A 288,358-nucleotide genomic window follows, 5' to 3' on the forward strand; every position below is an offset into this window, starting at 1 on the left:
GACCAAATACTTATTTTCCACCATAATATGCAAATAAAATGTTAAAAAAACAGACAATGTGATTTTCTGGATTTTTTTTTCTCAGTTTGTCTCCCATAGTTGAGGTCTACCTATGATGAAAATTACAGACGCCTCTCATCTTTTTAAGTGGTGGAACTTGCACTATTGCTGACTGACTAAATACTTTTTTGCCCCACTGTATAATGCTCTGCACCGTTCTTTATGGCCCCATAGATGTGCCATATAAAGCTGTGCCCCATATATAATGCTCTGCACCGTTCTTTTTGGCCCCATAGATGCTCCTTATATAATGCTGTGCCATATATAATGCTCTGCACCGTTCTTTATGGCCCCATAGATGCTCCTTATATAATGCTGTGCCATATAGAATGCTGCTGGTGCTGCCATAAAAAAAAAATCACATACTCACCTCTCTTGCTCAGGACGCCGGCGCTTTCAATATTTACCTGCTCCTCGTGCGGCTCCGTCTCCAGCACTGACGCTCAGCAGAGGGCGCGCACTGACTACGTCACAGCGCCCTCTAACCTGAGCGTCACTGCCAAGAGACGCTGCAGACAGAGCCGCACCGGAGCGAGGAGCAGGTAAATATAGCGCAGCGCTGCGCTCCCCTTACCTGCTCCTGGCGCGGTCCCTGCAGTCCCTGGCTTCCCCGGCGCTGCAGCTTCTTCCTATAATTCAGCGGTCACAGTTACCGATCATTTACAGTAATGAATATGCGGCTCCTCCCCTATGGGGGTGGAGCTGCCTATTCATTTCTGTAATGAGCGGTGCCATGTGACCGCTCAGTACAGGAAGAATCTGCAGCGCCGGGGAAGCCAGGGACTGCAGGGACCGCAACAGGAGCAGGTAAATATAACTACACAGCCCCCGCTCCCCCTCACCTACCGACCCCCGGGTGTATGACTCGAGTATAAGCCGAGAGGGGGACTTTCAGCCCAAAAAAGTGGGCTGAAAATCTCGGCTTATACTCGAGTATATACGGTAATAAAAAAAAATTGCGGCATTTTCCGAGCCTCATAGTGTTTCCATTTTACGGGACCTGGGGCTGGGTGAGGGCTTATTTTTGTGTGCCGTGTTTAACCCCTTAGCGACCGCCGATACGCCTTTTAACGGCGGCCGCTAAGGGTACTTAAACCACAGCGCCGTTAATTAACGGCGCTGTGGAAAAAGTGTATAGCGCCCCCCACAGGCCGATTTTCTCCGGGGTCTCGGCTGCCGAGGGTAGCCGAGACCCCAGAGAACATGATTCGGGGGGTTTTTAACCCTCCCCGCATTTGCGATCGCCGGTAATTAACCGTTTACCGGCGATCGCAAAAAAAAAAAAAAAAAAAAAGCGATCTCTTTTTAATTTCTCTGTCCTCCGATGTGATCGCACATCGGAGGACAGAGAAAAGGGGTCCCAGGTGGCCCCCCAATACTCACCTAGCTCCCCCGATGCTCCTCGTGTCTCCCGGTGGGCGCCGCCATCTTCAAAATGGCGGGCGCATGCGCAGTGCGCCCGCCGGCCGGCACCGGGAGAATCTTTGGGGTCTCGGCTGCCTGGGGTAGCCGAGACCCCAAAGAGCATGATCGGGGGTCGGTTTTAGCGACCCCTGTTTTGCGATCGCCGGTAATTAACTGTTTACCGGCGACCGCAAAAAAAAAAAAAAAAGTAAAGTGTAATTCTCTGTCCTCTGATGTGATCGCACATCAGAGGACAGAGAAATAGGGGGATTCGGGGACCCTAGCATACTCACCTAGGTCCCTGGATCCTCTTGCTGCTCCTCCTGGCCGCCGGCAGAAGAACATGGCGGACGCATGCCCAGTGCGCCCGCCATCTGTCTCCATCTGCCGGCCGGCAGGAGAACAGCGGTTAGGGCTAAAATTAGGGTTAGGGTTAGGGGTAGGGTTAGGGGTAGGGTAGGGGTAGGGTTAGGGTTAGGGGTAGGGTTAGGGGTAGGGTTAGGGGTAGGGTTAGGGGTAGGGGTAGGGTTAGGGGTAGGGTTAGGGTTAGGGTAGGGGTAGGGTTAGGGCTAGGGTTAGGTTAGGGGTAGGGTTACGGCTAGGGTTAGGTTAGGGGTAGGGTTAGGTTAGGGGTAGGGTTACGGCTAGGGTTAGGTTAGGGGTAGGGTTAGGTTAGGGGTAGGGTTAGGGTTAGGGGTAGGGTTAGGTTAGGGGTAGGGTTAGGTTAGGGTTAGGGGTAGGGTTGGGGCTAAATTTAGGGTTAGGGTTGGGGCTAAATTTAGGGTTAGGGTTGGGGCTAAATTTAGGGTTAGGCTTCTTTCACACTTACGTCGGTACGGGGCCGTCGCAATGCGTCGGCCCGACATACCGACGCACGTTGTGAAAATTGTGCACAACGTGGGCAGCAGCTGTAGTTTTTCAACGCATCCGCTGCCCAATCTATGTCCTGGGGAGGAGGGGGCGGAGTTACGGCCACGCATGCGCGGTCAGAAATGGCGGATGCGACGTACAAAAAAACGTTTCATTGAACGTTTTTTTGTGCCGACGCTCCGCCAAAACACAACTGATCCAGTGCACGACGGACGCGACGTGTGGCCATCCGTCACGATCCGTCGGCAATACTATGGGCAAAAAACGCATCTTGCGGGCACATTTGCAGGATCCGTTTCTTGTCCAAAACGACGGATTGCGACGGAATGCCAAACAACGCAAGTGTGAAAGTAGCCTTAGGGCTAGGGTTAGGGTTTGGGCTAAAGTTAGGGCTAGGGTTGGGGCTAAAGTTAGGGTTAGAGCTGGGATTAGGTTTAGGGTTTGGATTAGGGTTGGTATTAGGGTTAGGGTTGGCATTAGGGTTACGCTTGGGATTAGGGTTAGGTTTGGGATTAGGGTTAAGGTTAGGGTTGTGATTAGGGGTGTATTGGGATTAGGGTTAGGTTTGAGGTTAGGGTTGAGATTAGGATTAGGGGTGTGTTGGATTTAGGGTTTTGATTAGGGTTATGGTTAGGGTTGACATTAGGGTTGTTTTGGGGTAAGGGTTGTGATTATGGTTAGGGTTAGTGATTAGGATTATGGATCAGGTTGGGATTAGGGTTAGGGGTTGGAGCTAGAATTGGGGGGTTTCCACTGTTTAGGTACATCAGGGGGTCTCCAAACACGACAGCCAATTTTGCGCTCAAAAAGTCAAATGGTGCTCCCTCCCTTCTGAGCTCTGCCGTGCGCCCAAACAGTGGGTTACCCCCACATATGGGGCATCAGCGTACTCGGGATAAATTGGACAACAACTTCTGGGGTCCAATTTCTCTTGTTACCCTTGTGAAAATAAAAACTTGGGGGCTACAAAATCTTTTTTGTGAAAAAAAAAATATTTTTTATTTTCACGACTCTGCATTCTAAACTTCTGTGAAGCACTTGGGCATTCAAAGTTCTCACCACACATCTAGATAAGTTCCTTGGGGGGTCTAGTTTCCAAAATGGGGTCACTTGTGGGGGGTTACTACAGTTTAGGTATATCAGGGGCTCTGCAATCGCAACATAATGCCCACAGACCATTCTATCAAAGTCTGCATTCCAAAAAGGCGCTCCTTCCCTTCCGAGCTCTGCCGTGCGCCCAAACAGTGGTTTACCCCCACATATGGCACATCAGCGTACTCGGGATAAATTGGACAACAACTATTGCAGTCCAATTTCTCCTGTTACCCTTGTGAAAATAAAAACTTGGGGGCTACAAAATCTTTTTTGTGAAAAAAAAAATATTTTTTATTTTCACGACTCTGCATTCTAAACTTCTGTGAAGCACTTGGGCATTCAAAGTTCTCACCACACATCTAGATAAGTTCCTTGGGGGGTCTAGTTTCCAAAATGGGGTCACTTGTGGAGGGTTTCTACTGGTTAGGTACATCAGGGGCTCTGCAAATGCAACATAATACCCGCAGACCATTCTATCAAAGTCTGCATTCCAAAACGGCGCTCCTTCCTTCCGAGCTCTGCCGTGCGCCCAAATAGTGGTTTACCCCCACATATGGGGTACCAGCATACTCAAGACAAATTGGACAACAACTTTTGGGTTCCAATTTCTCTTGTTACCCTTGTAAAAATAAAAACTTGGGGGCTACAATATCTTTTTTGCGGAAAAAAAAAATATTTTTTATTTTCACGGCTCTGCATTATAAACTTCTGTGAAGCACTTGGGCATTCAAGGTTCTCACCACACATCTAGATAAGTTCCATGGGGGGTCTAGTTTCCAAAATGGGGTCACTTGTGGGGGATTTCTACTGTTTAGGCACATCAGGGGCTCTCCAAACGCGACATGGCGTCCGATCTCAATTCCAGCCAATTCTACATTGAAAAAGTAAAACGGCACTCCTTCTCTTCCAAGCTCTGCGGTGCGCCCTAACAGTGGTTTACCCCCACATATTGGGTATCAGCGTACTCAGGAGAAATTGCACAACAACTTTTGTGGTCTAATTTCTCCTGTTACCCTTGTGAAAATAAAAATTTGTGGGCAAAAAGATCATTTTTGTAGAAAAAATGCGATTTTTTTTTTTTCACGGCTCTACGTTATAAACTTCTGTGAAGCACATGGGGGTTCAAAGTGCTCGCCACACATCTAGATAAGTTCCTTAAGGGGTCTAGTTTCCAAAATGGTGTCACTTGTGGGGGGTTTCCACTGTTTAGGCACATCAGGGGCTCTCCAAACGCGACATGGCGTCCAATCTCAATTCCAGCCAATTCTACATTGAAAAAGTAAAACGGCGCTCCTTCACTTCCAAGCTCTGCGGTGCGCCCAAACAGTGGTTTACCCTCACATATGGGGTATCGACGTATTCAGGAGAAATCGCACAACAACTTTTGTGGTCTAATTTCTCCTGTTACCCTTGTGAAAATAAGAATTTGTGGGCAAAAAGATCATTTTTGTGTAAACAAAAGCGATTTTTTTATTTTCACGGCTCTACGTTATAAACTTCTGTGAAGCACTTGGGGGTTCAAAGTGCTCACCACACATCTAGATAAGTTCCTTAAGGGGTCTAGTTTCCAAAATGGTGTCACTTGTGGGGGGTTTCCACTGTTTAGGCACATCAGGGGCTCTCCAAACGCGACATGGCATCCAATCTCAATTCCAGCCAATTCAACATTGAAAAAGTAAAACGGCGCTCCTTCACTTCTAAGTTCTGCGGTGCGCCCTAACAGTGGTTTACCCCCACATATGGGGTATTGGAGTATTCAGGAGAAATTGCATAACAAAATTTATGGTTACATTTCTGTTTTTACACTTGTGAAAATAAAAAAAATGGTTCTGAATTAAGATGTTTGCAAAAAAAAGTTAAATGTTCATTTTTTCCTTCCACATTGTTTCAGTTCCTGTGAAGCACGTAAAGGGTTAATAAACTTCTTGAATGTGGTTTTGAGAACCTTGAGGGGTGTAGTTTTTAGAATGGTGTCACACTTCATTATTTTCTATCATATAGACCCCTCAAAATGACTTCAAATGTGATGTGGTCCCTAATAAAAAATGGTGTTGTAAAAATGAGAAATTGCTGGTCAACTTTTAACCCTTATAACTCCCTAACAAAAAAAAATTTTGTTTCCAAAATTGTGCTGATGTAAAGTAGACATGTGGGAAATGTTATTTATTAACTATTTTTCGTGACATATCTCTCTGATTTAAGGGCATAAAAATACAAAGTTTGAAAATTGCAAAATTTTAAAAATTTTCGCCATATTTCCGTTTTTTTCATAAATAATCGCAAGTAATATCGAAGAAATGTTACCACTAACATGAAGTACAATATGTCACGAAAAAACAATCTCAGAATCAGCGGGATCCGTTGAAGCGTTCCAGAGTTATAACCTCATAAAGTGACAGTGGTCAGAATTGCAAAAATTGGCTCGGTCATTAAGTACCAAATTGGCTCTGTCACTAAGGGGTTAATTATTCCATTTTGGTGCAGATACGATGTTTTGATTGCCCGTTATTGCATATTAATGCAATGTTGCGACAACCAACTTGAGAGGAACATAGTGATTGAAAAGGGTTGTTGTCCAAGTAAAGGACAAGCCCTTTAAATTATGCAATTTGATTAATAAAATATAATTAAACAGCGATATTTCTTATATTTTGCACTTTTGAGAGAGACAAGACCAGTGTTTGTTTTACATTTTTGCTAACTCATCCTAAGAGCTGGTTTTGCAAGTAAATCTGGGAGAGTCCTGTTCATCTGAGCATTACAGAAAACATACAGGCACTTTACACAAGGTATTGTTTCAAGTGGTAGTACTAGCTATGAATCCACACTCAGAATTAATCTGGCAACATTAATTTTATGAAAACTGTCGCCGAGCCGCTGGCTATTAAATAACAAAGTGTTATGGAGTTTAATATCTAAATATCTAAACTCAATTCCACAATTATAAAATATTACGCTTTCTCATGGCAGATATTTGTATTGCAAGAATAGGTTTGTGAATCCTAATTTTGACAACAAACCCTTAACCCCTTCATGACCCCAGCTTTTTTCGGTTTTGCGTTTTCGTTTTTCGCTCCCCTCCTTCCCAGAGCCATAACTGTTTTATTTTTCTGTCAATATAGCCATGTGAGGGCTTATTTTTTGCGGGACAAGTTGTACTTTTGAACAAAATCATTGGTTTTAGCATGTCATGTACTAAAAAACGGGGAAAAACTCCAAGTGCGGTGAAATTGCAAAAAAAAGTGAAATCCTACACTGGTTTTTTGTATGGGTTTTTTGCTAGGTTCACTAAATACTTAAACTGACCTGCCATTATGATTCTCCAGGTCATGACAATTTCATAGACACCAAATATGTTTAGGTTATTTTTTATCTAAGTGGTAAAAAAAAAAAAAAACTTAGCTAAAAAAAAAAAGCGCCATTTTCCGATAATCGTAGCGTCTCCATTTTTCGTGATCTGGGGTTGGGTGAGGGCTTATTTTTTGTGTGCCGAGCTGATGTTTTTAATGTTACCATTTTGGTGCAGATACGTTCTTTTGATCGCCCGTTATTGCATTTTAATGCAATGTCGTGGCAACCAAAAAAACGTAAATCTGGCTTTTTAATTTTTTCCCTCGCTACACCGTTTAGCGATCAGGTTAATCCTTTTTTTATTGATAGATCGGACGATTCTGAATGTGGTGATACCAAATATGTGTAGGTTTGAGGTTTTTTTAATTGTTTTATTTTGCATGGGGCAAAAGGAGGGTGATTTAAACTTTTATATTTTTTTCATATTTTTTAAAATATTTTTATTTTTACTTTTGCCATGCTTCAATAGCCTCCATGGGAGGCTAGAAGCTGGCACAACTCGATCGTCTCAGCTACATAGGAGTGATGCACAGATCGCTCCTATGTAGCTGAATTACAGCATTGCTATGAGTGCCGACCACAGGGTGGCGCTCACAGCAATCTGGCATCAACAGCCATAGAGGTCTTCAATAGACCTCTTGTTGTCATACCGATGCATCGCTGACCCCCGATCACGTGACCGCTCCATCGCGCGGTGACCGGGTGAGGATGGCTGCTGTTCTTGATAGCAGACCAACCTAGCACGTCACAATGTGGGGCTAATCCGCCCCCCGCATCGGCGATCGCTGTGATTGGCTGGTGAACTCTCACCAGCCAATCACAGCAAACCTGACAATAAAGTTGCAGAGAAAAAAAAAAGCATGTGACAGGCTGTGTTTATTGCTGTGTGATGTAGCACCAATCACAGACGTCACAGTAGGTGGGGTGACCACCACGTCACCTCACCTGATTAACCCCTATGGCGCTGATTGGCTGAACAATAGCTTCTAGCCAATCAACGCCAAAGAGGTTACCGTATATACTCGAGTATAAGCCGACCCGAGTATAAGCCGACCCCCCTAATTTTGCCACAAAAAACTGGGAAAACTTATTGACTCGAGTATAAGCCTAGGGTGGAAATGCAGCATTTACCGGTGAATTTCAAAAATAAAAATAGATCATTATTTCCCCATAGCTGTGCCATATAGTGCTCTGCACCGTTCATATTTCCCCATAGGTGTGAACCATATAGTGCTCTGCACCGTTCATTGTGCCCCCTAGCTGTGCCATATACGGTGCTCTGCACCGTTCACTGTGCCCCATAGCTGTGCCATATACGGTGCTCTGCACCGTTCACTGTGCCGCATAGCTGTGCTGTGCCATATACGGTGCTCTGCACCGTTCACTGTGCCCCATAGCTGTGCCATATACGGTGCTCTGCACCGTTCACTGTGCCCCATAGCTGTGCTGTGCCATATACGGTGCTCTGCACCGTTCACTGTGCCCCATAGCTGTGCTGTGCCATATACGGTGCTCTGCACCGTTCACTGTGCCCCATAGCTGTGCTGTGCCATATACGGTGCTCTGCACCGTTCACTGTGCCCCATAGCTGTGCTGTGCCATATACGGTGCTCTGCACCGTTCACTGTGCCCCATAGCTGTGCTGTGCCATATACGGTGCTCTGCACCGTTCACTGTGCCCCATAGCTGTGCCATATACGGTGCTCTGCACCGTTCACTGTGCCCCATAGCTGTGCTGTGCCATATACGGTGCTCTGCACCGTTCACTGTGCCCCATAGCTGTGCTGTGCCATATACGGTGCTCTGCACCGTTCACTGTGCCCCATAGCTGTGCTGTGCCATATACGGTGCTCTGCACCGTTCACTGTGCCCCATAGCTGTGCTGTGCCATATACGGTGCTCTGCACCGTTCACTGTGCCCCATAGCTGTGCTGTGCCATATACGGTGCTCTGCACCGTTCACTGTGCCCCATAGATGTTCCACATAAATTTGTGCTGCCGCTGCCGCAATAAAGAAAAAAAAACACATACTCACCTCCCTTGATTGCAGCTCCCGGCGTCTCGTTCCGGCGCCTCCATCTTCCCGGCGTCTCTGCTCTGACTGATCAGGCAGAGGGCGCCGCGCACACTGTATGCGTCATCGCGCCCTCTGCCTGAACAATCAGAGCGCAGACGCCGGGAAGATGGAGGCGCCGGCCGGGAAGATGGATCGGCGCCCGGCGGCTGGAACGAGGACAGGTGAATATAACATACTCACCTAGTCCTGGCGATCCTCGCGCTGTCCCCTCCTGTCTTCGGTGCCGCAGCTTCTTTCTCTATCAGCGGTCACCGGCACCGCTGATTAGAGAAATGAATAAGCGGCTCCGCCCCTATGGGAGGTGGAGCCGCTTATTCATTTCTGTAATGAGCGGTCCCACGTGACCGCTGAAGAGAGGAAGAAACTGCAGCGCCGAAGCCCGTGGGACGGCAGGGACAGCGCGAGGATCGCTGGGACTAGGTAAGTATACCTCAGCGCCCTCAGCCCCTCACCCGCCGACCCCACCGCTACCGTGACTCGAGTATAAGCCGAGGGGGGCACTTTCAGCCCAAAAATTTGGGCTGAAAATCTCGGCTTATACTCGAGTATATACGGTAATTTAAAATAGCGATCACCGCCCTGCACGCCATCTTTACCTCAGATTTGGCGTGCAGAGCGGTGGTCTAAGCCCCCTGAGCAAAGGATTCCATTGGTGGCCAGTGCGATCGTCCCTGCAATCTCCTGCCCTCCTGCCTCCTGTGCTGATCTCCTGCAATCTGTGCTGTGCTGCCATCTGCCTGCTGTGTGACTCCTGTGATCACAGCAGCAGCAGCACCAGCACCTCCCCCACCCCTTTCCCATCCCCATGCCTGTTCCAGTACCCCCCTCCCCCTCCCTCTTCAATTGATTTTTTGCGCACTTTTTGCGCTTTTTTTCCTGTGCGCGGCGTCCCGCGCAGAGCATTCATGCTCTTCCTGTGTCCGCAGCGTTTTGATCAATATCGCTGCTGCTCAGAGACTGTGCCACAGGACTTTTTCTTTTTTTAGCTAGTTAGCGTAGCGGACTTAAGTCTAAGCGAAGTCCGATTTTTTTTTTTAGAAAAAATATTAATCGTAGTTAGTAAAGTGAAGTTTCAGGCTCAGCAAAGTACCGTAGCCAGCGTCAGTGTTTGACGTCCCCTTTCCTATACCCCCTGCCTGTTCCAGTACTCCCCCTCCCTCTCCTCCCTCCAATTGATTTTTTTTGCGCACTTTTTTTCCTGTGCGCGGCGTCCCGCGCAGAGCATTCATGCTCTTTCTGTGTCCGCAGCACTTTGACCAGTATCACTGCTGATCAGAGACTGCGCCACGGGAATTTTTCTTTTTAGCTAGTTGGTGTAGCGGACTTCGCAGTCTAAGTGACGTCCGATTTTTTTAGGAAAAAAATAATAATCGTAGTTAGTATAGTGTAGTTTTAGACGTAGCAAAGTAGCGCATCCAGCGTCAGTGTTTGGTGACGTCCCCCCGTCCAATTGAATTTTTAGTGCACTTTTTTTGCGCTTTTTTTCCTGTGCGCGTCGTCCGAATTTTTCATTTTTAGCTAGTTAGTGTAGCGGACTTCGCAGTCTAAGCGACCGCCAAGTTTTTTTAGAAAAAATAATAGTAGTTAGTACAGAATAGTTTTAGACGTAGCAAGGTAGCGTAGCCAGCGTCACATCGTTAGTGATGACTGATCTTATTTTAGAGGAAAAAAAATTGTACAGCGTAGTTTTAGTGGTAGCGTGTTAGTACAGCCGGCGTCACAGCGTTAGTGACGACCGATCTTGTTTAAGAAAAAAAAAGTACAGAGTAGTTTTATAGGTAGGGAGGTAGCTTTTTTTTCTCTTGCATAAGAAGTGCATTAGGGGAGTAATCCATCTTTTTACTAGCACTTGCTGTTCACTGGGACCACAACACAAGTCCGAAAGCCAGATTGTATCTTGGATTACAATCGGTACATGGGGGTGTTGATCTCTCAGATCAGGTCCTCCAACCATACAGTGCCATGCGAAAAGCCAAAGTATGGTACAAAAAATTGGCCGTGCACAGGGCCGGACTGGGATTAAAATTCAGCCCTGGCATTTGAAATTACACAGGCCCACATGTCACATGGTGACTGTATAATATCTTTGTACACTTGTAGACAGGGCCGGTTTTATGCAAAGTGGGGCCCTACGCCTAGGCAAAGTTTAAAATGGGGCCCCAAATGCTAACATATTGCACATCACACAAAAGCATTTCAATGAGTTTGATCGACAATACTGAAGTTGTTCAATGCTTGTTTCCCGGATTCTTTCCATCAGCTGAGGAATAATGATGGGACAGAACGATCGCTAACAGATTACCATACAGTATCATGTTATCAGCAGCACATCTACAGTTTACGCTGGCGATGTGCTGCTGAGAACAATGATTTTTGTTCCAGCAAAAACAATCTGAATATGCAGCATTTTACCTGTTTAGTAAAATACACCCCATATATTAAAATACACTGCCCAGTTCTCCATATAGTATAATACACTCTTCATAGTGCTCCATATAGCATAATACACTCCTCATAGTGCTCCATATAGTATAATGCACCGCCATAGTTATCCATGTAGTACAATTCACTTCCCATAGTATAATGCACCCCATAGTTCTTCATATAGTATAACGTATTCCCCATAATCCTCGATATAGTATAATGCAGCCCACATATAGTATAATGCAGCTACCACCCTACAAAATATACTGCAGCCACCCCAGAGTATAACACAGCCTCCCCCATAGAATATAATATACCCCACAATAGTATATAACAGCCACATAGTATATAACACGACCTCCCCATAGAATATAATATATCCCCCATAGTATACAGCACAACCCGCATAGCAGATAACACAGCCCACGTAGCAGTATACAGCACAGCCCATGTGGCAGTATACAGCACAGCCCACATAATAGTATATAGCACTGCCCACATAGTAGTATACAGCACTGCCCACATAGTAGTATACAGCAGAGCCCACATAGTAGTATATAGCACAGCCCACATAGTAGTATACAGCAAAGCCCACACAGTAGTATACAGCACTGCCCACATAGTAGTATATAGCACAGCCCACGTAGTAGTATACAGCAGAGCCCACGTAGCAGTATACAGCACTGCCAACATAGTAGTATACAGCACTGCCCACATGGTAGTATATAGCACGGCCAACATAGTAGTATACAGCACAGCCCACATAGTAGTATACAGCAGAGCCCACAAAGTAGTGTATAGGACAGCCCATATAGTAGTATACAGCACTGCCCACATAGTAGTGTATAGCACTGCCACATAGTAGTATACAGCACTGCCCACATAGTAGTATACAGCAGAGCCCACATAGTAGTATATAGCACAGCCCACATAGTAGTATACAGCAGAGCCCACACAGAAGTATACAGCACTGCCCACATAGTAGTATATAGCACAGCCCACATAGTAGTAAACAGCAGAGCCCACATATCAGTATACAGCACTGCCAACATAGTAGTATACAGCACTGCCCACATGGTAGTATATTGTTGTGAATTCTACTCTTGAGCTCTTGGTGGTTGTTGATGGTAATGCAGTTATTCCTGAGCAGCAGTCTTGGACAGGTGTTTCGGCTAATTGCAATTCTGACTGGGGTATTTAGCTGTACAGGACTCATTGTCCTTGCCAGTAGTCAATGTTCCTTTGGAAGTGTTGGTCCTCTGCCTGGCCTCTCCTGCTTGCTGCCATTTCAGCAAATATAAGTGTTTGCTTTATTTTTTTAGACACACGGCTGTGTGTTTATTTTCTGTGCTTATCTTGTTTCTATTTTGTTCCTGCTAGACTGTGCCTGATGTTTTTCTCAGTTTAGTTGGATTTGCTGGAGTCGCAGATATACTCTCCACATCTTTAGTTAGGTGGTGGAGTTTTTGTATTTTTCTGCTGTGGATATTTTGTAGTGTTTTATGCTGACCGCATAGTATCCTGTACTATTCTTTCCTATCTAGGTAGAAGTGGCCTCCTTTGCTTATCCCTGTTTTCTGTCTGCGTGTGTCTTTTCCTCTCCTACTCACAGTCATTATTTGTGGGGGGCTACCTATCCTTTGGGGATCTACTCTGAGGCAAGAGAGTTTTCCTATTTCCATCTTTAGGGATATTTAGTCCTTAGGCTGTGTCGAGGTGTCTAGGTCTGGTTAGGCACACCCCACGGCTACTTCTAGTTGCGGTGATAGGATCAGGGTTTGCGGTCAGTAAAGTTACCACTGCTCCAGCGAAGGTCATTTCATGCTGCTCCAAGGCCACCTGATCATAACAGTATATAGCACGGCCAACATAGTAGTATACAGCACAGCCCACATAGTAGTATACAGCAGAGCCCACATAGTAGTGTATAGGACAGCCCACATAGTAGTATACAGCACTGCCCACATAGTAGTGTATAGCACAGCCCACATAGTAGTATACAGCACTGCCCACATAGTAGTATACAGCAGAGCCCACATAGTAGTGTATAGCACAGCCCACATAGTAGTATACAGCAGAGCCCACATAGTAGTGTATAGCACAACCCACATAGTAGTATACAACACAGCCCACACAGTAGTATACAGCACTGCCCACATAGTAGTATATAGCACAGCCCACATAGTAGTATACAGCAGAGCCCACACAGTAGTATACAGCACTGCCCCCATAGTAGTATATAGCACAGCCCACATAGTAGTATACAGCAGAGCCCACATAGCAGTATACAGCACTGCCAACATGGTAGTATACAGCACTGCCCACATGGTAGTATATACAGCACTGCCCACATAGTAGTATACAGCAGAACCCACATAGTATACAGCACTGCCCACATAGTAGTACACAGCACTGCCCGTATAGTAGTATACAGCAGAGCCCACATAGTAGTATATAGCACAGCCCACATAGTAGTATACAGCAGAGCCCACACAGAAGTATACAGCACTGCCCACATAGTAGTATATAGCACAGCTCACATAGTAGTAAACAGCAGAGCCCACATAGCAGTATACAGCACTGCCAACATAGTAGTATACAGCACTGCCCACATGGTAGTATATTGTTGTGAATTCTACTCTTGGGCTCTTGGTGGTTGTTGATGGTAATGCAGTTATTCCTGAGCAGCAGTCTTGGACAGGTGTTTCGGCTAATTGCAATTCTGACTGGGGTATTTAGCTGTGCAGGACTCATTGTCGTTGCCAGTAGTCAATGTTCCTTTGGAAGTGTTGGTCCTCTGCCTGGCCTCTCCTGCTTGCTGCCATTTCAGCAAAGATAAGTGTTTGCTTCATTTTTTAGACACACGGCTGTGTGTTTATTTTCTGTGCTTATCTTGTTTCTATTTTGTTCCTGCTAGACTGTGCCTGATGTTTTTCTCAGTTTAGTTGGATTTGCTGGAGTCGCAGATATACTCTCCCCATCTTTAGTTAGGTGGTGGAGTTTTTGTATTTTTCTGCTGTGGATATTTTGTAGTGTTTTATGCTGACCGCATAGTATTCTGTACTATTCTTTCCTATCTAGGTAGAAGTGGCCTCCTTTGCTTATCCCTGTTTTCTGTCTGCGTGTGTCTTTTCCTCTCCTACTCACAGTCATTATTTGTGGGGGGCTACCTATCCTTTGGGGATCTACTCTGAGGCAAGAGAGTTTTCCTATTTCCATCTTTAGGGATATTTAGTCCTTAGGCTGTGTCGAGGTGTCTAGGTCTGGTTAGTCATACCCCATGGCTATTTCTAGTTGCGGTGATAGGATCAGGGTTTGCGGTCGGTGAAGTTACCACTGCTCCAGCGAAGGTCATTTCATGCTGCTCCAAAGCCACCTGATCATAACAGTATATAGCACGGCCAACATAGTAGTATACAGCACAGCTCACATAGTAGTATACAGCAGAGCCCACATAGTGTATAGGACAGCCCACATAGTAGTATACAGCACTGCCCACATAGTAGTGTACAGCACAGCCCACATAGTAGTATACAGCACTGCCCACATAGTAGTATACAGCAGAGCCCACATAGTAGTGTATAGCACAGCCCACATAGTAGTATACAGCAGAGCCCACATAGTAGTGTATAGCACAACCCACATACTAGTATACAACACAGCCCACACAGTAGTATACAGCACTGCCCACATAGTAGTATATAGCACAGCCCACATAGTAGTATACAGCAGAGCCCACACAGTAGTATACAGCACTGCCCACATAGTAGTATATAGCACAGCCCACATAGTAGTATACAGCAGAGCCCACATAGCAGTATACAGCACTGCCAACATGGTAGTATACAGCACTGCCCACATGGTAGTATATAGCACGGCCAACATAGTAGTATACAGCACAGCCCACATAGTAGTATACAGCAGAGCCCACATAGTAGTGTATAGGACAGCCCACATAGTAGTATACAGCACTGCCCACATAGTAGTGTATAGCACAGCCCACATAGTAGTATACAGCACTGCCCACATAGTAGTATACAGCAGAGCCCACATAGTAGTGTATAGCACAGCCCACATAGTAGTATACAGCAGAGCCCACATAGTAGTGTATAGCACAACCCACATAGTAGTATACAACACAGCCCACACAGTAGTATACAGCACAGCCCACACAGTAGTGTATAGCACAGCCCACATAGTAGTATACAGCACAGCCCACATAGTAGTATACAGCACAGCCCACATAGTAGTATACAGCACAGCCCACATAGTAGTATACAACACAGCCCACACAGTAGTATACAGCACAGCTCACACAATAGTGTATAGCACTGCCCACATAGTACTATACAGAACTACCCACATAGTAGTATACAGCACAGCCCACACAGTAGTGTAAAGCACAGCCCACATAGTAGTATACAGCACTGCCCACATAGTAGTATACAGCACTGCCCACACAGTAGTATACAGCACAGCCCACACAGTAGTGTATAGCAGAGCCCACATAGTAGTATGTACAGCACAGCCCACATAGTAGTATACAGCACAGCCCACATAGTAGTATACAGCACAGCCCACATAGTAGTGTACAGCACAGCCCACATAGTAGTATACAGCAGAGCCCACATAGTAGTATATACAGCACAGCCCACATAGTAGTATATACAGCACAACCCACATAGTAGTATATACAGCACTGCCCACATAGTAGTATACAGCAGAACCCACATAGTATACAGCACTGCCCACATAGTAGTACACAGCACTGCCCGTATAGTAGTATACAGCAGAGCCCACATAGTAGTGTATAGCACAGCCCACATAGTAGTATACAGCACAGCCCACATCTCTCCTCCCCCACAGAATGGCCCCACAGTCCAGTAAAAAAAAAAAACACTCCTCACCCCCCCCTCGTGCCTGTGGTGCTCCCTGCTCCTGTCTCGGCGGCTGCCGCTGCATTGCCTGGGACACAGTGAGTGCGCGCGCATCCGCAGTGTCAGAGGCAGAGCGGGGAATGATGGGAGAGGGAGCGACAGGTGACGCCCTCTCCTTCATCATTGTATTCAACCGTCTATGATGCCGGTATAGTTGAATGTGGCAGCTTCAGAGGCGACGCTGGGGGGGAGGGTGAGTCGGCGCGCAGCGGCCCACAACTGGCACCGGCCCTTCTTGCATTTGCCAGAACTGCCCGATGGCCAGTCCGGCCATGGCCGTGCACATTGTACAGTGCTGTACAATGCTTTTGTGCTGCCCCAATCTGCAGGCAATACGGGGACCTTCCTTCAGTTTCAGGAGGAAGTCATCAAGGCCCTAATATTTGGCACTCGGGGAGGTGAGGGCCCCAGTACTTCTGAATCTGATAGTGCCCGTATTGTTCCAGGTCAACCTTTCCCAGGACAGGTTCCCCAAGCAGCGAGGATAGGCCGATCACAAAAATGGTGCAGAGTATGCTCCAAGAGAGGAATCCGAAAGGCCACAACTTACCATTGTGAAACCTGCCCTGAGAAACCTGGCCTTTGCATTAAGGATTGTTTCAAAGCGTACCACACGTCCACAAATTAATAAAATTAGTTTATACCCTTTTGACACAACACATCTATAATCTGATGTACCGAGCACATCTTACATATACGGCCACATTATAAATTCATACACTAAAACCAAAAGCATTATAGTTATTACTATAAAACTATGCCTCTAGATAAATTCCTTCAGAGGTGTAGTTTCCAAAATGAGGTCACTTGTGGGGGGGTTCCACTGTTTAGGCACATCAGGAGCTCTGCAAATGCAACATGATGTCCGCAGACCATTCCATCAAAGTCTGCAATCCAAAACATCACTCCTTCCATTCTGAGCCCTGCCGTGCGCACAAACAGTGGTTTTCCCCCACATATGGGGTATCGGCGTATTCAGTAGAAAATGTGCAACAACTTTAGTGATCTATTTTCTCCCGTTACCTTTGTGAAAATAAAAAAATTGGGGCTAAAAGATCATATTTGTGGAAAAAATGTGATTTTTTTTTCACGGCTCTACGTTATAAACTTCTGTGAAGCACCTGGGGGTTCAAAGTGCTCACCACACAGCTACATGGTGTCCACTCTCAATTCCAGCCAATTCTGCATTGAAAAAGTCAAAAGGCACTCCTTCCCTTCCGGGCCCTGCTGTGCGCCCAAACAGTGGTTTTTCCCCACATATGGGCTATTGGCGTATTCAGGAGAAATTGCTCAACAATTTTAGTGGACCATTTTCTCCTTTTACACTTGTGAAAATAAAAAAATCATTTTTTTCACGGCTCTACATTATAAACTTCTGTGAAGCACCTGGGGGTTCAAAGTGCTCACCACACAGCTACATACAGCAAGTTCGTTAAAGGGTCTAGTTTCCAAAATCGGGTCACTTGTGGGGGTTTTCCAATGTTTAGGCACATCAGGGGCTCTTTAACCGCAACATGGCGTCCACTCTCAATTCCAGCCAATTTTGCGTTCAAAAAGTCAAAAGGCGCTCCTTCCCTTCCGAGCCCTGCTGTGCGCCCAAACAGTGGTTTTCTCCCACATATGGGGTATCGGCGTATTCAGGAGAAATTGCTCAACAATTTTAGTGAACCATTTTCTCCCCTGCTGTGCGCCCAAACAGAGGTTTTCCCCCACATATGGGGTATCGGCATATTCAGGAGAAATTGCTCAACAATTTTAGTGGACCATTTTCTCCTTTTAAACTTGTGAAAAAAAAAGAAAAAAATTGCTGCGAAAAATCATTTTTGTGGAGAAAATGTGATTTTGTTTTCACGGCTCTCCGTTATAAACTTCTGTGAAGCACCTGGGGTGTCAAAGTGCTCACCACACAGCTACATACAGTAAATTCGTTAAAGGGTCTAGTTTCCAAAATCGGGTCACTTGTGGAGGTTTTCAAATGTTTAGACACATCAGGGGCTCTTGAAACGCAACATGGCGTCCACTCTCAATTCCAGCCAATTTTGCGTTCAAAAAGTCAAAAGGCGCTCCTTCCCTTCCGAGCCCTGCTGTGCACACAAACAGTGGTTTTCCCCCATATTTGGGGTATCGGCGTATTCAGGAGAAATTGCTCACCAACTTTAGTGGATCATTTTCTCTTTTTACCCTTGTGAAAATAAACAAATTGTTGCCGAATGATCATTTTTGTGACTAAAAAGTTGAATGTTCATTTTTTCCTTCCGCATTGCTTCAGCCCCTGTGAAGCACCCGAAGGGTTAATTAACTTCTTGAATATGGTTTTGAGTACCTTGAGGGGTGCAGTTTTTGGAATGGTGCCACTTTTGGGTATTTTCTGTTATATAGACCTCTCAAAGTGACTTCAATTGTGAGGTGGTCCCTAAAAAAATGGTTTCCTAAATTATATTGAAAAAATGAAAAATCACAGGTCAACTTATAACCCTTATAACTTCCTGACCAAAAAATATTTTGGTTCCAAAATTGTGCTGATGTATAGTACACATGTGGGAAATGTTATTTATGAACTAATTTTTGTGACATATCTCTTTGATTTAAGGGCATAAATATTCAAATTTCAAAAATTGTTAAATTTTCGAAATTTTCACCAAATTTCCATTTTTTTCACAAATAACCATAAGTCATATCGAAAGAAATTTTATCACTATCATAAAGTACAATAAGTCACGAGAAAACATTCTCAGAATCACTAGGATCCATTGAAGCGTTTCAGAGTCATGACCTCAAAGTGACAGTGGTCAGAATTGAAAAAAATGGCCTGGTCAGGAAGTTGAATACAGGCTTCGGGGTGAAGGGGGTTAATGAGTGGTGCCACGTGATCGCTCAGCACAGGAAGAGCAACTGGAAGCCAGCACCAACGAGATACTGCGAGAGCATGCTGGAGGGTGAGTAGGATGGGTTTTTTGTAATAGGAAGCATGTATACAAGGACAGGAGGGGGGGGAGCCCTGCATACCAGGACAGGATGGGTGAGCCACGTATACCAGAACAGGACAGGGGAGCTACGCATACCAGGACAGTGACATGGGGAGTCATGCATACCAGGACAGTGACAGGGGGAGCCACGCATACCAGGACAGTGACAGGGGGAGTCATGCATGCCAGGACAGTGACAGGGGGAGCCACGCATACCAGGACAGTGACATGGGGAGTCATGCATACCAGGACAGTGACAGGGGGAGCCACGCACAGCAGGACAGTGACAGGGGGAGCTACGCATACCAGGACAGTGACAGGAGGAGTCATGGATACCAGGACAGTGACAGGGGGAGCCACGCATACCAGGACAGTGACATGGAGAGCCACGCATACCAGGACAGTGACAGGGGGAGCAACGCACAGCAGGACAGTGACAGGGGGAGCTACGCATACCAGGACAGCGACGGGGGGAGCCACGCATATCAGGACAGCGACGGGGGAGCCACGCATACCAGGACAGTGACATGGGGAGTCATGCATACCAGGACAGTGACAGGGGGAGCCACGCATACCAGGACAGTGACAGGGGGAGTCATGCATACCAGGACAGTGACAGGGGGAGCCACGCATACCAGGACAGTGACATGGGGAGTCATGCATACCAGGACAGTGACAGGGGGAGCCACGCACAGCAGGACAGTGACAGGGGGAGCTACGCATACCAGGACAGTGACAGGAGGAGTCATGGATACCAGGACAGTGACAGGGGGAGCCACGCATACCAGGACAGTGACAGGGGGAGCCACGCATACCAGGACAGTGACAGGGGGAGCCACGCACAGCAGGACAGTGACAGGGGGAGCTACGCATACCAGGACAGCGACGGGGGGAGCCACGCATATCAGGACAGCGACGGGGGAGCCACGCATACCAGGACAGTGACATGGGGAGCCACACATACCAAGACAGCGAAGGGGGGAGCCACACATACCAGGACAGGGAGAATGAGGGGACAATGTATACCCGGCTTATAGTCGAGTCATTACGCTTACCCAGTTTTCTGTGGCAAAATTAGGTGCCTCGGCTTATACTCAGGTGTCATACTGGCCTCCTCTGATGCTGCGGCCGCTTCTCCTATCAGTCCCGCTCTCTCCATTTCTCCTCGCCGCTCTCAGTGTCGCGCCGGTTCCCCGCGTCCTCTTCCTGCTGCTCGGGGATTTCGGCGTGGGGTGCGCGCTCCTCTTCCCTCCCGTCCTGTACCTGCTCCACACATGCGCCTTAGGACGCGGGCGTGCACTTCTTCCTCCAGTTAACCATTTCGGACCCTCCCTGCTCCTGTCTCCTCCAATCAGGTACTTCTTTGGGCTATATCAGGCCTCGCCTCCATAATGGAGGTGCCTGATTGTTGTGTGCAGTTTGTACCTTCGTTTGGCCCTGTCTAGTTCAGATCCTTTTCTGCTCCGGTCTGGTCCATTTTCTCAGGCTCATTCTCCTCCACTTCCGTCCTTCCCTTCTGTCCTTTCCAGAGCCGTCCCTCTTGGTGCCAGCTGTTGCGGTATTGTTCCCCTCGGGCCTGCTCCCCAACTATCCCTGTATAGGTGTTGTCATCGCGGGTTCCGTTGCCCCTGGGTGTATCAGTACCGTGACCCAGAGGGTCCACTCTCTGTCCGGTTCTTCCGTCCTCACGGTCACTATTGGACTGCGCTCAGATTTCAACAGAGTGCAGTCAGATTGTCACAGTCTTCCGTCCTCACGGTCACTATAGGACTGCGCTCAGATTTCATCAGAGTGCAGTCAGATTGTCTCAGTCTTCCGTTCTCACGGTCACTATAGGACTGCGCTCAGATTACATCAGAGTGCAGTCAGATCGTCACAGTACAATCAGGCCATGGACCCCGCTGGTGCCTCTGCAGCAACCCAGAAGTAGTTGTTGTTCTTACGGGAGAATCAGACCCGTATTATGTCTGTTATGAAGTCTATGGACTCTCGTTTAACCTCCCTACAGACTTCGGATCCTGGTAACGCCCCTCTGCTGGTGGGACTCCAGCAGGAGCTCGCACAGCAGCGAGATACCCAGTCCCATATTCTTACTTACATGGCGTCGGTTGACGACCGCCTTCACTCTCTTTAGTCTGCCGCCGCTGCTTCTGCCTCTCATCAAGATCCTGTACCCCTTCCTCCTCCTCGTTTGGGAAAGCCCCCTCGATACAGCGGCGATCCCAAATTGTGTCGGGGTTTTTTGAACCAGTGCCGTCTACACTTCGAGCTCCTACCCCAGCAATATCCCTCTGATCGTGCTAAGGTGGCCTTTATTGTGTCCCATCTCGAGGGAGAAGCTCTGTCCTGGGTTAACCCCTTATGGGAGCGGGATGACCCGGTAGTTGCCAGTATACAGATTTTTCTGGACACATTTCGTAAGGTCTTTGATGAGCCAGGTCGGGTGGCATCTACCACTGAATCCCTCTTTAATCTTCAACAGGGGAACCTTACTGTTGGACAATACGCCATCCGTTTCCGGACACTTTCTTCTGAGCTTGGATGGAATAACGAGGCACTGGTAGGGGCTTTTTGGAGAGGGCTCTCGTCCAAGATTAAGGATGAGCTCGCAGGTCGGGATACCCCTACTATCCTGGAGGACCTTATATCCCTGGCCACACGTATTGATTTACGTTTCCAGGAGCGCTCTCGAGAATTAGTCAGGGTGAGGAGATCCTTTAGGACTAATTGGGTGCCTGGTTCCTCCTCGGTCAAGTCCTCTGCTTCTTCGGCTCCTGAACCTATGCAGGTGGATCGAGTTAGGTTGTCGGAGCAGCGTCGCAGGGAGAGGTTGGCGCAGGGCTTGTGTCTTTATTGCGGAGGGGTAAATCATTTCTTGCGTTCCTGTCCAGAGAGGCCGGGAAACTCCTTCACCTAGGCCAGGTAAGAGAGGCCTTCCTAGGTGATTCAAATTCCTCTCTACCCCTAACTATTTCAGCTTTGATTTCTGTAGGTCTTGAGCGTAGGTCTGTGGAGGCGTATGTGGACTCGGGTGCCGCTGGTAATTTCATTCGGCAGGAGGAAGTGAACAAATTTCGGATACCTGTGGTTACTCTTGAGACTCCGCGTTTTATTTCTGCAGTGGATGGCAGACCCCTACCTGTTTCCATCAAGATGGTCACTCTCGAGTTGGACATGCAGATTGGAGCTCTACACCAGGAGAAGATAGCATTTTATGTTCTGCCTAATCTTTCTCACGCTCTGCTCTTGGGTCTACCCTGGCTTAGGTCGCACGAGCCAGTTCTTGATTGGCGCTCTGGAGAGATACTCCACTGGGGTCATGGTTGTCATGAACATTGTCTGCTGTCCGTCTCCCGTCCAGGTCTTCCCCAAGCACCCGTCAATCTTCCTAGTCTTCCCTCTGCCTATCTCTCATTTGCCGATGTCTTTGATAAAAAGGAGGCGGAGTCTCTTCCTCCACACCGAGCCTATGACTGCCCTATCAAGTTAATTCCTGGATCTACCCTTCCCAAGGGAAGAACCTATCCGTTATCTCTGGCAGAGACCTTAGCCATGTCAGAATACATCCGAGAGAATTTAGCCAAGGGTTTCATCCGGAAGTCCTCTTCTCCAGCTGGAGCCGGTTTTTTCTTCGTTCGAAAGAAAGATGGATCCCTTCGGCCATGTATAGACTACCGAGGTCTGAATGCCATCACAGTCAAGAATAGGTATCCCCTACCGCTGATTCCTGAACTCTTCGACCGACTGAGAGGAGCCCGAATTTTCTCCAAACTAGATTTACGCGGAGCCTATAATTTGATCCGAATTCGCGCTGGAGACGAGTGGAAGACTGCCTTCAACACCCGGGATGGCCACTATGAATACCTGGTCATGCCCTTTGGTCTCTGTAACGCTCCAGCGGTCTTCCAGGAATTTGTAAATGAGATCTTCCGTGATCTACTGTATTCTTGTGTGGTGGTGTATCTTGACGACATCCTTATTTTTTCACCCGACTTGTCCTCTCACAGAAGAAGTGTTCGTCTGGTTCTACAGCGTCTTCGGGAGAATCGCCTCTACGCAAAGATCGAGAAGTGTTTGTTTGAACAGACTTCTTTGCCTTTCTTGGGATATATTATTTCTGACATGGGGTTGGAGATGGATCCTGAGAAACTATCTGCTGTACTTAAGTGGCCTCGTCCTATTGGAGTGAAGGCCATCCAACGATTTTTGGGCTTCGCTAACTACTATAGACAATTCATTCCGCATTTCTCTTCTGTGACCAAGCCTCTCGCCGCTCTTACCCGGAAAGGAGCGGTTCACAATGTTTGGCCTCCGGAGGCAGAAGACGCCTTTCTCTCCCTAAAAAGGGCCTTCACATCTGCTCCTGTTCTTCATCGGCCTGTGGCCAGCAGGCCTTTCATCCTTGAAGTGGATGCCTCCTCTTCGGGTGCTGGGGCAACTCTCTCCCAAAGATCTCTCTCCGGTCGTCTGGTTCCTTGTGGGTTCTTCTCGAAGTCATTTTCGCCCGCGGAATGCAATTATTCAATTGGAGATCGAGAATTACTTGCTATAAAGATGGCTCTACAGGAGTGGCGTTATCTCTTGGAAGGGGCCATTCATCCCTTTAAAATTTTCACAGACCACAAAAACCTGGCTTACATTCAATCCGCCCAAAGACTTAATTCCAGACAGGCCAGATGGTCTTTGTTCTTTTCTCGTTTTGATTTTAAGCTTCATTTTCGACCCGGAGATAAGAATTCTAAAGCGGATGCACTTTCCCGATCCTTGCAATCTCCCGAGACAGAAGAAGGTCCTTCACATATTATTGATCCTGCCAAAATCATCATGGTGGCTCCCTCTAACCTCCTCTCTGTTCCCCCTGGCAGAACTTTTGTCCCGTGTGACAAGAGAACAGAGGTATTGCATTGGGGACATTCTTCCAAAGTTGCTGGACATGTCGGCACCAAGAAGACTCTCGCTCTTCTCTCCCGGTACTATTGGTGGCCGTCTCTCCGACAAGATACTTCGGATTTTGTGGCCTCCTGCACGACTTGTGCTAAAAACAAAGTACCTAGAGGGCTACCTTCCGGTCTCCTGCATCCGTTACCCCTTCCCGAGGCCCCTTGGCAACAAATAGCTATGGATTTTGTTACAGATTTGCCTCGTTCCTCTGGATGCACAACCATCCTGGTGGTGGTGGATCGGTTCTCCAAGATGGCCCATTTCGTTCCATTGCCTGGATTACCCTCGGCTCCAGAATTGGCAAGAATTTTCATCCATCAGATCTTCAGATTACATGGACTTCCTCAGCGAATTGTGTCGGATCGAGGGGTCCAATTTACCTCCAAATTCTGGAGAGCACTTTGTAAGCTCTTGGGCATTTCGCTGGATTTCTCCTCCGCCTATCATCCTCAGACCAACGGGCAAGTGGAACGGATAAATCAAATCTTGACCTCCTACCTCCGCAATTTTACCAACACTCATCATGATGACTGGGTAACTCTTCTTCCTTGGGCTGAGTTTGCCCATAATAATCATCCTAGTGGGGCAACTTCTAAATCTCCATTCTTTGTGGTTTCTGGTCTGAACCCGGGAATACCTCTTCCTATGTCTTCCCCTTCTGGAGTGCCTGCAGCAGATGCCTTTTCTTCTGAATTTTCCCAAATTTGGAGAGAGACCAAGGAGGCTCTCGTTCGGACTGCAGCCCAGATGAAGAGACACGCCGATAAAAGGAGGAGGGATCTTCCACCATATCATCCTGGTGACAAGGTCTGGCTTTCGACTAAACACATTCGCTTGAAGATTCCATCCTACAAGTTGGGTCCTCGATACATCGGTCTCTTCGAGATTTTGGGACGTATTAACAACGTGGCCTATAGATTGAGATTGCCGGCTTCTCTCCGAGTCCCTAACGTCTTCCATGTCTCGCTCTTGAAACCTCTCATTCTTAATCGATTCTCTCCTGCACCCATGGACTCCCCTCAGCCCTTTAGCATTGACAATGATTTTGAAGTAAAGGATATTCTGGCCATGAAGAGGGTTAGAGGAAGGGTCTTCTATCTTATTGATTGGAAGGGGTTTGGTCCTGAGGAGAGGTCGTGGGAGCCTAGGGAGAACGTTAATGCTCCACGGATTCTGAGAAGATTCACAGCCAGTCTCGGAGGGGGGAGTCTTAGGAGGGGGGGTACTGTCATACCGGCCTCCTCTGATGCTGTGGCCGCTTCTCCTATCAGTCCCGCTCTCTCCATTTCTCCTCGCCGCTCTCAGTGTCGCACCGGTTCCCCGCGTCCTCTTCCTGCTGCTCGGGGATTTCGGCGTGGGGTGCGCGCTCCTCTTCCCTCCCGTCCTGTACCTGCTCCACACATGCGCCTTAGGACGCGGGCGTGCACTTCTTCCTCCAGTTAACCATTTCGGACCCTCCCTGCTCCTGTCTCCTCCAATCAGGTACTTCTTTGGGCTATATCAGGCCTCGCCTCCATAATGGAGGTGCCTGATTGTTGTGTGCAGTTTGTACCTTCGTTTGGCCCTGTCTAGTTCAGATCCTTTTCTGCTCCGGTCTGGTCCGTTTTCTCAGGCTCATTCTCCTCCACTTCCGTCCTTCCCTTCTGTCCTTTCCAGAGCCGTCCCTCTTGGTGCCAGCTGTTGCTGTATTGTTCCCCTCGGGCCTGCTCCCCAACTATCCCTGTATAGGGGTTGTCATCGCGGGTTCGCTTGCCCCTGGGTGTATCAGTACCGTGACCCAGAGGGTCCACTCTCTGTCCGGTTCTTCCGTCCTCACGGTCACTATTGGACTGCGCTCAGATTTCATCAGAGTGCAGTCAGATTGTCACAGTCTTCCGTCCTCACGGTCACTATAGGACTGCGCTCAGATTTCATCAGAGTGCAGTCAGATTGTCTCAGTCTTCCGTTCTCACGGTCACTATAGGACTGCGCTCAGATTACATCAGAGTGCAGTCAGATCGTCACATCAGGTCGGCTTATACTCGAGCATTTATGGTACATTTTTAATAGCCATCATCTTACTAAACTAAATTCCATTTGTTTGGGTAGTAAAATTCCTTTTCCCTTTTAATTCCATTCCACATATGGATTTTCTGGGATCCCAAATATTTGTCAAGACTTTCTTAATCCCTCAAATCCCTGATACCACAGGCCGGGAAGGTCATGAGTACTAGCCGCTGTGATCTTTGGAGTGAACAGCTCTTTGCTGCCTCCTATCATCCAGACAATTACACGGTTGGCAGACGATCAACAGAAAAGGCCACAGCCTGTTGACGGCTGGCTATCGGAAAGTTAGCGCTGAGCGTACGGCATGTGCACCTATGTATTCCAACACATGGAATATGTGTACACAACCCGGTATGATCACAGCTAACTCTGACAACCCCAAACTACTCGCTGATACCACTAATCTGTTTCGGTCGATTAGATACCGTTTAAACGCTAGCTTATGGCTCCGAGGTGTAGTTTACAGAACAGAAGGAACATAGTAACATAGTAACATAGTTAGTAAGGCCGAAAAAAGACATTTGTCCATCCAGTTCAGCCTATATTCCATCATAATAAATCCCCAGATCTACGTCCTTCTACAGAACCTAATAATTGTATGATACAATATTGTTCTGCTCCAGGAAGACATCCAGGCCTCTCTTGAACCCCTCGACTGAGTTCGCCATCACCACCTCCTCAGGCAAGCAATTCCAGATTCTCACTGCCCTAACAGTAAAGAATCCTCTTCTATGTTGGTGGAAAAACCTTCTCTCCTCCAGACGCAAAGAATGCCCCCTTGTGCCCGTCACCTTCCTTGGTATAAACAGATCCTCAGCGAGATATTTGTATTGTCCCCTTATATACTTATACATGGTTATTAGATCGCCCCTCAGTCTTATTAGATCGCCCCTCAGTCATCGCCCCTAGAACAGAAGGAACAGAACTATTACATTTTAGATTTAATCCAAAGGGAGGCAGTGTTTGTGAAAAATATACAAAAGATTTTACAAGGGGGACAAAACAATACAGCACAAACAGCTACATAAAAAAAGGGATTGACAGGAGAACTTACCACACCGATTGCAGAGACGATTCAGTTTAGCCGAAGGAGAGCGCTTCGATTGGTCTGTTGATAAACAGGGTCCCTACATACATGAAAATGTAACTCTCTTGTACGAACACTGATCATAATTGGGATCGATCTTTTATCAGATGCTGAGTCCCACCCACACACCCCTTTACCATAACCCCGGTTGTGGGCCGGACTCAGCCCTTCATAATTTTAGGAAATCCCAATTTATGTAATAACTCCTCCGCAGAAGTTTGAGACCGATGTCATCTGTTCTATCGGGATTTTAACTATGCTTAGAGACCAAACATGGCTTATCTGCTGGTGGTTATATGGCCCCTATGGCTAGTGGCCATAAAAGAGCATTACCGCTAAGTAATCCGGCCTTTGGTGGGGGTTATGATTATGAGAAAATACAGCTCTGGCAAAAATTAAGAGACCACCACATCAAAACCCTGTCATGGGCAGCCCAATCTCCAGAGCTGAATCCCATTGAAAACCTCTGGAATGTAATCAAGAGGATGATGGATAGTCGCAAGCCATGAAATAAAGAAGAACTGCTTACATTTCTGCACCTGGACCAGTGTGAAAGACTGGTGGAAAGCATGCCAAGATGCATGAAAGCTGTGATTAAAAATTATGATTATTGCACAAAAAGCCAGATTACTTAGCGGTAATGCTGTTTTAGAGAGTCAACAACAGCACCCACATGAGAGAGGGGATCCACCCATAGGAACAGGAAACCTACAGAATAAAAGGAGGCCGTCCCCCTCAATTTGGTTTTCAGAGTACGAGAGGAACCGCAAAGTGTTAGTTCAATTCATATCAGACATTGCTAATAACTTAAAATACTTTATACACGAAGCCATTAGCGGGTGACCTTTGGAAAATGTATATGACTAGGTAGGGTAGTGAGTGGGTGCTCACTCTCTAAAAGAGAGTGGACTCTCTAAAAGAGAATTACCGGTAAGCAATAAGGCTTTTTACCCTTCGCGACGACAGCACCCACATTAGACTTACAGAGAACCGTACCTGGGTGGGATTGCCATGCTAAAGACAGCTCTACCAAAAGCTAAGTCAGAAGATGTGGATAGATCAAGTCTATAGTGGTTGTAGAATGTGGAAGGCGTTGACCAAGTTGCAGCCTTACATATCAAGTCAATTGGCATGTCTGCTTTTTCAGCCCAAGAGGATGCCATAGCCCGTGCAGAATGTGCTTTTATTCCCTCCGGAGGACTCTCACATTTTGACGAATAGGCCAGACAGATAACTTCTCTGATCCAACGGGACAATGTAGCTTTTGTGCCTCCGTGTCCTTTCCTGTGGCCCTGACAGAGCCGAGTTCTCTCTATATACAGTACAGACCAAAAGTTTGGACACACCTTCTGATTTAAAGACTTTCTGTATTTTCATGACTCTGAAAATTGTAAATTCACACTGAAGGCATCAAAACTATGAATTAACACATGTGGAATTATATACTTAACAAAAAAGTGTGAAACAACTGAAATTATGTCTTATATTCTAGGTTCTTCAAAGTAGCCACCTTTTGCTTTGATGACTGCTTTGCACATTCTTGGCATTCTCTTGATGAGCTTCCAGAGGTAGTTACCGGAAATGGTTTTCACTTCACAGGTTTGCCCTGTCAGGTTTAATAAGTGGGATTTCTTGCCTTATAAATGGGGTTGGGACCATCAGTTGTGTTGAGCAGAAGTCTGGTGGATACACAGCTGATAGTCCACTGAATAGACTGTTAGAATTTGTATTATGGCAAGAAAAAAGCAGCTAAGTAAAGAAAAACGAGTGGCCATGATTACTTTAAGAAATGAAGGTCAGTCAGTCCGAAAAATTGGGAAAACTTTGAAAGTGTTCCCAAGTACAGTTGAAAAAAACATCAAGCACTACAAAGAAACTGCCTCACATGAGGACCGCCCCAGGAAAGAAAGACCAACAGTCATCTCTGCTTCTGAGGATAAGTTTATCCGAGTCACCAGCTTCAGAAATTGCAGGTTAACAGCAGCTCAGGTCAATGCCATAAAGAGTTCTAGCAGCAGACACATCTCTACAACCACTGTTAAGAGAAGCCTTTGTGCAGCAGGCCTTCATGGTAAAATAGCTGCTAGGAAACCACTGCTAAGGACAGGCAATAAGCAGAATAGACTTGTTTGGGCTAAAGAACACACGGAATGGACATTAGACCAGTGGAAATCCATGGTTTGGTCTGATGAGTCCAAATTTGAGATCTTTGGTTCCAACCACCGTGTCTTTGTGTGACGCAGAAAAGGTGAACGGATGGACTCTACATGCCTGGTTCCCACCGTGAAGCATGGAGAAGGAGGTGTGATGGTGTGAGTGTGCTTTGCTGGTGACACTGTTGGGGATTTATTCAAAATTGAAGGCATACTGAACCAGCATGGCTACCACAGCATCTTGCAGCGGCATGCTATTCCATCCGGTTTGCGTTTAGTTGGACCATCATTTATTTTTCAACAGGACAATGACCCCAAACACACCTCCAGGCTGTGTAAGGGCTATTTGACCAAGACGGAGAGTGATAGGGTGCTACGCCAGATGACCTGGTCTCCACAGTGGTTTGGGGTGAGCTGGACCGCAGAGTGAAGGCAAAAGGGCCAACAAGTGCTAAGTATCTCTGGGAACTCCTTCAAGATTGTTGGAAGACCATTTCCGGGGACTACCTCTTGAAGCTCATCAAGAGAATGCCAAGTGTGTGCAAAGCAGTCATCAAAGCAAAAGGTGGCTACTTTGAAGAACCTAGACTATAAGACATATTTTCAGTTGTTTCACACTTTTTTTGTTAAGTATATAATTCCACATGTGTTAATTCATAGTTTTGATGCCTTAAATGAGAATTATAATTTTCATAGTCATGAAAATACAGAAAAATCTTTAAATGATAAGGTGTGTCCAAACTTTTGGTCTGTACTGTAGGTCAGGACGGCTCTTTTTACATCTAAAGTATGAAATCTTTCTTCCTCCAGGCCTGAGGGAGTATCAAAAAAGGAAGGAAGAAATATCTCTTGTGACCTATGGTAACTGGATGCGCCCTTAGCAAGGTATGATGGGTCTGGCTTGAGTACTATCCGGTCTTGGAATACTAACAAGAAAGGGGGTCTATGGAGAGGGCCTGGATGTCACTGACCCTTCTGGCTGATGTCAAAGCTACTAGTACAGCTACCTTATATGACATGTTGTTTAAGGGGATAGATTCTAATGGCTCAAACGGGGAACTAGTTAAGGCCTCAAGAACTAGATGCAAATCCCATGGTGGTAGACGTGGAATGTGGACCGGGTCGGGTTACTTCGCTCACATGCTTTAATGAATCTTGCGACCAATCTATCTCCTGCTATATTACACCCATAAGGAGCCCCCAAAGCTGAAATCTGGACCTTTAAAGTGCTAACTGATAAACCCAGCTCTCAACCTTTTTGTAAAAATTCAAAGATGGCTACAATTGGAACTTCTCTAGCAAAAGCTTCCGCATGGAAGTTTATAAACTTTCTCCTCACTCTGCTACATATTAATGTTGTAGATTCTTTCCTACTTAGGAAAAGTGTGTTGACAAGATCACTAGAGAACCATCTAGAAATTAATAGCTGCCTCTCAAGTTCCATGCTATCAAGTGCAGGCCCTTCACTTGAGGGTGGAAGAATGGACCTTGAGAGAGCAGCTTCGGGTCTGATGGAAGAATCCAGGGGTCGCATACTGACATGGCTCAGAGACAAGAGAACCAAGGTCTCTTCGTCCAGAACGGTGCAATAAGGATCACCCTTGCTTTTTCCCTCCGGATTTTCCTGAGCACCAGCGGAATTAGTCATCGGAGGAAAAGCATATGCTAGATTGAACTTCCAGGGAAACTGAAGAGAGTCCACCATGTCCGGTCGATCTATTTTGTTTAAGGAGGCAAATCTTTGTACCTGTCTGTTTTCCCTGGTGGCAAACAGATCTATTTTTGGGAGACCCCATAAGTCCACTATCTTTTTGAATATGTGGCCACTGAGAGTCCATTCCCCCTGGCGCAGCATGCTTCCACTGAGAAAGTCGGCTTTTGTATTTTCCACTCCTCTGATATGAAGGGTCGTCAGAAATAGTAGATGGGCTTCCGCCAACTGAAAAATATCCTCTGCTATTGACATTAGTTTTTTGTGAAAGAAAATGATTCAAAGCATGACTAATCATTTTTAATTCCTTCCAATTAGAAGAGTAACTTGACTCTTCAGAATTCCAGCGATCCTGTCCTAGGCAATCCCCCATATGGGCGCCCCATCCTTGAAGGACTGGCGTCAGTGTTAATTATTTTGTAAGGCTCTATTATCCACTGGACTCCTCTGGAAAGATGGTCTCTATCTAGCCACCAGATCAGAGAATATAATACACTGTGAGAAAGAGTTATCTTCCCCTCCAGACGTCCTGGTGAATGTTCCTGTGCACATAAAATTTCATGCTGTAAGGTCCTGGTATGGTATTGGGCCCATAGGACTGCTGGAATACATGAGGTAGGGGATCCCAGTAAAGACATGGCCTCCCTCAGTGACATCTTAGGGTTCTTCCTTGCTAACCTAACTTTTTATATTATAGTCAATTTCTTGGATTCTGGGAGGAGACACCTCTGACTTACGGAGTCCAGATGTAGTCCTAGGAAGGACTGTAAGGTTTCTGGAACCAGTCTGGATTTTTTGAAATTGACGATCCATCCTAACTCATAACGATCCTTACACTGAGAGACATAACTTCCTACCACTAGAAAATCATCTAGGAAGGGCACAATTAGCATATCCTGTTGACATAGGTAAGCAATCACCTACACGAGGAGACATCGAAAGACCAAAGGGCATTGCTGTATATTGGAAATGACGGATCTGGCCTGCCAGGTTGATTGCCACTCTCAGGTACTGTTGGTGCTTGGTGTGTATAGGAAGATGTTAGTAGGCATCTTTCAAGTCTATTCCTGCCATCACACATCTGGGAAATAAAAGTTTGATAGTAGACCTAATGGATTCCATTTTAAAGGTACAATTATATAAAAAGTTACTTAATTTCTTTATATTTATAATGGTTCGGAATGAGCCATCGGGTTTGGTGACCAGGAATAAAGGGGAATAAAATCCCCTTCCTTCCTGATCCCTTGGAACTTCTATCAAAACTTTTTTGGACAGTAGGGTCAAAACCTCCAATTCAAAAAGCCTTCTGTTGTTCCGGCCCTCTAAGAGATGTTACTATAAATTAATCCTGGGGAATGTGTACAAATTCCAGTTTTAACTCAAAGCTTATTAGGTCAAGGAGCCACTGGCTTGATGTTATGTGTTTCCATTTTTTAAATACATTTTTTAGCCTACCACCAACTGGAGGATTAATGGTACTTATTACGCTTTGCTGCAAAGGGTCCACCAAACAAGGCACCTTTCTGCTTTGTCTCTCTTGTCTCCCAACGATCTTTCTGGGTTTCATATGTTTTACTCCTAATAAACGGTCGTCTTCTAAACGCTCTCCTGCAGGAAGAAAGAGACTGATTAGGGAATCCTTTCTTCCTTTCTCCAACTTTGGTCAGTAGATCATCTAGTGTCTTTCCAAACAGGAACTCACCCTGGCACGGGATTGCACAAACTTTTGCTTTTGACTGTGCGTCCCCCTTCCAGCTCTTTAACCAGAGTGCTCGTTGGGCTGTGATCACTAAGCCGGCTGATCTAGCTGCTAAACGCAGGGAATCTGCAGATGCATCTGCCAGAAATGCCGCAGCCTCTTTAATTTATGGGATTGTAGGTAGAATTTTTTGCCTGGCTACTTTCCCCTTGATTTGTTCTTCCAATTGATCTACCCAGACTAGTAATGACTTTGCCATACATGTACTAGAAATGGCTGGTCTGAATGCCCCCGTATTGGCCTCCCATGATCTTTTAAGTATGTTTTCCGCTTTACGGTCCAGAGGATCCAGCAAAACTCCCGCATCCTCCACTGGCAGCACCAATTGTTTTGATGTAGGATGCTACAGCGGCATCTACTTTGGGGACCTTAGACCAGGTAGTTCTTTCTTCATCACTATAGGGATAACGCCTCTTGGAGGATGATGGTAAAAACCCCAGCAGGTTCTGTCTATCCCACTCCTTTTTGATTAGCTCTTTTATGGCAGAAATTACCGGGAAGGTTCTACGTTTTTTCTGCGCCAGTCCAGCGAACATTATGTCCTGTGCAGATTTAGATTCCTTTGCGTCAGGGCATCCCATTGTATTCCTGATAGATTTGATTAAATTATCTATACTGTTAACAGGGAGGCACAGACGACCTTCATATTCTGACGAACTTGACTGTGACCTTGGGGAATCAGAGGATCGGCCCTGAACTACATCAGAATCTGAACTGGTAGCTGGGGAAAATGATTTACCCGGTTTTAGCCTTCTTGTACCGCTCGCTGGACTGACCCAAAGCCTGAATCTCTTCCCTAATTATGGCTCTGACATCCATGGGCGTCATTACCTTTTCCTCCTGTAAAGTCTGATTTATACAATCTGGGCGTAGTTTTTTAATATATAAGTCTGGAAGGGGCTGCATGCATAATGCACATTCTTTATGTTTGGATTTATGTGTCCTTTTCTTAGCTAGGAAAGAGGGGAATATAGAAGGAATAGATCAGCTTAATAGGCGGAGAATATTTACACTCACGTAGTGAAGCTCAAAGGTACCGGTTCTGGAGGCGGGGGCACCACTCAGGATCTAGGTAGTTCGTCCTCTCTACCCTGCTGTCCCCTGCTTGTGGATCGCTGCTCTCTAGGGCGACCACTGCTGCTTTTGCTGGTGCATTGCTTTGTGCTGCTACTCTTAGTGCTACCATCTTTGCTGGCAGGACGTACCGCTACTGCGGATGGGTGCGCTTCATAAGCCGGTGAAGACATGTTGCACACGCCGGTTCCATTGCACGCACCCATGTTTAAAAACTAGCACCACTTTTCCTGCCTCCCCCAAAAGCGTTCTGATCACTTCCGGGTAAGACGCGCCGGGTCATATCCCCGTGCAGTAAGACAGACGCCGGAAGTTTCAAAGGAGCCGGCCGGCGTCCCACCGCTGCTGGGCTCCTGCGCGCATCCTCGTGAAACCGGGCGGCCCACCCTGGACCCGGTTGCACGGACTGGCACATAGACGAGGGGGAGGCTGCAAGCAGGAGCTCCCCCATCGCTGCATCTGGTACCGCAGCCCCTGCTGTTCTCTCGGATACCACACAGGCGGATGCTTTGGCCCAGGAATCCTCTTCTCACTGCAGGTATTCTGTGGGATTCCTATGGGAACAGGAAACCAAAACTGAGGAGGAGAGGGGGACCGCCTCCTTTCATTCTGTATGTTTCCTGTTCCTATGGGCGGATCCCCTCTCTCATGTGGGTGCTGTAGTAGCGAAGGGTAAAATATTGATTTCTGAACTTTTCCTGAGTTAAAACATTAGTATTGTTGTTTCTATATGATTATGAACTTTTTTCTTTGCATTACTTGAGGCCTGAAAGCACTTTTTTTTTTCATTTTTACCATTTTTCTTTGTCAGAAAAAAATACAAAATTTATTACTTGTAAATTCGGGGACATGTTCTCAGAAGTTTATAGACTAAAAGAATAATTTACATTTTACTTAAAAATATACCTTTTAAAGAGAAAAATCAGACAAACTGAACATTTTGCAGTGGTCTCTTAATTTTTGCCAGAGCTGTATGTGTATGATTGCCTAGTTATCCCGGTGCCAACCAAAAATCCAATATTCCATATTTTCTCCCGGAGTCATACTGTCTGCCCTATAAATTGTACTGTCACAGTGGCTAGTTGTAAAGGGTGTGAGATCTTCTTTGAGCCACTTGGATCCTAATTACCTTTTCCTGTGTCTCTCTCTGTGGGGGCAATATACTTCCCTTGAAGTTAGCTAGACATAAAGAGAAATCCTTGCATTTTGAGTAATCTGCTTCACATAGCTGTGTCACTGACATTTTTCATAAAGACAGGTATGATTGCTAGCTCACAACTCCTCGTGACAAATGGTTGATGAAAGAAAAAAGGAGGGGGGACATGAGGGACATGAAGGATTTTTAATATTTTCTATGACATAGATGCAGAGATATGTTCTAATGATGAGTTAGTTCCCAAATAAGGATGTATATCTATTTGTCCCAAACATGGTGCAGGCACATTTGTTGTGTCCATAGTATGGCTGTAATATACATTTGAGCTCCCACTGTAACTGCAACGACCTGAACTAGCTCAGATCCCACATATGCTAAGATAAAGAGAGACTGCAACATTTGGGGAGATCAACATAAAGAGAACCCTTTCTATGTGCGCTCATTGGTACCACCACAGTGTGATCTCGTGGTTCTGATGGGTGGCTAATGCAACTGAAAGCCTCACAATGGCTTCTAAGTCTGCCATAGACCAAGGCCCATCAGATCTCACCGCAGACACCAAAGTCTAATAGGGTGCCTTTCGGTATGACACTGAGGGTATGTGTTCCACTTAGAAAATGCCTAAATAAGTGCTGCATAAAAATGACCATAAGGCCATGTTCACATGTTTAGTATTTTACATAAGTATTTTAAGCCAAAACCATGAATCTTACAATCAGAGGAAAACAGAAACACGTCACCATTTCTGTATTTTTCACCCTTTGCTAATTTCAGTTTACAAATAATGATGTAAAATACTAAACGTGTGAACGTGACCTAATGCACAGTAATGTAATAATGACTGCTGTTCACACGTTCAGTCTTGTATTACCACTTTAGAGTAGTTGTCCAAGTAGTGGACTTCTCAATCCCTATGTATCCCCCTTGTAAAATAATAACACTTATATTCACCTCCCTGTGGCCAGTCAGTGCAGGCTTCACTCGCCCCTGCTGTGAGTATAGGTGCTATTATTTTACAAGAGGGAAACTTAGGGATTGAGAAGGGGTTATCCGAGTAGTGGAAACCCCTTTAACCACATCAGGGTTCAGAAATCACGTAATGGTTAAAACAAGTAGCATGTTCATTTTTCTGAAGGTTTCTGCTAGGTACCCATTCACTATTTATATGTTAAATTGAATAAAAAAGACTTTGCAAAGATGATGGCAAAACTGTCGGTAAAGCTGCGTCATGAAAAAGTCAGCCATCTGTTTCCTGTAGTGGCTTCACCTATGAAAACATCAGCGAAGGTTACAGTCTCCGATCACTATACTGTGAGTAGCAGCTGTAAGCACGCCTTAGCACTTAGACACTTGAGCGAGCTGTCAATCAAAGTGGCGGGGCATGCTTCCAGCTGCTGCTCACAGTATAGTGACAAGTGTTGTGAGCGGTGACGGCGGCTACACTCCCCATGACTGAAAGCCGGCGGCTCCTGAGAAAGAAGAAGTTAATTTTCTCCTGGTAGCTGCATTTTAAGTAAGGCAGCAGAGCAGCATTGTAAGGCTGGAGTCACACTAGCGTACAATATGGCTGAGTGCTATGTGAATAGGTATGCGAATTATGCTGCGATTGGCACCGAGACTCGGCCGGGTCTTGGCTTACTCGCACCCATGTAAGTCTATGGGTTCAGGTGACAGCGCACATCACTCGGATACCACCTGAGTGCGGTGCGATATACGCTGAGGCGAAATTACTTTCTCCGCCTCCTCTGCAGCTGTGCTCCGATCCTCCATGTGCGAGAGGCTCGGAGTACAGACGCAGGACCCTCGGCTCCTGCTCGCAGCCGAGCAGGAGTCGAGGGTCATTAGCATATTGCATCCAATTGCTCTACCCCAAGAGCGGCCTATCACATTCAGTAATCAAAGTCATGTTATGTCTGTGTGTGTGTAGCCCATTTACTACTTCCATCTATCCCCCACCCCTGAAGATGGCTGGACCATCACTGTAAATACATCATTGTAAATACACACCTGTACTTGTATCTCCCCCACCTCACTGTAGATTGTAAGCTCTCAGGAGCAGGGTCTTCTGATTTCGCTTTAATTATTGTATTGTTAACGTTGTTACTGTTTGTGTTTGAAACTGTTAAACTGTAAAGCGCTGCAGAATATGTTGGCGCTATATAAATAAAGATTATTATTATTATTATCCAATGCTCTCATATTGGATGCCATATGCTAGTGTGACTCCAGCCTAACATTATTTACCTGCGGATTAATCCTATATGTACAGGTAAATAGCATTTTCCGAGATAACAGTTTCTCTTTAAATAGATTTTTTGGATCAATTATTTGATACTTTGGCTTTACACAAAAAGCTCCTGTAATGTTTCCAGGAACACTGTGTCTCGACGGTCAAAGGGCATTACGCAACAAATATTAAACAAAATTCTGGATTATTTAGCAGTTTGACTCTGCCACAGATGTACAAATGTTGAAATTGTGCCAGGACTTCAGGATTACCGTTGTGAAATATTTCTTTCCTCTTGTGGAGTCACAAATTCTAAAAATAAAAAAAATGTAAAAACTGTTAGTTCTGAATAACCTACGCTAGGTACTGGTTAGTGATGAGCAAGCATGTACGCTCGTTACTCGATCGATTGTCGTGGGTGCTCGAGTGCCATTCTTGAGTTCCCGCCCAACATGTTTCACACCCATTAGACACCCAATAAACATGCAGAGATTGCATGACATATAAGGTAAAGCCGTAGCCATGTTGGCTACTGGCATTAGTGTGATTGGCCAGCCATATCGCGTGATCATGTCTTATATAAGACCCGGTGATGCGATGCTCGGTTCACTGTCCTCAGGAAGCAGTTTAGGGAGAGTTGGTATAGGAGGGAGAGCGTATTTTAGAGCAGGTATATAGGCAGGGTTTGTTGCCTTACAGTTCTTCTATACATGGGCAGACATACTGCCTGTTCAACCGATGCGGCTGCACCGGGGCCCGGAGGCTCTGGGGGGGCCCCTGCAGGGCGGCTAATGATGAGGGCAATCTGGCCAGTTTATCTGGCCCCGAGGCTCCGGGGGGCCCCTGGCCAGATTGCCATCATGTGTTGGGGCATGGAGCAATCCCTGCAGCTCCACTGCCTGCAAGAGAAAATGGCAGAGGAGCGGAGCTGCAGGGATCCGTCCTGTTTCCTGCCCGTGCTTCCTGTCTCACACAGCAGTGGCTGAATGACATCATCATTCAGCACCGCGTCTGTGCGAGATAGCAAGCTGTGATGGTGCAGCTTCAGGATACCGTGCACAGAGGTGAGGTGTGTGCGTGTGTGTATGCATGCAGAGAGGTGAATGGTGCTGTTTGTCTGTATGTGTGTAGGTGGAGGAGAGGGCAATGATGGCGTTATGGGGCAGAAGGCATTGATTGGGTTGGCAGAGAAGGCAATGATAGGGGTGGTGGGGGAGAAAGTAATGATGAGGGTGGTGGATAGGGCAATGATGGGTAAGTGGGGAGGAGGAAATGATGGAGGTGGTGAATGGGCAATAATGGGGTTGGTGGGGAAGGAGGAAATGATGGAGGTGGTGAATGGGCAATAATGGGGGTGGTGGGGAGGAGGAAATGATGGAAGCAGTGTAATGGGCAATGATGGGGGTGGTGGGGGAAAAGACAATGATGGTGATGGTGGAGAGGGCACTGATGGGGAAGGTGGGGGAGGAGGAAATAATGGAGGTCGTGGAATGGGTAATGATAGGGGTGGTTGTGGAGAAGACAATGATGGTGGTGTGATGGTGGTGGAAAGGGCAATGATGGGGTGGTGGGGGAGAAGGCAATGATGGTGGCAGTGAAAAGGACAATAATCGGGGTGATGGGGAGGAGGCAATGATGGAAGTGGAGGAATGGGCAATAATGGGGTGGTGGGGAGAAAGCAATGATGGAGGTGGTGAAGAGGGCAATCATGGGCGTGGGGGAGAGGGCAATAATGGGATGCGAGGAGATGAGGACAATGAGGGGTGTGGGGGGCTGGGATGGGAGGAAGGGGGATTTATAATGGATTTGGGAACAGGGGGAGGTGGAGGAAGACGTTGTTATCGATTATGTCTAACACTGTCCCTTAGTATAAAGTGTACTCACTTATTATGTATAGCACAGTCCCTTAGTATATAGTGTACTCACTTATGTATAGCACAGTCCCTTAGTGTATAGTGTACTTGTAACAGCCCAGGAAGCTGGCTGTTACAGTGGTGTTGCTTTCCTTTCGGGAGGGTGATGCCTGGAAGCAAGGAGGATCCCTTTAACAGGTGGTATATACATGCAACATGTTCTGACTCCAGGCCAGAAGGGGGAGCTCTAGACCCGGTTTCAGGGGAGCTTCCCTAGATATATATATATATATGTATATATTCTGGCTTAGAGGAGGAGTTAGTTAGTTCAGTTTGGAGTTTGTGTCAGACAGACAGAGTGTTGGAAGAGAGAGGAGCTGGGGTCGTGCAGCCACGTGGTGCTGCAACTCCAGGCCAGAGAGGAGAAGCAGACAGCGTTGTATCTGTAACGTACTAGAGGGAAGAAGCACAGGAGAATTAAGGAGCTGGAAGGGAGCTGTGGCTGAGCTCCTTCCATGCTGGAGCGCATGAATCGGGCAACGGGAGCCAGAGGCTGTGTGAAACTGTATGTCCCATAGCATAACCGGAGGGCAGAAGATTCTAGGTCATTTTTCTGCACCCACACCCGAAGGTACAGCAACATAGAGAGCCTGGAGTCATCTGAGAAACACCTGTAAAAAGGCTTGTGTTACCTACCATGTGGGTACTGTCTTAGGACGGGGAAAGAGAGAACCTTGTGTGGAGCCTTAGGCAGCAAGGGACTCGCCTTACAGAAAGGAAGGCTTACAACCTCACCTGGAAAGGGGGATCCATAATCGCTTCGAGGCCGACCGGACCTCACCAACACCTGTTACTGGTACCCTGGACTGTGGCCGTGAATCACCAGTAAACAGGAACCTTGTGTTATCTGATTATTTCTGGCACCACACTATCTCTGTCAAATACATCGGGAGCCCTGGGGACCCAGCTTCACCTGTGGGAAGCCATACCATCCCTGCTGCCATATCATCACCCCCTTTAAGCAGCATCGGTCAGCCCTGACCGAAGACCAGAGGTGGCGTCACAAACATTCTTATTTCTAATAACCCCTTTAAAGTCCTTTCCTTTTACTTGGACATCCAGGACCACAGACCGAGTCACTGCCACCGTGACCACGCCTTTAATGACGACCGGACCTGGTACCGAGTACCTCTAGGCCCTAGCGGGGCGCTCCATACTCACTTATTATGTATAACACCATCCTTAGTTGCATAGTTATCTCTTTTGTTATGTATAACACCGTCCCTTATTGCGTACGATCCTCTCTAGTTATATATGATACCCTCCCTTATTATATAGCTTCCTCTGCTGTTATGTACAGTGCTGTCTCTTACATAGTGTGTTCTTGTTATTTTTGTCATTCACAGCGCCCTCTTTTATGACATAGTCCCCTCTCTTGTTAAATATAAAATGACTACTGAAGGAGGAGCCAGTCACCAGACTACGAGTCCATCAGCTCCTCCTTTAGAAAATATTTCCCATGCTCCATCAGCCAAGACAGGATGGTATGTAATCAAAAACAGGGCTCTATAAAATCCAGTATGTAAGGGATGGTGCTATACAGAACAAGAGAGGGTACTGTATAATAAGGGATGGCAATATACATAATAAAGGAGACTATGTAATATATACATGTATGTGTGTGGCTATATATATATGTACTGTATATACTCATTTTAATAATAGTTCAAAAGACAAGGATCATAGAATACATACAGAAAATGATGACAAGGCTAATGACACCTAGATACCATGCTTGGCGAGGTAGATATGTAATTACTGCAAAAATAACAAAAATGTCCCTCTAATATTATTCAAAATATTCATGTACAAAACAATATAGGGGCAGTACAGGTTGATTAGAAGGGCTCACAGACATATGCAAGTGCAATTTAGAATAAACAGATTCTTAAAGTCAATGCAATGTGACATAAGGAGCCAGAGATAACTCAGTCAGATCCTATACAGGATCCACCACCTCAAATTTACACCCCTCAACATGAAGGTATGTATATAACATGAAAAGTCAGAAAAAGAGGGCATTAAGTGGGTAGAAAGAATGTTATAAACCTACCAGCCAAACGCGGAGAAGAGGCCTCCTTTTTGTTTTGGGTAATATTCCAGTTTTGGTGTGATAGAGCTTTTTCATTTATTTAGCCATTTTTTCTGGTTTAATATATATGTAGCTTTGTCCCCTTAAAAGGAGGGGGGCCCAGACACATTTCCTGCACGGGGGCCCCAAGCTGTCTGTGTCCGCCCCTGCTTCTATAGGTATTTTGCAGCTGCAACCTAAAAATAACTGTCCTTTTCAGGGCTACATACTGTCCTTTCCCTAGTAAAACTGCCATTACCTGCATTAAGTGTAGGGAAAGCTGGTGGAGGAGGGATAGTTTGGATTTAATATTGCTGTTGCAATACCTGTATAATGCTGTGGCATTTAAAAAAAAAAAGTATTTTTCCGGGCTAAATATTTTCCTTTCTCTAGTAAAACTGTTTTTACCTGCATTCAGTGGAGGGATAGTTTTGGATTACAGTCAAGTAGGCTATGTTTAATATTGCTATTGCAGAATTTATATAGGTAAACTGCTGCTGGAACCTAAAAACAATCATCCGTTTAAGGGCTACATATTTTCTTTTCGCTATTAATACCAGAAAGTTTTCCGGCAAATAAATATATACCTAATTTAAATTGTGAAAGACATGCGATAAAGGGACAGGAAAGTGGACGTGCTGCTCATGGTGCACGTAGAGGCCAAAGCTATTGGCCAGGTGAAACTGTGGCTGCTGCAGGAGCACAGCAAACACGCTCATCCACGACACGTAGCTTTCTGTCCTAATTTGCATAGGGGAGCAGGACACCACTCTAGAAGCCAGAACAGTGCGAACAGGTGGTCAGTTGGATGGCAGATAATGCTTACAGTATGCTTCCCAGCACCATCCTGTCTTCCACATGGTCCAGTCTCTCCAGCCAAGAGTCTGGACCACATAATCGTGACCCTAATCCTCCTTCCTCCCACCATAGCAAGTCCCAAGAAACAAGTGATACGACACTCGGACACTCTGAGGAACTCTTTACATTTACATTTATTAATTCTGGCCTCACGCCCTGCATATTTCAAGAGGAACCTGAGGAGAGTGATCGGGAGTAGTGATGGCCAAATATTTCAGCAGCCACGGTCAGAAGAAGACAATGGAGGGGAATGGCAATTAGAAGAATCTCAAGTAGTAGATGATGAGACACAGTTGCCAACAAGCGAGGTTGTTAAGTCAACAAGTCAGGAAGACCAGAGTACGGAATTGTAAGAAGAGGTGGTGGACAATGAAGTCACTGACCCAACCTGGGACAGTGCCATGCATAGTGAGGCCAGCAGCGCTGAGGGGGAGGGATCCACAGCACCACAACAGGAAGGAAGAGGCAGTGGGGTGGCCAGAGGGAGAAGGCGGTGTGATAGTCTGGCTCATTTGGCTGCTCTCAGAGGTATGAAGCGAAGCAAGAAAGACCAAACACATAGAATGGTGTGCACACACCTAATTCAATAATATAAACAGATAGTATAAAATGTATGATTTTATTGGAACACTAGAACGTACAAAACCACAAACACATAAAAACAATTAAAACACATATACAACATGATGATCAGCCAACACCCCTAACGATCAAGACATGGCATCCCTTATCGAAATACACATATGAAGCTTGAGCCAGCAGTAAATAATTAACAATCAGTAATAAATGCAAACAGAGTCAGGGACTGATATGTGAGGTTAGTCCCAGAGTATGCAAAATAACCTTGCTACAAAAAATAGCCCACAAAATATATCTATAAGGTACATATAGTGCCCGACAAATCTGGGAAAAGATAGGACCACATAAATCCCTGTATACAGGTTATATATAAGATTGCATGGTATGGAGGTCACAGAGCAATAAAGAGATTATACTCAAAAATTGTGATCACAAGAATTTGTGTGTATGCATCAAGAGGGAGGTAAAACACCTTGGTAGGAAAAAAAAACAGTGAGCTAGGCAGAAGAATCAGCAGGCATATCTACCTTGGAGCATGTGGAGGACGCCGAGACACTGCCATAATGGGCAGTCAAAATTAAAAGAAGGGGTGCGGGGAGAGCCCACGCGTATCGCTATACAAGATAGCTTCATCAGGGAAATTACTGATACTACCAAGGTCTTTTACCTCCATCTTGATTCATACACAAGAGGGAGCGATCCAGGAAGCCGCTTTTCCTCTGCAGCTTATATGGCAAGTGCTATAACTTGCCGAATAAGAGGGAACCCGAGCAAATTCACTCATCTCTAGTTTCCACCTCCCTCGCTGGTGGAAGACAGCACTGACTTGTCTAGAGTGAGTACTGTCTGCAGAGAAAGTTCAGGCAAGCAGTGCTGTCAATGATCAGCGAGGGAGGCAGACATGTAAAACCACCAGTGAGTGGAGCAGTGCACTGAGCCTCTTGGCCACACCAAGGGAGCACTGAGCATCTTAAATTGCATATACTATTGAACATCAATTTCTTCAGAACAGAGGTGAATTAGAGCACTAAAAGTGGGGTTTCTATAAAGGCTATATCCCCTACAAGGAGATGTGCTTAGCTTATATTGTCAGTTTGAGCTGACAGATTCCTTCTTAGGCCACGTCCCCACCTTCAGTATTTGATTAGTATTTCACATCAGTATTTGTAAGCCAAAACCAGGAGTGGGACATAAATGGTGACGTGTTTATATTAGGGTATGTGTCCATGGTCCGGAATCTCAGCACTTTGGATGCAGCACATGTCCGCTCTGCCCAAAGCGCTGCCGGCTTTTGTACGAGCGGTGATTCCGCATGTGTTCACTTGATCCATGTGGAATCATTGTATCCTATACATAGGACGGTGATAATTATCTTGCGGAGACGGAGCGTCCCCTCAAGATAGACATGCTGCGGTCTATAATGACGTGCCGCATGTGCGTATATGCAGGTTTGCCACCTACGTCTTTGTACACATAGTGGAGATGGGATTTCATAACTTCCCCTCCACTATGCTGTAACATCTGGACGCTGTGGATTGGACTCTGTGGATGTGCGTAGTGTCCAGTCCACAGAAAATACTGACCATGGAAACATACCCTTATACTTTCTTCTGATTGTTCCACTCCTGGTTTTGGCTTACAAATACTGATGTAAAAAGCAGACCAAATACTGAAGGTTGGGACGTGGCCTTCATGTAGTTTTCTGCTTTATTAACCCCTTTCTGCCATTGGACGTACTATTCCGTCCATGTGGGGTGGGCCTTACTTCCCAAGGATGGAATAGTACGTCCAGAGCGATCGGCCGCGCTCACGGGGGGAGCGCGGCCGATCGCGGCCGGGTGTCAGCTGACTATCGCAGCTGACATCCGGCACTATGTGCCAGGAGTGGTCACGGACCGCTCCCGGCACATTAACCCCCGGCACACCGCGATCAAACATGATCGCAGTGTGCCAGCGGTATAGGGAAGCATCGCGCAGGGAGGGGGCTCCCTGCGGGCTTCCCTGAGACGATCGGTACAAGGCGATGTGCTCACCTTGTACCGAGCATCTCCTCCCTGCAGGCCCCGGATCCAAAATGGCCACGGGGCTACTTCCGGGTCCTGCAGGGAGTACTTCCGGGTCCAGAGCAGGCTCCTGTAAGCCTGCAGCAGGGCACGCCAGATCTCCGATCTGACACAGTGCTCTGCAAAGTTTCAGATCAGCGATCTGTCACTATACAGTGATGTCCCACCTGGGACAAAGTAAAAAAGTTTAAAAAAATTTTTTTTAGATGTGTAAAAAAAAAATTCTAAATACAGAAAAAAAATTAAAAAATATTGTTCCCATGAATACATTTCTTCATCTAAATAAAAAAAACCAAACAATAAAAGTACACATATTTAGTATCGCCACGTCTGTAACGACCCGACCTATAACACTGTCCCACTAGTTAACCCCTTTACTGAACACCGTAAACAAAAAAAAAAAAAACAAGGCAAAAAACAACGCTTTATTATCATACCGATGAACAAAAAGTGGAATAACACGCAATCAAAAAGACAGATATAAATAACCATGGTACTGCTGAAAACGTCATCTTGTCCCGCAAAAAACGAGCCACCATACAGCATCATCAGAAAAAAAAGTAAAAAAGTGACAGTGCTCAGAATAAAGTGATGCAAAAATAATGATTTTTTCTATAAAATAGTTTTTATCGTATAAAAAGCACCAAAACATAAAAAATGATGTAAATGAGGTATCGCTGTAATCGTACTGACCCGAAGAATAAAACTGCTTTATCCATTTTACCGAAGGCGGAACAGTATTAACGCCCCCCCCAAAAGAAATTCATGAATAGCTGGTTTTTGGTGATTCTGCCTCACAAAAATTGGAATAAAAGGCAATCAAAAAATGTCACGTGCCCGAACATATTACCAATAAAAACGTCAACTCGTTCCGCAAAAAACAAGACCTCACATGACTCTGTGGACCAAAATATGGAAAAATTATAGCTCTCAAAATGTGGTAACGCAAAAAATATTTTTTGCAATAAAAAGCGTCTTTTAGTGTGTGAAGGCTGCCAATCATAAAAATCCGCTAGAAAACCCGCTATAAAAGTAAATCAAACCCCCCCTTCATTACCCCCTTAGTTAGGGAAACATAAAAAAATAAAAAAAATGTATTTATTTCCATTTTCCTATTAGTGTTGGGGCTAGGGTTAGGGTTGGGGCTAAAGTTAGGGTTGGGGCTAAAGTTAGAGTTAGGGTTGGGGCTAAAGTTAGGGTTGGGGCTAAAGTAAGGGTTAGGGTTGGGGCTAAAGTTAGGGTTGGGGCTAAAGTTAGTTAGGATCGGGGCTAAAGTTAGGGTTAGGGTTGGGGCTAAAGTTAGGGTTGGGGCTAAAGTTAGGGTTAGGGTTTCGATTACATTTACGGTTGGGATTAGGGTTAGGGGTGTGTCAGGGGTAGGGGTGTGGTTAGGGCTATGGTTGGGATTAGGGTTAGGGGAGTGTTTGGATTAGGGTTTCAGTTATAATTGGGGGGTTTCCACTGTTTAGGCACATCAGGCTCTCCAAACGTGGCATGGCGTCCGATCTCAATACCAGCCAATTCTGCGTTGAAAAAGTAAAACAGTGGTCCTTCCCTTCCGAGCTCTCCGGTGCGCCCAAACAGGGGTTTACCCCAACATAAGGGGTATCAGCATACTCAGGACAAATTGGACAACAACTATTGGGGTCCAATTTCTCTTGTTACCCTTGGGAAAATAAAAATTTGGGGGGCTAAAAAAACATTTTTGTGGGAAAAATTTTTTTTTTATTTTCACGACTCTGCGTTATAAACTGTAGTGAAACACTTGGGGGTTCAAAGCTGTCAAAACACATCTAGATAAGTTCCTTGGGGGATTTAGTTCCCAAAATGGTGTCATTTGTGGGGAGTTTCTACTGTTTAGGTGCATCAGGGGCTCTGCAAATGCAACGTGACGCCTGCAGACCAATCCATCTAAGTCTGCATTCCAAATGGCGCTCCTTCCCTTCTGAGCTCTGCCATGTGCCCAAACGGAGGTTCCCCCCCACATATAGGGTATCAGCGTACTCAGGACAAATTGGACAACAACTTTTCGGGTCCAATTTCTCTTTTTACCCTTGGGAAAATAAAAACTTGGGGGGCTAAAAAACATTTTTGTGAGAAAAAAATTAATTTTTATTTTCATGACTCTGCATTATAAACTGTAGTGAAACACTTGGGGGTTCAAAGCTGTCAAAACACATCTAGATAAGTTCCATGGGGGTCTAGTTTCCAAAATGGTGTCACTTGTGGGGGGTTTCTACTGTTTAGGTGCATCAGGGGCTCTGCAAATGCATCGTGATGCCAGCAGACCAATCCATCTTAGTCTGCATTCCAAATGGCGCTCCTTCCCTTCCGAGCTCTGCCATGCGCCCAAAAAGTGGTTTACCCCCATATATGGGGTATCAGCGTACTCAGGACAAATTGGACAACAACGTTTGCGGTCCAATGTCTCCTGTTACCCTTGGAAAAATACAAAACTAGGGGCTAAAAAATAATTTTTGTGGAAAAAAAATGATTTTTTATTTTCACGGCTCTGCGTTAAAACTGTAGTGAAACACTTGGGGGTTCAAAGTTCTCACAACACATCTAGATAAGTTCCTTGGGGGGTCTAGTTTCCAAAATGGTGTCAATTGTGGGGGGTTTCAATGTTTAGGCCCATCAGGGGCTCTCCAAGCGGGACATGGTGTCCCATCTCAATTCCAGTGAATTTTGCATTGAAAAGTCAAACAGCGCTCCTACCCTTCCGAGCTCTGCCATGCGCCCGTACATTGGTTTACCCCCACATGTGGGGTATCGGCGTACTCAGAACAAATGGCACAACAACGTTTGGGGTCCAATTTCTTCTCTTACCCTTGGGAAAATAAAAAATTGGGGGCAAAAAGATCATATTTGTGAAAAAATATGATTTTTTATTTTTACGGCTCTGCATTATAAACTTCTGTGAAGCACTTGGTGGGTTAAAGTGCTCCCCACACATCTAGATAAGTTTCTTAGGGGGTCTACTTTCCAAAATGGTGTCACTTGTGGAGGGTTTCAATGTTTAGGCACATCAGGGGCTCTCCAAACGCAACATGGCGTCCCATCTCAATTCCAGTCAATTTTGCATTGAAAAGTCAAACGGCGCTCCTTCCCTTCCGAGCTGTGCCGTGTGCCCAAACAGTGGTTTACCCCCACAGGTGGGGTATCGGCATACTCAGTACAAATGGCACAACAACTTTTGGTGTCCAATTTCTTCTCTTACCCTTGGGAAAATAAAAAATTTGGGGCGAAAAGATCATATTTGTGAAAAAATATGATTTTTTATTTTTCGGCTTTGCATTATAAACTTCTGTGAAGCACTTGGTGGGTTAAAGTGCTCACCACACATCTAGATAAGTTCCTTAGGGGGTCTACTTTCCAAAATGGTGTCACTTGTGGGGGGTTTCATTGTTTAGGCACATCAGGGGCTCTCCAAACGCAACATGGCGTCCCATCTCAATTCCAGTCAATTTTGCATTGAAAAGTCAAACGGCACTCCTTCCCTTCCGAGCTGTGCCGTGCGCCCAAACAGTGGTTTACCCCCACATATGGGGTATCGGCGTACTCAGAACTTTTGGGGTCCAACTTCTTCTCTTACCCTTGGGAAAATAAAACAAATTGGAGCTGAAGTAAATTTTTTGTGAAAAAAAGTTAAATGTTAATTTTTTTTTAAACATTCCAAAAATTCCTGTAAAACACCTGAAGGGTTAATAAACTTCTTGAATGTGGTTTTGAGCACCTTGAGGGGTGCAGTTTTTAGAATGGTGTCACACTTGGTTATTTTCTATCATATAGACCCCTCAAAATGACTTCAAGTGTGATGTGGTCCCTAAAAAATATTGGTGTTGTAAAAATGAGAAATTGCTGGTCAACTTTTAACCCTTATAACTCCCTAACAAAAAAAAATTTTGTTTCCAAAATTGTGCTGATGTAAAGTAGACATGTGGGAAATGTTACTTATTAATTATTTTACATGACATATCTCTGTGATTTAAGGGCATAAAAATTCATCAAAGTTGGAAAATGGCAAAATTTTCAACATTTTCGCCAAGTTATAGCGAAGAAATTTTACCACTATCATGAAGTACAATATGTCACGAAAAAACAGTGTCAGAATCGCCAAGATCCGTTGAAGCGTTCCAGAGTTATAATCTCAAAAAGGGACAGTGGTCAGAATTGTAAAAGTTGGCCTGGTCATTAACGTGCAAACCACCCTTGGGGGTAAAGGGGTTAAAGAAGTGGTCTCATTAAAACTTTTTTTTATTATCCATCCTAATTATTTATGAAAATGATGTGTAATTGCATTAGAATACTTACCTGTTGCTGTCATTTCTGGTTGCCAGTGCCACTCCTGTCCCACATGCAGGCTCGGACTGGCCCACAGGGTAACAGGGGAATCCCCTGGTGGGCCCCTGTGTAGATCTGGGCCCCCAACCTCATTGTATGGGCAGTACTTGGCATAATTCGCTTGATTCACTCTGTACAGAAAAAAGCAGCATCTCATCATTCATTAACCACGCTACCTAGTTTATTATTCTATAGAGATATAGGAAAATTTGTGAACGAAGGTAGTATAATATTTGCATGCAGGTGAAAAGTGCCCTCCCAAAGTCATTGTTATTGGTGGGCCCTTGTCACCCCAGTCAGATACTGTCCACATGGCTGCTCCTCTTCTTTGCGGGCTCACAGAGACACTGCAGTGTGGGGTGATGCTACTTCCATCAGTGTAAGGGGAGAGTCGGTTTGTAACGCAATGCCTGGACGGCTCTCCCGACCCGAGTGTGACAGCAAGAATTCAATGCAGCAGCCACGCTAGGTTAGTCTGAGCATTGCATTCTTCATCCTAGTTATACGGCCGTCTTTCTTTCCCCTTAGACTATAGGGCCTCACAAAAATGCTCCATAGACTTACGTTAAGAAAGCAAATTGTGGTTCACACATAAAACCCTGTATGAGCTGATTTACCTGTTTTCAGGTTACACGAGCCAGAAGAGAACAAGAACGGTTCTGGATAACGGAGGAGACAGTGATCGTGAAGTATTTTAATACATTTACACATTATTATATAGGTAATTAAGAGGGATTATGAAATAGAAGTTTTGATGAGACATCTTTAAACTGGACCAGTCACCGTGTTAAAAATGGGCAGCTTTGTCTAATTTTATTTCCGCTGCTATTCTGAGTAGTGTTTGTTTTGTAAATCCCCCACAAGGCTCCGGAGAGACGGTGCTTTTTATTTAGTGTGGATTTTTCTGGTCTCACCGCATTCTCGGAGAGCGTCTTTGGGCTGCTGTGCCTTATTACCCCGTGAGATGAGCGGATCGGAGTGTGCAGCACACGTGCATGGTCCAGGTCCGTGGCCAGGAGCTGTGTAAATTTCCTTCCCCTCTGATATACCAGGCTGAGCGCATAATTACACGGGCTGGTGAGACGTCACCTGGCGCCACACCAGGCCAGGGTATAAAATGCTGCACCAGGCAACCCGGAAGCTCAGGAAATTCATGTACCTCCTGTCCATTGCCAGAGAGCGCGTACCTGGACCGTGGTTGTGCAAAGCTATCGCGCATCTCTAGTAAAGCCATATAAAGACCAGATCTCTGGAACAATATGGCAGATATAAAATAACAAAAAGGATACTGGGGAGGAGCAGGAACAAAATAAGAACAATTGGCCATGTTTGTTACTATTATTATTTATTATTATAGTGCCATTTATTCCATGGCGCTTTACATGTGAGGAGGGGTATACATAATAAAAACACGTACAATAATCTTGAACAATACAAGTCACAACTGGTACAGGAGGAGAGAGGACCCTGCCCACGAGGGCTCGCAATCTACAAGGGATGGGTGAGGATACAGTAGGTGAGGATAGAGCTGGTCATGCAGTGGTTTGGTCGATCGGTGGTTACTGCAGGTTGTAGGCTTGCCGGAAGAGGTAGGTCTTCGGGTTCTTTTTGAAGGTTTCGATGGTAGGTGAGAGTCTGATATGTTGTGGTAGAGAGTTCCAGAGTAGGGGTGATGCGCGAGAGAAATCTTGTATGCGATTGTGGGAAGAGGAGATAAGAGGGGAGTAGAGTAGGAGATCTTGTGAAGATCGGAGGTTTCGTGCAGGAAAGTACTGGGAGACGAGGTCACAGATGTATGGAGGAGACAGGTTGTGGATGGCTTTGTATGTCATGGTTAGGCTTTTGTACTGGAGTCTCTGGGTAATGGGGAGCCAGTGAAGGGATTGACAGAGGGGAGAGGCCGGGGAATAGCGGGGGGACAGATGGATTAGTTGGGCAGCTGAGTTTAGAATAGATTGGAGGGGTGCAAGAGTGTTCGAGGGGAGGCCACAGAGCAGGAGGTTACAGTAGTCGAGGTGAGAGATGATGAGGGCATGGACTAGGGTTTTTGCAGATTCTTGGTTTAGGAATGTACGGATCCGTGAAATATTTTTGTTTTGAAGGCGGCAGGAAGTGGAAAGGGCTTGGATATGTGGTTTGAAGGAGAGATCAGTGTCAAGGATTACCCCGAGACAGCAAGCTTGTGGGACTGGGGAGAGTGGGCAGCTGTTTACTGTAATGGATAGGTTCATTGGGGGGGGGGGAGGGGGGAGGGTCACGTGAGATGGGGGAAAGACAATGAATTCTGTTTTGTCCATGTTAAGTTTTAGAAATCTAGCGGAGGATGAAATAGCGGATAGACATTGAGGGATTCTGGTTAGCAGGGTGGTGATATCTGGTCCAGAGATGTTGTGTCATCAGCATAGAGATGATACTGAAAACCGTGAGATTCTATGAGCTGTCCCAGGCCAAAAGTGTAAGTGGAGAAGAGCAGGGGCCCTAGAACTGAACCTTGCGGGACTCCTACAGATAGTGGGCTAGGTGAGGAGGTGATGTGTGAATGGGAGACACTGAATGTTCGGTCAGTTAGGTATGACGAGATCCAGGATAGGGCCAAGTCTGTAATGCCAAGGGATGAGAGGGTCTGTAGTAATAGGGAATGGTCCACTGTGTCAAAGGCAGATTGTAAATACATCATTGTAAATACACACCTGTACTTTGTATCTCCCCCACCTCATTGTAGATTGTAAGCTCTCACGAGCAGGGTCGTCTTATTTTGCTTTATTGTATTGTTAACGTTGTTACTTATGACTTTTGTGTTTGAAACTGTAAAGCGCTGCGGAATATGTTGGCGCTATATAAATAAAGATTATTATTATTATTATTAAAGGCAGAGGACAGGTCCAGGAGGAGTAGAATAGTGTCGCTTGCTCTTGGCGGTTAATAGGTCATTGGTGACCTTAGTTAGGGCAGTTTCAGTGGAGTGGTGTGACCGGAAGCCTGATTATAAGCGGTCGAAAAGGGAGCAGGAAGATAGATGGGAGGACAGTTCAAGATGGATGTGTTGTTCCAGTAGTTTTGAGGCATAGGGGAGAAGTGATATATGGTGAAAGCTAGATACAGAGGATGGGTCAAGAGAGGGCTTTTTGAGGATAGGTGTGATTGAGGCATGTTTAAAGCTTGAGGGGAAAACACCAGTTGTTAGTGATAGGTTGAAGAGATGGGTTAGAGTTGGGATGAAGACTGTGGCAAGGTTTGGGATGAAGTGGGAAGGGATCGGGTCAAGTGCACAGGTGGTGAGATGCGATCTTGAGAGTAGAGTCGATCTTCTGTAATGGTGGAGGGCTGGGTAGTTGGGAGGAAAGGCTCTGGGGGTTGTCGACTAAAACTGTCTCTGATGTTCTCAATCTTCTGCTTGAAAAATGAGGCAAAGTCTTCAGCTGAGATGAGTGGGGAGGGAGGAGGTGCTGGGGGACAGAGGAGAGAGTTGAAGGTGTTGAATAACTGTTTAGGGTTGTGAGACAGGGAGGATATGAGAGATGAGAAGTAGGTTTGTTTAGCTGTGGCGAGTGTGGTCTTGAAAGTAGTGAGGGACTGTTTGAATGCGATAAAGTGCTCATTGGAGTGGGATCTTTTCTATCTCCGCTCTGCAGCCCTGGAAGCTCGCCTCAGTTCTTTGGTCAGGCTGGTGTGCCAGGGCTGTCTGTTGATTTTGTGAGCTTTGGTGTGTGTGAGAGGGGCAAGAGATCCCAAAGCTGCAGCTATTGTGGTGTTATATTACAGCCAAATGAGGACCCTATTGGGGTCTGCCAATAATGCTGCACTAAGCTATGTGCCAGAATATTGGACCCCTGACAATCAGCCGGTAACAGCACTGTGCGGAGGACTGGCAGCTTCATCCTTGTACAGGTCCAGGCTTCTGCCATTGGAGCTAACCCTACAGCTGCCAGACACCTTCTATGTCACCCTGCCCTGAATTCCGACAGGGCAAACAACTGCCAGCAGACGGTGACAGCACAGACCGCGCACCCCGGGGTCACCGCCACCATTGCCTGGTCACTATGACACAGCTACACACGCACTCCTGTACATTACACACTGGATGCGAGGGCGGGGCCAGAATATTGCTCCCATGCTAACCTTTACCTCCACAGCGGTGCATGATGGGGATTGATGTTTTTATGCCGGCGCTGCACTGTAATTTATTGTGGCACAGGACTACATTACCCGTCAGCCCCCAGGAGAAGCCTGCCAGTTACACAGGCGTACTGGTGTCCTATCATCGGCGTCTCACATTTCAAGGAGCTGATAGTTGTCCAAGTCACAAGTGAGACTGCTGCTCATAGCGCTGCTGTTAAATTGTAACTAGTGGAAGACAGTAGCGGCTCCTGGGCGACAATTACACGGGGAAACACCGCATCCTGCCACTGAGGTAAGTGAACTGACAAGAACCTGAGGTGCTGCTGTGCCAGCTCTGCCATTCCTGCACAGGGAAGTCAGGTGTGACACCTAGGCATTACTACAGCCATTACTGCTACTCCATGTGAGTCTCATCCATATAGCCTGTGTGTGGGCATGTCTCACATGGCACCACCAGTGGCAGCCATCACTGTGACACCTGCCACTCGTGGGGCTGTGCTGTGACATTGTGTGAATGTGTAGTGTGGTGACTGACATGTCACAAGACCATGGAAAATGGCTCAGACTGTATGTGTGTGCGCCATTTCTATAGGTGACATCGCCATACACAGCCCCCGATGTTTTATTATAGGGGGCCCCAACCTGTGGCTCCCAACTGCCTGCTTGCTACGAAGAGCAGGGCTCCAGGTGGCGATGAGGTGAGAGGGTGGGGACTGCCATTTAAAGGGCTGCTTGGAGCTGGATGAACAGTGTGGTGGAAGCGCCTGATTCCAGAATGCCAAATGGGGGAAGGTGGGGACCCCTGGATCTGGGTATAACACGTCAGTGTGATTTCTATGGGGACATTTTGGCTGTTACTATACCGGTATTGGGGCCTCTAGGTTATTATTATTATTATTATTTATTTATATAGCACCATTGATTCCATGGTGCTGTACATGAGAAGGGGTTACATACAAGTTACAAATATCACATACAGTAAACAAACTAACAATGACGGACTGATACAGAGGGGCGAGGACCCTGCCCTTGCGGGCTTACATTCTACAGGATTATGGGGAAGGAGACAGTAGGTTGAGGGTTGCAGGAGCTCCGGTGTTGGTGAGGTGGTAGCTCCGGTATTGGTGAGGCGGTAGCTTCGATAGTGATGAGGCAGCAGCGGTGTCAGTGCAGGCTGTAGGCTTTCCTGAAGAGATGAGTTTTCAGGTTCCGTCTGAAGGATCCGACTGTGGTTGATAGTCGGACTTGTTGGGGCAGAGAGTTCCAAAGGATGGGGGATATTCTGGAGAAGTCTTGGAGGCGATTGGATGAGGAGCGAATAAGTGTGGAGGAGAGAAGGAGGTCTTGGGAGGACCGGAGATCACGTGAGGGAAGATATCGAGAGATTAGTTCAGAGATATATGGAGGAGACAGGTTGTGGATGGCTTTGTAGGTCAGTATTAGCAATTTGAACTGGATACGCTGAGGGAATGGGAGCCAGTGAAGAGATTTGCAGAGGGGGAAGCGGAGGAGTAGCGAGGAGAGAGATGGATTAGTCGGGCAGCAGAGTTAAGGATGGACTGGAGAGGTGCAAGGGTGTTAGCAGGGAGGCCACAGAAAAGGATGTTGCAGTAGTCAAGGCGGGAAATGATGAGGGCGTGCACAAGCATTTTAGTAGATTGGGGGTTGAGGAAAGGACGGATCCTGGAGATATTTTCCATACATAATTCATTGATGCTTCCTCCCATTCTGTTATTCTCCCAACTTTGGACTCCAAAGGGAACGAATGGTTAGACGGTTGAGTATGTGTACTACTGCCCAACTCTAGGTCACGGTGTCACTACTGTGGAGGGGGGAGCAGGATCTTGATGTCACGTCTTGGAGGGGTTCTGGATGTGTCTCGTAACCCTCTCACAGCTCAGTGTGGCACTTAAGGTAAGAAAGGGTGTGGACCACTGTCTTACAGAATATGATAGAAGACAGTGTCATGATAGAATTGTTCTAAATATTTACTTCCCATATAATACCAATGGGCGGAAGAGATGTTTAGCCTGGTGGTGCAGAGGAGCTGACTCTGGTAACACCATATGGTGTGATCCATTGCCGACAGGGCACTTTATAATCTTCACAGATAACTCTGGTCACAGATTTTTGGGGATGTCTGCCACAGTGCAATGGGCCACACATGTTTGCGGTGTCCAAAATAGGTATTTCAGGGTCAGACACACTGGGACTTTTAGGAATTCAGAGAAGACGACTCTGAAATGCCCATTAAAGTAGAATGGTGGCAACAGAAGCCATATCTGGGGGACAGCTAAGATACATTTTCCATACATAATTCATTGATGCTTCCTCCCATTCTGTTATTCTCCCAACTTTGGACTCCAAAGGGAACGAATGGTTAGACGGTTGAGTATGTGTACTACTGCCCAACTCTAGGTTCAGAGTGATGATGAGATGTGTACAATGTCACAGCTTGCAGTGCCGATTCTGTTAGTTGGTGCTGCTCACTGCATTACGCACTGGGTTTAGATACGCGGAGTGTACCGCGCGCCCTGGGGTCAGATACGCGGAGCATACCGTGCGCTCTGGGGTCAGATACGCGGAGTGTACTTTGCCCTCTGGGGTCAGATGTGCGGATCATACCATGCTCTCTTGGGTCAGATACGCGGAGTGTACCGTGCCCTCTGGGGTCAGATACGTGGAGCGTACCGCACTCTCTGGGGTCAGATACGCGGAGCTTATCGCGCCTCTTTGTGTGTCACACATTATTGGATTAGGTGTGCCGCTCTGCCATGTCAGCCGTTGGTTAGTCTGGGCTTCTCCTTTGCCTGTTTAGCCGTTGGCTAGTCTGGGCTTCTCCTTTGCCTGTTTAGCCGTTGGCTAGTCTGGGCTTCTCCTTTGCCTGTTTAGCTGTTGGCTAGTCTGGGCTTCACCTCTGCCTGTTTAGCCGTTGGTTAGTCTGGGCTTCTCCTTTGCCTGTTTAGCCGTTGGCTAGTCTGGGTTTCTCCTTTGCCTGTTTAGCCGTTGGCTAGTCTGGGCTTCTCCTTTGCCTGTTTAGCCGTTGGTTAGTCTGGGTTTCTCCTTTGCCTGTTTAGCTGTTGGCTAGTCTGGGTTTCTCCTTTGCCTGTTTAGCTGTTGGCTAGTCTGGGCTTCTCCTCTGCCTGTTTAGCCGTTGGCTAGTCTGGGCTTCTCCTTTGTCTGTTTAGCCGTTGGCTAGTCTGGGCTTCTCCTCTGCCTGTTTAGCCGTTGGCTAGTCTGGGCTTCTCCTTTGCCTGTTTAGCTTTTGGCTAGTCTTGGCTTCTCCTTTGCCTGTTTAGCTGTTGGCTAGTCTGGGCTTCTCCTTTGCCTGTTTAGTCGTTGGTTAGTCTGGGCTTCTACTCTGCCTGTTTAGCCGTTGGCTAGTCTGGGCTTCTCCTTTGCCTGTTTAGCCGTTGGCTAGTCTGGGCTTCTACTCTGCCTGTTTAGCTGTTGGCTAGTCTGGGCTTCTCCTTTGCCTGTTTAGCTGTTGGTTAGTCTGGGCTTCTCCTTTGCCTGTTTAGCCGTTGGCTAGTCTGGGCTTCTCCTTTGCCTGTTTAGCCGTTGGCTAGTCTGGGCTTCTACTCTGCCTGTTTAGCCGTTGGCTAGTCTGGGCTTCTCCTTTGCCTGTTTAGCCGTTGGCTAGTCTGGGCTTCTACTCTGCCTGTTTAGCCGTTGGCTAGTCTGGGCTTCTCCTTTGCCTGTTTAGCCGTTGGCTAGTCTGGGCTTCTACTCTGCCTGTTTAGCCGTTGGCTAGTCTGGGCTTCTCCTTTGCCTGTTTAGCTGTTGGTTAGTCTGGGCTTCTCCTTTGCCTGTTTAGCCGTTGGCTAGTCTGGGCTTCTCCTTTGCCTGTTTAGCCGTTGGATATTCTGGGCTTCTACTCTGCCTGTTTAGCCGTTGGCTAGTCTGGGCTTCTCCTTTGCCTGTTTAGCTGTTGGTTAGTCTGGGCTTCTCCTTTGCCTGTTTAGCCGTTGGCTAGTCTGGGCTTCTCCTCTGCCTGTTTAGCCGTTGGCTAGTCTGGGCTTCTCCTTTGCCTGTTTAGCCGTTGGCTAGTCTGGGCTTCTCCTTTGCCTGTTTAGCCGTTGGCTAGTCTGGGCTTCTCCTCTGCCTGTTTAGCCGTTGGTTAGTCTGGGCTTCTCCTTTGCCTGTTTAGCCGTTGGCTAGTCTGTTTACATTGGGTTTTCAGCCGCTGAGACAACGCACACCTCATCACAGCTGTATTAAACAACACTTGATAACTAGAAATGCACCTCTGTATTATTACATAGTACACTGCGCCTGCTTAATTCTTGTATCCACAGTGCATAGATACAGTGTTGGGCTATGGCTACATTATCTATGTTTGTTCCTCACCTGGGTTGTGGCTTATAAATACTGATGTAAGATACTGACCAATCACCAGGTATAATAGAAACATAGAAACATGTGCACCTATTCTGCATTTTTACCCCACACCTTGTTGTGTCTTAAAAATACTGATGTGAAATACTGATAGTGTGACTGTAGCCTTAGGGTTCGCTCACATGAACGCATACATCAAACGAGTGCTGTGTGATATTATATCGGATAGCACTCAGCCCAATGTTATACCATGTGGCAGTGCGGACGTTCTATTTTATTTCTCATGTAGACTTGCATGAGATACCGTAATTATCGATTGTGTGACCCCCGACCCTAGACTATACAACAGTGTCCAATGTGCAGGCTCTAAGGTATTACAGTAGATTTCATTTTCTTGGGGCAATAACGCACTGGTCATGTGCATTTCTGGCATTCCATTGCCACAGGAAAGTTATCAGACTGGTAGACCAGTAGTAAACAGGCCCTCAGTGGCTGCCAGAGGATCAGTTTTGGAGCATAGGACATTAAACAGCTAGTAATTTCCGACAGCTTGATTAAAGACATATATTTAGTAGAGTTTGACTACTGTAACGTAATGAAATATAAATACCGTACGTCCCTTCTGATCTGTTTCCTGATCCCAGTTTTGTCACACTGGTTGACGGAGCAGGCTAATGACTTGTAGCGTGCATTGCACTGACTGGGCCCTGTGACTAACAATAACTTCATTTAGGGCACTGTGCTTCATATATCCAGCCATCCCCCTCATCTCTGAAAGATTGTTTCATTCAGGAAGAATATTTCATAATGAAGTTCCTGGAGAGAGTTGAAGGAATAAGTTTGTGTACATTTGTTGGCAATAACTCTTTTATGAGCGGATACAAGTCATCCTGAGCACTCGTGTAGTGTGTGACCAGGCTTCCTGTTCTGATGTGTGTGACAGCAGTTCTAACAACCTCTTTGGGTACTTGGGATTTCCCTCCTGATAATGCCACTTTTATGTGTGTACCGTTTGTTATTTATGGTAGTCTTGATTTGATTCTGATTAGTAGTCCACATCTTCAAGCTTGTATCATAATGAGCCAAAACATTTAGGCTATGTGCACACGTTCAGGGTATGTGCATACGTTGCAGATTTCCTGCAGATCTGCAGCTTTTTTTTTCCGCGCAGAAACGCTGCAGATCTGCAAGTGATTTACAGCACAATGTAAATCAATGGCAAAAAAAATGCTGTGCTAATGGTGCAGAAAAATCTGCACGGAAAACGCAGCAGATTAAAAAAAGGACCATGTCACTTTTGTGCAGATCTGCGTTTCTGCACCCATTCCATAAAAGAAATCTACATGGGTTAAAAAAAGGAAAAAATCTGCACAAAAAATCGGCACCGTGTGCACATACCAAAAAAAGGTGCAGATTCTGACCTGCGTTTTCTGCCAAGAAATGCAGAATTTGCACGTAAATTCCAGTGTGAAATCTGCAACGTGTGCACATAGCCTTAGGAATGTCTGCAGAATTTTCCTGAGCAAAACCGGACTCCCTGCTCAGGAAATCCGCTTGCTTTTTTTCCTCTTTTTTTTTTTTTTAGCATTTTTCTCGCTTTTTTTGCTTGTTTTTTTGCATTTTTTTCCAGAGCTTCCTAATGCAATAATAAATATAGCGGCAAAACCGAGACAAATCCGCAAAATTAATGAACATGCTGCGTTTTTTTCTGCGATGCATTTTTTTTTTTGCGGAAAAAAAACACAGCATGTGCACAAAAATTGCAGAATGCATTAACTTGATGGGATGCTTAATGTAAACGTTTTTAAAGCGTTTTTCCAGCAGAAAACTGTCGAAAAAAAGTGCAAAAAATCCTGAATGTGTGCACATAGCCTTAACCCCTTAATCCCATATGACGTACTGTCCCGTCAAGGTGCCCAGGGACTTAATTCCCAGTGATGGGATAGTACGTCATATGCGATCGGCCGCACTCACGGGTGGAGCGCTGCCGATCGCGGCCGGGTGTCAGCTGCCTATCGCAGCTGACATCCGGCACTATGTGCAAGGAGCAGTCACGGACCGCTCCCGGCACATTAACCCCCGGCAAACCGCGATCAAACATGATTGCAGTGTGCCAGCGGTGCAGGGAAGCATCGCGCAGGGAGGGGGCTCCCTGCAGGCTTCCCTGAGACCTCGCAGCAACGCGAAAATGGCCGCAGCAACCGGGTCCTGCAGGGAGGGAGGTGGCTTACCAAGTGCCTGCTCAGAGCAGGCGCTTGGTAAGCCTGCAGCACTGTAAATCAGATCGCTGATCTGACAGAGTGCTGTGCAAACTGTCAGATCAGCGATCTGTGATGTCCTCCCCTGGGACAAAGTAAAAAAGTAAAAAAAAAAATTTTCCACATGTGTAAAAAAAAAAAAATAAAAAAAAAATTCCTGAATAAAGCAAAAAAAAAATAATTATTCCCATAAATACATTTCTATATCTAAATAAAAAAAACAAACAATAAAAGTACACATATTTAGTATCGCCGCGTCCGTAACGACCCCACCTATAAAACTGTCCCACTAGTTAACCCCTTCAGTAAACACGGTAAGAAAAAAAAGAGGCAAAAAACAACACTTTATTATCATACCGCCAAACAAAAAGTGGAATAACACGCGATCAAAAAGACAGATATAAATAACCATGGTACCGCTGAAAACGTAATCTTTTCCCGCAAAAAAAGAGCCACCATACAGCATCCATCAGCAAAAAAATAAAAAAGTTATAGTCCTGAGAATAAAGCGATGCCAAAATAATTATTTTTTCTATAAAATAGTTTTTATCGTATAAAAGCGCCAAAACATAAAAAAATGATATAAATGAGATATCGCTGTAATCGTACGGACCCGAGGAATAAAACTGCTTTATCCATTTTACCAAATGCGGAACGGTATAAACGCCTCCCCCAAAAGAAATTCATGAATAGCTGGTTTTTGGTCATTCTGCCTCACAAAAATCGGAATAAAAAGCGATCAAAAACTGTCACGTGTCAGAAAATGTTACCAATAAAAACGTCAACTCGTCCCGCAAAAAACAAGACCTCACATGACTCTGTGGACCAAAATATGGAAAAATTATAGGTCTCAAAATGTGGAGACGCAAAAACTTTTTTGCTATAAAAAGCGTCTTTTAGTGTGTGACAGCTGCCAATCATAAAAACCCGCTAAAAAACTCGCTATAAAAGTAAATCAAACCCCCCTTCATCACCCCCTTAGTTAGGGAAAAATAATAAAATTAAAAAAAATGTATTTATTTCCATTTTCCCGTTAGGGTTAGGGCTAGGGTTAGGGCTAGGGTTAGGGTTGGGGCTAGGGTTGGAGCTAAAGTCAGGGTTAGGGTTGGAGCTAAAGTTAGGGTTGGGGCTAAAGTTAGGGTTTGGATTACATTTACGGTTGGGATTAGGGTTTGGATTAGAGTTAGGGGTGTGTCAGGGTTAGGGGTGTGGTTAGGGTTACTGTTGGGATTAGGGTTAGGGGTGTGTTTGGATTAGGGTTTCAGTTAGAATTGGGGGTTTCCATTGTTTAGGCACATCAGGGGCTCTCTAAACGCGACATGGCGTCCGATCTCAATTCCAGCCAATTCTCCGTTGAAAAAGTAAAACAGTGCTACTTCCCTTCCGAGCTCTCCCGTGCGCCCAAACAGGGGTTTACCCCAACATATGGGGTATCGGCATACTCGGGACAAATTGGACAACAACTTTTGGGGTCCAAGTTCTCTTGTTACCCTTGGGAAAATAAAAATTTGGGGGGCTGAAAATCATTTTTGTGGAAAAAAAAGGATTTTTTATTTTCACGGCTCTGCGTTGTAAACTGTAGTGAAACACTTGGGGGTTCAAAGTTCTCACAACACATCTGGATAAGTTCCTTGGGAGGTCTAGTTTCCAATATGGGGTCACTTGTGGGGTGTTTCTACTGTTTGGGTACATCAGGGGCTCTGCAAATGCAACGTGACGCCTGCAGACCAATCCATCTAAGTCTGCATTCCAAATGGCGCTCTTTCCCTTCCGAGCTCTGCCATGCGCCCAAACAGTGGTTTACCCCCACATATGGGGTATCAGTGTACTCAGGACAAATTGTACAACAACTTTTGGCGTCCATTTTCTCCTGTTACCCTTGGTAAAATAAAACAAATTTGAGCTGAAGTAAATTTTTTGTGAAAAAAGTTAAATGTTCATTTTTATTTAAACATTCCAAAAATTCCTGTAAAACACCTGAAGGGTTAATAAACTTCTTGAATGTGGTTTTGAGCACCTTGAGGGGTGCAGTTTTTAGAATGGTGTCACACTTGGTTATTTTCTATCATATAGACCCCTCAAAATGACTTCAAATGTGATGTGGTCCCTAAAAAATATTGGTGTTGTAAAAATGAGAAATTGCTGGTCAAATTTTAACCCTTATAACTCCCTAATAAAAAAAATTTTGTTTCCAAAATTGTGCTGATGTAAAGTAGACATGTGGGAAATGTTACTTATTAATTATTTTGTGTGACATATCTCTGTGATTTGAGGGCATAAAAATTCAAAGTTGGAAAATTGCAAAATTTTCGCCAAATTTCCGTTTTTTCACAAATAAACGCACGTTATATCGAATACATTTTACCACTATCATGAAGTACAATATATCACGAGAAAACAATGTCAGAATCACCAAGATCCGTTGAAGCGTTCCAGAGTTATAACCTCATAAAGGGACAGTGGTCAGAATTGTAAAAATTGGCCCGTTCATTAACGTGCAAACCACCCTCGGGGCTTAAGGGGTTAAACAACCTGTCTTCTATTGTGTAGGTTGCCCACTGACAGCACTGTAATCAAACAACGCATGTACTTCCCAAAATCTCTGGTGTCTAGTGTTTTCTGGCACCCATATTTCAGCAGTAGATTCTGTAAAGTGTGAGACGGTCCTCCATTGATTGGCCAGATACTTGATAAATTTGTGATTTCTAGGCTCAGATACTCTCTCTCCTGGTCTTAGGCTTACAAAAAAAACTTGGAATAGTTAATAACACTGGTCTACAAAAAAATACAAATTCTGGCATGGACTTTAAAGGGAACCTGTCACCCCGTTTTTTCAAGAAGAGCTAAAAATAGCGTTAAATAGGGGCAGAGCTGGGCTTTACATTAGTGTATTTTGCAGCCTTTATTCCCCATCTATGCTGCCGAAATACCTTTGTAAAGTCACCGTTTTGGGCTGTCGCTCACGCTGGTCAGGTCATATGGGCGTGGTGACAGCGCTGTTTCTCCCCCAGATCTCCGTTGGTGGCGTAGTGGTGTGCGCATGTCCAAGTGGCGAATCCACTGCGTAGCTTCAAGAAAAATAGCGCGATCTGCGCTATTCAGCCGTTTATCGGTGGGCGCGGCCATCTTTGTGAGGCCGCGCGTGCGCAGATGGTTCTCAGCTTCCCGGGGCTTCAGGAAAATGGCCACGGAATGCCGCGCGTGCGCAGATGGAGATCGCGGTGGCCATTTTCCTGCAGCCGAGATGCGAAGATGGCTGCGCCCACGATAAACGGCTGAATAGCGCAGATCGCGCTATTTTCCTTGAAGCTGCGCAGTGGATTCGCCACTTGGACATGCGCACACCACTACGCCACCAACAGAGATCTGGGGGAGAAACAGCGCTGTCACCACACCCATATGACCAGACCAGCGTGAGTGACAGCCCAAAACGGCGACTTTACAAAGGTATTTCGGCAGCATAGGTGGGGAATAAAGGCTCCAAAATACACTAATGTAAAGCCCAGCTCTGCCCCTATTTAACGCTATTTTTAGCTCTTGAAAAACCGGGGTGACAGGTTCCCTTTAAGAACAGTTTTTGACTAATTTGAGGGTGCTGAATTCAAATCTGATCTTATAATTTCTCTATCACATCACTTTTTTGCGCTATAGGTATATAGCCCATTTTCATGAATTCCATGATAAATATAAGTAGTGTATGAAAAGTGCCGGTTTATACGGTTCACTAAGGTAAATTTAGTTTTCATTTAGTCTCCCAATAAATGTGAGAATATCTTTGTTTTCTTTGAACATGCATAATTCCCATTAGTTACGATAACACCCTTGTTTTCTGTGCTACTGGGACAGTAGAGCTACAGCAGAGCATTGGGTGAAAACTGAATGGCCTCAGCGACAGAGTTTGACATCTGGCGAAAAGAATGTCACCCATGCTCCTCTAGTGGATAGGAAGGACATTGTCTTTCCTCCCTTACACATAAAACTTGGATTGATGAAGCAGTTCATCAAAGCTCTCAATCACAGTGGAGAATGTTTTAACTATATATGTTCAACTTTTCCTGGTCTTAGTGAAGAGAAGAAAAAGGCTGGAATATTTGATGGACCTCAAATAAGAACACTTATGAGAGACCCAGATTTTATCACATCAATGAATAAGACAGAAGAAAGAGCTTGGAATGCATTTTGTAATGTGGTGCAGAATTTTCTAGGGAATAAAGAAAGCAGACAACTATGAAGAGATTGTGGAAGAGCTACTAATGAATCTGCGAAATCTTGGATGTAGAATGAGTATCAAGATTCACTATTTACACAGCCATTTGGACTTTTTTACAGAGAACATTGGGGATGTGAGCGAGGAACAAGGGGAGCATTTTCATCAGGACATTAAAACAATGGAAGAACGGTATCGAGGCCAGTGGGACTCACATATGATGGCTGACTATTGCTGGAGCTTGATGAGAGACAACCCAGAAGCTGTATATCACAGATCAGCCAAGAAAAGAAAGTTCAAATAACTGCCATTTGTCATTCATCTGTGTGCCATATACTGTATATGTGTTTTTATATTTTGTAGTTTAATTCTGTAAGTGTATTTGATTTGCTGTACATAGACTTTGTAATCTTTGTTACTCATTGATTAAAAATATACAAAATGTAGTACCGAAAATCATGTGTTTTTATCATAAAACATTAGGAGTAATTTTCATCAAAAATTGAAAATATCTCAAAATCCTGATGTGATAGCCAAAAACGGAGATCATATTCTTAATCAGCAGCCAAAGTTGACTTAAAATATGTTTTAAAACCTTTTTCCAGAAAAATTGCGTTGACCAGTGTAATAAGCTGCTTTTAATCACTACTGCTATATTCTTTGACTATCATACTACGACTATATATTTTGAGGTCGTAGGTTATGTGAGCTGCTGTCCTCCTGCTTGACAACACAAAAGATCCCTGTGCCTGCGCTGTTACTGTTTGTCCACCTGTAAGATCCCTGTGCCTGCTCTGTTACTGTTTGTCCACCTGTACGATCCCCGTTCCTGCTCTGTTACTGTTTGTCCACCTGTAAGATCCCTGTGCCTGCTCTGTTACTGTTTGTCCACCTGTAAGATCCCCGTTCCTGCTCTGTTACTGTTTGTCCACCTGTAAGATCCCCGTTCCTGCGCTGTTTCTGTTTGTCCACCTGTAAGATACCTGTGCCTGCGCTGTTACTTTTGGTCCACCTGTAAGATCCCTGTGCCTGCGCTGTTACTGTTTGTGAACCTGTAAGATCCCCGTTCCTGCACTGTTACTGTTTGTCCAGCTGTAAGATCCCTGTGCCTGCGCTGTTACTGTTGGTCCACCTGTAAGATCCCTGTGCCTGCGCTGTTACTGTTTGTCCACCTGTAAGATCTGTGCCTGCGCTATTATTGTTTGTCCACCTGTAAGATCCCTGTGCCTGCGCTGTTACTGTTTGCCTACCTGTAAGATCCCTCTGCTGTTACTGTTTGATGCAGACGATCCCTGTGCCTGCGCTGTTACTATTTGTCCACCTGTAAGATCCCTGTGCCTGCGCTGTTACTGTTTGTCCACCTGTAAGATCCCTGTGCCTGCGCTGTTACTGTTTGCCTACCTGTAAGTTCCCTGTGCCTGCGCTGTTACTGTTTGCCTACCTGTAAGATCCCTCTGCTGTTTGATGCAGACGATCCCTGTGCCTGTGCTGTCACTGTTTGCCTACCTGTGGAAGCAAAAGATTGAAAACTATGTACGCTATTTGGAATTGCTCTATGCTTAGTGACGCAATAATAAAGATATCTTTATATACACGCGTTCCTGTGAATAAATGGCGGAAATGTACAAGGTGATGTTGTTTTTTTTGTCCGTCCAAAAAAGGGAATCAGGTAATGTGGTGAATAATTAGTTTAAATTTGGCACCTACTTTATCGTGTGTTTCGGCAGTGGAGTAAAATTGACTGTGTAATCTTGTGTAGATTGGAGACCTTTCTGAGTGTGGTCTCCTTGTCTTGGCAGGGGAAGTAGTACTCAGTAGCAGCAATAATGCAGTTTTAAACAGTGATATGTTACAATCTCTCACACTCCTTGTTACCCTCCATAGTGCTTTTGCTGCCACCAGAGGTAATTAATTTCTTGTTTCGGATATGTTTGATAACTTTGTTTACTTATGTAACAAACTAAATGTGATATCTCTTTACAGTGACCTTCAGATACTGAACAAGGACGTGAAATGTGCTATGGAACTAGCTTCAGGGGAAGATGAGTGTCTGTGCCAGAGACAAAAATACTGCGTTGATCGGCCCATATACACCCAGGAATATTTGCAAGAACATTTACATTTGCGAAAGAAAGAGCCAACATCCCTACTTCATAACGTAGCACAATCGTGCCGGTAATAATCTTTTACTATTACTCTTTGCTGATACTCAGGCTGCTGTTTTTCAAGGTGTTTACCAAAATTATGGCATAAAAACACCTTGAAGAGTTGCAACATTTTTGACGTTTTCATGTCCGTTTTTGCCAGCTCTGCCAAAGTGGGCTGAGGTTGGACAAGGTATAGCAGCGCCCACCCAACAAATTTGTTCAAAGTGGCCGCACTCTTTAAGCCAGAAATGTTACACTAGTCCATAACTGGAGTAACACTTCTGGCAAGCCACACAGTCACATGACCGTGATAATACGCACTAAATTCATTAAGTAGCATGTGCCTTTTAATGAATTAGGTACATCTTATTCCTGCAAGCCCATCATTAAGGATGGTGTATGGAACAAGCAGGAACTAAAAGCATTTTTAACTGTGATTTATTACCTTTCTTATGGCGTTTGATTATATATCCAAAATTTAAAGCAGTTTTCTGGTCATATGATATTGATGATCTAACCAAAGATTAGGCCATCAACATCAAATTGGTGGGGGTCTTACAGCTAGCAATGATAAGTGGGCTGAAGAGCTATTATAGATCTGAAACCTCTGCCACTCCCACCCAGTGCTTCCTCCTGCTTGACTGAAAGCCTCTATGTTGTGACTTCAGGCAAATGAGCCGACAGACAGGAGGCAGCAGTGCTGGGTCTAGAGCTGGAGTGACAGAGGCTTCAGATCTTCAGACTCGTTTGAATCAATTCAATTGCTGATTTCTGTGTAACTGAGGAATAGACTGGCGAGATAAAGGTGTTGCTGGACTTGTCTGTGAAAGATCTACATGTGCATATAAAAAGTTTGAGGTATGAAATCCTGCTGACTAATGTCCTTTAACCCCTTCACGACATTTGACATAAGTTTGCGTCATGGTCGGAAAGCAGTTCCCACAAAATGACGTAAACTTATGTCACGGCAGTCATGCGAACACAGGAGCCTCAGCTGTCATTGACAGGAGCAGTGCCCACATCGCCCCAGGCTGTTTAACACCCTAAATGCCGCGATCGATAGCAGGTTAACTAGATACGGCAAGCTTGCTAGACTATGCTCAGAGCATGGTGTAAGAAGCTTCTGTCATTCAGGTAGGGCAGCACTGACAGATATAATGCATTGCAATCCTGTTGCATTGCAATGCATGATACCAGCAATCAAACTAACAAAAGTTAACCCCTTCACGACCCATGACATATAGGCACATTATAGGTTGTGTCCTTGTATTTGATGCGAGCTCCGGCGCTGAGCCTGCATCTTTCCTGGCACATGACCGTTGATTTGATCAGCTGTCATGTGCCTCTAATAACCACGATCCACCCACGTCTGTTAATATGTTAAATGCCGCTGTCAATCTTTAATAGCGGTATTTAACTTGGTAAAATCAAACTGGATGTGCGTCATGAGGCCTGCCCATCAGCTCCCCTGTCACGTGATCGGGGGGTGCCGATGGGTTGTCATGAGAGCAGGAGTCTGCAGAAGATCTCTGTGCTTGTTATTGCAGATCACTTATTTGTGATAATGAGCTAATGGCTGGCATTCTATGTAGGTGATGATTTCTGCTATATATAGCAGGGAACCTAAGGGGATTATTAAATACAGTAAAAAGCAGAAAAAAAAGTTCTAAAAAATATTTTTAAAATGTACACGTTCAAATCACCCTCCTTTTGCCACATTCCAAATAAAACCATAAAAAAATGCATTCATAAACGCCCAATCTATCAAAATATAAACTAAATTAATCTGATCGGTAAGTGGCGTAACGAGAAAAAAAATCTCATCTCCCGAGATCTTGGTGCCAAGATCTCCATCTGTGCATGCGCCGCCCCCGGCAGCCATTTTCCCGGAGTCAACCGCATAGTAAACCATGTAAGTGCGGGGGCTCTGGGCTTTCACAAAATGTTGGCAGAGCCCCCACACCACCGAACACCGGCAGCCACACATCCAAACACCCCCTCATCCCAGCCTGCGGCCTGCAGCAATTCTCCACTCTTGACTCCTCCAGCAGCGACCCTGGGACCCGGTAAGGTATATCCGCATTATAAGATGCACCCACATTTTACCCCCAAATTTGAGGGGGAAAAAGTGCGTCTTATAATCTGAAAAATACGGTAAACAGAAAAATACACATTTGGTATCGCCAGGTCCAGAATGACCCGACCTATAAAATGGTCTCGTTGTTTAACCCCTTCAGTGTACTCCAGAAATTTTTGTTATTAAAAACTATGCTTTTTATCAGACCGCCGAAAAAGTGGGCTACGGCACGATCAAAAAGTTGAATATAAATATACTATCCCTGAAAACATCATCTTGTCCCTCAAAAAAGCAAGCCACCACACAGACATAATGTATGGGCACTACAACTTACTGGGTACTACACTGGCAGATTTGTAATTTTCACTCCACAACATCCGCTGTTGCTGGTTTCTGGAAAACGAAAAATGGAGTCAAAATTGTCTCTACACCGGTAGATAAACTCCTAGAGCGGTAAATTCCAAAATGCGGTCACTTGATGGGGGATTCTGTGCTTCTGGCACTTAGGGGCTCTTAATATAGAGTTTGCAAAGTATTCTACGATAATTTGTTCTCCAAGATTCAAATAGCGTGCCATCCCCCCCCGAGCAGTACTGTACAACCACATATGCCACATTTAACAGAAATTGTGTGCCAAATTTCGCTGAAATTTTCACCCATTTCCCAGTGTGTAAATGCAAAATTTGTGGTAAAAATGTAATTAGTTTTTCTTCACTGCCCAATGGCGTAAAATTCTGTGACCCACTCGTGGTTTCAATATGATCACTGAACCATTAGAAGAATTCATTAAGAGGTGTCGTTTGAAAAATGGGGTCACTTATGGGGGATTCTGCGGTTCTGGCACCTCAGGGGCTCAGCCAATGTGACATGGTACCCTCAGATCATTTCAAAATCTGAACTCCAATGCGGGCCTTCTTCCCTTCTCAGCTTTGCATTGTGCCTCAAAAGTAGTTTTTGACTATGGGGTATTGATGCACTCAGAAGAAATTGCTTAACAATTTGTAGCTTTCATTTTCTCATATTATTCCTTTTGAAAATTAAAAGCTTGGTGCCAAAGTAACATTTTAGTTGAAAAAAATTTAATTTTTCCATTAACTCTGCCTAATGTTATACAATTCTGTGACTCGCCTGAAGGATAAAAATGCTCACTATGCCCCTAGATGAATTCCTCGAGAGGTGTAGTTTCCAAAATCGGGTAACTTGTGGGGGTTTCTGCTGTTATTGGCATGTCATGGGCTCTTGAAGTGTAACATGAAGTCTGCAATCTGTTCCACGCACAATTGAGCTGTAGAATTCAATTGGCGCTCTTTCCCACCTGAGCCCTGCTGTGTGCGAAAGAGTAATTTTCCGCTGACACATTTTCTCCTGTTACCTTGTGAAAGTTAACAATTTGGGGCAAAACCATAATTTTTTGCCGGAAAATTGTATTTTTTCATTTTCATGGCTCAACGTTGTAAAAAGTAGACATGTGGTAAATGTTATTTATTAACTATTTGGTGTGATATAACAATTCGGTTTAAGGGCATAAAAGTTAGAAAACGGCAACATTTTCAAAATGTTCTCCAAAATTCAGATATTTAAACAAGCGCAAAAAAATATCGGCCTAGATTTTAACATTGTCACGAAGTACAGCGTGTCGTGAAAAAACAATCTCAGAATCATTGGGATGCATTGAAGCGTTCCGGAGTTGCCTCATAAAGTGATACTGGTCAGAATTGTAAAATTTGGCCTGGTCATGGAGGTGAAAAGAGGCTTGGGGGGTGGGGGGTGTGTGTGTGGGGGTAAAGGTGAAATCAAAACCCGCAGATAACATGTTAGCAAGGCTGGGTAGCAGGGTGTAAAGAGGCTAGAGTACTAGAGACCGCTTTGGTAAATGTGAAGCACTTTACACCCTGTAATCCGATGTCTGTGCTTCTCCCTTCTGTGTACACACTATAATGGATATACATGTGTAAAGGTGCACAGATTGAATCACTGCAAAGCAGAGTATTTTTAACGTGCTAAGAAATATTTCTCGGGACCTCTGGTGTGTGTCCTAAATGCACGACATTAATGTCTTATTTTATAGGAAATGTTTGGTTTCTTCAGTTAATCCCTGTTAGATGAGCTATGCTAAGTATATGCCGATAATCTTGTGTAATTGCTTATTGCTCGTTTAATCAGCCACTCCTAGAAGGTACACAGGAAGCAGCTTTATCTGTATCCAGTAATAGTCATTATGGATTGGGGATTTTTCATACTTGTCAGATTTGTAGATTCCCTTGTGCACACAGCGAGGTTGATAAAGATTTTGGGGTGGAGTAGATATAGTGTCCTACAAAAAGTCCTTTACCGCAAACCCAATCAAACATTATAATATGTAAAGTATTTATAAAAATATGTCCTGAGGGAGCTCAAGCTGAACATACAACCATATAATAGTGCCATACAGTGCATCCTGGTCATGACTCGTTGATGCCATCATACATGAGCCAGACACAGGTGCCTTCCATAGTTCCTCCAGGGGCCTTCTAAAGGATCACCTACCGGAAGTCTGTATGCTGACCACATCATGTCATCCCTGTTACCTATGTATCCTGTGTTACAGATGTACTGTGAAAAAAGCAAAAACTCAGCTATACAGCTTTCTTCCAATCTTGAAATGGCTACCACGTTATCCAGTAAAGGAGTACCTTTTAGGAGACCTAATATCTGGACTGAGTACAGGAGTCATGCAGTTACCTCAAGGTTAGTACTTCAGTGTTCATGGACAGTAAAGCTCAGCCTAAAGTTCACTTCTTTCCCTTCACTCTGCAGTTACATTTCGTGCTATCTGCAGAAAACCACATTGTGTGGGTGAGAGGCTGTCTGTATGGTATAATGCCAGGAAAATGTCTGCATCACGATCACTGCTTTATCTAATTTCTATAGGTCTGGAAATCTCCAGTCAAATGTACTAGAAGTTCTGTTCTAAGCGCTTGTGCATTTTCTATTTTATGTAATAAAGTGTTCATTGTATAAAGAAACAAAGACACAATTTTCACATAAACTTTGGGTAGAATTTAACATACTTAAAATCAGACACGCGATCACCAGATTGTGGATCCCTTTATTAAAGCTGTTTTCCGTGGCCCTATTTTTGAGCTCCCTTTTGTATCTCTGCTTCTTACAGCTTAATCTCCATTCTTCTTGCGTCACTTGGACACGATCACGAAAGGTTTTTAATTTTTAAACATGTTACTGACTAAAAGCAAAGACCAAGAAAATTGATAAATTGGTGAAGCATATATTAACAAGTTATATAATAGTTATATAATTTTAAGCACGAGGACGTCATGAAGACTTTTTTCTAGCTTGGCCAGCTCTCATCATTGAGTTCTTGCTGCTCATTGGGATGAGCTTTATGTAACACCACTCATAGCCTGTGGTGTTGCAGTAGTTGTGTAGTGGCCGAAGGCTTTCGTTTTTAGCTGATTGCCAGCAGTGTCTTTTAACGCCTTGGCAACATTCATTACCCAGCGTGGATGGCGACTGCATTATACAGCTGTCACCCAAGAGTAACTGCTAGCAGATTAAACTGTTAGATGTCGGCATTTAGGACGTTAGGAACGGGGAATAGGACCTCTTTCGACCCCCTTAGCCCTCCGTTCTGCGCAATAGGATTGCTTGTTGCCAATGGGTTGTCAAGGCAGCTGAGGGTCTACCGGAGGCCCTTGTGTCGGCCTTATTGTAGCCAGTTACATAGCAGAACGCTAATAACTTATTGCCTGCAGTACTGCAGGATTGCAGTGGATTGTATAGGCGAAAAAGCAATCTCAGGTTCAGGTCTTTAGGGGCCTATTTAACAAATGTAAGAAATATTTGAAAATCATATAAAACATAATTATATATTTGATATTAATGCTTGCAGAATTGTGTGAACTAATAGAACATAAAAATATTTATCCCACATTTCCAATGGTGAACCCTGAAATGGCGAAAAATTGTATTTTGATCATGTCCTGCCCCATATGGACACCAAATTGATCAAAATAAAAATTGCAGCTCGCAATGCTAAAAGCAAGCTCCATTCAATGTGTGTCAACTGAGAGATAAAAAAAGTAAAAAAAACAAACAACAAAACACTGTGCGATTTTACCACAAAGTGAAAATCGTAAAAACAAAATGTGAGAAAAATGCTGTTTTGTTTTCAACTCCATCTCATTTGGAATGTTTTCCACATTCAAAATGACAACCCTTCTCGCAATAAAAAATAAACTAAATTATGGATGTTAGAAAAAGGAGAGAGAAAAAATCTAAAGCCCAAAAAGCGGTCTTTTCTCCAAAGGGTTGAAAACATTAAGCAAAATAGCCACTTACCACAATACCTTAATTAATTGGAATAGGCAGCTTTTACTAAGGCCAGTCTCACACGTTCAGATAACTCCGGTACCGGAAAAATCGGTACCGGAATTATCCGTGTCTGTGTGTCGGTGCGTTTATGTGGCACATCATTGTGGCACACGTGCCGACTGGGTACCACACAGAGCGTGCAGGAGACAGCGCTAGAGATAAGCGCTGTCCCCTGCATCTGGTGCTGAAGCCGCCATTCATATCTGCTGTCCAGCAGCGTTCGCTGGAGAGAAGATATGAAAAATCCTTTTTTTTTTGTTTATGCGGCTCCACCTATGGGAGGTGGAGCTGCATATTCATGACTGTAATCGGCGGCCCCGACGTGACCGCATACAGGAGAAGCTGCGGCGAGGACAGGACACTGTGAGGGAGCCAGGTGAATATTTTATTAACAGCGGGCGGGCGCACAGGGGGTGGGAGGGGGGTTTGGAGACAGGGATCTTTATTTTAAACACAAGAAAAAAAAAAAAAAAAAAAAGGATTATTCATATCTTCTCTCCAGCAAACGCTGCTGGAAAGAAGATATGAATCGTGGCTTCAGCACCAGATGCAGGGGACAGCGCTTATCTCTAGCGCTGTCTCCTGCACGCTCCGTGTGGTACCCAGTCGGCACACGGGCGGCACACGTGTGCCACACTGATGTGCCACATAAACGCACGGGCACACGGACACAGATAATTCCGGTACCGATTTTTCCGGTACCGGAATTATCTGGACGTGTGAGACTGCCCTAAGACATAGGAGTGAACACCTATAGTTTCCCTGCCAAAATCAGCTGGTCACTAGGGCTTCAGCAGCCAAGTACAAATTACCAGAACAGATTTTTTATTTGCGATCTCCACCTTCGAGCAACCCGTGTAATTCATCATTTAGAAGTGATTGTGTTTTTACAGAAGTAAAACCTGTGTTTTGTTGTTTCAGGTTTAGCCTATGCCCTGCTGGCATCAGTACCCCCTGTATTTGGATTGTATTCTTCATTTTATCCAGTGTTCCTATACACTTTCTTTGGTTCGTCAAGACATGTATCAATAGGTAACTTGTAGCATTTGTAGTAATCTGATGCATATGTGTGTATCTCTTCCATGTTTTTCATATTCTTTTTAGTACTATATTAAACTATTGTTTTGTCTTGCTTTCCTCTCTTGTGTTTGCTGCACATGGTGAATGGCATTTGGTGAGAATGACCTAGATGGCATATTCTTTTCAGAGCCAATATAGACAGACATCAGAACAAATTGAGCAATGTAAAGATAAAAAAGATTGCAAAATGTGTTGTTTTTCTAAGGTCAAATAATTCTAACTTGCTAGATAACATCCAAACAAATGGATCAGTAACCTATAATTATATGGACATTGTGATAGCTAATCATCAAACTCACTTGGATATGACACACAACAGCTGCAGGGCAAGAAATCCTGCTGCTGCTCACTGGGTTGTAAAATATATGATATCTTGAATTTGCTTGAATATTCTACACTACTTAGCTTGGTGTTTTTTTTTCTCCTAACGTATGCACAACAACTTCCTTTTTTTTACCATTTCCCTCTAAAATGAAGAAACATACAAGTTCCTGAATTTTCTTCTTGTGCAATCTACCAACCTCTTTAGTAGAATAAAATAACATCAGTGTGTAATAAACAAACAGTGCTCTTTTATCCTCTCCGACTAGTAAGGGGGCTATTAGCATTATGTTTCTGTTACCATTGGTGTCGCTGGAACAATTGAGGGATCACATGTAGTGCTCCTCCTCTCTCTTGCGCTCCTTCTCTCTCTCTTGCAACACTCCTCTCTCTTTTGCAGCGTTACTTGTCTATCTTGCAGCGCTCCTTTTCTCTCTCTTGCAGCGCTTCTCTCTAGCTGCGCTCCTCCACTTAGAGCACTACTTTTCTATATCTCTCGCAGTGCTCTTTTTCTCTCTTGTAGCGCTCCTTTTCTCTCTTGCAGTGCTCCTTTTCTCTCTTGCAGCGCTCCTTTTCTCTCTCTTGCAGCGCTCCTTCTCTCTTGCAGCGTTACTTCTCTCTTGCAGCTCTCCTTTTCTTTCTCTCGCTCTCTTTCTCGCAGCGCTCCTCTTTCAGCACTCCTTCTCTTTCAGCACTCCTTCTCTTTCGGCACTCTTTCTCTTTCAGCACTCTCCTTTTCTCTTGCAGCGCTCCTCTCTTGCAGCGTTACTTCTCTCTTGCAGCGCTCCTTTTCTTTCTCTCTCTCTCTCGCAGCGCTCCTCTCTTTCAGCACTCCTTCTCTCTTGCAGCGTTCATTCTCTCTCTCTCTCGAGCACTCCTTTTCTCTCTTGCAGCGCTCCTCCTCTCTGTTGCAGCGTTACTTGTCTCTCTTGCAGTGCTCCTTTTCTTCATCTAAAATGGAAGAGAGTTGGAGGGCACCACTGTTGTGAATTCCGCTCTTGGGCTCCCTCCGGTGGTTGTAAGTGGCACTTTTGTGAGTTCTGCTCTTGGGCTCCCTCTTGTGGTTTCTAGTGGTATGGCTGCTCCTTGGAGTTAGCTGTCATCAGCTGCCTCCACTTATCGTCTCTTCTGCTCCGCTATTTAAGTCTGGCTCTTTCTTCAGCCTGTGCCACTTGTCAATGTTTCCTGGCTGGATTCACATCTCTGCTTGGAGTCTCCTGGTTTCCTGACCAGTTCTGCAAAGATAAGTTCTGGCTTTGCTCATTTCAGTCCACATGTTGTGGAGTTATTGTTCTGTGCATTCTATATTTGTCCAGCTTGTCAGTATGGATTATTTCTGTTAGCTGGAAGCTCTGGGAAGCAGATTTACCCTCCACACCTTTAGTCAGGTGTGGAGATTTTGTAAACTCTGTGTGGATTGTTTTGTAGTTTTTATACTGACCGCACAGTATCCTTTCCTGTCCTATCTATCAAGCTAGACTGGCCTCCTATGCTAAAATCCGATTTCATTTCTGCGTATGTTATTTTCCCCTCCTCTCACCGTCAATATTTGTGGGGGGCTATCTTTCCTTTGGGGATTTTCTCTGAGGCAAGATAGGTTTCCTGTTTCCATCTTTAGGGGAAGTTAGATCTTAGGCTGTGCCAAGGGGTCTAGGGAGCGTCAGGTACCCCCCACGGCTATTTTTAGTTGCGCTGCTAGGTTCAGGGTTTGCGGTCAGTACAGATACCACCTCCTTCAGAGCTTGTCTCATGTTGTTCCTAGTCCAAAGGAAGATGAACAGCGCTCCAGCCGGGTGTCGTGGTATCAAAAAAGGAAACTTTATTGGTCCATGTAAAAGCAACGTTTCGACCAGTATCCTGGTCTTTTTCAAGCATGTAGCACAGTACAAAGTGTCGGCTTAAATGGTGTGGATACCACACAGGGCACCAATCACCAACCAGCCACTAATTACATATACAAATACAAAAAGTAACATCAATCAAACTATATATAATACATTAAAATAGATACATACAATATCTGCAGCGTTAGAAACAAAGAAAATCAAATCTCAAAAGCATATAACATAATATTGCTGCAATGTTTATATTCCGTCCAGCCAATTAGGTTCCGGCATATCCGTAGTCACGGCTACAAATTTCCAATGAAACAGTCCTTGCAGCGATCCTCCTGTCCAATCCGGATCAATTCTGCGGTGGGCGCCAAAATTCAACCAGCCTATCAAACCCCATCATGCTTCCAAGCCAGTCCCAGGTAACCAATCAGGCAAACACTTACCGTATTTTTCGCTTTGTAAGACGCTCCGGATTATAAGACGCACCCCAAATTTTGAGGAGAAAAATAGGAAAAAACTATTTTTTAATAAATTGGTGGGGCGTCTTATAATCCATGCGTCTTATTACTTACCAGGGGTTGTGGTTGTGGTGGATCAGGGTCCCAGGCTCGTTGCCGGAGGCAGGAGTGGAGCATTGCTGCAGGCTGGGATGAGGGGGTCTGCAGGGGGCTCCTGTGCTGCAGGGGGGCTCCTGTGCTGCAGCCTGGGATGAGGGGTCTGCAGGGGGCTCCTTTGCTGCAGGCTGGGATGAGGGGTCTGCAGGGGGCTCCTGTGCTGTAGGGCTGTCTCCGGTGCTGCGGGGGGCTCTGGCGACATTTTGTGAAAGACCAGAGCCCCCCGGCAGTTCTTCCATGCGTTCCAGTATGACTAATTCCGGGAAAATGGCCGCCGGAATCTCGAGAGATGAGATCTCAGCGCTGAAATCTCATCTCCCGAGATTCCGGCGGCCATTTTCCCGGAGTCAGTCATACTGGAACTAACTCCGGGAAAATGGCCGCCGGAATCTCGAGAGATGAGATCTCAGCGCTGAAATCTCATCTCCCGAGATTCCGGCGGCCATTTTCCCGGAATTAGTCATACTGGAACGCATGGAAGAACTGCCGGGGGGCTCTGGTCTTTCACAAAATGTCGCCAGAGCCCCCCGCAGCACCGGAGCCTTCAGCATCACCCGGGGCAGCAGCGGACAACCCCGGCAGTGGCGGCGGACGACAGCGGCGGCAGGCGGTAGCGGCGGCGGACACCCCCTCCTCCCAGCCTGTAATGGTAAGCGGTATATCCGCTTTGTTAGACGCACCCACATTTCCCCCCCAAATTTGGGGGAAATAAAGTGCGTCTTACAAAGCGGAAAATACGGTATATCATATACCATGACTACATCACAACCCTGCGACTCACTACGGCAAGCCACCTGGCCGCAGAGGACTCAGAAGCACCCTGATAGGTGTAGCTGTGCGTCATGACAACAGCCCGCCCACCTCACGTGATCACACAACCGGGTCCGCCCCACAGTGACGCAACCATCCATCCCCCATGCACAGGGGAAGCCGCGGATGCGCGCAGACTCAGTACCGCCGGAAACCGCCGCATCGTAAGCCACGATACAGGCAGATCCAGCGGCACAGTGAGATGCCACGCCCCCCGCCAACCCACATGCAAAGAGGACGCCGGCGCGTCACAAACAGGACGTCCCAGATGCGACGTCACAGAGTCAGCTAGCCAGATGCCAATACACAGGCGCCTATAACCATTTGATCTGTGCAGCCACGGCCACAACGGGTTGCCAAGGGAACCTAAATAAATATAAATAGATATAATTAGCCATCTATAAGGTGTAACTCAAGATAAAACATGGAAAAAGCCATTTTGATCAGATAGATCAATAGAGTGACACTACCTAGGGACGGAAAAGGACATTGTATAATCAATCGCTAAAAACAATAAAAAACGACAAAAACACTATAAAAACAATATACCGATGAATAATGCCATAACCAAGGGGAGAGAGAACAATAAACCAGGGGAGAGAAAATATTACCTAGGAATGCAGACCTGTAGATTAAAGTCTAAATTAAGGCCTCCAGGTTGTAAGGTCCCTAATGAGTAAATCCATCTCATTTCTTTCTTCCTAAGCAACGATAATCTATCCCCACCTCTCCTCAAAACCGGAACACTATCTATTACCCTAAAGCGTAATTGGTTGACAGAATGTTTATTGTCCAGAAAATGTTTGGGGATCGGCAAATCTGTAAGTCCTGTACGTATCGTGCTTTTATGCTTACTGATTCGCGCCCGCACCTCCATCGTGGTCTCCCCCACATAAGCTAACCCGCACGGGCACGTAATCATGTAAACAACAAAGCTCGAAGAACAAGTGTAACGTTCCTTCAGATAAATCTTCTTCCCCGTATGAGGGTGATAGAAAAATTCCCCTTTAAGCATGTTGTTACAGCTCGCACACCCCAGACATGGAAAGTTTCCAAGTCTGGGTGTGCTTAGAGTCGATTGGACTAGGGAGCTCTTAGATGATCCAATATCCGATCTCACCAAACTATCACCCAGATTGCGACCCCTTCTGTATGACATCATTGGATAGTTTTTAAACGCTGGTATAGATGGTAAACCGCGCTGCAAACCCATCCAATGTTTTTTCAAAATCCTGTCAATTTGACCACTAGCTGAAGTGTATGTAGATACAAAAGGGATTCGTTCCCCAGGCTGCTTCAAGGACCCTGATTTACGAGTGGACTCCCGTGATATATTCCGAGCCTTATGACTAAATCTGCAAAGCTCCTTCTTGGGATAACCCCTGTTGGAGAACTTCAGACACATTTCATCCAGCCTCCGATCAACCACAGTGTCATCCGACACTATTCTCCGCACCCTCAAGAGTTGGCTCCATGGTAAGGAGTTAACCTTTCTCCGAGGATGGTTGCTATCAAATAGCAACAGGCCATTTCTATCGGTCTCCTTCACAAAAATGTCTGTCTTCAATTTATCTCCTTCTTTATAAACAAGGGTATCCAAAAACTGGAGCTGAGAAGTAGAAGAGGTCAAAGTAAACTGTAATTCCACGTATACTCCATTAAGATAATGGTGAAACTCATTAAGTTCTGTCACATTACCATCCCAAATCAAAAAAAATGTTGTTCCTAAACCACCAGATCATAACACACCACTAAGCAATATTTTCGGGGTTCTCCATAGGCATATGAAAAATGCTATGAGAAAAAAAGAAAAAGAACATGCCCACAGAATGGGAACATTCGCAACAAGTGAAAGACATTAAACTAAATTATCAAATCCTTTTCTCTCTTGTAGTGCTCCTTTTCTCTTGCAGCGCTCCTATCTCTTGCAGCCCTCCTTTTCTCTTGCAGCGCTCCTCTCTCTTGCAGCGTTACTTCTCTCTTGCAGAGCTCCTTTTCTTTCTCTCGCAGCGCTCCTCTCTTTCAGCACTCCTTCTCTCTCTTGCAGCGCTCCTTCTCTCTTGCAGCGCGCCTTCTCTCTTGCAGCATTCCTCCTCTCTGTTGCAGCGGTACTTGTCTCTCTTGCAGTGCTCCTTTTCTTCATCTAAAATGGAAGAGAGTTGGAGGGCACCACTAAGCAATATTTTTGGGGTTCTCCATAGGCATATGAAAAATGCTATGAGAAAAAAAATAAAAAGAACATGCCCACAGAAGGGGAACATTCGCAACAAGTGAAAGACATTAAACTAAATTATCAAATCCAGAAAATAAATAATTTAACAAAACACAGCAACAACAGAGTTAAAAACATTTAAAAACCACCAAGGGTACATATACTAGTGATGCCTTAGTATAGAGGCAATGACAACCCACAAAACATCCCCTCAAAGCATAAAGGTAGATATGAAATGGCTCACAGAGAAAATATATTCGATAACAACAATATAGACATGCTTATTCACAGTACCATGTTAGAAATAAACAGAAAAGTTATCATACTTTTTCTGGTAATAAGAAACAGACAGACCCAAATACTTAGACCAAAAGATGTGTGAATCCTCAAGTCCTGAACAGATCCATGGTAGCTGAGACGAGAGGAAGTGTGGGATGAACGCCCACGCATATCGCCTCACTGAATGTGGCTTCTTCAGGGAAAGTAGCATGCTGTGTCCCAAAATAGTGAAGTATATATACAGCAATATCAATAGGTTAATTGATTAGTCACTTGTAAAGAGAGCCGGCCGGGAATGGAACACCGAGAAAGCACATGGTGGCTGCCATCTTGTCAGTGTCCGTCTATCATCAATAATCAATAAAGTCAGTTGACAGTCTAACCGCGTGTGCGCAGAGAGTGCCGCGTCGCACATGCGCAATAGTTCTGCGGTGTAAGTAACCCTCACAGCGCAGGCCCGAAGAAAAACAGCAGATGCGCTTGCGCCGTGGCTTAGCAACGCTGAGATCAAACAAAATGCAAGCCCGTAAGGTATTTAGTCGCGCATGCCTAGTTTTTCTGTAGAACCAGCAACGTTGGAAAAGTGAGTCCAAGAGATTAAATTGGGATTGCATATATATTTGAGTAGCCCGCATGACACATGGATTGTAAATTGAGAGCGAGACGCACAAAGAAAGTGCGCATGTGTGCAAGATATCAGACGTGAGAGTAGTATGCATCGGAAGTAATTCCAATACATACAATCACAACATGGCAAAAATTGAAAAAAGAATAAAAGAAAAATTAAATGAAAAAAATTATAAAAATTATAAAAATTAAAATAAGAATTGAAGGGGAAGAAAAACATATAGAAAAAGGTATGATAACTTTTCTGTTTATTTCTAACATGGTACTGTGAATAAGCATGTTTATATTGTTGTTATCGAATATATTTTCTCTGTGAGCCATTTCATATCTACCTTTATGCTTTGAGGGGATGTTTTGTGGGTTGTCATTGCCTCTATACTAAAGCATGACTAGCATATGTACCCTTGGTGGTTTATAAATGTTTTTAACACTGTTGTTGCTGTGTCTTGTTAAATTGTTTATGTTTTGGATTTGATAATAAAGTTTGTCTTTCACTTGTTGCCGGTGTTACTATTCTGTGGTATTTTTATTTTTTTTGCCTTTTCTATATCTCTCGCAGTGTTCTTTTTCTCTCTTTGAGCGCTCCTTTTCTCTCTCTTGCAGTGCTCCTTTTCTCTCTTGCAGCGCTCCTTTTCTCTCTTGCAGCGCTCCTTTTCTCTCTCTTGCAGTGCTCCTTTTCTCTCTCTTGCAGCGCTCCTCTCTCTTTCAGTGCTCCTTCTCTCTTGCAGCCCTCCTTTTCTCTCTTGCAGCGCTCCTTTTCTCTCTTGCAGCGCTCCTTTTCTCTCTTGCGGCGCTCCTTTTCTCTCTTGCGGCGCTCCTTTTCTCTCTTGCGGCGCTCCTTTTCTCTTTCAGTGCTCCTTCTCTCTTTCAGTGCTCCTTTTCTCTCTTCCAGTGCTCCTTTTCTCTCTTCCAGCGCTCCTTTTCTCTATTCCAGCGCTCCTTTTCTCTCTTGCAGCGCTCCTTCTCTCTCTTGCAGCGCTCCTTTTCGCTCTTGCAGCGCTCCTTTTCGCTCTTGCAGCGCTCCTTTTCGCTCTTGCAGCGCTCCTTTTCTCTCTTGCAGCGCTCCTGTTCTTTCTTGCATCGCTCCTTTTCTCTCTTGCGGCGCTCCTTTTCTCTCTTGCGGCGCTCCTTTTCTCTCTTGCGGCGCTCCTTTTCTCTTTCAGTGCGCCTTCTCTCTTTCAGTGCTCCTTTTCTCTCTTCCAGCGCTCCTTTTCTCTCTTCCAGCGCTCCTTTTCTCTCTTGCAGCGCTCCTTTTCTCTCTTGCAGCGCTCCTTTTCTCTCTTGCAGCGCTCCTTTTCTCTCTTGCAGCGCTCCTTTTCTCTCTTGCAGCGCTCCTTTTCTCTCTCTTGCAGCGCTCCTTTTCTCTCTCTTGCAGCGCTCCTTTTCTCTCTCTTGCAGCGCTCCTTTTCTCTCTTGCAGCGCTCCTTTTCTCTTTCTTGCAGTTCTCCTTTTCTCTTTCTTGCAGCTCTCCTTTTCTCTCTTTCTGCGCTCCTCTCTTGCTGCGCTCCTTCTCTCTTGCAGCTCTCCTTTTCTCTTTCTTGCAGCGCTCCTTTTCTCTTTCTTGCAGCGCTCCTTTTCTCTCTTGCTGCGCTCCTTTTCGCTCTTGCTGCGCTCCTTTTCACTCTTGCTGCGCTCCTTTTCGCTCTTGCAGCGCTCCTTTTCGCTCTTGCAGCGCTCCTTTTCGCTCTTGCAGTACTCCTTTTCGCTCTTGCAGCGCTCCTTTTCTCTCTTGCAGCGCTCCTTTTCGCTCTTGCAGTGCTCCTTTTCGCTCTTGCAGCGCTCCTTTTCGCTCTTGCAGTGCTCCTTTTCGCTCTTGCAGCACTCCTTTTCGCTCTTGCAGAGCTCCTGCTCTTTCCTACAGTGTTCAGTCTCTGCACAGACACATATGGTAATCAGGAAATTAAAAATGCCCGCCTGCTCCTCTACTTTTAACAGGTGCTGCTCACTAATACCTCCACTAGAGCATTGAGCTTGATGCCATTTAAAAACAATTTTTTTTTTAATGATACCAGGATCAAAGCTCTGGCTCTGATGTGATCTAGCTGCAATGCTTGTTTTAGGGTATGTGCACACGTCAGGATTTTTTCCTGACAAAATCCTGAGAATTCTGCCAGAAATTCGCGTTTGTTTTTCGCGCGGATTTCTCGCGGATTTTGCCCGTTTTTTGCGCGGAATTTTTGCGTTTTTTTTTTTTCCCCTGAATGTCATTTTTTCTATGGAATCCGCAAAAAATCCGCAAAAAGAATGAGCATGTCCGTTCTTTTTGCGGAATGCGTTTTTTTTGCGGAAAAAAAACGCTAACATCTGCACAAAAAATGCGGAATGCATTCTAAAAGATAGGATGCATAATGTTAGCGTTTTTTTACCGGATTTATAGCGTTTTTATTGCGAAATTCCGCAAAAAAAACGCTAAAAATCCGGACATGTGCACATACCCTTAATGTCAAAATCTTGTAATCGCCGTGCTGTCTGGTTGATTGTCTTCTTTGGAACTTTTTCGTTAAATGTAATATTTTTTTGTTACTTCTTGAAAAATCAATAAAGGTTTATGAAAATGTTGTGCTGCATTACAGGTACATTTGCTGTTATCAGCCTGATGATTGGCGGAGTTGCAATTCGATTAGCCCCAGATGACAAGTTTGATATTGTGGCAGAAAATGTCACGAACGCCACAGAGTTCTTTAACAAGATTGAAGCAAGAGATGCAATGCGGGTGAAAGTAGCTGTAGCCATCACTTTGCTTTCTGGTCTAATTCAGGTACCCTTCTGCTGCTCAGGTGTTTGAGCTGTACAATAATCAGCCACATTTTTAGCACTCATATAACCTCTTTAAAGGGGTTGTCCCACAAACAAAAGTGCTTAATCAATAGATAATGGAAAATTAATAGTTTTGCAATTCTAATGTTTTGGGAAAAAAAATATTGCTGTGTGGAGATGAACTTTTCATGGTGTCCATCATGTATCCTGTGTACCTGCCAGTACCCGACCATTTAGAGATGCCAAGGGAGGATAAGTAAATGTATTCTCCTGTGGCCACTGCCAGGGGCCCTACTAGCTTCAAATCCATCTGATATTACTTCTCTCTGGAACTTTGAGCTCTTCTCTATAAATCACTCTAGCTTAATGCAACCAGATTAGTGGCCAGACATATAACCTGGCAAAATGACTGATATTCCTTCCCACTGAGATCATTGAACTACACTGAGGGCCTTTCCTCATACTTAATGTATATGGTGTGATGACAAACTTTTTTTTTTGGTCAGGGAAGTTAAAAAAAAAAAAAAAAAAACCCCACTGGAATCGTGGAAATATTTTTTCCTCACTGTCCATGCAGTAAAATTCACATATTACCTATTACTCTATAGATGAGTACAATTATAGGCGTAACAATGGTGCATATTTGGTTTCTCTCAAGGTTTTCTTGCAATAAAATTCATTTTTTATTTAAAACAATTTGTTTTTGTCTTGCCATACATACTCTGAGTGCTATTACCTTTTATGTTTTCGTCTGCTGAGCTCTGTGTGAGGTTTTTGTTTTTTCTTCAGAACTAATTGATATGTTTTATTGATCTACAGTTAGGTCCATATATATTTGGACAGAGACAACATTTTTCTAATTTTGGTTATAGATATTACCACAATGAATTTTAAACAAAACAATTCAGATGCAGTTGAAGTTCAAACTTTCAGCTTTCATTTGAGGGTATCCACATTAAAATTGGATGAAGGGTTTAGGAGTTTTAGCTCCTTAACATGTGCCACCCTGTTTTTAAAGGGACCAAAAGTAATTGGACAAATTCAATAATTTTAAATAAAATGTTCATTTCTAGTACTTGGTTGAAAACCCTTTGTTGGCAATGACTGCCTGAAGTCTTGAACTCATGGACATCACCAGACGCTGTGTTTCCTCCTTTTTGATGCTCTGCCAGGCCTTCACTGCGGTTGTTTTCAGTTGCTGTTTGTTTGTGGGCCTTTCTGTCTGAAGTTTAGTCTTTAACAAGTGAAACGCATGCTCAATTGGGTTGAGATCAGGTGATTGACTTGGCCATTCAAGAATATTCCACTTCTTGGCTTTAATAAACTCCTGGTTTGCTTTAGCTTTGTTTTGGGTCATTGTCCATCTGTAGTATGAAACGACGACCAATCAGTTTGGCTGCATTTGGCTGGATCTGAGCACACAGTATGGCTCTGAATACCTCAGAATTCATTTGGCTGCTTCTGTCCTGTGTCACATCATCAATAAACACTAGTGACCCAGTGCCACTGGCAGCCATGCATGCCCAAGCCATCACACTGCCTCCGCCGTGTTTTACAGATGATGTGGTATGCTTTGGATCATGAGCTGTACCACGCCTTCGCCATACTTTTCTCTTTCCATCATTTTGGTAGAGGTTGATCTTGGTTTCATCTGTCCAAAGAATGTTCTTCCAGAACTTTGCTGGCTTTTTTAGATGTTTTTTAGCAAAGTCCAGTCTAGCCTTTTTATTCTTGATGCTTATGAGTGGCTTGCACCGTGCAGTGAACCCTTTGTATTTATTTTCATGCAGTCTTCTCTTTATGGTAGATTTGGATATTGATACGCCGACCTCCTGGAGAGTGTTGTCCACTTGGTTGGCTGATGTGAAGGGGTTTCTCTTCACCATGGAGATTATTCTGCGATCATCCACCACTGTTGTCTTCCGTGGGCGCTCAGGTCTTTTTGCATTAATGAGTTCACCAGTGCTTTCTTTCTTTCTCAGGATGTACCAAACTGTAGATGTTGCCACTCCTAATATTGTAGCAATTTCTCAGATGGGTTTTTTCTGTTTTCACAGCTTAAGGATAGCTTGTTTCACCTGCATGGAGAGCTCCTTTGACCGCATGTTTACTTCACAGCAAAACCTTCCAAATGCAAGCACCACACCTCAGATCAACTCCAGGCCTTTTATCTGCTTAATTGAGAATGACATAACGAAGGGATTGCTCACACCTGTCCATGAAATAGCCTTGGAGTCAATTGTCCAATTACTTTTGGTCCCTTTAAAAACAGGGTGGCACATGCTAAGGAGCGGAAACTCCTAAACCTGTCACCCAATTTTAATGTGAATACCCTCAAATGAAAGCTGAAAGTCTGAACTTTAACTGCATCTGAATTGTTTTGTTTAAAATTCATTGTGGTAATGTCTATAACCAAAATTAGAAAAATGTTGTCTCTGTCCAAATATATATGGACCTAACTGTATTTTATTAGTTTTGAGAGTCATGTGAATTTTTTTTTATTATTATTTGGATATTCGGTGTTGGATGATTTAAAAAAAAAAATCAATAATTCTGCCATTTGTATTTCTTTTATTCGCATTCCTAGTATGGTTGAAATAGTGCTTGATTCTTAGTGTTATTACATATGTGGTACCAGTTATGTATAATGCATGCTAGATGTTCCTTTAGATTGAGTGCATGAGAAGCGTGGTGAGCAAGCTGCTGACAGCAGGAGCCATACTTTGTATAGCAGTAGCCACCCGGTCAGCATGGCATTTGTTTCTGCCATGGACCGTTATAAGATGTGTAGATTTTCCTTACTGTTGCCTAAGGCCGGCGTCACACACAGCGTATGAAAATACGGTCCGTATATTACGGCCGTAATACGCTGAAAAGTCCCGAAAATAGTGGTCCGTAGCTCCTCCATAGGCAGGGTGTGTCACCGTTTTTTGCGCATGGCATCCTCCGTATGTAATCCGTATGGCAGCCGTACTGCGTGTTTTTATCGCAGGCTTGCCAAACCGACATACGCCTATACAAGGGATCCATGTGTTAAAAAAAAAATAAAAACATATATACTGTCTATATATATATATATATATATATATATATATATATATATATATATATATATATATATATATATATATATATATGTCAGTAGACACACACACATATATATATATATATATATATATATATATATATATATATATATATATATATATATATACAGTGGGGCAAAAAAGTATTTAGTCAGTCAGCAATAGTGCAAGTTCCACCACTTAAAAAGATGAGAGGCGTCTGTAATTTACATCATAGGTAGACCTCAACTATGGGAGACAAACTGAGAAAAAAAAAATCCAGAAAATCACATTGTCTGTTTTTTTAGCATTTTATTTGCATATTATGGTGGAAAATAAGTATTTGGTCAGAAACAAACAATCAAGATTTCTGGCTCTCACAGACCTGTAACGTCTTCTTTAAGAGTCTCCTCTTTCCTCCACTCATTACCTGTAGTAATGGCACCTGTTTAAACTTGTTATCAGTATAAAAAGACACCTGTGCACACCCTCAAACAGTCTGACTCCAAACTCCACTATGGTGAAGACCAAAGAGCTGTCAAAGGACACCAGAAACAAAATTGTAGCCCTGCACCAGGCTGGGAAGACTGAATCTGCAATAGCCAACCAGCTTGGAGTGAAGAAATCAACAGTGGGAGCAATAATTAGAAAATGGAAGACATACAAGACCACTGATAATCTCCCTCGATCTGGGGCTCCACGCAAAATCCCACCCCGTGGGGTCAGAATGATCACAAGAACGGTGAGCAAAAATCCCAGAACCACGCGGGGGGACCTAGTGAATGAACTGCAGAGAGCTGGGACCAATGTAACAAGGCCTACCATAAGTAACACACTACGCCACCATGGACTCAGATCCTGCAGTACCAGATGTGTCCCACTGCTTAAGCCAGTACATGTCCGGGCCCGTCTGAAGTTTGCTAGAGAGCATTTTGATGATCCAGAGGAGTTTTGGGAGAATGTCCTATGGTCTGATGAAACCAAACTGGAACTGTTTGGTAGAAACACAACTTGTCGTGTTTGGAGGAAAAAGAATACTGAGTTGCATCCATCAAACACCATACCTACTGTAAAGCATGGTGGTGGAAACATCATGCTTTGGGGCTGTTTCTCTGCAAAGGGGCCAGGACGACTGATCCGGGTACATGAAAGAATGAATGGGGCCATGTATCGTGAGATTTTGAGTGCAAACCTCCTTCCATCAGCAAGGGCATTGAAGATGAAACGTGGCTGGGTCTTTCAACATGACAATGATCCAAAGCACACCGCCAGGGCAACGAAGGAGTGGCTTCGTAAGAAGCATTTCAAGGTCCTGGTGTGGCCTAGCCAGTCTCCAGATCTCAACCCTATAGAAAACCTTTGGAGGGAGTTGAAAGTCCGTGTTGCCAAGCGAAAAGCCAAAAACATCACTGCTCTAGAAGAGATCTGCATGGAGGAATGGGCCAACATACCAACAACAGTGTGTGGCAACCTTGTGAAGACTTACAGAAAACGTTTGACCTCTGTCATTGCCAACAAAGGATATATTACAAAGTATCGAGATGAAATTTTGTTTCTGACCAAATACTTATTTTCCACCATAATATGCAAATAAAATGATAAAAAAACAGACAATGTGATTTTCTGGATTTTTTTTTCTCAGTTTGTCTCCCATAGTTGAGGTCTACCTATGATGTAAATTACAGACGCCTCTCATCTTTTTAAGTGGTGGAACTTGCACTATTGCTGACTGACTAAATACTTTTTTGCCCCACTGTATATATATATATATTATTCCTTCATACAGCGCGAGATAGCAAAAAGCCGGTAATTCAATTACCGGCTTTTGCTTTCTCCTTCCTAAACCCGACATGATATGAGACATGGTTTACATACAGTAAACCATCTCATATCACCATTTTTTTTGCATAATCCACACTACTAATGTTAGTAGTGTGTATCTGCAAAATTTGGCCGTTCTAGCTCTTAAAATAAAGGGTTAAATGGCGGAAAAAATTGGCGTGGGCTCCCGCGCAATTTTCTCCGCCAGAGTAGTAAAGCCAGTGACTGAGGGCAGATATTAATAGCCTGGAGAGGGTCCATGGTTATTGGCCCCCCCCTGGCTAAAAACACCTGCCCCCAGCCACCCCAGAAAAGGCACATCTGGAAGATGCGCCTATTCTGGCACTTGGCCACTCTCTTCCCATTCCCGTGTAGCGGTGGGATATGGGGTAATGAAGGGATAATGCCACCTTGCTATTGTAAGGTGACATTAAGCCTAATTAATAATGGAGAGGCGTCAATTATGACACCTATCCATTATTAATCCAATTGAATGAAAGGGTTAAAAAAAAACACACACACATTATTAAAAATTATTTTAATGAAATAAAAACAAAGGTTGTTGTAATATTTTATTTAACGCCCAATCCAATCACTGAAGACCCTCGTTCTGTAAAAGAAAAAACATAATAAACCAACAATATACTTACCTTCCGCAGATCTGTAAAGTCCAACGATGTAAATCCTTCTGAAGGGGTTAAAACATTTTGCAGCAAGGAGTTCCGCTAATGCAGGCTGCTCCTTGCTGCAAAACCCCGGGGAATGAAGCTAAATATAGGTCAATGATCTATATTTAGCTTCATTTGCGGTGAGGCGCCCTCTGCTGGCTGTTCATAGATCGTGGGAACTTTCCTACTTTACTGATCAGTAAAATACGGCAGATAGGAGCAGGGGCATAGAGAATAATTGTGCCGTATTTTTTGCGAGTTTTACGGACGTAGTTTCTGCGCTCTTACGTCCGTAAAACTTGCAAGTGTGACGCCGGCCTTACTGTTCTGACCCATTGAGGCATAGAATCCACAAGACCTCTGCAGGTGGCCTGTGGTACCTTTCACCAAGATATTGGCAACAGATAATTATCAGTTGTGAGGTGGGGCCTCATTAGAGCGCAATTATTTTTCCAGCACATCTTACAGATGCTCGATTTATATTGATATCTGGAGAATTTGGTGGTCAGGACACCACCGTGAACTCTTTATGTTTGTCAAACCATTCTTGAACATTTTTTGCAGTATGGCAGAACTCATTATCTCAGTGAAAGAGGTTACTGTCATCAGGTAATAATACCATTTACATGAAATGGTATTAATGGGATGCAATAATGTTCGTGACATCTATAGTGGAGGCAATAATTTTTTGATCCCTTGCTGATTTTGTAAGTTTGCCCTCTGACTAAGACATGAACAGTCTATAATTTTAAGGGTAGGTTAATTTGAACATTGAGAGATAGAATATCAAGAATAAAATCCAAAAAAATCACATTGTATAAATTCTATAAAATTTATTTGCATTTTGCAGTGAGAAATAAGTATTTGATCCCTCTGACAAACAAGACTTAATACTTGGTGGCAAAATCCTTGTTGACAAGCAAGTCAGACTTTTTTTGTAGTTGATGATGAGGTTTGCACACGTCAGGAGGAATTTTGGCCCACTCCTCTTTGCAGATCATCTCTAAATCATTAAGATTTTGAGGCTGTCGCTTGGCAACTTGGATCTTCTACTCTCTATATAAGTTTTCTATGGTATTAAGGTCCGGAGACTGGCTAAGCCACTCCATGACCATAATGTGCTTATTTTTGAGACACTCCTTTGTTGCCTTGGCTGTATGTTTTGGGTCATTGTCTTTCTGGAAGATCCAGCCACGACCCATTTTTAATGTCCTGGCGGAGGGAAGGAGGTTGTCACTCAGGATTTTACTGTACATGGCTCCATCCATTCTCCCATTGATGCGGTGAAGTAGTCCTGTGCCTTTAGCAGAGCAAAATCCCCAAACATAATGTTTCCACCTCCATGCTTGACAGTGGGGATGGTGTTCTTTGGGTCATTGGCAGGATTTCTCTTTCTCCAAAAACGATGAGTTCAGTTGATGCCAAAGACCTAAATTTATGTCTCATTTGACCATGGCACCTTCTCCCAATCACTTACTGAATCATCCAGGTGTTCATTGGCAAACTTCAGACAGGCCTGCAAATGTGCCTTCTTGAGCAGGGCGACCTTACGGGCACTGCAGGATTTTAAACCTGTACGTGTAATGTATTAGCAATGGTTTTCTTTGTTACTGTGGTCCTAGCTGCTTTGAGATCATTAACAAGTTCCCCCCATGTAGTTTTAGGCTGATCTTTCACCTTCTGTTATACAAGGCAATTCAGTATCACAATGGACATGGAGGTCAGAGCACATACAGTGATCTGACAATAACCCAAAATAATAGAACGAGCTCTGAGACGTGGGAACTCTGCAGACCGCAATCCCTGATCCTCTCCAAACACAACTAGAGGCAGCCGTGGATTGCGCCTAACGCTACCTATGCAACTCGGCACAGCCTGAGAAACTAACTAGCCTGAAGATAGAAAAAATAAGCCTACCTTGCCTCAGAGAAATACCCCAAAGGAAAAGGCAGCCCCCCACATATAATGACAGTGAGTAAGATGAAAAGACAAACGTAGGGATGAAATAGATTCAGCAAAGTGAGGCCCGATATTCTAGACAGAACGAGGATAGGAAAGATAACTTTGCGGTCTACACAAAACCCTAAAGAAAACCACGCAAAGGGGCAAAAAGACCCTCCGTACCGAACTAACGGCACGGAGGTACACCCTTTGCGTCCCAGAGCTTCCAGCAAAACAAATAGACAAGCTGGACAGAAAAAATAGCAACAAATAGCAAAGAAGCACTTAGCTATGCAGAGCAGCAGGCCACAGGAATGATCCAGAGAAACACAAGTCCAACACTGGAACATTGACAGGAAGCATGAATCAAAGCATTAGGTGGGGTTAAGTAGAGAAGCACCTAACGACCTCACCAGATCACCTGAGGAAGGAAACTCAGAAGCAGCAGTACCAGTTTCCTCCACAAACGGAAGCTCCCAGAGAGAATCAGCCGAAGTACCACTTGTGACCACAGGAGGGAGCTCCGCCACAGAATTCACAACAGTACCCCCCCCTTGAGGAGGGGTCACCGAACCCTCACCAGAGCCCCCAGGCCGACCAGGATGAGCCACATGAAAGGCACGAACAAGATCGGGAGCATGGACATCAGAGGCAAAAACCCAGGAATTATCCTCCTGAGCATAACCTTTCCATTTAACCAGATACTGGTGTTTCCGTCTTGAAACACGAGAATCCAAAATCTTCTCCACAATATACTCCAATTCCCCCTCCACCAAAACCGGAGCAGGAGGGTCAACAGATGGAACCATAGGTGCCACGTATCTCCGCAATAATGACCTATGGAAGACGTTATGTATGAAAAAAGAATCTGGGAGGGTCAGATGAAAAGACACAGGATTAATAACCTCAGAAATCCTATAAGGACCAATGAAACGAGGTTTAAACTTCGGAGAGGAAACCTTCATAGGAATATGACGAGAAGATAACCAAACCAGATCCCCAACACGAAGTCGGGGACCCACACGGCGTCTGCGATTAGCGAAACGTTGAGCCTTCTCCTGGGACAAGGTCAAATTGTTCACTACATGAGTCCAAATCTGCTGCAACCTGTCCACCACAGTATCCACACCAGGACAGTCCGAAGACTCAACCTGTCCTGAAGAGAAACGAGGATGGAACCCAGAATTGCAGAAAAATGGCGAAACCAAGGTAGCCGAGCTAGCCCGATTATTAAGGGCGAACTTAGCGAAAGGCAAAAAGGACACCCAGTCATCCTGATCGGCAGAAACAAAGCATCTCAGATAGGTTTCCAAGGTCTGATTGGTTCGTTCGGTCTGGCCATTAGTCTGAGGATGAAAAGCCGAGGAAAAAGACAAGTCAATGCCCATCCTACCACAAAAGGCTCGCCAAAACCTCGAAACAAACTGGGAACCTCTGTCAGAAACGATATTCTCTGGAATGCCATGCAAAGGAACCACATGCTGGAAGAACAATGGCACCAAATCAGAGGAGGAAGGCAACTTGGACAAGGGTACCAGATGGACCATCTTAGAAAAGCGATCACAGACCACCCAAATGACTGACATCTTTTGAGAGACGGGAAGATCTGAAATAAAATCCATAGAGATATGTGTCCAAGGTCTCTTCGGGACCGGCAAGGGCAAAAGCAACCCACTTGCACGAGAACAGCAGGGCTTAGCCCGAGCACAAATCCCACAGGACTGCACAAAAGAACGCACATCCTGCGACAGAGACGGCCACCAAAAGGATCTAGCCACTAACTCTCTGGTACCAAAGATTCCAGGATGACCAGCCAACACCGAACAATGAACCTCAGAGATCACTTTATTTGTCCACCTATCCGGGACAAACAGTTTCTCCGCTGGACAACGATCAGGTTTATTAGCCTGAAATTTTTGCAGCACCCGCCGCAAATCAGGGGAGATGGCAGACACAATTACTCCTTCCTTGAGGATACCCGCCGGCTCAGATAAACCCGGAGAGTCGGGCACAAAACTCCTAGACAGAGCATCCGCCTTCACATTTTTAGAGCCCGGAAGGTACGAAATCACAAAGTCAAAACGGGCGAAAAACAGCGACCAACGAGCCTGTCTAGGATTCAAACGCTTAGCAGACTCGAGATAAGTCAGGTTCTTATGATCAGTCAATACCACCACGCGATGCTTAGCTCCTTCAAGCCAATGACGCCACTCCTCGAATGCCCACTTCATGGCCAGCAACTCTCGGTTGCCCACATCATAATTCCGCTCAGCAGGCGAAAACTTCCTGGAAAGAAAAGCGCATGGTTTCATCACTGAGCAATCAGAACCTCTCTGCGACAAAACAGCCCCTGCTCCAATCTCAGAAGCATCAACCTCGACCTGGAACGGAAGAGAAACATCAGGTTGACACAACACAGGGGCAGAAGAAAAACGACGCTTCAACTCTTGAAAAGCTTCCACAGCAGCAGAAGACCAATTGACCAAATCAGCACCCTTCTTGGTCAAATCGGTCAATGGTTTGGCAATACTAGAAAAATTGCAGATGAAGCGACGATAAAAATTAGCAAAGCCCAGGAACTTTTGCAGACTTTTCAGAGATGTCGGCTGAGTCCAATCATGGATGGCTTGGACCTTAACAGGATCCATCTCGATAGTAGAAGGGGAAAAGATGAACCCCAAAAATGAAACCTTCTGCACACCAAAGAGACACTTTGATCCCTTCACAAACAAAGAGTTAGCACGTAGGACCTGAAAAACCGTTCTGACCTGTTTCACATGAGACTCCCAATCATCCGAGAAGATCAAAATGTCATCCAAGTACACAATCAGGAATTTATCCAGGTACTCTCGGAAGATGTCATGCATAAAGGACTGAAACACTGATGGAGCATTGGCAAGTCCGAATGGCATCACTAGATACTCAAAATGACCCTCGGGCGTATTAAATGCAGTTTTCCATTCATCGCCTCGCCTGATTCGCACCAGATTATACGCACCACGAAGATCAATCTTGGTGAACCAACTAGCCCCCTTAATCCGAGCAAACAAATCAGATAACAAAGGCAAGGGGTACTGAAATTTAACAGTGATCTTATTAAGAAGGCGATAATCTATACAAGGTCTCAGCGAACCATCCTTTTTGGCTACAAAAAAGAACCCTGCTCCTAATGGCGACGATGACGGGCGAATATGCCCCTTCTGCAGGGATTCCTTCACATAACTGCGCATAGCGGTGTGCTCAGGCACGGATAAATTAAACAGTCGACCTTTTGGGAATTTACCACCAGGAATCAAATTGATAGCACAATCACAATCCCTATGCGGAGGTAGGGCATCGGACTTGGGCTCATCAAATACATCCCGGTAATCAGGCAAGAACTCTGGAACCTCAGAAGGGGTGGATGACGAAATTGACAAAAATGGAACATCACCATGTACCCCCTGACAACCCCAGCTGGACACCGACATGGATTTCCAATCCAATACTGGATTATGGGCTTGTAGCCATGGCAACCCCAACACGACCACATCATGCAGATTATGCAACACCAGAAAGCGAATATCCTCCTGATGTGCAGGAGCCATGCACATGGTCAGCTGGGTCCAGTATTGAGGCTTATTCTTGGCCAAAGGCGTAGCATCAATACCTCTCAATGGAATAGGACACTGCAAGGGCTCCAAGAAAAACCCACAACGCTTAGCATATTCCAAGTCCATCAAAATCAGAGCAGCGCCTGAATCCACAAACGCCATGACAGAATATGATGACAAAGAGCAGATCAAGGTAACAGACAGAAGAAATTTTGACTGTACCGTACCAATGGTGGCAGACCTAGCGAACCGCTTAGTGCGCTTAGGACAATCAGAGATGGCATGAGTGGAATCACCACAGTAGAAACACAGCCCATTCAGACGTCTGTGTTCTTGCCGTTCAACTCTGGTCAAAGTCCTATCGCACTGCATAGGCTCAGGTTTAAGCTCAGGTAATACCGCCAAATGGTGCACAGATTTACGCTCACGCAAGCGTCGACCGATCTGAATAGCCAAAGACATAGACTCATTCAAACAAGCAGGCATAGGAAATCCCACCATGACATCCTTAAGGGCTTCAGAGAGACCCTTTCTGAACATAGCTGCCAGCGCAGATTCATTCCATTGAGTGAGCACTGACCATTTTCTAAATTTCTGGCAATATACCTCTATCTCATCCTGACCCTGACAAAGAGCCAGCAAATTCTTTTCTGCCTGATCCACTGAATTAGGCTCATCGTACAGCAATCCGAGCGCCAGGAAAAACGCATTGATATTACTCAATGCAGGATCTCCTGGCGCAAGAGAAAATGCCCAGTCCTGAGGGTCGCCGCGCAAAAAAGAAATGATAATCAAAACCTGTTGAACTGGATCACCAGAGGAACGAGGTTTCAAGGCCAGAAATAACTTACAATTATTTTTGAAACTCAGAAACTTAGTTCTATCTCCAAAAAACAAATCAGGAATAGGAATTCTTGGTTCTAACATAGATTTCTGATCAATAGTGTCTTGAATCTTTTGTACTCTTGCCGAGAGCTGATCCACAAATGAAGACAGACTTCTAATGTCCATCGCTACACCTGTGTACTGAACCACCCAAATGTCTAGGGGAAAAAAAAAGACAAAACACAAAGCCAAGAAAAAAAAATGGTCTCAGAACTTCTTTTTCCCTCTATTGAGAATCATTAGTACTTTTGGCTTCCTGTACTGTTATACGAGGCAATTCAGTATCACAATGGACATGGAGGTCAGAGCACATACAGTGATCTGACAATAACCCAAAATAATAGAACGAGCTCTGAGACGTGGGAACTCTGCAGACCGCAATCCCTGATCCTCTCCAAGCACAACTAGAGGCAGCTGTGGATTGCGCCTAAAGCTCCCTATGCAACTCGGCACAGCCTGAGAAACTAACTAGCCTGAAGATAGAAAAAATAAGCCTACCTTGCCTCAGAGAAATACCCCAAAGGAAAAGGCAGCCCCCCACATATAATGACAGTGAGTAAGATGAAAAGACAAACGTAGGGATGAAATAGATTCAGCAAAGTGAGGCCCGATATTCTAGACAGAACGAGGATAGGAAAGATAACTTTGCGGTCTACACAAAACCCTAAAGAAAACCACGCAAAGGGGCAAAAAGACCCTCCGTACCGAACTAACGGCACGGAGGTACACCCTTTGCGTCCCAGAGCTTCCAGCAAAACAAATAGACAAGCTGGACAGAAAAAATAGCAACAAATAGCAAAGAAGCACTTAGCTATGCAGAGCAGCAGGCCACAGGAATGATCCAGAGAAACACAAGTCCAACACTGGAACATTGACAGGAAGCATGAATCAAAGCATTAGGTGGGGTTAAGTAGAGAAGCACCTAACGACCTCACCAGATCACCTGAGGAAGGAAACTCAGAAGCAGCAGTACCAGTTTCCTCCACAAACGGAAGCTCCCAGAGAGAATCAGCCGAAGTACCACTTGTGACCACAGGAGGGAGCTCCGCCACAGAATTCACAACAACCTTCCTCATGAACAACAATTCCCCACGAGGTGAGATTTTGCATCGTGTCTCAGATCAATGTCGATTGACAGTCATTTTGTATTTCTTCCTTTGTTTTACTATTGCCCCAACAGTTGTCTCCTTCTCACCCATTGTCTCACGTATGGGTTTTGAAGCCTATTACAGCTTTGTGCAAGTCTATTATCTTGTCCTTGACATCCTTATACAGTTCTTTGGACTTGCCCATGTTGTAGAGGTTACAGTCTGACTGGTTAGTTGAGTCTGTGTACAGGAGTCTTTTATAAAGGTGATAAAGGTGGTATGTAAGACAGCTGTCTTTAATGCAGGTAACGAGTTGATTAGGATCGTCTAACCGGTCTGTAGGAGCCAGAACTCTTAATGGTTGGTAGGGGATCAAATACTTATTTCTCACTGCAAAATGTAAATACATTTATATGATTTATACAATGTGATTTTGCCAGTGGGCAAACGTACAAAATCAACAAGGGATCAAATAAGTATTTCCTTCACTGTACATGGATAATGGACCCAAGGTTTCCTAGCAGAGCATTGCCTCTGTGAATTTGCTGTCTTCACATAGTGCATCCTTGTGTCATCTCTTCCCCAGATTTGCAATACACAGACACTGATTTCCACATGATGTAAAAGAAAGCCTAACTCGTCACACTAGAACACCTTTTTCCATTATTGCAAGTTCATTTCTCATACTGAATGACCAATATAACTGGTTTGAGAAGTTAACAGGAGCAGCATGGGCTCTCAAGCTCAACAGGGCACACTCATCTGCTGAAGGGTGCAATGCCCTGTATTTTCTGACACTTTTCTAATATAACCAGCATTAACTTTTTCAGCAATTTGTGGTACGGTAGTTGTTGTATGGGATCTGACAAAAGTGGCTAATTGCTCACATAATGGTATTCACTGCATTGGTCCGTGGCTTTAAAGGGAATCTGTCAGCAGGCTTTTGCTACCTCATCTTAGAGCAGCCTGGTGTAAGCAAAGAGAATATGAATCCAATGATGTATCACTTACTGGGTGCAGCTGTTCTGACACAATCAGGGTTTTTAGATTTAGCAAAGAAGCAGAGCTGAAAAGCTAACCCCGCCCACACCAGGCTCTCTATGTACAGTTTCTATAGACAGTGAGCTGCCTATCACAGGAGGGGGCGTGTCAGACCAGGTCTCACAATTGCATAGCAAAAACATGCGTACAGTTTCCATTTAATGTTACAGCTGGTCCGCGTACATTACAATATCCATTGTATGGTTTATGTTTAAATATTGTTTAAATCAATTTATATTTTAAAATCAGCACTGTTCTTTCTATCCTCTGATGGTAATTTTGTCTTTTAGGAGTTTTGCATTTTTAGAAAAGTGGACCCCAGCCGATCAAATAGTTGTAGAAAACAAAAATATCTTACTCCCCCTCCCTTGGTCCAGCACCGACTCCTTGAATCACTAGCTCCCGCCAATCACTAAACGCTAATGACTGCACAAGCTCAGTGATTGGCTACATAGGTGATGCGCGCTTTAGTCATAACGTCACTGCTGCAGCAAAAACAGACACCGGAAGCAACAGTTGGGAAGTCAGCGCTGACTGAGGGAGTTTGAGTATTTTCCCTACTTGAGTGTGTTTTTTTTTTATTTTTTTTTTTATACTAATAACTGGCTGCTTCTAAAAGTGGAACACCCCTTAAAGGTATAGATATACAATGATTGACTGTTGCCCATTTATATGTACAGTGGGTATGGAAAGTATTCAGACCCCTTAAAATTTCTCACTCTTTGTTTCATTGCAGCCATTTTGGTAAATTCGAAAAAGTTCATTTTTGACTGAAAAAAAAACAGAAATGTCGACATATTTGCAAAATTAATAAAAAAGAACTGAAATATCACATGGTCATAAGTATTCAGATTTAAGTCACATGTTGTTCATTTCCTTGTGATCCTCCTTGAGATGGTTCTACTCCTTCATTAGAGGCCAGCTGAGTTTAATTAAACTTTTTGGACTTGATTTGGAAAGGCACACACCTGTCTATATAAGAACTCACAGCTCATAGTGCATGTCAGACCAAATGAGGATCATAAGGTAAAAGGAACTGGCCAAGGAGCTCATACACAGAATTGTGGCAAGGCACAGATCTGGCCAAGGTTACAACAGAATTTCTGCAGTGCTCAAGGTTCCTAAGAGCAGAGTGGCCTCCATAATACTTAAATGGAAGAAGTTTGGGATTACCAGAAGTCTTCCTAGACCTGGTCGTCCAGCCAAATTGAGCAATCATGGGAGAAGAGCCTTGGTGAGAGAGGAAAAGAAGAAACCCAAGATCACTGTGGCTGAGCTCCAGAGATGCAGTAGGGAGATGGGAGAAAGTCAACTATCACTGCAGCCCTCCACCAGTCGGGCCTTTATAGCAGAGTGGCCCGACGGAAGCTTCTCCTCAGTGCAAGACATATGAAAGCCCACATAGAGTTTGCTAAAAACACACAAATGACTCCCAGACCATGAGAAATAAGATTCTATGGTCTCATGAGATGAAGATAGACCTTTTTGGTGATAATTCTAAGCGGTATGTATGGAGAAAAACGGGCACTGCTCATCACTTGCCCAATACAATCCCAACAGTGAAACATGGTGGTGGCAGCAGCATGCTATGGGGGTGTTTTTCAGCTGAAGGGCAGGATGGCTGGTTGTCATTGAAAGAAAACATCAATGCGGCAAAGTACAGAGATACCCTGGATGAAAACCTCTTCCAGAGTGCTCTGGACCTAAGAATTGGCCGAAGGTTCACCTTCCAACAAGACAATGACCCTAAGCACACAGCTAAAATAACAAAGGAGTGGCTTCAGAACAACTCTATGACCATTCTTGACTGGCCCAGCCAGAGCCCTGACCTAAACCCAATTGAGCATCTCTGCAGACACTGAAAATGGTTGTCCACCAACGTTCACCATCCAACCTGACGGAACTGGAGAGGATCTGCAAGGAAGAATGGCAGAGGATCCCCCAAATCCAGGTGTGAAAAACTTGCTGCATCATTCCCAAGAAGACTCATGGCTGTACTAGCTCAAAAGGATGCTTCTACTCAATACTGAGCAAAGGGTCTCAATACATATGACATTTGATATTTCAGTTTTCCATTTTTATTAAATTTGTGAAAATTTCTAGTGCAGAGTGTATATTAGGCTAAGTACACACGTTGCAGAATTGCCGCGGAAATTTCCGCGGCAATTCTGCGCCTCCTGCCGCGGGTATATCGCATGCGGAAATGGCATGCATATTCCTGCAGAAAACTAGCGTTTTGCAAGCATAATTAGCTTGCAGAATGCTAGCGTTTTCCAAGCGATCTGTAGCATCGCTTGGAAAACTGATTGACAGGTTGGTCACACTTGTCAAACAGCGTTTGACAAGTGTGACCAACTTTTTACTATTGATGCAGCCTATGCCGTATCAATAGTAAAAGATAGAACATTAAAAATAATTAATAAAATTAAAAAATGGTTATACTCACCTACCGCATACAGCCTATCTCCTCAGCGGCTTCCGTTCCTATAGATGGTGTGTGTGCAGGACCTTCGATGACGTCGCGGTCATATGACCGCGACGTCATCGCTGTCATGTGACCGCGACGTCATCGCAGGTCCTTCACACACACCATCTACAGGAACGAAAGCGGCCGCGTGCAGCGCTTAGGGGCAGGAAGACTCCTGGGCCATCAGAGGGTGAGTATATCACGATTTTTTTATTTTAATTCTTTTTTTTTAACAATTATATGGTGCCCAGTCCGTGGAGGAGTCTCCTCTCCTCCACCCTGGGTACCAACCGCACGTGATCTGCTTACTTCCCGCATGGTGGACATAGCCACATGCGGGAAATAAGCAGATCAATGCATTCCTAGGTGTGCGGAATCCCCGCGATCTTTTCTTTTCCGCTGCGGAAAAATACTCAGTATGTGCACAACATTTGCGGAATGCATTCTAATTAATAGGATGCTTAATGTTAGCGTTTTTTTCGCGGTTTTATAGCGTTTTTATAGCGGAAAAACTGCAAAAAAAAAACCGCAAAAAATCTGCTGCGTGTGCACATAGCCTTAATGAGAAAAAAATGAACTTTTTTTTAATTTACCAAATGGCTGCAATGAAACAGAGTGAAAAATGTAAAGGGATCTGAATACTTTCCGTTCCCACTGTATGTGTTAAAAAAAAACTCTTAACAAAAAGTAAAAATAAAACCATAGATCTCCTCAAGGTTACTAAACAGCAGCCTGTATCGCCTTCGGTCCCGCAATATTGCAGTGAGCATTGTAGGACACATAGATTGGAATTTCTGCACCATCCACGTCAGGCCTGATGCACCCCCAGCAGACTGCCTGGAATACCTCTCAGAGCAAGGCACCATGGCTCTGCCTAGCATCGTAAGTCATGAAAGTAGCACAAGGTCCATCTTATTAAGCATTTATTGAAGCCAATATTCCAATCCAAATGTACATTAAAAACTATAGTCACCATTACATTTTGAATACACTTTCTGTTTTTAGTTTTGGTGAAATCATAGTCTAAGACTAGAAACAAAAAGTGTTTCCAACATTTTGCCTTCAATAAACGTGGAGCTGGACCAGAACGGCCCTCCATTCTTTCTGAAAGATGGAGTCCTGGTGAGTGACCTCTGTAATATTCATATGGTCCAGTAGGATATGTGACAACAGCTGCTGTCTTTCAGGTATTTAAGGGTATGTTTCCACGTTCAGTATTTGCTGCGGATTGGATGCTACGTACAGCCGCAGCGTCCAATCCGCAGCGTCCAGATGTTACAGCATAGTGGATGCGCACATGCGGCGCGTCTTTATAGACTGCAGCATGTCAATTTATCTTGCGGAGACTCTCAGTCTCCGCAAGATAAATATCACAATTTATGTATAGGACACGGTGATTTCACATGTGTTCAATGAACACATGCGGAATCACCACACGTACAAAAGCCGGCAGCGCTTTGGACGGAACGGGTATCTGCTATGTCCAAAGCACTGCCTTTAGGGAACATGGAAACATACCCATATAGTATTCTGTAACTTGTAATAACACAAGGAAATTCAATAGTAGAATCACTGCATCATAAATGAACTATTAAAATTGTTTCACCATAGAAAATGTGACTATATAGGCCATGTACTGATATGCCTTATGTTTTCTGCAAGCTGATCTTAGGCATACTTAGATTTGGCTTCGTAGCCATCTATCTGACTGAACCTTTGGTACGAGGATTCACAACAGCAGCAGCAGTTCATGTCTTCATATCTCAGCTGAAATACCTCTTGGGAATAAAAATTTCACGTTACAACGGACCTCTAGCAGTCATATATGTAAGTTGTGTTTCATCTTATTCTGTACTGTGATATGGTGTTATTGTATTCTGCCATTTATAGTTCATGATGCAGAATTACTGTGAGGAAACACAGTGTGTGCAGTGCATACACACTAGAGAGGGAGAAGACTGTGTACCTAAGAAGACTGTGCTTACCGTGCGCTCACTCCAGAGGGGGAGGGAAGGAGAGAGTAGCATGCTGAAGGGGTGGTTTGAAGATACACATACAAGGACCTGAGGGGCACGTGACAAGAGCGGGAAGGTCCTAAAGACCAGAACTAGCAACCGGGCGTACTGGGGGGGCACAAGGCTGAGAATAAGAGCCTGCAAAGCCGGGAGCGGGGTCAGACAAGCCAAGGTCATTAATAGAAGGACAACGCAGGACAAAAGGAATAAGACAAAAACGTAGTTAGGTGTTAAGCCGGAGTCAATTAATCATAGAACCAAACAACGAAGTACAGAATCAACAAGCAATAGCAAAGTGGGGGGTAGACTGGATCAGCAACAGGAAATATTCACGCAGAGCAGACACAAGTCAGAAACCTACAAATCACCAGGGTAAACTTAACTCAGCCGACAAGGACTCGAGCTAACCAAGGCTATAAAAAGCCCTCCCAGAACCAGAAAGAGGCCACAAATAATTAACCCCTGGCACGTCAGTCCGAAAACTACCATAGGATCATGACAATCACATTGTATTTTGTTGGGTATAGATTACAGCTTGGGGAATACCTTTTAGTATTGTGACTTTGTGTGTTGTTTTCCTACAATTTTATAGTATTGGAATTTTAGTATTAGGATTTTGGTCTCCTTTTATCTGATACTTAAAATATTTAGCTAAACAGTAATATCAAAATGCAACTAAAAAGTTACAGTTTAACGCATAAGGCTACTTTCACACTAGCGTCGGTACGGGGCCGTCACCATTCAACTTTGCAGGATGCGTTTTTACTCCAAAACGACGCATTGCGACGTACGTCAAAAAACGCTAGTGTGAAAGTAGCCTCAGCTATCCATTTCCGGCAGGCCTCAAGAAACACTCCAGATGGTGTAGAACCCCATTCCTTCTGCATTGCAGCCACCCAAAGCTCTTTAAATCTCTGCTGGAGATGCAATTTGAAAAGGAGCACAGTGCCCCATATTGGGTGTGGATGCTGGACCTCTATCATTTATTTGCTCTGCCTCCAAAACAAATACTCCAGCACTTTTATCTATGATCTCAAGGTTCATCCCACGGTCCATCTCACGGTCCATAATGAACATCAAGAAAGACCTTTTGCTCCATTTTATTATGGTTGTGAGAATCTCGATCCCAAGCAAATGGAAAATTTCTTCATAGTATGCAGTGGAGGAGGTTTTGCACGAAATATAGAGAGCCAGGGAGCTTATAGCAACTGATAAGATACTCAGCATTTTTTAAGACATTTCATCTTTGGACGGAAGGGCTTTGCATCCTGGCTTAATTTGGGCAGTAGAGCAGTATCTATTCTGCATTGCAGGCACCGCATTAATCTTTTCCTTACGCACTCTTCCACTCCCTCATTTTCCCTTTTAGGCCGGTGTCACAGTCTGTGCCTGCATCGGAAGACCTGGCCCTACCGCCAAGTCTCCTGACCTAACATGACATGCCTTTGAAGCAGTTAGCTCAGATATGGAGACTTGGCGGTTAGGCCAGCTCTTGCGATTCAAGCACAGTTCGCAAACGCAGATCTTGTGAAACCGGACTAGTTTCTTTTTTTTTTTTGCATCTTTTTTATAGTATTTCCATGTTCATCATTTTTTAAATTAAGACATTCTCAGCATCACTAGCTATAATTTCTATATTTAATTCTTGTTTAAATTGAATGTGATTTGTTTTTTCGTGACACATTGTACTTTGTTAGCATAAAATTTTATTTTTTTTGTGTGAAAATATCTTGAAATTTGATGAAACTTTGGAAAAATTTACAATTTTCAATCTTTTAATGCTGATATCCTTAAACCAGATAGTCATAACATACAAAATAGTTAATGGAGCGCCCCCAGACACAGGGCCGCGGGTTACTCGGTACCGGTCCTCTCTTTCTCGGTTCTAGGGTTGTCACGGTGGCTGGACCCGGTCCGTGACCCTGCTAAGGGGCGTCCAATGAAAGGGGTGATGAAAGTCGGCCAATGTTTCGTGACGCCACCTGTGGTATTCGGTCAGGGTGACCGACGCTGCCTGGGGTCCACTGGGGTGATGTAATGGCAGCTAGATGGTATACCTTCCCACAGGTGAAGTATATCCCCAGGGCTTCCCAGTAGTGTAGGTGGCGATGATGTGAGGCGCAGTTAATAACGAAGACACGGTTGCAGTCTCTTTACCTTTTACTGAAGACTTCGGGATCCACAATCCAGAGCACTGCTAACAGGGCTGGCTGAGACCGGCCGGTCCGAAGGCACATCCAGAGTTCCCTTTGCAGGTGGAAATCAGTGCCTACCACTAGCGCCTGTGTGTTGTAGTTCTTCCCTGCTGAGCATTCTGGATAGTCCTCACAACTTTCGTGTTCGTTCTTTCTCTCTCTCTCTCCGTCCCCCAAGTTTATCTGGATAGGACGCACCCGTTTGATGGGAAGGCTCGGAGCTATTCTGGGACCCTAGAGACGCCCCTCTCCACGCTTGCCCCCTATGTCTTCTTAGGTGATGTATGGTAGACAGCCAACCTATAATCAACTGTCCTGCCGTTATTTGAAGTAATGCTTGGAGTCAGTTACTTCCTCGGTGTTCCGGCCACCAGCTACGCGCCTCAGTAGGATGTTGCCGTTCACGGGGCACGACTCCTACTGGCTCTCCTTTGTGCTTTGATCTCGTTTCTCACTTCTCCACAATATCCTTCTCTTTGTGTCCTTTCTTAGGATGCCGCCGCAAGGTAGTGCAGGCGCGGCTCCGTCACTTTCTACTCTTTCTGCTAGGTCCCTGCCAGGAACCCACTCCTGACAGGTCCTCACTGGAGCTCTCCCAGGCTGCGTTCTGTCCTAACTTCCTATCTGACCCCCAGTTTTACCAGAGTGTGAGGAGTGGCCTAATACATAGTACCTTTTGCTCCCCCTGGTGGCCGGAGTGTGAAGTGTAATGTGTGACTGTGATACCTGGTCAAGTGAACTCCTTTAGTGCAATCAGACATAACATCATTCCCCTTAGTGGCAGAGCGACATTACTGCAACGACCAGGACTCTGGGGCGCTGCATTAATAAATAACCTTTCCCATATTTATACTTTGTCAGCATCATTTTTGAAACATCCTTTCATTTTGTTTGCATTGTTGGAAGGGTTAAAACTTAGCAGCATTTTTTCAAGGAAATTTACAAATACAACATTTTACAGATCTATTTAGTTTTGAAGTGATTTTGAGAGGCCCATATATCAGAAAACCCCAGAAGTGATACCGTTTTATAAACTGCACCCCTAAATTTGGTATAAACTATTGTTAGGAAATTTGTTAACTCTTCAGGTGCCGAACAGGAATTAAGGCAAAGTTGATTGAAAAAAAAATGAAAAATTACTTTTTTTACACTAAAATATTGATTTAGCTGCAAATCTTTCATTTTCACAAGGAGTAATAGGAGAAACCGGACCATAAAATGTATTACACAATTTCTTCCGAACATGATGATACAACATATTTGGTCAAAACTAGTGCTTGGGCACATGGCCGGGCACTGAAAAGAAAGACCACTATTTAATTTTTGGAGAGTAAATTTGGTTGTAATTGTGCATACTATTTTGCATTTGGAGGAACTCTGACATGACAAAACAGCAGAGACCCCCAATGAATTAATCTAGTAGTGTACAGAGCATTTTTAACCTAGAGATGATTAACAAAACTTAATAGCATTTAGATGTGAAAACAAAAAAATTAAATTTTTTCCACTAAAATATGGTTTAGCACCAAATTTCTAATTTACACGAGGGGTAATTGGAGAAAATGGACCCCATAATTTGTTATGCAAATTCTCTTGAAGACAGTGATACCCCATAAGTGGTCAGACACTAATGTTTTGGCATATGGCAAAATTTTGAAAGCAAAGAACGCTATTTAATTTTTTGAACACATATTTGGATGCCATGTTGCATATGCAGAGCCCCTGAGGTGCCAAAAAAGCAGAAACACTCACAAGTGACCCCCATTTGGCAGATGAAATCACATGAGTACGGTAATTCATTTATGGGTGTGCTGAGCATTTTAAACCCACCAGATTTTTATAAGATTGAAGAACTTAGGTGTTTTCCGCTAAAATTTGAATGTAGCCTCAAAGTTTTAATTCACACACGGAATAATAGAAGAAAATAAACAGGACAATTTTTTATACAATTTTTACTGAATGTGGCAATACGCCATGTGTGGTTGTACACTACTGTTTGAGCACACGGCAGGGATCAGATGGGAAGGAGCATTGTGGGCGCCATTAGTATAGCCCCTGGGGTGCCAGAACAGCAGAAACCCCCACAAGTGACCTAATATTGGAAACCTTGCTGCTTAAGGAATCTAGAGGTGTAGTGAGTTTTTTGAACCCACAGGTGCCTTACAGAATTGTATAACATTGGAATGTGGAAATATAATATTTTAGAGGTAAAACTTTTAGTTACACAAGGTATAATAGTGGGGGTGATGCCCCAATATGTTCTCAGAAAATACAGTTTGGCCAAACGAAGAATAGTTCTTATTTTTTTATTTTTACAGCGTTCATCGCATGTTATAAGTGATAAGATGGCTTTAGTCTTCAGGTCGGTGCGATTGGTGATACCAGATTTATCTTTTTATTTTTTATTTTTTATTTTGTTTTGCTTCTATCACACGGTAAAATGATTTTTTTTTATTATAAAAAGAAAAGATAGCTTTTTATTCAGATTTTTCAGACCCAGGGTAAACAAAAAACAGCAATTCAGTTATTATTTTTAAGTGTATTTTTTTGCGTTGTTCATAATGCGGTAAAAGTGATGAGACCGATTTATTTTGGGGGTCAGTATGATTATAATGATACCAGATAATATTGTTTTTTATGCTTTGTTACTTTTACGCACTAAAAACAATATCTTACAATATTTTACAAAAATGTACTTGTTTTTGCATTGCCATATTTTGAGAGCTGTAACTTTTTTTTCTGAAATGGTATTGTTAGGGCTTGCTTTTTTGCTGGTCAGTTTGAAAAAGCAATGTTTTTTTTCTTTTTACTTGGTGTTCTCCATACCGAATAAATACTGAGACAGTTTTATAGTTTGGGTTCTTCCGGTTGCATCAATACCTATTATGTGTACCTTTTTCTGCTTTAACGCAAATGCTGCGTTTAGTGGCAAAATGGGTTTTTGTGGATTTTGTATGCTTTTTGGGTGTAATTTTCCAAATTTTTTACATATTTTATTTCACTTTTTTTTTTTTTAACTTTTTCACTTGGTCCCACTGTGGGGCATGAATATTTTTTACTTTGATACTCGTGTACTGCAGTGCCTTAAACTTGTCAGTTTTTCACAAACATAGCCTGTTAGACCCTGCTTATTTAGCAGGATCTAACAGGCCACTAAGCCATCAGATAATCTTGGGGTGCTAATGCAACTATCGGAACACACGATTTTGATCACGGGCAAGGAGGAAGGGGGTTTAGTATTAAAGAGGATGTTTTAACCCCTTTTTAGCCAGTTAGATGTTGCTTTTGCGATTGTCAAGAGCATTTAAGGCGTTAAGTGACCCCGATTAGTTAAAAAATCAATGCTGCAGGGTGTTAGCTGACATATACAGTTGTCACCTGTGGTATTTACCGTAGTTATTTCTCACTGCCGTTTTAAAATGGCGCTGAGGAATAAGGCCCCATAATGACTGCAGTTGTAATGCGGATTAAGGGGTTAAAAATGTTTTCTTCTTCATATTACCTTTGTTTTTTTTCTATTTATTTATATAAACAATTTAAAGAGTAGATCATGTTTTAATTACATTCCCTTTTATGACATCAACCATATTTAATGTGACTATATAATTGCCAATAAAAATTTTTTGCCATTAAAGCGTTCCTAAGAAGTAAACCTAGTATAATGGAGCTTTCACCAAATTTCCATACTTAAAGAAAACGAAACACTCTTGACATACAGTGGTGCTCAGTGATGGGATGCAGATCCTAAAACACGAAGAATGTGACCAGGTTCCAGGAGAGCAGAAGCATTAGCCTTGACCGGTTTCTTGATGTATGGATATATTTTGATTTTCTGTGCTGACCTACCAATAATGCATTAGTCAGATTCCTACACTGGTCAGAGTCTGGATACCTTTAATGTGTCTCTGTCTGTTTCAGCGATTAATAGCTGTTTTATCTAATATTCCAACAACCAATGTCGCCACGTTTATTACCGGGATTATATGTGTACTATTACTGCTGGGTGCTAAAGAAATTAATGATCGATTTAAAAAGAAATTGCCAGTTCCCATTCCAATGGAGATAATTGTTGTAAGTATTGGACTTTATGAAATATCTGTATTTAAATGTTTCCCTGCAGAAGTAATGTACAGTGTGTCATGTACTGTTATATGAAAAAGTTTGGGCACCCCTATTAATCTTAAGCTTAATGTTTTATGAAAATTGTTTGTTTTGCAACAGCTATTTCAGTTTCATATATCTAATAATTGTTGGACACAGTAATGTTTCTGCCTTGAAATGAGGTTTATTGTACTAACAGAAAATGTGCAATCTGCATTCAAACAAAATTTGACAGGTGCCTAAGTGTCACGGGGTGACCAGAAAAATGCCCACAGGAAAATTGCCCACATGAAAATTCCCCACACGGAAAATTCCCCACACGGAAAATTGCCAATTGCATCATCACAAAGTTTCATATCTATGACATTTCAGGTGCAAGGTGGTCACATATGTGAAAAGTGCCAACAGACATGAATACCCACAGGAAAACAGTAGAGTTATAAGTGAGATGCTCTGCAGAACAGAGAATAGCATAGAGCTATAGGCTAAATGCTCTGCAGGACAGAGGGATAGTATGCAGGTATATGTGAGATGCTCTGCAGGGCAGGAGAATAATATAGAATTATAGGTGGGATGCTCTGCAGATCAGGAGAATAATATAGAATTATAGGTGAGATACTCTGCAGAGCAGGAGAATAATATAGAATTATAGGTGAGATGCTCTGCAGATCAGGAGAATAATATAGAATTATAGGTGAGATACTCTGCAGAGCAGGAGAATAATATAGAATTATAGGTGAGATGCTCTGCAGGGCAGGAGAACAATATAGAATTATAGGTGAGATACTCTGCAGAGCAGGAGAATAATATAGAATTATAGGTGAGATGCTCTGCAGGGCAGGGGAATAATATATAATTATAGGTGAGATGCTCTGCAGATCAGAAGAATACTATATTATAGGTGAGATGCTCTGCAGATCAGGAGAATAATATAGAGTTATAGGTGAGATACTCTGCAGGGCAGATGAATAAGGTGAGTAGAATGTTATTGTTTTTAATTATGCATTAGGGTCAGAACCGGGACACATACACTAGGATTGGGGACCATGTAAACCAAGATAGGGACATATATACCAGAAAGGGGGCATAAATACCAGGATGGAGATCATGTGGACCATATATACTAGGATGGGGACCATATATACCAGCATTAGGACATATATACCAGGATGCAGACATATTCACCAGGATGATGGGCATATATACCAGTATGAGGGACATTACTACATAATGAAGGGGGAGGGGGGCAATTCATACGTCTTTATAGAATTTAGAACACTACAGGGGCCCATACATCTGACCAACAAGTGTGTGTGTGGGGGAGGGGGGAGGGCCAAATTTTGCACTGGGGCCCATTGGACTCCACTGCAAAAGCATATCATACATTCTCAGCAAGAACACAAAGTGGTACAAGTGATAGAATCTCACCTTTCTGCTGTGCCTTCTGGGCTTCCAGGACCAACTATCTCTGCCAGCAGCAGTGATACTTTTGTGAGCACTGATAGCAGTGATGGCTCCTCTGGATCACACTGCTGCTGCATGTGCTGCTGTTTTGGGCTTGTGGGAGGAGTAAGGCAGAATCAGTAAGAGATGAGAGCAGACTAGATCTATCTATTGCTGATAATGACAGACTGCTGCAAACCACAGATCATCATTTTTGCAGGTTTGCAGTAGGTCAACTGTAAATCACAAGTTGATCACATATTATGTGAACATCCTCACCTTGCACCTGAAATATCATAGATCTGAAAGTTTTGTGATGCTGTAATTGGCAATTTTCCGTGTGGGGAATTTTCCATGTGGGGAATTTTCCTGTGGGCATTTTTCCTGTGGGCAATTTTCCTGTGGGCATTTTTCAGGGAACCATGTCACGGGGCTACCGTGACAGAGAGGTTCCAGAGAACCGCAGCGCCCTGGGCCTCGTTCACACACGATGAACAGAAGCTCATCTCCTGAATTCTGACCTGGCTGTCATGTGCCAGCAGGGCAGGAGTTAAACCTTGTTACTGAAGGTGCTGAGAGCTATGTCTCTCAGCTGATTTGGTTTTGGTAATCTCCGCTCCTATATAGACTCAGCTTTGTCTACAACTGTTGTCAGTGATCAGTTCTGCTGCCTAGCTTGGAGGTTGAGGGAGCGTGGTATTGGGAGCTTTGAGGTTTATTTACAGAGATTGGTGTCTGCTGTTTTGGTTGCATGTTAAACCTGTTTTCCTTCCTAGTTTTTTCCTTCTCTTCCCTTCTATGTGTTACCTCTGTGGTTGTGTGAGCATTTGGTGAGTTTGAGACTTTTAGTTACCTTGTCTGTATACCCTGTTTAATTGTTGTATTTATACACTGGTGCAGTCCACCTCCTTTGGGGGCAGAGGGGGCCACTGATAGGGCCTGCACAGGAGACAGGGATACGCTGGCGGCTCAGTCCTAACCATCATAGGTACCCCTGAGATAAGGGAAAGTCAGGGCCCCGTTATAGTGGCAGGGACAGGTGCGGGTCCCAGTACGCCGTCCTGACCCTTTATCGCCGTTAACGGCGTGACAGCATCACTAACCTTAAAAATTTTCTTGGTCCAATATGGACCCCATTGCTGCTTTAGCTGGACAATTGCAGCAACTCAGTCTAGAGGTGGCTGACCTCCGCTCGGAGGTTGTACAGCGCACTCCATTGGCCACTGCAGGGGTTGCTACACCTCCACAAGCTTCGCTGGAGCCTAAGATTGCGTTACCTGACAGGTTCTCTGGGGTGCGCGACAAATTTGTTACATTCAGGGAGGCCTGTAAATTGTATTTTAGGTTGCGTCCTCACACTTCAGGTTCAGAGGAGCAGAGGGTTGGAATTGTAGTATCGCTCCTACAAGGTGACTGTTATGGACCTGGTGGTTAGGAGCACCCGGAATGACCTGATGGTTAAATTCACACAGGACAAGCTCTGGGAAGTGGGAGTTCTGCCGACCACAACCCCTAATCCTATCACACAACTAGAAATAGCCGTGGAGCGTACCTAACAAGACCTAGACGCCTCTTCACAGCCTAAGAGCTAACTAGCCCTAAAGATAGAAAAAAAAACCTACCTTGCCTCAGAGAAATTCCCCAAAGGAAAAGGCAGCCCCCCACATATATTGACTGTGAGATAAGATGAAAGTCACAAACACAGAAATGAAACAGGTTTTAGCAAAGGGAGGCCAGACTTACTAAACAGACTGAGGATAGGAAAGGTATCTTTGTGGTCAGCACAAAACCCTACAAAAAGACCACGCAGAGTGTGCAAAAAGACCTCCGCACCGACTCACGGTGCGGAGGTGCCACTCTGCATCCCAGAGCTTCCAGCTAGCAGGGCAAGATCATGATAGCCAGCTGGACAAGGAAACAATGAACAAATAAATAACTAGCAGGGACTTAGCTTCTGCTGGAGTAGACAGGTCACCAGAAAGATCCAAGAGCGAACTGAACCAGTACAAGAACATTGACAGCTGGCATGGAGTAACGATCTGAGTGGAGTTAAATAGAACAGCCAGCCAAAGAATAAAATACGTCACCTGTGGAAGGAACCTTAGAAGCAGCAGCTCCACTCACAGCCACCAGAGGGAGCCCATGGACAGAACTCGCCGAAGTACCATTCATGACCACAGGAGGGAGTTCGATAACAGAATTCACAACAGGTGACCCTGTGGGCTTTTTCACTTCCCGCTGACGCTTTGCCGTTACGGACTGTGGAGGAGTTTTTTCAAGCCTTAGGTCAAGTGTATGATGATCCTGACCGCGTCTCCCTCGCTGAGTCCACAATACGCCATCTTACACAGGGAGACCGGGAGACCGGCCAGTAGAGGAGTACTGCTCTGAGTTTCGGAGATGGGCTACTGACACAATGTGGAATGACCCTGCACTCCGCAGTCAATTTTATCAGGGCCTGTCTGATAAAATAAAAGATGCCTTCGCCCTACAGGAGACACCAACCATACTGGAGGCAGCTATGTCTCTTGCTATCCGTGTGGACCGCCGCCTGCGCCAGAGACTTAATGAATCACCGCTATTCAGGGGTAATTCAGATTTGGACTCACCAGAATCTGAGTCTCTAGGAGAACCTATGCAGTTGGGTGGCTCTTCTCGTTCTAAAGGGGCTGCAGTAGTACGGCGTAAGGAAGTTTCATGTTTTTTTTGTGGCAGAAGGGGTCATTATGTGAATGTGTGTCCTTCTAAAAAAACAACCGCCGGAATACTATTGAGCCCGGGTTGCGGGGAGGTTGGCAACTCGGGTGTACTAGTTTCCTCCTTAGGTAAACCACAATTTTTCCTACCAGCCGAGATTCTTCTTGGTGAAAGTAGGCTTAATATCTCTGCCTTTCTGGACTCTGGGGCAGGGTTTAATTTAATTGATGCAGGGTTTATTCAGGCACATGGGCTTAAAACTCAAGAGTTGTCTAGACCCATACCTATAATTGCTATTGACTCTGCACCTTTGAGCCAGCGGACTTTCACTCAGATCGTCCGTGGGGTGAGCCTACAAATAGGGGCGTTGCACTCCGAGTCAATAGATTGTTATGTGTTGGGGGGTTTGCCTTCACCTGTAGTTCTCGGTTTACCATGGCTCACGTTACACAACCCGGTGTTAGACTGGAAGACTCGGGAGATTACTAGTAACATAGTAACATAGTTAGTAAGGCCGAAAAAAGACATTTGTCCATCCAGTTCAGCCTATATTCCATCATAATAAATCCCCAGATCTACGTCCTTCTACAGAACCTAATAATTGTATGATACAATATTGTTCTGCTACAGGAAGACATCCAGGCCTCTCTTGAACCCCTCGACTGAGTTCGCCATCACCACCTCCTCAGGCAAGCAATTCCAGATTCTCACTGCCCCAACAGTAAAGAATCCTCTTCTATGTTGGTGGAAAAACCTTCACTCCTCCAGACGCAAAGAATGCCCCCTTGTGCCCGTCACTTTCCTTGGTATAAACAGATCCTCAGCGAGATATTTGTATTGTCCCCTTATATACTTATACATGGTTATTAGATCGCCCCTCAGTCGTCTTTTTTCTAGACTAAATAATCCTAATTTCGCTAATCTATCTGGGTATTGTAGTTCTCCCATCCCTTTTATTAATTTTGTTGCCCTCCTTTGTACTCTCTCTAGTTCCATTATATCCTTCCTGAGCACCGGTGCCCAAAACTGGACTCAGTACTCCATGTGCGGTCTAACTAGGGATTTTTATAGAGGCAGTATAATGCTCTCATCATGTGTATCCAGACCTCTTTTAATGCACCCCATGATCCTGTTTGCCTTGGCAGCTGCTGCCTGGCACTGGCTGCTCCAGGTAAGTTTATCATTAACTAGGATCCCCAAGTCCTTCTCCCTGTCAGATTTACCCAGTGGTTTCCCGTTCAGTGTGTAATGGTGATATTGATTCCTTCTTCCCATGTGTATAACCTTACATTTATCATTGTTAAACCTCATCTGCCACCTTTCAGCCCAAGTTTCCAACTTATCCAGATCCATCTGTAGCAGTATACTATCTTCTCTTGTATTAACTGCTTTACATAGTTTTGTATCATCTGCAAATATCGATATTTTACTGTGTAAACCTTCTACCAGATCATTAATGAATATGTTGAAGAGAACAGGTCCCAATACCGACCTCTGCGGTACCCCACTGGTCACAGCGACCCAGTTAGAGACTATACCATTTATAACCACCCTCTGCTTTCTATCACTAAGCCAGTTACTAACCCATTTACACACATTTTCCCCCAGACCAAGCATTCTCATTTTGTGTACCAACCTCTTGTGCGGCACGGTATCAAACGCTTTGGAAAAATCGAGATATACCACGTCCAATGACTCACCGTGGTCCAGCCTATAGCTTACCTCTTCATAAAAACTGATTAGATTGGTTTGACAGGAGCGATTTCTCATAAACCCATGCTGATATGGAGTTAAACAGTTATTCTCATTGAGATAATCCAGAATAACATCCCTCAGAAACCCTTCAAATATTTTACCAACAATAGAGGTTAGACTTACTGGCCTATAATTTCCAGGTTCACTTTTAAAGCCCTTTTTGAATATTGGCACCACATTTGCTATGCGCCAGTCCTGCAGAACAGACCCCGTCGCTATAGAGTCCCTAAAAATAAGAAATAATGGTTTATCTATTACATTACTTAGTTCTCTTAGTACTCGTGGGTGTATGCCATCCGGACCCGGAGATTTATCTATTTTAATCTTATTTAGCCGGTTTCGCACCTCTTCTTGGGTTAGATTGGTGACCCTTAATATAGGGTTTTCATTGTTTCTTGGGATTTCACCTAGCATTTCATTTTCCACCGTGAATACCGTGGAGAAGAAGGTGTTTAATATGTTAGCTTTTTCCTCGTCATCTACAACCATTCTTTCCTCACTATTTTTTAAGGGGCCTACATTTTCAGTTTTTATTCTTTTACTATTGATATAGTTGAAGAACAGTTTGGGATTAGTTTTACTCTCCTTAGCAATGTGCTTCTCTGTTTCCTTTTTGGCATCTTTAATTAGTTTTTTAGATAAAGTATTTTTCTCCCTATAGTTTTTTAGAGATTCAATTGTGCCATCCTGCTTTAGTAGTTCAAATGCTTTCTTTTTACTGTTAATTGCCTGTCTTACTTCTTTGTTTAGCCACATTGGGTTTTTCCTATTTCTAGTCCTTTTATTCCCACAAGGTATAAACCGCTTACAGTGCCTATTTAGGATGTTCTTAAATATTTTCCATTTATTATCTGTATTCTTATTTCTGAGGATATTGTCCCAGTCTACCAGATTAAGGGCATCTCTAAGCTGGTCAAACTTTGCCTTCCTAAAGTTCAGTGTTTTTGTGACTCCCTGACAAGTCCCCCTTGTGAAAGACAGGTGAAACTGTACAATATTGTGGTCGCTATGTCCTAGATGCCCGACCACCTGCAGATTTGTTATTCTGTCAGGTCTATTAGATAGTATTAGGTCTAAAAGTGCTGCTCCTCTGGTTGGATTCTGCACCAATTGTGAAAGATAATTTTTCTTGGTTATTAGCAGAAACCTGTTTCCTTTATGGGTTTCTAGATGGAGTGAGTTTTGTCAGGAACATTGCCTAAGCACTCGGCTGGCCGGGTTGAGTTCTCAGGTTTTGCCAGAGTTCATCTCAGATTTTGAGGATGTATTTTCTGAGGAGGGGTGTTAAGAGCTACCTCCATACCGTCCTTATGATTGCACCATACGTCTCATTCTTGGTGCTAAACTGCCTAAGAGTAGGCTATACAACATCTCTGCCCCAGAGAGACAGGCCATGAAGGACTATATCACGGAGAGTCTGGGCAAGGGTCACATCAGACCTTCGTCTTCACCCATTGCTGCCGGGTTCATCTTTGTAAAGAAGAAGGACGGGGGTTTTAAGCCCATTCTTAGACTTCCGTGAATTGAACCAAATTACGGTCCGGGATTCTTTCCCGCTCCCTCTTATTCTGAACCTCTTTAATCAGGTTGTGGGGGCTAAGTGGTTCTCCAAATTAGATCTCAGGGGGGCATATAATCTCATTCGGATGAAGGAGGGGGATGAATGGAAGACGGCGTTTAATACTCCAGAGGGACATTACGAGAACTTGGTTATGCCTTTTGGGTTAAGTAATGCCCCTGCTGTGTTCCAACACATTGTCAATGATATACTTAGTCACCTAATAGGTAGGTTTGTGGTGGTATATCTCGTTGACATCTTAATTTAGTCCCCTGATCTCAAGTCCCATCAGGATCATGTACAGCAGGTCCTTCAGGTTCTCAGGGACAATAAACTGTTTGCAAACTTGAGAAATGCATGTTCGCGGTCAAAGAGATTCCGTTTTTGGGTTATTTCTTATCCTCCACAGGATTTCGTATGGATCCGGCTAAGGTCAAGGCGGTCTTGGAGTGGGAGCGTCCTGAGGACCTTTAGGCCTTTAGAGGTTTTTGCAAACTACATTCGCAAATTTATTAAAGACTTTTCAGTAGTAGCCAATAGGGTTGAGCGACCTTCACTTTTATAGGATCGGGTCGGGTTTCACGAAACCCGACTTTTGGAAAAGTCGGGTCGAGTGAAATCGGCCGATCCTATAAAAAAGTCGGGGTCGGGGTCGGCCGAAACTCGAAACCCAATGCAGTGCATTGGGTTTCCATGGTTCCCAGGGTCTGAAGGAGCGGAAACTCTCCTTCAGGCCCTGGGATCCATATTTAAGTGTAAAATATAGAATTAAAATAAAAAGTATCCTTATACTTACCCTCTGACGCGCCCTGGTACTAACCGGGAACCTTCCTTCCTTAGAATCAGCCTTCCAGGACCTTCGGTGACGTCGCGGGTGACGTCGCGGCTTGTGATTGGCCGCGCGGCCGCCCATGTGACCGCTCGCGCGGCCAATCACAAGCTGCGACGTCACCCGCGACGTCACCGAAGGTCCTGGAAGGGCTGATTCTTAGGAAGGAAGGCTGTCGGAAGGAAGCAGGGCGCTTCCGAGGGTGAGTATATTCCTATTAGGTATATACTCACCCTCGGAAGCGCCCTGCTTCCTTCCGACAGCCTTCCTTCCTAAGAATCAGCCCTTCCAGGACCTTCGGTGACGTCGCGGGTGACGTCACGGCTTGTGATTGGCCGCGCGAGCGGTCACATGGGCGGCCGCGCGGCCAATCACAAGCCGCGACGTCACCGCGACGTCACGGCAAGGTCCTAGAAGCGCGGATTCGAAGGAGGAAGGCTGCCGGTTAGTACCAGGGCGCGTCAGAGGGTAAGTATTGCAATATTTTTTATTTTAATTCTATATTTTACACTTTAATCTGAATTCCGATACCAATTCCCGATATCTTAAACATATCGGGAATCGGGATCGGAATTCCGATTCCAGATTCAAAAGATCGCCGACTTCATGGCCGACCCCCCACTGGGGTCGGGTCGGGTTTCATGAAACCCGACCTTGCCAAAAGTCGGCGACTTTTGAACAATTTCGACCCGTTTCGCTCAACCCTAGTAGCCAATCCTTTAACAGACATGACCAAGAGAGGCACGGACTTCTCTGTCTGGTCCAGTACGGCCTGCCAGGCTTTTGAGACTTTGAAGAAGTGTTTTTCCACTGCACCCATACTAATACAGCCTGACATCATGCAGCCATTTGTGGTAGAGGTGGATGCCTCTGAGGTGGGAGTGGGAGCTGTATTGTCTCAGGAAATTTCTCCGAGTAAGTGGCGTCCATGTGCATTTTTCTCGAAAAAATTTTCTCCTACTGAGAGGAATTATGATATTGGTATCAGGGAGCTGTTGGCAATTAAATGGGCATTTGAGGAATGGTGCCATTTTTTGGAGGGAGCACTTCATCCAGTCATGGTAATCACAGATCACAAGAATCTGCTGTATCTAGAATCTGCGAAGCGTCTCACACCTAGGCAAGCCAGGTGGTCTCTGTTTTTCGCCAGGTTCAATTTCTACATTACATATAGGCCAGGAAGCAAGAATATCAAGGCTGATGCGTTATCCCGTTGTTTTCCAGGGAATGGGGATAATTGTGAGCCAGGTCCTATACTTCAGAAGGGTGTAGTTGTCTCCGCAATTAATTTGGAGCTTAAGAGAGAGGTCTTAGAGGCGCAGGGGGACGCCCCAACAGCCTGTCCTTTAGGTAAACTTTATGTTCCTACTAATCTTCGTCTTAGGGTCATTAATGAACTTCATGATTCGGTCCTGGCCAGACACCCTGGAAGTAAAGTTACCACGGACCTTCTCACTAGGCGTTTTTGGTGGTCTGGGGTAAATCATGATATACAGGAATATGTCGCTGCCTGCTGTGTGTGTGCGTGTTCCAAGACACCTCGTACTCGCCCGTCTGGGTCTCTCCAACCTCTGGAGATTCCCAATAGATCTTGGACCCATTTGTCAATAGACATCATCACTGACTTACCGGTTTCTGAGGGTAATACAGTTATTTTAGTCGTAGTTGACAGATATAGCAAGATGTCACATTTTATTGCCCTTCCCGCGTCACCTAATGCCAAGACTCTGGCACAGATCTTTATCAAGGAGGTTGTGAGATTACATGGTGTTCCTTCAGATATTGTGTCAGACCGTGGGGTGCAGTTTATTTCTAAGTTTTGGAGGGCTTTTTGCAGCCGGCTGGGGATTCATTTGTCGTTTTCTTCAGCTTTGCATCCTCAATCCAATGGTCAAACAGAACGTGTAAATCAAAATCTTGAAACTTATCTCAGGTGTTTCATTTCAGAAAATCAGGAGGACTGGGTTAAGTACTTACCATTGGCAGAGTTTGCAATAAACAACCGTACTCATGAGTCCACTGGTAAGTCCCCGTTTTTCGGGGCATATGGTTTTCATCCTCAATTCAGTTCATTTAATAGGAAGGATTCCTCGGGGGTGCCTGAAGAGGAGAGGTTTTCTTCGTCTATCACGTCCGTATGGCAAGGGGTTCTTGATAAGTTAAAAAGCATGAGTTCCAGATATAAGAATGCGGCTGATCGGAGACGTATGAAAGGTCCGGACCTATGTGTGGGTGATTGGGTTTGGTTGTCCTCAAAGAATATTAAACTGAGAGTTCCCTCGTGGAAATTGGGCTCTAGGTTTATTGGCCCTTATAGGATTGGGGCCGTCGTCAATCCTGTTGCATTTCGGCTGGCTTTACCTCAGTCGTCATTAGGATTCATAATGTTTTTCATCGCTCCTTACTCAAGAGGTTTGTGGCATCTCCTAATCCATCACCTTTACCTCCCTCTCCGGTCCTTGTTGATGGAAATCTCGAGTTCCCTATAGCCAGGGTCATGGATTCTCGATTTGTTCGCCAGTCTCTACAATATCTAGTACATTGAAAATGGTACGGTCCTGAGGCGAGGATGTGGGTACCTGCAGCCGATGTCCATGCGGTTAGGTTAGTCCGGGCATTTCATGCAGCTCATCCTGAGAAACCTGGTCCTGAGGTTCCGGAGGTCCCTCGTAGAAGGGGGGGTACTGTCACGAGGCTACCGCGACAGAGAGGTTCCAGAGAACCGCAGCGCTCTGGGCCTCGTTCACACACGATGAACAGAAGCTCTTCTCCTGAATTCTGACCTGGCTGTCTTGTGCCAGCAGGGCAGTAGTTAAAGCTTGTTACTGAAGGTGCTGAGAGCTATGTCTCTCAGCTGATTTGGTTTTGGTAATCTCTGCTCCTATATAGACTCAGCTTTGTCTACAACTGTTGTCAGTGCTCAGTTCTGCTGCCTGGCTTGGAGGTTGAGGGAGCGTGGTATTGGGAGCTTGGAGGTTTATTTACAGAGATTGGTGTCTGCTGTTTTGGTTGCATGTTAAACCTGTTTTCCTTCCTAGTGTTTTCCTTCTCTTCCCTTCTATGTGTTACCTCTGTGGTTGTGTGAGCATTTGGTGAGTTTGAGACTTTTAGTTACCTTGTCTGTATACCTTGTTTAATTGTCGTATTTATACACTGGTGCAGTCCACCTCCTTTGGGGGCAGAGGGGGCCACTGATAGGGCCTGCACAGGAGACAGGGATACGCTGGCGGCTCAGGCCTCCTAACCATCATAGATACCCCTGAGATAAGGGAAAGTCAGGGCCCCATTATAGTGGCAGGGACAGGTGCAGCTCCCAGTACGCCGTCCTGCCCCTTTATCGCCGTTAACGGCGTGACAATAAGTATGGGCACCCTTATCATTTTCTTGTTTTAAATACTCCTACCTACTTTTTACTGAATTACTAAAGCACTTTTTTTGGTTTTCTAACCTCATTGAGCTTTGAACTTCATAGCCAGGTGTATGCAATCATGAGAAAAGCTACTTAAAGTGGCCACTTGCAAGTTGTTCTCCTGTTTGAATCTCTTCTGAAGAGTGGCATCATGGGCTCCTCAAAACAACTGTCTAATGATCTGAAAACAAAGATTATTCACCATAGTTGTTCAGGGGAAGGATACAAAAAGCTGTCTCAGAGATTTAACCTGTCAATTTCCACTGTGAGGAACAAAGTAAGGAAATGGAAGAACACAGGTACAGTTCTTGTTAAGGCCAAGAAAAACATCAGAAAGGCAGAGAAGAAGAATGGTGAGATCAGTCAAGGACAATCCTCAGACCACCTCCAGAGAGCTGCAGCATCAACTTGCTGCAGATGGTGTCACTGTGCATCGGTCAACTATACAACGCACTTTGCACAAGGAGAAGCTGTATGGGGAGAGTGATGCGAAAGAAGCCGTTTCTGCAAGCACGCCACAAACAGAGTTGGCTGAGGTATGCAAAAGCACATTTGGAGAAGCCAATTTCTTTTTGGAAGAAGGTCCTGTGGACTGATGAAACCAAGATTGAGTTGTTTGGTCATTCAAAAAGGCGTTATGCATGGTGGCCAAAAAACACAGCATTCCAAGAAAAACACTTGCTACCCACAGTAAAATTTGGTGGAGGTTCCATCCTGCTTTGGGGCTGTGTGGCCAATGCCGGCACCGAGAATCTTGTTAAAGTTGAGGGACGCATGGATTCCTCTCAGTATCAGCAGATTCTTAAGATTAATGTTCATGAATCGGTGACAAAGTTGAAGTTACGCAGGGGATGGATCTTTCAGCAAGACAATAATCCAAAACACCGCTCCAAATCTACTCAGGCATTCATGCAGAGGAACAATTACACTGTTCTGGAATGGCCATCCCAGTCCTCAGACCTGAATATCATTGAACATCTGTGGGATCATTTGAAGAGTGCTGTCCATGCTCGGCGACCATCAAACTTAACTGAACTGGAATTGTTTTGTAAAGAGGAATGGTCAAAAATACCTTCACCCAGGATCCAGGAACTCATTAATAGCTACAGAAAGCGACTAGAGGCTGTTATTTTTGAAAAAGGAGGATCTACTAAATATTAATGTCACAAAAAAAAAATGGGGACACACCGGCGCTCCTAGAGAAGATGCTATGGGAAGCTGCTGGTGCCTAGACAGCTACTGTGCTGAATCTGTCATGCAGTAAGAGAAGAATATAATGTAAATTAGGACACCTGCGCTAACCAGCGCAGGTGTCCTAATTTACATTAAATATTAATGTCACTTTTCTGTTGAGGTGCCCATAGTTATGCACCTGTCAAATTTTGTTTGAATGCAGATTGCACATTTTCTGTTAGTACAATAAACCTCATTTCAAGGCAGAAACATTACTGTGTCCAACAGTTATTACATATATGAAACTGAAATAGCTGTTGCAAAAAAAAACAATTTTTATAAACAATTAAGCTTAAGATTAATAGGGGTGCCCAAACTTTTTTTTATATAACTGTATATTCAGCAGAAATAAAGTCCTCACAGCAGTTTTTTGGACAAGATCTTTTTCTTTGACATGGTGAATGTAGACTTGTATAAGAAAGGCATATTCCCTTCTTAACGATCACCGTAGTTGGCAACACATGGCCAATGTTTTGTCGTTCAGTTGTTTGCTGTGATGACTAAAAATATTAATTTCTATTAGAGGATCAGAAAAATAGAGGGACTTCACATACATTGCTAAAATATCCGTATCATTGTATCCCATTGCTGTAAACTGGACCCACATTTCTACAGTTCTGGAATTCGTAGAACTAATAATAAAAAAAAAAGAATGCTTTTGGTAGTGGTCTTGAAATGGAGTGATATGACTGCAATGCATTTTCTATGTTTAGACTTGAAACGTTTCAATTTTTCCTGTAGGTTATAATCTCAACTGGAGTTTCAGCCGGACTTAATTTTGAAAAGTCCTATGATGTAGATGTGGTTGGCAACATCCCAACTGGGTAAGACATCTTAAACTGTGAAATTATATTACGTCTTCCTTAATAGTATGTAACTGTATTTTGGAACGCACAATAATGTTCCGGCTTCAACTCTTGCAGCATACAGATCTATGTCACAGGCTGCCTGTATTACTTGCTCTACCAAAAGAAAAAAAAAGAGCAAAAAAGGTCCCAGAATAAAATTTGATCAAAATGTATTAAAAAAATATGTAAAACACAACAAGAACATAGTAATAATCAAATTGAAAACACATATGGATAAATGATATCACAGATGTAAAACACAGAGTCCACCTATATTATAGTGGTAGGAAAGAGCAGAAGATAGCAGCAGAATGATTAAAAGTGCAAGTGCATATAATCAATAAATGTTTCCATATATAACAATGAAACTCAATGGAGACAAGGACACCCACCATCTCATGCTACCCACGTAAAAGGTAATAGAGGAATAAAGTAAATCAAAATAAGGATGCAGCACTAATTGAGATAGTGAGAGAAAAAGTAACCACCAGAGATTCATGTAACCAAAGTAGAAAAAAAGGGCGTATAACACTTTATGGCCGGTTTCACACGTCAGTGGCTCCGGTACGTTTGGTGACAGTTTCCTCACATACCGGAGACACTGACACACGTAGACACATTAGAGTGAATGTGTCTCTGCACATGTCAGCGTGTTTTTCATGGACCGTGTCCATGTGCAAAACACGGAGACATGTCAGTGTTCGTGGGAGCGCACGAATCACACGGACCCATTAGTCAATGGGTGCGTGTAAACACGTACCGCATATGGATGCCGTCCGTGTGCTTTTTTTTTTTTTTAAAGTCATAGGGTTAAAATTGAAACAAATTGTTTCAATACACGGACAGTATATGGATGCTAAACACAGACATACGGACATCACACGGATCCCACACGGATGCACCACGTGAGCACACGGACACGGATAACTCCGGTACAGTGTTCTCTAGTCCCGGAAATATCTGGACGTGTGAGACTGGCCTAAGGGAACAAAATCACACTGAATCATGCTAGAAACTGCTCTTACCCATGATCACCACTCGGGGACACTGTATGCAGCCCCAACACGCGTAAGCTTCGTTGGGGGGCTGTATTACTTGCTGCAGGCTGTCCTCACTGTATACCATAGTGTAGTGCCCCTACAGTAATGGAAAGTGCCAGCATAGTAACAATATTAACAACTGCTGTCATTGTGCTAGTCATATACGGTATATGCATCTGTAAGCGTGTTAGTGACGGAGCCATATTTTTAAAATCTGACCAGTGTCACTTTATGTGGTAATAACTCCGCAACGCTTCAACAAATCCCAGTGATTTTGAGATTGTTTTTTCCTGACACATTACACTTTATGATAATGGTAAACTTAGGTCAATATGTTTTGTGCTTAGGTCAATATGTTTTGACTCCAATGTCAGACGCATCGCTAGCGCACGCCCACAATGGGTGTGTGCTAGCCATGCGCTGTCATTGAGTGACGGACCCTGAGACGCAGGCTGCAGCGTTTCTGGATCTGTCACCGCTACCGCAGATCTAGCAGATGCTCTATTTGCGCTAGCGTGCTGCCATACCGGCACTTGCGTTACAGCAGCCCGTTTAACGTATGTGTTGAACGGGCTGCTGTAACGCAGTATGAACCCAGCCTTATCTGCGCTTTGCTTTGCTAAGAAGGAGCTTACATTTGTGCAGCTAATCAGTCACCACCCACGTGTTGTTACCTCCCCTTCTACCAATATCATGCTATACTTGTATCTGTCCATCACACCATAGAGAGTAAAGGTGGCCATACACGGCCCGTTTAGCGAGCATGCCAACCTCTTTTAAAAATGTATACTTTTTTTTTTTTTTGCGAGAATGTATCAACCTTAAATAGAATTTTTATTTTGTAGGTTTAGACCCCCTGATCTCCCAGATGTTAGCCTTTTTTCTGCAGTTTTTGTGGATGCAGTGGCCATAGCAATTGTTGGATTCTCCATGACCATTTCAATGGCAAAAATATTTGCACTTAAACATGGATATGCAGTTAGTGGAAATCAGGTGGGTGTGCAAAAAAAACTATTAATATTTTGAATTATAACCTGTAAGGAATTTTGACATTAAAAAGTAGAAATCGCCAGGCTGGAACTGTGATTTTTATTTAATAAAAGAGTGGGCAGCCTCAGATTGGAGATTTTTCTAAATCTCATCTATTCACAAAAGTCCTGTACAGTGCCATGTATTTTCTAGAGCTAGTATTTGTATATTTGTCAATAACTTATTTAATAAATTGAATTGATCTACTTGGCCTTCTCTCTTATGTATATTATATTATTTGATTGACTTAATAGGTATAATAATAATAATAAAGCTTGTTCAAAGTTCCACCAATACTCTGGTTTTCCTGTATTGAAAATTGATGTATCTTTCTAAACTACTATTTTGTTTCAATTCTTCATCATTTTTAATTGTCAAGATCCCGCCTCCCATCCCCTGTGCGCCCCCCCCCCACCCCGCTTGCCTGCTAGGAAATACTCCCCCTGCTCCTGCGATGTCTCCTCTCAGCGGCCGCTGGCAGCAGGTCCTGTGTGAGCGGTCATGTGGTACCGTGGGGCGCACAGGGGATGGGAGGCGGGAGAGGACGCCCAAACTTTATTTTTAAGGGAAAATAAATAAAAAAACATTGATTTTTCATTCCTTCTCTCCAGCGAACGCTGCTGGGGAGAAGGGATGAATACCGGCTTCAGCACCACACGCAGCGGGGACAGCGCTTACTGTAGCGCTGTCTCTCCTGCGGGTGGTACGTGCACACAGAGGAGAGTGTACACTGTTCTCCGTGTGCACGTGTGCTGTCCATAGTGTGGTCCATGCTGCCGGTAAAAAACGGTCCGTGTGAAAACACGCACATGTGCAGAAACACATAGATGCTAATGGGTCTACGTGTGTCAGTGTCTCCGGTACGTGAGAAAACTGTCATTACACATACCGGAGACACTGACGTGTGAAAGAGGCCTTATAAAAAGTGTTCCAACATGAGGACCACTGCTCAGAGCTGCTGGCTGTCATAAAGGTCTAGTATAAGAATAGATCAGTATTACCGCTGGACATATATGATGCTTACATGACAGGTATGTCATTATTGACAGGACCTAATAGTATCACTACACATTTAGTGACCGGAACTATAACATTTATAATGTTATTTATCCCGCGCTGTGGACACAGTGAAAGAAAAACTCTGCCTCCCAAAAATATTATCAAAATGATATAATATACCCCAAAATAGTAAAAAAAAACAAAAAACAAAAAAAAAACTAATAACAGTTTGGGCTGCAAAGCGCAAATTCTCACACAGCTCTGATGATGGAGCAAAAAAAAAAGTGTGTGTGTGTGTGTATATATGCATGTCCACGTAGTATATTGCACAGCCCACGTAGTATATTGCACAGCCCACGTAGTATATTGCCCAGCCACGTAGTATATTGCCCAGCCACGTAGTATATTGCCCAGTGACGTAGTATATTGCCCAGCCACGTAGTACATTGCCCAGTTACATAGTATATTGCCCAGTGACGTAGTATACAGCACAGAGCCACGTAGTATATTGCACAGCAACGTAGTATATTTGCCCAGCTACATAGTATATTGCCCAGCCACATATCACAGGTTAAAAAATAAAATAATAAACATATACTCACCTTCCTAGGGAGCCCTTGTAGTCATGTCGCCTATGTGCGGTGCACTCGGCAGCTTCCGGTCCCAGGGTTGGTAGCGCAGGACCCGTGATGACGTCGCGGTCACATGACTGTGACGTCATGGCAGGTCCTTTTCGCATACCATCCTTGCCACCGGAACCTGCCGCTTGCATGGAGCGGTTACCGGAGCATCGCGAGGAGCGGGAAAGGCGGCGCAAGGTGAGTATATAATGATTTTTTTTTAAAATTATTTTTAACATTAGATCCTTTTACTATTGACGCTGCATAGGCAGCATCAATAGTAAATATTGGTCACGCAGGGTTAATAGCGGCGGTAACGGAGTGAGTTACCCGCGGCATAACTCGGTCCGTTACCGCTGGCATTAACCCTGTGTGAGCGGTGACTACGGGGAGTATGGAGCGGGCGCCGGGCACTGACTGCAGGGGAGTAGGTAGGGACTAATCGGACTGTCGCCGTCGCTGATTGGTCGGGGCAGCCATGACAGGCAGCTGGCGAGACCAATCAGCGACTTGGATTCCATGACAGACAGAGGCCGCGACCAATGAATATCCATGACAGAAGGACAGTCAGAAAGACGGAAGTGACCCTTAGACAATTATATAGTAGATACAAATCAAAGTCAATATCCCATGGAGGTCTGGATTTGGAATGATACTCAAAATCAAAGTGGAAAATCAAATTACAGGCTGATCCAACTTCAGTGGAAATGCCTCATGACAAGGAAAAGATGCACAGTATTGTGTGTGGACTCCACGTGCCTGTATAATCTCCCTATTGTACAACGCCTGGGCATGCACCTGATGAGGCGGCAGATGGTCTCCTGAGGGATCTCCTCCCAGACCTGGACTAAAGCATCCACCAACTCTTGGACAGTCTGTGGTGCAACGTGACATTGGTGGTTGGTTGGTTGGATGGAGCGAGACATGATGTCCCAGATGTGCTCAATCGATTCAGGTCTGGGGAACGAGCAGGCCAGTCCATAGCTTCAATGACCTCATCTTGCAGGAACTGCTGACACACTCCAGGCACATGAGGTCTGGCATTGTCCTGTATTAGGAGGAACCCAGGGCCAACCGCACCAGCATATGGTCTCACAAGGGGTCTGTGGATCTCATCTCGGTACCTAATGGCTGTCAGGCTACCTCTGGCGAGCACATGGAGGGCTGTGCGGCCCTCCAAAGAAATGCCACCCCACACCATTACTGACCCACTGCCAAGCTGGTAATGCTGAAGGATGTTGCAGTCAGCAGATCGCTCTCCACGGCATCTCCAGACTCTGGTTCGTCTGTCACATATGCTCAGTTTGAACCTGCTTTCATCTGTGAAGAGCACAGGGCGCCACTGGTGAATTTGCCAGTCCTGGTGTTCTGTGGCAAATGCCAAGCATCCTGCACGGTGTTGGGCTGTGAGCACAACCCCCATCTTTGGATGTCGGGCACTCAGACCATCCTCATGGAGTCTATTTCTAACCGTTTGTGCAGACACATGCACATTTGTGGCCTGCTGGAGGTCATTTTGCAGGGCTCTGGCAGTGCTCCTCCTGTTCCTCCTTGCACAAAGTTGGAGGTAGCAGTCCTGCTGCTGGGTTTTTGCCCTCTTATGGCCCCCTCCACGTCTCCTGGTGTACTGGCCTGTCTCCTGGTAGCGCCTCCAGCCTCTGGACACTACACTGACAGACACAGCAAACCTTCTTGCCACAGCTCGCATTGATGTGCCATCCTGGATGAGCTGCACTACCTGAGGAACCTGTGTGGGTTTTAGAGTCCATCTCATGCTACCACGAGTGTGAAAGCACAATCAACGTTCAAAAGTGACCAAAACATCAGCCAGAAAGCATTGGTACTGAGATGTGGTTTGTGGTCCCCACCTGCAGAACCACTGCTTTATTGAGGGTGTCTTGAGAATCTATCTATATAATTGTCTAAGGGGTACTTCTGTCTGTTTGTCTGTCTGTAACTAACTTCCGTAATGGAAATCCTGCGTCGCTGATTGGTCGCGGCCGGCAGGCGACAGGCTTAGTCCAGCCGCGAATTGTCCCCTCCCTACTCTCTTCCAGTCAGTGCTCACTCCCTGCTCCCCTCCAGTCAGCGCCAGTGTGTCGCCCCATCCCGGACCAACTTTTTACTATGCAGCATCAATAGTAAAAAGATGTAATGTTAAAAATAATTTAAAAAATTTTAAAAATTGTACTATTCTCACCTTCCGCCGTCCACCGATGCGCGCGATGCTGCCGCCAGCTTCCGTTCCCAGTGATGCCTTGCGAAATTACCCAGATGACTTAGCGGTCTCGTAATTTTGCAATGCATCACTGGGAACGGAAGCTGGTGGCAGCATCGCGCATATCGGCACAGCTTCGCTGGACGCCAGAGCGTGAGTATTTAACTATTTTTTATTTTAATTTTTTTTTTTTAATTGGGATCTGGTGCCCACACTGCTCCATACTACGTGGGCTGTGTTATATACTGCATGGGCTGTGTTATATACTACGTGGCCTGTGTTACATACTGCGTGGGCTGTGCTATATATTACGTTGTCATGTGATCACTGCAGCCTTCACTCTTGCGTCTGGCTGAGCTATGAAGACTGCGTCCATCTGCGGCTACTAATAACGTAAATTGCCAGCAGATGCATTGCTAGAATAATGTCAATTCAAGAGGTACTGTAGGTGCTTTTTTTTTTCATCTAGAGCACTTTAGCATTTAGGAAGAGGTTTTCCAGTAGTGGACACTCGCTTTAAACATATTTTATGTAAACCTGGTATTGATAAACTTGTGCTGATCATCAGAATTAAAGGGGTTGTCCGGCTTTACGGTACAAGTCTGCAGTCACTCTATGTGCGCTGTGCGGATTCTTCAGGGCCGGTGGCAGACACAAGTATGTGATTTGCATACATATGGTCATGTGCCAACTAGATGGGCACGGTCTCGCTCCATGCAAGCGTATTGAGCTTGGCTGGACACGTCTAGTTGAGATGTGGCTGGAAGTAAGCAAATCACATACTTGCAGTCACATGATTGCCCGCTCCCGGTATTAGAAAATCCACATAAAGTGACTGCAGACTTGTACCCTAAGTCTGGACAATCCATTTAAGTTAACTAGTAATTTGTACTGTGCGGTGCATGTTGTAAAAACAAGTTTGATAAACAGCGGAATTGCTAGTATAGCGCTCCTTCATATTAGTTTTCACCAACTGCCTCTCCCATGTACTTGGTTCACCTTTTCAGCTCCGCTATGTTACTTGTTTCAGCAACACCAAACAGACTTCAGTTCCATGGGGGTAGCGCTGGGCAGGGAATAATGTGACGGATCTATCCACTAGCTGCTTCATTTACATAAATATTCATTTGTTTGCAGCGAGGATGGTATGCTTCAACTTATCTTGAATTACCCTACCCAGCAGTGTAATTAGTTTGGTGACAGTAAAACTGCAAAAAGGTTCCCTTGAAGTGCATAAAATCTCACATTCAACTGTTTGCAATTTCCAGGAACTCATTGCCCTGGGATTGTGCAATTCTCTTGGCTCTTTCTTTCAAACATTTGCTGTAACTTGTTCAATGTCTCGTAGTCTGGTCCAGGAAAGCACTGGGGGAAATACACAGGTATGTGTCATTCATGTTGGAGAAATAACTTTTTAATCCTGTTACAATATTATTCAGTGTTTTCCCACAACCAAAGTACATCTTAATTAATCTTGGAATAGTAATACCGTAAGTTCCACAATTCGATGTGTGAAAAAAACGCTCTTGTGCTGAGAGAATAGTGTAAGTGTGGCCCTGTCCTTGTTGTAATAGTAGCAAGTGAATGTGTCACACTGAAAACTACAATACAGACATTTGTTCTTGAGAATATTTTAGGGTGATTTGTTTTTTAACCATATACCAAGTTAGGTTTGGTATATTTATAATATGACATATTTTCTGCATAAAAACCAGTAAAAAATAGGAATATGCAGCACAGACGAGCTAATGTAGAGTATGCCATTTTTAAACTTTTTACTTATTGAAAGGGTTTGTGTTTATTTATATTCTTTTAATTTTCTGTGTTATACGATAAATTAAATTCAAATAATTTTGACCACTTCTTTTGAATTTACCCCTTAAAGAGAACCAGTTATTAGATTTATTCTGCCCGAATGGCAGGCAGCATGAATCAGGGTCTGGTTGTGCAATAACAGCCCGGCGTTTTACTCCGAAACACTGCTAGACTTCAGAGAGAACCTAAATGTTGTTTTGTAACTTGTAAGATCCAATATGTGAGATGTACTACTAATCAAATAAACGTTAGAATTAAACGACATTTATCTGATGCAGCTAATAATAAAACGTTAAAATGTTCGGCAGCCTCAAGGCATTTCTCATCTTACCATAGTGGGAACATCACAATGTGCTCAGTAAGGGTACCGTCACACTATACGATTTACCTACGATCACGACCAGCGATATGACCTGGCCGTGATCGTAGGTAAATCGTAGTGTGGTCGCTGGGGAGCTGTCACACAGACAGCTATCCAGCGACCAATGATGCCGAGGTCCCTGGGTAACCAGGGTAAACATCGGGTAACTAAGCGCAGGACCGCGCTTAGTTACCCGATGTTTACCCTGGTTACAAGCGTTAAACTAAAAAAAACAAACAGCACATACTTACATTCTGGTGTCCGTCAGGTCCCTTGCAGTCTGCTTCCTGCTCTGTGACTGCCGGCCGTAAAGTGAAAGTGAAAGCACAGCCGCTGTGCTCTGCTTTCACTTTATGGCCGGCAGTCACAGTGCGGGAAGCAGAGACGGCAAGGGACCTGACGGACACCAGAATGTAAGTATGTGCTGTTTTTTTTTTTTTAGTTTTACGCTTGTAACCAGGGTAAACATCGGGTTACTAAGCGCGGTCCTGCGCTTAGTTACCCGATGTTTACCCTGGTTACAAGCGAACGCATCGCTGGATCGCATCGCTAGATCGGTGTCACACACACTGATCTAGCGATGACAGCGGGAGATCCAGCGATGAAAGAAAGTTCCATACGATCTGCTACGACGTACGATTCTCAGCAGGATCCCTGATCGCTGCTGCGTGTCAGACACAGCGATATCGTAACGATATCGCTGGAACGTCACGAATCGTACCGTCGTAGCGATCGAAATGTTATAGTGTGACGGTACCCTAAGAGCTCCATGCACACACACTGTGTGGTATTGTTGCGATACTGTTGGAACAGCTGGAATCTGATGGCCAGAGAAGTACAAGCAGGGAACAGCAAGCAGAGCTAGAGGTCTTGGAGGTAGCAATGGGAGTTCTAGACACAATCCGGAGATGAATGAGAACAGTCTGGGTAAAACCGTTCAGGAGCTGGAGACTGGAGCTAGACAACTGCTAGACACACAGTACTCAAGCAATGAGTAAATGTTCCATATATCTTTAAGTAGGCCCAAACAGGAAGCAAGATGGCTGTTACAGGTTCAATATCTGCCATATTATTAAAGGGTGATTGCAGGAACACAACAACAGCCTCCAGTGACTGAGTGGAATTGCAGCACGATTTAGCAAAGTAAATATTAGCCACCACTAGTGGTCAATTTGCAGAAGGACTACAAGATCCTGACATATTCCTTTTCAATACACAGTGACAGTGCGCTCCCTTGCCGGTATAATGAGAAGGCTTGAGTCAGCAAGAGAGCACACTGTCAGTGCACATTCGAAAAGGGAAACCGCATGAGCAGAGAGAGCAGTGACTGCAGCTCCAGCGTTTAAATCCGATGTCACCGATGATGCTTTATTTCAAGGTGGGTTAAGCAGCTGCCTGCATCACCAGCCCCCTGATGATTTCCAGTTTAGTATCATCCCAGCATGCACTGGGGATTCTCAAACGAAATGTCAGTTTGATTGAGAGAGGGGAATGATAGGAACTTTTTGATTTAAAATTTATTAAAAAAGCGATCAGATGATTGCATTAAATGGATAGACATTTAGGATTAAAATCAACTTTAGTTTCAGACAATCCCCTTAATGTCAGAACAAACATGTATCATGTATTGTGTTATGCAATTTATAAAGAGGTTTGTATGTAATATTTGTGGAGTGATTTTGTTAATAGTTGGCATATACAATTAGATTGCAGGTCTCTTATCCTCTTTAATGGTGCTGGTGGTCATATTGTTCGTTGGATACCTCTTTGAACCCTTGCCCCAGGTATGTGAACACGTTCTTGTGTTAGTGCTGCCACATTTATTAACTATAGATTAACTGTTTCTGAAAGTAACACCGTACAAAAATGACCACAGTTTTCATGTGAGTTAACTACATGAGCTGCCAAATGCGTGTAATGTATGGCGTGTCTGCTTCAGACAACTCCTATCCAGTGACATAGAGGAGGGTCCTACGTGGTATGCCCTTCAATTGGCTAGAGCCATTGCAAAGAGGACACTCTCCCTGGGAATAATGACTGGTTAAAGGGATTTAATTTTAACCCCTCTGTGACCTTAGACGTACTATCCCGTCGAGGTGCCCTGGGCTTATCTGACCCTGGACGGGATAGTACGTCATAGCCGATCGGCCGCGCTCACGGGGGGAGCGCGGCCGATCGCGGCCGGGTGTCAGCTGCTTATCGCAGCTGACATCCGGCACTATGTGCCAGGAGCGGTCACGGACCGCCCCCGGCACATTAACCCCTGGCACACCGCGATCAAAGATGATCGCGATGTGCCGGCGGTGCAGGGAAGCACCGCGCAGGGAGGGGGCTCCCTGCGGGCTTCCCTGAGCCCCCCGCAGCAACGCGATGTGATCGCGTTGCTGCGAGGGTCTCCTCACCTCCCTCCCTGCTCGAGCCCCGGATCCAAGATGGCCGCGGATCCGGGTCCTGCAGGGAGGGAGGTGGCTTCACAGAGCCTGCTCAGAGCAGGCACTGTGAAGCAGCCTGCACTCCTATCAGATCAGTGATCTGACAGAGTGCTGTGCACACTGTCAGATCACTGATCTGTGATGTCCCCCCCTGGGACAAAGTAAAAAAAGTAAAAAAAAAAATTTCCAAATGTGTAAAAAAAATAAAAAAAAATATTCCAAAATAATGAAAAAAAAAAAAAAAATATTATTCCCATAAATACATTTCTTCATCTAAATAAAAAAAAAAAACCAATAAAAGTACACATATTTAGTATCGCCGCGTCCGTAACGGCCCGACCTATAAAACTGGCCCACTAGTTAACCCCTTCAGTAAACACCGTAAGAAAAAAAAAAAAAAAACGAGGCAAAAAACAACGCTTTATTATCATACCGCCGAACAAAAAGTGGAATAACACGCGATCAAAAGGACAGATATAAATAACCATGGTACCGCTGAAAGCGTCATATTGTCCCGCAAAAAAAGAGCCGCCATACAGCATCATCAGCAAAAAAATAAAAAAGTTATAGTCCTGAGAATAAAGCGATGCAAAAATAATTATTTTTTCTGTAAAATAGTTTTTATCGTATAAAAGCACCAAACCATAAAAAAATGATATAAATGAGGTATCGCTGTAATCGTACTGACCCGAAGAATAAAACTGATTTATCAATTTTACCAAACGCGGAACGGTATAAACGCCTCCCCCAATAGAAATTCATGAATAGCTGGCTTTTGGTCATTCTTCCTCACAAAAATCGGAATAAAAAGCGATAAAAAAATGTCACGTGCCCAAAAATGTTTTCAATAAAAACGTCAACTCGTCCCGCAAAAAACAAGACCTCACATGACTCTGTGGACCAAAATATGGAAAAATTATAGCTCTCAAAATGTGGTATTGCAAAAAATATTTTTTGCAATAAAAAGGGTCTTTCAGTGTGTGACGGCTGCCAATCATAAAAATCCGCTAAAAAACTCGCTATAAAAGTAAATCAAACCCCCCTTCATCACCCCCTTAGTTAGGGAAAAATAAAAAAAAATGTATTTATTTCCATTTTCCCATTAGGGCTAGGGTTAGGGCTAGGGTTAGGGCTAGGGCTAGGGTTAGGGCTAGGGTTAGGGCTAGGGTTAGGGTTAGGGTTAGGGCTAGGGTTAGGGCTAGGGTTAGGGCTAGGGCTAGGGCTAGGGTTAGGGTTAGGGCTAGGGTTAGGGCTAGGGTTAGGGTTAGGGCTAGGGTTAGGGCTAGGATTAGGGTTAGGGTTAGGGTTGGGGCTACAGTTAGGGTTGGGGCTAAAGTTAGGGTTAGGGTTTAGATTACATTTACAGTTGGGAATAGGGTTGGGATTAGGGTTAGGGGTGTGTCAGGGTTAGAGGTGTGGTTAGGGTTACCGTTGGAATTAGGGTTAGGGGTGTGTTTAGATTAGGGTTTCAGTTATAATTGGGGGGTTTCCACTGTTTCGGCACATCAGGGGCTCTCCAAACACGACATGGCGTCCGATCTCAATTCCAGCCAATTCTGCGTTGAAAAAGTAAAACAGTGCTCCTTCCCTTCCGAGCTCTCCTGTGTGCCCAAACAGGGGTTTACCCCAACATATGGGGTATCAGCGTACTCAGGACAAATTGGACAACAACTTTTGTGGACCAATTTCTCCTGTTACCCTTGGGAAAATACAAAACTGGGGGCTAAAAAATAATTTTTGTGGGAAAACAAAAAGATTTTTTATTTTCACGGCTCTGCGTTATAAACTGTAGTGAAACACTTGGGGGTTCAAAGTTCTCACAACACATCTAGATAAGTTCATTGAGGGGTCTAGTTTCCAATATGGGGTCACTTGTGGGGGGTTTCTACTGTTTAGGTACATTAGGGGCTCTGCAAACGCAATGTGACGCCTGCAGACCAATCCATCTAAGTCTGCATTCCAAATGATGCTCCTTCCCTTCCGAGCCCTCCCATGCGCCCAAACGGTGGTTCCCCCCCACATATCGGGTATCAGCGTACTCAGGACAAATTGGACAACAACTTTTGTGGACCAATTTCTCCTGTTACCCTTGGGAAAATACAAAACTGGGGGCTAAAAAATAATTTTTGTGGGAAAACAAAAAGATTTTTTATTTTCACGGCTCTGCGTTATAAACTGTAGTGAAACACTTGGGGGTTCAAAGTTCTCACAACACATCTAGATAAGTTCATTGAGGGGTCTAGTTTCCAATATGGGGTCACTTGTGGGGGGTTTCTACTGTTTAGGTACATTAGGGGCTCTGCAAACGCAATGTGACGCCTGCAGACCAATCCATCTAAGTCTGCATTCCAAATGATGCTCCTTCCCTTCCGAGCCCTCCCATGCGCCCAAACGGTGGTTCCCCCCCACATATCGGGTATCAGCGTACTCAGGACAAATTGGACAACAACTTTTGTGGACCAATTTCTCCTGTTACCCTTGGGAAAATACAAAACTGGGGGCTAAAAAATAATTTTTGTGGGAAAACAAAAAGATTTTTTATTTTCACGGCTCTGCGTTATAAACTGTAGTGAAACACTTGGGGGTTCAAAGTTCTCACAACACATCTAGATAAGTTCATTGAGGGGTCTAGTTTCCAATATGGGGTCACTTGTGGGGGGTTTCTACTGTTTAGGTACATTAGGGGCTCTGCAAACGCAATGTGACGCCTGCAGACCAATCCATCTAAGTCTGCATTCCAAATGATGCTCCTTCCCTTCCGAGCCCTCCCATGCGCCCAAACGGTGGTTCCCCCCCACATATCGGGTATCAGCGTACTCAGGACAAATTGGACAACAACATTTAGGGTCCAATTTCTCCTGCTAACCTTGGAAAAATACAAAACTGGGGGCTAAAATATAATTTGTGGAAAAAAAAATATTTTTTATTTGCATGGCTCTGCGTTATAAACTGTAGTGAAATACTTGGGGGTTCAACGCTCTCACAACACATCAAGATGAGTTCCTTAGGGGGTCTACTTTCCAAAATGGTGTCACTTGTGGGGGGTTTCTACTGTTTAGGTACATTAGGGGCTCTGCAAACGCAATGTGACGCCTGCAGACCATTCCATCTAAGTCTGCATTCCAAATGGCGCTCCTTCCCTTCCGAACCCTCCCATGCGCCCAAACGGTGGTTCCCCCCCACATATGGGGTATCAGCGTACTCAGGACAAATTGGACAACAACTTTTGTGGTCCAATTTCTCCTCTTACCCTAGGGAAAATACAAAACTGGGGGCTAAAAAATAATTTTTGTGGGAAAAAAATTTTGTTTTATTTTTATGGCTCTGCATTATAAACTTCTGTGAAGCCCTTGGTGGGTCAAAGTGCTCACCACACATCCAGATAAGTTCCTTAGGGGGTCTACTTTCCAAAATGGTGTCACTTGTGGGGGGTTTCAATGTTTAGGCACATCAGTGGCTCTCCAAACGCAACATGGCGTCCCATCTCAATTCCTGTCAATTTTGCATTGAAAAGTCAAACGGCGCTCCTTCCCTTCCGAGCTCTCCCATGCGCCCAAACAGTGGTTTACTGCCACATATGGGGTATCAGCGTACTCGGGACAAATTGGACAACAACTTTTGAGGTCCAATTTCTTCTCTTACCCTTGGAAAAATAAAAAATTGGGGGCAAAAATATAATTTTTGTGAAAAAATATGATTTTTTATTTTTACGGTTCTGCATTATAAACTTCTGTGAAGCACTTGGTGGGTCAAAGTGCTCACCACACCTCTAGATAAGTTCCTTAGGGGGTCTACTTTCCAAAATGGTGTCACTTGTGGGGGGTTTCAATGTTTAGGCACATCAGTGGCTCTCCAAACGCAACATGGCGTCCCATCTCAATTCCTGTCAATTTTGCATTGAAAAGTCAAACGGCGCTCCTTCCCTTCCGAGCTCTCCCATGCGCCCAAACAGTGGTTTACTGCCACATATGGGGTATCAGCGTACTCGGGACAAATTGGACAACAACTTTTGAGGTCCAATTTCTTCTCTTACCCTTGGAAAAATAAAAAATTGGGGGCAAAAATATAATTTTTGTGAAAAAATATGATTTTTTATTTTTACGGTTCTGCATTATAAACTTCTGTGAAGCACTTGGTGGGTCAAAGTGCTCACCACACCTCTAGATAAGTTCCTTAGGGGGTCTACTTTCCAAAATGGTGTCACTTGTGGGGGGTTTCAATGTTTAGGCACATCAGTGGCTCTCCAAACGCAACATGGCGTCCCATCTCAATTTCTGTCAATTTTGCATTGAAAAGTCAAACTGCGCTCCTTCCCTTCCGAGCTCTCCCATGCGCCCAAACAGTGGTTTACTGCCACATATGGGGTATCAGCGTACTCAGGACAAATTGGACAACAACTTTTGAGGTCCAATTTCTTCTCTTACCCTTGGAAAAATAAAAAATTGGGGGCAAAAATATAATTTTTGTGAAAAAATATGATTTTTTATTTTTACGGTTCTGCATTATAAACTTCTGTGAAGCACTTGGTGGGTCAAAGTGCTCACCACACATCCAGATAAGTTCCTTAGGGGGTCTACTTTCCAAAATGGTGTCACTTGTGGGGGGTTTCAATGTTTAGGCACATCAGTGGCTCTCCAAACGCAACATGGCGTCCCATCTCAATTCCTGTCAAGTTTGCATTGAAAAGTCAAATAGCGCTCCTTCCCTTCCGAGCTCTCCCATGCGCCCAAACAGTGGTTTACTGCCACATATGGGGTATCAGCGTACTCAGGACAAATTGGACAACAACTTTTTGGGTCCAATTTCTCCTGTTACCCTTGGTAAAATAAAACAAATTGGAGCTGAAGTAAATTTTTTGTGTAAAAAAGTTAAATGTTCATTTTTATTTAAACATTCCAAAAATTCCTATTAAACACCTGAAGGGTTAATAAACTTCTTGAATGTGGTTTTGAGCACCTTGAGGGGTGCAGTTTTTAGAATGGTGTCACACTTGGGCATTTTCTATCATATAGACCCCTCAAAATGACTTCAAATGAGACGTGGTCCCTAAAAAAAAATGGTGTTGTAAAAATGAGAAATTGCTGGTCAACTTTTAACCCTTATAACTCCCTAACAAAAAAAAAAATTGGTTCCAAAATTATGCTGATGTAAAGGAGACATGTGGGAAATGTTACTTATTAAGTATTTTGTGTGACATATCTCTGTGATTTAATTGCATAAAAATTCAAAGTTTGAAAATTGCGAAATTTTCAAAATTTTCGCCAAATTTCCGTTTTTTTCACAAATAAACGCAGGTACTATCAAAGAAATTTTACCACTATCATGAAGTACAATATGTCACGAGAAAACAATGTCAGAATCACCAGGATCCGTTGAAGCGTTTCGGAGTTATAACCTCATAAAGGGACAGTGGTCAGAATTGTAAAAATTGGCCTGGTCATTAACGTGCAAACCACCCTTGGGGGTAAAGGGGTTAATGACTTAGTCTTACTTTTTTTCTCCAAAGGGTGAATTTGTTATACTTATTGTATGGCCTTAAATGAAAAGTGGCGTATATTTCTGTTCTAGACAGTGTTAGCCGCTATAGTGATGGTGAACTTAAAAGGAATGTTCAAGCAGTTTGCAGACATCCCACAATTATGGAGAACGAGTAGACTAGAACTGGTAAGTGTGAACATAAATTAGCATGCTTAGAAACATTTCCACATTGAATATTAACAATCTTTCTCACTAAGAAGTGGTGCTGAAATGTATCTTTAATAAACTGATTTAACTACGTGATCTAAGCTTCAGCATGCTGCCAAATTACTAATGTGATTTTCAGTGCACTTTGCATGGATTAGTAATCTGAATGTTGAGGTCATTAGTTATGTCAAAGGAGAGTTATTATTGAACATGAAGTTATTTAACTGGAATTACCTGACTTATTCGATTTACTGAACTGACTTGTTGGCAGGACTAATGTAGCTGAGCTTTATACACCTCACATAAACTAACATTTATTTATGCAGATTGTCATAGGGAGGAGGAATGGCTCTACAGCACTGGACTGTGTTTCATTACCTGCTCCGTGTGACCTTGGGCAAGTCACTTTATCTCCCTTTGCCTCAGGTACTTAGAATGTAAGCTCCTTGGTATTGCCTTAGATTGTTTTGCCTTTGTCTATATATTTATGTACTTTACAAGTAGGATTTACATGGTTACTAACATGCACAAAACATTTCGACCTATATGTGAAACGGATGTGGACAAAAAGTGAAGCAGCGGCCATGAAGGGGAAAAAAAAAAGATCTGTTGAATTTTCTTGCCTGAATCATTGTTTTATGGAAAACTGCATTTTGTTTTGTCTGCGCTTTTATGAATGACTACAATGTATATTTGATAGACTTTTAAAGAGAACCCGTCACCATGATGTTGCAGTCCACTCTGCAGACAGCATGTTATAGAGTAGGGTGAGCTGAGCAGATTGATATATAGTTTTTGAGCAGGGGAGGACACAGACAGCTTAGGGCCCCTGTGCAAGAAATGTATCTGGACCCCCCTCCTTTCACCGCGACCAAGCTACAGATATACATATTTTTTTACAGTCTCCTCTCATATATATTGCCGCCCCTTATTACACAGTGCCCTCTCTTTATGTATAACACCGTCCTTTATCATATAGTTCCCTCTTGTTATGTACAGCACCGTCCCATACATATCAGATTCTCATTATTTTTGTTATTTATACCTCCCTGTTCTTTATTACATAGCATCCACTCTTGTTAGATATAAACTGAAATGATGGCTGATGGACCATGGGAAAGCTTTTTTTGTGATGATGCGGCTGATGGACTGGTCTTCTGGTCAGATGCTGCTCCCTCAGCAGTCATTTTACATGAGAGGACACCATGCAATAAAGAGAAGACACTGTGAATAACAAAAATAATTAGAATACTCAATGTAAGGGATGGTGCTGTAGATGACAAGAGATGATACTGTGTAATAATGGACGGCGCTCCACATAACCGGACGCTATATAATAAAGGACAGCACCATACATAAATAGAGAGGATGTTGCGTAACAAGGGACAGGAGGGTACCGGTACCGCAGATGCGATTTCAGGATACGGACACCGCCGAAGCAGTCACAGGAAGCTAGCACTAATAACAGTACACAGGGTATGGGATATGGGATACTATATCCGACTAGGGATGGGGAACCTGTCAACATACAGTTACATACACACCAACCACCTAACATACTGTAACTATAGGGATTGCTCAGGCACCTCCGTATTGGGGAGGGTGCTTTTTGTACAAGATGTCTCCACGCTATTGGCTGGGATACACGTTGCAAGTGAACACACATTTAACTAAATGCCTCCCAGCTGAGCATTTACCATGTGCATGTGCTGCCCCTTTTAGAACAGGGGTGTGCGCACACATGCACCCTAGGCACGCTGTCGGGACACAGTGCAGTGTGTATAGTGGAGGGAGAAGGCAGGAGCATGCTGGAGACAGTGCCATAGGCAGGTGAGTAAGCTGATGTCCCTGCATGGAGGGAGGAGAACACCATGTCAGGCATAGATCTACATGCCCCTTTCTCTGATAATTTGTCTTGTTCTTCTGCAACACATGAAAAAAAACCGATTCTACTCACCTTTATCCGCTCCCACGCCACACGGCGTCCTCTTCTGCAACCGGCGCAAGAGCCGCCAGCTGACTTCAGCATCCCAACCATCGCTCATGTTGTCACTGCTATATGCCCCCTGTCATGGACACACCGAGGTCAGATGCTGGATGCAAATTGGTCAGCGGCGTGTACTGCAGCAGAACTGCCAGATCCCCAGCGCTGCAATATATTTCAGCTGAATGTGCGTCCGAGGATGCAGATCGAGCAGAAATATTCGCTGGTGTCAGTGGCCGCACTCTACTTCTGGGACCGATGCAGCTGAATTGGCAATTTGTCTGGCCCCTGTCACCAGGTTTAGCCAATATAAGATACGGCCACTGCCTTTCAGGGCTTACTGTTGTGGCTAAAAGTATTGACACCCCTGCAATTCTGTCAGATAATACTCCGTTTCTTCCTGAAAATGATTGCAAACACAAATTCTTTGTTATTATTATCTTCATTTAATTTGTCTTAAATGCAAAAACACAAAACAAATTGGATATAATTCCACACCAAACATAAAAAAGGGGGTGGACAAAAGTATTGGCACTGTTCGAAAAATCATGTGATGCTTCTCTAATTTGTGTAATTAACAGCACCTGTAACTTACCTGTGGCACCTACAAGGTGTTGGCAATAACTAAATCACACTTGCAGCCAGCTGACATGGATTAAAGTTGACTCAACCTCTGTCCTGTGTCCTTGTGTGTACCATATTGAGCATGGAGAAAAGAAAGAAGACCAAAGAACTGTCTGAGGACTTGAGAAACCAAATTGTGAGGAAGCATGAGCAATCTCAAGGCTACAAGTCCTTCTCCAAAGACCTGAATGTTCCCGTGTCTACCGTGCGCAGTGTCATCAAGAAGTTTAAAGCCCATGGCACTGTGGCTAACCTCCATAGATGTGGACGGAAAAGAAAAATTGACAGATTTCAACGCAAGATTGTGCGGATGTTGGACAACATAGTAACATACATAGTAACATAGTTAGTAAGGCTGAAAAAAGACATTTGTCCATCCAGTTCAGCCTATATTCCATCATAATAAATCCCCAGATCTACGTCATTCTACAGAACCTAATAATTGTATGATACAATATTGTTCTGCTCCAGGAATACATCCAGGCCTCTCTTGAACCCCTTGACTGAGTTCGCCGTCGCCACCTCCTCAGGCAAGCAATTCCAGATTCTCACTGCCCTAACAGTAAAGAATCCTCTTGTATGTTGGTGGAAAAACCTTCTCTCCTCCAGACGCAAAGAATGCCCCCTTGTGCCCATCACCTTCCTTGGTATAAACAGATCCTCAGCGAGATACTTGTATTGTCCCCTTATATACTTATACATGGTTATTAGATCGCCCCTCAGTCGTCTTTTTTTCTAGATTAAATAATCCTAATTTCGCTAATCTATCTGGGTATTGGGAACAGGAACACATGGGCTACTTGCACAGTGAACAAGTCTGTATGATCATGTTCACACACCACCAAGAAACCTGAAGACACAAAAGAGAATAGTAAAACCAAAAACACTCAGTTTGAAAAAATGTTGCAGTAATCCGCAAGTGCTAGTAAAAGATGTAAAAAACAGGGTATTTGGTTGATACGTTTTTTGCAAAAAATGTATACTAAGCTGCTCTACCAATCTTCACGGTATACCCTTATCAGAGCAGTCCTAACTAATGTATGCAATCCCTATCTGATGTATTTAAAAACCTGATCATCTGTATATAACCTGTGTGAACAGGGTTCAGAGAGGAAAAATCCATGTGTGCATACAGGGTAGAACAGCTTTTGTGCAGATAGCCCAAGAGGAGTGGTGGAACTCCCCAGTCTTGTAGACACAAGAGAACAATTATGGAAACAGGAACACATGGGCTACTTGCACAGTGAACAAGTCTGTATGATCATGTTCACACACCACCAAGAAACCTGAAGACACAAAAGAGAATAGTAAAACCAAAAACACTCAGTTTGAAAAAATGTTGCAGTGATCCGCAAGTGCTAGTAAAAGATGTAAAAAACAGGGTATTTGGTTGATACGTTTTTTGCAAAAAATGTATACTAAGCTGCTCTACCAATCTTCACGGTATACCCTTATCAGAGCAGTCCTAACTAATGTATGCAATCCCTATCTGATGTATTTAAAAACCTGATCATCTGTATATAACCTGTGTGAACAGGGTTCAGAGAGGAAAAATCCATGTGTGCATACAGGGTAGAACAGCTTTTGTGCAGATATCTATCTGGGTATTGTAGTTCTCCCATCCCCTTTATTAATTTTGTTGCCCTCCTTTGTACTCTCTCTAGTTCCATTATATCCTTCCTGAGCACCGGTGCCCAAAACTGGACTCAGTACTCCATGTGCGGTCTAACTAGGGATTTTTATAGAGGCAGTATAATGCTCTCATCATGTGTATCCAGACCTCTTTTAATGCACCCCATGATCCTGTTTGCCTTGGCAGCTGCTGCCTGGCACTGGCTGCTCCAGGTAAGTTTATCATTAACTAGGATCCCCAAGTCCTTCTCCCTGTCAGATTTACCCAGTGGTTTCCCGTTCAGTGTGTAATGGTGATATTGATTCCTTCTTCCCATGTGTATAACCATACATTTATCATTGTTAAACCTCATCTGCCACCTTTCAGCCCAAGTTTCCAACTTATCCAGATCCATCTGTAGCAGAATACTATCTTCTCTTGTATTAACTGCTTTACATAGTTTTGTATCATATGCAAATATCGATATTTTACTGTGTAAACCTTTTACCAGATCATTAATGACCCTGCGGTACCCCACTGGTCACAGCGACCCAGTTAGAGACTATACCATTTATAACCACCCTCTGCTTTCTATCACTAAGCCAGTTACTAACCCATTTACACACATTTTCCCCCAGACCAAGCATTCTCATTTTGTGTATCAACCTCTTGTGCGGTACGGTATCAAACGCTTTGGAAAAATCGAGATATACCACGTCCAATGACTCACTATGGTCCAGCCTATAGCTTACCTCTTCATAAAAACTGATTAGATTGGTTTGACAGGAGCGATTTCTCATAAACCCATGCTGATATGGAGTTAAACAGTTATTCTCATTGAGATAATCCAGAATAACATCCCTCAGAAACCCTTCAAATATTTTACCAACAATAGAGGTTAGACTTACTGGCCTATAATTTCCAGGTTCACTTTTAGAGCCCTTTTTGAATATTGGCACCACATTTGCTATGCGCCAGTCCTGCGGAACAGACCTTGTCGCTATAGAGTCCCTAAAAATAAGAAATAATGGTTTATCTATTACATTACTTAGTTCTCTTAGTACTCGTGGGTGTATGCCATCCGGACCCGGAGATTTATCTATTTTAATCTTATTTAGCCGGTTTCGCACCTCTTCTTGGGTTAGATTGGTGACCCTTAATATAGGGTTTTCATTGTTTCTTGGGATTTCACCTAGCATTTCATTTTCCACCGTGAATACCGTGGAGAAGAAGGTGTTTAATATGTTAGCTTTTTCCTCGTCATCTACAACCATTCTTTCCTCACTATTTTTTAAGGGGCCTACATTTTCAGTTTTTATTCTTTTACTATTGATATAGTTGAAGAACAGTTTGGGATTAGTTTTACTCTCCTTAGCAATGTGCTTCTCTGTTTCCTTTTTGGCATCTTTAATTAGTTTTTTAGATAAAGTATTTTTCTCCCTATAGTTTTTTAGAGATTCAATTGTGCCATCCTGCTTTAGTAGTTCAAATGCTTTCTTTTTACTGTTAATTGCCTGTCTTACTTCTTTGTTTAGCCACATTGGGTTTTTCCTATTTCTAGTCCTTTTATTCCCACAAGGTATAAACCGCTTACAGTGCCTATTTAGGATGTTCTTAAACATTTTCCATTTATTATCTGTATTCTTATTTCTGAGGATATTGTCCCAGTCTACCAGATTAAGGGCATCTCTAAGCTGGTCAAACTTTGCCTTCCTAAAGTTCAGTGTTTTTGTGACTCCCTGACAAGTCCCCCTAGTGAAAGACAGGTGAAACTGTACAATATTGTGGTCGCTATTTCCTGTTATGGCTGGCAATCAGGCAACACAGCGTGCAGTAATCAGCGCACATACAGAGATCTGGCAATAACCAAAAACAATAGGACAAGCTCTGAGACGTGGAATCTCTGTAGACTGCAGTACCTGATCTATCCTCACACAACTATAAGCAGCAGTGGATTGCGCCTAAAACTACCTATGCAACTCGGCACTGCCTGAGGAGCTCACTAGCCTGAAGATAGAAATACAAGCCTGACTTACCTCAGAGAAATACCCCAAATGAATAGGCAGCCCCCCACATATAATGACTGTTAGCAAGATGAAAAGACAAACGTAGGAATGAAATAGATTCAGCAAAGTGAGGCCCGATATTCTAGACAGAGCGAGGATAGCAAAGAGAACTATGCAGTCTACAAAAAACCCTAAAACGAAAACCACGCAAAGGGGCAAAAAGACCCACCGTGCCGAACTAACAGCACGGCGGTGCACCCCTTTGCTTCTCAGAGCTTCCAGCAAAAGTTAATAGCAAGCTGGACAGAAAAAACAGAAAACAAACTAGAAGCACTTATCTAGCAGAGCAGCAGGCCCAAGGAAAGATGCAGTAGCTCAGATCCAACACTGGAACATTGACAAGGAGCAAGGAAGACAGACTCAGGTGGAGCTAAATAGCAAGGCAGCCAACGAGCTCACCAAAACACCTGAGGGAGGAAGCCCAGAGACTGCAATACCACTTGTGACCACAGAAGTGAACTCAGCCACAGAATTCACAACAGTACCCCCCCCCTTGAGGAGGGGTCACCGAACCCTCACCAGAACCCCCAGGCCGACCAGGATGAGCCACATGAAAGGCACGAACAAGATCTGGGGCATGGACATCAGAGGCAAAAACCCAGGAATTATCTTCCTGAGCATAACCCTTCCATTTGACCAGATACTGGAGTTTCCGTCTAGAGACACGAGAATCCAAAATCTTCTCCACAATATACTCCAATTCCCCCTCCACCAAAACAGGGGCAGGAGGCTCCACAGATGGAACCATAGGTGCCACGTATCTCCTCAACAACGACCTATGGAATACATTATGTATGGAAAAGGAGTCTGGGAGGGTCAGACGAAAAGACACCGGATTGAGAATCTCAGAAATCCTATACGGACCAATAAAACGAGGTTTAAATTTAGGAGAGGAAACCTTCATAGGAATATGACGAGAAGATAACCAAACCAGATCCCCAACACGAAGTCGGGGTCCCACACGGCGTCTGCGATTAGCGAAAAGCTGAGCCTTCTCCTGGGACAAGGTCAAATTGTCCACCACCTGAGTCCAGATCTGCTGCAACCTGTCCACCACAGAATCCACACCAGGACAGTCCGAAGACTCAACCTGTCCTGAAGAGAAACGAGGATGGAACCCAGAATTGCAGAAAAATGGAGAGACCAAGGTAGCCGAGCTGGCCCGATTATTAAGGGCGAACTCAGCCAACGGCAAAAATGACACCCAATCATCCTGGTCAGCGGAAACAAAACATCTCAGATATGTTTCCAAGGTCTGATTGGTTCGTTCGGTCTGGCCATTAGTCTGAGGATGGAAGGCCGAGGAGAAAGATAGGTCAATGCCCATCCTACCACAAAAGGCTCGCCAGAACCTCGAGACAAACTGGGAACCTCTGTCAGAAACAATATTCTCAGGAATGCCATGTAAACGAACCACATGCTGGAAGAACAAAGGCACCAAATCAGAGGAGGAAGGCAATTTAACCAAGGGCACCAGATGGACCATTTTAGAAAAGCGATCACAGACCACCCAAATGACCGACATTTTTTGAGAAACGGGAAGGTCAGAAATGAAATCCATCGAAATATGTGTCCAAGGCCTCTTCGGGACCGGCAAGGGCAAAAGCAACCCACTGGCACGTGAACAGCAGGGCTTAGCCCTAGCACAAATTCCACAGGACTGCACAAAAGCACGCACATCCCGTGACAGAGATGGCCACCAGAAGGATCTAGCAACCAACTCCCTGGTACCAAAGATTCCTGGATGACCGGCCAGCACCGAACAATGAAGTTCAGAGATAACTTTACAAGTCCACCTATCAGGGACGAACAGTTTCTCGGCCGGACAACAATCAGGTTTATTAGCCTGAAATTTCTGCAACACTCTCCGCAAATCAGGGGAGATGGCAGACACAATGACTCCTTCCTTGAGGATACTCGCCGGCTCAGATAACCCCGGAGAGTCGGGCACAAAACTCCTAGACAGAGCATCCGCCTTCACATTTTTAGAGCCCGGAAGGTATGAAATCACAAAATCAAAACGAGCAAAAAATAATGACCAACGGGCCTGTCTAGGATTCAAGCGCTTGGCAGACTCAAGATAAGTAAGGTTCTTATGATCAGTCAAAACCACCACGCGATGCTTAGCACCCTCAAGCCAATGACGCCACTCCTCGAATGCCCACTTCATGGCCAGCAACTCTCGGTTGCCCACATCATAATTACGCTCAGCAGCAGAAAATTTCCTGGAAAAGAAAGCACATGGTTTGAACACTGAGCAACCAGAACCTCTCTGTGACAAAACCGCCCCTGCACCAATCTCAGAAGCATCAACCTCGACCTGGAACGGAAGAGAAACATCAGGTTGACACAACACAGGGGCACAGCAAAAACGACGCTTCAACTCCTGAAAAGCTTCCACGGCAGCAGAAGACCAATTAACCAAATCAGCACCCTTCTTGGTCAAATCGGTCAATGGTCTGGCAATGCTAGAAAAATTACAGATGAAGCGACGATAAAAATTAGCAAAGCCCAGGAATTTCTGCAGACTTTTTAGAGATGTCGGCTGAGTCCAATCCTGGATGGCCTGAACCTTAACCGGATCCATCTCGATAGTAGAAGGGGAAAAGATGAATCCCAAAAATGAAACTTTCTGCACACCGAAGAGACACTTTGATCCCTTCACGAACAAGGAATTAGCACGCAGTACCTGGAAAACCATTCTGACTTGCTTCACATGAGACTCCCAATCATCTGAGAAGATCAAAATGTCATCCAAGTAAACAATCAAGAATTTATCCAGATACTCACGGAAAATGTCATGCATAAAAGACTGAAAAACAGATGGAGCATTGGCAAGTCCGAACGGCATCACCAGATACTCAAAATGACCCTCGGGCGTATTAAATGCCGTTTTCCATTCATCTCCCTGCCTGATTCTCACCAGATTATACGCACCACGAAGATCTATCTTGGTGAACCAACTAGCCCCCTTAATCCGAGCAAACAAGTCAGAAATCAATGGCAAGGGATACTGAAACTTAACAGTGATCTTATTAAGAAGGCGGTAATCAATACACGGTCTTAGCGAACCATCCTTCTTGGCTACAAAAAAGAACCCTGCTCCCAATGGTGACGACGATGGGCGAATATGTCCCTTCTCCAGGGACTCCTTCACATAACTGCGCATAGCGGTGTGTTCAGGTACGGACAAATTAAATAAACGACCCTTAGGAAATTTACTACCAGGAATCAAATCGATAGCACAATCACAATTCCTATGCGGAGGTAGGGCATCAGACTTGGACTCTTCAAATACATCCTGAAAGTCCGACAAGAACTCTGGGATGTCAGAAGGAATGGATGACGAAATAGACAAAAATGGAACATCACCATGTACTCCCTGACAACCCCAGCTGGTTACCGACATAGAGTTCCAATCCAATACTGGATTATGGGTTTGTAGCCATGGCAACCCCAACACGACCACATCATGCAAATTATGCAGTACCAGAAAGCGAATAACTTCCTGATGTGCAGGAGCCATGCACATGGTCAGCTGGGCCCAGTACTGAGGCTTATTCTTGGCCAAAGGTGTAGCATCAATTCCTCTCAACGGAATAGGACACCGCAAAGGCTCCAAGAAAAATCCACAACGTTTAGCATAATCCAAATCCATCAGATTCAGGGCAGCGCCTGAATCCACAAACGCCATGACAGAATACGATGACAAAGAGCACATTAAGGTAATGGACAAAAGGAATTTGGACTGTACAGTACCAATAACGGCAGAGCTATCGAACCGCCTAGTGCGTTTAGGACAATTAGAAATAGCATGAGTAGAATCACCACAATAGAAACACAGTCTGTTCAGACGTCTGTGTTCTTGCCGTTCTACTTTAGTCATAGTCCTGTCGCACTGCATAGGCTCAGGTTTACTCTCAGACAATACCGCCAGATGGTGCACAGATTTACGCTCGCGCAAGCGACGACCGATCTGAATGGCCAAGGACATGGACTCATTCAAACCAGCAGGCATAGGAAATCCCACCATTACATCCTTAAGAGCTTCAGAGAGACCCTTTCTGAACAAAGCCGCTAGTGCAGATTCATTCCACAGAGTGAGTACTGACCACTTTCTAAATTTCTGACAATATACTTCTATATCATCCTGACCCTGGCATAAAGCCAGCAGATTTTTCTCAGCCTGATCCACTGAATTAGGCTCATCGTAAAGCAATCCGAGCGCCAGGAAAAACGCATCGACACTACTCAATGCAGGGTCTCCTGGCGCAAGAGAAAACGCCCAGTCCTGTGGGTCGCCGCGCAAAAAAGAAATAATAATCAAAACCTGTTGAATAGGATTACCAGAAGAATGAGGTTTCAAGGCCAAAAATAGCTTACAATTATTTCTGAAGCTCAGGAACTTAGTTCTGTCACCAAAAAACAAATCAGGAATCGGAATTCTTGGTTCTAGCATCGATTTCTGATCAATAGTATCTTGAATCTTTTGTACATTTACAACGAGATTATCCATTGAGGAGCACAGAGCCTGAATATCCATGTCCACAGCTGTGTCCTGAAGCACTCTAATGTCTAGGGGGAAAAAAAGACTGAAGACAGAGCTAAGAAAAAAAAATGATGTCAGGATTTCTTTTTTCCCTCTATTGGGAATCATTGGTGGGGCTCCTTGTACTGTTATGGCTGGCAATCAGGCAACACAGCGTGCAGTAATCAGCGCACATACAGAGATCTGGCAATAACCAAAAACAATAGGACAAGCTCTGAGACGTGGAATCTCTGTAGACTGCAGTACCTGATCTATCCTCACACAACTATAAGCAGCAGTGGATTGCGCCTAAAACTACCTATGCAACTCGGCACTGCCTGAGGAGCTGACTAGCCTGAAGATAGAAATACAAGCCTGACTTACCTCAGAGAAATACCCCAAATGAATAGGCAGCCCCCCACATATAATGACTGTTAGCAAGATGAAAAGACAAACGTAGGAATGAAATAGATTCAGCAAAGTGAGGCCCGATATTCTAGACAGAGCGAGGATAGCAAAGAGAACTATGCAGTCTACAAAAAACCCTAAAACGAAAACCACGCAAAGGGGCAAAAAGACCCACCGTGCCGAACTAACAGCACGGCGGTGCACCCCTTTGCTTCTCAGAGCTTCCAGCAAAAGTTAATAGCAAGCTGGACAGAAAAAACAGAAAACAAACTAGAAGCACTTATCTAGCAGAGCAGCAGGCCCAAGGAAAGATGCAGTAGCTCAGATCCAACACTGGAACATTGACAAGGAGCAAGGAAGACAGACTCAGGTGGAGCTAAATAGCAAGGCAGCCAACGAGCTCACCAAAACACCTGAGGGAGGAAGCCCAGAGACTGCAATACCACTTGTGACCACAGAAGTGAACTCAGCCACAGAATTCACAACAATTTCCTAGATGCCCGACCACCTGCAGATTTGTTATTCTGTCAGGTCTATTAGATAGTATTAGGTCTAAAAGTGCTGCTCCTCTGGTTGGATTCTGCACCAATTGTGAAAGATAATTTTTCTTGGTTATTAGCAGAAACCTGTTGCCTTTATGGGTTTCACAGGTTTCTGTTTCCCAGTTAATATCCGGGTAGTTAAAGTCCCCGATAACCAGGACCTCATTATGGGTTGCAGCTTCATCTATCTGCTTTAGAAGTAGACTTTCCATGATTTCTGTTATATTTGGGGGTTTGTAACAGACCCCAATGAGAATTTTGTTACCATTTTTCCCTCCATGAATTTCAACCCATATGGACTCGACATCCTCATTCCCTTCGCTAATATCCTCCCTTAAAGTGGACTTTAGACAAGACTTTACATAGAAACAAACCCCTCCTCCTCTCCGATTTTTACGATCCTTTCTAAACAGACTGTAACCCTGTAAGTTAACTGCCCAGTCATAGCTTTCATCTGACTATGACTCGGTTATTCCCACTATGTCAAAGTTACCTGTAGATATTTCTGCTTCTAGTTCTTCCATCTTGTTTGTCAGGCTTCTGGCGTTTGCGAGCATGCAGTTTAGAGGATTTTGTTTTGTTCCAATCTACTCGCTGTGGATTGTTTTAGAAATGTTCTTACCTCCCTTCTGAGTATGTTTTCCTGGGTCTTCTTTGTTCGAGTCTAATGTTTTTCTTTCCGTCTCCTCTTCTTCTAGTTTAACGCCCTCTTGATGAGTGTAGCGAGTCTTCTGGCGAATGTGTGTTTCCCAGGTTTGTTGAGGTGTAGTCCGTCTCTGGCGAGGAGTCCATCGTACAAGTAATTCACACCGTGGTCCAGGAATCCGAATCCTTGTTGTCTGCCAGTCTTAGCCAGTTGTTCGCATCAAGGATCCTGTTCCATCTCCTGGTGCCATGCCCGTCTACTGGAAGGATAGAAGAAAAAACTACCTGCGCATCCAGTTCCTTTACTTTTTTCCACAACTCTTCAAAGTCCTTGCAGATTGTCGGTAGGTCCTTCCTTGCCGTGTCATTGGTGCCAACATGTATCAGAAGAAATGGGTGGACGTCCTTGGAGCTGAAGAACTTTGGTATCCTATCGGTCACATCCTTGATCATCGCACCTGGAAGGCAGCATACTTCTCTTGCGGTTATGTCCGGTCTGCAGATGGCTGCTTCTGTGCCTCTCAGTAGTGAGTCTCCCACCACCACCACTCTTCGTTGCTTCTTGGCTGTACTTTTTGCTGTCACTTGTTGCTGTGACCTAACAAGTTCAAGCTGCCCTGCAGTCCGAGGGTTCAACAGTGTCATCCCGTACTATCCGTCGGCGTCTGAATGAAAAGGGACTGTATGGTAGGAGACCCAGGAAGACCCCACTTCTTACCCCAAGACATAAAAAAGTCAGGCTGGAGATTGCCAAAACTTACCTGAAAAAGCCTAAAACGTTTTGGAAGAATGTTCTCTGGTCAGATGAGACAAAAGTAGAGCTTTTTGGGCAAAGACATCAACATAGAGTTTACAGGAGAAAAAAAGAGGCATTCAAAGAAAAGAACATGGTCCCTACAGTAAAACATGGCGGAGGTTCCCTGATGTTTTGGGGTTGCTTTGCTGCCTCTGGCACTGGACTGCTTGACCATGTGCATGGCATAATGAAGTCTGAAGACTACCAACAAATTTTGCAGCCTAATGTAGGGCCCAGTGTGAGAAAGCTGGGTCTCCCTCAGAGGTCATGGGTCTTCCAGCAGGACAATGACCCAAAACACACTTCAAAAAGCACTAGAAAATGGTTTGAGAGAAAGCACTGGAGACTTCTAAGGTGGCCAGCAATAAGTCCAGACCTGAATCCCATAGAACACCAGTGGAGAGATCTAAAAATATCAGTTTGGAGAAGGCACCCTTCAAATATCAGGGACCTTGAGCAGTTTGCCAAAGAAGAATGGTCTAAAATTCCAGCAGAGCATTGTAAGAAACTCATTGATGGTTACCGGAAGCGGTTGTTCGCAGTTATTTTGGCTAAAGGTTGTGCAACCAAGTATTAGGCTGAGGGTGCCAATACTTTTGTCTGGCCCATTTTTGGAGTTTTGTGTGAAATGATCAATGTTTTGCTTCATTCTCTTTTGTGTTTTTTTCATTTAAGACAAATTAAATGAAGATAATAATACCAAAGAACTTGATTGCAATAATTTTCAGGAAGAAACTGAGTATGATCTGACAGAATTGCAGGGGTATCAATACTTTTGGCCACAACTGTATCTACAGAATTCTATAATGCTGTATATAAGCCCCCCGATCCGACCTGCAAGATAAGAAAAATAAGTTTTATTATACTCACCTGGAGGGCGGTCCGGTCCGCTGTGTAAGGGCTATTTGACCAAGAAGGAGAGTGATGGGGTGCTACGCCAGATGACATGGCCTCCAGTCACCAGACCTGAACCCAATCGAGATGGTTGGGGTGAGCTGGACCGCAGAGTGAAGACAAAAGGGCCAACAAGTGCTAAGCATCTCTGGGAACTCCTTCAAGATTGTTGGAAGACCATTTCCGGTGACTACCTCTTGAAGCTCATCAAGAGAATGCCAAAAGTGTGCAAAGCCATCATCAAAGCAAAAGGTGGCTACTTTGAAGAACCTAGAATATAAGACATATTTTCAGTTGTTTCACGCTTTTTTGTTAAGTATATATTTCCACATGTGTTAATTCATAGTTTTGAAGCCTTCAGTGTAAATTAACAATTTTCAGTCATGAAAATAGAGAAATCTTTAAATGGGATGTGTCCAAACTTTCGGTCTGTACTGTGTGTGTGTATATGTATATGTGTATGTATATATATATATATATATATATATATATATATATATATATATATATAGTATATATAGTGTACTGTGATTATCCTTGTGTGTCCCACAGGTGCATATGAACACTGTGCACAGGTACATGTACATACATACTGTGTGTGAGTCCGCCCATGGTTTTCTGACAAAAGATTAGGCATAGCCTTTGTTTTATTCATTTAATTTGCTGCTTTTTCTGTGACTTTCAGCAGTCTGATCAGTGACTGACAGCCATCTCTGTATGCACTCTTATACAAAGAATGCTGTCAGTCACTGATCGGACCGCCCACTGGACTGAAAATCAAATAAAGAGCAGATGTTTAAATGGTTAAAACACAGGTTATAGCAAATCTTTTCTCACATAACTATTTATCAATCTACTCTGTTTTCCCTGCTCTATAATATGGTGCCTGCAGATTGGACTGCATTTTCATGTTGACAGGTTCTTTTTAAGCATTAGAGGTTGTAAAATGCTGTGATGGTTCATTTAAACGAGCAGATAATCATTTAAACTGAGATCATAACTAAAAATTTACAAATGTCAGACAAGTGTTTATATATAACAAGGATCAGGATTGTGTGTGAAATAGCTGATTAGCAATCGTTAACGTTTGTTACATCGAACACCATGCACTGTGCTCACTGACAGATAGTATGATGTGTAGGCATATTTGATCTTCAGATCTCACAAGTGATACTATTTTTTTCATATATTAAATCATAAAGTATTGTACACCCCTTTCCAATGATACTGTACAAATAATTTAATCGCATCAACTATTTTATTATTATTATTATTATTACATTTTTATAGCGCCATTTATTCCATGACGCTTTACATGTGAATACGGAGCAAATATAGACAAATACATTAAACATGAGCAGATAACAAGGCAGACGAGTACAAAGGAGGGAGGACCCTGCCCGCGAGGGCTCACAGTCTGCAGGGGATGGGTGAGGATACACTAGGAGAGGGAAGAGCTGGCTGTGCGGCTGTTCAGTAGGTTGAGGATCACTGCAGGCTGTAGGCTTGTCGGAAGAGGTGAGTCTTCAGGTTCTTTTTGAAGGTTTCTATGGTAGGCGCGAGTCTGATGTGTTGGGGTAGAGAGTTCCAGAGTATGGGGGAAGCACGGGAGAAGTCTTGGATGCGGTTATGGGAAGAAGAGATGAGAGGGGAGTAGAGAAGGAGGTCTTGGGAGGATCGGAGCTTGCGTGTAGGTAGGTACCGGGAGACCATGTCACAGATGTATGGAGGAGACAGGTTGTGGATGGCTTTGTATGTCAGTGTGAGGGTTTTGAACTGGAGTCTCTGGGCGATAGGAAGCCAGTGAAGGGCTTGACACAGGGGAGAGGCTGGGGAATAGCGGGGGACAGGTGGATTAGTCGGGCAGCAGAGTGTAGGATGGATTGGAGTGGTGCCAGAGTGCTAGAGGGGAGTCCAGAGAGTAGGAGGTTGCAGTAGTCGAGGCGGGAGATGATAAGGGCATGTACTAGCGTTTTTGCAGTGTTGCGGTCAAGGAAAGCACGGATCCGGGAAATATTTTTGAGTTTGAGACGACAGGAGGAGGCAAGTGCTTGGATATGTGGCTTGAAAGAGAGGGCAGAGTCGAGGATCACCCCTAGGCACCTGGCGTGTGGGACTGGGGATAGTGAGCAGCCATTGACATTGATGGATAGGTCTGGTGGAGGGGTAGAGTGAGATGGGGGAAAGATGATGAATTCTGTTTTGTCCATGTTCAGTTGTAGAAAGCGAGCAGAAAAGAAGGCTGAAATGGCAGACAGACAGTGCGGGATTTTGGTAAGCAAGGAGGAGAGGTTAGGTCCGGAGAGGTAGATCTGCATGTCATCAGCGTAGAGATGGTACTGCAAACCGTGGGATTCTATGAGCTGTCCCAGGCCGAAAGTGTAGATGGAGAAGAGTAGGGGTCCTAGAACAGAGCCTTGAGGAACACCGACTGACAAGGGGCGAAGTGAGGAGGTGGTGTGGGGGAGGGAGACACTGAATGTTCAGTCTGTCAGATATGACGAGATCCAGGAAAGGGCCAAGTCTGTGATGCCAAGAGATGAGAGGATTTGTAGCAAAAGGGAGTGGTCTACAGTGTCAAAGGCAGAAGACAGGTCCAGGAGAAGGAGGACAGAGTAGTGTCGCTTGCTCCTGGCAGTTAGTAGGTCATTGGTGACTTTAGTTAGGGCAGTTTCAGTTGAGTGATGGGAACGGAAGCCTGATTGTAACCGATCAAAGAGGGAGCAGGAGGAGAAGTGGGAGGACAGTTCAAGATGGACGTGTTGCTCCAGCAATTTGGAGGCATAAGGGAGAAGAGATATTGGGCGATAGCTAGACACAGAGGATGGGTCGAGGGAGGGCTTTTTGAGGATGGGTGTGATCTTGGCATGCTTGAAGGATGAGGGAAAGACACCTGTTGTGAGTGAGAGGTTGAAGAGGTGCGTTAGGGTTGGGATGAAGACCGTGGAAAGGTTAGGGATGAGGTGGGATGGGAGCAGGTCAAGCGTGCAGGTGGTGAGGTGTGATCTTGACAGGAGGGTGGAGAGCTGATCTTCTGTCATGGTGGAGAAGCTGGTTTTTGAGGAGCAGGGTTGAGGAGCTAAGAGGGGCAGTGGGCGCTGTGGGCCAAAGCTTTCTCTGATCGTATCGATCTTCTGTTTAAAGAAAGAGGCGAAGTCATCAGCAGAAATGAGGGGGGAGGGAGGAGGTGCGGGGGGACGGAGTAGAGAATTGAAAGTGTTGAAAAGCTGTTTAGGGTTGTGGGACAGGGAGGATGTGAGAGATGAGAAGTAAGTTTGTTTTGCAGCAGTGAGCGCAGACTTGAAGCTGGCGAGGGACTGCTTGTATGCAGTGAAGTGGTCGGCAGAGTGGGATCGCTTCCATCTCCGCTCAGCAATCCTGGAAGCCCGTCTCAATTCTTTGGTCAGGCTGGTCAGCCAGGGCTGTTATGAAAGGCAATTCAGTACCAAAATGGACATAGCGGTCAGAGCACATACAGTGATCTGACAATAACCCAAAATCATAGAACGAGCTCTGAGACGTGGGAACTCTGCAGACCGCAATCCCTAATCCTCTCCAAACAACACTAGAGGCAGCCGTGGATTGCGCCTAACTCTGCCTATGCAACTCGGCACAGCCTGAGAAACTAACTAGCCTGAAGATAGAAAATAAGCCTACCTTGCCTGAGAGAAATACCCCAAAGGAAAAGGCAGCCCCCCACATATAATGACTGTGAGTTAAGATGAAAAGACAAACGTAGAGATGAAATAGATTCAGCAAAGTGAGGCCCGACTTTCTTAACAGAGCGAGGACAGAAAAGGTAACTTTGCGGTCTACACAAAACCCTAAAGAAAACCACGCAAAGGGGGCAAAAAGACCCTCCGTACCGAACTAACGGCACGGAGGTACACCCTTTGCGTCCCAGAGCTTCCAGCAAAAAATTAGACAAGCTGGACAGAAAAAATAGCAAACAAATAGCAAAGAAGAACTTAGCTATGCAGAGCAGCAGGCCACAGGAATGATCCAGGGAAAAGCAAGTCCAACACTGGAACATTGACAGGAAGCCAGGATCAAAGCATTAGGTGGAGTTAAGTAGAGAAGCACCTAACGACCTCACCAGATCACCTGAGTGAGGAAACTCAGAAGCCGCAGTACCACTTCCCTCCACCAACAGAAGCTCACAGAGAGAATCAGCCGAAGTACCACTTGTGACCACAGGAGGGAGCTCTGCCACAGAATCACAACACAGGGCTGCCTGTTAATTGTACGAGTTTTACTATGCATGAGTGGGGCGGCCGAATCGAGTGTTGCTGTTATTGTGGTGTTATAAAAAGTGGCAGCAGCATCTGTGTCATGAAGGGAAGCTATGTCTGTGAGAGGGAGAAGGGACTCAGAGAGTAATTGTAAATTGAGATGTTTGAGATTTCTGCGAGGGTGAGTGAGTTTGTGGAGTGGGGGTTGCACACTAGGAGAGGAGAGGGACGAGAATGTCAGTAGGTTGTGGTCAGACAGGGGGAGAGGTGTGTTAATGAGATTAGTAAGGGAGCAGAGGCGGGTGAAGATGAGGTCCAGCGTGTGGCCATCTTTGTGAGTGGCCTCAGAGGACCATTGAGTGAGGCCGAAGGAGGCAGTCAGTGATAAAAGTTTAGAGGCAGCTGAGGTGAAAGTGTCAATGGGGACATTGAAATCACCCATGATGATAGTGGGGATGTCAACAGAGAGGAAATGAAGTAGCCAGGTGGTGAAGTGGTCGAGAAAGGTGGAGATGGCTAGTTCTGGGGGGCGGTAGATGACAGCCAGCTGGAGGTTGGAGGGGGAATAGATGCGGACAGAGTGCACCTCAAACGAGGGAAGAGAAGCGGAGGGTGGTAGCGGCATTGGAGTGAAGGAGCAGGTGTCGGACAGGAGCAGGCCAACTCCTCCACCGCGTTTGTTGCTGGGGCGAGGGGTGTGAGAGAGTTGGAATCCGCCATAGGAGAGCGCAGCTGGAGAGGCCGAGTCAGAGGGGGTGAGCCAGGTTTCGGTGAGGCCGAGGAAGGAGAGTTTGTTGGTGATGAAGAGGTCATGGATAAATGGCAGTTTGTTGCAGATGGAGCGTGCGTTCCATAGTGCTCCAGGTAGGGGGAGTGGGGGCTGGATGAATGGGTATGAGGTTGTCGTGGTTGGGAAAACATGCGGAGGATCGTGGCAGGGTGTTAGAAACGAGTGTGGGGATGAATTGGGGAGGGCCGGGATTTGGGGATATGTCACCAGCAATGAGGAGTAGCAGACAGAGCATTAGAAGGCGGGAGCAGGATAGGACATGATGCGGCCGTGTGTGTCTAGAGAAAAAGGATTGTATGTGGAGGAACAGTTCTGAGGAGAAGGTGAGATGGCTGGCGAGGATGGAGGGAGAAATGACTATTTGCTTACTAGGTGGAGGGATTGCAGGAGATTGTAAGAAGGAAAGTAGTATGGGGGTGAAAGAGAAAAGAAACCGAAACATTGTAGTGGTCGGTGTTCTGTTACCTTCCAGTCAATTCCAGTCCAATTCAGTCTAATTCAGAATCATAATTAAAAAGATGTAATTTAAAAGATGGAAGTTAAAAGATGAATTGCAGCAGACTGAGTCTGTAGCAGACTCCTGCATGTGAATATATCCCCAGTTAAGGGCAATCAGGTGTGAATGAGGAGGTGGCTGGGTATGGGAGACCAGATCTATTTAAATCATTTTCCAGGTTTTATGTGAGCAATAGCATTTTCAATAATAACAATATGACATAATGACACTCATTGACCAAATTGTTGGTTCCCTTCTATTAAAGTAAAAAAACCTACAATGATCACTGAAATAACTTGAAACTGTCAATGGTTGTTTTCAAATTAAACTTACTGTATATCAACTAATGAAAACCACACATTGCTTTAGAATTTTGGTTCAACAGAAACATTTAAAATAATTAATGCAAATTGCTTGGAAATAAAATGGCACTCTTAGCTTAAAGGGAACATGTCAGGTTCCACATGCACGCCGACCCAGCTGTATTAACTTATGTATGACTAAATTCCCTACCTATCCACCCCTGTATAACGCCATTCACTGAAATCTATGTTTAAGGAAAGTAGTTTTAGCCTCTACTTTTTGAATGATAATTAGGGCTTTGACTAATCGATACAGCATTAGTTTCTACAGACTAGTCGGCCTTCTTTCCAAGTTATTGCTCCTGTGTATACGTCATTGCCAGCTCCTGCAAATCTCGCATGGTTCATTTTGGTAGTGTCACTGCACCTCTGTAGCCTGGTGTACGCTTCTCGTCCTCAGAGGTGCACTATGCATGACCATGAGCCTCTCTTCTCCACTTCTGATCATGCGCAGTGTACCCCTGAAGCCGGGAAGTATACACCCCTTTACAGAGATGCATTAACTCTGCCGAAATGTGGACGCGATTACACTGGTTTGGAGGGCATGGGGAACCTGACCAGTTCCCTTTAATTTTGCTTTTGTTGCTCAACTTTTTGAGGCAATCTCTGCAAACTAACAATTTCTGTAACTTTCAGTGAGACATTTGCACCTGTCCACCGTTTTGACCTGCTCCTCTTGAGCAAATTGCTCAATCTGTATCAGGTGTGAAGGGTGCCTTCTCCAGACTGTATGTTTCAGCCCCTTCCACAGATGTCCAATAAGATTTAGATCAGGCCTCAGTGGAGGCCACTTCAGACGAGTCCAATGAATTGCTCTTTGCCATTCTTTAGCTTTATGTTTTGGATTATTATTAGGGATGGGCGGACACCTGGATGTTCGGGTTTGGCTGAACATTGAAATAAAAAGTTCCGGTACCAGAACAGTACCCGAACCCAGACCCTATTCACTTTAAATGGGGGGCCCAAACATCCAGGCATTAACGCTATGTAACGGATCCGTTAACGCGCCCATAGACTTCCATTATCGTAACGCATCCTAACGCATGTCAAAATCTGCATGCGTTAGCGATGATGCGTTACTTTCTGACGCACCCTCGAACGCGGTCTACTGCGTTTTCGGGCACGTTCGGTCTAACACACAGCGAGACTTTCACACTTTTGAAAATAAAAGAAAAGTAAAATCCAGTCCTGTTGAGCCGGACTCCAATTTTTTCTATTTTCCTTGATGTGAGGCCAGGGCGAGGCCGGTGTCTGAGCCTCAGGTGGATGAGCATAGAAGAACTGGGTGAGCTGGAATTAAGTTTTTATACTTCTGGGAGAATGTCCTATGAACAGATGAGACAAAAATTTAACTTTTTGGCAAGGCACATCAGCTCTATGTTCACAGACGAAAAAATGAAGCAGATCAAGAAAAGAACACTGTCCTTACTGTGAAACATGAAGGAGGCTCTGTTTTGTTCTGGGGCTGCTTTGCTGCATCTAGCACAGGGTGTCAAGAATCTGTGCAGGGTACAATGAACTCTCAAGACTATCAAGGGATTCTAGAGAGAAATGTGCTGCCCAGAAAGCTTGGTCTCAGTCGCAGGTCATGAGTCTTGCAACAGGATAATGACCCAAAACACAGCTAAAAACACCTAAGAATGGCTATGAGGAAAACGTTGGACTATTCTGAAGAGGCCTTCTATGAGTCCTGACCTAAATCCTATTGAGCATCTTTGGAAAAAGCTGAAACATGCAACCTGGAAAAGGCAATCTTCAAAAATGAGTAGTTTGCTCTTGAAGAGTGGGCCAAAATACCTGTCAAGAGGTGCAGAAGTCTCATTGACCGTTACAGGAATCATTTGATTTCAGTGATAGCCTCAAAAGGTTGTGCAACAAAATATTAAGTTAAGGGTACCATCATTTCTGTCCAGGCCTATTTCATGCGTTTTATTTTTTTTTAAATTCTGTGGAAGCATGGTTGAAAAGCAATGTCTGACTTTCATTTGTTCATTTTCATAGATTTTTTTTATTTATTACTTTCGTCAGATTCAAGTTATTTCTGTGACCATTGTGGGTTTTTCTGTCACTAAACGAGGGGTACCAACAATTTTGACCGCATGTGTATGAATATTGTTGGCATGATCATACATTATGACATTCAATATTTATTTAATATGCACATTGCATGTCAAACCTGACATACTTTTCTATATAAATATAATCTATTAGTTTGGAAATTTGCATTGGTGAATAATACATTCTTGTACTTTCAGGCAATTTGGGTGGTGTCGTTTTTGGCTTCGGTTTCCCTAGGTCTTGACTATGGTCTTCTTGTTGCAGTGGCATTTGCTATTATAACAGTCATCTACCGCACACAAAGGTTTGATTTATATGCCCTTCTATTATTTCTTGTTTTGGAACAGTACACGCACTTGTGTTTTTTATTTGCCAATCAAAACTGCTAACAGTAGTCAGTTATTTTAATTTGGTTAATTCTGAGTGTAACGATAATTGGCTAGCTGTAAATGAAAACAAGAAAGTGTAAAACTATTGTGTATTGTTGATCTTTATTGTTTTTTTTTTTTGCAAAAAAATGAGAGGTATAACACTTGGTAAATAAAAAACTAGCTCTAGGCAGCAATGAAGCTCCTTTTAACAGGCAGCGAGAAACATCCTGCAGCCAAGTCGAAAGTTAAGCCTCATAAAGCACTCTGCTTTCTGAAAGATGTTTTCTGAATTTCCGGAGACGTGTAGTTGCCCGTGATTGAGAATAATGAAGTTTCCTGCAAGTTGTGGTCATGTTTTTTGGGGAAAGAAAGTTGCAAGCAACTTTGTAAAAATATCAGGGAATCCAACCAACAATGCAGGATTAATGTAAATAACTCCAACATGACAGCGGTCATTTATGACAGCCATTGCCCCATCATGTGAAGCCATCAGTGTGTATCGGTGTGTTTTAGGGCATCCGTGGGCCCACTGAATGTTAGAACTCCTAAGAAGTCCAACCTTGAAGCCTTATCAAGTTCACTACAGTAATTCAGTCTTGCAGTGTATCGAATAAGCAGTCAAGCTATTGCAGGTTCAAGTACCCTAAGAGAACTAGTTAAAAAATTTAAATAATTTAAAACTTATTTATAAAAAAAAAAAAATCTTAAAAGTGAACCTCTCCGAACTAGGCACTGTTCCATCAGAAGGCTGCAAAGAATTCTTCAAGAAAAAACTCTTCCAAAAAATCTTCAAAGCTGCTTCAGGAAAAAAAAACATTCCTCCAAAAACTATATTATGGTATGTCCTCACAACATATTTTTCCACCTGAAAAAGTGAATTAAAACTGCAGCAAAAAAAAAAGATCATTACATCAATGTAAAAACGACATTGCTGTGCACATGTTCAGTCTTTTGTTACTTCTTTTAACCGCTTCACGGTTTGTAAACTATGACGCGATTTAAAACAATTGATTTTGCTTTGCTCTTTACAGTTGAAAATATTTAGCAAAAGTGACTTCACCTGGGAAGACCTTGGTTAGTAAACTGGCGTCTTAAAGACATCAAGAGCACATAACCTTAGTTGCCTGAAGGATGGTCAGGTCATTTCTTTTACCTGCTTTTACCCCTTCACGACATGCGCCGTACTAGTACTAGTACGGCGCATGTCGTGTCTCCCCCTTTGATGTGGGCTCTGGCGGTGAGCCCACATCAGAGTCGTGACATGTCAGCTGTTTTGTACAGCTGACATGTGCGTGCAATAGCGGCGGGTGAAATCGGGATTCACCCGCTGCTATTATCCTGTTAAATGCCGCTGTCAAACGCTGACAGCGGCATTTAACTACCGCTTCCGGCCGCGCGGCCGGAAATGAGCCCATCACCGACCCCTGTCACTTGATTGGGGATCGGCGATGCATCAGGATGGTTGCTGATGCCGGCCTGCTGTGAGTGCCACCCTGTGGTCGACGCTTATAGCAAGCCTGCATTTCAGCTACATAGCAGCGATCTGATGATCGCTGCTATGTAGCTGAGATGATCGAGTGGTGCCAGCTTCTAGCCTCCCATGGAGGCTATTGAAGCATGGCAAAAGTAAAAAAAAAAAATGTTTTTAAAAATATGAAAAAAATAAAAAAAATATAAAAGTTTAAATCACCTCCCTTTCGCCCCATCCAAAATAAAACAATAAAAAAAAAAATCAAACCTACACATATTTGGTATCGCCGCATTCAGAATCGCCCGATCTATCAATAAAAAATGGATTAACCTGATCGCTAAACAGCGTAGCGAGAAAAAAAAATTGAAACGCCAGAATTACGTTTTTTTGGTTGCCGCGACATTGCATTAAAATCCAATAACGGGAAATCAAAAGAACATATCGGCACAAAAGTGTTATCATTAAAAACGTCATCTCGGCACGCAAAAAATAAGCCCTCACCCAGCCCCAGATCAAGAAAAATGGAGACGCTACGGGTATCGGAAAATGGCACATTTTTTTTTTGTTAGCAAAGTTTTGATTTTTTTTTCACCACTTAGATAAAAAATAACCTAGACATGTTAGGTGTCTATGAACTCGTAATGACCTGGATAATCATAATATCAGGTCAGTTTTAGCATTTAGTGAAACTATCAAAAAAGGCAAACAAAAAACAAGTGCAATTTCACCACACTTGGAATTTTTTTTCCCGTTTTCTAGTACAAGAGATGGTAAAACCAATGGTGTCGTTCAAAAGTACAACTTGTCATGCAAAAAATAAGCCCTCACATGACCATATTGATGGAAAAATAAAAGTTATGGCTCTGGGAAGGAGGGGAGTGAAAAACAAAAACGAAAAAGGGCCGCGGCGTGAAGGGGTTAAAAGTCTGAACCATTTAAAAGAAGGCAAATGCACAGCAAGTCTTTTGCCTTTGCGGTGCACGTGTTCATTCTTTTTTGCTTTCTCAGATGTTGTGTTCAAAACATGGGAAAAATTTCTGATTTGCTTTCTACTTGAAATTCTCATGGTTTCTGAACATCTCCAAAAACTGAGTGCACATGTTTGTACTGACCTGGAAAATCATGTTGGCCAGGCGTATTTACTGCACCAAATACTATCATAACATAATTGCTTTATTTATGTTTTAATTAGTGATGAGCGAGTGTACTTGTTGCTCAGGTTTCCCCGAGCACGCTCGGGTGTCCTCCGTTTATTTAGTGTTCGGAGATTTAGTTTTCATTGCGGCAGCTGAATGATTTACACCTACTACCCAGCCATAGTACGTGTGGGGGTTGCCTGGTTGCTAGGGAATCCCCACATGTAATCAAGCTGGCTAACAGATGTAAATCATTCAGCTGGGGCGATGAAAACTAAATCTCCGAGCACTAAAAAATACTCGGAGGACACCCGAGCAACGAGTACACTCGCTCATCACTAGTTTTAATTGTTTCACTTTATTTTGGAATTTTTCTCCTATTTTATTAAATAATATGATAAAATGAATGGTGTAATTCAAGACTACAGTTTGTTCTACCAAAAAGCAAGTCATTATATGGCTCTGTCAGCAAAAAAAATTCTTTTTTATTAATTTAGCAATAAAGTGAGGAAAACAATGTACCTTGTGGGGTAACAGGGTTGACCACAAGAATAAAAAAAATATTTGAAAGATTACCCAGTCCTTACTAGTCTTTACTTCCCAGTAGAACATACGGTACATATCTAAACATATGGTAAATGGCAGGAAGTTGCTCGTGAGCCAGTAGACGCCTAGACTGTCACCACTGTGGCCGTTAATTGTATCTTGCAGATAAGTGTAGATAAGTAAATTAACTTTTTATAATATTAACGCAATAAAAACTATTGATCGGTGAGTAAGCTTCATCACTAGGATTTGTTTGTGTAGTAATACAGTAGATTACACAAATTAGTAGCTAGACAGCTGCTCACTTATTGTATTACAACATTTCAAAGCTCAGTTCATGTTCCTAGCTGCACAATGGCATTTATGGATGTTTTTGAGACCACAGTGTACCACCATATGCCTCCCATTTCATCTAAAAACATATGCTATATTCTATTGGATGTCATACTATGGCAAATAACATTATCATCTGCAATTACTTGATTGACCGTTATGTTTGAGGATAAGACATTGCGCTGTTGCAGGTGAATAAAAATACATGTAAGGTCTCCTCCTATAAGTTCACACACATCATTGGTAGGTCAGGAGACCCATATTTGGTCTGAAAATTTCTGCTATAACATGGCTTGTATAATTCACTCGCTCTTTGGTTGTATGAATATAGGCTTAGTGTCCATTTACACAGGCAAATCAGCGCTATGAGATGTCAGTCAGTTTTTCTTTACTTGTATTTCTACATTTTACCAAGCATGAGGGTTTCATACAAGCGCTCCTTTGTGTGATCTTTTGTATCTACTCACATATAATTCCATAGCCTATTTATATGATGGGATTTTTCCATGATGTGGTAAGTGCCGTCATCTTCTCTTCTACTACTTGGGACTTTCAGTGACTTTTATTATAATGACCGAGCACCAGTGATCATCACAGCAGCTAGCTATGTGTATGTGCTATATCTGTGTATATCATCAGGCATTTATGGAAAGAAGACGGTGGTGCCAAGTGGTTTCCTTTCTGACTGACAAGAAACCATAATTGTCAGTGTAGAAAATCGAATACCAGAATAAAGGCCCTATACACACTAAAGGGGTTGTCCAGTCTTAAACTACGATTGTGACTGCAGACTTGTGAATTGTCACTTCGCGTGCACTGCATGCTGTGAGGATTGTTTGGCGCTGGGAGCAGGCAGTCATGTGACCATAAGTGCGCAATATGCATACTCCTAGCCACATTCCAACTAGATGGGCGTGGCCTCGCTCAATAGAAGTGTAGTGCGCAAGGCCGGAAACAGTCTAGTCGGAATGTGGACGGAAGTACGCATATTGCACATGGCTGCCTGCTCCCATCAGCGGAGAATCCTCACATCATGCAGTGCGCGCAATGGATGGTTTCACAAGTCTACAGTAACATAGTGACTTCAGAACTGTAGCTTAAGACCAGACAATCAAGTCTACATGTATATGGGTGGGTGCCAGTGTGTACCAGAGGTTCTGTTAGCGCTGCTGAATTTGCCATCTATGAATATTCTGGGATTGGGAACTGTTCACTTTCCTTTGATGTTCGTGTAACTTCAGATGACTCTGCCTTTTTCTCTTTTCAGTTCACAGTACAGAATTCTTGGACAGGTACCAAATACGGATATATATTGTGATATAGAAGAATATGAGGAGGTATGGATATTAATCCTTTGTGCAGCCTTAGAGCAACCAGAACTGTCATAAACGTAATATTTCAAATTGTCTAATTTTTAGCCCCTGTACAGACACCATACCATGTACAGTCATGGCCAAAAGTATTGACACCCCTGCAATTCTGTCAGATAATACTCAGTTTCTTCCTGAAAATGATTGCAAACACAAATTCTTTGGTATTATCTTCATTTAATTTGTCTTAAATGAAAAAACACAAAAGAGAAGCAAAAAGCAAAACATTGATCATTTCACACAAAACTCCAAAAATGGGCCAGACAAAAGTATTGGCACCCTCAGCCTAATACTTGGTTGCACAACCTTTAGCCAAAATAACTGCGACCAACCGCTTCCGGTAACCATCAATGAGTTTCTTACAATGCTCTGCTGGAATTTTAGACCATTCTTCTTTGGCAAACTGCTCCAGGTCCCTGATATTTGAAGGTGCCTTCTCCAAACTGCCATTTTTAGATCTCTCCACAGGTGTTCTATGGGATTCAGGTCTGGACTCATTGCTGGCCACCTTAGAAGTCTCCAGTGCTTTCTCTCAAACCATTTTCTAGTGCTTTTTGAAGTGTGTTTTGGGTCATTGTCCTGCTGGAAGACCCATGACGTCTGAGGGAGACCCAGCTTTCTCACACTGGGCCCTACATTATGCTGCAAAATTTGTTGGTAGTCTTCAGACTTCATAATGCCATGCACACAATCAAGCAGTCCAGTGCCAGAGGCAGCAAAGCAACCCCAAAACATCAGGGAACCTCCGCCATGTTAGGGACCGTGTTCTTTTCTTTGATGGCCTCTTTTTTTTTCTCCTGTAAACTCTATGTTGATGCCTTTGCCCAAAAAGCTCTACTTTTGTCTCATCTGACCAGTGAACATTCTTCCAAAACGTTTTAGGCTTTTTCAGGTAAGTTTTGGCAAACTCCAGCCTGACTTTTTTATGTCTCTTGGTAAGAAGTGGGGTCTTCCTGGGTCTCCTACCATACAGTCCCTTTTCATTCAGACGCCGACGGATAGTACGGGTTGACACTGTTGTACCCTCGGACTGTAGGGCAGCTTGAACTTTTTGGATGTTAGTCGAGGTTCTTTATCCAACATCCGCACAACCTTGCGTTGAAATCTCTTGTCAATTTTTCTTTTCCGTCCACATCTAGGGAGGTTAGCCACAGTGCCATGGGCTTTAAACTTCTTGATGACACTGTGCACGGTAGACACAGGAACATTCAGGTCTTTGGAGATGGACTTGTAGCCTTGAGATTGCTTATGCTTCCTCACAATTTGGTTTCTCAAGTCCTCAGACAGTTCTTTGGTCTTCTTTCTTTTCTCCATGCTCAATGTGGTACACACAAGTACAAAGGACAGAGGTTGAGTCAACTTTAATCCATGTCAACTGGCTGCAAGTGTGATTTATTTATTGCCAACACCTGTTAGGTGCCACAGGTAAGTTACAAGTGCTGTTAATTACACAAATTAGAGAAGCATCACATGATTTTTCGAACAGTGCCAATACTTTTGTCCACCCCCTTTTTTATGTTTGGTGTGGAATTATATCCAATTTGACTTTAGGACAATTCTTTTTGTGTTTTTTCATTTAAGACAAATTAAATGAAGATAATAATAATAACAAAGAATTTGTGTTTGTAATCATTTTCAGGAAGAAAATGAGTATTATCTGACAGAATTGCAGGGGTGTCAATACTTTTGGCCATGACTGTATCTGCTGTACATGTTCCGCACATTGCAAACCTATAGCATGGCATTCATGGATGTTTTAAAATCTACACTGTTCCGTATGCCTCATTTTTCATACAAAAAAGTGCCATATTCCATTGGATGCCATATTATGTCGGCATTTTATGCTATAAATAATGCCTCCATAACACTGTGCTGTATAATAGTCTCTGTAATAATGACCAAAGGGACTATTTTTTTAATTCTTGCAAATGTTAATGTTTTAATATTTCTAGATTAAACAATACCCAGGAATAAAGATATTCCAGGCCAACACATCTTTATACTTTGCCAACAGTGATCTTTATGTCTCCGCACTAAAGAAAAAGGTAGATATATATAACTAACTATAAATTGATTAAATTATACAATGCAGCTTAAAAGCAAATATTTTATTGTGCAGTTTTTTTATGTATTTTTTTCAAGACTGGAATTGATCCTGGTGCAATATTGATTGCAAAGAAAAAGGCCCTGAAGAGACATGCCAAGGAAATGAAGAAATCGAGTAAAAGTGAAAGAAGAGCAGTGTTAAAGCTTGTAAGTCACTGATATACCAGGATGATGATTGTTCCTACACAAGTCTCAACCAACCAGGAGGAATAAAAGAGTTATTCCCAAAATTGAAAGTTATACCTTTTCCCATGGTTACTAGATACATTTCAATTTTAAGAATACCCCTTTTATTGAGACCCTATACCTTCAACTATAGTTTTACTGCAGGGGCATATGAGTAGCTGCGTTGTAACCTCCAAAATCATTGAGACATGTTAATAGCAACATAACATGGCCTTCCACAACCTCAGTGTCAACCATACTGGTTATAGTACAATATACCGTTTAGGACTGCAGGGACTGAAATATTCTGGTCTGTAAAGTATTCTGGAATGTCTCACAAATGTTGAAGGGTTAAAGCAGTGAATGTTCTGATGATGGGTTTCTTGATGTGTGTTTTTAGAGACTGTAGTTCTGTTTTTTGAGTTAGGCTGTGTGCACACGTTGCAGTTATTTAGCATTTTTTTCCCGATAAAAACGATATAAAACCGCAAAAAACCCCGCATACAATAAGCATCCCATCATTTAGAATTAATTCCGCATGTTTTGTGCACATGATGCATTTTTTTCCGCGAAAAAAACGCATCGCGGTAAAAACCGCAGCATGTTCATTAATTTTGCGGATTTCCCACTACAAAATGCATTGGGAAGTGTCCGGAAAAAACCGCGGCAAAACCGCGGCAAAACTGCATGCAGATTTCTTGAGGATTTCTTGCAGAAAATGTCAGTTTTTTCTCAGAAATTTTCTGCGAGAAAACCTGAACGTGTGCACATAGCCTAAGAGTTCCAGTTTAGCTGGGGAATTTACTGTAGATTTTTTTTACTGACTTGAATATGTAAATGTTAATGAAGTTTTATTATGATCTATCCAAAGCTGGGGCAGGCAATTAATTTTTGTGAGGGGCCACATGAGAGAACGTGACTGTTGTGGAATGCCGAACCAATAAGCGAAATTAACTGTGCTCAATATTAATATTAACATATCTACTATATAATTGTCCAAGGGTCACTTCAGTCTTTCTGTCTGTCCTTCTGTCTTTCCTTCTTTCTGTCACGGATATTCATTGGTCGCGGCCTCTGTCTGTCATGGAAATCCAAGTCGCTGATTGGTCGTGGCAAAACGCCCACGACCATTGCCACGACCAATCAGCGACGGGCGCAGTCCGGCGTCAACATGGCCGCTCCTTCCTGCCCGCAGTCAGTGCCCGCACAGGGTTAATGGCAGCGCTAATGGACCGCGTTATGCCGCGGTGTAACGCACTCCATTAACGCTGCTATTAACCCTGTGGGACCAACTTTTTTACTATTGAGGCTGCATATGTAGCCTCAATAGTAAAAAGATCTAATGTTAAAAATAATAATAATAAAAAAAAAATCATCATATACTCACATTCCGGCGCCTTTCCCGCTCCTCGCGACGCTCCCGTGACCGCTCCATGCAAGCGGCAGGTTCCAGTGGCAAGGATGGTATGCGACAAGGACCTGCCATGACGTTACAGTCATGTGACCGCAACGTCATCACAGGTCCTGCGAGAAAGACCTGCCATGACGTCACGGTCATGTGACCGTGACGTCATCACAGGTCCTGCGCCCATACCAACCCTGGGACCGGAAGCTGCCGCATGCACCGCACCCGGGGCCAGAACTTCAACGGAGGGTGAGTATATGTTTATTTTTTATTTTAAGTCTGTATACTACATGGCTCTGTGCTGTATACTCTGTCGCTGTGCAATATACTATGTGGCTGGGCAATATACTACGTGACTGGGCAATATACTATGTGGCTGGGCAATATACTACATGGCTGGGCAATATACTACGTGACTGGGCAATATACTACGTGGCTGGGCAATATACTACGTGGCTGGGCAATATACTACGTGGCTGGGCAATATACTACGTGGCTGGGCAATATACTACGTGGCTGGGCAATATACTACGTTGCTGGGCAATATACTACGTCGCTGTGCAATATACTACGTAAGTGGGCAATATACTACGTGACTGGGCAATATACTACGTGACTGGGCAATATACTACGTGGCTGGGCAATATACTACGTGGCTGGGCAATATACTACGTGGCTGGGCAATATACTACGTGGCGGGCAATATACTACGTGGCTGGGCAATATACTACGTGGCTGGGCAATATACTACGTGGCTGTGCAATATACTACGTCGCTGTGCAATATACTACGTAAGTGGGCAATATACTACGTGACTGGGCAATATACTACGTGACTGGGCAATATACTACGTGACTGAGCAATATACTACGTGGCTGGGCAATATACTACGTGGCTGGGCAATATACTACGTGGCTGGGCAATATACTATGTGGCTGGGCAATATACTACGTGGCTGGGCAATATACTACGTGGCTGGGCAATATACTACGTGGGCTGTGCAATATACTATGTGGACATGCATATTCTAGAATACCCGATGCGTTAGAATCGGGCCACCATCTAGTTAGTTTAATATATTATAACAATTTATATTGATTGCATCACTTAAAGGGAACCTGTCACCCCAAAAATCGAAGATGAGCTGCGGCAACCGGCATCAGGCGCTTATCTACAGCATTCTGTAATACTGTATATAAGCCCCCAATGTATCCTGAAAGATGAGAAAAAGAAGTTATGTTATAATCACCCAGGGGAGGTCCCGCTGCGGTCCGGGTCCGATGGGCGTCTGTTATGATCTGGTGGCCTTGGAGCAGCATGAGACGTACTCTGGAGAAGGTGGTCCCTGTACTGACCGCAAACCCTGAACCTAGCAGCGCAACTAAAAGTAGCCGTGGGGGGTACCTATCGCTCCCTAGACCCCTCGGCACAGCCTAAGATCTAACTACCCCTAAAGACAGAAACAGGAAACCTATCTTGCCTCAGAGAAAATCCCCAAAGGATAGATAGCCCCCCACAAATATTGACTGTGAGAGGAGAGGGAAAAAACATACGCAGATATGAAATCAGATTTTAGCATAGGAGGCCATACTAGCTAAAAAGAAAGAATAGAACAGAGTACTATGCAGTCAGTACAAAAACACTAGAAAATATCCACCGCAGAAAATACGGATCACCACATCTGACTAAAGACATGGGAGGTATATCTGCATCTCCAGAGAAATAACTAGGCTGCAAAAAATCCTTCACAGACCAAGCTGGACAAGACAAAAACATGAAAATGCACAGAACTATAAGGTCCACTGCAGGTGGACAGCAAAAACAAAGCCAGGACTTATCTTTGTATAAAAACACAGCTAACTGCAGAGACCAGCAGAGAAGTGAATCCTTCAAGAACAATGGACAACTGGCACTGACTAAAGGATCCTGCAAAGCTATATACCCCAGTCAATCCTGCAATTAGTAGATACACATGTCCACTCCTGCAATTCAGGCACAACTGCATTACCCTCTACAACCACCGGAGGGAGCCCAAAAGCTGAATTCACAACAGTACCCCCCTTGAGGAAGGGTCACCAAACCCTCACCAGAGCCCCCAGGCGATCAGGATGAGCCCGATGAAAGGCACGAACCAAATCAACGGCATGGACATCAGAGGCAGAAACCCAAGAATTATCCTCCTGGCCATAACCTTTCCACTTGACAAGGTACTGAAGCTTCCGCCTCGAAAAACGAGAATCCAAAATCTTCTCAACAACATATTCCAACTCCCCATCGACCAATACAGGGGCCGGAGGATCAACAGAGGGAACAACGGGCTCCACATATTTCCGCAACAAAGGTTTATGGAAGACATTATGAATAGCAAACGAGGCCGGAAGCGCCAGGCGAAAGGACACCGGATTAATAATCTCAGAAATCCTATAAGGACCAATAAATCGAGGCTTAAACTTAGGGGAAGAAACCTTCATAGGAACATGACGGGAAGATAACCAAACCAGATCACCAACCCGAAGCCGGGAACCAACACACCGACGACGGTTTGCAAAATGCTGAGCCTCCTCCTGAGACAGCACCAAATTGTCCACCACATAAGCCCAAATCTGCTGCAACCTGTCGACCACAGAATCCACACCAGGAAGGTCAGAAGGCTCAACCTGCCCAGAAGAAAAACGAGGATGAAAACCAAAATTGCAAAAAAAGGCGAAACCAAAGTAGCCGAACTAGCCCGATTATTAAGTGCAAACTCGGCCAATGGCAAAAAAGCCACCCATCATACTGATCAGCAGACACAAAGCATCTCAAATAGGTCTCCAAGGTCTGATTAGTTCGCTCAGTCTGGCCATTTGTCTGAGGATGAAATGCAGAGGGAAAAGACAAATCAATGCCCAGCTTGGCACAAAAGGCCCGCCAAAACCTAGAAACAAACTGGTAACCTCTTCAAAAACCTGACTGGCACATCCAAACATAGACTAAGTGTGAACAGGTGCTGAACCTAGAGTCGCCAACTCGTATATTGTTAAGTAAATAAGGCAGCACACTGCAGCACTAAAACCTGCAAACTTGAAACACGAAATTTGAACTGCATTACTGCACTAAAAATATGAAAAATGAGAGCGTTTAGCGCATAAAAATGGCCAATTTTATGTGTACCTGGTAGCCCCTTTACGGCATCTCTCTTATACCAGGTCCTACACTTGCCTTACCTCGCTGAGAATAAACGTCTCCATCTGAATGGGTACATGTGAAACCTTTTCCTAGACTAAAAACTAGGAGGTGGAGTGCACGATCAGCAGGCTAAAGAATACATTTCAAAAACCTGACCGGCACATCCAAACATAGACTATGTGTGAACAGGTGCTGAACCTAGAGTCGCCAACTCGTATATAGTATTTACTTAACTATATACGAGTTGGCGACTCTAGGTTCAGCACCTGTTCACACTTAGTCTATGTTTGGATGTGCCGGTCAGGTTTTTGAAATGTGTTCTTTAGCCTGCTGATCGTGCACTCCGCCTCCTAGCCTCAGGTGTTTTAATTACAGCAGGTCCAATACCCCTCCACAGAGAGAGAGAATTTTAGTCTAGGAAGAGGTTTCACATGTACCCATTCAGATGGAGACGTTTATTCTCAGCGAGGTAAGGCAAGTGTAGGACCTGGTATAAGAGAGATGCCGTAAAGGGGCTACCAGGTACACATAAAATTGGCCATTTTTATGCGCTAAACGCTCTCATTTTTCATATTTCTAGTGCAGTAATGCAGTTCAAATTTCGTGTTTCAAGTTTGCAGGTTTTAGCGCTGCAGTGTGCTGCCTTATTTACTTAAACTGGGAACCTCTGTCGGACACAATATTCTCCGGAATACCATGCAAACGTACCACATGCTGAAAAAACAACGGAACCAAATCAGAAGAAGGCAATTTAGGCAAAGGCACCAAATGAACCATCTTAGAAAATCGGTCACAGACAACCCAGATAACCGACATTCTTTGGGAAACAGGAAGATCGGAAATAAAATCCATAGAAATATATGCGTCCAAGGTCTCTCAGGGACCGACAATGGCAAAAGCAACCCACTAGCGCTGGAACAGCAAGGCTTAGCCCGCGCACAAATCCCACAGGACTGCACAAAAGAACACACATCCCGTGACAAAGAAGGCCACCAAAAGGACCTACCAACCAAATCTCTGGTACCAAAAATCCCAGGATGGCCAACCAACACAGAACAATGAACCTCAGAAATCACTTTACTAGTCCATCTATCAGGAACAAACAGTTTCCCCACAGGACAGCGGTCAGGCTTATCAGCCTGAAATTCTTGAAGAACCCGTCGCAAATCAGGGGAGATGGCAGAAAGAATCACCCCTTCCTTCAAAATGCCGACCAGCTCAAGAACCCCATGGGAATCAGGAAAAAAACTCCTAGAGAGGGCATCCGCCTTAACATTCTTAGTACCAGGAATGTACGAGACCACAAAATCAAAACGGGAGAAAAACAGGGACCATCGAGCCTGTCTAGGATTCAGCCGTTTGGCAGACTCCAGGTAAATCAGATTCTTATGATCGGTCAGGACCAAAATACGGTGCTTGGCCCCCTCAAGCCTATGTCGCCACTCCTCAAATGCCCACTTCATAGCCAACAACTCCCGATTGCCGACATCATAATTGCGTTCCGCAGGCGAAAACTTCCGAGAAAAGAAGGCACACTGTTTCATCAAGGAACCATCAAAATTCCTCTGAGACAAAACGGCCCCTGCCCCAATCTCAGACGAGTCAACCTCAACCTGAAATGGAAGAGAAACATCTGGCTGACGCAACACAGGGGCAGAAGTAAATCGGCGTTTAAGCTCCTGAAAGGCAGAAACAGCCGCAGAGGACCAATTCATCACATCAGCGCCTTTCTTGGTCAAATCGGTCAGAGGTTTAACCACACTGGAGAAGTTGGCAATGAAACGACGATAAAAATTAGCAAAGCCCAAGAATTTCTGAAGGCTCTTCACAGATGTGGGCTGAATCCAATCATGAATGGCCTGAACCTTAACCGGATCCATTTCTATAGATGAGGGAGAAAAAATGAAACCCAAAAAAGAAACCTTTCTGCACTCCAAAGAGGCACTTTGACCCCTTCACAAATAAAGCATTATTACGAAGGATATGAAATACCATCCTGACCTGTTTCACATGAGACTCCCAATCATTGGAAAAAATCAAAATATCATCCAAATATACAACCATGAATTTATCAAGATAACTCCGAAAGATATCATGCATGAAGGATTGGAACACAGATGGGGCATTAGAGAGTCCGAATGGCATCACAAGGTATTCAAAATTGCCTTCAGGCGTATTAAATGCAGTTTTCCATTCGTCACCCTGCTTGATACGAATAAGATTATATGCCCCTCGAAGGTCAATCTTAGTAAACCAGCTAGCCCCCTTAATCCTAGCAAACAAATCAGTAAGCAAAGGCAAGCGGTATTGAAATTTGACCGTGATCTTATTCAAGAGGCGATAATCAATACAGGGTCTCAAGGAGCCATCCTTGGCAACAAAAAAGAACCCCGCTCCCAACGGTGAAGAAGATGGCTGAATATGCCCTTTCTCCAAAGACTCCTTAATATAGCTCCGCATGGCGGTATGTTCAGGCACAGACAGGTTGAAAAGTCGGCCCTTAGGGAACTTACAACCTGGAATCACATCAATAGCACAATCACAGTCCCTATGCGGTGGAAGGGAACTGGATTTGGGCTCATCGAATACATCCTGGAAGTCAGACAAAAACTCAGGAACTTCAGAAGAGGGGGAAGATGAGATTGACATCAAAGGAACCTGATCATGAACCCCCTGACAACCCCAACTAGTCACAGACATGGATTTCCAATCTAGCACCGGATTATGTAGCTGCAACTATGGAAAACCCAGCACAATATCATCATGCAAATTATGCAACACCAGAAAACGACAATCTTCCTGATGGGCTGGCGCCATGCGCATGGTCAGCTGTGTCCAAAACTGAGGTTTATTTTTAGCCAACGGTGTAGCATCAATGCCCCTCAAAGGAATAGGGTTCTGCAAAGGCTGCAAGGGAAAACCACAACGTCTGGCAAATTCTAAGTCCATTAAGTTCAGAGCGGCGCCTGAATCCACAAATGCCATGACAGAAAATGATAATGAGCAGATCAAGGTCACAGATAACAGAAATTTAGGTTGTATAGTACTGATGACAACAGAACTAGCGATTCTCTTAGTACGCCTAGGGCAATCAGAAATAACATGAGCAGAATCGCCGCAGTAAAAACACAACCTATTCTGATGCCTGAATGTTTGACGTTCAACTCTAGATATAATCCTATCACACTGCTTAGGATCAGGACTCTGCTCAGAGGACAGCGCCACAGTGTGCACAATTCTGCGCTCGCGCAAGCGCCGATCAATCTGAATGGCCAGAGACATAGAATCACTCAGACCAGCAGGCGTGGGGAACCCCACCATAACATCTTTTATGGATTCAGAAAGACCCTTTCTGAAAATTGCCGCCAAGGCATCCTCATTCCATTTAGTCAGTACAGACCATTTTCTAAATTTCTGGCAATACAATTCTGCCGCTTCTTGACCTTGACACAAGGCTAACAAGATTTTCTCAGCCTGATCCACAGAATTAGGCTCATCACACAACAACCCCAATGCCTGAAAGAACGAATCAACATTAAGCAAAGCAGGATTGCCAGATTCCAGGGAAAATGCCCAATCCTGTGGGTCACCACGCAGCAGAGATATGATTTTAACCTGCTGAATAGGATCACCAGAAGACCGGGGTCTTAATGCAAAAAACAGTTTACAGTTATTTTTGAAACTCAAAATTTTGGATCTGTCACCAAAGAATAAATCAGGAGTGGGAATCTTAGGTTCTAAGGCAGGAGTTTGAACAATGAAATTTGAAATACCCTGTACCCTAGCAGCAAGCTGATCCACCCGAGAAACTAACTCCTGAACATTCATGTTAATACTAGACTCCGTAGCCACCCAGAGGTAAAGAGGGAGGAACAGACCAAACAGGCTAAGGAAAAAAAATGGTTCAAAATCTTTCCACCCTTCTTCTGAGATGCAATTAACTAATTGTTGGCCAGTTGTACTGTTATGATCTGGTGGCCTTGGAGCAGCATGAGACGTACTCTGGAGAAGGTGGTCCCTGTACTGACCGCAAACCCTGAACCTAGCAGCGCAACTAAAAGTAGCCGTGGGGGGTACCTATCGCGCCCTAGACCCCTCGGCACAGCCTAAGATCTAACTACATGTCGAAAAAGCAGGTTCCTGAATATAGCTAAAATATAACTTTTATTCTTTACTGATTAAAAAAGTGCAGACATATAGTGCTAACAAAAGTGCAGAGTGCATACGAACCACAAAAAGACACATATGAAAACGTATAAGCGTGTAACCGCACACCAAGATAGTATATCTAGTATATGGATAAATCAACTAGTATCTTGGACAGAACTCGTCCAGAAACCGTGAATCCGTAACCTCTAGATCTCACGGCTCTAGACCAGAACTGTATAATATGGCAGGATGTTGCCCCAGCAGACTATATATTTAATAAACTTTCAGCCTCCAGGTAACTGCTACTGCAGTGTAAACATACCCCTACCAAGCGGTGTATTTAAGATTGCTCAAACCTGGTGCAGTGCTGAGTTTAAATGGCCCATCACAACGGTTATTCTGCTTGTCACCGTATCATTCCCTCTGGGTCCATCCTCCTGTAAAGTGCCTCCCAACCTGCACCAGGTCTCTAGATGGTGACCAACAGAAGGCAGATGAGTATCACTGGTTTACCTACGCATGTGACCCTATGTATATTTTGCCCGATATGCTTCGTTTTTAAGGGTATTTGGATGGTTATAGGATCACTGCGGATTTTTGAGCAATCTTAAATACACCGCTTGGTAGGGGTATGTTTACACTGCAGTAGCAGTTACCTGGAGGCTGAAAGTTTATTAAATATATAGTTATATTTTAGCTATATTCAGGAACCTGCTTTTTCGACATTTGGTTTATTCCGGTTCTCTTTGATTATTTGAGTCTAGCTTCGTTCTGTCTAAGCTCTAACTACCCCTAAAGACAGAAACAGGAAACCTATCTTGCCTCAGAGAAAATCCCCAAAGGATAGATAGCCCCCCACAAATATTGACTGTGAGAGGAGAGGGAAAAAACATACGCAGATATGAAATCAGATTTTAGCATAGGAGGCCATACTAGCTAAAAAGAAAGAATAGAACAGAGTACTATGCGGTCAGTACAAAAACACTAGAAAATATCCACCGAAGAAAATACGGATCACCACATCTGACTAAAGACATGGGAGGTATATATGCATCTCCAGAGAAATAGCTAGGCTGCAAAAAATCCTTCACAGACCAAGCTGGACAAGACAAAAACATGAAAATGCACAGAACTATAAGGTCCACTGCAGGTGGACAGCAAAAACAAAGCCAGGACTTATCTTTGTAGAAAAACACAGCAAACTGGAGAGACCAGCAGAGAAGTGAATCCTTCAAGAACAATGGACAACTGGCACTGACTAAAGGATCCTGCAAAGCTATATACCCCAGTCAGTCCTGCAATTAGTAGATACACATGTCCACTCCTGCAATTCAGGCACAACTGCATTACCCTCTACAACCACCGGAGGGAGCCCAAAAGCTGAATTCACAACAGGCGTCGCGGCCTCTCTAACCTTTCCCGGCACCTGCGCACTGCAGTACTTTGCTCTGCCCTCAACAGGGCAGACAAAGTACGCCTGCGCAGGAGCTGTGGCGTGAAGACAAGAAGAGGACGTCATCGTAAGAAGATAGGAGGCCCCGGACCGGACCGCGACGCCCATCGGACCTGGACCGCAGCAGGACCGCCCCTGGGTGAGTATAATATAACCCCTTTTTCTCATCTTTCTGGATGCATCAGGGGCTTATCTACAGCATTCCAGTATGCTGTGGATAAGCCCCTGATGCCGGTGGCCGCAGCTCATCTTTGTTTTTAATTGGAACCTGTCACGTGAAAAACCGCTATTAACCTTATGAAGAATTTGCAGTCATCATTGGCCCCTATCTCCTCCCTCTCATGTTCTGACTCTGCTCTGAAACATGATAATGAAATACTGGAAAGTGCCTTGGATGAATCTGCATCTCCTACACATAGAACAACTTGGCACGAATGGCAGCAGCCCTGGCACACGCTGCAAACACGTTTTCTCCAACAGTGCTTGAGGTTCCCCGAACGTCTGTGGAGAAAATGTAATCTGGCCGAAGATTCCATCCATTATAAGTTTATGCTTCAAACATACAACTCTGCCTTTCACCTCTTCAAACAAGCCTACTCGAACACCCTCATCACCTCACTATCCAACAATCCTAAACAACCCTTTGACACTCTTCATTCTCTCCTCAGTCCAAGAGTTCAGGCCCAAGCAACCAACCTCAGCGCTGACTATCTGGCCAATTATTTTAAAGAAAAAAATTGGCCATATCCGACAGTACATTTTCTCCTAATCCTCTAATATTATACATCCTCTTCTCTCCTGCATTTCATCTAGCTCATTCTCTGTATTTGAACGAGTCACGAAAGAAAAGATTACTTGGCTAATCACATCTTCTCACCCTCCTATCTGCACCAGTGACCCTATTCACTCACATCTCCTTCAGTCCCTTTCCTTGGCCACTACTCATCTAACTAAAATGTTTAACCTCTCTCTCATCTGGTATCTTTCCCTCTTCCTTCAAACACACCAATATAAACCCATTACTTGAAAAGCCATCCCTCGACCAGAACTGTGTAGTAACTACAGACCTGTCTCTAATTTGCCTTTTGTTTCTGAACTTCTGGAACGTTTGGTCCATTCCTGTCTAATCCACGATCTCTCAGATAACGCTTCTCTTGACCCTTTACAATTCGGTTTCCACTCGAATGTTCAGAATATTCATTTTTCTTAAGTATCGGCACACGTGACCGCCGGCAGCAGCAGGAAGCAGGCGGCTGACACTGCGCGCTACTGAAGAGGAATGGATACTCACCGCTCTCTGCAATGAACGGTCACGGTGAGTATTCCGGCAGTTGTGCTCTGCTTGTGAGCAGTGCATGACGTCCCTGGCATGCGCTGCTTACAAGCATTAAGCAGCTGCTGGCACCGGAGCAGGACACTGCGAGGGAGCGCCGTGTAGGTTAGTGTAATTTTTTTTTTTAATCTTTCCTGATGGGACCATGCACACCAGGACCAGGATGGGGCCAATTATAAAAAAAAAGGATTGGGACCAATCAAACCAGGAACATGATGGGGCCAATTATATAAGAAAAAGGATGGGACCAACATTCCAGGAACAGGATGGGGCCATTTATACCAGGGATGCCTGAAAAATGAACATGCATTGCCCTCCACGCCCATGGGCTTGGAATGCAGTGAATATTCATTTCTCTGGCTCCAGCCTCCTGTGGCCTGATGCTCCACTTAAACCGCTCCCCCACCTCCCCACCACAGCCAGAGCCCATACATCCGAACTATGAGACGCACCCCACATTTTCCTCCACATTTTGGAAGGAAAAATTGCGTCTTATAGTCCGAAAAATACGGTACTTTTTACATTTCTATTGAAGTATTCTTGTGGTATATTGCATCCAGTTGCTGGCTGCAGCAGTAACATGACCTCCAATTACAACATTGCTGCAACTATCGATAAGAGCGAGTCCATTGATTGAGGACAAATTGTGCAAGTCCAAATATTACCAGTTATTACCCAGTTAATATTTTGTATTTTTCAGACTAATGATGTGGAGATGGCTGTGAAACATGAACTGATTGATGATCCAGCCGCAGACTCAGGAAATGTGAAAAATGGATCAGCTGATAGAAATCTGCATAATTCACCCTCTGAAGAGTTAGAGTATTTCATGAGTCCAATCATCAACACTCATTCTGTAATTTTGGACTTTACTCCTGTCAACTTTATAGATTCTGTGGGCGTGAAAGCACTAAAATCTGTAAGTTATTGATAGATTAAAAAAAAAATAGAAAAAAAGCAGATGCACTCACCAAATGCAGTTTCAAGCGTCCTTTATTTCAGTACCAAACGGTACATACTTCACGGCACGGGGGAGAGGAAAGTGAACAAGGAGAGTGCGACAGATGAGACGACGGCCGTTTCGCGCTACATCAGAGCGCTTCTACCCGTAGAAGCGCTCTGATGTAGCGCGAAACTGCCGTCGTCTCATCTGTCGCACTCTCCTTGTTCACTTTCCTCTCCCCCGTGCCGTGAAGTATGTACCGTTTGGTACTGAAATAAAGGACGCTTGAAACTGCATTTGGTGAGTGCATCTGCTTTTTTTTGTTGGATCCCTCTTGGACTGTTTTCCTGCGGATTGCACCTCCATTTCTATCCCTCAGACTGCTGTACACATTGGTCGTGTGCCACCTTTTTTCTCTTATTTAAGAGCTGTGCCGCTCTCTCTCTTCTTGTGTTCCTCTTTATTGATAGATTAAAACCACTTGTTTTCATTGATAGTCATGTGTCAGGATGGGTTGCAGCAATCTGAAGAAACAGCTCCTGAGACTTGTGTATTAACTGACAGAAGAGCTACATGGCAGCCACGCATACCGGAGTTTCCGGACAAGTCTATGACAGGAGAAGAAACAAATCTTCTCTGCGTCTGACTAAGCACAAAGTTTTTTTTGTTTTTTTTTTACTCCAGCCTCAGTCCTCTGTGTGCAGTCAGCCAAGAAGAAGATATATTTCTTCTCATGTCACGGCCCTTCTCCTCGGTTCATGGAGGTACATGTGTTCACAATACAGCCCCTCTTTCATTGAGACACAGGTCTCAGGATCAGTGTTTCTTCAGACCACAATCCATCCTGATATGTGACTAACAGAGGCTGCCTTTTGAATTACATGACTGGGGGGCATTGCATCTCAATCTTGAAGAACCCACTTAGTGACCAGGCAAATTTTTCAAATCCTACATGTGTCACTCTCTGCGGTATTAACTCTGGGATATTTCAGCATATCCCAGTGATTCTGAGATTGCTTTTTCATGACACATTATATATGGGGCAGCACGGTGGCTCAGTGCACAGCAGCCTTGCAGCGATGGAGTCCTGGGTTCAAATCCCACCAAGGACAACATCTGCAAAGAGTTTGTCTGTTCTCTCCGTGTTTGCGTGGGTTTCCTCCGGGTACTCCGGTTTCCTCCCACATTCCAAAGACATACTGATAGGGAATTTAGATTGTGAGCCCCATTGGGGACAGTCTGTAATATGTTAGCGCTATATAAAAATTAAGATTATTATTATGGTAAATGGTAAATTTAGGTTGATATGTCTTGTGTTATTTATAAAAATATCAGAAATTTGACAAAAAAAATCTAAAAATTTTAAATTTTCATTTAATCAATTATCCCTTTAATCCAGATAATCAAACCACGCAAAATAGTTAACAAATAACATTTCCCACATGTCTGCATTACATCAGCACCATCTGTAAAATGCTATTTTATTATGTTAGAAGCTTTCAAATTTTTGCAGTAATTTATTTTTTAAGTAAATTTACAAAACTACATTTTTTAGGAATGTATTCAGTTCCGCAAAAGTGATTCCATTTTAAAACATTTTCAACACTGCTTTCAGGCAGTTTATTAACCCTTCGGGTGTTTTTCAGGAATTAATCCAAAATGGCATGACCGGAAAGAAAAATGTTCTTTTTCCCACCTAAATGTTGGTAACTTTTGCACAAGCCGCTGTAGCTAGCAGACCCTAAGGCTGTTATTTGGCAATGAATTGCCATGGCAAACCTCAAGACCACACAATTATGATCTCAGGGTGCCAATTGGGTGAAAGAACGAGCCCCCACATTTTGGTAACTACCTAGATGCCATAGTCACTATTGACAGCAGCATCTAAGGGGTTAAACGGCCACGGTCGGTGCCAACACTGATCATGGCTGGTGCAACAGGGTATTTTCTATTCACTTATATCTCAGGTCAGTTTTAAGTTGTATTGGTGGTCACTAAGGGGTTAAGGCCCTGTTACACATGTCAATGATTGGCCCAATAAATGGTCCTCCCCAATCATTACCCAGTGACTGGCTGATAAAGTCCTTGTTTGTTATTGATCACATCTTCTATATGAATCGAAAAATTATTGTTGGTCTGCAGCGCATTTAACTCTGTAAACAAATGTGCACTATTGAATTTTTTTCTATGTGCCATAGACTTTGTATTGCATGCTTTTTATTGAATCCACACTCCACTGGCGTTTGTACTCAGCTTTGTATTCCTTTCTCCCGAAAAAATTGTGGCGATCGGTGGGGATCTCAGGATGCAGGAACCCCACTTATTTGCGGGTCTGATAAGTGTTGAGTTTTCTTGAGACAATTGGGCGCCAATCATCTTCTGATATTGTTGATTGCTGCGCGTAAGCAGTACATTTGTAATGTTTTTATGGAAATATTTTTTCTGCTGCTGAAACAATACTGTCCAGACAATCCCGTGTTTCGTTTCCTAATAATTGTGTTTATCTGTCTTGTCTGTTCTGCAGATAATCAAAGAGTACAAGGAGATTGGTGTTGATCTTTTCTTATCTGGTTGTAATGGTAAGCTATGGCTCACAATCATTTCTGTGTACATACATACATGTTGTGCCAGTTTTTATGCTTGCCTATATTTAGTGTTATTCTGTTTTTAATCAGTAAGAAATTACACGTAAATAATGTAATCATTTTGACATGATTTCTTTATCCTGAGATTAGTATATTAAAGTGGTTTTCCTAAGGTAATATCAGTTATCCACAGCATTGGTGACACACATCTGCCTACTGCTAACAGGACTGCCACGAAGCGACTCTTCCCCTTTCCTCTACATTGCACAACTATGTTGAGTAGTTTAAAAATAGTGCAGGTCAAGCACGCACTGTGCTGCTCCAATCATTGTCTATAGCGCTGACTAGATCTGGCCAGCAATATACTAGTCTATTTCCTTTTGGTCCCAAAGACTTTGAAGTTAGTGGCATGCTCAACACCTGCGCCACTCTTCAAGGGGTTTTCCCATGAATAAAAGTTGATTTTAACTAATAGCTCTTAAAATAATAATTTCCACAATTGGATGTGTCTAAATAAAATGTTCCTGTGCTGAGATAATCTTATAAATGCGCCCGTGCTGTGTACTGTGTAATGGCTGTGTCTGACCGTACAGGAGCATGGTCTGATCATACCACAGCTCCTGGGCAGGGGAGGAAGCAAAAGAGTGTACAGACATTACAGCACGAGATCGCAGCTGATTCTTTTTGTCAGGTAAAACATTCCCTGCCTGTTTATAAACAATGTTTTACCTCAAAGAATCATTTGCGATCCCGTGCTGTAATGTCTGTATACTTTTTTGCTTCCCCCCTTCTCAGGTGATGTGGTATGATCAAACCATGCTCCTGAACTAGACACGGCCATTACACAGCACACAGCAGGGGCACATTTATAAGATTATCTCCGCACAGGAACGTTTTTTTTTAAACACATCCAATTGTGGAAGTTATTATTATTCCAGGATCTATTGATTAAAATCAACTTTTGTTCGTGGGAAAACCCCTTTTTAAGTACTCCTCATTGCGGCCACGTGAGCATCACATTTTGAAAAGAACACTCCAGCATTTTATTCATGTAAAATGTTTACTCACTATTAAAATTGTCATTATTCAATTATTTTCATTCAATCTATTACGCATATACACCGCCTTTTATTATAGGTCACACAGGATACTCTGAGACTCTGCTCTGTACACCTCACACAGGGTGCTCTGAGACTCTGCTCTGTACACCTCACACAGGATACTCTGAGACTCTGCTCTGTACACCTCACACAGGATGCACTGAGACTCTGCTCTGTACCTCACACAGGATACTCTGAGACTCTGCTCTGTACACCTCACACAGGATACTCTGAGACTCTGCTATGTACACCTCACACAGGGTGCTCTGAGACTCTGCTATGTACACCTCACACAGGATGCTCTAAGACCCTGCTCTGTACACCTCACACAGGATACTCTGAGACTCAGCTCTGTACACCTCACACAGGATACTCTGAGACTCAGCTCTGTACACCTCACACATGATGCACTGAGACTCTGCTCTGTACACCTCACACAGGATGCTGAGACTCTGCTCTGTACACCTCACACAGGATGCTCTGAGACTCTGCCCTGTACACCTCACACTGGATGCACTGAGACTCTGCTCTGTACACCTCACGCAGGATACTCTGAGACTCTGCTCTGTACACCTCACACAGGATGCTGAGACTCTGTTCTGTACACCTCACACAGGATGCTCTGAGACTCTGCCCTGTACACCTCACACAGGGTGCACTGAGACTCTGCTCTGTACACCTCACACAGGGTGCTCTGAGACTCTGCCCTGTACACCTCACACAGGGTGCTCTGAAACTCTGCTCTGTACACCTCACACAGGATGCACTGAGACTCTGCTCTGTACCTCAAACAGGATACTCTGAGACTCTGCTATGTACACCTCACACAGGATGCTCTGAAACTCTGCTCTGTACACCTCACACAGGATACTCTGAGACTCTGCTCTGTACACCTCACACAGGATACTCTGAGACTCTGCTATGTACAACTCACACAGGGTACTCTGAGACTCTGCTATGTACACCTCACACAGGATGCTCTAAGACCCTGCTCTGTACACCTCACACAGGATACTCTGAGACTCTGCTCTGTACACCTCACACAGGATACTCTGAGACTCAGCTCTGTACACCTCACACATGATGCACTGAGACTCTGCTCTGTACACCTCACACAGGATACTCTGAGACTCAGCTCTGTACACCTCACACATGATGCACTGAGACTCTGCTCTGTACACCTCACACAGGATGCTGAGACTCTGCTCTGTACACCTCACACAGGATGCTTTGAAACTCTGCTCTGTACACCTCACACAGGATACTCTGAAACTCTGCTCTGTACACCTCACACAGGATACTCTGAGACTCTGCTCTGTACACCTCACACAGGATGCTCTGAGACTCTGCTCTTTACACCTCACACAGGATATTCTGAGACTTTGCTCTGTACACCTCACACAGGGTGCACTGAGACTCTTCTCTGTACACCTCACACAGGATACTCTGAGACTCTGCTATGTACACCTCACACAGGATGCTCTGAGACTCTGCCCTGTACATCTCACACTGGATGCACTGAGACTCTGCCCTGTACACCTCACACAGGATGCTCTGAAACTCTGCTCTGTACACCTCACACAGGATGCACTGAGACTCTGCTATGTACACCTCACACAGGGTGCTCTAAGACTCTGCTCTGTACACCTCACACAGGGTGCTCTGAGACTCTGCTCTGTACACCTCACACAGGATGCTCTGAGACTCTGCTCTTTACACCTCACACAGGATACTCTGAGACTCTGCTATGTACACCTCACACAGAATACTTTGAGACTCTTCTATGTACACCTCACACAGGGTGCTCTGAGACTCTGCTCTGTACACCTCACCCAGGATACTCTGAGACTCTGCTCTGTACACCTCACACAGGATACTCTGGAACTCTGCTCTGTACACCTCACACAGGGTGCACTGAGACTCTGCTATGTACACATCACACAGGATGCTCTAACACTCTGCTCTGTACACCTCACACAGGATACTCTGAGACTCTGCTATGTACACCTCACACAGTATGCTCTAAGACTCTGCTCTGTACACCTCAGACAGGATGCACTGAGACTCTGCTCTGTACACGTCACACAGGATGCACTGAGACTCTGCTCTGTACACCTCACACAGGATGCACTGAGACTCTGCTCTGTACCTCACACAGGAAACTCTGAAACTCTGCTCTGTACACCTCACACAGGGTGCTCTGAGACTTTGCCTTGTACACCTCACACAGGGTGCACTGAGACTCTGCTCTGTACACCTCACACAGGGTGCTCTGAGACTCTGCTATGTACACCTCACACAGGGTGCTCTGAGACTCTGCCTTGTACACCTCACTCAGGGTGCACTGAGACTCTGCTCTGTACACCTCACACAGGGTGCTCTGAGACTCTATGTACACCTCACATAGGGTGCTCTGAGACTCTGCTCTGTACCTCAAACAGTATACTCTGAGACTCTGCTATGTACACCTCACACAGGGTGCTTTGAGACTCTGCTCTGTACACCTCACACAGGGTGCTCTGAGACTCTGCCCTGTACACCTCACACAGGGTGCACTGAGACTCTGCTCTGTACACCTCACACAGGATACTCTGAGACTCTGCTCTGTACACCTCACACAGGATACTCTAAGACTCTGCTCTGTACACCTCACACAGGGTGCTCTGAGACTCTGCTCTGTACACCTCACACAGGATGCTCTGAGACTCTGCTCTTTACACCTCACACAGGATACTCTGAGACTCTGCTATGTACACCTCACACAGAATACTTTGAGACTCTGCTATGTACACCTCAAACAGGGTGCTCTGAGACTCTGCTCTGTACACCTCACCCAGGATACTCTGAGACTCTGCTCTATACACCTCACACAGGATGCGCTGAGACTCTGCTCTGTACACCTCACACAGGATACTCTGAGACTCTGCTCTGTACACCTCACACAGGATACTCTGAGACTCTGCTATGTACACCTCACACAGGGTGCACTGAGACTCTGCTCTGTACTCCTCACACATGATAGTCTGAGACTCTGCTCTGTACACCTCACACAGGATACTCTGAGACTCTGCTATGTACACCTCACACAGGATGCTCTAAGACTCTGCTCTGTACACCTCACACAGGGTGCTCTGAGACTCTGCTCTGTACACCTCACACAGGATGCACTGAGACTCTGCTCTGTACACCTCACACAGGATGCACTGAGACTCTGCTCTGTACACCTCACACAGGATGCACTGAGACTCTGCTCTGTACCTCACACAGGATACTCTGAAACTCTGCTCTGTACACCTCACACAGGGTGCTCTGAGACTCTGCCTTGTACACCTCACACAGGGTGCACTGAGACTCTGCTCTGTACACCTCACACAGGGTGCTCTGAGACTCTGCTCTGTACACCTCACACAGGGTGCTCTGAGACTCTGCCCTGTACACCTCACACAGGGTGCACTGAGACTCTGCTCTGTACACCTCACACAGGATACTCTGAGACTCTGCTATGTACACCTCACACAGGATGCTCTAACACTCTGCTCTGTACACCTCACACAGGATGCACTGAGACTCTGCTCTGTACACCTCACACAAGGTGCTCTGAGACTCTGCTCTGTACACCTCACACAGGGTGCACTGAGACTCTGCTCTGTACACCTCACACAGGATGCACTGAGACTCTGCTCTGTACACCTCACACAGGATACTCTGAGACTCTGCTATGTACACCTCACACAGGGTGCTCTGAGACTCTGCTCTGTACACCTCACACAGGGTGCTCTGAGACTCTGCTCTGTACACCTCACACAGGGTGCTCTGAGACTCTGCTCTGTACACCTCACACAGGGTGCTCTGAGACTCTGCTCTGTACACCTCACACAGGGTGCTCTGAGACTCTGCTCTGTACTCCTCACACAGGGTGCTCTGAGACTCTGCTCTGTACTCCTCACACAGGGTGCTCTGAGACTCTGCCCTGTACACCTCACACAGGGTGCACTGAGACTCTGCTCTGTACACCTCACACAGGATGCACTGAGACTCTGCTCTGTACACCTCACACAGGGTGCACTGAGACTCTGCTCTGTACACCTCACACAGGGTGCTCTGAGACTCTGCTCTGTACACCTCACACAGGATGCACTGAGACTCTGCTCTGTACACCTCACACAGGGTGCACTGAGACTCTGCTCTGTACACCTCACACAGGGTGCTCTGAGACTCTGCTCTGTACACCTCACACAGGGTGCTCTGAGACTCTGCTGTGCACATTAGGGGACAGCATTCCATATTACTGATCTACCACTGTTGCTTACTAACCTGTAGAAAGAGCAATGTGATGAGTCTCTGGCATCATGGGAAATGTAGTCTGCATTTGGAGAACCATATCAAAAGGAAGAAGGAACTAAGATGGTAGACAACCCCATATATGGCACATCAACTACAATAGATATACACAAGACATACATAAAAACCTCTACATTATTCTTTAAAAATAGCTCATGCTGAGTTATATTGGAAAAAAATTGCTGGAGTGCTTTTTTTAATGTATTCTTTGCTAAATTCCCCCAATTTCTAGTCATGTGCACTAGGAGTTTTCTTATTGTCTCCTTTAGTATGGAGGCAGACTTTAAGAAAAAAAAAACACCACAGCTGCTGTTTTTTAAAGTCACAGCCAGAATTTTATAAAATACAAGTAATGGAAGACCATCCTTTATATTTCTTAGTATTTTCTGCCATGAAAGATTGTGACAAAAGATGTGGTGTTTTTAGAAAACCAGTGGGTGTAACCACCATCAGATGTCACAATGGTTGTCACTTTTTAGCTTCTTGACCCAGGTCTGGAGAGATGTGGCCATAGCAGAATCCACTAACAAAGTAAATTTCTTATACTGTATTTATTTTTCACTTCCCCTTAATTTTTAACTTGGGGTCTAATGAAGGAAAGTTGTCCAAGACATTAAGACTGGTGAAGACACGCCTAATGTTAATGTGTAGTTCTGATGGTGTTTGCCAGAACAGACACAGTAATGGCAAACACCACGTACACTACAGAAACAAAGCCATATAAAGAAAAAAGTGCACGTACTGCTGAGTAGATTCAATAATACTCGTATTTCTCTTGGAGAGTAAAGTTAACTTTATTCCTCAAAAATGTCAGCAAAGATAACCATAGCAAACTGTTATCTTCCATTGAGAATATAATTTCTATTGAATGCTTAAAAATGACCCTCATACAGTCCTAGAGGTTTATCTTCTTGATGAACATCCCCAGACAGGTTGATACATAGTGCCATTGTGTGACGGTGTAGATGAACGTCCCCAGACAGATTCATACACAGTGCTATTGTGTGACGGTGTAGATGAATGTCCCCAGACAGATTCATACACAGTGCCATTGTGTGATGGTGTAGATGAATGTCCCCAGACAGATTCATACACAGTGCCATTGTGTCATGGTCTAGATCAGGGGTCCCCAACCTGTGGCTCGGGAGCCACATGTGACTCGCAGTCCCATGAATTGTGGCTCGTGGCTGTCTGTCAGATTGGAGCATTAGCTCCAGTTCTAGCAAACAGGTATGAAGAGCACATCTGAAAATGGTGAATTTTGTGAGCAGCCCTGCACAGAAGAGCAGATCTGGATGCACATATACTGGTCTTAGGGGTTTTGAGATGATTTAAGTATGGTACGCTGGAGACAAGATGACCCCACCTGTCAGACGATGTGCTTGAAGCTGGATGTCGGTGTCTTGGGAGTGCTTTATAGGACACTTTATAGGAGAATACTGAATGGGGGGTATTGTAGGAACCCCTAGATCTTTGTATACTTCTTTGGGTTGATTGATTTTTGTGGAAAAGCCTTGGTTACCATTATGTAATGAGGCTTTGGTTGCCACTATTGTGAGGGGGCGGGAGCTGAATGTTGCTCGCGACACTCTCTCAAGGCTTGATGTGGCTCGTGACCCTCTCTAAGAGCTGAATGTGGCTCTCAAGGTCAGAAACGTTGGGGACCTCTGGTCTAGATGAACATCCCCAGACACATTCATACACAGTGCCATTGTGTGACGGTGTAGATGATTGTGTGATGGTGTAGATGAATGTCCCCAGACAGATTGATACACAGTGCCATCGTGTGACGGTGTAGATGAACGTCCCCAGACAGATTCATACACAGTGCCATTGTGTGACGGTGTAGATGAACGTCCCCAGACAGATTCATACACAGTGCCATTGTCTGGTGAAGTTCATCTACACCGTCACACAGATTCATACACAGTGCCATTGTGTGACGGTGTAGATGAACGTCCCCAGACAGATTCATACACAGTGCCATTGTGTGACGGTGTAGATGAACGTCCCCAGACAGATTCATACACAGTGCCATTGTGTGACGGTGTAGATGAACGTCCCCAGACAGATTTATACACAGTGCCATTGTGTGACGGTGTAGATGCACGTCCCCAAACAGATTTATACACAGTTCCATTGTGTGACGGTGTAGATGAACATCCCCAGACAGATTCATACACAGTGCCATTGTGTGACGGTGTAGATGAACGTCCCCAGACAGATTCATACACAGTGCCATTGTGTGACTGTGTAGATGAACGTCCCCAGACAGATTCATACACAGTGCCATTGTGTGATGGTGTAGATGAATGTCCCCAGACAGATTCATACACAGTGCCATTGTCTGGTGAAGTTCATCTACACCGTCACACAGATTCATACACAGTGCCATTGTGTGACTGTGTAGATGAACGTCCCCAGACAGATTCATACACAGTGCCATTGTGTGACGGTGTAGATGAACGTCCCCAGACAGATTCATACACAGTGCCATTGTTTGACGGTGTAGATGAACGTCCCCAGACAGATTCATACACAGTGCCATTGTGTGACTGTGTAGATGAACGTCCCCAGACAGATTCATACACAGTGCCATTGTGTGATGGTGTAGATGAATGTCCCCAGACAGATTCATACACAGTGCCATTGTCTGGTGAAGTTCATCTACACCGTCACACAGATTCATACACAGTGCCATTGTGTGACGGTGTAGATGAACGTCCCCAGATTCATAGACAGTGCCATTGTGTGACTGTGTAGATCAGTGGTCCCCAACCTTTCTGACTTTGAGAGCTACATTCAGCTAAGAGAGAGGATCGTGAGCCACATTCAGCACTGAGAATGGATCGTGTGCAACATCCAGCTCCCACCCCCTTCAAAGTATGGTCAACCAAAGCCCCCATTACGGGTATAATGATAAACAAAGCTTTTCCACAGAAATCACTCCAAAGCAGTAGACTGAGATCTAGGGGTTCCCACAATACCTCTATTCAGTATTTTCCCAGCAAGGACTCCCAAAACACTGTCACATCCAGCTCTGAGAACCTCCTCTAACGTAGTACCATCCTCCAGCGTGCCATACCTAAAACATCTCTAAACCCAAAAGACCAGAAAAGGTGCATCCAGATCTGCACTTCTGTGCAGGGCTACTCAGAAAATTGACCATTTTGAGATGTACTCTTCATACCTGTTTGCTAGACCTGGACCTAATGCAACAAGTTGGCAGACAGTCGCGAGCCACAATTCATGGGACCGCGAGCCACATGTGGTTCCCGAGCTACAGGTTGGGGAGCCATGGTGTAGATGAACGTCCCCAGAAAGATTCATACACAGTGCCATTGTGTGACGGTGTAGATGAACGTCCCCAGACAGATTCATACACAGTGCCATTGTGTGATGGTGTAGATGAACGTCCCCAGACAGATTCATACACAGTGCCATTGTGTGACGGTGTAGATGAACGTCCCCAGAAAGATTCATACACAGTGCCATTGTGTGATGGTGTAGATGAACGTCCCCACATTCATAGACAGTGCCATTGTGTGACGGTGTAGATGAATGTCCCCAGATTCATACACAGTGCCATTGTGTGACTGTGTAGATGAACGTCCCCAGACAGATTCATACACAGTGCCATTGTGTGACTGTGTAGATGAACGTCCCCAGACAGATTCATACACAGTGCCATTGTGTGATGGTGTAGATGAACGTCCCCAGATTCATACACAGTGCCATTGTGTGACGGTGTAGATGAATGTCCCCAGATTCATACACAGTGCCATTGTGTGACTGTGTAGATGAACGTCCCCAGACAGATTCATACACAGTGCCATTGTGTGACTGTGTAGATGAACGTCCCCAGACAGATTCATACACAGTGCCATTGTGTGACTGTGTAGATGAACGTCCCCAGACAGATTCATACACAGTGCCATTGTGTGATGGTGTAGATGAACGTCCCCAGATTCATACACAGTGCCATTGTGTGACGGTGTAGATGAATGTCCCCAGATTCATACACAGTGCCATTGTGTGACTGTGTAGATGAACGTCCCCAGACAGATTCATACACAGTGCCATTGTGTGACGGTGTAGATGAACGTCCCCAGACAGATTTATACACAGTGCCATTGTGTGATGGTGTAGATGAACGTCCCCAGATTCATACACAGTGCCATTGTGTGACGGTGTAGATGAATGTCCCCAGATTCATACACAGTGCCATTGTGTGACTGTGTAGATGAACGTCCCCAGACAGATTCATACACAGTGCCATTGTGTGACTGTGTAGATGAACGTCCCCAGACAGATTCATACACAGTGCCATTGTGTGACTGTGTAGATGAACGTCCCCAGACAGATTCATACACAGTGCCATTGTGTGATGGTGTAGATGAACGTCCCCAGATTCATACACAGTGCCATTGTGTGACGGTGTAGATGAATGTCCCCAGATTCATACACAGTGCCATTGTGTGACTGTGTAGATGAACGTCCCCAGACAGATTCATACACAGTGCCATTGTGTGACTGTGTAGATGAATGTCCCCAGATTCATACACAGTGCCATTGTGTGACGGTGTAGATGAATGTCCCCAGATTCATACACAGTGCCATTGTGTGACTGTGTAGATGAACGTTCCCAGACAGATTCATACACAGTGCCATTGTGTGACGGTGTAGATGAACGTCCCCAGACAGATTCATACACAGTGCCATTGTGTGACGGTGTAGATGAACGTCCCCAGACAGATTCATACACAGTGCCATTGTTTGAGAGTTCAGAACACTGAAAATAGTTACAATTAGCTTGTGTCCCTGTAGAATCCATGCTGTGTATATATGTTTGTATGTAAGGTATAATGTTCTGTGCATTTCTGCTTCTCTCACAGGACTGGTTGTTCGAGATTTGACCAGGTTGAATTTCTTTGATAAATCTATAAGAAGAGATATTCTATTCCACAGTATACATGATGCTGTGATCCACTGCAGGTTTAGAGCGTCCTCATGGGCTCTCGCCTCCTCTGAAGAGCAAGTCCTCAGCTCCGACACTCAAAGTCAGATCTAAGCTTTCCTTTCACAAAGGAGAATGGTGCAATAATCCTTTTTAGATGTTGCCTCAGATTTTGATCCACAGGTGCAGAATTGAGCTAGAATAAGACGTTGTATCTCCTACCTCCCTCTATCCGTTACAGAGCTATTGGCCTCACAGCTTTATCTGAAGGGCTGATCACTCAGTCTTATACACCATGGAATATACACAGAAGAACTGTGTAAGAATAGGGGCTCTTGCCTTAGAGGATAGGCTTCTATGGTGCGTGTGGAAATCACCCTGTTCTTTCTCTTCAGTTTTTTTCAAAGCATATGTCCTATTTTTAATGTTCTGTACTGTGCCTCTGGTACTACATGTGATTCAAGGGCTTTTGGGAGAAGGGGAAAAAATCTACCGTAAATAGCAGAAATACCTTTATCCACATGAGCTGCCTTTTAATACAACCCTAACTCCACTGGGAGCTGCTACCAGTTTAATGAAACTTGATATTTCTATATTTGAGGATATAAAATACCCCCTGCTTTTTTCTAAATGGGGTAAATCTTTTTAATAATGGTGTAATGTAAGGTTCTGTTCACACTGGCATGGTCTTATTTTAACAAGAGCTGTGGCGAATCTGTCCTGTCAGGTTTCTGGTGTCTATTTAATGGAGACAATAGAGGGCCATGCTTCCCTATACTGGTAGTCAGAGCAATAGATCTAAGAAGTGTGAACGGAGGCTTCTGAAACATTATTCCATCATTAAAAGTGCTTTCTTAATTATTGATGATGAGGATGACTTATATAGTTTCACTCTTTCTTAACCTCGCAGAAAACTGAGTATATGTTATGAGACCTATGGAATATCCAGCATTTGTTGTTCAGTTTCCCTGCAGCCCCACTAACGTGGAAATAAGTGTTTACACAGTGGCCATTCCAATGAATAGGTTGTCTGTAATATGGGTTGGGACAAGAGACCTGCTCTTTGTAACCACTCTCCACTGTGTCCTCCAGATGAGGCCTGAAAATAGGACCTCCTCTATGAACTCAGAAGTCCCCAACAGACTATATAAGTTTCCCACAGTGAGAGTTTTATTCGGCTTTAACCGAGTAACATGCTTGCCTTCTTGGTGAAGGGAAGGCTTCATTTCAAAGTTTTTTCATGGATCCAATGGAGTAACGTTCCTCCTTCTGAAGAGTGACATGTCAAGCCTCACATACCAAGGTGAGGAGACTTTAAAGCCTTGCAATGCTCCTCTGGGAAATTAAATGTGCAAATTGTCCTCTTCCTCTCTGAAGCTTTTTCACGAAAGTGGAAACTAAAAGCTAGATGGTCAATATCGGGTATGAGAATGGCTGGGGATACGTAAAGTCCAGAATATAGGGCATTTTCTGTGCTAACACTCTGAATAGTGGCTGTAAACATTTGGTGAAAATCTTGCTAATTTATTGGTAAATTCTGAAATTTTGCAATCGCATCTGATGACAATCTAATCTCCCACCTAGATTCCCAGATTAAGCTCTGGTCTGCCCATGCTATTTCTGTTATACAGCGGTGGTTAATACTGCACATCCTTACCTGAGTTAGTTACAATTATGTGATATGTTATTGTACTATATTTTAGGCTCTAAAGTGACTTTTTTTATTAGTAGAAATGTATCCCAAGATCAACTGCTAATTGCTAATTTAGAAAAACAAAAATGACAAAAGCCTTAAAACCGCCTGACTGTGACTCTTCTCACCAAAACCAGACCTTTTCCATGTTTGTGTTACCGCTTTGAAAATAGGAATGTATTCATGTGGTTGAAAATTCTTTTTTTTTTTTTTGGGGTGGGGGGGACTTGTAAGCTGTGTGTACTGAGGTGTGCCTGTTACATATGCTAGGGGTTATGAGTATATGGTTTGTAACTGGACAGTTTTTTTTTTTTGTAATATATGCAGATAAACCAAATGTAGGTGATCAGCAGTATGGGGAAATGCTTTTATTGTATAAATACTTAGTGGAAATGAAGACGATTGATTTGTAGATGGTGAACATATACATATATATAATATATTTTATATTGCAAATGTATTTTAAAATTGAATAGGCTGGGTTACTCCTAAAGGGATAAGTGGTTTTCCCTCCACATCGGCCTCCGCTGCCTCAGTCTTACTGGACAGGACAACATTGCACTTGGCTGCTAAGAATAGCTGGAGCCTGGCAGCAGCAGTCAAGTGTGCTGCAATCCAGAAAAAATGGCCAGAGACAATACTGGGCCTGGGGAGGGCGAGTTAATCATTTTAACCTAGTGGAAGCCGAGATGGAGGAAGAGATAATATCCAGAAAACTTCTTTAATTTCCATGTGCACTGATAGTATCAGTCAAGTATAAAAAAGAGGAAATAAATGCAAAGCAATAGCGTTAAATTATTACATGAGCGTGAGGCTTGCAATCTTTTTGGCTGCATCGTGGTCTCAACGTGTGAATTCTGCCTTAGTGTATCCTAAAAAAGATTGCAAGCCTCACACTCGTGTAATAAACACTATTGCTTTGCATTTATTTCCTCTTTTATATATTTGACTGTACTAATCAATGCAAAAGGCTTTCTCTTAGTCAAATTCGTACCAATGTAACACAAGTTGCTGTAAGAATGAGAAATCCATTGATAAAGTCCCTGATACGCCATACGTACATGCCAGGGGATCACATTAGTGACTGAATTCTCGAATAAAGCCGATTTTGCACTGCAGATATTTTTTTTCCCCCTATAATTGACAATTTCCCACCAATATATGTGAAGTTGGGAAATATCCGCATGGAATAATGAACCTGAAGCGGATGTGAAGGCCACAAAATGTTTATTATTGCCATACAATGAAACTGTGGCTAATCCACGGCAAACATTTCGGCTGTGTATTTGCTTATTGCAAATCTGCTTCATGTAAGCCCAGCCTAATCTGTGTACATGTTATACTCTCCTCCGGCAACATATATGGGTTTGCTGCATCAAAAATGTAAAGGCCAGCCATCCCCCCACCTAAAGAACAAAAGTACATCTTATTGGCTTCTGGCATTATCTGTGAATATTTAGCACAAGACCTTGTCAGACATGGATAAAGGACAATGCACTAGAGCGCACGTGACTAAACATGTACTAAAGTAAAAAAACACTATTGTTTATTTAGATATTTAAGAAAAATAACTTATTTTTACTTTTATTTCTATGAAGTTAATTTGGCAGTAGGACCTATAGAGAGAATATTGATGATTGATATTCTGAAAGGCTTCCCAAAAAGGAAAACATGGGCCTTTTAGCTTTAACTGCTAGTTGTTAACACTGCAATTTATTTTTACAATGTTTCTTTAGTTTGTGTCATCTCCTCTTTTTATAGCTAGCCATTTATTGATCACTATGATTTTGAATCCGAGGTACAGGAATATGGTAACTAAAGCAAGCAACGTATATTTAAATTATAGACCGTAATCCTCATCTCATCATAAAAAAAGAAAAAAAAAAAATTGTATAAGCACTACGTGGGGAGACCTGAGTGCCACCCTTGTCTGACTTCTCCATCTTATTCCAGTTGATTGACGGGTGTGACCCTTTGTACACATATAGGAGAGTCCTGACGAGGAAAAGCCAGCCTGGGACTACATCAGACTAGTCTGCTCTCTCCCTAGAGTCCCCAGCCAGCTTCTTAAAGGGAATGCGTAATCAAAAGAAATTTCAACAATTGATAAATTGTAAGCTAATGTTTTTTCATACAAAAAAAACTTTTTTAATGGTATAAAATATGAAAAATAATGTAAACACTTGATATTTTCAACTTTTAAGGCTATGTGCACACGTTCAGGATTTCTTGCAGAAAATTCCTGAGAAAAACCTGAAGTTTTCTGCAAGAAATCTGTATGCGTTTTTTGCGCGTTTTTGTCCGTACATTTCCCAATGCATTTTATACTGGGAAATCCGCAAAAAACCCACAAAATTTATGAACATGTTGCGTTTTTTACCGCGATGCGTTTTTTTTCGCGGAAAAAAAACCGCATCATGTGCACAAAACATGCGGAATTCATTCTAAATGATGGGATGCATATTGTATGCGTTTTTTTTTTTCGTGGTTTTATCGCAAAAAATCAGCAACGTGTGCACACAGCCTAAACGCTAGGGGGAGCAGCTGCTGAAATTTGCCATGAAAATCTAGTGTCCTGCTAGCTTGCTTTATGACTGCAGTAAAAGTAGTCGTCTCAGCTTGCACATGTCTAATGTCACTCCTCCCATACGGACGTTGAAGTTTAGGATCACCGGGTAAAGCCATTTTGAGGATGACTGCAAAGTGACACTGACGTGGACAGCGTTAGAGGACGACTGGCAGCGCTAATTCTGTTAGTTGATACAGCTCGCTGTATCACAGACTAGGATTAGCTACGCGGACGCAGTGATTAGATACAGACCTCAGTGGAGTATATCACGTGCTCAGATTTATGGCTCAGCAAACTGTCTCACACGATGGGATTAGATGCATGGCTCGGCTCAGTCAGTATAAATCCTCATTCAGATAGCTAATGTAGGAATGTCTGAATAAGGTGTACTGTTGCATCTGCAAAGCACATTGAACTTCTGCTGCGCTTTACAGATGCAGCAGAACAGCCTCATTCAGCTCTCTCTGCACACATCTGAACTGGGCAGTGACAGCGGTGGTGAGCACAGGTCGGCAGCCCGTTATTGTACAACCACCACCAGGCTACTGAGCTGTTCTCCCTGCTGGATGAAGATACTGCTGCCACTGTGTGAGCTGGGAAATTGGAGTTCAGAGCACAGCTCTAGACTACAATAAAATGGCACCCAACTTCTCCCATAACTGAGAATTACTGTACATAGCCCAGTTCACAGCTGAGGCAGCAACAGTGTAGGACAGGGGTGTCAAACTGCATTCCTCGAGGGCCTCAGACCATGCGTGTTTTCAAGATTTCCTTAGCATTGCACAAGGTGCTGGAATCATTCTGTGCAAGTGATTAAATTATCACCTGTGCAATACAAGGAAATCCTGAAAACATGACCTGTTTGCGGCCCTCGAGGAATGCAGTTTGACACCCCTGGTGTAGGAGATGTGGTCGGACACAGACTGCAGTCTATACCCAGGGGCTGCCGTATATTCAGTGTGTAAGTGTCATGCTCAAACACTTGCATATCAACAATTAAAAATGGCAGCCTTCAGCAGCCGCAGAAAAAAAAATGAATAAGTACCGTAAATACATATCAGACTACATGCTATTTTGTTTTAAAAATTGATTAAAGAGAATGTGTAGTGCTTTTACATTATATAAACGGTTTTCTCTGAAATGCTGCAGCATTCTAAAGTAAGGTCGGGATCACACATGCGAGAAACACGTCCGTGTCTCGCATGTGAAATCCAAACCCTGGCGCCGGCACTCCAGAGCGGAGCGTGCGGCTCCATGTGTTGCTATGCGGCCGCACGCTCCGCTCCACAATGCTGGCGCCAGAGCTTGGGTTTCACATGCGAGACATGGACGTGTTTCTCGCATGTGTGATCCCAGCCTAAAACAGACCTGGCTGCAATCATGCAACTTCTCTGATGCATCCTGCATGTGGTTTGGGCAGGATGTATCTAGTGACGGGTTCCCTTTAACTAACAAAAATCCTATAAGCTCCAAACTTAAAGGGACACTGTCACCTGAATTTGGAGGGAACAATCTTCAGCCATGGAGGCAGGGTTTTTGATTCACCCTTTCCTTACCCGCTGGCTGCATGCTGGCTGCAATATTGGATTGGAGTTCCATAGTACACGCCTGTGCAAGGCAAGATTGCAGCCAGCGGGTAAGGAAAGGGTGAATCAAAAACCCCGCCTCCATGGCTGAAGATTGTTCCCTCCAAATTCAGGTGACAGTGTCCCTTTAATTTGCTCTCTTATGGGGTAACATGTGACCACCTCTATTGCACTTTCCACTTGCTGGAGGCTTGGATCTACAGACCGAAGTCCACCATATTTGGATCGGTCAACCCTTTTGTGTGTGAAGATGCAGTCATTTTGTGGAACTCTACTAAAGCTCCGGCCAGTAATGCCCACAAATTGTGTATGCGACTGGCTTTGTGTGCTCTTGTGGCAGACGAGTGCAGGCGCTGCCTGTTATTTACATGCACTAGTCTGGTCCGTAGATTGGACCAGAATAATGCATGGTACAATTTTTTTTCTTCGCAGACTGTTGGGTCTTTGTGAATAATCAGCTATGTGCATTTGCACACTTGCTCTAAACAGTCCATATAATACCCATGTGTGAAAAAGCCATAATAGTTGCAATGTGATAGTCCAATATATTAAAAAACTTCAAGTTCTCCAGTGTCATGGCCACTGATCGCTTTGTCACTACCACTTTTCATAGCAAGTGACTCCTTATGCCCAACGCTAATGGCGCAACATAGAGTACTACAAAAGGATTTATTTAGAGAGGCTACATCAAAGCGGCACAGTACTCATTCACAGGGGCCAACACAAACTGTATGGACACACAGTGGGAATGTACCAAACACTTAACACGAACTGTATGGGGACACAGCGGAATGTGCCAGACACCATGTATATTGTTAGCAGCACAAACTAGTTTAAAAAAGCAGCTAACAATTATTTTTATACTGGCAGAAATGATCGATACAACAAGTATCGTTACTTGTAAATGGACCTTTAGTGACAGGCGGGTGACATCAGTGGGTCTGTCACTATTGACTGCAGAAAGGACAGCATAAAGCGACTGCTTCCTTTAAAAAGATGCCTCAAATGAGAGGGTGGGCATTATTTCAACATGTTTTCAATAAAAAAAAACAGATAAAGAATCATGATGACAACTTTAACAAGTTTTATAAACAACCACAAGTTTACAATAGAAAATACATCTCACTGTACGGATTCTGATGATCTTACAGCCATCTATCCATTACTCAGCAAAACTGCCAAATACTTACACTTTAATAGTGACAGGTTGCTTTATATGTCCAGTTGTTTGTAACAGATCCAGTATTGGAGAAAAAAAAACATTAAAAAAGAGACTAAAGTTTGTTTCTGGATGAGCCTTTCCGTTTTGCATCTGTTACATTTCTAATTGATCCGTTCTTACTAGCGGTGTCTCTGATGGTCCGTTATTTCATCCATAACAATTTCATTCCCACTAAAATGAATGTGTATACTTTATTTGCTTTTATGATCCCAAAAACTTAAAATAACTACTGGACATGTGAACAGAGCCTTACATTGCATGGAGCCCTTGTGCGGGGAAAAAAATGTAGATGTTAACAATGTACACTGTAGGTAATGGGATTTTATGATGTGAAAATACTGTTGAAGATCATGCCTTGTTGAAACATTATTTTGGACACAGTTTTGAATAGACAACTGTTCAGAAATATGTGCCTAGGATTGATTCTTTAATAGAGCTGTGGCCAATTATTAATGCATAATGCCCATTAATATAACATGTATTGCTCCATAAAAGGAATCAATTCTGCATGATTTATATTTCTTATAGTACGCAGAATATCCCCTCCAGAGCAGACACCGACTCTAGTGCCACCTGGAGGGAGAGTGTCTCTGCTTTGGCCAATATTCCTAGTTATGTTCCAAGGCCCTTTAATGGGTTATTGTATTCCTAGAGCCAGCTATTAGTGTATATAACCTGTGTAAGGTCTTGTACTTCTGGAGCGGAGCTAAATTGCTTGGATTCTAATTTGTTCCATTTAAGTCCTTACTTTTTTTTTTTTTTTTTTTATGTATACCATCATTGCCCTGTCTCCATAAAATGTGTGGTTAGAAAAATGTATAATTGACAACTACGTTATCTTTCATAGCACCTCAAGATGGTTAATGTTACAAAAGTCGCATACTAACATTTTTTTCGATCTAATGTGGATGATCTAGTATTAATGCTTTATATTCTGTTATTTATAATTGTAATTAGGTCAAAAAAGCTGACTCGTCGCCAGGAAAACTAGAAAACTTATTTTCTTCAAAATTAAAATCTAATTGCTGTAGATACAGCAGATTTTCCAGGCAGAAAAAAAATCTTAGAAAAGTAGCAGCATTGCAAATGAAATTTCACAAAATCTCATTCACGAGATGCAGAAAGAATCAGCAGTATAAACTTGCTGGTATTGTGGACTAAAAGCTGCTGCATTTTCCTAAAGGGTTAGTCCAAAAGCCAAAAGTAAATTTCAATTAATAAATCTTTAGAAACTTACAACTTTTGTAATTAATTCATAGTAAAATTTCCTACCATAAACTCTGTGCTGCAACTTAGGATTCTGCTTATACTACCCACTTCCTGTAACAATTCGATTGAGAATCCCAGTGCATGATGGGATACTCGAATGAATGGTCATAGGAAGTGGGTACTATAAGCAGATCCTTAAGTTGAAGCACAGAGTGAATGATATGGAATTTTACCATGACTTTAAATTACAAAGTTACTTTTGGGTTTCAGACCCTTTAGGTTATGTTTCCACAGTCAGTAAACGCTGCGGCTTGGATGCTGCGTACATCCGCAGTGGATGGGATACCATAGTGGATGGGATTTTATGAAATCCCATCTCCACTATGCGTGCAGGGACGCCTCCAATTTCCTTGTGTATACGCACATGCGGCTCGTCTCTGCAAGATAAATAGACATGATGCGGTCTGTAGAGACGCTCAGTCTCCGCAAGATAAAGATCACAGTCCTATGTATAAAATAAAATAACCGCTCATACAGTAGAAGGTGCGGCCAGGACAGGAAGCATCGCCAGCCAGCGAGGGAGCCGGGTGAGTATTTTAAGAACAGCGGGCGGGCGGGCACATGGATCTTTATTTTAAACACGAGAAACAAAAAAAAAAGGAATATTCATATCTTCTCTACAGCAAACGCTGCTGCAGAGAAGATATGAATGGCGGCTTCAGCACCAGTGGGGGGGACAGCGCTTACTGTAGCGCTGTCTCCTGCACGGCACACGGACTGCACACGGACAACGTCCGTGTGCGGTAGGTGTTTTACACGGACCCATTGAGTTTAATGGGTCCGTGTAATCCGTGTGCTCCCACGAACACGGACATGTCTCCGTGTTTGGCACACGGAGACATGGTCCTCAAAAAATCAATGACATCTGCACAGATGCATTGATTTCAATGTGTCTACGTGTGTCAGTGGCTCCGGTACATGAAGAAACTGTCACCTCACGTACCGGAGCCATTGACGTGTGAAACCGGCCTAACACTAAGTGCACCCCACAAGGACAGGCACCCCAGTACATCCAACCAACGGCTAAACAGCTTAGATGCAGCTTTGATTTTAACCCTTTAGTGACCAGACCAAATTTTTAAAATCTGAATCACTTTTCGTGGTAATAACTCTGAAAAGCTTCAACAGATCCCATTAATTTGAAGATTTTTTTCATGACACATTATACTCTATGATCATGGTGAATTTAGATCAATATATTTTGTTTATTTCTAAAAAAAAAAAAGAAGAGAAGTCCCTTCAACCGGAGGGGCCCCCAGTCCTTTCGGTCCTTTGCCCTCTCAGGAAACCCCAACCAGGACCGTTCTTCCTCGCAAGGAGACAGAAGAAAACCTTCTTTCAGGCGGTGGCCTCCACTGCGCTGGAGGGCTAAGAGCCACCCCGCAAGACCATCTGGATCTTGGAGCCACAGGTTCTCTAATAAATGACGGGTCGCCCCCACCTGGAAATCCCTCCAGGGTGGGAGGCCGACTTCTCTTGTTTTCAGAGGTGTGGCTTTCGGTAGTCGACGACGCCTGGGTCAGGGAGATCGTCACTTCGGGCTACAAGGTAGAATTTTCTTTGCCCCCAGGAAGAAGTTTCCTGCCCTCTCGTCCTCCCAAACAGCCCTCCCACCTCTCAGGACTTCTCCAGGCCGTCGATTCGCTCCTCGCCTCAGAAGTCGTAGTTCCGGTGCCTCCTCGCGAGAGGTTTTGGGGTTTTTACTCAAACCTGTTCGTGGTTCCAAAAAAGGACGGTTCTCTCCGTTCAATTTTGGATCTCAAGCGGCTGAACCGCCATCTCCAGATACGGCACTTCAGGATGGAATCTCTACACTCGGTCGTCGCGTCCATGGAACCGGGAGAGTTTGTGTACGACATCAGAGATTCCTCAGGTTCGCGATCCAAGGTCATCACTATCAGTTCACTGCCCTCCCTTTCGGTCTGGCGCCTGCGCCCAGGGTCTTTATGAAGGTCATGGCAGCGGTCATGGCCATCCTACGTTCAAAGGGGATTCTGGTAATCTCATACCTCGACGACCTCTTTATCAAGGGTCCTTCCCGTCGGGATTGCAGCCAGAGCCTCCAGCTTACTCTGGACACGCTTCTTCGACTCGGCTGGATAATCAGTTACCAGAAGTCTTCCCTGATCCCAACTCAGCGGCTGGAGTTCCTGGGCATGGAATTCGACACCTCTCTGGCTCAGGTCTTTCTTCCCAAAGAGAAGTTCCTTTCTCTTCGTCGGGGGGGGGTGTCAGGGCACTAAAGAGCCCGAATCCTCCGTCTCTCCGCCTTGCCATGAGGGTTCTGGGAAAGATGGTCGCCTCCATGGAAGCGGTCCCCTATGCCCAGTTCCACTCTCGTCCCCTCCAGCTGGCCCTTCTGTTGGCCTGGGACAGGAATCCACTTTCCCTAGATCGCCCATTTCACCTCTCCCCCAGAGTGAAACAGTCTCTCTCTTGGTGGACGTTGTCCACCTCCATGCTGCGTGGGAGGTTATTCCTCCGTCGCCGCTGGCAGGTGATCACCACCGACGCCAGTATCCAAGGTTGGGGAGCAGTTTTTCTCCACCTCACAGCCCAGGGCCGCTGGACTGCTCAGGAGGCGCGCCTCCCTATCAACCTCTTGGAAATCGGAGCCATCTTCCTAGCCCTCATCCGCTGGGAGTCTCTCCTTTCAGGGAAACTGGTCCGCATTCAGTCGGACAACGCCACGGCCGTGGCTTACATAAACCATCAGGGAGGGACTCGCAGCACACAAGTCATGGCGGAAGTGGCAAAAATTCTGCGTTGGGCGGAAGATCACGTTCCCTCTCTGTCAGCTGTCCACATCCTGGGGGTGGACAATTGAGAAGCAGACTTTCTCAGTTGCCAGGGCATCGTAGCGGGCGAGTGGTCTCTTCTCCCCTCAATCTTCAGCCAGATTTGCCAGCGGTGTGGCGTCCCAGACGTCGACTTGATGGCCTCCCGGTCAAACCACAAGGTTCCCCAGTACGTCTCGGGATCCGATGGCCGTCGGATGCGACGCACTCATGATCCCGTGGACTCCGTTCCAGATGCCCTATCTGTTCCCACCCCTGCCCTTGATCCCAAGGGTCGTAAAAAAGATCAAGACAGAAGGGGTCCTCGTACTCTTAGTAGCTCCAGATTGGCCTCGCAGGGCCTGGTATGCGGAACTGGTAAACATGCTATCGGACGTTCCGTGGAGGCTTCCGGATCGTCCGGATCTTCTTTCGCAGGGGCCCCTCTTCCACCCGAATTCTCGGTCTCTGAATTTAACGGTATGGCCGTTGAGGCCACGGTCCTGAAGGACGCGGGTTTTTCTCATAGCGTCATCCAGACTATGATAAGGGCGAGAAAACCCGCTTCCTCGCCTATTTATCACAGGTGTTGGAAGGCCTTTTTCTGGTGGTGTCAGGACAACAATCTGTTTCCTTTGACCTTTTCCCTTCCATCTCTTCTCAGTTTCCTTCAAGTGGGTCCAGATCTGGGTCTTTCCCTTAGCACCTTGAAGGGTCAGATTTCCGCTCTGTCCATTCTTTTTCAAGGAGACCTGGCCTCCCTGCCTCAGGTGAGAACCTTCATCCAGGGGGTTGCTCATATAGCTCCCCCTTATCGTCCTCCTGTCGAGCCTTGGGACCTCATTTTGGACGCTCTCCAGCGTGCGCCCTTTGAACATTTCCTTTTTGGTCGCCATCACCTCCATTAGAAGAGTGTCGGAGCTGGCGGCATTATCCTGTCGTTCTCCCTTCCTAGTCCTTCATCAGGACAAAGTGGTTCTTCGTCTGGTTCCTTCCTTTCTATTAAAGGTGGTTTCGGCTTTTCACATCAATGAGGACATTGTCCTCCCTTCCTTGTGCCCTTCCCCGGTTCATCCCTTGGAGAAATTTCTTCACAAGTTGGATGTGGTCAGGGCTATACGAATTTATCTCGCCAGAACTGCCTCTTTTCGTCAGGCCGATTCTCTGTTCATCGTCTCGGAAGGGTGACGAAAGGGGCTCCCCGCCTCTAAGTCCACAATTGCTCGTTGGATCCGTTCGGCGGTTCTGGAGGCATACCGTGTTTAAGACAAACGGCCTCCGTCGGGGGTGAAGGCTCACTCTACCCGGGCTGTGGGAGCTTCCTGGGCAGTTCGTCACCAAGCTTCGGCCTCGCAGGTTTGCAAGGCCGCAACGTGGTCATCCATTCACACCTTTGTAAAATTCTACAAGGTGCATACTCAGGCTTCTGCGGACGCGAGCCTGGGTAGGAGGATACTGCAGGCTGCTGTTTCTAACCGGCCGACCTAACTCCTCTTTTTCTGCAGAATATCCCGCCCTAGGGACTGCTTTTGGACGTCCCATGGTTACCTGTGTCCCCCAATGAGGCGAGAAAGAAAAAGGGATTTTTGGTTCTTACCGTAAAATCTCTTTCTTGGAGCCTTCATTGGGGGACACAGCACCCTTCCTTGAAGTTGTACCATGTTGGCTAACGTGCCGTTGTTGGGGGTTTGTATATAGGTTGAGTTTTATATTACCTGTTCCTACTACTACTTTTGCTCCAACTGAGTTGCCTGGTGCCTGTCGGAGGGTGTATACTGCCGGGGAGGAGTTACTTCTTTATTTGCATCGTGTCAGCCTCCTAGTGACAGCAGCATACACCCCATGGTTACCTGTGTCCCCCAATGAAGGCTTCAAGAAAGAGATTTTACGGTAAGAACCAAAAATCCCTCTTTTTGCCACCTAAATGTCTAACTTCTGAACAGATTACTAAAGCCGGCAGACACCAAGTCCAAGTCCGGTATTTGGCCATGAATTGCCATGGCAAACATCAGGACCACAAAATCATGATCTCAGGATGCCGTTAGTGATAAAGAGGGAGCCCCCACACTTAGTCACTTGACAGCAGCAACTAAGGGGTTAAACAGATATGGACGTTAACACTAATCGTGGTGTGGCTAATGCAGCAAGTTGTCAACTATAGTGTACAGCCGACAGCTGCTGGATTGTCACCTGTATGGGGATGATATTCTCTTATATTAGGTCAGTAAAAAGACATTCGGTCATTAAGGGGTTAAAGTCTACTTAAAGGGGTTTTTCTCACGAACAGCGTTCATTTTATTCACTAGATCTTGGAATAATTATAATTTCTACAATTGGATGTGATAAATAAAATGTTCCTGTGCTGAGATAATGTTATATATGTGCCCCTGCTGTGTAATGGCGGTGTCTGACCGTACAGGAGCATGGTCTGATCATACCACAGCTGCGGGGCAGGGAAGGAAGCAAAAGATATTATATAGACATTACAGAATGGAAACAAAGCAGATTCTTAATGAGGGAAAACATTTCCCTGCCTCTTTAAGTAATGTTTTACTTCAAGGAAAAAGAACCATTTGTGATTCCCTGTATACTCTTTTGCTTCCTCCCCTGCCTAGGAGCTGTGGTATCATCAGACCATATCCCTGTACAATCAGACACAGCCATTACACAGTACACAGCAGGGGCACATTTATAAGATTATCTCAGCGCAGGAACATTTTATTTAAAACACATCCACAATTGTGGAAACTATTATTCCAAAATCTATTGATTAAAATCAACTTTTGTTTGTGGGAAAACCCCTTTAATGTGCTTGTCCTGTTTTTTTTTTTAATTGTTTTATGCTGTGGTCAGTTTTATTCTGATTTCAAAATATGATGCAAATCCACTTCAGTCTCACCTTTGTGTATTTTTGAGTATGCCAGTAACAGGTCAAGAAAGGTTCAAGATAGAAATCAGACCATTTTGCGCTAAATTTATGAATTGCGTGTGCCATTTTGAAGAATTTGGCACCAGAAACTGCAATACAAAAAAGGAAGTGACTTAAAAAGAAAATGATGAATTGGGGCCAAAATCTGGTAACAAATTTTTCTCATCTACTTTATATTGTACTACAAACATAAAATGTGTTTCCATACACATGGTTATGATGCACATTTGGATACAGGTCTATCATCAGTGACCGTAGGACTATAATGGTGACATTTTTTATTTATATTTTCTTTAAATCAACGTTCGGAAAAATATATAAATATATTTATTTCAGGAACGCTTGTATACATCTTACTAATACACGTGTATCAGCAAAGTACAGATGTGCGGCTTCCAGAAGAAATACTCTCCTGTGTTGAGCACAAACCAGAAAAAAGCTGCTGGGATTGACAATAAAACGGACATAGGTGGAGCTATGCTTCTATAAGTATAGGAGTAAGTTACCGTATAGCTTATTCAGGAAACATTTCCTTTAGGTGGTTGCTCTAATTCACATCCTGTGCTGTCATTATTATGGCCGAGTCCTTACCAACATAATTTTACCATGTTTTTATAGCACAAAAAAAAAAAGCGTCATGGACCGGCAGTGAGATTGTTTGTTTTTACTTTAAATATAATTAATTAATAAACTGACTACAATCGCCACCAGTTAATTCAGTCACTCACAAGCTGCCATTACTTACATCTGAAAGTGCTGAAGAGGTTTTAATAAATGTTCTAAATATTGTATTTACAGAAATATTTGAAAATGTTAGCGTTATGTTATTTGCCAATAGTCTATTTTTCTAGATATATATTTTTATGTTAAATACAAGTGAACTTGCCTTCATAGACAATATTGTTTGTTCAGATAAGAATATGGACAAATAACTTAAAATAAAAACGATTTGACAACTTAAAATGTTTTCTCGTTCTTTTTATTGATGTTAGAAATGTATACACTTGACACTGTTTAACAGAAAGGGATTTCAGATATTTCATTTCAAACAAATACAGTAATACCTTAAAGCAACTAAACGAAAAGGCTTTTCTTTTACTAATTTTATCCAGTATAGAGCTATGAAACTGCAAATCACTTTCAGATTTGCCTCATTCCTGTATATTAAAAAAAATGCATTCAAGTGGCTTCTAGACCCCTACTTTCCCCAGTGTATTTGCCTACTACTAGATGCATAAATGGGCAGCACTTGTGTTTAAATGAGTACATTCGGATATCAATGCAGCTCAAAACAAGCAGATTGGGGAAAAAGGAAAGCCACTTACATGCATTTTTTTTTTTTACAAAGAAATGAATAAAATTGCTCTAATAAAGTGATTTCATGCCTTATGCTGGACAAAATTGAAAAAAAAAAAAACTAAATTACTCTCCCAACTACACAATATGTCTAAAGGCAATATTTAAATCGCAGTTTTAACTTTGTCACAAACTGACCTAGGAATATATTGTCAGAAAAGGTTTAATTGTAGGTCATATATCTAGGTGTAGCACTGAATTTTGCATAGGATTTGATAACCTTGTTTACAGCCTCCAAGAAATCTTTCTCTGTTGCCACTTTTCGGCGTGCTCTAATCGCAAACATTCCAGCTTCAGTACACACACTGCGGATTTCGGCACCTAGGAAAAAAAGATCACAAACCTAGTATGGCATATTTATTTTTGCGCTTTACATATATTAATGTATTTCTCATGTACAGCACCATGGAATCAATGGCGCTATATAAATAATAACACTGTATTTAGGAGTACACAGAAATACCAAGCTACCTTGTAAAAGACTTACCTGTGCTGTTTGGACATAGACGTGCCAGCAGCTCAAAGCGGATATCTCTTTCTACGCTCATAGACCGGGCATGAATTTTAAATATATGTGTTCGTCCCTTAAGTAAAAATAAATAAAAAATAATGCATTGGTTAGGATATAACTAATAGGAAATGTATTTAATCAAAAAGTCTGACAATGGCTAATTTCTAGCTCAAACTGTTTTTTTTTTTTCTTTTTAACTGTCAAAAAGTAGCAATATAAAGCAGCCTTCACACTATTTTAGGGAGTCAGACCTTTTATAATAAAAGAAAAAAACATTTATGAATGTATTTGCACTTTTTTGGTACATTTTACTCAAATTGTCTACTCTGCTGCACAGCATTCAAAAACTAATGTGCAAATAAACAGCAGTGAAAAGTGGGCAAAGCTTGTTGCTTATTTATAGGATTCAGATACTGACTTTTTAAAAGGTTACAAAACATAGGCCCGGATTCATCAACGCAATACTGAAGTAGATTGCTTTGAAAAGTCACAATTTTTGCACAACTCGAGTTTTGCATAGATGTAGGGTTTTTTACGCCAGTTTCTTCTAGCTCCACCACAATGGGCAGAGATCACAGCATGTCTAACTTATGATGAGATATGGTGTTCCTAAAGGCCCCGTCACACATAGCGATGCTGCAGCGATACCGACAACGATCCGGATCGCTGCAGCGTCGCTGTTTGGTCGCTGGAGAGCTGTCACACAGACAGCTCTCCAGCGACCAACGATGCCGGTAACCAGGGTAAACATCGGGTTACTAAGCGCAGGGCCGCGCTTAGTAACCCGATGTTTATCCTGGTTACCATCGTTAAAGTAAAAAAAACAAACACTACATACTTACCTACCGCTGTCTGTCCCCGGCGCTCAGCTTCTCTGCACTCCTCCTGTACTGGCTGTGAGCACAGCGGCCGGAAAGCAGAGCGGTGACGTCACCGCTCTGCTTTCCGGCTGACCGACGCTCACAGCCAGTACAGGAGGAGAGCAGAGCACAGCGCCGGGGACAGACAGCGGTAGGTAAGTATGTACTGTTTGTTTTTTTACTTTTAGGATGGTAACCAGGGTAAACATCGGGTTACTAAGCGCGGCCCTGCGCTTAGTAACCCGATGTTTACCCTGGTTACCAGTGAAGACATCACTGAATCGGCGTCACACACGTCGATTCAGCGATGTCAGCGGGACCTCAACGATCAAAAAATGGCCCAGGCCATTCCGACACGACCAGCGATCTCACAGCAGGGGCCTGGTCGCTGGTACGTGTCACACATAGCGAGATCGCTACTGAGATCGCTGTTGCGTCACAAAACTTGTGACTCAGCAGCGATCTCGCTATGTGTGACGGGGCCTTTATGCTGGAAATCCCTGATAGCAGCAAGATTTGTGGCAAAGCACACAACACTTGCCAGATGCTACGGATTAAACGGAATCTGTTTGTAGGATCTACCCATCTAAGTCTTCTATATGGGCATGTACATCACAGGAAACTGAATAAAATTATCCCCTTTATACAAGTGCTTCTCACAAAATTAGAATATCATCAAAAAGTGAATCTCATTATATAGTCATTATAGAGTATTCTATTTCAAGTGCTTATTTCTGTTAAAGGGGCTCTGTCATCCCAAAAATTGTATCTGAGCCAAGCACACCAGCATCAGGGGCTTATCTTCAGAATTTTGTAATGCTGTAGATAAGCCTCCGATGTAACCTGAAAGATGAGAAATAAAGGTTAGATTATACTCACCCAGGGGTGGTCCCGCTGCGGTCCAATGGGCGTCATGATCTGGGTCCAGCGCCTCCCATCTTCATTCAATGACATCCTCTTCTTGTCTTGCTGCCACGGCTCCGGCGAAGGCGTACTTTGTCTGTCCTGTTGAGGGCAGAGCAAAGTACTGCAGTGTGCAGGCGCCAGGGCTCTCACCTTTCCCAGTGCTTGCGCACTGCAGTACTTTGCTCTGCCCTCAACAGGACAGACAAAGTACGCCTGCGCCAGAGCCGCTGCAAGACAAGAAGAGGACGTCATCGTAAGAAGATGGGAGGCCCCGAACCGCCCCTGGGTGAGTATAATCTAACCCTTTATTTCTCATCTTTCAGGTTACAGAATGCTGTATATAAGCCCCTGATGCTGGTGGGCTTAGCTCAGATACGATTTTTAGGGTGACAGATTCCCTTTAATGTTGATGATTACGGCTTACAAGCCAATGAAAATCCAAACTTCATTAGATGAGACACCAGACCCAACAATGCAGACGAGCTGAAGGCTGCTATCAAAGCAACCTGGTCTTCCATAACACCTCAACAGTGCCACAAGCTTATTGCCTCCATGCCATATTGATGCAAAAGGAGTCCTGACCATTGAGTGCATTTACTGAACACACATTTCAGTAGACCAAAATTTCGACTTTTAAAATAATTTTTCAAGCTGGTGTTATAAAGTATTCTAATTTACTGAGATAATGACTTTTGGGCTTTAATTCACTGTAAGCCAGAATCCTCAACATTAACAGATATAAACACTTGAAATAGATCACTCTGTTTGTAATGACTATAATATGAGTTTCACTTTTTGTATTGAAGAACTGAAATAAATTAACTTTTTGATGATATTCTAATTTTGTGAGAAGCACCTGTACCTGCGATCTAATGTCTGAAGCTATGTGCATACGTTGCGGATTTTGCTGCGGATCTGCAGCCGTTTTCCATGCGTTGTACAGTACCATGTAACTGTGTGGAAAACAAAATCCGCAGTGCACATGCTGCGGAAAAAAACGTGCGGAAATGCAGCGGTGTTTTTCCCGCAGCATGTCAATTCTTTGTGCAGATTCCGCAGTAGTTTACATCTGCTCCTCAATAGGAATCCGCACAAAAAAGGCGGGTAATCCGGAGTGCGGTTTACCTGCGGATTTTGCAAAAATAGTGCAGAAAAATCAGCACACCAATCCCCAACGTGTGCAGATAGCCTTATAAAAAAAAAACATGGATTTCTCTGCAATAAGTAAAGAGCTATTAAGAACTATGGGGTGGACATTGATCTCACCAGAGATTATTTTAAATTAAAGGGAGAGTTACCAGTGTGAGACATGTAACAGAAGAACTGAACATGTGCAGAAGAACTGAACTCTGTTTCCTTACAAACAAATTTGCTGCAGCTCTCACAGTTCTGCTGCATTACAAGTCTATTGCCACACTGGCTGCCTGCGAGATGGAAGCTGACAGGAACTGCAGATGTGTCACTTATATTCACACACAGCTCTGCAGGGAAAGCAGAGAGCAAGCAAATAAAAGTGTGTGTGGGACTTTGGAGGAATCTAAGAGTTATCACATCCTGGTTTGTTTCCATGTTTTTTTTTTTTAACTCCATGTTTCTGTATGTTTTGCTGCCATCTGCCTGAATCTACAATGTGCACATTCCAGTAAGAACACGGAAAACCACTGCATAAAAGGTGTTACTGAACTTTTAACTAGTATTTTACAAGTGCACAAATTTCTGCTACAAATCACTTGATAGAGTTTTTATACAAATAAATTTCCGCTACAGAGCTTCTATGTAACTCTGTACATAGAAATCTGCAGAATGCTGTTGGCAAACTAATTTATCAGTGTGTCTATTGTCTCTGTCTCAAGTAGCTTCTCTGGTCTCCAACTTTGATTTGATCAATATTAAACTTAAATGATCAATTACGGGGACACAGCACTAGCTGAAAACAAAGCCAGGTAAACTGACTAATCTGATCGTGAACGACCATGCTGGTCGCACCTTGCTGCGTTACTGTTTTATGCAAAAGATAAACAGTGAAAAAATTGTAAAATACACCAAATAAGTTTTTAGGGAAAAATATAACCACCTCAAAGCTGTAGATATCATGATGAAAGTTATGATATAGTGTTGAAATTCATATCTTTACCTCAAGATCAGGTAAACTGAATTCAATTTTTCTGTCCAGCCTACCAGGCCGCATGAGGGCAGGGTCCAATGTATCTGGTCTGTTTGTGGCCATTAATACTTTAATATTTCCTCTTGGATCAAATCCATCCAATTGATTGATGAGTTCCAGCATAGTTCTCTGGACTTCATTATCACCCCCTGCTCCATCATCAAAGCGAGCACCTAATAAAACAGGAACTCATCAAGTTATGGAATGTTCTATATATTGCTAGACGAACAAAGTACTGACTAGAAATACATAATATATCAGTCAGAAGTAGCCACTTAATGCTGAACTCCATTTTAACCCTCCTGACAGAGCCCCATTTTTCAAGTCTGACATGTCTCTTTACTTTGATGGAACTGAAAAAAGCATTGCAATGTCTAGATTTTTTTTTTTCCTGATGCTTTCTTCCTCAATGGTAAGTTCAGATCAGTATGATTTGGGTTTATGAAAATATAAAAAAAAATTGGTGAAAATTTAGAAAAAAAATAGCAATTTTAAAATCTCTTAATTTTTATGCCCTTAACAGATTTTTAACTATTTTGTACTGGATGACTTACATTCCCCATGTGTCTAATTTACATCAGCATCATTCTTTGAAACGCCCTTTTAATTTTGTTATATTTATATATTTTAACATCCTATTTTTTTACAGACATATTCAACTTTGAAATGACATTGAGGGGCCAAAACTCCAAAGAGAGTTATTTTAATAATTGCACCCCTCAAAAGTATATTTTTCTTTTTCACAAGGTTTAACTGGTTGTCTGGTCAAAACAGATTAGTCTGCAGTCTCTCTGTGTGACTGCAGATTTATGAAAAAATGTATGACAAGGCACTTTGTGCAATAAACAAAAGCGAAACGCGTGTTGGAGATCATGGAGGGAGGCCGTGGTGTGCTCCACTTGGTCAGTATGTATTTACATGTTCTATTTAGCAAGTGATTCTTGCAAATACAACAGTTTACTACTTCTCTAAGGTTATACACCTTTGACCTCCCCGTTATTTTTGTATTTACTTATCTGAGACTACACTCTCCACTGGCTAAATAGGGCTTTATGTAACTGGGCTGTGTGCAATATATTATGAATTTATCTTTTGGTCATTTGCTAACTCATACTGTTCCTTTTGGACAATATTACTTTTACTATTGGGCATGATTATTCACATGATTAGGTGGAATATACTCATTATTTCATATTTATTAAACAAAATACCTTGTCACTATTTTTCTTTCTTAGGTTGTATTTGGTGCATCTCATTCCTCGTGCATATACACTAGATGTAATTTAACATATTATATTGTCATCCAATCATATATAATCACTGTCATTATCGTCATCATGTTTATATGCTATGCACATCCTTCCCCTTCCCTTTTGTTATTTTAATCTCTTTCCTCATTCTCCCTTTTATTCATGGTGTTTTGTTATTTTTATTGCATTAATAAAAATTATTATTTTTATGAATTTGTATCATTTTGCCTAATTCTAAACAGATTTTATAGGTTTTCATCTTGTATGTTCATAGGTATTAATTAGTTTTATTATATTTGGTATTTCCTTCCATGCAGGTTTGTTGGCGCACCCACAAGTCAAGCTCTGGCGGGGAGTAGGTATAACGCATACGTACCTTCTGGTCCTGGCTCAGAATCTGGTGAATACCCGCACCGCACAGTGCTTGAGCTGGGAGGATTCATAAGTCTGCAGTCAAAAGATTGACTGCAGACTTATTTTGGACCGGACAACCCCTTTAAAATGCGTGTGGACCCACAGAGATTCTCTTAGATAATGTTGCTTCAGAAAAAAACCCAGCTGTCTTTTTCCTATAGAGGCTTTGCTGGTCGCTCCTGCGGCCGGCATTTTTTTCTGTAATTTAAACTATATCTAGCCACTTTTAACCACTGCACGGTTTCCAGATCTTGAAGCGTGAAAAAGAAATAACAAAAGACTAAACATGCACAGCAATGTCTTTTTTTGTAAATTATTTAGGAATGTTGAAGCAAACAGCAACATAATTGTACACAATAAAAAGAAAAACCAGTGTGTACATCTATAATATAAGGCTGGGAGCGTCACTCTGTCCGAAGCCTTTATACACTGGGCAAGCATCGGCGCAGTTTGGACCCCACAGAGTGACGCTCCCAGGAGATCGCGGTATGCGTAAGCACTGAACGCACACCGCGATCTCCAACGGAGAAGCAGGGACGCGCCAGGAGGGTGAGTATAAGCTATATTCACCTGGCCCTGATCCAGCGCTGCGTGCCGCTCTGTGTTCCGGGTCTTCTGCCTGTGACGTTCACAGTTCAGAGGGCGCGATGACGCGCTTAATGCGCGCCGCCCTCTGACTGAACAGTCACAGCCAGAGGACACGGAACACAGAGCAGCACGCAGTGCTGGAACGGGACAGGTGACTATAGCAAGTGTCGGGGGCCTGAGCTAGCGGCGACTCCGGCACCTGACCCCCACAGCGCGTCGGTGTTTCCCGCCTGCTCAGGCCCCCCAGGACTCGGCGCCCAGCGACGATAGGCGAGTGTTTTTTTTTTTTTATATATCGTAGCAGCATACGGGGCATATACTATGGAGCATCTTGTGGGGGCCATCAACACTTATGGAGCAGCGTACGGGGCATATACTATGGAGCATCTTATGGGGGCCATCAACATTTATGGATCAGCGTATGGGGCATATACTATGGAGCATCTTATGGGGGCCATAAACCTTTATGGAGCAGCGTACTGGGCATATACTATGGAGCATCTTATGGGGGCCATAAACCTTTATGGAGCAGTGTACGGGACATATACTATGGAGCATCTTATGGGGGCCATAAACCTTTATGGAGCAGTGTACGGGGCATATACTATGGAGCATCTTATGGGGGCCATAAACCATAATGCAGCAGCATACGGGGCATATACTATGGAGCATCTTATGGGGGCCATCAACCATAATGGAGCAGCATATGAGGCATATACTATGGAGCATCTTATAGGGCCATAAACCTTTATGGAGCAGCGTATGGGGCATATGGATGGGAGCAGCAAATTACAGAACGGTGGCGCAGGATGGGAGCAGCACATGACAGAACGGGGGCGCAAGATGGGAGCAGCACATGACAACGGGGGCGCAGGATGGGAGCAGCACATGACAGAATAGGGCAGCACATGACAGAACGGAGGTCCAGGATGGCAGCAGCACATGACAGAACGGGGGTGCAGGATGGAAGCAGCCTATGACAGAACGGGGGCGCAGGATGGGAGCAGCACATGACAGGATGGGGACGCAGGATGGGTGCAGCACATGTCAGAATGGAGGCACAGGATGGGTGCAGCACATGACAGGATGGGGGCGCAGGATGGGTGCAGCACATGACAGGATGGGGCGCAGGATGGGTGCAGCACATGACAGGATGGGGGCGCAGGATGGAGCAGCACATGACAAGATGGGGCACAGGATGGAGCAGCACATGACAAGATGGGGGCGCAGGATGGAGCAGCACATACCAGGATGGAGACCATATACCAAAATAAATGCTCGCCACCCGGGCGTAGAACTGGTTCAATAGCTAGTTTGAGTATAACATTCATTTTCTATTTGGGGTACGAACTTGCAATGTCATTTTTGCATTGCTATGCATTATGTTTGTTTTTCGCAGGACTTTTTCAGAAGGATTCTGCCTGAATAATAATTCTGCGTCTATAGACAGAGCAAAGCGATTCCATCCGGAACCGTCGCGCCCTGACGAACTTGTTCAGCAGTTTTAGGTCCAGTATGGGCCGTACTGTACCATCCTTCTTTGGAACAATGAAGAGATTTGAATAAAAACCTTGAAACCTTTCGCTTTGAGGGACTGGAATAATAACTCCGTCCTTGCTCAGAGAGCTTATAGCTTGGAAGAACTCTGATGCTTTTACCCTGGGAGGAGAAGACAGGAAAAAACGATTTGGTGGAAGAGAGGAGAATTCTATCTTGTATCCGGAGGACACTAGGTCACGGATCCATTCGTCGTGAACGACAGAGCCACATGTCGCTGAAGGAAAGCAGGCGGCCGCCTACTTTGAGGGTCTCCTCCGGATACCGCAGGGAGTCATTGTGTGGGAGACCTGCCCGGTCTGGACCCCCTGGATCCTGACTGCCTAGGCTTGCCTCTCCATGAAGGGGAAGGTTTGTAAGAGGTATGGGGACCTCTATCCCTACGTTGTGCCCGGTCGGGTCCAGAAGATGTGGAAGTAGAGGACCAATTTTAATTGGAACGAGGGGGGAAAAAAAAATAAAAAAAAAATAAATAAATATCGGGATTGAGCCTGCTGCTGCTGGTTCCGAAAGGACCTCTGTTGTGGGAGAAATTTACTCTTCCCTCCAGTGGCGTCGGAAATTAATTGGTCGAGCTTTTCGCCAAAAAGGCGACGGCTTTGATATGGAAGAGAAGTCAATTACTTTTTGGAAGCAGAATCTGCACGCCAGTCCCTGAGCCATAAGGACCTCCGGATGGTGATGGTGTTTGCTGCTGCTTGAGAAGAGCAGTTAGCAGCATCCAGGAACGCGGTCACTACAAAATCTCCAGCTCTGGCTATCTGAGTAGCGAGGTCTGCTATCTCGGGGAGAAGGTTGGTATCCAGCACCGCTGAAGACAAGACCTCAGCCCAGTGGGTCATAGCCTTAGCCACCCACGTAGCGGCAAAAGATGGAAAGCGTGCGGCTGCTGAGGCTTCAAAAGCTGAACGCGCCATATTGTCGATCGGTTGGGTTTTTAATCGAGGCGCCCTCCGAAGAGGATAAAACAGATTTAGTAGCCAGGCGCGATACCGGAGGATCTACTGGGGGAGACTGCGACCAATCTTTTCTTAGATCCTGGGCAAAGGGATATTTTGATTCCATGGGCTTCTGCCCTGTGAATCATTTATCTGGACCGATCCTGTGAGATTCAACAATTTCCTTAAATTCGGGATGAGTGGCGAACACTATCAGCTCGCTTGGTCTTCTTAAAGGACACAGCATGATCCGTTTTAGATAAAGGTTCCTCATCAAGCTTCAAAGCCTTATTCACTGACTCAGAGTTGAGAGTCTCCTGATCGTGATGAAATTCCTGATCTAGAGACGTGTCAGAATCGTCCTCTGAAACAGGTTCTCTACTAGCCCCAATGGAAGGGGAGCGAGAAATGGAGCTCTCAGAACCCGAATCCCGGTGATGGTCTGGGGATATGGCATGAGTCCTTTTCCTGGAAGAGCGAGAGCTCCTTGGCAAGGTACGACCCTTGGAGTACGAGGGGTTCTGACGATAGGAAGCGTTGTCCGAAATAATGCCCTAGTTAGAGGAAGGGTCTCGGAACGAGTCTAACGCTTTTGCCAGGGATGCCAATAGACCGGGTAAGGGAGGTAGCCCACTCAGGAGGACTAGGCTCACTGGGTTAGGTATCAGTATCAGGCGGTCCCTGAGCAGTCACCAGTTCACAAACTGTGCACAATGCAGTATTGTGACCCCGGGGTAATGACACCTTACAAGAGGTACATGCAGCGAAAAACACAGTGTGGGTTTTCCCAGACTTTTTGTGAGGCTTTGATTGAGACATAGCATAGCCTTGAGGAGAGCGCTTTCTAGCAGGGGAAGGGTTAAGCTATGTTTCTGCAGCTTAACCAGGTCCTGTGTCTTGAGACCCCAGGGGAAGTCCGCAGTGTATGCCCAGAAATCGCTATGAGATTCAAAAGGCTGGAGCAGCGCTGCAGCATCAGCCCTGTGGGTGTCCCAAGATGGCCGCCGAGATCAGGAAGTGAGAGCGCTTCTCAGGGAAAGAGAAGCGCCAGAAAAATTGGGCGGCGGTAACTGCCGGTGGGCGTGGCCAAAACTCCAGCCTGTATGAAGGGGAAAAGCCAGGGGCTAAATTTTAAAACCTGCGGTTGCGGCCTGCAACGCCGCGACCGCTATTAGCGCCATCCTTAAGCCACACTCCTTCATTGAATTGCCACACTGTGGACCAGCCACGGACCCGGGCTTTAAGGTTCAGACCTCCTATACCCCGGGGACCAGGACTCCCCAGCGCCTTGGCCCCGCAGTGTACTCATGGTAGATGCAGTGGGCCAGTGCTCAATCCACCGTCGCCATAGTCAGTGAGGGGGTGGAGAGCTTCTGCCGCCTTGCGTCATCCGCTATATCAGTGGTGATGCAGTGGGGGGCTGCACGGACACCATACATATTATGTCCGGCAATGCACCTGGCTCCAGGAGAGGTAGATGGAGGGCTACTCCATGTGGTCGCCTGCTATGTAGGGGGGGAGATCGGAACACGAAGGAACAGTCGCCCGTAAGGTGAGCTCAGGGCTGGCATCCAACGGTGCAGGAAAGGATACGGGAGAAATGCTCCACGTACTTGCCTGTTGATGACTCGGGGGAGATCGGAACCTAGAAATCGTCGCCCCCATTCACTCCGTTAAGGGAAAAAATGGAATAAAAAGTAAAAAATCTAAAATAAAAACTGTGGGGTCTGAAAGAGACCCAAGTGCCTCCTACAGACACTAAGCAAGAACTGGTTCACTTAGAGCCAGCAGGAGGGTGTATACTGCAGGGGAGTAGCTATTCTTTCTGTATTCCCACCTAACAGCTAAAATACACAGTGTGATTGTTTGATTAATGCATTCTAGCAGATAGCGCAGGTAAAACATATTGTATGTTGCAATGCTTATAAGATTACTGGCAATACATACCACCAATGGCATCAATTTCATCAAAGAAAATAAGACAGGCTTTCTTGGTTCGGGCCATCTCAAACAATTCACGAACCATTCGTGCACCCTATGGAGAAACAAAAAGAATAGAACAGACCAAGTAAAATAACATACCGACTGGCTTGCTAAATATATCTAATCATGGCAAAGAAAAAAAACAGTAACTAACTTCTCCAACGTATTTCTGGACCAGTTCTGAGCCAATAACTCTGATGAAGCAGGCATCTGTTCTGTTAGCAACTGCACGTGCACAGAGAGTTTTTCCTGTTCCTGGAGGTCCAAACAGAAGCACTCCTTTTGGGGGCTCAATACCCAGATTAACAAATCGCTCTGGCTGTGAAAACAGATATACAGCATATTAGGCATATGTCTAGTACTTGAAAATGCAGATTAATTACAAATCACAACTAACAGATATAATAATGAAAAGATGGGGGTGCATTGCTGGATGAGGAAGCATGGGGGGGGGGGGACCTATAGTATTTTCTTGACTATTGATGTCCTTGCTTCACATAAAACAATTGCAAATTAACTTTTCAAGTCGTCATTTCAGTGTGAGGATAAAGTTGCTGTGCTCCGCAAACAGTCAGGAACATTGAGGGTTAGACTAGCTGTTCCTAAATGACTGGCAACATTCTGCTTATGACCCAATATATAACTAAAGCAGCGTTATTGGAGGTAGGGCTCCAAATATGGGCAACATTCAAAGCACTTTTCTCTAAAAACTCTGAAGCATATATAAAACTATAGAATATTGTCAGTACATCATGGGTTGGGGAGGGGTTGATAATATCACAAAGACTGACCTACCCAAATGGAAAACATTGAGGAGGATGGAGCTGAAGATAACCATAACCCCCTTTGTGCTCAGCGAGGAAGAGATATTTCTTCACATATTATAGGCATGCTCCCAGCCACTGACTGAGGTATGTGTCATACAGTAAGTCATTGGGACACAGGTCTTGGGAGTTGCATGTTTTCAGTCTGCAGCCTGTCCTGACACATGACTAGGATGGGCTGCAGCTTGAATGCCAGAGACACCATTATAACTCACTAGATGGCAGCCCGATTCTAAAGAATCGGGAGTCTAGAATCCATATATACTTTATTTATTCAAATGTAAGAATAATACAATTAATAAATAATAGTAAGAAAGAACAAAAATAATAGGCAGTATATGGAGAAAACACCAAACAAAAGTTCAAAATTGGTGTGAAAATGTCACTGAACCACTTCACAACTAAATATATATAGTTTTGGTAAATGGTATTATCATTTTTTTGACGAAATTCGGCAGGAGCTTGAAGAGCAACGTCACTGGGCCCGCCTCCACGCAGTAGAAACTTGCTGTGAGGTAAAAATTCAAAAATCACACCAAAATGGCGGGCGGAGTGTGTCACAGTACGGCACGTTTCTGATTGGTCGCTCGCAGCAGGCGGCAACCAATCAGACACTGGACACCGTTGACGTCACTTATCTCCGGACATTAGCTCCGGACATTAGCTCCGGACATTAGCTCCGGACAAAGCCACGGAAGTTGGCACAAATTGCAGGAAGTAGTATTCTAGGCAATTATATATTAGATTCTCACGAGAACCCCACGAGCAGCATATATGTATGGCCTCAGCCGGATAGGTTTGACTCAAACAGCATATCAGACAAAAAACAACTATAATAGCCGCAAGGGACCGAAAGCATGCTGTACACTTGTTGGACATGTGGGCCCGAGATGGCTTCTCCCTGCCTTCTGCTCTGGATTAAGGCCATGTTCACACATTCCTGATTTCCATCCTTTTTTTCTGCACTAAAAACCGCAGCTCTTGGCAGAAAAGGTCCTTTTTTTGGTGCGTTTTTTTATGCAGTTTACTATGCAGAGTCTGTGTGTTTTCTAGGGAGTTTTTTAGGGTTAAAATGGCTGAAAATACCCTAACCCTATTCTAACCTTAGTGGGGGAAAAAAAAAAATAAAATTCTTTATTTTTTTATTGTCCCTACCTATGGGGGTGACAAAGGGGGGGGGGGGGGTCATTTACTATTTTTTTTATTTTGATCACTGAGATATAACCTATCTCAGTGATCAAAATGCACTTTGGAACGAATCTGCTGGCCGATTCGGCGGGCGCACTGCGCATGCGCCCGCCATTTTGCAAGATGGCGGCGCCCAGGGAGAAGACGGCCGGACGGACACCGGGAGGCCGGGTAAGTATAAGGGGGGGAGATGAGGGCATGGGGGGGCGTCTGAGCACGGGGGGGTGGCATCGGAGCATGGGGGGGTGGGATTGGGGCACGGGGGGCAGCCACACTGCAGCGGTTCTGCACCACAAACCGCAGTAAAACCCGCAGATATATTTTTCATCTGCGGGTTTTACTGCGGGTTTGACCTCACAATGGAGGTCAATGGGTGCAGAACCGCTGCAGTTTTGCAAAAAGAAGTGACATGGTACTTCTTTTTTACCGCAGCTATTCAGCGCGGCTTTTTTTCCCGATTCCCGCATCATGTGCACAGTGGTTCCTGTTTTCCACAGGGTACAATGTACTGTACCCTGCATGGAAAACAGCTGCGGAGTAGCAGCGGAAAAATCGCGGCGGTTCCGCAGTAAAAAACGCACTGTGTGAACATGGCCTAACATGTCTTGTGTTTCCATTAAAAACACAGAGACATGTACATTTTTTTACAGTAACACAGATGAAGTGTCAATACAATTCTATAGGTCTGAAACACACGTACAGCAGCTGGATGGGATCTGTGTGCGGTCAGTATTTAACATTGCAAAGGATAGGAGACGCTTTGTAATTAATTTATTTATCCGTCACAAACAATGATGACATGGATGGTAAAAACTGACCATACACTGATAACACAGGTACCATTTTTTCTTTTTTTTTTTTTAAACAAATTTTTATTTATTTACAAATTGTGTCGAGCATTACATCTTATTGACATTAAATTCTTAATAATTAACAACGTTATGGGGATTAGGGAAGGGAAGAGGATAGGGGAAATGGTGACATTACAATAACTATCCAATCACATTCTCTATATGCGAATCGGTACCATTTTTTCATATGTGTTTAAACAAGGATGTGTGAATGAGGCCTTAATTGTATATTGAAGGCTCAAAGAGGAAGATCATATTAAGGCTACGTTCACATTTTGCAGCAAAGGTCTTGAAAATCACAGCACAACTGTGCGGCATGAAAAAAAAAAAAAACACAACACCGTGCCAAGTGAACACATCCTAACTGTATTCAACTTATCACACTTGCAGTTTGAGTCTTTTACATGAGCATTTTAGAACAGTCACTGACTAAAAGTAGTTCTGTGAGCATAACGTCACCCGGCGTAAGAGCAGCATTTTCAGCTACATGTCTGTTGCCCAAGTAGGAATAACACAAAAAATGTGTCACTTGTTACTAAGAATACTGAAGAAAGAATACTTTGGACACAGTCTATGAGTAAGCTAACAGATTTGTACTTACATGGAGCAATGGAGTTTCAACAACTTCCCTTAATTTTTCAATCTGTTCTTTGCAACCTCCAACGTCACTATATGTAACATCAGGTTTCTCTTCAACCTATGTAGGAAAACACACACTGTATTAAAAAGTGTACTAAACAATAAAATAAAGGCAGAGACTGAGCTCACACCAGCTTCATCATATTTACCCAATGAAAAGGTTACCTGCATCATAGTCACTGTGGGATCAATCTTTGGAGGTAGTGGGATATGGATCTGGTACTTGTTTCTGTCCACACTGTACATAGAGAACAATAAATCAGATAAAGAATCAAGTGACAATTTGCCATTCAGACCAAATTACTGAAACATAGCATCTTGGTCTTTCCGCTTTGGGGGGGTCCAATCTAAATCCCTTTTATTGAGGATTCAAATATAACCTTAGCATACAATGAAACAAACACATTTGACTGACACAGGAACACAGAAATTCTATCTGCCCAGAGATCTGCTCTAATTTCACACAAGGATGTGAAATCAATTTGTTTTTAATTGTGTTTATTGTTGCTATTGTCATTGTGATTATATTTGATCCTTACAAAGCTATTTAACCCCTTAACGACCGCCGATACGCCTTTTAACGGCGGCAGTTAAGGGTACTTAAACCACAATGCCGTTAATTAACGGCGCTGTGGAAAAAGTGAATAGCGCCCCCCAGAGTCGGCATTTCTCTGGGGTCTCGGTTGCCAGGGGTAGCCGAGACCCCAGAGAACACGATTCGGGTCGGTTTTTACTGACCCCCGGGTTGCGATCACCGGCAAATAACAGTTTACCGGAGGCCGCAAAAAAAACAAACAAACCGCGATTTCCCATTTAATTTCTCTGTCCTCCGATGTGATCGCACATCAGTGGACAGAGAAATGGGGTCCCCGATACTCACCCGTCTCCCCTGATGCTCCTCGTGTCTCCCGATGTGCGCCGCCATCTTTTTCCGGGAAAACATATGGCGGGCACATGCGCAGTGTGCCCGCCGGCCGGCCCATCTTTGGGGTCTCGGCTGCCAGGGGTAGCAGAGACCCTAAAGAACATGATTCGGGTCGGTTTTTACCGACCCGTTTTGCGATCGCCGGTAATTAACCATTTACCGGCGACCGCAATAAAAAGAAAAAAAAAACGGCGTGTCATTCTCTGTCCTCTGATGTGATCGCACATCAGAGGACAGAGAAATAGGGGGATTTGGGGACCCTATTATACTTACCGGTGTCCCTGGGTCCTCCTGCGTCCTCTCCTGGCCGCCGACTTCATCCTCCGGGAAGACAATGGTGGGCGCATGCGCAGTGCGCCAGTCGTGCTGTGCCGGCCAGCAGAGGAAGATTCTTCTTCTTGTTTTATTTTGGTCACTGTGAGATCCTATCACAGTGATCAAAATAAAAATATAGTAAATAACCTCCCCCTTTATCACCCCCTTAGTTAGGAAAAAAATAAAATTAATAAAAAATGTATGTATTTCTGTTTTCCAATTAGGGTTAGGGCTAGGGTTAGGTCTAAATTTAGGGTTAGGGTTGGGGCTAAAGTTATGGTTAGGGTTGGTGCTAAAGTCAGGGTTAGGGTTGGAGCTAAAGTCAGGGTTTGTGCTAAAATTAGGGTTCGGGATAGGGTTGGGGCTAAAGTTAGGATTAGGGTTTGGATTAGGGTTAGGGTAAGTATTAGGGTTAGGGTTGGCATTAGGGTTATGTTTGGGTTAGGGTTAGGTTTGGGATTAGGGTTAAGGTTGGGATTAGGGTTAGGTTTGAGGTTAGGGTTGAGATTATGATTAGGGGTGTGTTGGGCTTAGGGATTTGATTAGGGTTATGGTTGGGATTAGGGGTGTTTTGGCGTTAGAGTTGTGATTAGGGTTGGGATTAGGGTTAGGGGTGTTTTGGGGTTAGGGTTTGATTAGGGTTATGGATTGGGTTGGGATTAGCGTTAGGGGTGTGTTGGGGTTAGGGTTGGAGTTAGAATTGGGGGCTTCCACTGTTTAGCTACATCAGGGGGTCTCCGAAAGCGACAGCCAATTTTGAGCTCAAAAAGTCAAATGGTGCTCCCTCCCTTCTGAGCTCTGCACTGTGCCCAAACAGTGGTTTACCCCCACATATGGGGTATCAGCGTACTGAGGACTAATTGGACAACAACATTTGGGGTCCAGTTTCTCCTGTTACCCTTGCGAAAAAAAAAAAAAAAAAAATGGGGAAAAAAAATGATTTTTTATTTTCATGGCTCTGCGTCAAACTTCTGTGAAGCACTTGGGGGTTCAAAATGCTTACCACATATCTAGTAAGTTCCTTGGGGGGTCTAGTTTCCAAAATAGGGTCACTTATTGGGGGTTTCTACTCTTTAGGTACATCAGGGACTCTGAAAATGCAACATGACATCCGCAGACCATTCCATCAAAGTCTGCATTTTAAAATGTCACTACTTCCCTTCCGAGCCCTGATGTGTGCCCAAACAGTGGTCCCCCACCTATGGGGTATCAGCATACTCAGAACAAATTGGACAACAAATTTTGGGGTCCAATTTCTCCTTTTACCCTTGGGAAAATAAAAAATTGGAGGCTAAAAAAAATTAAATCATTTTTATGGGGTAAAAAAAATTTACCGTATATAAAAATTTACCGTATATACTCAGCCGAGAATTTCAGCCCATTTTTTTAGGCTGAAATTGCCCCTCTCGGCTTATACTCGAGTCATACCCAGGGGCCGGCAGGGGAGGGGGAGCGGCAGTTGTCTAATAATGCTCACTTGCTCCTGGCGTGGTCACTGGTTCTACGGGTGCTGACAGCTTCTTCCTGTAGTGAGTGGTCACATGGTACCGCTCATTACAGTAATGAATATAGACCCGACTCCGCTTCCATAGGGGTGGGGCCGCATATTAATGAACGGTACCATGTGACCGCTCACTACAGGAAGAAGCTGCCTGCGCCAGGGAACAGACGAGCAGGGACCGTGCCAGGAGCAGGTGAGTATGGCGGGGGCACCGTTCCACTGTCGGCGCCGCTGTGTCTTCTGCGTCCTCTGCACTGACGTTCAGGTCAGAGGGCGCGATGACGCAATTAGTGCGCGCCGCCCTCTGCCTGAACAGTCAGTGCAGAGGACGGGGAAGACACAGCAGTGGTCGGCGGTGGAACGGGAAAGGCGAGCATAGCAAGTGCCAGGGGCCTGAGAGGTGAGTATGTGATTTTTTTAATCACAGCAACAGCATATGGGGCAAATATCTGTATGGAGCATCTTATGGGGCCATGTGCAGCATTATATGGGGCAAATATCTGTATGGAGCATCTTATGGGGCCATGTGCAGCATTATATGGGGCAAATATCTGTATGGAGCATCTTATGGGGCCATGTGCAGCATTATATGGGGCAAATATCTGTATGGGGCCATGTGCAGCATTATATGGGGCAAATCTCTCTATGGAGCATCTTATGGGGCCATAATCCGCATTTATGGAGCATTATATGGGGCAAATGTCTGTATGGAGCATCTTATGGGGCCATAATCAACATTTGTGCAACATTATATGGGGCATATTTTAATATGGAGCATCTTATGGAGCCCATCATAAACTGTATGGAGCATTATATGGGGCTCCTGATTCAATATTGATATTCAAAAACACAACCTACTGTTATCTCAATTTTACTTTTATTGGTATCTTTTTATTTTTGAAATTTACCAGTTGCTGCTGCATTTTCCACCCAAGGCTTATACTCGAGTCATTAAGTTTTCCCAGTTTTATGTGGGAAAATTAAGGGGGGGGGGGGGGGGTTGTCTTATACTCGGGTCGGCTGATACTCGAGCATATACGGTATTTTCACGACTCTGCATTATAAACTTCTGTGAAGCACTTGGGCGTTTCCAAAATCGGGTCATTTGTGGGGGGTTTCTACTGTTTAGGTGCATCAGGGGCTCTGCAAACGCAACATAACACCTGCAGACCATTCTATAAAAGTCTGCATTCCAAAACGTCACGCCTTCCCTTCCGAGCTCTGCCATGCGCCCAAACAGTGCCCCCCCCCCCCCCCCCACATATGGGGTATCAGCGTACTCAGTATAAATTGCACAATACATTTTGGGGTCCAATTTCTCCAGTTACTCTTGTGAAAGTAAAAATCTGGGGGTGAAAAGATCATTTTTGTGGAAAAAGTATGATTTTTTTCATGGCTCTACATTATAAACTTCTGCGAAGCACTTGGGGGTTCAAAGTGCTCACCACACATCTAGATAAGTTCCTTGGGGGGTCTAGTTTCCAAAATGGGGTCACTTGTGAGGAGTTTCTACTGTTTAGGTACATCAGGAGCTCTGCAAATGCAACATGACGCCCGCAGACCATTCCATCAAAGTCTGCATTTTAAAACGTCACTACTTCCCTTCCGAGCCCCGATGGGTGCCCAAACAGCGGTTTACCCCCACATATGGGGTATCGTTGTATTCAGAAGAAATTGCACAACAAATTTTGTGGTTCATTTTCTCTTTTTACACTTGTGAAAATAAAAAAAATGGTTCTGAAGTAAAATTTTGCCAAAAAAAGTTAAATGTTCAATCTTTCCTTCCACATTGTTTCAGTTGCTGTGAAGCGCGACAAGGGTTAATAAACTTCTTGAATGTGGTTTTGAGCACCTTGAGGGGTGTAGTTTTTAGAATGGTGTCACGTTTGGGTATTTTCTGTCATGTACACCCCTCAAAGTAACTTTAAATGTGAGATGGTCCCTAAAAAAAAAAAATGGTTTTGTAAATTTTGTTGTAAAAATTAGAAATCGCTGGTCAACTTTTAACCCTTATAACTTCCTAACAAAAATAAAATTTTGTTTCCAAAATTGTGCCGATGTAGACATATGGGAAATGTTACTTATTAACTATTTTGTGTCACATATCTCTCTGATTTAAGGGCATAAAAAATAAAAGTTTGAAAACTTCAAAATTTTAAAAATGTTCGCCATATTTCAGTTTTTTTCATAAATAATCGCAAGTAATATCGAAGAAATGTTACCACTAACATGAAGTGCAATATATCACGAAAAACGGTAATTACCGTATTTTTCGGACTATAAGACGCACCGGACTATAAGGCGCACCCAGGTTTTAGAGGTGGAAAATAGGGAAAAAAATATTTGAAGCAAAAAAATGTGGTAAAATATTTAATAACATACTATTATATATAATAACACCACATATAATAGTATGTTATTATGTTGGAAGCTGCGGGACCAGTGTGGTGTCTGTACAGTACTATATGAAGATGCTGGAGGGTGAGTATAAGAATGGGGGCAAAGGGCTTATATTTAAAGCACCACTCCAGCACTGCAAAATAACACTGGAGTGCTGCTTTAAAATCCAATGGGAGAACTATAACTCCCAGCATGCCCTGCAGATCCTATGACATGCTGGGAGTTATAGTTCACTAAAGAAGTGGCAGAGTGCTTTATTGTGTTTTGGAAAGACTAACCTCTTAATTGTGGCAGCCAGCCACTGTGGTGAGGTAAAAGCATCCCATGACTGCACACACAGAGCCCTCCCTCTTGTTGCCTTTCCACAGCACAGGTAATGGAAGCCAGCAGATTCTAGTGTTGGAGTCTGAAGGACCTGTGATGATGTCAAGAAGAGGGAGGGCTCTGTGCTGCCATGTGACGCTCCAGCCCGCCCACTTCTGACATCACAGGTCCTCCTTGTGCACACTGCACAGCACTCAGCTCCAGCCCAGGAAGGTACAGCGATCTCCTCTCCCCGGGACCCTGCTGCTGCTGCCTCCTCCTGCCCCGGACACACAGATCTCCCCAGCTGCTGCAGGAATCAGCGCTGGGGAAGCCATGTGTGTCCCTGCTTAAGTGCAGTATTCATTTGCTGCTCCTGGCTCACTGCTCAGCTGATAGGTGGGCGGGGAGTAGCTAATGAATATTCACTGCACTTAATCATCGGGACCACATGGTTTCCCCAGCTCTGATTCTGGCAGCGGGGACATCCTGAAGTGGGATAACAGTGTGATCCCACTCACTGCTGCCCCCCCTCCCCACATGCTACATCCGTACCATAAGACGCACCCACACTTTCCTCCCAAATTTGGAGGAAAAAAGTGCGTCTTATCAGAAAAATACTGTAGTCTTACCGATAATTGTATTTCCAGGAATCCATCCTGACAGCACCATGGAGGACGACCTTCTTATCCATAGTGGGACAGGAAACCACGAGAGTTTAAAAGGACCCTCCCCCTTCCACCCTTCAGTGATTTTCCAAAGTAACACATCTGGATGGATGCAAAAAAGATAATTTTATTTCGAACATAATTTTAATACAAATGTTACTTCACATAAGTAGATCGCATCTTTGTACCAGGGAGGGAACTAACCGTGCTGTCAGGATGGATTCCTGGAAATATAATTACCGGTAAGATTAATTACCGTTTCCAGGTCACCACCTGTCACCATGGAGAAGTACCAAAGGAGACTTTTGGTCCTAGGGTGGGACTACTGCCTGAAGCACCTTCCTGCCGAATGCTAGTTGAGAAGAGACTACGTCTAATTTATAATGCTTAGAAAAGGTGCTAATATTAGACCAAGATGCAGCCCTGTAAATCTGATCTACCGAGGCCCCCCCTTTTTCTGCCCATGAGGCGGCCATAGCCCTAGACGAATGAGCTTTAAGGCCATTCAGGGGATCCTTTCCCTGCGCCTGATAGGCTAGACTAATAGTGGGTCGAATCCACCTCGCAATGGTGGCTTTTGATGCCTTCTTCCCCTTATTAGGACCCCCGTAAAGGACAAAGAGATTATTATCCTGTCTCCAGGCACTAGTCATGTCTAAGTATTTAAGAACCGTCTCCCTGACGTCTAAGTTATGGAAGAACAATTCTTTTTGGTTTTTAGGGAACTGGCAACATGATGGGAATACCACTTCCTGATTTATATTTGAAACCGAGACCACTTTAGGAAGGAAACCTGGATCAAGCCTTAAGACCAACCTATCATCAAATACTGGCAGATATGGGTTTTGAAGTTCCCCCAATCTTTTGGCTGATGTAATGGCCACTAAAAAAAACTGTTTTAAGGGAGAGATTAGCAATGTTTATATCTTTCCCTATATCAAACGGCTCTTTACATAATTCGTTAAGGACTAGGTTAAGGTACCAAGGTGGGACAGTTTTCCTGATTAGGGGTCTAAGCCTCAGAACTGCTCTAGAAAACCGAGCAATCCAAGGGTGGGCAGCAAGGGAAGAAACATAAAACACGCTGACAGCTGCTATCTGGACCCTCAAGGTACTTGGTTTGAGCCCCTTCTTGAATCCCTGCTGCAGGAACTCAAGAATTCTAGGTATGTTGCGGTGATCAACATCGATCGTTGTGTCTCCACAAAAACTGCAGAACTTCTTCCAAATTTTGAGATAGATTGCCGAAGTCACCGGCTTCCTACTTGCTTGTAGGATGGAAAGGACTCATCCAAGCTGCTAACTGCAGATTCCCTGGGTTTTGATGAAGAATCGGACCTTGGAAAAGCAAGTCCTTCCTTTCTGGAAGATGGTAAGGGCTGTCTACTGATAGCTTCTTTAGCAGAGGAAACGAGCTCCTCTTGGGCCAGAAAGGGACCACCAAAATAACTCGAGCTCTGTCCTCGCATATTTTCCTGAGGACTCTTGGTATCAATACCAGAGGAGGAAACGCATATAACAGACCGCTGCTCCATGACAGAGAGGGCATCTATCCCGGCCGGATCGTCTTGAGGGTCCAGAGAAAATTTTTTTCCGACCTTTGCGTTCCGTCTGGTCGCAAATAGGTCCACTGTTGGGGTTCCCCAGCGTAGACATAAGTCGTTGAAGACCTTGCTGTTTAGCTTCCACTCCGTGGGTGATAGCTTTTCTCTGCTAAGAAAATCTGCAACCTGATTCCTTGAGCCTTCTAGGTGAACTACCGAAATTGAAAGTACTGATCTTTCTGCCCATGCGAAAATTTGATCTGCCAGACGCTGTAGTTTTGGATGTCTTGGTCCCCCTTGATGGCGAAGAAATGCTACCGCCGTCGTGTTGTTCGATAGGATCTTTAGATGCTTGTTTTCCAGTAGGACTCGGGCTGAACAAGACTTTCCATACTGCATGCAGCTCCCTGTAATTTGAGGAATTGTTGCTGTCTTCCAAGTTCCATTGTCCCTGGTAGTATCTTCCGAGGACGTGGCCTCCCCAACCTTGTTGGCTTGCGTCCGTCGTTACCGTGACTGCTGGAGCTTGGATCCATGGGACACCGACCTGGAGATTTCTTGGCACCGCCCACCAGCATAGGGATTGTCTGACCCGATGAGATAGGCAGAATTCTTTGTCCAACGAAGACTGTATTCTGTCCCATGTTGTGAGAACCGCTCTTTGTAACTGCCGGGAATGAAATTGGCTCCAGCTGACACATGGGATGCAGGCTGTCATTGAACCCAGGATCTTCATTGCATCCCTGAATGACACTCGACTTCTTGAAAACTGACGGATATTTTCTATCAGGTCGGACCGCCTCTTGTCCGGAAGGAACGATTTTCTGACCTTCGAATCTAGTATGACACCTAGAAATTGTATCTTTGATTTTGGAGTTAGGTGTGACTTTGGCCAGTTCAACACCCAACCTAATTTCTGCAGTGTGGAGATCACCAACCGACAATCGATTTTGAGCTGCCCCACCGAGTCTGCCACCAACAGGAAGTCGTCCAGATAGGGTATTATGGTGACGTCTCGCTTTCTTAGGTAAGACACGATTTCTATGATGAGTTTTATAAAAACTCTGGGTGCTGACGCCAGTCCAAATGGAAGGCAACGAAACTGGTAATGGAAGATTGACCCTTCTTTTTCTACCGCAAACCTCAGATATTTTTGATGATCTGGAAAAATTGGTACGTGATAATATGCACTTTTTTCAGTCCAAAGTACACATTACCACGTCTTTTCCCAACAGGGGAATTGTGGAGCATATAGACTCCACTTTGAACTTCTTGTACTGTAGCCACTTGTTTAGGGGTTTGAGATTTATTATGGTTCGGGATTCTCCGAAGGTTTTTTTTATAGAGAAGAGACCAGAGTAATGACCTCTTCCTATTTGGTGCGGAGGGACGGGGAATATTGCCTCCATCCGGAGGAGATCTTGTATATCTGACCACATTGGAGAGACCGAAGAGAGACAGGCGTTGGAGACAAAGTATCTTTCTGGGGGAAGGGAGTCGAATTCTATCCTGTACCCCTGGGAGATAATCTGGAGAACCCAAGGACTTGCGGTAATTTTTTCCCATTCGCCCAGGTAGTTCAGCAACCGCCCCCCTATCCTGGTGGCGTCATTTTCTCCGGAACTCTGACCTAGAGCTTGAGGGACCCGACTCCCTATTTCGGTTCCTATTCTCTCCCCCTTTCTGATAGCTCCATCTGCCCTGTTTCCCCTTGCCCCTATAGTCTGATCTCTGACCGTAATAGGGCCTGTGAAAGGGCTGGAATTTTTTCCGCTTTTCCTCTGGAAACCCCGTCTTTTCATCAGAAGCCTTCTCCAGAATATCATCTAATATGGGACCGAAGACCCTGCCTCCTGAAAAGGGAATAGAACATTATTTTTTTTGAATGAACGTCTCCCGACCAGCTTTTTAACCATATAGCCCTTCGGGCTGCGTTTGATAACGATTAGCCCCTAGCCGTGAACCTAACCGATTCTGCAGTAGAATCTGCAAGAAACCCGGTTGCTAGTTTGAGTAGAGGGATAGCTTTTAAGATAGACTCTCTAGTGGTTCGGGCCGACAACTGATCTTTTAAGTCATCAATCCACAAATGCATTGCCCTTACTACAGATGTTGCCGCTATATTTGTGCGGATCACTGCAGCAGAGCTTTCCCATGCCCTCTTTAGGAGTCCATCCGCCTTCCTGTCCATAGGCTCCTTTAAGTTTGAGGAGTCCTCAAAAGGTATGGCAGTTCTTTTAGACACCTTAGCAAGTGGGATGATTTTAGGTATATCTTCCCAATCTTTGACCTCTTCATGGTCAAAGGGAAGACGAAGTCTAAAGTCTCTAGGAATGGAAATCCTTTTCTCTGCCTCCTCCCACTCCTCTAAAATCATTGAGCAAATGTGGGCATTAACAGGAAAGACTTGTGATGTCTGCGACCGTAGCCCCCCAAACATCTCATCCTGAACTGATTTAGTGGTTGAGGGCTCCTCAACCTGCATGGTCTGTCTAACTGCTCCCAGAAGTTCTTCTATATCATTAGACGAGAATAAATACTTTTTCCCTTTTTGAGGAGGGTCTCTACTTGAATCCTCCTCTTCCATATCAGATTCAAAGGAGCTGTCTTCAGATGACAGATCCGACTCTCTCTGCCTTTTTCTGGACCTTGGAGGATCCTGGGAGTCAGACTGGATAGATTGGGGAAATGATAAGTTAGAAATTTAAGCTTGCACTTCTTCTCTAACTATGGCTCTCATGCTCGTCATTAGGGAGGCCTGTTCCTCTCCCACAATACGATTAGTGCAAGACTCGCAGAGCGACTTCTGACAAGAGTCCTTAAGTTTTACGGCACAAATAGGGCACTTCTTAGTCTTGCCGGTCTTCTTACCCCCCGATGAGGGAAGCCCCTAGAATAAACATAAAGACCGCTGATGGTATTTTTATTGGGGCTGTGGGAGCATACCCCTAAGTGGGGACTCACATGTGTCTGGGTGTCCTGCAGTGTGTCGGATTTTGTTTCCTCCATGCTGCTGCTGCTACCGCTGCTCGCTACCGCTGCTGCCTATCGGCTCTGGGCGCACCCCATAGCCCCACATACCTCGTTTTATCCAGATACTGCCGCCCTGTCCCAGAACTCCTACAGCGTAAGAGCGAAGAGGATGCCGCCCCCTGCTGCCGGCCGCGACTCGGAAGTGACGCGCGCAGCAGCGGTGAACCGGAAGTGAGTCGCCGCCCGGCGTTCTGCCCGACGCTCCAGCGTCCTGAGCGTTCTAAGATGCCTGCGCCCATCGGATCCGCCTGCGAAGGGAGCGTCCTTGCAGGACGAATATGCAGGTACATCTGGGACTTCATCCCGGGTCGAGAGCCCCCCCGGGGGAAGCGACCCTTCCACCAGGAGCAGCGCTGCACTGGTGCTGCTGAGGGACCCTATTATTAGGGTGTCAGCAACGCAGAGACCGAATAGTGGGAAGGAAGAGGCCGAGCCCCCCCGATCCTCACTCTCTGCACGGGACAGACGGAACTCTCGTCGTTCCCATCCACAGTGGGACAGGAAAAACACTGAAGGGTGGAAGGGGGAGGTTCCTTTTAAACTCTCATGGTTTCCTGTCCCACTATGGATAAGAAGGACGTCCTCCATGGTGCTGTCAGGTGGTGACCTGGAAAAACATTCTCAATCAGCGGGATCCGTTAAAGCGTTCCAGAGTTATAACCTCATAAAGTGACAGTGGTCAGAATTGTAAAAATTGGCTCGGTCACTAAGGGGTTAAATATCTATGCGAGATTATGAGTGTTACCTTTTAAACGCCTTAACCAATTAGAAAAAAAGAAAGCTTTAATTGCTCAGTAAATAAAGAAAAAAAAAAACACATACCCAACTCTCATTCCTTCTTCTATGTCTGTAGGAGCAACCTGGTCACTCAAGTCTACCACAAACTTTGCAAACTGCTTCACATTAATTATATATTTAGGGTCCTCAGAGTCCGCATTTATTATTTTTGTGCATCTGAAAAAAGGAGAAATGTGCAATTACAATTTGTACTTAGTTTGTAAGGTAAAATCGATTGTAAATATAATAAAGCTGGGAATAAAATAAAATAGTCACAGGTTCTGACAGATGCCAACACAGACAGTAACCCATGGGAAAAGGAGACAATGGGGAAGCTTTACGAAGATAAATGCACCAGGCGTCTAGTTCAGTCTGCTGCAAGAAAATAACGTTCCTGTTTAACAGTTTGATTAAAAATAATAATTTTTTCATACGTCTCATGGCAAAGTAGTAAAAAGAAGAGGCTTAAAATGTGGCATGCACCATAACAGATATAGGTGGTGTGAAGCTGGACTACAAAGTCTATAGCTGACCCCAATGTATCACCCAGCGTGAGCCACTGATGCATGTGAGCATACTTTCAGACTGTCTAGTCAAAGAATAATAAGTGTAAATTCACAGAAGCTCGTAAAATCCATGCTATATGTAATGCATGTTCTCTGACATCATTACCATGCAAGCTTGTTGTGCCCTTACTACTAAACGAGGCAGCAGTTTTTACTAATGAAAGTTCTCCAATATCGCTTAGTTCTGTAACAGAAGGTGCGTGACATCAATAACCTCGCACCCACACATGCCTATAAGGGATACGTGAACGGTTGGCAGGCATTGTGGAGGTGTCCTATTTGAACTTACCCTTTATGTGAGGTATATATCCTGATTAGCATTTACCCAACTGCAGTCTAAGCCTGGCTCTATAGTCTCACCACAAAGAAATGTAACATAGTACAGGCCTAGCCTAACTTCTAACAAGCTACGATATACCTACAAAATGATAAAGAAAGAGGGGCTGGTACCTGGCCACCTGGAGCGGCTGCTCACTTTGGAGGGTCTGTTTATCAGCAGCCAAATCCCACAAGGCTGGAGGGGCAAGTCCTGTATCAGACTCCTTAATACCTATGGTAAAGGAACATGTGATATCAGTAAAGTATACACTTTCAAATCAATTCAAGCAATAACAACGTGGCATACCTGTGAGCTCATTGATTTTCTTAAGTAGTTGCTGTATGTCATCTTCCACTTGTTTAATTTGCCGAGAGTATGTGCTTTGTCCCTGTGACAACACAATACTTGTCATTTTTCTTTTAATGCAATTAGATTCCACGTACTAGAGTCTGCAGTAAGCTAAATGTGAGCATTTGTAAGTCCACAGTCTTGGCAAAAGACACAGCTGACAGGTGAGCAACCGGATGTTCACTCACTGGGGCTTTTGACTACAAACCTTTAGGATCAGAGTTAAAAATCTTAAGCTATGGCAGGTAGAATGGGAGAAAAATAACACCATAAATATCCAATAGGGTAATTATAGACCAAATGCACCATAAACTTCAGGTTATATCCATGTCAGCCAAAAGAGTTAAAGGGGTTGTCCTTATGGAACTAATTTTTTTTCACTTAAAGAGATTGTTCACTGATAGGACAATCCCTTCTTGATCTAAATGTTTGGCCCCTATAAAATGAAAAAGCTTATACTCCCTTCCCTGGTCAGCGCCGTTCCAATGGTGTCAGCACCCACGTTCCCAGTGCTCCCATGCAGCTGTATGACACGTGAGCACAGCGCCCAATCAGCGTTGGCGTCACAGTCTCTGTACAAATTGAACATGCAAAGGAAGTGAGAGCAGCCGCAGCCCCGACTTCCTCAATCATGTTCAATTTGTACAAAGGCGGAGACAGTGACGCCAGCGCCGATTAGGCACCAGGCTCACATGTCACACAGAGAACTGGGAATGTGAGTGCTGACACCGGGTGAACAGCGCCAGCAAAGGAGGCGAGTATAAGCTTTTTCTACTTTATCAGGGCCAAGTGAGATATGAGAAGGAATTGCCCAAGTACTGGACAACTTCTTTAAATGCATGCAGTTGGGACTAAAAATCATGTTTGCAATTGGATTTGATTAAGAAGCTGTTTTCACAACTGGAAAAAGTTACCTCTGCAGCCCTGCTCTGAGCAATGAGAGCAGACTGCGATGGCGACTTCCTCCAGCAGCGAAAACACTGCAATAACCTGGTATTAGTAGTCCAATACCAGGCTGCGGACTTGTGCTCACCACTACTTGTATATAAGGCGGTTTAGCTCATGTCAGGAATCCCGCAGCCAGCCTATATCACAGTCTGTACTCAGGCCATGAAACATCAATGTCTGAAACCGGCCTAAGCTGAAATCTAATCAAATGAAACATAATGAGCAGAAATAGTCAGATATGAGCTTAGAGGAGTGTTTCGGAGAGAGGTGGAAGGCATTGAGCAGTTTGCAGCATATTGAAATACATGCAAGCTGCAGAGAGTAAAAAAATGGTTCCCATTTTTCTAACAGCCATTTTCATTAAAGTTTTATCATACGCAATAAAAATAAAACAACACACTATGATGTCCGTAGCCATAATTACTATACATTAGAAAAAACCCTCTCCTTATGTCAATATAGCATGTGTTCACACGACATCCGGCTCTTGGATCCAATGTTTTCCTGTTCGTTACACCTTGGGCTTCTCGGAGCACGTCATCTCTGACGTCACATTTTGAGGCCGAAGCATTCAAGTAACCAGTGGGTGCAGACACAGTACAACTATTGCTCATAGCATCTCCCAAATGTGAGGTCAGTGATGACGTTTCCTTTCAAGACAGTATGAGTGATTCCAACACAACGGAACATCATTGAAAACCAGCTGTATTGGCAGAAAGGTACATTTTGTAAATAAGTGTATATTTAGTAATGATGGGTCAGTAGGGAATTTAGACAAGTGCTTTAATAATAATCTTTATTTTTATATAGCGCTAACATATTCCGCAGCGCTTTACAGGTTGCACACATCATCGCTGTCCCCATTGGGGCTCACAATCTAAATTCCCTATCAGTATGTCTTTAGAATGTGGGAGGAAACCGGAGTACCCGGAGGAAACCCACGCAAACACGGAGAGAACATACAAACTCTTTGCAGGTGTTGTCCTTGGTGGGATTTGAACCCAGGACTCCAGCGCTGCAAGGCTGCAGTGCTAACCAATGCGCCACCGTGCTGCGCCACCGTGCTTTAATTTAATGCGTCATGGGTATAAATGCTCTTTAAGCACATTAAACTTTATATAAAGTTTTAATCAAAACAACATCCTGCCCATATCATCATATAGGGCTTTACTGCCGTTAAACATCTATTATGCCCTGGGACTATTTTAGGGCCCAAAACAAGTCAGGCGCATGTTGGTTTTTGAACAGGTTTCTTCTTCCCTTCCCTATGTGCATGTCTCGCTTTATTTAGTATGGTGGCTTTATATGAATTGTAATATGAGCATGGAGATGGAGCCATCTTAACTTGCCATCATTTACAACTGTTGTTGGACTTTTTCTGCTCTATTGCACAATATGTTTTCATGCCACTAAGTGGAAATGTCTTTCAAGAGTTCACTCTAATGGTACTCCATTCTTTCTGATCCTGCAATTTGTAAGCCAAATTGTGGTTATTTGTCTCATTTCTGATTGTAACATTTTATAAAATTTAATAAAAATTAGTTATAAAAAAAACATCCATTCTGGTAGACTGGTAACAGTCCATGTATTACATAGATACTCATTCATTTGAATGGCTACTAAAGTTTACATTCCCTCACTGACAAAACAGTGGCTTTCCAAGCCAGGTCCAATCCAAAACTGATCAGACAACCTGTTAAAAATTGTTGAGTAACAGAGTTGTCATAAGTCACTGCAGATCAGCACAGATTCATCTACTTACATAGGTTTTCAACAGGGCAATGTCCCCTTCATCCAGAGCTGGAATAAAACATATATACATTAGATCAAAAATATTCTTAGAAACATGACAACATAGTAGAAAATGAGTTTATAGCAAGTATCATCATAGAGGAGATTATGTTACCTGACTGAAGGGTAAAATCACCTGCATAATGATGCAAAATCCAACACAGAACAGTGCGGGTTGTCAATGGTCGCTGTCACCCCTATGTCTCTGCCGATCCTTCCAATAACGCCTCATTCACACATCCATGATTTTACACAGACCATTATTCAGTGTTTTGGATCAGCGTTTAATCAGTTTTGCCATCAGTGATTTTAACTGATGAGAAAATAGCTAGCAAAGATTCTTCCATTCATCGCCATGTTAATCATGGCCTGCACACTGACGCCGCCCAAGATTCTCACTATGGGTAACCTTCATTTGTGACTTGTCTCCAAGATCTTTCAGTGGTCACACGGTCCCCAAATCAAACTAGTGACCATTCGTATCTACTATATAACTGTCTAAGGGTCACTTCTGTCTGTCCTTCTGTCTGTCACGGATATTCATTGGTCGCGGCCTCTGTCTGTCATGGAAATCCAAGTCGCTGATCAGCGACGGCCATAGTCTGGCAGCGAAATGGCCGCTGCTTTACTGCCCTGCAGTCAGCGCTCACACAGGGTTAATGCCAGAGTTAACGGACTGCGGTGTAACGCACTCCGTTAACGCAGCTATTAACCCTGTGTGACCAACTTTTTACTTATTGATGCTGCGTATGCAGCGTCAATAGTAAAACGATCTAATGTTACAAATAATAACATAGCGTTGTCTTCGGGAGTGCAAGCAGCAGGCTCCGGTGCCAAGGATGCTATGCGAGGACCTTCCATGACGTCACGGTCATGTGACCGCGACATCATCACAGGTCCTGCGCTCATACCAGCCCTTGGACCGGAAGCTGCCGCGTGCACCGCACACAGGCGTCAGGACTACAAGGGGCCTTTGGAAGGTGAGTATATGTTTATTTTTCATTTTAAGTCTTTTGTAACCACGCATATAGTGCCCACATTGCTATATACTACGTGGGCTCTGTTATATACATCTCTGTCCAATATACTACGTGCTGTGCTATATACTACGTAGCTGTGCAATATACTATGTGGTTGTGTCGGTTCTGTTATATACTACGTCGACTGTGCAATATACTACGTGGCTCTGTTATATACTATGTGGCAGTGCAATATACTACGATATATGACGTGGCTATGTTATATACTATGTGGCTGTGCTATATACTACGTGGCTGACCAATATACTACGTGGCCTGTGCTATATACTACCTACATATTCTAGAATACCCGATACGTTAGAATCGGGCCACCATCTAGTAGAGCATTATTACCGATGAGGTGCTAATAGTGCAGCTTCACATTAGCCCTATGTCCGAGTCCTGCACGGCTCACAGCCACAACACATGCCTGTCTGTCAGCGGCCACTAAATAGAAGGCCTCTACAGGCGGCCATGCATGCACAGCCACCTCATTACCGACTGTTAGGGTACTAGTGACTGCGCCGGGTACACGCGCTCACTGTGGGGCACTGCTCACCGCGTATAGGCTTATCCTCCTTTTCTTCCTCCTTTGTCTTGCGTTGGTCGGCCCCCAGGTAGTCCGGCATGGCGATAATGACAGGAGCAACGGCAGCGGCAACACGGAGACAATTACACAGCAAACTGAGGACAACTTCCGTCCGGAACCGGAAACTAGTCCCACCGACAGCTGCGGAAGCAGCCTCTAGACACAGGGCGCAGTGACCACTAATGACCACGAGGGGGAGCCAGCGCGTAGTCTGTGTGATCTGTAGTACTCGGTGGCACTGTGGCAGTCACACAGCACAGCAGCCCTCACCCTGGGTACAGTGCACTCGGGAATACCAGGCAGCTGTAATATGCCTTACTTACCAAGCCAGCAGTTTATTAACCCGCAGTGCACCAGCTACTGTGGGTTTTCCTACTTTACAACCATATGTACAATGAGGGATGATTGCTAGCTACAGGATAGAGAAATCCAGCTGCAGCTGTGAATCGCACATGAAACACGGCCGCAGGCTCCATGTCAGCAATGAAGTGTTAATGCGGCCACATGGGAATGGCAAGCAAAAGGCAACCACCCTAAGAAAACAAAGAGATGATAACAAAACTGAAAAGATGGAGGGGCTATAGCTAACACAGAACATTCCACAGTCAAATCTGCAACGTGTGCACATAGACTAATTCACAGCCATGTAGGAAGTAATGGAAAGCGACTGATAATAAAACCACAGTCGAGGATGCTGAAAGGGATCCTGTCACCAGTTTTCTCACAAACTATGCCCATCACCTTTAATATCCTAAGAATGGGGTTCCTGCAGCCGCTTTATATCCTCGGACGTGCCCCTGTGTACCTCAGAAAGAGAGGGCGCCTTTTACCAGGAGAGGCGACAATACGGCCTCCAGCCACAATTCAGACGTGTCAGTTTCTACAATAACAGGCTGTGTGAGAATGGGCGCAGATGCAAAACACTCCTCCAAGATATCGAACGCCTCCTTGGCCGGTCTGGACCACTCCGAAAAGTCTGTCCCTTTCCTGGTTATAACTGAGAAATGTGGCTACTATCTAAAAGTTTTTGATGAACTTACAGTAGTAGATGGCGGCCAGGTCTCTGGTTACCCAGCTGGATTGCCGTCTTCATGAGAGACATAAAGAGACACCCCAATGTGCGAGAGGCCCGGGGCCAAGACGACGATCCACCTAGATAGCCAGAGACATGGCCGCCAATTCTCATACAGCCTGACGTCACTCGGCCTTTTATTGTAGAAGTTGACGCATCTGAAGTGGGGGTGGAGGCTGCATTGTCGCAGGGTGCGTCTCCTGGTAAATGGCGTCCATGTGCATACTTTTCTAAAAAAAGAACAACTCATCTATGGAGAAAAATGTTGACATTGGTAACGGAACTCTTGGCAATTAAGTGGGCCTTTGAAGAGTGGCGTCATTTTCTGGAGGGGGCAGTTCATCCAGTTATGGTAATCACAGATCATAACCTTGTATCTCTAGAGTCTGTGAAACGTGGCAAGATGGGTATTGTTCTTCACCAGGTTTAACTTTTGTTACACTTAAGCTGGGGAGCAAGAACATTAAGGTGATGATGATGATGATGCAGCATCCTTATGTGTTGGACCTTCTGATGATCCAATATGGTGAAACTTGTAGTGGTTACTGAGAGCATCTAAATCCATAAGTACCTCTTTTGCTTGTTATTATCAAGGATTATTCAGCTATCACTATGTGTCATTGAACTTTCATCTGTTCTTTATTGACATTGTCCTTTGACTGCCTATTATTGAGCATATGGCTACCCTATGGGTCCATTAGGCAAAGACCAGGGAGAGCCATCGTGGAGTGGGGGACGCCATGTCCGCTGACAAGTAGGGTGCCAACCTCCGCTGTTACATCAGCAGGGAATAGTACAGCGAGGTACTAATCTATATGTCACTTTGTCATTATGGTACTATTCACCCTATAGCACATTTCTATCATTGTCATCTACCTTTTGCTATCAGTCCTCATTTGGCTGCCCTTTTGTATTCCTTTTTCCTATGTGTGTAATTGGGTGACCATACGATTCACCAGCACAGGGCTATCTAGGAGATTTAGGGACAGCAGCCGAGGAGCGGGGGCGCCATTTCTCGTTTCCTTTTGTTTAGGGTGACCACCTTGGCTGGTAGGTAGGCTTTTGAAGTAGGAATAATTGTGCAGGGTGAAAGTAGCCAGCACGGTTGTTTGTATGGTGATTGTTTTATTGTTTTGTGTCCGTTTTATAGGTACTCAATAAAAGTTAATTTTTATCTGATATACCACTGGGATATAAGGTTACTTTGTTTGGTTTTCTTGAATTTTTGACCGTATTACTTTATTATTTTTTGTACATCAGTGTCTGTAAGCCAAAACCAGGTGAGAAGTATAATGGAAACCCGTCACCACGTCTGTATTTATCACCCACTCCTGGTTTTTCCTTACATATACTGCGGTGAAATACTGAACGTGTGACCATGGCCTTATAGAGAGCATTATCAGAGTCGTGCATGACACAACACTCATCGTTCACTTAACTATATTGGGTTCATCAGTTTCCATCATGGAGTCTGTGATTTTACTACTCGTGATCATTTGTATTGCAGGGTCCGCACACGGCAATGGTGCTGGAGTTACACAAAGAGGGAGCTTTATTCTCATCTGCCACTGACATCCCAGAATCCCCAGACTCGGTGTGTGCACCGGGAAAATGTGCAGGTGTTGGAGAGATGGAAACTGCGGAATGTGTGGAACCATCGCTGCGGGAACGTGCTGCTGCCCGGACGGCATTGCGTGTGACACCCGTGACCTGGAAGTGCTCTGCGCTTCCTCCATGCGGCTTTGTGGGTGAGTGCCGGGAGCAGTTGTCCGCGCACCGCTGACTGGCGTCCTCAGGCCGGCACCATGCTGCTAGAAGCTCGTCCAGAGCTCAGTACGGCCGTCATCCGGCCCCTCGGTGCAGGTACGTCCCGGCAGGTCCTGTGGTGTGTGGGACGGACTCATGTAGTTACCTGGGGTCGTTCCATTACTAGCGGTTATACTGCTGCTGATTGGCTGCTTAGAGGGACTCTCCACCGCTGTAGAGCAGTGATAAGGCGTCTGCTCTTCTCCTAACAGACAGTTCTGCTAGCTCCTTTATTAACATTATTTATTGGTACATACATTTATTAGTATTAGCACAGGGTTAGGTGTGCGGTCACAAGGCTGACGGGTGGATTGCTGTTCTCCTGTGCCTGTCATTCCCAGCTTTAGGAGGCGAGAGGCGCTGCTGACACATCAGTTGGCGCTGCCAGGTATTAGCAGGTCACAGATGTGGGCAGCAGATATCTTGCACCTTTCTTGTTAGGCTGTGTGCACACGCTGCAGCACCAATGATACGGACATCTTACTCCTGGAGTCTACTTTGAACTGTCCTTGGGGACTCTCTGCTTATACCCTCTCTTCCTTATCACTCCTCCCATTTAAGTGAGGTTTTGAAAAAGACCGTGCCAGGTCGAAACGTTAATCATGTTACCGTGTTGTCCACAATCACTTGTTTTGTTCTCTCTAAAAATTATTTGGTGGTGCCTGTGCACTTGAATAAAAACAAAAGAACTTTCTACGTTGAAACCAAGACTTGAGTGCGGCTGTTTTTTTGTATATGTGACGTTGGATGTCCAGCCAGCACCTCTCTCACTGAACTATACAGTGTGCCCATCTTACTCTCTGGATAAGCTGTCTATATGGGCACGTAGGTCATAGGAAGCTGAATACAATACTTCCTTAATGTCAGCAATGTTATGTCTTATTCCCAAAAAAATCATCTTTTATCACTTTATATAAATCACTTCCAGGCTCTGGGGAGGACGCTGCGTGGAAGATAACTCTGCCTCCAGAGCTTGTTTTACATGTAGGTGGTGTTACCAGTGTGAGACAAGTAATTAACACAGGACAGGGGGACATTAAATCTGACTTCTTGCAAATACATGCATCCTACAGCCACATTTAGGTGTCCATGAGTTGTGTCTTTAGCTGTCGTGTAAAACGTACACATTACAATCCATAGAGCTGTTAGCAACACAATCTATGGGTCAGTGAGAATTCACTGATGGCACTAGGATGCAATCTATGGCTGTGTGCTGTCTGTGATAAACATTGCAATGAGTAAGAGAAGCTTTGCAATTTTTTTTAATGAGAAAATCAGTGTAGAAATACACATTGACCAGAACCAAACACTGATGAAAATCTGATTCAAAACACAGATCACACTGGTTTTTACATACCAGCCAAAATTGACATCGGAGTAGTATGTGTGCACAATACCTCTTGGCAGCGCATTACAGCCATCAAGTGCCGTCATAGTAACATCAGCAGTGCCTCTCAATAAGGAAATGAGGTGTCAGATAACCAGTTTATTGGTTGTATGATTTTATGGCTGAAAAAACTACACTTTTTATTTTTAAAGCACCATTTTATTCCATGACGCTGTACATGTGAAGATTGATTACATGTAATACACATATATAATACAGATTGGTGCAGTAGGAGACCACCATACCCTCACGGTCTTACTGCACCAATAACAGAATGGCACATCCACTATAAATCACAGTTTATCACATTTTTTGCAAATCTCGTAAGGACAAACAACCTTTAACCCCTTACTAACATTGGACGGGATAGTACGTCTGATGTCGGTATCCGCCACTTTCATGTGGGCTCAGGCCTTGAGCCTACCTCAAAGCTGGGACATGTCAGCTGGTTTGAACAGCTGACATGTGCCCACAATTGTGGCGGGTGGAATCGTGATCCACCCGCAGCTATTAGCTAGTTAAATGCCGCTGTCAAACTTTGACAACAGCATTTAACAAGTGCATCCGGCCGGAAATGCGCTCACCAGTGACCCGCGTCACGTGATCACGGGTCACCGGTGTGTCGGCATGACAACCAGAGGTCTCCTTGAGACCTCTATGGTTGTGGATGCTGGATTAGGCATACCACTCTTTGGAGCCTTCTCTATAGGGCAAAGTATTGTGTGTCTGGCTACTCACAGGAGTATTTAATCTGGGTATAGGTTTGTGGGCTGCATTATATTAGATCATCTTTATATGTGACGGATATTGGTTTTGTGCCTTTCTTAATTGTAATGTATTTTCTATGCATATTGGCTGTTCAGTGTTGTATGCTTTATGGTATTTACCTGTAATTTGTATGGACCCGTTACCCCAATTCAGATAGTGAGTTTTTAAATGTTTTTATGTGTTTTGTGTGGTGTTCCCTAAATAAAGATGTTTTGTACATTTTCGAAATTGATGTGGTGATCCCAATTTATATGCATACACTTTGTTTTGTTTGTTTCTATTTATATACAGTATGCAGGTGGTGATCCCCTTAGGTGTGATATATATGTAGATGGTGCCCGCTCAGTAAAGTGTTTTTTGGATGCTGGATTGCTGTGAGCGCCACCTTGTGGTCGCGCTCATAGCTAGTCTGCAATTCAGCTACGTAGAGGCGATCTGAGCATCACCTCTACGTAGCAGAGCCGATCAAGTTGTAGCAGCTTCTAGCCTCCCATGGAGGCTATTGAAGCATGACAAAAGTAAAAAACAAAACAAAAAAAAAACGAAGGGTATGTGGACACGGTGCAGAGTTTTCTGCACAAAATCTGCATCTCCTGGCAAAAAGCACAGGTGCAGATTTGATGTGTTTTTCCTGCGGATTTCATGCGTTTTTTACCCCTGCGGATTTCTATAATGGAATGTGTGCAGAAACGCTGCAGATCCGCACAAAAGAGGTGACATGCTCTTTCAACCCGCTGTGTTTTCTGTGTTGAATTTTCCGCACCATTAGCACAGTATTTTTTTTCCCTATTGATTTACATTGTACTGTAAATCACTTTGCGGATCTGCAGCGTTTCTGCGCGGAAAAAACACTGCGGATCCGCAGTAAATCCGCAACATGTGCACATACCCTAAAAATTCAAATCACCCCCTTTCGCCCCATTCAAAATAAAACAATAAAAATAAAATCAAACATAGACATATTTGGTATCGCGGCGTTCAGAATCGCCCGATCTGTCAATTAAAAAAAAAAAGGATTAACCTGATCGCTAAACGGCGTAGCGAGAAAAAAATCAAAACACCAGAATTATGTTTTTTTTTGGTCGCTGCCACATTGCACTAAAATGCAATAACGGGCGATCAAAAGATCGTATCTGCACAAAAATTGTATCATTAACCCCTTCATGACCCCAGCTTTTTTTCGGCTTTGCGTTTTCGTTTTTTGCTCCCCTCCTTCCCAGAGCCATAACTTTTTTTATTTTTCCGTCAATATGGCCATGTGAGGGTTTATTTTTTGCGGGACAAGTTGTACTTTTGAACAACATCATTAGTTTTACCATGTCGTGTACTAGAAAATGGAAAAAAAATTCCAAGTGCGGTGAAATTGCAAAAAAAAAAGTGCAATCCCACACTTGTTTTTTTTGTTTGTTTTTTTGCTAGGTTCACTAAATGCTAAAACTGACCTGCCATTTTGATTATCCAGGTCATTATGAGATCATAGACACCAAAATATGTCAAGGTTCTTTTTTATCTAAGTGGTTAAAAAAAATTCCAAAGTTTTGCTTAAAAAAAAAGCGCCTTTTTCCGAAACCCGTAGCATCTCCATTTTTCCTGATCTCAGGTTGGGTGAAGGCTTATTTTTTGCGTGCCGAGCTGATGTTTTTAACCCCTTTTTGATCTCGAACGGGATAGTATGAGCATGTCTGAGGTCAGAACCCCTGCTTTGATGTGGGCTCCGGCGGTGAGCCCACATCAAAGCCGGGACATGTCAGCTGTTTTTTACAGCTGACATGTGCCCGCAATAGCGGCGGGTGGAATTGCGATCCACCTGCTGCTATTAACTGAGAATAAAACGGATCCGGTGGCATCAGTCACCAGATTCGTTTGTGTTTTTCAAAATTCGACGGATTGCGAGTGATAGAATAAAACTGATGTGTGAAAGGGGCCTGACAATAATTTTAAAACCGACTAATGATTTGCGATAAAACTGCAAAACTGCACGTTGCTGTTCCATGCTTATCTTTAGTGACTGGATCAGTGAATAAATGAATACCGTAATTAATCACAGAGGGTTAATCCCAAGGTTATTTGCACACGATCAGTAAACACTGCGGGTTGGAAGTAGCGTACTTGTGCAGCGTCCAATCCGCACCGTCCAGATGTTACAGCATAGTAGGTGGGATTTCTCAAAATCCCATGTCCACTATACACTGTGTGCAGAATTAGGCAAGTTGTATTTTGATCACACGATACTTTATATACATGTTGTCCTACTCCAAGCTGTTCAGGCTTGAGAGCCAACTACCAATTAAGTAAATCAGATGATGAGCATCTCTGTAATGAGGAGGGTTGTTGTCTAATGACATCAAAACCCTATATAAGGTGTGCTTAATTATTAGGCAACTTCCTTTCCTTTGGCAAAATGGGTCAGAAGAGAGATTTGACGGGCTCTGAAAAGTCCAAAATTGTGAGATGTCTTGTAGAGGGATGCAGCAGTCTTGAAATTGCCAAACTGTTGAAGCGTGATCACCCAACAATCAAGCGTTTCATGGCAAATAGCCAACAGGGTCAAAAGAAGTGTGTTGAGCAAAGAAGACGCAAAATAATTGCCCATGAATTGAGGAAAATCAAGCGTGAAGCTGCCAAAATGCCATTTGCCACCAGTTTTGCCATATTTCAGAGCTGCAATGTTACTGGAGTAACAAAAAGCACAAGGTCTGCGATACTCGGGGACAAGGCCAAGGTAAGGAAGGCTGAAAAACGACCACCTTTGAACAAGAAACATAAGATAAAACATCAAGAGTGGGCCAAGAAACATCTTAAGACTGACTTTTCAAAGGTTTTATGGACTGATCAAATGAGAGTGACTCTTGATGGGCCAGATAGATGGGCCAGAGGCTGGATCAGTAAAGGGCAGAGAGCTCCACTCCGACTCAGACGCCAGCAAGGTGGAGGTGGGGTACTGGTATGGGCTGGTATCATCAAAGATGAACTTGTGGGACCTTTTCGGGTTGAGGATGGAGTAAAGCTCAACTCCCAGACCTTCTGCCAATTTCTGGAAGACAACTTCTTCAAGCAGTGGTACAGGAAGAAGTCGGTATCATTCAAGAAAAACATGATTTTCATGCAGGACAATGCTCCATCACATGCCTCCAACTACTCCACAGCGTGGCTGGCCAGTAAAGGTCTCAAAGAAGAAAACATAATGACATGGCCCCCTTGTTCACCTGATCTGAGCCCCATAGGGAACCTGTGGTCTCTCATAAAATGTGAGATCTACAGGGAGGGAAAACAGTACACCTCCCGGAACAGTGTCTGGGAGGCTGTGGTGGCTGCTGCACGCAATGTTGATCGTAAACAGATCAAGCAACTGACAGAATCTATGGATGGAAGGCCGGTGAGTGTCATCATAAAGAAAGGTGGCTATATTGGTCACTAATTTTTGGGGGGTTTGTTTTTGCATGTCAGAAATGTTTATTTCTAAAATTTGTGCAGTTATATTGGTTTACCTGGTAAAAATAAACAAGTGAGATGGGAATGTATTTGGTTTTAATTAAGTTGCCTAATAATTCTGCACAGTAAAGGTACCTTCACACATAATGATACCGTTAACGATATCGTTGCTTTTTGTGACGTAGCAACGATATCGTTAAGGAAATCGTTATGTGTGACAGCGACCAACGATCAGGCCCCTGCTGGGAAATCGTTGGTCGCTGAACAAAGTCCAGAACTTTATTTCGTCGCTGGATCTCCCGTGGACATCGCTGGATCGGCGTGTGTGACACCGATCCAGCGATGTCTTCACTGGTAACCAGGGTAAACATCGGGTAACTAAGCGCAGGGCCGCGCTTAGTAACCCGATGTTTACCCTGGTTACCAGCGTAAAAGTGAAAAAAACAAACACTACATACTTACCTACCGCTGTCTGTCCCCGGCGCTGTGCTCTGCACTCCTCCTGTACTGGCTGTGAGCGTCGGTCAGCCGGAAAGCAGAGCGGTGACGTCACCGCTCTGCTTTCCGGCCGCTGTGCTCACAGCCAGTACAGGAGGAGTGCAGAGCAGAGCGCCGGGGACAGACAGCGGTAGGTAAGTATGTAGTGTTTGTTTTTTTTTTACTTTTACGCTGGTAACCAGGGTAAACATCGGGTTACTAAGCGCGGCCCTGCGCTTAGTTACCCGATGTTTACCCTGGTTAACCGGGGACTTCGGGATCGTTGGTCGCTGGAGAGCTGTCTGTGTGACAGCTCTCCAGCGACCAAACAGCGACGCTGCAGCGATCCGGATCGTTGTCGGTATCGCTGCAGCGTCGCTGAGTGTGAAGGGGCCTTAACAGTTACCTGCACACACAGATATCCTCCTAAGATAGCCAAATCTAAAAAAAAAAAAAAAACCCACTCCAAATTCCAAAAATATTAAGCTTTGATATTTGGGTTGACTGAGAACATAGTCGTTGATGAATAATAAAAATAATCCTCTAAAATACAACTTGTCTGATAATTCTGCACACAGTGTACGTCTGCGGATTACTGCGGAGACGGACATGCAGCGAGTCTCTCCAGACCGCAGCATGTATTTTTATCTTGCGGAGACATGAGGCTCTGCAAGATAAATTTCACCTTTAGAATATCTTGGACGTGGTGATTCCGCACGGTTCAATGAACACATGCTGATTCACCTGCGTTGAATAGCCGGCAGCGCTTTGAACGCAGCGGACAGGTGATGTGTCAGAAGCGTTGCCAATGCCTGATAGTGTGCACATGCCCTAAATCGCATTACCATGTGAATGATCAATGTTCCAAAAGAGGGATCATCTGACAGGTTGCAAAAGATTTCCTGGCTTCCTCCAAGAGGGTTTAGAGTATTATAGCATTATTCATGTTTGTTATAGTTATTTATTTACTTTTTCAATAATGTGATTTTTTTTTTTTTTTTTCCACTGCAAATGCTTTCCTGTCATAGAAAAGATGGCCTATTATAACTTTGTCTTACAGTTGTGGCCAAGTGACACAAACTTTGGTTTTCACTGTTTGCAGCTTTAGGCTGTGTGCACATATTGCAGATTTGGTGCGTTTTTTTCGTGTGTTTTTTTTCTGCACATATTTGTGACAACCTGAAGCAAAACCTGATGACAGCAAAGTGACTGAGAAACCTGAATTGTCATGCACATGTTGAGTATTTGTGACTGGCAGATTTGGTGCCGAAAATAATCTGCTGCATGTCCATTCTCTGCGTTTTGCCAGCTTTTTTTCACCATTGACTTCACTCAAATCAAACAAAAACGCACGTTTTTGCAGCTAAGTTTTACCTGCCAAGAGGTGCAGAAATTTTCCTCAATGTGTGCACATACCCAAAGATTTTAAATTAATTTACTAGAGCTAGGTTATGAAGAATGGTCAGATGAATTGTAAAGTCATTCATGGGTTGCAGATAGTTCATTGAGTTCAATCATGTTGATCCAGACGAAGGCAAAAAAAAAACCTCATGAGGTTGATGCTAACTGCCACATAATAGGTGAACAATGCCTTCCTGATTCCAAGTAAAGGTACCTTCACACTCAGCGACGCTGCAGCGATACCGACAACGATGCCGATCGCTGCAGCGTCGCTGTTTGGTCGCTGGAGAGCTGTCACACAGACAGCTCTCCAGCGACCAACGATCCCGAAGTCCCCGGGTAACCAGGATAAACATCGGGTTACTAAGCGCAGGGCCACGCTTAGTAACCCGATGTTTACCCTGGTTACCAGCGTAAAAGTGAAAAAAACAAACACTACATACTTACCTACCGCTGTCTGTCCCCGGCGCTCTGCTTCTCTGCACTCTCTTCCGCATGGTCTAACATCTCAAACAGTGACTGGGTCCGAGGCATCATATCTGAGGGTCTGAGACTGGAATTTGATCAATGGCCTCGGGATAAATTTATGCTAACCCCCTTACGCTCCTCCGCCATTGAACAGACGGCTTTGGAGGCAGAAGTTGTGAGTTTATGCCTTAAAGGGACACTGTCACCTGAATTTGGAGGGAACAATCTTCAGCCATGGAGGCGGGGTTTTTGGGTTTTTGATTCACCCTTTCCTTACCCGCTGGCAGCATGCTGGCTGCAATATTGGATTGAAGTTCATTCTCTGTCCTCCATAGTACACGCCTGCGCAAGGCAATCTTACCTTGTGCAGGCATTTACTACGGAGGACAGAGAATGAACTTCAATCCAATGTTGCAGCCAGCATGCTGCCAGTGGGTAAGGAAAGGGTGAATCAAAAACCCCGCCTCCATGGCTGAAGATTGTTCCCTCCAAATTCAGGTGACAGTGTCCCTTTAAAAAGGTGCTGATTGAGGTCCCAGAATCAGAAAGAGGAAGAGGATTCTACTCTCCTCTTTTTCTGATTCAAAAACCAGACAAGTCATTTAGGACTATTATTAATCTTAAGTCCCTTAATGAGTACCTGGTTAATTCTACCTTTAAAATGGAGTCAATCAGCTCAACAATAAAGATGCTGTTCAAACACTGCTTCATGGTGGTTGTAGATTTAAAGGATGCATACTATCATGTTCCTATCCATGAAAACTTCCAGGGGTTCCTAAGAGTGGCGGTGTCTGTGGGAGGAATTGTTCGCCATTTTCAATTTAGAGCTCTTCCCTTCGGCCTTTCAGCAGCACCTAGGGTGTTTACTAAAGTAGTCGCTGAGGTCATGGCGCACTTACAAGAATTCGATATCCTCATTATCCCTTATCTGGATGATTTCCTGATAGTTGGAAACTCAGCAGACCATTGCCTTGCTCAAGTAAAAACAGCTATGACTAAACTAGAACATCTTGGCTAAATTATGAAAAATCCCGATTACAGCCCTTAAAGATCCAGAGATTCCTAGGGCTGTTGTTAAATTCCGAGACCCAAAAATGTTGTCTTCCACCGGATAAATTACTCCATATTCAACAACAGGTGTTAAAAACGATTGATAAACCATCCATGACCCTTAGACAGGCTATGTCACTATTGGGTTCCCTAACTTCGTGTATTCCTGCCGTCCGTTGGGCCCAGTTCCATACCAGGCCTTTTCAGTTTGAGATACTGGATAGAGCCTTACAGGGTTCCTTGCAAGGTCAAGTGACATTAAGTCCAGCGGTTCTTACATCTCTTAGATGGTGGCTAGAAGAAGACAAGCTGTCAGCAGGAGTTCCCTGGGTGACACACGTGACTCGTGTAATCACAACGGACGCCAGCCCCATGGGGTGGGGGGGCACACATGAGTGACATTATAGTTCAGGGTCTATGGGACCCCCAAACATCAGCCTCTTCTAATCAGAGAGAATTAATGGCGATTGAACTATCGGTTAAGAAACTCATCGTGTATCTACAGGGTCACCATGTCAAGGTCCTCTCCGACAACCAGGTGGCAGTGGCCTACGTGAATCACCAGGGTGGAACACGCTCCGAATCCCTGATGGAAGTAGCGGACCGCCTGCTCCAGACAGCAGAAAGTCATTTTCTATCTTTGACTGCACTACATATAAAAGGGAAAGAAAATTTAAGAGCAGACTTTCTAAGCCGAAACACCTTAAAACAAGGGGAATGGTCTCTGAACGGAGGTATCTTCAACCAGATAGTCCGCATGTGGGGTCATCCAGAGGTGGATTTATTTGCCACCAGGGACAACAGAAAAACAAAAAAGTTCTGTTCCCTAAATCCCAGGGAGAATCCGTTGGCAGTGGATGCCTTTCTGATCAAATGGGATTTTCGACTGGCTTATGTGTTTCCCCCGCTGGGCCTATTGCCTCTTGTGGTCAGAAAAAGAAGGGAAGATCAAGCAAGAGTCATACTGATCGCCCCATTCTGGCCCAGAAGGACTTTGTTTTCCTGGCTCAGGACCATGTCTGTGGAAGACCCCTGGGTACTTCCGGACATTCCGGATTTACTTCATCAAGGTCCGATCAGCCATGCCATCCACAAGTGAAGGGACTCCATTTGATGGCATGGTGTTTGAGAGGTCATTGTTAAAAAACAGAGGGTTTTCCCCAAATTTAATTGATACCCTTATGAAGAGTAGAAAACATATAACAACTAAGATCTACTCTAGAACATGGAGGAAGTTTCTGGCCTCTTCAAATTTTAACATTGAAGAGGGAATACCAATCAACCAGATTCTAGAATTCCTGCAGAAAGGGCTAGAGCTAAATCTATCCACAAGTACGCTAAAAGTACAAGTCTCAGCCTTAGGGGCCCTGTTTTCTTGTAACATTGCTAGTAACTATTGGGTATCAAGGTTTATCAAAGCATCTAGTAGGTCTAGACCTATACACAGAAATAGGTTAATGCCTTGGGATCTCAACCTAGTCCTTTCAGCCTTGACTAAAGAACCGTTTGAGCCCTTACATTCAGCCTCACTTAAATTGCTATCCCTCAAAACAGCATTTTTGGTGGCAATTACATCTGCTCATAGGGTAGGGGACATACAGGCTCTTTCTAGGCTTTCCCCTTATACAGAGTTTCTACAGGACAGAGTAGTCCTCAGACCGGACCCAGCTTATTTACCAAAGGTAGCCTCAGATTTTCACCGATCTCAGGAGATAGTTTTACCGTCATTTCTCCCTAATCCTTCTAATCCTAAGGAGGAGCTACTCCATACATTAGATGTTAGGAGATGTCTATTAGAATATATCTCAGTCTCTGATGCTTGGAAGAGAGAAGATGCGTTATTTTTATCCTTCCAAGGTCCTAGGAAAGGGCTTAGAGTGTCGAAGTACACACTAGCGAAGTGGATTAGGGAGGCTATCTCTCTGGCTTATACTGCAGGTGGAGGTCCGGCTCCGCAGAATCTGAGGGCACATTCCACCCGGGCCATGGCTACATCCTGGGCGGAAAGATCAGGAGGATCGATCGACCAGATATGTAAGGCAGCTACGTGGTCATCCCCTTCCACCTTTTTCAAGCACTATAGGTTGGACTTAGGGTTCTCCTCTGATCTCACCTTCGGGTTAAGGGTGCTACAGGCTATAGTCCCTCCCTAAGGTAGTTTACATCTCTGTAATTCTCTTGTAGTGCTGTCATGGGAGTCCGAATAAAGCATTAAACTACTTACTGGTAGCAGCATTTTTCGGAGGCCCATGACAGCACCCTTAGTTCCCTCCCTATTCACGTGGGGGTTGCACTTCCTATAATGTATATAATGAGATAGATAGATCTCACGTGTGGTATCTAGTTTCGATACATTGGATTGTTTTTATATAAACTGTATATAATGTATATTTGTGTGCCACTAACCACGGTAGTCCTCTCAGGCTCTGAAATACAACTGATGCATGGGGAGAGGTGCCGCCCTTTTGTATCTGTAGGTTTTCCTGTTCCTGAAGGGTGGATCCCCTCTCTCGTAGTGCTGTCATGGGCCTCCGAAAAATGCCGCTACTAGTAAGTAGCTTAATGCTTTTATTTCATTAAAATACTTTTTTCTGGCTGTCATTTTTTTTTTTTTTTTTAGCCCATTTATAGCTATAGGATTAGTAATGGATAGGCATCTTATTGACGCCTCTCCATTATTAACCAGGCTTAATGTCACCTTACAATCAACGGTGACATTGACCCCTTATTACCCCATATGCCACCGCTACATGGCAGTGGGAAGAGGGAGGCTAAGTTCCAGAATTGGCACATCGTACAGATGCTGGGTGCTGGTATTTGTGGGGGGGGGGCAATATCCATGGCCCCTCTCTAGGCTATGAATATTAGCCCACAGCTGTCTGCATAGCCTTTCTGGATATAAATTATAATTATAAATTTACGGGTCCCCCTATTTTCTAATCACCCCCATAACAGCACCATGGAGAGAGAGGGATCCGCCCTCAGGGACAGGAAACCTACAGGTGAAAAAGGCAGTACCTCTCTCCCACATCAGTTGGTTGCCTGTCCCTGATGGGGAGCCTACAGCACATACCTTCAGATCTTCGTGGGATGCCGGGGGCCGAACCAGTGCGGTATCAGGCAGTGGGGCTCCCTGCCTCGGCTGGGTTGGTAACATTTCTTCCCCCGAAGCACCACCGCCGGTTTCGGCGGAGCTTGAGGGTGAGTGGGGAGAGGCAGTGAAGGAGGGTCAGGTTGTGGGGGCATATCTAAACCACCAAGGGGGCACCAGGTCTTGGGCTTTGATGGAGGTAACAAAATCTATCCTTCATCTAGCAGAGCACAATCTAGGGTCTCTGACAGCTCTCCACATAAAAGGCTCAGAAAACCGAACAGTGGACTTTCTAAGTCTGACACTCCAAAAACAAGGGGAGTGGGAACTAAACCAGTCAGTATTCAACCAGATTGTAAAACTCTGGGGTTGGCCAGAAGTAGACTTATTTGCGAACAATCGGAAATATAGAAACCTTCTGCTTAATCGATCCCCAGGGGGGCCCAGTAGCTCTAGACGACTTCACAATACCCTGGAATTATCATCTTGCTTATGCTTTCCGAACAATAGCCCTCATCCCCTTAGTATTGAGGAAAATACGGGAGGACAAGGCAAGGGTGATTGTAGCAGCTCCCTTCTGGCCTCGGAGAATATGGTTCTCATGGCTAAGAATGATGTCTGTTTCAGACCCCTGGGTCCTACCGGACACTCCAGATCTTTTGTCCCAGGGATCAGTATATCACCCCCACATAAAAAATTTACACTTGACAGTTTGGCTTTTGAGAGGAAACTCCTAAGCAGTAGGGGTTTCTCGTCAAACTTCGTATCCACTCTACTACAGAGTAGAAAACAAGTAACCACTAAGGCATATGGGAAGGTATGGAAAAAATTAATTTCAAGTTCTGACCCAACTGGGGAAATCCCAATAGACAAAATCGTTGAGTTCTTACAGAGAGGGTTAGAAAAGGGTTTGGCTACCAGCACCTTGAAAGTGCAGGTGGCGGCATTGGGAGCATTGTACAACCATGACTTAGCCAAAAATCGTTTAATTATGAGATTCATTAGAGCCTCAAGTAGATCTAGACCTATCCCTCTCCATACTACTCCTCCCTGGGACCTAAATTTAGTACTAAATGCATTAACTAAAACCCCTTTTGAACCCCTGCCTGAGGTTCCTTTAAAAATCTTATCCCTTAAGACCTCCCTTCTTGTGGCCTTAACTTCTGCCCGTCGCGTTAGTGATATACAAGCTTTATTGGCGTACCCACCCTTCACACAAATACTTGAAGACAGAGTCATTCTTAAGACCGACCCGGCATACCTCCCCAAAGTTGCATCACAGTTCCATAGGACCCAGGAAATCTCCTTGCCCTCCTTCTGTTCCAGTCCTAAGAGTAAGAGGGAAGAAGTACTGCATACTTTAGATGTAAATAGATGCCTGGTCGAATATCTGACAGCTACAAGAGATTGTAGAAAGGATAGGGCTCTGTTTGTCTGCTTCCAGGGTCCACGGAGGGGACAAAAAGCGTCGAAGGCCACACTGGCAAGATGGATACGAGACGCCATCACCCTATCCTACTCCTTTTGTGGAGCGGCCATCCCGGAGGATATCAGAGCCCATTCAACCAGAGCAATGGCATCGTTCTGGGCGGAGAGAGTCGGCGCTTCAATAAACCAGATATGTAGAGCCACCACTTGGTCTTCTCCCTTTACATTTTTCAAACATTACCGCCTAGACTTGACCTCTTCTTCATATCTCACCTTTGGGAAAAGAGTTCTGGAAGCAGTGGTCCCCCCCAATGTACAATCTTTGTAATTCTCTCTGTGGTGCTGTCATGGGGGAAAGAGAAAATCGTAGTTACTTACCGATAACGGTATTTCTCTGATCCCATGACGGCACCCGTACATTCCCTCTCTTCACGCACAGGTGTGCACAATAGAGTTAGTTATTTTTTTAGTCACGCGGTGCCTCTATTAAGCTTAATTTGAATAATTTTGTTTTATATAACCATTTGAGTTGCAGCTGAAAGTTCTGTATAATGCTCTGTAAACCAACTGATGTGGGAGAAAGGTACTGCCTTTTTCACCTGTAGGTTTCCTGTCCCTGAGGGCGGATCCCTCTCTCTTCATGGTGCCGTCATGGGATCAGAGAAATACTGTTATCAGTAAGTAACTACGATTTTGTTAGCCAGTAAAGGCTAAATATACAGCTGCAGGCTAAGATTCATAGCCTGGGAAGCTCCATGTGTATTAACCCCTTCCCAGGCTAGAAATATTGGCCCCCAGCCATCTGCTTTCCCTCTCCGGCACCTGAGCACTGCAGTACTTTGCTCTGCCCTCAACAGGGTGGACAAAGTATGTCTTTGAGTGCAAGAAGAGGACGTCATCGTAAGAAGAAGGGAGGCCCTGGACCGGACCGCCACACCCATCGGACCGCAGCAGGACCGCCCCTGGGTGAGTATAATCTAACCTCTCTTTCTCATCTTTCAGGATACATTGGGGGCTTATCTACAGCATTATTCCAGAATGCTGTAGATAAGCCCCTGATGCTGGTGGGCTTAGCTCACCTTCGATTTTGGGGGTGACAGGTTCCCTCTACATATCCTCTAAGATCATCTCCCAACCATCCAGGAACAATTTGGTGATGAGTAATGTTTTTTTCCAGCATGATGGAGACCATGTCACAAAACAAAAGTGATAATGTTTTATTCACTAAGCCACTTGTTTGACATTTTAGGTCTAAGGCCAGAAAACTCTCCAGATCTCAATGCCGTTGAGAACTTATGGTCAATCATCAAAAATCATGGGACAATCAAAAAGACAGAAGTTTTGATACTTCAGTCACTGATTAGGCAAGAATGGGTTATCAGTCAGGATTTGGTTCTAAGGCCTCGTTCAGAATTTGGTCAGTATTTTACCTCAGCATTTTTGGGTGATAAATTCAGCAGTGATGACTTGTCTCTATTATACTCTTTCCCTAATTATTCCACTCCTGGTTTTGGTTTACAAATACTGGTGTAAAGTACTGACCAGATACAAAATTTGTGCATGTGGCCAGAAGCTGATATCCAGCTGCCAGGGCAAATTGCAGATGTCTTGAAAAATAAGGGTCAGTTCTGTAAATATTGAGCCTTTGCATAAACTTTGTGTATTTGTTGATAAAAGTTTAAACATTTATGAAATGCTAATAATTGTTCTTCAGTAGTCCTAGAAACATCTGACTAAAAGATCTAAAAAGATTTAAGCCGCAAACCTTGTGAAAACCAAAACATTGGTTGACTGTATATCTGATAGTCAAAGGAACACTAATACAATCCTGGCAACTACCTGTTGCAAGGAGTCTCCTTTCCCTATTTCATGTTTTCATTCTTGATGAATATCATGATGGCTTAAGTGACGCCTTTTCTTGAGGACTTGTGCAGAGACCTTTATTTGTTGTTCATACATCCTAATAGGACATATGGAGAGGGCTGTCCTTTTCAGACATTCTCTCAGTCCAATCTTGATAAATAAAGCAATGGTGTGCTACTATATTTTGTTACAGAGATGGTCCCCAAAGAATGATCTTTACAATTTGTGTTGTCTGTTTCAGCAGAGCCGCTGATCTTAGTGATTGGCAGCAGTGCTGATGTGCTCTGTTAATGAGAAGTCACCGCAGCAGCCAAAACGCTGAGACTGGAATAGCAATAGTCAGCTCTGGACTGTGGGAGGGTGGGTACTCTGTTGGTTTACAAATATGCAATGCTTTGGGGACCACTTTTCTTAAAGTGAAAACCCCCTTTTAGTGCAGTGCTAGACACAGCCTTTGTGTTATGCAGAAGATCAGTGTTACAGGTTCCCTTTAAGTAAATGCACAAATAACCTCTTCCATTGTAACATAATGGGTATTGTAGGTGTCTACATAACGATGTAATTTGTGTGACATCATGCAAAATCTGACATTTCTCTGCTAGTTTGTCTGTGTCTCCTGACTTGCCTGTTTATTTTCTCTGTTACGGCAGCCTCATTGCTGTGTCAGGTTGAACCAGTGGGACGATGGTTTGAAGCCTTCATTAAACGCAGGAATAGAAATGTGTCGGCCTCCTTTCAGGAGCTGGAGGATGAGAAGGAGAGCTCTGAAGAGTCCGAGGATGAAGAGTTTCAGATAGAGGAATTTGCACTATTGAAAACCCTTGATCCTAAAGACTGGAAGGTTAGTATGAAGCTTCACTGCTTAATACAAAGTGAAGTCACTTTTTGTATAGTCCATTTTGTCGTATTTACTTTCAGAGAACTTGATTATAAGTTTAAGTGGAAATGTGTTTTTGTATTTGTTTTATTTTTTCTTTAGAACCAAGACCATTACGCAGTGCTTGGACTGAAGAACCTGAGGTATAAGGCTACACAGAAACAGATTAAAGCAGCACGTAAGTAAAAAGGAAACTGTTGTTCTGTGGATGAATGGCTGGGCACACTTTTTCTGCTAATGTGTAAGAAAGTTTTAATCAGCCGTACAAAGGAAGACTGTGTTCAATATGAACCTCTCCTTGGTTTTAATATGAATGTTTAACCTTGAATAGCGTTTTTAAAGACTTTAGGCTCTGATATGTTCTTATTGAATTCTTTTTTTTTTTTTTAAAGCAGTTAAAGCTTTGCTTTTCTGATACGGAGCTCTAAATCCCCTGCATAGCGATACCTAAACTAAACAGCACTCTGGCTTCCAGCAGCCATTTCATGAGGGAGCATACTATCAGACATTTGAAGAGGTTGACCAAAACCTAAGAGCAGAGACAGATTGCCGTTTTTCTCATGCAAGAATCGGACTGTCCTGGCACCTCTCCTGACCTCCTGAGCAAGACAGCGTGATGGATTACTATGCAGCTGTCATGCTCAGGTCAGGACAGCCGACATCCAGTACAAGGTTTACGGGGTTTATGATGCGATTCTCGCACGACAAATATGGCAGTCTATCTCTGCCTTATAGGCAATATTTATCTAATTTTAAAAACTAAGCACTTTTGTCTTTTACATCAGTTGAAAATTATATTAACACCTGCAAAAGAGAGTAATAACATAAATTATGGGCTAGTAAATACGTCTCTGGAAATATGAAGAAACATAAGAACATCTACATAAATCTAACACAAGACCGATAATGAAATATTAAAATAATCTTGAAAAGACAGTGGACAAGGCACTGAAAGATTGCTTCTACTCAACTTGCTGTTGAGTAAATGGCAGCAATTAATCCCTTCTATCACTGATGATCAGTGGAATGATGCCCAAGACACACATACGATGGTTTCGCCAGCCTCAAATAATAAGTTACCGTATATACTTGAGTATAAGCCGAAATTTTCAGCCCAAAAAAATGGGCTGAAAGTGCCCCTCCCGGCTTATACTCGAGTCACGGTCGGTGAGTGAGGGGGAGCGACGCCTGTCAAATACTCACCTGCTCCCGGCGCGGTCCCCGCATGTCCCACAGTCTCCGGGTGCGGCAGCTTCTTCCCCTGTTCAGCGGTCACTGGTACCGCTCATTAAAGTAATGAATATGGACTCCACACCCATAGGGGTGGAGCCGCATATTCATTACTGTAATGATCGGTACCATGTGACCGCTCACTTCAGGAAGAAGCTGCCGTGCCCGAAGACCGTGGGACATGCAGGGACCACGTCAGGAGTGCCGGGAGCAGGTGAGTATGTCATATTTACCTTCCCTCGTTCCACCGACGCTCCGTCTTCCACGTCCTCTGCACTGACTGTTCAGGTCAGAGGGCGCGATGAGGTATTGGTGTGCGCGCCGCCCTCTGCCTGAACAGTCAGTGCGGAGAGACGGGATGCTGAGGAGCAGCGGGCAGCGACGAGAGGTGAGTATGTCATTTTTTTTTTTTCATTTTTTTTTTAGTGCAGCAGCATCACATGTGGCACAGTGTTATATGGAGCATCTATGGGGCCATAAAGAACTGCATGGAGCATTATATGGGGCCTCTATGGGGCCATAACAAACTGCATGGAGCATTATATGGGGCATCTATGGGGCCATAAAGAACTGCATGGAGCATTATATGAAGCATCTATGGGGCCATAACAAACTGCATGGAGCATTATATGGGGCATCTATGGGGCCATAACAAACTGCATGGAGCATTATATGGGGCATCTATGGGGCCATAAAGAACTGCATGGACATTATATGTGGCATCTATGGGGCCATAAAGAACTGCATGGATCATTATATGGGGCATCTATGGGGCCATAAAGAACTGCATGGAGCATTATGTGGGGCATCTATGGGGCCATAAAGAACTGCATGGGGCACCTTTGGGGCCATAAAGAACTGCATGGAGCATTATATGGGGCATCTATGGGGCCATAAAGAACTGCATGGAACATTATATGGGGCTCCTAATTCAATATGGATATTCAAAAACACTTAACCTACTGATGTCTCAATTCATTTTACTTTTATTGGTATCTATTTTTATTTTTGACGTTTACCGGTAGCTGCTGCATTTTCCACCTTAGGTTTATACTAGAGTCAATAAGTTTTCCCAGTTTTTTGTTGCAAAATTAGGGGGTCGGCTTATACTCGGGTCGGCTTATACTCGAGTATATACGGTAATTCAACTATATATCCTACATCAGTCTTACCTGACCCCGAGTAGACTACATAGATTTCGCAGACTGGTAACTGATGAATGTCATCGGTGTGGGGAATCGGGAGCAGATTTGTTGCATCTTATTTGGAGTTGTGGGATAATACGAAGATACTGGAGCGAAGTGATAACTACATTAGAACGGATAATTGGGATGCCAGTTGAATGTAGTCTAGAGTTATATATCTTGGGTATTGTGGATGAAGAACTGTGGTTGTACTATGATAGAATATTTCTCCGGGAGGCTCTATTTATTGCTAGGAAAGCAATAGCACTAAGGTGGATGGGGGGAAGCCTCCTAGCATTATTCAGTGGAAAAAACTAGTGAATCATATAATACCATAAGAGAATATATTATATAGCAAAAGAGGATGCCCTCAGAAATTCCATAATAAATGGGAGAGATGGTGTGATTTATCCTTAACGCATCTATCCTCTAATGCCATGACTTCATCTATTTCGCGATATGACAACTGATGTTGTCCCTGTCAACATATGGAAGGTGATAATATGTGTAAACTGCAAGAGTGTACTTTATTATGACCCAAATTGGTACATGATCTGAATTTTGATAGTGAACCTGTTAATTCAATTTTGTGCAATGCTTCATAATGGAAATTATCCCAATATGCCATGTTCTATATTGTTTGTTCACTTTTTTATTTCTTTACACTATTATTGAGAGTGTAATGTTATTTACATGTTATTGTAAAGGGTGACTGGATCATTCTGACCATATGCTGTGATATTATATGTTTGTAACTTTATCCTGTGAAATCTTTCAATAAAAAGAGTTTTAAAAAGTGGACAAGACACATAAATTATAATCATATACAACAAAGCAGACAAGTAAAGTGGAGGAATACAGTACAAAAATTATTGAAGTAAATATATAGTAAAGCGAGACCAAAAGCAAAATAATCTTATAGAAGATCCTATAGACCTTGTTAACTATCAAAGTGCTTGGATCTTGATATCCCGTTGTCACGCAGCGTGTGATAATATGAATGTATAAATACAACAAATAAAGGGCCAGTGCACAATAATAACCTGCAGCTCTTAGGCTACGTTCACATTTGCGTTGTGCGCCGCTGCGTCGGCGACGCAACGCACAACGCAAATAAAAACGCACGCAAAAACGCTGCGTTTTGCGACGCATGCGTCGTTTTTTGCCGAAATTTGGAAGCAAGAAAAATGCAACTTGTTGCGTTTTCTGCGCCCGACGCTTGCGGCAAAAAAACCCCGCATGCGTCGCACAACGCATGTCCATGCGTCCCCCATGTTAAATATAGGGGCGCATGACGCATGCGTCGCTGCTGCGTCGCCCGACGCAAACACGCAAAACGCTAATGTGAACGTAGCCTAAATGCATAAGAATATAGAGTTCAATTCATAATGAATGACAGAATACCAAGAATAAATCGCCTAAAAGTATAAAAACTTAAGAGATAAAGGATCACACCAATGTCAGAATAATAAAAGGATTAACAAACCCATAGAGGCAAAATACACTGCTTGTCCTCCACCTCACCCTCCAAAGGATGTCATAAGGGACCTAGCGCTGCAGTCATCCACCACAGCTGCTTTCATTGCCCTGAAGAGGGTCATCATCAGTGACAACCGTTTCTGGAGTTGGGCTGGTCTCTATTCTGTGGAACGGTTGTCAATTCCAACACATGCAGTGCACTTTCCTTGCTCGCCTCACACTCCGCCTTTCAGTATGTGCTGACAATGCACTCCTTTGCTGATTTTTGTTTTCTCTTTCCCGAACATGGACCGGTTGTCAATACTGATGCATGCTTAGTATGCTATCCCAGCCGGCCGCACTCTCTCACTTTAAACGCACACTGTTAGCGTGCTCTTTTGCTACGAAAGAGTGCAAGGATCAGGTGCCAGAATTGAAAACTAGCATACGTTCCGTAGAGCAGAGACCAGCCCCTGAAATGGTGTCACTAATACCGGTTTCAGGGCAGTTAGATCATTTGTGAGGCATGAACACATTGCTAGCCTCCTGTGGATGTACCATTTCAGGGGAGTAAATGTAGCATGGGTGAGTGACTGCAGCTCTTGTTTGATGTTCTGTTTGAGACCCCCCTCTGTGCAAGGTGGCAGACTCAAACTGATTTTTTTTTTTTCTCGTTACGCCATTCACTGATCGGATTAATTAATTTTAGAATTTGATACATGGGACATTTCCAAATGCAGGGATACCAAATATGTTTTTTTTGTTTGTTTCATTTTAAATGGGGCAAAAGAAGGGTGATTTGAACTTTTGTGTTTCTTCTGCTTTTCTTGTTTATTTTTTTTTTTTTTTACTTTATTTAATAGTCCTCTTGGGAGGGTTGAAGCTGCAATTGTCTGATCACCTGTTCTATACAAAGCAGTGTATTAGTACTGCTATGTATAGAGAAAATCCTGATCTCCTATGAACGCCAGCTCATATCCTAATGATTCACAGGGGTCTTCTGCTGACTCCCGGCAATCATAACTTTTTGTTGATCCATGACAGGGAGTCGATGAGCTGCTGAAATGACGCTTGTTTATTCCCGCAGTTAGAGATTTACAGCAGGAGCTCAGCACTGCTAGTGGTTGAGCTCTCGCACTAACAGCCAGGGACGGTGCCAACACCATTCCTGGCTGTTTAACATCCTAACTGGAGCAATCTCAACATTTCGAAGGCAGGCAGAGGAACATCGTGGGGGCCCGATCATTGCCATAGTGACCCTGGGTCGTCATGACGCCCCCTCCCAGGTCACCAAGCTACGGAAAGCTGCATGGTCTAAAAAAGCTTTCTGTACAGGGGTAATGCAGTTGCATTATACCTGTGATCAAAGTGAAAAAGTGAATGTCCCATAGAGGGATTAAGTTAAAAATAAAAAATAATACCATACAGGTTTTTATATACAAAAAAAAACAAAAAGTACACCCAGTCTATAACACTCTAACACTCACACTAGTTAACCCCTTCCGTGAACATTGTAAAAAACAAAAAAAATTGGCAAAGTATGTTTTTTTTCATCATACCGCTGGAAAAAAAGTGAAATCAAAGACTAAACAAAAATGATATTGCTGAAAATGTTACCTTTCTTGCAAAAAACAAGCCGCCATACGTAAAAAAATTAGAAAGTTATAGCTCTCAAAATAGTGTTGCAAAGATAATTATTTTTTCTATCAAAGGTTTTATTGTGTAAAAGTGCCAAAACATAAAGGAGGTATAGCTTGAATTGTACTGACCCGAACAATAAACCTGCCTTGTCAGTTTTACCCCATGCGAAATGGCATTAAAAAAAAAATTCCTGAATAGCTGTTTTTTTGTTCAATCTGCGTACCAAAACTTGGAATAGAAAGCAATCCAAAAATGTCATGAGTCCAAAAATTGTACCAATAAAAACATCAACTCGTCCCTCAAAAACCAAGCCCTCACATGACTGTCTGCAGAAATATAGGAAAATTTTAGCTCCAAGTATGGCGATGCAAAAAAAAATAGTTTTTGCAAATAAAAAAAAGCATTTTTTAAGTATGGCAGCAGCCAAACATAAGAAAAGATGTAAATCTGGTGTCTGTGTAATCGCACCAACATGAAGAATAAAGTCGTCTAATCACTTATACCGCACGAAGGAACAACGTAAAAAATAAGTAAAACCAATTCTTCACCTGCTGTTGATTTGTTCATTCTGCCTACCAAAGATCGTAATAAGGATCGGCTCACATTTATCCTGCGCTCTACGTTGAGCACTTACACCGAGGTTTCCTTATAAATCTCTGAAATACGTGATTCAGACAGAACCCCCCTCCGACAGAAGATTCCCTGTAATGAGGCAGATGTAGGCACTGTGGATGCTGTCTGGTACAGTGGAGCAAAAAAGTATTTAGTCAGTCAGCAGCAATAGTGCAAGTTCCACCACTTAAAAAGATGAGAGGCGTCTGTAATTTACATCATAGGTAGACCTCAACTATGGGAGACAAACTGCGGAAAAAAAATCCAGAAAATCACATTGTCTGTTTTTTTAACAATTTATTTGCATATTATGGTGGAAAATAAGTATTTGGTCAGAAACAAACAATCAAGATTTCTGGCTCTCACAGACCTGTAACTTCTTCTTTAAGAGTCTCCTCTTTCCTCTACTCATTACCTGTAGTAATGGCACCTGTTTAAACTTGTTATCAGTATAAAAGACACCTGTGCACACCCTCAAACAGTCTGACTCCAAACTCCACTATGGTGAAGACCAAAGAGCTGTCAAAGGACACCAGAAACAAAATTGCAGCCCTGCACCGGGCTGGGAAGACTGAATCTGCAATAGCCAACCAGCTTGGAGTGAAGACATCAACAGTGGGAGCAATAATTAAAAAATGGAAGACATACAAGACCACTGATAATCTCCCTCGATCTGGGGCTCCACGCAAAATCCCACCCCGTGGGGTCAGAATGATCACAAGAACGGTGAGCAAAAATCCCAGAACCACGCGGGGGGACCTAGTGAATGAACTGCAGAGAGCTGGGACCAATGTAACAAGGCCTACCATAAGTAACACACTACGCCACCATGGACTCAGATCCTGCAGTGCCAGACGTGTCCCACTGCTTAAGCCAGTACATGTCCGGGCCCGTCTGAAGTTTGCTAGAGAGCATTTGGATGATCCAGAGGAGTTTTGGGAGAATGTCCTATGGTCTGATGAAACCAAACTGGAACTGTTTGGTAGAAACACAACTTGTCGTGTTTGGAGGAAAAAGAATACTGAGTTGCATCCATCAAACACCATACCTACTGTAAAGCATGGTGGTGGAAACATCATGCTTTGGGGCTGTTTCTCTGCAAAGGGGCCAGGACGACTGATCCGGGTACATGAAAGAATGAATGGGGCCATGTATCGTGAGATTTTGAGTGCAAACCTCCTTCCATCAGCAAGGGCATTGAAGATGAAACGTGGCTGGGTCTTTCAACATGACAATGATCCAAAGCACACCGCCAGGGCAACGAAGGAGTGGCTTCGTAAGAAGCATTTCAAGGTCCTGGAGTGGCCTAGCCAGTCTCCAGATCTCAACCCTATAGAAAACCTTTGGAGGGAGCTGAAAGTCCGTGTTGCCAAGCGAAAAGCCAAAAACATCACTGCTCTAGAGGAGATCTGCATGGAGGAATGGGCCAACATACCAACAACAGTGTGTGGCAACCTTGTGAAGACTTACAGAAAACGTTTGACCTCTGTCATTGCCAACAAAGTATTGAGATGAAATTTTGTTTCTGACCAAATACTTATTTTCCACCATAATATGCAAATAAATTGTTAAAAAAACAATGTGATTTTCTGGATTTTTTTTTCTCAGTTTGTCTCCTATGATGTAAATTACAGACGCCTCTCATCTTTTTAAGTGGTGGAACTTGCACTATTGCTGACTGACTAAATACTTTTTTGCCCCACTGTATGTGTCCGTCTTTTTAGGCATGCATAAAAGTGCAGTCGCTCACAGTTTTGTACACCTCTGAAAAATAAGGACACCACTGAATAGAGGCCAGATGGAGTAACTTTGCTGGCTCATTATAGTAAATGGATCTCTGAGGGGATTCATCTGAATCACATCACATGTAAGTGCTCAGTGTAGAGCGCAGGATAAATGTGATCCCAATTGTTAAGTAAAATGTTCCCAATAAAAGCTGCAACTCAGTCCACTGTCAAATAAAAGGGGCTTCCATGTTACTGGTAGTACAAAGGCTCTGGAAAGCGCTATGGCTCACTCCTCAAAAAAAATCCAGCAAATTCTGGACTCCCAAATTCAAGTGCCCCCTGTCTTGGTCCCCCAAAGTGTGTCTAAACCACATTCAGCATCCTCCTGTTTGGCAAGGGTATTATTTCCAAAAAGGGGTCACTTGAGGGGGAGTATTAGGGGCTCTGTATATGGAGTACGCAAGCAAACCATTCTAGGAAAATCTGTGCTCCAGGAAGCTAATAGCGCTCCATCCTTCCCATGTCTCGCCGCATAGCTAAGCAGTACTATACATCCACATATGGGGTATTGCCACGTTCAGTAGAAATTGTGTAACAAATTTTGGTGCCATTTTTACCAATTTCCCGTGTGTGAAAATGTAAAATCTGGTGCTAAAACAAAAAAATTTGGGGGATAAAAATGTAATTCTTTTTTCTTCACTGCCCAATGATATAAAAGTCTGTGACACACCCGTGGTGTCAATATGATCACTTCATCTCTAGATTAATTAATTTAGAGGCGTAGTTTGTAAAATGGGGTCTCTTATGGGGGGATTCTGCTATTCTAGTATCTCAGCCGCTTTCCCAGTGGGTCATGGCACCCACAAACCATAACCGGTAAAATCTGCACTATAATATGTCTCTCCTTCCCTTCTGAGCTTTGTACTGTGCCTGAAAAGTAAAGTTCCCGATTACATGTAGGGTATTGGCGCATCAAACCGAGGTCCATTTTTTCCTATTGGCCCTTAAAAAATTTGGGGCTTAATCAACATTTTAGCAGTAAAAATTCTGTGAGGCACGTGTGGTGTAAACATGCTCGCTGCAGCCCTAGATGAATTCATTAAGAGGTGTAATTTGTCAAATTACGTCACTTATAAGGGGTTTCTACTGTTCTGGTACCTCATGGGCTCTACCAATGTCACATGGCACTCTCAAATCATTACAACAAAATCTGAACTCCAATATGGTGCTTCTCCCCTCCCGAGCCCTGCCATGCACCTAATCATTAGTTCTCTCCCACATATTGGGGTATCAGCATACTCAGGAAAAATTGCACTGCAAATTTTGGGGTTCATTTTCTCCTGTTGCCCTTTCCAAAAGAAAAATATTTGGGGGGGGGGGGGACATTTTTGTGGGAAGTTTGTTTTTTTTTTTTCTCGGCTCCACTTTATCAATTTATGTGAAGCACCTGGGGGTTCAAGGTGCTCTCCACACATCTAGATACATTCCTTGAGAAATCTAGTTTCCAAAATGGTGTAACTTATAGGGGTTTTATACTGTTTAGGCACATTGGGGTCTCTCCAAACACGACATGGCTTTCGCTCTCGATTCCAGCCTTTTTTTTTTGCATTCAAAGGTCAAACTGTGCTCTTTCCCTTCCGAGCCCCGCCATGCACGTAAACAGTAGTTTTCCCCCATGTAGGGTATCTGCGTACTCTGGAGAAATGTTGCAACAAATTTTGAGATTCATTTTCTCCTGTTACCCAACTATTTTGGTTGACATAACTCTCTGGTTTAAGAGAATAGGAATTAAAAGTTTGAAAATTGGGAAATTTTCTCTAAATTTCCAATAAACGCAAGTGATATCGAACAAATTTTACCACTATAACGAAGTATAATATGTAATGAAAAAACAATCTTCGAAACAGTGGGATCCATTGAAGTGTTCCAGAGTTATTTCTACATAAAGTTACACTGGTCAGATGTTAAAAAATGATGCTCGGTCATTAATGTACAAAGTGGCTCGGTCCTTGTGCAGTAAAATTATAGCTACAGTTTCTTTTTAAGACTAGTAGCAGGTACAGAAAGGTATCCATGGCTGTGATGTGGATTTAGAGCTCTGCATCTTTAAAAAAAAAAAAAAAAAAAACTGTTCCTGCTATCAAAATGTATGTTAAAAGCAGAGTTTTGGACCTTAGAACAACACTTCTATCTGATTTTGAAAATGGACTATACATGTAAAATGGATATTCAACACACCTGCTGTCCATATATTTAACTAGCTTGTAGTACTTCATTCTGGAACCTCAATTGCATCTACTTAAATTAGCTGCCACAGTCTGTGACTTCTGTGGGGAGAGTGGTCTTAGAAGTCACAGATTCCCAGAATTCAGGATCATTGCAAAGTAGGGCACTAAGCATGTGGACTAGAAATTTGAATATCGTCTTAAAATAAGAGATTTACTTTAAAACATCAAGTGAGCTCTGCGGAATAACTGATGTTTCTTATTTGTGGCCAGATAAAGCAATGGTTTTGAAACATCACCCTGACAAAAGAAAAGCAGCAGGAGAGCAAATTGTCGAAGGTGATAACGATTATTTCACATGTATTACTAAAGGTAAGCTTTCCATGGATTAAACCTTCATTGACACATTAAAGGCAGTGGACTCCTTCTAAGTGTAAAAGATGTTAATATAACTACTAGCCTATGGAAGAAGAATTTAAATTAAAAAGTTGTACTATGTTTCAGGCTAGAACTTAATTCATTTTTAGTCCTCTATGATAGTAGTTTACAACCTGCTCCTAAAGCAGGCTTTATTTCATGTGGTCCTGTCCCACTAATACATGCTAGATGTGAGATCTGTGTTGTGTGTCTAGGACGCTGCTGTCTTAATTAGCTCTCGTGTGTCAGCATAGATCATTCTTGCACTGCTTTTCCCTTCGACAGTCCTTGAAGCATCTCTGCTTCCCCGTACAGGACAGAAGCTGATGCAGCTGTGGTGGAGCAGGGTCCCAGGTGGCAGGGTTACTGCTGGTGGAGGCAAGACTGCTGAAGACTTGCGGCTGATGGGACGGACTGTTTGGCGGCGACAGAAGTTAGGCTATGGCTGTGGGCACCAGGCTGGTACAATGAGGTGTTCTGTGGTGCGGGGGCTCGACCGACATTTTGTGACAGCCCAGGGCCTCACACCTTCCATACTTTCTCATGCGGTAGAATAGCCACCAGAGGTGGGGCATGCGCAATTGAGATTTCTAGAGATGAGATCTTGGTGCCGAGAGTTGAATTTGCGCATGCGCCCCCTCCGGCAGCCATTTTCCCAGAGTCCACCACATAGAGTATGGAACTTGCGGGGCTGTGAAAAAAAGTCGGTGGAGCCTCCACACCACCTGATGCCTCATCGTGCCAGCCTGATGCACACAGGCATCGCCCGATTCCTGACTCCACAGAAGTCTCCGGCAGCAGCGACCTTGGGACCCCGCGCCCCCGCAAGCCGATAATCTCCACAGCAGCTACAATTTGGATTGGAAGACCAACCCCATTTTCTTCAAAAAAAAATTTGGTGAAAAAGTGCGTCTTCTAATCCGAAAAACACAATATATCTCATGGCTGTCGCCCTATAGATGCCTTAGGGGGCTGTACAGGACTAAACAATTGATGACCTATCCGTAAGATGGGTCATCATTATAGATCATGGGGGGTCATGATTTTTTTAATATTTTTTTTGCTGGACTAATGATTATGATTTTTACAAAAACTTTTTAGACATTTCAATTTCTAAAATTGTCTAAACCTAATGTGTTAATATTTGATCGTTCTGTGCTGTTTGTTTTAGCATATGAAATTTTATCTGATCCTGTGAAGCGACGAGCCTTCAACAGTATTGATCCCACCTTTGATAATTCTCTCCCCTCGAAAAGTGAGGGAAAAGACAACTTCTTTGAAGTCTTCTGTCCTGTGTTTGATAGAAATAGCAGGTAAGAAATGTATAACTGAAGATGAAAGCTGGGTCTCTAGATATTCATATGATGTGAACCTACTTGGCAGAACTGCTTAAGCTTTGTAATTGGCTGGATGTGCCCACCTATCCAATTATGGCAATGACCAGCCTTGAATGTATTAAATATTAATGTGCTGTATGTAGACAGCATTGCAAGTCCATGTGTAAATTCACATTAATGCTTTTTACATAGAGACCGATGCAGCATGCACTACTTTGATTCATATTCTGGATCAGACTCTCATTAAAAGTCAGTGCGTGTGCAAAATACCACATCATGTTATATAGGGGTTACCATTCATGTGTCATGCATCTTTAAGGGTATGTGCACACGATGCAGATTTAGTGCAGTTCTGCAGCGTTTTTTTCTGCAGCAGAAACGCTGCAGAACTGCACTGTGAGTTTCAATTCAATGAAAATCAATAAGAAAAAAAAAAGCTGTGCACATGGTGCAGAAAAATCCGTGCAGAAATGCTGCAGATTTCAAAGAAGTGCATGTCACTTTTTTTGTGCAGTTCTGCAGCGTTTCTGCACCCATAGGCTCCCATTTTGTGGGTCAAATCCGCATAAAAACTGCAGATGTAAAAACCATCTGCAGATTTTATGCGGATTTGGGTGTCAAAACCGCAGCAGACGGAAGTGACGTCAGTGATGTGGAGGAAGTGTGTGGGCGGAGTGTAGTGAAAATGGATGGGGATCGATGTGAAGCGCATGGTGGAAATGGTATGTAGTGTCTGTGTGTGTGTGTCGGTCTGTGTGTCTGTCTCTCTGTCAGTAGTGACTCATTGTAGTCATTCGTCGGGTGGGACTACTTCTCCCATCAAAATGTGATGATGGGAGAGTTGTCCCATCGTCAGGCGACTGACTACAGTGGGTTAAAAACACAAACACACATAAAACATACATTACATACAACATATAACATGTGCCCCCACCCCACCGATTCCCCCCCCAAGCCACCGATCCGTCCGGTACACTGCTCCGGCTCCCCTCCGATCCAACCTCCCCCCATGCTCCGATTTCCCCCCACCCCCCGTGTGTACTGCATTGGAGTAATTTCTGTGGAAAAGCTTCGGTTATCATTATACACGTAATGGTGACTTTGGTTGACACGACTTTGAGGGGAACAGAAGCAGAATGCGGCTCGTGACCACCTCTCAGAGCTGAATGTGGCTCGCGACCCTCTTTTAGTGCTGAATGTCGCTTTCAAGGTCAAAAAGGTTTGGGACCGCTGGTTTACATAATCAAATATGAAGCAATTGCATAGAGATTAGTGATGAGTGAACGTGTCCGGATAACGACTTATCTGAGCACGCTCGGTGTTACCGAGCATCTGGGACTGCTCGTATATTATGTTTGAATCCCCGCGGCTGCATGATTTGCGGCTGTTAGCCTCAACACCTGTGGGGATTCCCTAAGAGCCACCAATCATGCAGCCGCGGGGCTCGAACTTAATATATGAACACTCCCAGATGCTCAGATAACACCCGAGCATGCTCGGATAAGTCATTATCCAAGCACTTTTGCTCATGTCTTATCTGATCATGCTCGGGTATTATCCGAGCGTCTGGGACCACTCGTATATTATGTTCGAGTCCCCGCGGCTTCATGATTTGCGGCTGTTAGCCTCAACACGTGTGGGGATTCCCTAAGAGCCGCCAATCATGCAGCCGCTGGGACTCGAACATAATATGCGAACACTCCCAGATGATCAGATAACACCCGAGCATCCTCGGATAAGACGTTATCCGGACACGTTCGCTCATCACTAATAGAGATTAAAATAGGAGACGTGTAAGGTATGTATACAATCACAATACTGAAAATGAATACTTCAATAAAGGATAGGCCCAACTAGGTAAGCATTTAACATGTAATATGTAAATGGCCCAACCACAGAGTTTACTGAAATGAAAAGAGATGTCAGATGTAAGTAAATGTAAATAGAGATGCAGAGTGGCATCAGAAGACCTCAGCAGTCGACCCCACCCAACATGTTTCGCACCTATCTTCGTCAAGGGGTGGTATAAATATTAATATTGTTTTTGTCCATTATTAAATTCTTCATGTAAAACATGTCATATGTATGTATATACTAAACAGACACACATGGATAGCACCCAAATACGGACACATGGATGCAATACAAATATAAACAGACATACGAGATGGCACATGGACCTATGGATGAAAAAGGGAAATATGGAACACAATACAGATTCAGAAAAAAAACTGACAATTTGGCATACGCTTGTGGGATCCTGGCCGTATAACAGAAGGATTGTTTGTTGGCTGCAAAGAAAATGTAGAATTGCATGACAGCCACTGGAGAATCAATCATGTAATACATGGTCGTGATAAGTCTATCGAAGGGGAGCTTTTCTTTTTATATTAGAGAAGTTTTTTGTTTTTGTCTTTTGTAGCTTGTACTATAAAATAACATTGCAATAATATAATTCTACTTCCACCATTCCAGGTGGTCAAACAAGAAAAATGTTCCAAGACTTGGCAGCTTTGGCACCTCCATCGAAGATGTAGATGCATTTTATTCTTTTTGGTATGTTTGTTTGTTATAAAACCTGTTATGGGTTAGTTTCTGCATTATTATTTTTTAGAATATTTACTTTGTAAATAAGCATTAACCTACTTATTAGTACAGAAATAAATATATTACATTGTGTGAATTTTACATTCACATTGAATTTGTTTATCCAAGATTAGAAAAACATGGCTGTCGTCGTTCATAAACTATGCCACTCCTGTGTACAGGTTGAATATGGTAGTAGGCTATGCTTCCAGGTCCGGAAACGTTCAGGATTTGCTGCTGATTGGACGCTGTGTACAGCCGCAGCGTCCAGATGTTACGGCTTGTGGAGGGGATTTTATGATATCCCATCTCCACTATGCATGCAGGGCCGCATCTGGACATGTGGCACGTTTTTCCAGACCGCGGCATGTCTATCTTACGGAGACACTCCTTCTCCGCAAGATAAATAACAGTCTATCTATAGGATGCGGTGATTCCGCATGTGTTCAATGAACACATCTGGAATCACCACACGTACAAGAGGGGCGCGGAGAGGGGTATCAGCTGCGTCCAAAGCGCAGCCATTCCGCCCCATGGAAACCTACCCTTAAAGTTCTGTATCTTCACTGCAATACCAGATATAACCTGTAAGCAGGGGTGGCTCTATTTTTTTTTTTTTTTTTTTTTTTGGAAGAAGGCAGCCATGTTTTTGTTCTGTTAGCTAATCTGTTCTGTTAATTTAAACTTTCCCCATTGTTGTTTTAGGTACAACTTTGATTCTTGGAGAGAGTTTTCTTACTTGGATGAAGAAGAAAAAGAAAAAGCAGAATGGTAAATAATACTTTCATTTCCTATGACGTTCACTCACATGTCTATTGTCTCTTGGCCCAGCACTTTTAGGATCTGGGCACATTCTGCTTCCCCCTGAAACCACGCTGACATGCTTTCTCTGTCACCCTTCTCCACAGCCTCCCTCTATTACAGTCCCCTCTCAGCACTGTTCTTGGTCGCCCTTCTCCTCCTATGTGTTCTCCCCCTTATTATTGGCAGTCAGCTCCATTCTTCTATGCATCCAACCTCCTTATCAGCCGCCAGCTCCTTTCTCTTCCGCCGCCAGCTCCATTCTCCCGTTTACCCATCATCCTCCCTACTACTCAGCAGCATGCTCTGTTCCTCTCTGTATCCAGCTTGCACCGGTCTCCTCTGCATCCAGCCTTCCCCCTACTTCTTGGCAGCTACCTCTCTTCTGTTCTCGTCTGCATCCAACATCCTTCTCGGCTGCCAGTTCAATTCTCCTGTATAACCAGCCTCACCCCTCTTCAGCAGCCAGCTTCGATGTTCTCTGCTTCCAGCTGCCTTCTCAATAGCCTGCTCTGTTTTCCTCTACTTCAGCCTCCCCGACCTTTTTTCTTCTGTGTTCCCTGGCAGAGTTCTTTGCAGCCTGCCGCCCTTCATAGCCATTACAGTGGTTTATAAGTTAGCACTTTGGACCATGAATTTGGACCATGAATTGCCTGTAACAGGCTCCAACCAGTCTGTAGACGAACAGTGAGTCACATACAGATGAGCTGTCCATGCTGCCCTCCCCTGTACACACCTAAGGAAAGAAAAAACATCACCAATAATGTCAAGATCAGCATACTCCATTAATTACTAAATGTGAGTGAATATTACAGTACTGTGCAAAACTTTCAGTCAGTTTGTGTGTGTGTGTATATATATATATATATATATATATATATATATATATATATATATATATATATATATATATATATATTCGTCTTATACGCCAGAAAATACAGTATATAAACCCTGACAAGAATGCTTTCAGAAACAGAAGTATTAATAGTTGATAAAAATGATCAAAATAAAAATTCTTCTAGGTACACTTGTCAAAGTCAATGCTTTGGAAATTATAGTCAGATGTATGAGTATAGTGGCATGTGAAAATGTGGGCACCCCTTGTGAAAATTACTGTTAACAATGTAGCAAGTTGAACATTAAATGATCTCTAAAAGTCCTAAAGTTAAAGGGAACCTGTCGCCAGTTTTGTTATAGTTGATATATCGCCTTATCCATTGCCGGTTCTGCATTCCACAAATGCTTATATAACCCCCTGACTCCTGTATATCCCCCAAAAACATTTTTAAGTTCCTCCGCTCTGCATAGTAATCTGGACAGTCTGGTCCAATGGGCTTGGTTTCAGGCCTCTCCATCACTTCCCCTCTCACCCGACTACTGCTGCTCACTGAACTTTTTTAATTGACATGGATGATGCCTCGCATCCATCCACAATGCCAGACGAAATCTTGCGTCTGTTCACTGTGCTTTGACCTACTGTGGGCAACTGCATACTTATGTTTTCGACTATGCCCACTGTAGGCTAAAGCATAATGCTTAGGCGTGAGACACAATTCGTGTGTGCAGGTACAGGATTTCGCCTGGCAATGTGGGTGACGCAAGGCGTCAATTAAAGAAGGCGGACAGCGAGCTTGAGCCAGGGGGGATGGACAGACCTGAAAGCATGTCCGCAGGACTGGACCATACGGATTACCATACAGCTCGGGAGAATTTAAAGACTTTTGGGGGATATACAGGAGGAGTCGGGGGGTTATATAGGCATCGGATAAGGTGACCGTTTTAGTTGATATATGATAAAACTGATGACAGATGCTCTTTAAAGATGACACATTTCCTTTGTATTTCAAGCAAAAAAAAAATGCACACCTACCTACCTAGGCCTTAGGTTCAAACTTGTCAGACCATGCCCCTCTGAGATGGTTAAGGGAGAAGTGTAAGAATGCCCGGGTGACTAGGTGGTTCTTAGGCCTCACCATAAATCCCAAAACATATGCCATAGGGAAGGAAGAGGCCAAGTACTTAGGCTATGTTGTCATGAGGGACGAAATCAAGCCACAAATAAACAAGAACAAGGCAATTCAGAAGTGGCTGCAACCGCTTTCCAAGAAGCAAGTGAGGGCGGTTCTTGGAATTGTGGCTTATTACCGGAGATTCATCCCAACTTTCGCCATAGTCACGGCACCATTGATGGATCTTCTTAAAGGCACTAAATCAATGATAATTAAGTGGACTGATGACACAGCGATAGCATTCCAGGAGCTGAAGCAGGCTCTGTGTAAACATCCGGTTCTAGTCGTGCCAGACTTGCACTGCTATGCGTTGTTGTCCCAGAGTGCGGGAGCCATACTGTGAAGGACTTTGTATGGACTTTTTTTTTAATTTTCAATTGTGCCAGAGAGGTTGTTTTTTGTTACCATTTTTGGGCTTTATGGTTTATGAAGTAAACCACCCAGAGAAGGAAGATGCACCAATGCAAAAGTTTGGGCACTCTTGGAAAATTAGTGTGCTCAGATAACTTTGACCAAGGTTTCAGATCTTAATTAGCCTGTTGGAGTTTGGCTTGTTCAGCATCATCGTTAGAAAAGACCAGGTGATGCAGATTTACCAGCTTTATAAAAACCCAGCCTCTAGCCTTGTGCCAAAAACCGCAGCCATGGGTTCTTCTAAGCAGCTGCCTAGCACTCTGAAAATGGTGGAGGCCCACAAAGCAGTGGAAGGCTATAAGAAGATAGCAAAGCATTTACAAGTTGCCCTTTCTCCAGCTTCAAATGTAATTAAGAAATTGCAGTTAGAAGGAATAGTGGAGGTCAAAATGTCTGGAAGACAAAGCAATATTTCTAGGATTGCTAGAAAGGCAATTCAGAATCCCTGCTTGACTGCAAAAGACCTTCAGAAAGATTTAGCAGACACTTGTGGTACATTGTTCTACGGTTCAGAGACACCTGCACAAATATGGTCATCATGGAAGAGTCATCAGTAGAAATCCTCACCTGTGTCCTCACCATAAAATTCAGCTTCAGAAGTATACAAAAGAATATCTAAGTATGCCTGGTGCATTTCCAAAGTCTCCAGACTCGGTGTGAACATGCTCTCATCCTTAAAGACATAGGGCGCTAATGTTGAATCTGCCATTCTTGGTGTTCTCTGGCAAATGCCAATCTCCCTGTACGGTGCTGGGCAGTAAGCACAACACCCACTTGTGGATGTCGGGCCCTCATACCACCCTCATAGTCTGTTTTTGACAGTTTGAGGAGACATGCTGATGTTAGTGGGTTGCTGGAGGTCATTTTGCAGGGCTCTGGCACTGCTTCTTATGTTCTTCCTTGCACAAAGGAGGAAGTAGCGGTCCTGCTGCTGGGTTGTTGCTCTCCTACAACCCCCTCCACGTCCGCCTGTCTCCTGGCATCTGTGCCATGCTCTGGACACTGTGCTGACACGCACAGCTACCCTTCTTGCCACAGCTCACATTTATGTGCCATCCTAGAGGAGCTGCACTATCTAAGCAACTTCTGTGGGTTGTAGATACTGCTGCATACTACTCCTGGGCTCCTGGGGGTGAGAGCAATGAAAAAATGTAGAAGTGACCAAAACAGCCAAAAACAATGAGAAAAGACAAAAGGTCTGTGGTCACCACCTGCACAACCACTCCTTTATAGGGGCTGTCTTGTTAATTGCCTATCACTTCTACCTGTTGTCTGTTCCATTTGCACAACAGCAGGAGAAATTGATTCACAATCAGTGTTGCTTCATAACTGGACAGTTTGATTTCACAGAAGTGTAATTGACTTAGAGTTACATTGTGGGAAGGGAAGGTGCCACCAGTTTTCTTGTATTTTGTTTTTTTGTGAAATTAAGCTTAAAATAGTAATTAAAATGTATTAATGCAATGTTTGCACTGTTTGCAAACATTTCTATATGAAAAATATATATTTTTCTACAAATATACATATTTACCACTAGGGGGAGCATTTTCCGTTTTAGACCTCAAGCAGCTATAGTAAGATTTAGCAGCTCTGCCCCAGCGATATTAGACCACCCAAAAGGGGAGGGAAATGGTGATGTCAGCAGTTACTGCCCCAACAGTAAGAATGAAGAGCAGCATCACAGGGCAGCACCATTTTGTGTGTGACTGCCCTGTGACCTGCTATCACCAGCAGTTACTGCATCAGAGGCACAGCTTGTTTACAGAGGAGCAGAACACAGTGGGCTCAGCAGCATTTTTTGTGAATAACGTTCTTGCCATCCCCCTCCCCCACCTTAATCCCTGTCCTGTCAGCTGCAGTGCTCTCTCTCTCTCCAGGTGTCACCTCCCTCTCTGCAGGCTGTGAGTGCAGCTTACCAGAGATCACAGGGACGGTGTGTGAGGGAGAGGCAGAGACACAGCAGGAGAAGCACACAGGGCAGCGTGTGAGGAGCAGAGGACGTGTGCCTGCTTGGAGTACAGAGGAGCAGTGAGGGCTTCTTCTGTCCTGCGATAGAGAGCACAGGGCTATAATAAAATGGCAGCTAGTCACACCTACAGCAGTGAGTTGTGCAGCCCACAGAGGTGTGCCCAGCTCACTGCTAATGCTGCTGCAATGTTAGAGATAGGGTCAGCGCCGGTCTGTTATCTCCTATGTCCATGGGGTGCCGTAATCTGACACTGATAGTGCCCTGCTACTGCTGCAAAACCAAGATGTCAGCCCCCAGTGCATTCTTTAAACTCATATAACACATGAAATCTGTTTCACATGCATTTCAAACTTGCTTATAGCAGCATGTTATGCTACATTACAGTGATTTATTAATGACCTACAAACGCGGTACCTTCCCTTTACGTGTTTCCTTTTTTTTTTTTATAAGCAATGTGTGTGTAATAAAAAATATATAGATTTTTTTTTTGTCCTAAAATACAAAGGAAATGTGTCATCTTTAACTTGGGTCTTTTATAGATCATTTCATCTTCAACCTGCTTAACTGTTCACAATAACAGTAATTTTGACCATGGGTGCCCACACTTTTACATGCCACTGTAATTATACCATACAGGTGGTAATTATCATTTTCACATGGATCTTGAATTAGTCATTAAGCAAAACTGATACAGCTGTGTAGGAGGCTTAAACTGTGAGTAATAACCAAACTGCTACAAATGTTAGACTGTGGAAGACCACTTCATGTCACGGGTTATACACCATGGCAAGCCTGAGCACAGCTACAAGGTAATTATATAGCATCAGCCTGGTCTTTCCCAGGCAAAGATTTTAAAGCAGACTTGGGGTTTCAGGATTGTTCATGCTCTTTTGAAGACTCTATTTTTTTAAGCAAGGACAAATAGCAAAATCTAACCTTCAATCTGTAACTCTCAGCTGATTGGAAGAATATCAATAAAACTTCACCTTTAATCTATTATTTAAAAACTATAAAGTGCGAAACAAGTGCAAGAAAGTGCTTGTGCTAAGACCACATAGTGCAAGTAAAAACAGACCCAACATACTCGTACATACCACATTTCTGCCTTTCAGAGGTAATATATTACAGCTATCAAGTATTGTCACGCTGACCCTCTATTAACGAGCGATTAATTAACCAGTTCAAACAGGTCTATGACCTATATGTATTGAATGCTCCCGTGTCAGGTGTATACAATGAAAAGTAGCCACTCCCTCGTACGCTAATTTGCTCCTGGGCTGGTGGGAGGAAAATGTAATTTTTGGGGATACCATGTACGTAGCCGAGGATCAAATTATCATATGGTTACGGTACATAGATGACGTGTTTGTTATCTGGAGAGGTGATGAGGAGAGCTTTCGCACGTTTGTTTCAGGTCTGAATGTTAACCCCTTCATGACCCAGCCTATTTTGACCTTAAAGACCTTGCCGTTTTTTGCAATTCTGACCAGTGTCCCTTTATGAGGTAATAACTCAGGAACGCTTCAATGGATCCTAGCGGTTCTGAGATTGTTTTTTCGTGACATATTGGGCTTCGTGTTAGTGGTAAATTTAGGTCAATAAATTCTGTGTTTATTTGTGATAAAAACGGAAATTTGGCAATTTTCACATTTTGAATTTTTATTCTGTTAAACCAGAGAGTAATGTGACACAAAATAGTTAATAAACAAATAAATTTCCCACATGTCTACTTTACATCAGCACAATTTTGGAAACAAATTTTTTTTTTGCTAGGAAGTTATAAGGGTTAAAATTTGACCAGCGATTTCTCATTTTTACAACGAAATTTACAAAACCATTTTTTTAAGGGACCACCTCACATTTGAAGTCAGTTTGAGGGGTCTATATGGCTGAAAATACCCAAAAGTGACACCATTCTAAAAACTGCACCCCTCAAGGTGCACCAAACCACATTCAAGAAGTTTATTAACCCTTCAGGTGCTTCACAGCAGCAGAAGCAACATGGAAGGAAAAAATGAACATTTAACTTTTTAGTCACAAAAATGATTTTTCAGCAACAATTTTTTTATTTTCCCAATGGTAAAAGGAGAAACTGAACAACGAAAGTTGTTGTCCAATTTGTCCTGAGTACGCTTCTACCTCATGTGGGGGTAAACCACTGTTTGGGCGCACGGCAGGGCTTGGAAGGGAAGGAGCGCCATTTGACTTTTTGAATGAAAAATTGGCTGCACTCTTTAGCGGACACCATGTCGCGTTTGGAGATCCCCTGGGTGCCTAAACATTGGAGCTCCCCCACAAGTGACCCCATTTTGGAAACTGGACCCCCCAAGGAACTTATCTAGATGCCTAGTGAGCCCTTTAAACCCCCAGGTGCTTCACAAATTGATCCGTAAAAATGAAAAAGTACTTTTTTTTTCACAAAAAATTTCTTTTCGCCTCAATTTTTTCATTTTCACAAGGGCAATAGGATAAAATGGATCCTAAAATTTGTTGAGCAATTTCTCCCGAGTACGCCGATACCTCATATGTGGGGGTAAACTACTGTGTGGGCACACGGCAGGGCTTGGAAGGGAAGGCGCGCCTTTTGACTTTTTGAATGGAAAATTAGCTCCAATTGTTAGCAGACAACATGTCGCGTTTGGAGAGCCCCTGTGTGCCTATGCATTGGAGCTCCCCCACAAGTGACCCCATTTTGGAAACTAGACCCCCCAAGGAACTTATCTAGATGCATACTGAGCACTTTAAACCCCCAGGTGCTTCACAGAAGTTTATAATGCAGAGCCATGAAAATAAAAAAAAAAATTTCTTTTTTCTCAAAAATGATTTTTTAGCCCGCAATTTTTTATTTTCCCAAGGGTAACAGGAGAAATTTGACCCCAAAAGTTGTTGTCCAGTTTCTCCTGAGTACGATGATACCCCATATGTGGGGGTAAACCACTGTTTAGGCACATGCTGGGGCTCGGAAGTGAAGTAGTGACGTTTTGAAATGCAGACTTTGATGGAATGCTCTGCGGGCGTCACGTTGCGTTTGCAGAGCCCCTGGTGTGCCTAAACAGTAGAAACCCCCCACAAGTGACCCCATTTTGTAAACTAGACCCACAAAGGAACTTATCTAGATATGTGGTGAGCACTTTCAACCCCCAAGTGCTTTACAGAAGTTTATAACGCAGAGCCGTGAAAATAATAAATATGTTTTCTTTCCTCAAAAATAATTTTTTAGCCCAGAATTTTTTATTTTCCCAAGGGTTACAGGAGAAATTGGACCCCAAAAGTTGTTGTCCAGTTTCTCCTGAGTACGCTGATACCCCATGTGTGGGGGTAAACCACTGTTTGGGCACACGTCGGGGCTCAGAAGGGAAGTAGTGACTTTTGAAATGCAGACTTTGATGGAATGGTCTGCGGACATCACGTTGCATTTGCAGAGCCCCTGGTGTGCCTAAACAGTAGAAACCCCCCACAAGTGACCCCATTTTGGAAACTAGACCCCCCAAGAAACTTATCTAGATATGTGGTGAGCACTTTGAACCCCCAAGTGCTTCACAGACGTTTACAACGCAGAGCCGTGAAAATAAAAAATCATTTTTCTTTCCTCAAAAATGATGTTTTAGCAAGCAATTTTTTATTTTCTCAAGGGTAACAGGAGAAATTGGACCCCAATAATTGTTGCGCAGTTTGTCCTGAGTATGCTGGTACCCCATATGTGGGGGTAAACCACTGTTTGGGCACACGTCGGGGCTCGGAAGTGAGTGAGCACCATTTGACTTTTTGAATACAAGATTGTATGGAATCAATGGTGGCGCCATGTTGCGTTTGGAGACCCCCTGATGTGCCTAAACAGTGGAAACCCCTCAATTCTACCTCCAACACACCCCTAACCCTAATCCCAACTGTAGCCGCAACCCTAATCACAACCCTAACCCCAACACACCCCTAACCACAACCCTAACCCCAACACACCCCTAACCCTAACCACAACCCTAATTCCAACCCAACCCTAACCCTAAGGCTATGTGCCAACGATTCGGATTCGTATGAGATTTTTCAGCACCATTTTTGAAAAATCCGCGGGTAAAAGGCACTGCGTTTTACCTGCGGATTTACCGCGGATTGCCAGTGTTTTTTTGTGCGGATTTCACCTGTGGATTCCTATTGAGGAACAGGTGTAAAACGCTGTGGAATCCGCACAAAGAATTGACATGCTGCAGAAAATACAACGCAGCGTTTCCGCGTGGTATTTTCCGCACCATGGGCACAGCGGATTTGGTTTTCCATATGTTTACATGGTACTGGCACCGTGTGCACATAGCCTAATTCTAAGGCTAAGTGCACACGTTCAGGAATTCATGCAGAAAATTCCTGTGAAAAACCGGACATTTTCTGCATGAAATCCGGAAGAAATCCGCATGCGTTTTTTGCCGCGTTTTTGACGCGGTTTTTTCCGGACACTTCCCAATGCATTTTGTAGTGGGAAATCCGCATAAAAACCGCAAAAAGAATGAGCATGTCCGGATTTTGTGCCTGATGCGTTTTTTATGCGGAAAAAAACGCATCATGTGCACAAAACATGCGGAATTCATTCTAAATGATGGGATGCTTCTTGTATGCGTTTTTTTTGCGGTTTTATAGCGTTTTTATAGGGAAAAACCGCGAAAAAACCGCGAAAAAACTGGAACGTGTGAACACAGCCTAAAGGTATGTGCACACGCTGCGGAAAACGCTGCGGATCCGCAGCAGTTTCCCATGAGTTTACAGTTCAATGTAAACCTATGGGAAACAAAAATCGCTGTGCACATGCTGCGGAAAAACTGCACGGAAACGCAGGGGTTTACATTCCGCAGCATGTCACTTCTTTCTGCGGATTCCGCAGCGGTTTTACAACTGCTCCAATAGAAAATCGCAGTTGTAAAACCGCAGTGAAATGCGCAGAAAAACCGCGGTAAATCCGTGATAAATCCACAGCGGTTTAGCCCTGCGGATTTATCAAATCCTCTGCGGAAAAATCCGCAGAGGACCAGAATACGTGTGCACATCCCGAACCCTACCCCTAACCCTACCCCTAACCCTAACCCTAGTTCTTACCCCAACATTCGTGGGAAAAAAAATTTCTTTATTTTTTTTTTATTGTCCCTACCTATGGGGGTGACAAAGGGGGGGGTCATTTACTAATTTTTTTATTTTGATCACTGAGATAGGTTATATCTCAGTGATCAAAACTCACTTTGGAACGAATCTGCCGGCCGGCAGATTCGGCGGGCGCACTGCATATGCGCCCGCCATTTTGGAAGATGGCGGCGCCCGGGAAAGAAGACGGACGGACCCCGGGAGGCAGGCTCGGTAAGTATAAGGGGGGGGGGGGGAGATCAGGGCACGGGGGGGCGTCGGAGGATGGGGGGTGGATCGGAACACGGGGGGGTGGATTGGAGCCCGGGGTGGGGGATCGCTGCGCGGGGGGGGTGGATCGGAGCACGGGGGGGATCGCAGTGCGGGGGGGTGGATCGGAGTGCGGGGGGGTTTGATTGGAGCACGGGGGGTGTGATTGGAGTACGGGGGGAGCGGACAGGAGGACGGGGGAGCGGACCACAGATCGGGGGGCTGGAGGGGCGATCGGTGGGGGGGTGGGTGCACATAAGTGTTTCCAGCCATGGCCGATGATATTGCAGCATCGGCCATGGCTGGATTGTAATATTTCACCAGTTTTTTAGGTGAAATATTACAAATCGCTCTGATTGGCAGTTTCACTTTCAACAGCCAATCGGAGCGATCGTAGCCACGGGGGGGTGAAGCCACCCCCCCGGGCTAAACTACCACTCCCCCTGTCCCTGCAGATCGGGTGAAATTGGAGTTAACCCTTTCACTCGATCTGCAGGGACGCGATCTTTCTGTGACACAGCATATGCGTCACAGGTCGGATTGGCACCGACTTTCATGACGCATACGCTGTCACAGGTCGGGAAGGGGTTAATGATCTTGGCCTACGATTTACTTTTGAATTAAATGCCTCCAGATTGCCATTTTTGGATGTGCTTATTGAAAGAGGGGAGGATGGGCCAGCTCACTATAAGTACATAAGAAAGCCAACTGCGTCTAACTCCCTTTTGAGGTGGGAATCGAACCATTCAGTCCCGCTCAAGAGGGGGATACCGAAGGGTCAATATCTCTGCGTTCGGAGACATTGCTCAGTTTCCTGTCTGTATAAAAAACAAGCAGATGATCTGGGGACTCGATTTCACGAGTGCCGCTACCCTGATGATGTCCTTAAGGAGGCTTACACTTCAGCGTTATGAAAGGAAAGGAAAGATATACTTATCCCAGCCGTGAAGAAGGAGGAAAGAGATGTGGTTCGGGCCATCACTAAATATACCAATGGAGCGAGGGACCTAAGAGAGATCCTACAGCGCCATTGGCCTATTTTGCAGATGGACAATGATCTGGGGGATATTGTTGCAGCATCATCACAGATAACCTTTAAGAGGGGACGTTCTATAAAAGACAGGGTAGTCCACAGCTATTTTGTCCCCTCCCCCCCTCTACAGATTAATAATTCTACCTGGTTAGGTGGTCAAGTCAAGGGTTGTTACAAATGCGGTTGCTGTAAGTATTGTGGGTACATAAGCCAAGGGAAAGAGTTCGCAAGTAATGTGACAGGGAAAAACTACACCATACGACAATTCATCAACTGTAAGACCAGAGGGGTGGTCTATAAAATGACGTGTATATGCGGTATTGAATATGTAGGTAAAACCAGCCGTGAAATAAGAAGAAGAGTAGGGGAACACCACAGGGATACCATCAACAAGAGGGACACCCCAGTAGCAAATCACATCAATAGACTACACAATGGTGATCTCAGAGGAGTGCAGTTCATGGGGATCGACAGAATTCCCCAATCCCAAAGAGGGGGTCACTGGGATAAAAGTATCTTGCAGAGGGAATGCATGTAAATATTTCGACTGTAAACTATGAGCCCAAAGGGTCTTAATGAACAACTCCGCTTTTCTTCCTTCCTTTAAGTGTAGATCATTGACAGGGATTCTACAAATAGGGATAGCCGCTGTCGAGTGGGAGCGCCACAGCGCAGGTTTCTAGGGTGCCAACCTCTGCGGTAGGCAGGGCTAAGATAGGTAGGGCTCAGTAGGGTCAGCGTGTAGCGTGCACCCTTTTCTTTCCTTCCTATTCTCCCTGGTCCGTTGTGTCCCGTGTACCCCCCTTTTTGTTTTTCCATTTTTGTTATTTTTTTATTTTCTTTGATATATCGACATCATAGATTCCAAAAGCGATTTGGGTTTGTTTTACTTTGATATGTGTGTTAATACCTTAAACATTTTCTAAGTAGCCAGGATCCTCGTCGGTGTATAATATTTAGGGATTCAAGCAAACCTGTACATAAGATCCTTTTAATAGGACAGCCTCTATGGTGGCTAATAGAGAAATACCCACCTAGTTGATTGCGTAAATATGTGGCAGCGCGAATTTTGTGGTTACCGCAGTGTGTAGTGTACCACTGGGGGTCACATGACCCTGTAACCGGACACTGCGCAACTGAGCCAGCGCATTGCCCTGTGCGTGTCAGCAACGGGTGATGACGTAAGCGATCCAACACTCACTGTTTGCTGCTCAATAGCCGGAAGTGACGTGGGTGTGAACATCACATGATGCGTGTATACCGTAAGGGTTTTACCGGCGTCTGGAACCACGCGTCTTTGAGATTCCGTCTATATAAGCCAGGTAAAGAGGTGACTAGTTTAGCAATGCTCACTGAATGATGAATGTCGCTACCCCCCTGATGATTCAAAAGATGAAACGCGTCGGGAGACATCAGTTTCTGCTAGGATGAGATGGCGTGGTAATATTGAAAACGGCCGGTCATGAGATCCTGGGCACTCTGAAAAGGCACAGTTTGAACGCTTGGTCCTATGGATGAGTATAAATGGGTTTATTTTTATTGATGCCTTCCTAAGTCACTTATTGAACATATGCCAGTACGGACAGTCCCTGAGGAGAGGCATATATGTATTCTGGTGAAATCTTTGGGCAAAATATGATGACATAGAGACTCTTTGAGCTTGCTGCTATATTGTACTACTACTCTTCTGCTATGATGATAGAGGGTATGGTGGCTAACTGCCAGGCTATCCGTAAATAGTATAACGTGTATAAGCCCTCGATGTATGGTTGGATTGCACTGAGCCCTTTGTTTTTAGGTTGATTTGTCTTTTCCGTCCTCTCCCTCAGCATGTTATAGAAAAAGCTATAAGTATATCTGTGGCTACTTTTCATTGTATACACCTGACACGGGAGCATTCAATACATATAGGTCATAGACCTGTTTGAACTGGTTAATTAATCGCTCGTAAATAGAGGGTCAGCGTGACAATACTTGATAGCTGTAATATATTACCTCTGAAAGGCAGACATGTGGTATGTACGAGTATGTTGGGTCTGTTTTTACTTGCACTATGTGGTCTTAGCACAAGCACTTTCTTGCACTTGTTTCGCACTTTATAGTTTTTAAATAATAGATTAAAGGTGAAGTTTTATTGATGTTCTTTTGAAGACTCCTAAGGAAATGGACAATTTTGAGAATTGTAGATACAGTGGTAGGCTAAGGGAACTTGGTGCAGCAGATGAAAGACACATCGTGTTTCCTTCCCATCGAAATTGGAAGATGTGTAGTAGTGAAATCAGCTGAGAACTTGCAGCAACCAGTGGGACCCAGCTGCACCCATCTATTGTTCGGAGATGTCTGGCCAGAAGTGTTCTTTATGAATCAGAAATTTGTCTATGAAAAAATTCTGATTTCAACATCAAGGAGTTTGTGGGATCGCATCTATCCATGTCTGTGATCACCTTTCTGTTGAGTTCCTTCAAAAACTGTTCGAAAGTCTACCCAGAAGAATTGATGCTGCTTTGAAGGCAAAGAGTGATCACACCAAATATTGATTTGATTTAGTTTTCTCTTTTGTTCCTTCACTTATAATATTTAATTATTACTTAACAAAATGCTGTTTTTAAAAGCATTCTTACCTTACAGCATTTTTTCTCTATCTTCCTACATCGTTTGCAAGTACCGTATATACTCGAGTGTAAGCAGAGATTTTAAGCCCATTTTTTTTAGGCTGAAAGTGCACCTCTCAGGTTATACTCGAGTCATTGTCCCAGTGGGTCGGCGGGGGAGGGGGAGCAGCAGGAGTGTTGGCTGTCACATCATACTCACCTCGGCGCATTCTCTGCACGTCTCTGCTTCTCAGATGGTCTCTGGCGCCTGCAGCTCTTCCTGTGTTCAGCTGTCATGTGGTACCGCTCATTAAAGTAATGAATATGGACACGCCTCCACTCCCATAGGCATGTAATGCATATTCATTACTTTAATGAGCAGTACCATGTGACCGCTGAACACAGGAACAAGCTGCTGGTGCGCGCCGGAGACCATCGAAGAAGCAGGGACCGCTCCAGGAGGGTGAGTATGA

The 288,358-nt window shown here is 44.2% G+C and overlaps 3 protein-coding genes across 3 annotated transcripts in view; 2 read left to right on the plus strand and 1 right to left on the minus strand.

The window, feature by feature from the left end:
- Positions 1–53,441: 53,441 nt before the first annotated feature.
- On the plus strand, positions 53,442–195,601 carry SLC26A5 (solute carrier family 26 member 5). The gene is made up of 19 exons (XM_069765112.1): positions 53,442–53,577; positions 66,072–66,263; positions 70,900–71,039; positions 73,605–73,715; positions 83,035–83,219; positions 101,450–101,614; positions 107,916–108,068; positions 121,764–121,846; positions 123,756–123,903; positions 129,045–129,158; positions 131,659–131,736; positions 137,953–138,048; positions 160,304–160,410; positions 165,231–165,300; positions 167,286–167,378; positions 167,476–167,586; positions 179,813–180,031; positions 182,580–182,634; positions 192,977–195,601. The coding sequence occupies exons 2-19, from the start codon at positions 66,109–66,111 to the stop codon at positions 193,150–193,152; spliced, it is 2,259 nt and encodes a 752-aa protein (XP_069621213.1). The 5' UTR covers positions 53,442–53,577; positions 66,072–66,108; the 3' UTR covers positions 193,153–195,601.
- Positions 195,602–208,046: 12,445 nt separating this feature from the next.
- PSMC2 (proteasome 26S subunit, ATPase 2) lies at positions 208,047–240,287 on the minus strand. The gene is made up of 12 exons (XM_069765113.1): positions 240,129–240,287; positions 238,522–238,559; positions 235,770–235,851; positions 235,595–235,694; positions 234,624–234,755; positions 223,278–223,350; positions 223,075–223,170; positions 219,765–219,929; positions 219,575–219,662; positions 212,851–213,053; positions 208,927–209,023; positions 208,047–208,760 (listed from the first exon to the last, which is right to left on the minus strand). Exons 1-12 carry the CDS (start codon positions 240,196–240,198, stop codon positions 208,603–208,605), a joined length of 1,302 nt encoding a protein of 433 aa, XP_069621214.1. The 5' UTR covers positions 240,199–240,287; the 3' UTR covers positions 208,047–208,602.
- Positions 240,288–242,931: 2,644 nt separating this feature from the next.
- The window catches only part of DNAJC2 (DnaJ heat shock protein family (Hsp40) member C2), a 69,321-nt gene continuing 23,894 nt past the window's right edge, over positions 242,932–288,358 (plus strand). Inside the window, exons 1-7 of the mRNA XM_069765114.1 lie at positions 242,932–243,093; positions 259,052–259,242; positions 259,381–259,456; positions 269,629–269,727; positions 270,944–271,085; positions 273,585–273,665; positions 274,401–274,466. Coding sequence (XP_069621215.1) covers positions 243,036–243,093; positions 259,052–259,242; positions 259,381–259,456; positions 269,629–269,727; positions 270,944–271,085; positions 273,585–273,665; positions 274,401–274,466 — 713 coding nt within the window. The 5' untranslated portion in view covers positions 242,932–243,035. The remainder of the gene's footprint in view (positions 243,094–259,051; positions 259,243–259,380; positions 259,457–269,628; positions 269,728–270,943; positions 271,086–273,584; positions 273,666–274,400; positions 274,467–288,358) is intronic.

The sequence above is a fragment of the Ranitomeya imitator genome, chromosome 4, assembly GCF_032444005.1.
Source record: "Ranitomeya imitator isolate aRanImi1 chromosome 4, aRanImi1.pri, whole genome shotgun sequence".
NCBI classification, from domain to species: Eukaryota; Metazoa; Chordata; class Amphibia; order Anura; family Dendrobatidae; genus Ranitomeya; species Ranitomeya imitator.

What these genes read in the sequence shown, in the direction of transcription:
- SLC26A5 (XM_069765112.1), top strand. Translation starts at nt 66,109, where the DNA reads ATGGAACTAGCTTCAGGGGAAGATGAGTGTCTGTGCCAGAGACAAAAA. An exon ending in ATATAGAAGAATATGAGGAG is followed by an intron (nt 165,301 to 167,285) that starts GTATGGATATTA and finishes TAATATTTCTAG; the next exon opens with ATTAAACAATACCCAGGAAT. An exon ending in TTTCTTATCTGGTTGTAATG is followed by an intron (nt 182,635 to 192,976) that starts GTAAGCTATGGC and finishes CTTCTCTCACAG; the next exon opens with GACTGGTTGTTCGAGATTTG.
- PSMC2 (XM_069765113.1), bottom strand. Translation starts at nt 240,198, where the DNA reads ATGCCGGACTACCTGGGGGCCGACCAACGCAAGACAAAGGAGGAAGAA. An exon ending in TCCAGAAATACGTTGGAGAA is followed by an intron (nt 219,663 to 219,764) that starts GTTAGTTACTGT and finishes GTTTCTCCATAG; the next exon opens with GGTGCACGAATGGTTCGTGA. An exon ending in TCTATGTCCAAACAGCACAG is followed by an intron (nt 208,761 to 208,926) that starts GTAAGTCTTTTA and finishes TTTTTTTCCTAG; the next exon opens with GTGCCGAAATCCGCAGTGTG.